This window comes from Leuciscus leuciscus (genome assembly GCF_965113295.1).
Source record: "Leuciscus leuciscus genome assembly, chromosome: 3".
NCBI classification, from domain to species: domain Eukaryota; kingdom Metazoa; phylum Chordata; class Actinopteri; order Cypriniformes; family Leuciscidae; genus Leuciscus; species Leuciscus leuciscus.
Window position 1 is genome coordinate 20,253,842 of NC_138727.1, and position 211,267 is coordinate 20,465,108.

Genomic DNA, 211,267 nt, shown 5'->3' on the forward strand with positions numbered 1-211,267 from the left:
TTCATGGAACCATCGAAGCTAATAAAGAGCCTTTATTTTCAAGATACACTCAAGTGCAATGAATGCAGATTGTTAAAGGGTTAGTTCACCCAAAAATGAAAATTCTGTCATTAATTACTCACCCTCATGTTGTTCCAAACCCGTAAGACTTTCGTTCATCTTCAGAAAATAAATGAAATCTTTTTCATGAAATGTGAGAGCTAGCTTTCCGTCCATTCATTGACAGCTACACAACTACCACTTTGAGGCTTTAAAAAGTTTATAAAGAGATCGTAAAAATAATCCATATGAATTGAGCGGTTAAATCTGTGTTCCGAAGATGAATTTATTGCTTACGGGTTTGGAACGACATGAGGGTGAGTAATTAATGACAGAATTTTCATTTTTTGGGTGAAGATTTACATCGACTTATTTAAATGACTTGATGATGATAAAGCACTTACACAGTCATATTACTATGACAATATTTCATATGAAAATATGCAAGATATTGTGGTAGATTTTTCTTTTTTCGCACCTGACCTAAGACTACCTGGGTTTCACCTACAATCGACGGCCCCGTTCAATAATATTTATATTCTAGTGCGTCTCCTCATCGACGTCGGCCGAGTCCCCTAATCCTATACTTTAGCTTCTGTTACTTGGTAGAAGCAAACTCTGGGGACAAAAAGTCTCGAATTGGTTATTTATACACTCACACACTCAAAGTCACGAGTTTTCGACCAAAGGGTTTGGAAACATTTAAGATTCAAAAGCATATGAATGTTGTTCCTGCAAGAAAAATAAATGTTAGTTATGATTAATTAAAAATCCATCACAATATCCCATTCTCTTTTCTTTTCAAGTGATCAATTGATTTATGAGTTGCTGTAAGGCTTTTATTTGGTAGGTGCATAATTCATATTCTTTGGTGAATGATGCTGTGGTCTTTACCCTTTTCACACTTATGGTCATCTATCATCATTAAGGCACAATATGAGAAGTTCATAAGTTTATACAATATGGCTAACATTTTTTATCATATATACAGTATAGGCCTATATATGATATATATATATATATATATATATATATATGTGTGTGTGTGTGTGTGTGTGTGTGTGTACATGTGTGTGTGTGTGTGTACGTGTGTGAAGTGAAAATGAGAAAGAATGAGAATGATGGAGAAAATAAGAGAAAGAGAGCTGTTGAGGGAAACTGAACTCCTGCAATAGATCTGGTTCCTGCATCATTCATCACTCTGTACGGTCCAGTTTTAAGCCACTGAGTGGGTCACACAAACAAACCCTTTCTCATCTCAAGACAGCCTCCCACCCCTCGTCCCTCTAAAGTTAAAGGAAGCTTAGAGTTGACAGCGACAATTCTGAACCACATAATTCGTTAAGCGAAGACAAAGGTTCTTTATAGATTATCAAAATGTTCTTCACTCTAAGAAAAAATGTCCATCATTAAATCAAAATCAAAATGCCATCTCTGCAAAAATCGTTTTGAATCCTTTTTAAGAGTGTAAAAAGAACATTTTGTTGAATGGAATGGATGGATGTTTAAGGTTCTTCATGGAACCATATAGATACCAATAAAAAACATTATTTTTAAGAGTGTATTGTAATGGTCTGGGTGTATGTTATTTTAAGACCCATGTTTAGGGTTTCCTCAAGTCTTGCATTTGTGAGGAGAATGACGAAGGTGAATATATGCTGTGCCATTCTGTTCTGGTTTATGCTTTAAAAAAACAAAAACAAAAAAACAATTGTTAACGGCAACCCGTGTCATGTGGATCATTTACAACACACTATAGGTTACAGTATGTAGCATTGTTGAGACACATTTTTTAGATCTGTCTTGTCACCAGGTAACTGAGTAACAGTTTCTCCTGAGGTCCTTTTGGAGAAATTCCCCTAAGGCTTCTAAAGGTCATAGGTTCAGAGGCCCCCATTAAATACAGGTTAGCTGCTGGGGTTTCCCTTCTTTGGGATCCTGCTGGGAAGTAGTCATTTAAAGGCTTGTTTCTAGCTGTAAAGTGATATTCCTGGGTCTCTATGACGATAAGACAAGTTTTGCTCTCTAGGAGATCTGTGTCCTCCATTTGCCCTTTTGTTGTGCTTATGTTGTGTGTATGTGTCAATATTTGTCTGTCTAGCCAGAGTGGAGGGGTTACTATTGATTAGACACCAGATGGTGTCTTCTTAAGTTTGGATCATTCAGGGTATCATTTTATGAGCATTACAGACAATGTTTTTATTTTATTTTGTATGTCAGTGAAACGGTTCTTAAACTGATTTAACATCAACTGTTCAGCCATTGAACAGTCAACACCAACTGTTTTAACTTAACCTTGTGTCAGACAGCTTAAAAACTGGTTTAAATAAATTAAAATATCAGTGTTGCTGGTTTTATTAAATCCCCTTTCACCAAAATTACATAATGTTTACAAAAATCATGGTGAAATTTCATGGTGAAGCTTGAGTTTGATTTAAAAATGGTTTCTTATCAGATTTACTCAGTGCTTTTGACCTTAGAGCCATTCAGAATTGTCCTTCTTTTCCGTGTTTTCACTTACGGTGGGGGGTGCTATTACGCATATTCTGAAAGAGGGTAGAATCTCTGGATCAAAACACAGGAAAAAAAGGAGCAGCAACAAGTGACAAAAGCATTGCTTATGCACGCTGTATTCTTTGAAAGAGTCTATCTATACTAGTGCAAATAGCTCCGCCCATATATCTAGTTGGGCCAAACAAAACTATTTTTAGCAATAGACGCAGGGTAGAATCTTTTGACGCAAATCGACCAGAGTTCGAATCCGCCTTTTGCCGAACTCGCTCTACTCCCTTTTCCCATCACATATCGGACCGGAAAGTCATTTATTTTAAATAAAAATGAAGAAAATATTGGAAAAGTGTAAATAAAGTGTCTAACGTGTGTTTAATAATAAAGTGTTTATCGGTTGGGGTAGGTGTAGGAAGGGTTTTATTGTCCCAATAAGGTGGCATCCATTTCATGTAATAGCCTAAATATAATAATTTACACTATACACTTGCATGCCATTTAATGTACAACTACACTGAGGTACAAATAGTTGGTTATCTGCCTCTATTTATAAGTATAAATAGCATCCAACTATTTACACTTAATGCAAAGAAAATACTGCCATAAGAATTTTTTTTTTTTTTTTACATAGAGTAGCCTAAATAGAATCTATCGCTATTTTAATTTAGTGTAAATAGAATCTATCGCTATTTTAATTTAGTGTAAATAGAATCTATTGCTATTTAAACTTAGCGTAAATAGCATCTATGAAAATACGCTATTTTTCTTTACTGTAAATATAACCTATTGCTATTTAAACTTAGCATCTATCAATATTTCCACTTAGTGCAAATAGCCGCTGCCAAAAAAGAATGCATGAAGCTTGAATAAATTATTATGTTTAAATGAAGAAGCTTTGTTCTTTCTTTTGATGTATTGCAGGTTGAGATATTCATACAACAAAATATTCTGGGGGCCATGGAAGTTTTGTGAAAATGATAAAAAATGCTGGTGGTGGCTTTTTTAAATGCTTGTGGGGAAAGAGTTGAAATCCAGGTAAAAAATAAGATGCTGTATTGCAATTGGAATTTGAACATAAGTAAAAAATAAAATTTATTGAAATTCTCAAAAAAATTATATAATTAGTTTTTCATTCTAATTGCCAGAAAAACAGTGTGTCAAGACAAACTTTAAATGTTAGTTTGACAAAGACTTGCTTGAAAGTTTTTTGGGGAAAAAGGTTTAAAAGGCTTGGAGTGTAAAGGGATATTTCACCCAAAAATGAAAATGATGCCATAATTTACAGTATTCACCCTTTTGATGTTCCAAACCTACAGTATATGACTTCCTTCTGTAGAACATCATTAGCATATTTTGAGGTATGAGGTATTTTATATTTGTTGTTGTTGTATTTTCAATACAAAGAAACTTAATGGTTACCAAAATTGTTTGGTTCAAAATATCTTTTTGTGTTCTGCAGAAGAAATGCCAAGAAAAGTATCATATTAACTTTCCTAAACTATTTAAAAGTGTATGCTTAACAAACAGAGATAATTAACTACTAATTAACAACTAATAAAATGTTTTAACCTGTGATGTTAAGTGATGTAGTAGTTAAAGTTTAGGGCTTGTAATTCATCTCCAAAAGGGTTTGGAAACATTTAGGATTCAAAAGCATATGAATGTGTTTCCTGCAAGAAAAATAAATGTTAGTTATGATTAATTAAAAAATCCATCACAATATCCATTCTCTTTTCTTTTCAAGTGATCAATTGATTTATGAGTTGCTGTAAGGCTTTCATTTGGTAGGTGCATAATTCATATTTTTTGGTGAATGATGCTGTGGTCTTTACCCTTTTCACACTCACAGTCATCTGTCATCATTAAGGCACAATATGAGAAGTTCATAAGTTTATAAAATATGGCTAACATGGCTAAAATATTCTGGGGGCCATGGAAGTTTTGTGGAAATGATCAAAAATGCTGGTGGTGGCTGGCAACATTTTTTAAAACGCTTGTGGGGAAAGAGTTGAAATCCAGGTAGAAAATAAGATGCTATATTGCAATTGGAATTTGCAATTGAACAAGCCAAAAATATTAAATATTGAATACGTTTTAATAAACAAAGTATGGCTAAAGCTATAACACAGTTGCAACCATCTGACATGATATTTTTAAATACATATATATATTTTTTAAATGTATGAAATTTTATTTTCATATGTGTAGCATGAATTGTATGTATTTAGCATAGTCTTTGGTCAGTTGTGTTTCTCCTAAAAGTCAGTGCAGGGTTAAAAGCTGTCTTCGGACCAGTTTTGAGATATAACCTTCACCTTCAGCCTTCATAGCTGACAGCAGGTTCTCATTAATGTGCCCATGAGAAAATGAGAGCCAGCTTGCAGCAGTTCAGCATCTTACATCTGTACCTCTCTAACCTATGTGTCTCTCCCTCTTTCTTTCCTCAACTTCCAACTGCATTACGCATCACTATTTCCCTAATACATTTTTTTTTATCAAGATTCACATGTCAGGCCACTGTCATAAATAATTAGAGAACGTATGCTTTCTCTGCCTGTGACCCTGCAGAGGCTAAATCGGTTTGGAGAATGGATGTATGTACTTTCTGGCAAGAACAAATGGGCCTTTGATAGTTAAACATCTTCTAGTGTAAGTTCAGTTCTTCAGCGTATTTATTTCTTGACATTAAAGTACTTTTTCTTTTTCAAATAGGGTGGTCAAATAACAGGAAAGTATGTTGGCTCATACAAACTGTAAATGCTGCCAGCAGTTGTTATTATAGGGTAAATATTTTGTTTCCCAAAGGGCACACAGCAATCATAATGTAACAATTGCATATTTTTCCTCAAAATTGTTTCTTTGAAATGAATATTCGGTGTTGCTTGTGGTAAAATAGTCAACATTTCCGGTAAGATAAATATGTTTTTACTTTGTAAAACTAAAGTAAGTTGTACGGTGATATCTTCAGTTGTCTGAGATCATCAAAAAGGGGAACTTGTTATTTTCCAAAGACCATGCAGAAAAAGATACTTGCAGGTCAATGATATGATTCTCTGTTTTTTGTTGTTGTCCGGATCTATTAATTTATTCAAAATTTCACACATGCTATGACTAGAGATCTTCTATTAACTTCTATGATTATTTTTATTTAAATTAAAGTAAAATTCTGATATTTTAATATGTGCCATAAATTCAAAATGGTCAGGGTGATGATACAAATGTCCATATCATAATGAAGAAAAAAAGGCTCATTAAAAGAATGAAAAAAGAGACATATTTATATTATTACAAAAGAAAATTGTTTACTCTTTTAATATTATTTTCAGAGAAAAAACATATTCACTGATAAGTATTTTAACAATTTTGTCTGCCAATGTCTATTAAAAATCAGGGCTGCATTTCTCAAAAGCATTGTGAGCTAAGTTGATCATAAAGACCACTGTTGGCAATGGTTCTACGATCACCGTAGGCTCAGGATGCTTTTTAGTTGCACTTTATTTTACAGTACAATACTTACATGTACTTTCAGTACATGCTTGCCTATAAGAAAGTACCTAATAATTAACTACATTAGGTTTTTGTGTAGGTTCAGGGTTAGTGCCACTCTACATGTACATGTGGAATGGGATTGTGAAATAAAGTGTTACCAATATTATGTTATAACTTTTACTTCTGACACTACCTGACATATTTAGTCATTACATTTAACCAAATGAGATCAACATACATACAAAGATAACTTTTCTAACAAAGTGGAACGTGTTTGAAACTAGATTTCCTTTTCCTTATTGTGAACACTTTAAATTGTCATTCAGGGAATGTGGGGGATTAACTGTGGATGAGGTCTAAAGATTCAGCAGAGGGCATTAGCACTCATGTGGACTGTGTCTCCCCTGCTGGGAAGGAAAAGGGCAGTTTAGAGAGAGAAACAAGCTGCAGCCCTAACAAGCTTGTTAGTGTCAGTCTCGGCTCTGCACAGCTTGAGCTGAAGAATTCAATCACACTGCAAACGTATTAATGTAACTGAAGTTCCATGTAGTCATAGAGATTGTGCTTACATGCTGTAATTCAAAAATGCCCCTCAATAACACATACAGAGAACTGGGAGGTAATTGAGTCAGCATGCAACCAATGGCAGTATAGACTAAATGACTAATGTGGGAAGACTTTCTGCAAGTGTGTCTGCATGTGTGAGTAAATGTGTCTGTTTTTTCTTTTTCTTTTTCTTTTTTCAAAAGCAGGCCTATATGAGATTAATTGTATTGCTCAAGGTTCTAGTCATTTCTTTCGTAAGTTAAATCTGTAAGTCAAAGTCTGGTCCACACTGAGAAAAACAAACAAACAAAAACTGTGCATGTGTTCTTGTTCACTGGCTAGTGAAGTATGAAATTCAGAGGTGCTTATATACCATGCTACCATGCTATAATATATTATATACCATGCGGTTTGTTCTTGGCCCACAGATACAAACAGATTAATATATTTAGCTTCTCTTCAAAGTAGCTGAGATTTCAGTATACAAGTTTAAATCACATACAGTACCACCAATAGAAAAACATGAACTTTTTTTACAACATTTATTAATCTATGTTAATGTTCATATACTATGCTGTCAAATGCTGTTCATATATTATGCTGTTATTTTGTTTGAACTGTCTGTTCATACAGTGTTTGTAATTTTTACAGAAAAAATCCCATAAAACCTTGTCATATACTGTACCGTGGAAAAGTTTTAAATGGTTTAACATTGGATCACATGTTTTTTTTAATTAAAAACTTTGATTTATCTAATAATTTACAGTGAGAAACAGTAAAAGGACAGTCCTAGATGTACCTGTGTGACACTGTGTACCAAGATGTATATATTTTATCTAAACAATTGTGTTTCTTCTTATTTTTTTCATAAGTAATCTGTTAATCTGGTATTTTGTTACATTTTCTGTTATTTAGTTAATTTGTACTGTATTATTTTAGTGTTGTGTATTACTCTGATTGGTACAGCCCTGCCCCTGTTTTTTAACTTTAGTTTGTTTTGTGAGAATTCTTGGACCGACTCCTCCTTGGTGGGCGGGATTGCCCTAATGAAAACCAACTGTGGCACCCTATTTAAGAAGCTCCTGGATTTTGTCTAGCTTTCTCTCATTTTTGTTTTGTGTCTTTGTTTGAAGAGTGGGTTCTTGAGTTGTTGTGTTCCCATATGATTTCCATGACTCTACAAACCCCATTTCCAACAGTTTATTAATTTGAGGTTGTATTGATATTTACTATTATTACCTTATGTTTTGACCCTAGACATTATTTGTTTAACTTTAAATAAACTATATTTTCTTTATTGAAACCCATCTTGTGAAGTGTCCTTTTTATGTTATGACTTTGAGCCGGGTCGTAACACGGGAGTTTCAACGCTATCTCACGACCAATTCGTACGAATTCGTACGAATGATAAAAAGTTGGCTAATTCGTACTAATTCGTACGACCTCACTCGTACGAATTTGTACGATTTGTCTAAACCCACGTGATGGGTAGGTTTAGGGGCGGGGTCAGGGGTAGGTCATTCGTATGAATTCATATGAATTGGCAAATTCGTAAAATATGTACGATTTTGCAAAAATCGTACTAATTCGTAAGTCAGGTCGTATGAATTCGTACGAATAAGCCACCTCGTAGAATTTGTACGTTTTCCCGTGAGATCGGGTTGGGAGTTTTGACCCTGTACACCAGCATTGGCCATGTTTTGTGGACAGGCCACATGCCACTTGCGATGAACTCTGATTCATTAGGTTTTCTACCACCTGGTGGTTATCTGTACATTTTAAGGTAATAGTTCAGGTAGACTGATAATGTGGTAGTTCAAGTAGACTGGTAAATGAACAGTATTTGTAGGTGTGAGTTGTAAAATATACAGGCTCCAATTTTACTGTTTTTTACCGTAAAGTTCATGGTATTGTTAATATTACTTTATAGAACTTGTTTAACACTAACCTAAAATAATAAATGTTGAAAAAGTATTGCTCATTGTTATTTTCATGTTAATGATTGCATTAACTAATGCTAATGTATATAATCCCGAAGGAAAGATTCACCAAAAATCTTTTATCTTTATAAAATTATCTTTGTCAGCTCATATCACAGTGGAATGTTTAGTGTAAGACATGCCAATGCACAAATGTCTGTGACTTCTCACCTGTGAGTCTTCAATGTCATAGAGTGTCTTTGTGGATGACTGTGCTCCCTAACATCTGTTTTACTTGAGATTTGCTCTTGGTAAGTATATCAGAAATGTAACTTCAACAAAGACTCAGAACAATAAGAGGAATACAGTAGTTCTCTATTAAAATGAAGGATGCATGGTAGTTACAGAAAAGGGATTAACTGCTGTTTTCTGGGCTGATACAAGAAAGTATTTCATAGAATAGTCTGGAATAGCGAATGTCAAAGTTCAACAAAATCATCCACTGCATATAGAGTGTTACATGGGCTGCAATGTGACATAAGGTGACCCGGGGCATTCCTGAGAATTGCTTTGTGGGTAAATAAAGCCTGGCATCCATAAGAGTTTGCCTGGTGGCAAAAAAGGGTTTACAGGCATCAGCCAAACGACCTGGTGATACATGAGGCAAAACAGACACTCAGTAACCCCCACTTACTGTCTCACACATGTGCACACATTTATTCTGTTATGACTGTGATGTATTTAAACCAAAGCTACACTACACAAGGCTTGCAAAGAGAGTATATTCATCATTGTATGGTCATTTGAAAGATGTATTGTTGAATAGATATTTTGTTTGGTTTTGTTGCTGTAGACAGGACTGTTGGGACTGCATTAATCATATTGATACACGGACAAAGCTTTTAATCTGTTATGCTCTAGATTATATTGTTTTAACAAGTGAAAGTTGAGTGATTCACATAGAAAAAATCTCAGAAGTGGAGGTAAAAAGATAGAAATCTATGTGGAACCAGCTGTATCAAGAAAGAAGGAATGCCATGCTCTCTGGAACATAAAATAACAGACAAGGTTGTAATCAAAGAAATTTTGAAAATAAATGATTTTCTACTAAATTAAAGATGTAAGCAAAGGGGATGCTTTTACATTGGCAATCAAAAAATAAACATTTATTCGGCTGTAATTTTGCTATCATGCAAAAACACTTTAAAAAAGCAAAAAATGCAGGCTAGAGTATTGGGTGACAAGATCTATTAAAAACGGTAAAGCTCACAGTTTCAGAACTTGTGGACCAGACTGAACTAGTAAAATGACTTTTGATCTATGGGACATTTTCCTCTAATCTATTGCAGTGTTTTGTAATCAATGTTCATTCTAAGTGCTATCACAAGGTCACCATTTTCCTCTTCTGTATCACTTCAAGTCAAGTGTTGCACATAATGAAACTTGCTTTCATCAAGCTGCTGCTGCATGTTGAAGTGTTTGAGTTAAAGTGGCTGTTTGATTATTATGACAAGGCATGATGAATGATTTTGCAGTGGCTTGAAGTCCCACAGCATGAAGGCTTCTGGGAGTCAGGGTAATTTCTTTGTTGTTTTTCTTTAGCCAGAAGGCTTTTCCTCTGACTAACTAAACTTAGTACTTTTGGGCAGTATGACAAAAAGGAGATTATCATTTTCGGCCCTGTCCCAAATGACACACTTCATGTGCACTTGCAGTCTTGTGAACTTACAATGGCCGCCGTGTGCACATATCCAATAAGACCTCACAACCATTTTAGTTTTTTAGACGGGTACTCGCGAACGCCCCTTTTGGGGTCAATATGCACCCTCGATGTGCACTTTTGCCGAGCAGCAGAATTCTACTCGACTGGAAAGCAGCATCAAATATGTGTGGTCTCGGAGGAAGATCGCGAGGGCTTAGGGTCCATTTGGGACAGGGCCTGTGTTTAGCTGTTTGTCATCTTTGTTCAACTGAAAGTAAAATTTTATGCTAGTAAAATTAATATATTTTGTTTCAAAAACTTTCAGAGTAATATTAATGTGGTTTTGTTAGAAAAAGAATGTGTAGGTTTCATAAACTTATACTGTTTGAGCAGTCATGAGTTATGAATTCAAAGGAATTTATTTAACCCTTTCACACGTAAGTTTAAAATATTCTATCTGACCCCCCAGCGTGAGTTTTTTAGAACATATCACCTTATAATTTCCATGGGGACGCATCATGCTTGTCATGTGACACACCGCAGCCACAATAGTGCTGTATGACAGATGTATAGCTTTTATTTCATTTTTCATTTTTTATTCAAGGAGTCAAAGGTGCTCCACTTGTAGTTTTTGTTTTACACTCGCATACAGACAAGCGTCTCCTGAAGACAAAAAGAGTTGATGTCTGTTGTCTCTTATACTTTACCGGCACTCCGGTAGTGACGTCATGGACTGTCATCGGCCAATGAAATTGTTGTATCTTCATGTTCTTCAGACACCGGTCACACTGTTCCTCATAGCGTCGATCCAGTCGCAGTGTTGAGTTCCACTTCGAAAAAGGAACTACAATTTTTGTTCCTTCACTAATGAGATCAGATACAATATGGTTTTAGTTAAAAAAAAATTAAGTTGTGACTGTTTTATAAGCTTACTCTTTGCTGGGTCCAAACGTACTGGGGAATGCAAAATGTGTATACAGCTTCCTTTCGAAGTGGAACTTAATGCTGCGTCCTTGATGCTATGGGAACAATTCGCATGAGCCCGTGTTTGAAGCACGTGTGAATACACGGCAATTTTGCTTGGCTACTGCAGTAAGATGATGTCACAGTTGCACCGACCAGCTATAAAAGGGCCCCCGCAGACCACGTCATCAGATTTTTTGTCTTCAGGAATCAGTTTGTTTGTGTGTGCATGTGAATATCTCTGTCTGTCGTCAGGAGAAAATAAAAGAAACCATGACTAGCAGATCTAAGAGATGTGTAACGCCGTGTTTGAAGTTTATCCACCAGATGATACACATGACTTGTGTGTCAACTGTTTAGGAGCAGAGCACACTTGGTCAGCTCTTGCGGGGGCAAGCTGTGCTCACTGTAATCGTTTTCACAGTAAGGAAGCTCTGCTCCCACCTGGCTCTCCTTAAGGGGGATGGAAGCCAGTCATCTGCACTCCAAGGCTCCTGCTGCTACCGAGACAGTGTGGTGGCTTCAATCATGGGGTTTGCAAGTGGAGTTGGGCTGAAGACCTTGAGATGGGTTTATCCCTTTCTCAGGCATCACTCGCCAGCTCCGATGCTCTCTGGCCAGATCAACGTATTGTATCTCGTTTTAAAATATACAATTATTCCAGGCTACAACAAAAGCATAAATGCATTAACACCAGATATGAGGTCATAGCAAACAGGTTCTCCAGAAAAAGCAACAACTTTTGCACATACGACTGCATTAAGAAGTTTACTTTAAATAGTTTCATCAGTAGAAGGTCTTCTTTCTGTCCCTAGAAAACGAGAATCATCAGTGCTGGACTGGGGCTAAAATTCAGCCCATCCGTCCCACATGTTTCCCCATTCATGTTTTGCTGTGGTAAGTTCTTTAAATTGGAATAAAAAAAAGGTTTAACAATATTAATATTGCATTATATTGCAAGGCTCTTAATTTTTTTATTATTTTTTTGCAGATTCAAATGAGTCAAGCAACTCGCACTGGTTATTGCTTCAATAGAGTGGCGGAAGCAAGTTCGTCAGCACTGTGCTGCAAGAGATGCTCATGTGCTGCAACTGCTGAATGAACTTGTGGTTTAATCAGGTAGCTGTTTCATCGCTTAGCTTTTGGTCTTTGTTTCCAGGTGCACCAACAGTGCTTAATATATGGGGGCGTGGTGGGTTTTTTGCCATCGACCCACCAGAAAAAGTTCAGGTGCTCCTGATGGCCAGTCAATCTACTCTACAGCCAATCGTGGGCCCTTGCCTTGGGGCATTCAACCTCTGGGGCTTCAACCCCCCTAGCCCGATTGTTAATGCTGCCCTGGTTATGACCCACGTCTGTCATGACAGAATACTGGAAACAATTGCAGGTGAACAATATTTATTGGAACTCAAACACAGAATAAGACAATTCAGGAATGAAAGTTCCTCTCAGGGTGCGGTCGCGATCTCGCGAACAGAAAACAGCTCCGGACGGTCCACACAGGGGGAAACGCTCAGACTCGGACACACAGGGACTTCGATGGTCTAGTGCTCGGTGCTGAGTGCTGGTGCTCGGTGATCTGTGCTCGGGTGCGGTGAACAACAGAGATCCACTGAAGACACGACAACCCGGAAGACGACACGAACATACACGCAGGAACAGCAAACAACGGATGGACACTGGAATGGAGAGATGAGTGAGTATAAATAGGGAACGGTAATGTGAATCAGCTGAGGTGGGGAATGAGATGATTGCGAACAGCTGGAGCACTGAACAAACACGTGAGCGGGACAACGCCCACTCCCGCAAACTCACAGACATGTAAACAACAATGACACGAGACACAGAGGAAACAATGAATTCACAACCGTGACAGTACCCCCTCTCCTAGGAATGCCTCACGGCATTCCCAGAACTCCTTACCTGTCGATTGTAATCATCGATAAGGGAGTGATCCAGGATGTCACGAGCAGGAACCCAACTTCTCTCCTCCGGACCGTAACCTTCCCAATCCACCAAGTACTGAAATCCGCGTCCCCTCCGCCTGGAATCCAGGATACGACGAACCGAATAGGATGGTTCCCCATCTACGAGTCGCGGCGGGGGGGGAACCGGGGCTGGCGGATTAATGCGTGCAAAAAAGACGGGCTTAATTTTAGACACATGGAAAACGGGATGAATCCTCCTGTACACTGGAGGAAGATTGAGGCGGACTGTCACTGGACTAATGATCTTAGTGACAGAAAACGGGCCAATGAATTTGGGTGCCAGTTTATTGGAAACGGAGCGGAGCGGAATGTCCTTAGTAGAAAGCCACACTTTGGAACCGACGACGTATACGGGAGGCCTTGACCGGTGGCGATCGGCCTTGGCCTTGGTGCGTTCCCGCACTTGGAGGAGAGTCTCTCGGGCCCTCGTCCAAGTACGGTGACACCTCTGGATGAAGGCGTGGGCGGAGGAGACCGCGACTTCGGACTCAGTACTAGGAAAAACAGGTGGTTGGTACCCTACACTACACTTAAACGGAGATAGGCCCGTGGATGACACTGGTAACGTATTGTGGGCGTACTCCACCATGGAAAGTTGTTGGCTCCAGGAGGAGGGATTCTTGGAGACCAAACATCGTAACGATCTTTCCAAATCTTGGTTGGCTCTCTCAGTTTGGCCATTGCTCTGGGGATGAAACCCAGAGGACAGACTGACCGTCGCCCCCAGTAATTTACAAAACTCTCGCCAAAATCTGGACACAAACTGGGGTCCCCTGTCAGAAACCACGTCTGTCGGGAGGCCATGTAACCGAAAGACGTGGTCAACGACTGCCACCGCTGTCTCCTTGGCTGAAGGTAATTTGGGCAAGGGAATAAAGTGGGCTGCCTTCGAGAATCGGTCCACCACGGTCAAAACTACCGTGTTACCCTGGGAGGGTGGGAGGGCGGTGATAAAATCTAGAGCGATGTGGGACCAAGGTCTCGAAGGCACCGACAGCGGTTGAAGTAACCCAGCTGGGGGTCGATTGGACGACTTACCAGTGGCACAACTAGAGCAAGCCAAAACAAAATTGTGAACATCACGAGCCATCAGGGGCCACCAGAATCGCTGCTTAACTAGAAATATGGTACGACTCACCCCTGGATGGCAAGCTAGACTGGAACTATGACCCCACTGGACGACGTCTGATCGTAATTCCTCCGGCACAAATAAGCGGTTAGGTGGGCACCGGAGGCGTTACCCCTTCTAAGGCCCTCTTGACCTTCGATTCGACCTCCCATGTGAGCGAAGAGATAATCAGGGTCTCAGGAAAAATGCGCTCAGGAGTAGCTTCGTGTTCGGGACGATCAAAAATACGCGACAAAGAATCGGGTTTGACGTTTTTGGAACCCGGACGATAGGAAAGTGTAAAATCGAAACGACCGAAAAAAAGTGCCCACCGAGCCTGCCTGGAGTTCAATCTCTTAGCGGTTCTAATGTACTCCAAATTCTTGTGATCAGTCCAGACTGTAAAGGGTACCCCTGAACCCTCTAACCAGTGACGCCATTCCTCCAAAGCTAACTTGACTGCCAACAACTCCCGGTTACCAATGTCATAATTACGTTCGGCAGGAGATAATCGATGTGACAAAAACGCGCAGGGATGCATTCTGTCGTCTGAAGGTGAACGTTGTGAAAGCACTGCACCTACCCCCACCTCCGACGCATCGACCTCTACCACAAACTGACGTGAAGCATCAGGGGCTATGAGAATAGGAGCTGAAACAAAGCGGCTCTTGAGTTTGGCAAACGCAGCCTCAGCTGCGTCTGACCACCTGAACGCAGTTTTGGGAGAGGTCAAGGCAGTCAGAGGTGCGGCTAGTTGGCTGAAATTGCGAATAAAACGCCGATAGAAGTTGGCGAATCCCAGAAACCGCTGCAGGGCCTTGCGGGAATCTGGGATTGGCCACTCTACCACAGCCTTAACTTTGTCAGGGTCCATAAGCATACCTTCAGACGACACGATGTGTCCCAGGAAAGGAACTGACTGTGCATGGAAAACGCATTTCTCCGCCTTGACAAAAAGCCCATTCTCTAGTAACCTTTGAAGCACTAGTCGTACGTGTTGCACATGTTCCTGGAGAGACGAAGAAAAAATCAATATGTCATCCAGGTAAACATATATGAATTGATCGATCATGTCTCGCAACACATCATTGACTAGTGCCTGGAAGACTGCGGGACTATTGGAAAGCCCAAAAGGCATAACCAAATATTCAAAATGCCCCCTAGGGGTGTTAAAAGCAGTCTTCCATTCGTCCCCCTCCCTGATGCGGACCAAATGATAAGCATTACGCAAGTCCAGTTTAGTGAAGAGAGACGCTCCCTGCAACCTCTCGAAGGCTGAAGACATCAACGGCAAAGGATAAGTATTCTTTACCGTGATGTTATTCAGTCCTCGGTAATCAATGCAAGGTCGCAGAGAACCATCCTTCTTCCCCACGAAAAAGAACCCCGCCCCCGCTGGAGAAGAGGAAGGGCGGATGAACCCGGTTGCTAGAGAATCAGAAATATATTTCTCCATAACCTCTCTCTCAGGAACTGAAAGTGAATAAATCTTGCCCTTAGGCGGAGACTTACCTGGCAATAAATCTATAGCACAGTCATAGGGACGATGCGGAGGGAGAGAAGCAGCTCTAGACTTACTGAACACTTCACTCAGGTCACGGTACTCCTCGGGCACGTTTGATAAATCCACTACTTCCTCCTGTAACACAGGGACAGAAACAACAGAACAAGCAGACACAAGACACGAATTGTGACACTCAGTGCTCCAAGCTGAGATGGTCCGTCTTTTCCAGTCGATACGTGGGTTGTGTAAACTGAGCCAGGGGTGTCCTAAAACTATGGGTGTGAGTTGAGAGTCCGTAATGTAAAATGATATAGTTTCAGCATGATTTCCAGAAGTGATGAGTGTAAGTTTCTCGGTGACCAAGGAGATGGTGGGTAAAGTCTGTCCATTCAGTGCGTTGACTGTGATCTTCTGGGAAAGTGTTCGAAGAGGAATCTGTAATTGTAGTGCAAACTGATGATCCAAAAAGTTACCTTCTGCCCCTGAGTCAATGAGTGCAGTGCAGTGGTGATCCAGAGTAGACCATCTCAGTCTTACCGGGAGGATGGTGGAAGTGGATGAGGTCTTTCCTGCGGAGATCCCACCCGATAGTAGCCTCAAACTTACTATCGGGCTGGGCCTTTTACTGGACAGCTATAGGCATAATGTCCGTTGCCACCACAATAGAGACAGAGGCCCTGGGATCTCCGCCTTTCTTTCTCCTCCCGGGAAAGCCGAGCTCGCCCCACCTGCATGGGCTCGGGATCGTGGGAGCCGAACGTGTCCAGGCCGCTGGACCGCTGGTTCTCATTCCGACTCTGAACTGGGTTGGTGGGTGTTCTCTGCCCAATCCTGGACAGACGGGCGTCCACTCTCAGGGCCAGGTCGATGAGTCCATTAAGAGTTGAAGGAAGGTCCAGGGCGTAGATCTCCCTCTGGACACGTTCGGCCAGCCCATGCAGGAAATGGTCCCACTGCGCCTCCTCGTTCCAGCGACACCCGGCCGCCAGGGTCTTAAACTCGATGGAGTAGTCAGATACCGATCGGTCCCCCTGGCGTAGGTCAGTCAAGACCCTGGCAGCCTCCTTCCCCTCGACGGCTCGGTCGAAGACACGTCTCATCTCCGCCGAGAGGGCTTGGAACGAGGAGCAGCACTGGTCTCGATTCTGCCACACTGCAGTTCCCCAAAGCGCCGCTCTCCCCGTCAGTAGCGTCAGAACGAAGGCTACTTTCGCCTCCTCTTTTTCAAAAGTTCTGGGCTGTAATGAGAAATGCATACTGCAACGTGTCAGAAAAGGCCGGCAGAAATTCGGCTCACCAGAGTATAATTCAGGCGTGGGCAGTCTGGGTTCCGACTGGGAGAGAGGCACAGGTGGTGTGGGGGGAACTGCAAGTGCTGCTGGAGGTGCTGGCGCAGTGGGGGGTTGTAGCTGGTGAAAACGCTGGGTGAGCTCGGACACCTGTGTGACCAGAGTCTGGATGGCGCGTCCTGTCTCCCCCTGGCTGCGCTCCTGTGCATCCATCCGGCCGATGCATACTCGAATGAAATCCTCCAGTGAAGCAGATGAATCACCTGCTGCTCCCATCGTTTGGTTCCATCCGTTCTGTCATGACAGAATACTGGAAACAATTGCAGGTGAACAATATTTATTGGAACTCAAACACAGAATAAGACAATTCAGGAATGAAAGTTCCTCTCAGGGTGCGGTCGCGATCTCGCGAACAGAAAACAGCTCCGGACGGTCCACACAGGGGGAAACGCTCAGACTCGGACACACAGGGACTTCGATGGTCTAGTGCTCGGTGCTGAGTGCTGGTGCTCGGTGATCTGTGCTCGGGTGCGGTGAACAACAGAGATCCACTGAAGACACGACAACCCGGAAGACGACACGAACATACACGCAGGAACAGCAAACAACGGATGGACACTGGAATGGAGAGATGAGTGAGTATAAATAGGGAACGGTAATGTGAATCAGCTGAGGTGGGGAATGAGATGATTGCGAACAGCTGGAGCACTGAACAAACACGTGAGCGGGACAACGCCCACTCCCGCAAACTCACAGACATGTAAACAACAATGACACGAGACACAGAGGAAACAATGAATTCACAACCGTGACAACGTCAAAGTCAGACTTAATTTAAACTGGTCTCTGGAAAGACCGGAATCTGCACCTGACAGACTTGATGAGTGTTTGCTTGCGGGTCACAGATTATTATTATAATGATTTCTGCAAGATGTGAGTAGGGGGTGGTTGGGTGCTGTTTCATACAGTGAGGGCTAATTCAGGAAGGGATGTGGATGTAATTGAGTTTTTCCACTTTTCGCCCGTTGCTATTTTCAGTTGATTTGGATGCATCTCTCTATCATCATTTACAGAGATGCATGAGGAAGAGATTGGGGAATACCGTCACTCGCACCACACTCTCTTTCTGTTATTCACTCCAATACAAATATGAAGATGATAATATCCGTATTTATCCTCCCTGTTAGGGGTGTTTACAGAATAGGAGAATGAGCAGCTCCACCACTCGCATCTCATTTCCTAATGTCACCCTTGCTGATACTAGAAGTGTGGGCGTTAGTGATATGCTCTCTTCGTGGCAGAACTGATAATGAGAGTGGCCATAATCGCTGTTGCACCCCACTCTCTCATCAGATGCTGTCCCAGTTCAGGGGCTTTATTCTGAAAGAGGGTGAAGATGGTGGCAAGACTAGAATACTAAAATGTCATGAATTAGTTCCGAATGAAGAAAGGAACGAAGTTACGTATCGTCTATCAACAACCTACACATTCCAGCATAAACGCTCCCGATAAATTATTTGTTATTAAAATGGTTACGTTCGCAAACCACTATAATTTGAACAGAAAAGCAAGAATAGCCTACTGAATGCGTGAATGCGTGAGCATGGCAGCCAATTTGGATAATAAATTACTATTGCCTTGCCTAATGCAGCAAAACAAATGTTTTATTCAGATTCTGAATAGATTATATATTGCCTAGCAAGCGTGCAAAGAGCGCTCCCTTTATAATAACTAAAATGCTGTCACCTTAATTCAGCAATCTCACAATGTTCCTCTATAATCAATAGCTATGCTTCTATCACCCTGTTTTTATGCACATTTTGAAGTATCGCATCAGAAAGGAGTGATGGAAACGGCAAATTAAAAAAACTCCCTTGCTATGTTCACACTTAGCGTCTTTTTTGACAAGACAAAGTTGACAACGGCGTTTTTTTAGCAAAAAAAAAACGCTGGCAGCGTTCGGTTACAAATAGCAGCCGAGCGCGTCTTTTGTTGCTATAACAACAGCTGCAACAGTAGCCTAGTGCTGTGTGATGCAAAAAATGTCGAGAAAGAGAAAGTTGGCTCTTGCGTTGGCTTTTGAAGTTACCGGGGAGGAGAATGTCGGTTCACAAAGACGTTTCTGGGTGCACGACAGACAGTTGTTCTTGTTGTTATGGAAACGACAGGTCTCGCTACTTGCTTGTCATTGGTCAGCTGTCAAAAAGGCGCTTGACGTAGGGCGATCTTTTCAGAAAAGTTGAACTTTTTTCAACTTAAAAAGACGCTCTGAGCTGCAGAAAAAGACGCCGGCGGTGGCGTCTAAAAAAGCGCTCAGGACTTTTTTGAAAAAACGGTTTACTCCATAGGGTTATAATGTAGAACAGACGCTGGCAGTTTGAAAAAAGACGCTAAGTGTGAACATAGCCTTAGGCTATGTTCACACTTAGCGTCTTTTTTGACAAGAAAAAGTTGACAACGGCGTTTTTTTTGCAAAAAAAAAAACGCTGGCAGCGTTCGGTTACAAATAGCAGCCGAGCGCGTCTTTTGTTGCTATAACAAGAGCTGGAACAGTAGCCTAGTGCTGTGTGATGCAAAAAATGTCGAGAAAGAGAAAGTTGGCTCTTGCGTTGGCTTTTGAAGTTACCGGGGAGGAGAATGTCGGTTCACAAAGACGTTTGTGGGTGCACGACAGACAGTTGTTCTTGTTGTTATGGAAACGACAGGTCTCGCTACTCGCTTGTCATTGGTCAGCTGTCAAAAAGGCGCTTGACGTAGGGCGTTCTTTTCAGAAAAGTTGAACTTTTTTCAACTTAAAAAGACGCTCTGAGCTGCAGAAAAAGACGCCGGCGGTGGCGTCTAAAAAAGCGCTCAGGACTTTTTGGAAAAAACGGTTCACTCCATAGGGTTATAATGTAGAACAGACGCTGGCAGTTTGAAAAAAGACGCTAAGGGTGAACATAGCCTACTTTGCAAAAAAGTTTGTAAAGCTCGCATGAGGTGTTTTTTGACTTGTGCGAAAGAGAGTTAATGCGAATAATGGGAGATTGAAACGCATTTGCAAATAAATTCTGCTGTAGCAAACATTAAACCCACGTGACTAATGCTACTTGGCTATTTCCTTATGATGGGAATTCCGGCTCTTTTTAGGGAACCGGATCATTTGGCTCAACTCAGTAATAAGAGGTAAAAAACGTATAGGCTAAATGTAAAACCATCTAACACTATTAAACGTGTATTGAACATTTTATTTATATTGAACTATCCAAAATAAAAAGCAAATCACACTTAAAACAGAGCACATTTATAAGGTTGTTAAAGGTAGTCCCTGATCGATATGATAGTTTTACCTTACAAATTCTACGTTCTGCCTTAATTTTGTCTATGTTATTAAAATGCACCCAAATGCTACTTCGTCATCTTGTTTTCTGACCAGATGATCTTTTCACTACACTGCTCAACCACACGCACTTGCAGTGACTGTATGTTACAGTATGTTAATGTGTAGCCTTCTGTAGCGACAAATTGAGAGCAGCGGGGTAATGTCATCACACGTGATCGCACTCACATACACATCAAAATTACATTCAGCTAGAGACTACTTGACCTGTGGCCGAGCAGTGTAGCGAAAGGATAATCATATTACTCTGTCTTATATTAATATAAAAAAAAAGGAAAGCAGCTCTCACTGGTCACTTAAAGGAGCTGTATGTAAGAAATGTATTTCAATTAATCATAAAATGGCCCTGACATGTCACTAGACATTAAGAAATCATGTTCATTTCAAATACTTACATCACTGACAACAGTAGTCCGGCCAGGATATTGTCATTTAAAAAGTGAAGTTGCAGCCCTCAACTGATGTTGATGTTGTCATCTTGTGTTTTGGCCTGAAGCGCCACCCTCCACCTATCTACCAATTACGAAGTCAGTAGTGTTTCGGCATCGGGGTTGCCAGCTCTGCTAGTTACCACAGCTACACACAGCCTACGTTCCTGCTGGATCCTGCAGCCTATCTGGCAACCTCAAGTCAGGGGGGAGGGGGAGGGGATATACCGCTCTACAGTAATTTGAAAGTGATTGCAGTACCAGTTTTGGCCACAATCTTACATATGGCTCCTTTAAAGGAGTTGGCTCATAGAACCGACTTGTTCACGAACGACACATCAGTACTGTTTCCGTTGATGGTGTTTTATTTACTGTTGGTTACTAGGTTTCCAATACCACCGTCATCTGCTCGAACAGCTTGATTGAAACACACCTAATTCGCATTTGTTTTTGTTTTTTTTGCAACCTTTGAAAAAATTCGATTCACGTTTGGATGGAAACCCAGCTAATGAAGCTGACTACACAATCTCTTATTTAGCCTACATAATAACACTTTGTTTGGTATAAGATAACTTATAATGAGAGGATTTGCTAACATGCAGAACTCAGCACTGAAGAAAAACTCTGGCGTTTTGAGCGGTGAATGGATTCTAATTTAGACACGTCTGATGGGCCATTGCATTCAAGAAATCAACTGATATGTTTGTGATTGGCTACAACACTGCAAAACGCCTTGTAAATAGAAACCTTTGATGCTCTCAAGAGCACAAACACCAAATCTGTTTTGCCAATATGCTCACTGTAAAAAATGTCTAACCTCTCCAAGTAAAAATTTTCTAGTGACTGGTCACATCTAAATTTTTTAATTGGCCCAAATGCAATTCTTGTTGCAATAGTCTGTTAACATTGGCTCAATGAGAAATAATACGTCAGACTAATTGAAAAATGTAGATGTTATCAGTCACTAGAAATTCTTCACTTGGGATGTAATTTTTTTTTACAGTGCTATTATTAAGGAGAAAACTGATCCTAGACCAGCAGTTTTGGGCAGTTCTTCCCTCCAAAAGCAATCAGAAGCAGCAGCAGTCAGTAAATTTAGTGAGAAAAATTCTACGCTAATCTCAAGTCCGTGTCAAAATTTAAATTATGTATATTTGCAACAGTCAAGTCAAGTCAAGTCAAGTTTATTTGTATAGCGCTTTTCACAATACAGATTGTATCAAAGCAGCTTCACAGTATTAAATTTAAATAATACAACAACGTTTGTTTCAAGAGGAATTTATTGATTGATAAAATTAAATTAAATATCCCCAAAATATCCCCAACTGAGCAAGCCAAAGGCAACAGTGGCAAGGAACCGAAAAACTCCATCAAGTGACCTAATGGTGTCCAAAAACTCCACTGTTGAAGTTTGGTTTCAACAGTGTTAGAATTCCCTTTACATTTCCCAGAGGTATAGCCATGACTGGTAGCCTGTGTTTGTGCATGTGTGTGTGTGTGTGTGTGTGTGTGTGTGTGTGTGTGTGTGATCTGCGTTTGATTAATGATCTCACTGTCTGATTGAAAGCTGGCTTGTCTCACAGCATTTCCCGGCCAGCCAGATGTGTTTTATGCTTTACAGTTGTTTAAGAAAATACAATAAACTCTTATTAAGCTCCAAAACTGTTATGACTGCACTATATTAAACCTGACAATATAATCTGGTATATCTATTTCATACCTACCAACTAGAGAGAAATTAGACTTCTTATGTACCGTTTTAATAATAGTATATGACAATACACTGGTTACAAGCTGTGCAAATATCAGCCAGTTTCATTATGAAACTCTCCAACTTTTTTTATTTCTCTTCTCAGTCAATCCATGCAACAACAAAAAAAAAAAATAAATAAAAAATAATTCCACCCACTAATGGCCAAGAACATAGTCCTGAATGAGTTATAAAGAGGTCTGGATTGAAATGCCTCTTTTTACTGTCAAGGACTCATTTTATTGTGAATTATTAAACTGAATTATGGCTTGAACATGCTGGACTGAGCTGAAAAAAATATAAGATGTAAGATGACATGACAAAAATATATTATCTGACCCATGTCTGCAACTATGTATGTTGTCATATGTAAGGCATAGTCAAGAAAAAAAAAAGAAAAAAAAAGGAAAAAAAAACCTTGTATTGGATGATTCAGGCAATACAAATATCTTGTGGTTTTGCTCTAACTGTGACTTGGAAAGGTCTTTTAGTTCTGAATCACAAAATAAATTTAAATAGATTATATATCATTCTTTTCAGCTTATCAAACCATTGGAAACAAATGTTACAAGGCAGTATTCGCACTATTAAGTTGTGGTTTTGCTCAGTGCCATGTGATTTTCTATAATTTTGCCAGAAAAAGAGTATGTTCACCACCAGCGTTTTAGTGCAGGCTGGAAAAAAACAGATTTAACCCTCTACATGCTGCTGACAGAATTATGGCGCTTTTCCACTACACAGTACCAGCTCGCCTCGGCTCGCCTCGACTCGACTCGACTCGGCTTTGTTTGGTTTTCCACTGTCTAAAAGTTGTACCTGTGCCTGCTTCCAGGTACTTTTTTTCGTACCACCTCCGGCGAGGTTCTGAGCGAGCTGAGGCGAGCTGAGGCGATACTAAAATGTGACGTGAAAACACGGCAGACTGCTGATTGGTCAGAGAGAATCGTCACTATTCACTGCGTCATCATTGCACGCACCAGACGGAGTATCCTGAATAAAAAACGGCAAAAACAAAAACAAAAACATCCAAAAACAGCATACACTCGATTTCCTCCATTGTCCTGTGTGTGTGGGTAGCGGGTGTGTCTCGCGCATAGACAGTAAAATAAAGGTCTCGCGTAGAAGATTAAGTCACGGCAGTTTCCTGCGGTGTCGCTATGACGACCAGGTACGATTGTGGAGGTACTATCTGCAATGGAAAACGGAGCGAAAAGCGAGCCGAGCCGAGTCGAGTCGAGTTGAGCTGGTACTGGTAATGGAAAAGCGCCATTAGAGAATAGATTTTTAGCGATAACTTTTAACCTGTAAAATACAGACCTATACTGTGAGCTACAAGGTTGTTAATCAATGGTAAATGCTTTTGTTGAAGCCATCTTGTTTGCATTATTTTAACTTATTTTTTAAATAATCATTTTAAACAGTGGAATTCCAGGTGAAAAACTACATTACCCTAGCCTGACGTCGTCATACTCTGATTCTAGTCAGAATATGAGTCTGATACTGCTCCATTGGGCTGTGATTATGGGGCGTATTTCAACCAAACCAGGAAAGAAAATGCCTCTGCAGTCAATTGGATAGACCTACAACCAATCAGAGCAAGGAAGGATGTAGGAAGGATGGCAAAAACATCTTTCCAATCGACAAATGCCTTGATCGCGGTTCTCTATTCCTCTTTTAAAATGAATGCGCTGTCGATATCTTCTATAATAGACGCGATGGCGGAATCGACACATCTCAATTCTCCAGTGGCAGCCATCTTTGTTGTAAACAAATTCAACCCAAGTGCTCTTTGGTGACATGGATGATTACAATACTGTTGATCATCTGTCCATCATCGTATACATCGTATACTAAACTGGGTGTGTGACAGGCTGTGGAATGGGGTTTGGTCGAGGAACATTTTTCAGTCAAAAGATTTTTTATTGCTTTAACTCCTATCGGCTGATAACGATCAGTGCCAGATCAATCGCACCCTTACTTTCAGCATTCTTGCCTTTTTGGCCTGCCTTTCTTTTTCAGCTGTCATGAGCAGCTGAAATGAATGTCTTATGATTGTGTTGCTGTGCTATTCTAAACAATTTGCTAAATTATGACCTCTTTTGTTTGCATATAATAATAGATTCTTTGCACACACAATCTTAGGCATAAAAGATTATCTTTTTTGATTTATTTATGATGTTATAGTGCTATTCAAATGTCATTTAGTTCAACTATTCAGCTTAACAGGGTCAGTATGTGTAACCCTAATCAAAATAATGAAATACCAAATTTCAAAATAAAATGTTTTATTTATTATTATTTTGCATTAAAGACTAAATCGAGTCTATCAAATAAAAATAAAATAAAATAAGCTTAGTTAATTTAAGAGCTAGTAATCATTGCAGCCTGTGCATATCTCAGGACTGGTGGGAGCGTATTGTGGCGGGCTTTAACGAGAAGCAGTGGGTCCGAAATTTTAGGATGAGCAAGCCAACCTTTGATATGTTGTGTCAACGTTTGTCCACATTCCTCTCCTACGATGACACGAAGTTTCGTCGGGCCATCCGTCCCTTTGCAGAGGCGCGTCTGGGTTTCTCTCGTAATTAAACTGCGAAGACGTTGCCTAATGCCTCAGAAAATCCGATCTGCCTGTTTACATTACAGTCGCATTGGCACATATCCGATTTATATCTGATTTATCTCCACATATGAATGAGGCCTGCCTGAATCTGAAACCGATCTCGAAATGTCCGGATGCATGCGTTTTTTTCCTGTTTACACTGTCATAGAACACATCCGATCTGTATCACATATGAGCAAAAAATCGGAATTGGGTCACATTTCACTGACAGAGTAAACCAAGTTCCAATATGTCAGCGCCATATCGGGACACTGGCGGCTTCAGTTCTCATCAATGGAAGAGAGCGAAGGGGCGTCGTCCATCTTTTTTTACAGTCTATGGTGTAAATGACGCCTATGACATCAAAGTATCATGAGAGCGATTCAAAAGCATAAGAGCTCATACACTGATCAGCTTGCGCAGCGCCACTTCAAGCCGAACACACCTAAAATTGTAGTGCCTACTCACTCCCATGAAGCTCTGCGAATGACGTAATAGGTTTAGGTCTAGGCTTAGGTTTAAGTTTCTATAATCAACACATACTGTATAAATAAATATTTTTCTCCATCTTTTTCATTTATGTCATTTGCAATGCTTCTTTGGATTGTAGTACACAGTCTTGTACATACCTTTGTCTTTTTGAACAATTTTTCAAATCAAAGTTTGATTCACCTCATAGCTGGTAGTTTATGGCTTTTAACTCTTTAAAAAAAATCCCTATGGGGAAAATGCTTTCGGAACTAAGGTTGCTGAGAAAGTGGCATGCTAGCATGCTAAGTGGTGTTAGTAGCATACTAACACTGTAGCAGAGATTAATGCACCAATATATATGTTAATGAAAAAGATGAAATGTCATTAAAACAACAAAATTGAAGGAAGAATAAGTCAGTAATTATTCATTAGAATATAAGGTAAAACATTTTTTACTACTGTTCTAGCACACACTGATATTCTGAGTTTGTATGAATTTGCATCATTGCATCATTCACCCATCCATCCATGTTCTATTTATTTTGAATCATTTATAAATTATTCCTGTAATTTAAAAGCAATCAAAAACTTTGTTTTTTCTCTTTCAGACATCTGGTTTCAACCATTCAGAAACTTGGTTTAGGCAGTGAGAAGCATATTATTCACTCCCTAATTATTGTGTGCTATGATTCAAAGCATTTGATGAGTAGGTTCCCATATATTGTTCTTATAACTTAGATTCAAGGAAATGAGTTCAATTAAATGCAACATTGATGGATATGTGCCGTTAGATGCAAAGAACCTGAAGCAATAAAAAAGATCTGCATGAAAAAAAAAACAAAAAAAACATTGAGTACACAAAGTAAACCTAAAGGCAAGGAGGAAATTACTGTTACTCAAGCATTTGAGACAGTAGCACACAAAATCATCATCATTCCTGTAATCTATCGTTCAAAAATTTGGGGTCCACATGGTTTAAAAAATAAATAAATAAATAATAATTTTATTCAGCAATGACAAATTACCTTGTTACTAATAAAAAAAAATATATTTCAAATAAATGGGGTTCTTCTGAACTTTATTATTCACAAAATAATCTTGAAAAAAGTCATGGTTTTAAGAAACAAACAAAAAAATAAATAAGCAAAACACTGATGATAATAATAAGAAATGTTACTTGAGCAGTACCAAATCAGCATATAAGAATGATCATGTGACACTGAGGACTGGAGTAATGACTGCTGAAAATACTTTTAAAATATATTAAAATAAAAACAGCTATTTTGAATTGTAATAGTTTCTCACATTATAACAGTTTTTACTGTGTTTTTGATTAAATAAATCCAACATTGTTGAGCATAAGAGACACACTTTTTTGTTGCAGAGTACCACTGCTTACATTGAAAAGAAATGTTAAAGCCTGTATGATTTTCATAACTGGATCCACTGAGGACTTCTTTGCACCAAGGTATCCCATCATAAAGACTGTACAGTGTAACTGAGGTGTTTGAAACATGATCCCATTGCAGCACAAGGTTCATTGCCCACTGCTAACCTGTGCCAAAGGTCTGACTACATGTTCCAAGGCTCTGTTTAGTCCTGAAGTCTTTTTACAGAATGTTTTGTGTATCTTTATTGATTCCAGGCATGACTACATTTGAGCAATCCACTTTTGCAGAAATTAAGATTAATGTTGTGAACATGCTCTGAACCTCATGGTCTCTCTTTTTGTGTTTGTGTTGATAAATATTCTAAATAAATATTCTAAATGCTGATTAAAAAAAAGATCATTTTTTAGTATGAAAATAATTTTCCATTGCTTAATGGAAAATTAATTTACAGCAGGAGTCCTGGTTTATGAACCAAATCAAATTCATTTTATGATCAAAGCTGTTTTCTATCTTAAGATTTATTGGTTGAACAGTGGTTTCTGTTGCTAAATTTACTTACTAAGTCAAGAAATATATGAAGTTGGTTATTGAGGAACAAAGAAAGATCTGGGTTTCTGCGTGAGGTCGCAAAGCCATGCTTATGTAACACAGTGCATGTGTAACCAATCAAAAAATGAACTTTCTCTCTATATAGTCAGGGCTCTGGAGCATGTGGGAAATTAAGCCCTTGTTTCACCCTCTCTTTTCGTTTAAGTCAGAAGCTATTAATGATTAAGTGCACCATGAATTGCTTACGATAACAGTGTCCTTACTTTCAAATGCAGCTTTTTGCTTACAATAGCACATGGTACTTCAAACGAAACCCCTATGCTGCATTTGCATCAGTGATTAAACCCGGCCCAGCTGCGGTCTGATGCCTCCGCATGCCTTGGGAAGATGAAACTTGTTCCTCATTCTGCATCAGGTACCAATTGGGATCTGGCAAACCACAGGAGAACTGGAACAACTTGACCTATACTGTATAGAGTCTGTGACCCTCTGCAGAACATAACATATGGATTGTTTCCTGCTTAATTTAGGCATTGTGGGCCAGTGCACTCATTACCCTTGTCAGTCACACTCCAGCATACTGCTTAGCCCAGCAGGCCATTTGAACTGTGGACTGCCGGGGTGTAAATCAAAAGCTTGCTGGCCTTGACCTGGTGACCGCCCTGGTTGAAATGCATTCCGACTGCTAAAAGACTGGAGTAAATGGGTCAGTCTAGGAATCCCAGTGTGCACAGAACTAGAATGAAAAATGTTTGTTATAAACCTTCTCTGGTATTTGTACGGTAAGTGGTATTTTAGCATGCACAGACATTAAAAAATGCATTATTTATAAATTGACAGCCGCCTCTGAAACGTAAGAATTTTACATATGAATAACTTTAAAGATATATACAAATGTTTACGAATTCTTATTCTCACATTTTATGCCTATAGTTTTTATATTGTTGAGAAGAAGGTTTAGGGTAGGAGTGAGGTAAGGGGATTGAAAATACCCTTGTGAAAAATAAAACACTTTACAACATATACTTTATTTAAATAGAGTACGGATTATAATAAAATTTAAAGAATAAACTTAAATGCAAACTGAATGTAATGTTTTTGGACATTTTTGTAAATTGCAATGAAAAAAATATTATTGTTTAAATTCATATTAAATGCATTTAGCTGAACTTTAGACTGTTTTTTTTTAAACCCACTGACTCAAAACATTCAGATTATTGTGTAATTTCATAATGACTTCTTTTGTCTTTGAAACATGGTTAAAGTGTACTGCTGAATGTCTTGACAAACATTTATGGCAACTAAAATATACTTTAATGTCATTTCTATTGAAACTTGTATGTCATGCATTTAAAAACAGTTGTAATTGTACATTAATAATGAAGTTGCAATTTAGTACATGAAAACATACTTGTCCAATTTCACAAACAAGGCATAAGCCTAGTCCCAGACAAAAGATTTAGATTTTGTTGACTAAAATCAAATGGGTTTAGTTAAATTGTAATGCATCAGTTTCCAATTTCCAAACTCATCATATAGCTACTTCTGGAGAAAACATCCATTAACCTGTTAATATCAATTATATTAAGGTTTGAACATGCAATACAGACACAGATTTAACTGCTGTGACATAACATGTCTTTATTTATCTTAAAATTATATATTATAAAACCACTTGTCATAAAGAAACAAGAACATGGTCTTTTTAATGAATGATACATTATTTATAACAACCAACATTCCTATTCCTTTCAAGCAGACATATTTATTTGAATAAATTAAATAATAGAGATGAAAATACTTATTAAAGTTATAAAATGTATTCAGTCAAATTGAGTGATTTTCTCTTTTTATTTTGTTGTTTTTTGTTGTCTTTGGACAGCAGCAGGTTATTAGACTGCTGCCACTTTAAAGGGTTAGTTCTGTCATTCTGTCATTAATTACTCATCCTCATGTCGTTCCATCTTTGGAACACAAATGAAGATCTTTTTGATGAAATCTGAGAGCTTTCTGTCCCTCTATTGACAGCTACACAACTACCACTTCAGAAAGTTCATAAAGAGATCGTAAAACATCTCGGTTACTAATGTAACCCTCGTTCCCTGAAGGAGGGAACGGGAGACGTCACGTCGTCGTGACAACGTAATTGGGATCACTTCAGGGAGCCCTATCATCTTCGAGTGTCTACAGAACAAGCCAATGACCGTTGGCGTGCATGAATCGCGTCACGCGCCCAACACGGGTATAAACAGGAAGCGGGCGCACGCACACATTGTTTTTCGCTGAGGAGCCGAGATCATTACGGCCGTACAGCGATGGTCAGCAACGGTGGCGACGGGACGTTACGTCTCCCGTTCCCTCTTTCAGGGAATGAGGGTTACATTAGTAACTGAGACGTTCCCTATCAGTCGCTCATATTCAACGTAACGTCGAGACGTAATTGGGATCCCATGGAAAACGACACGGTTGCTGCCACATCCAGCACTCTACGCAAGACCCCCAACTGGCTGTGGCGGAAGGCCTGCGTAGAGGAGTTCAAACTACTGTTCCGTTATACCCCACACAGTGGAACTCTTGGATAACACTGGCAAAGCGTGCCTTTTCAGGGGAGAGGGACGCTGCGGAGCCACATCCTGCACGAACGGAGGTACCATGTGGAGAATACACATATGGACTGGCCGGTTAGGGGCGGTGCAACATATGGAATGTCACTGGGGTGGCTCCAGCCTAAGAAGGGCGAGGCAACGCCAGACAGTGACGGCAGAGCGGACTCTGCCACGGGAAAGACACAGGCTCACCGCAGGGAGCTGGTCGTGGAAGAATACACATATGGGATCGCCGCAGGGATCACCACATATGGAACCCAGCCTAGCACAAGTTACACAAGCATATGAGCACTAGGCCTGGTGTCGGACACTCACAACGTCCGACTGCCGAAGGGGTGTGGAGGAACTCACAGGGTTCGCCTGAGTGGGGAACTCGACTGGAGCAAAAAAGCGCACGTATCCGCTCCATGTGGAACGGAGTGGCGCAGCAAGCTGACACTAGAGCGGGAACATCGGTGTTACCGGCTGGTTGAAGCGAACACACAGGAAGAAACCGGCTCAACACGTAGGCTTTAAAACCTAGCTAACGTGTTAGGTGTCGCCCAGCCCGCAGCTCTACAGATGTCTGTCAGCGAGGCGCGGTGTGACAGCGCCCAGGAAGAAGCGACACTCCTAGTGGAGTGGGCTCTCAACCCGAGCGGGCAGGGCACGCCTTGGGCTTCGTAAGCCAAGGCGATGGCATCCACTATCCAGTAGGCCATCCTCTGCTTGGAGACAGCCTTTCCCTTCTGCTGGCCTCTGTAACAGACGAAGAGCTGATCTGAGGTCCTGAGGCTTTGCGTTCTGTCCACGTACAGACGCAGAGCGTGAATGGGACAGAGAAAAGCCAGGGCTGGGTCTGCCTCCTCCGAAGGCAGCGCTTGCAGGTTCACTATCTGGTCCAAGAAGGGAGTGGTAGGAACCTTGGGCATGTATCCGGGCCGGGGTCTCAGGATCACATGAGAGTTAGCCGGGCCGAATTCCAGGCATGATTCGTCGACCGAAAATGCATGTAGGTCCGCTACCCTCTTGATGGAGGACAATGCAAGCAGGAGTACTGTTTTACAGAACAGAATTTTTAAGGTCCTCTCTCAGAGGAATGGGCCAGGGAGGGGCTGTCGCGAGGAGCACTAGTCCCGGGAACCAGGTTCGGTTGGGCCAATACAACGCAACGAGCAAGACCTGCTCCTCGTCCTCCCTGACTTTGCACAGGGTCTGTGCAAGAAGGCTCAATGGGGGAAACACATATTTGCCTAGACCCTGGGGCCAGCTGTGTGCCAGTGTGTCCGTGCCGAGGGTCCCCTCGGTCAGGGAGAAAAACAGCTGGCAGTGCGACGTGTCCGGGGCAGCAAACAGATCTATCTGTGCGGTCCCGAAGCACCTCCAAATCAGCTGGACCACCTGGGGGTTGAGTCGCCATTCTCCCGCTAGCACCTGCTGCCATTGAAAGCTCGTCGGCTGCACGGTTGAGCAGGCCCGGAATATAAACGGCACAAAGACACCTCAGAGGCTTCTGACTCCAAAGGAGGAGATGGCAGGCGAGTTGTGACATGCAGCGGGAGCGTAGACCACCCTGACGGTTGATGTATGCAACGGTTGCAGTGCTGTCCGTACAGACCAGTACATGCTTGCCTAGTAGCAGCGTTTTGAAGCGACCCAGCACAAGATGTACTGCTAACAACTCGGGCAGACCTGAAGCTGTATGCCCGTTGTATGTGGCCCCCCAGCCGGAGGCAGAGGCATCCGTGGTGACCACATAATCCCTGGACACTAGGTGAACACTTGCCCGCAGGGACGAAAGGTCCGACCACAAGCTGAGAGTTTGGCGACAGTGCGGGGTCACTTGGACCCGGCACGTGCCGCTCTGCCATGTCCATCTCGGGACTCGATCGTGGAGCCAGTGTTGGAGCGGCCTCATATGAAGCAATCCGAGCGGCTTTACCGTGGCTGCAGATGGTATAGAGTTGGTATGTAGCTGCAGATGCTCATGCAGTTCAACACTCCATACCGAGAAAAGAGATCCTCTGCCCGGGGGTGAGTTTGCTCTTTTACCAGTTGACCCGCAGCCCTAAGGGGCTGAGGTGACTGAGCACCATATCCCTGTGATCGCACAACTGCTCTCTCGACTGGGCCAGGAAGAAGGGAGAGAGTGTGTCGAGGGAGAATCGAGACATGAAAGTACGCGTCCTTCAGGTCGATCGCTGCAAACCAATCTTGGGGACGGATACACTTGAAAATGCGTTTCTGCATAAGCATCTTGAACGGCAGCCTGTGAAGGGACCGGTTCAGGACACGCAAGTCCAAGAGTAACCCACCGACTTTCTTGGGTACAATGAAGTATGGGCTGTACCTCCGTTACGTCAAACGTGAGCGACTGATAGGGAACTAATCCATATGAATTGAATGGTTTAGTCCACATTTTCTGAAGAGACTCGATTGCTTTATATGATGAACAGATTTAATTGATTATTTTATTCACATGTACACATGTACGTGAACAGCAATTAATAGTATGTGTATATAAGCATAAATGCCATGGAACTGCTGTTCCACCCTTGCAGTGTAATGGCTTTTGTTGATGTTCAAATTGCGATTGATCTTTCTTTCTTTTTTTCTTTTTTTTTTTTATCAGTGCAAAGAAATGCAAGTAGTGCCAGTGCATCAGATGGAGAGATTGAAAAGTTCATCAAAAGATGGCTTCAGCTCACTTCGGACAGAGATGGGAGAAGAAAAGAGCACATATGGATGTTAATTCATGGTGTAGTAGGTGGGGATGCCATGAAAATAAGGGGTGTTAGGGTCAAACCCTCAGTCTTTATAAAGTTGACAAAGTCTTTAATACACACTTTAAAAGTTGTACTGAACACACCATGCTTTTTATTTAGCAAACAAGACTCAGACCAGTACCAATACCAGCATGATTGTGGCCCAGAGCCGGCAGTGTCAGCTCAGTGTCAGTACCCAGTCTGGGACAATTACCGGGTAAGTGTACCATATTTGTTGACATGATTGTGGCCCAGTGTTGGCTCTGTTTTAGCACCCAAACTCGGGCCAGTACCGGCTAAGTGTACCATATTTGTTCCGTGATTGTGGCCCAGTGCCAGCAGTGTTGTCTCAGTTTTAGTACCCAAACTTGGGCCAGTACCAAGTAAGTGTTCAATTCTTGTTGGCGTGATTGTGGCCCAATGCTGGAAGTTTTGGCAGCCGGACTCGGGCCAGTGTATTTGGACCGATTCTGGGGCGTCATTCATCCCGCGTCTGTCAACCGCAACCGGACCAAGTTATCTCTTCCGGCCTGCCGGATCTGGGCCATTATTGGGTCGAACTGTTTTGGCTACCTGGGTAGTTTTTCCCTAGTTTACAACACTACTGCAGTGCATGGGAACAAAACTTCTACAGTTCAAACAAGTATTAACTGAATAAATATAACAGAGCTGCCAACTAGGAAAACTCTGATAAAGCTGAATCTGCCACAGGCCTTGATGATCCAGTTCCTCTATCATTGAACATGTCACCTCATCCATAATTGTGATGAGTGTGTTATCTGATCAGCAGTGTGATTCATTTGCTGCAGTGTGTCAAGATCATAAATGATAACCCTTTACCTCTCACTTTGATCTTTTAGATCTCAAACTTAAAGAAACATTTCAGTCATTAAAACAGCCAATGAATCACCAGGCACAATTCTTCCAACTGGAAAGTGTCTGTCATCAGCAACTTTATCATTTAATACATTCAGGTACTAAACCTGTATATGGACAACCTGTTTTTAGTTTTTTTCATTCTTTAATATTAACCCATAAATTGTATATACTTTACACAGAATTTATATAGGTTGTTGTTTTCAATATGAGATAAATTTTCTATCAATAACCATTTAGTTTGTGTGGCACTTTACGGTCAATATAAGTGTAGCCTGGCAAAAAACTAAAAACTAAAAGGCTAAAGTCTAAATTGTGAAATCAAATGTTCTCAAGTTCAACCAACATCTTTGATGGAGCAAAAGCAAGTCTGAGAAATAGTCTGAACACCCAAATGTACATAAAAATAAGGCCCTTGCCTTTGTCTCAAGGTCCAGAGAGCAATTTGGAACACATCTGAAAATCATAGAGCTAATGTTACACATGGTTTTGATAAGGTCTGATGCAAACAATAGAATGTGAGGGAAGCTGAGGCCTATTGTACAAAATACATGGTCATAAATATGCACAAAGGTTTAATACATTCACTGTCAAAAATCTAAAGTATTTTTATTTGTGATAATCATATACGTAGCTTATGATATATACAAATTAATATAAAAACCCCCTTTATAAAAAATATAAACATTCAAAGAAAAGTGTTTAGCATGTAATACCACATGAAATGCAATTTAGACCCTATTATTATTTCTATTATTTATAATTTAATGTTTGATAAAAAAATAAAAAAAAGGTATCATAACCTCATTAATTTCATGTATACCTTGTTGTCCACTTATACACACAAACACAAACTAGGCTACATACTGTATGGACTTCAAAATGAGGCCAGAGACCAGCAGGCTCAAAAAAAAGAAAAAAAAGAAAAAAAAGAAAAAAAAGAAAAAGAGAACCAACAAAAATATAGCTCAAATGACCTTGGGGTTCTTGGGGCAAACTTTTGACCCTGTCCTCATTTCCCTAAATGTCTGGTGTTGTGGAGATTGTTCAGCAGTGATGAATGTTCGGCCATCATTTATGCAGTGCTCTACTATAGTGATGAAAGATAGTAAACAGAAAACTGGAGCTGCTGTAAAGTCTGCTGTCTGTCATTTATCTGCATTTAACGCATCACTCTAAGCTGGCTGAAATCTAACACAGATGTGTAGTCTCTCTTTTTCATGTTTTTTGGCTGCTTTGTCTTAAAGGCTCTGGAATATTGTCGACAAATGGCATGATTTAATGGTTTGGGATTGGAAGGTTTCATTGTTACCAATAAGTGTTGGCAAGTGGCTCAAAGCTCATAGAGTTGATGTGTAATACATTTTTGATGGCTTCTGCACAAGCTGAAATGAAATGAGGGTATTCCAGAAAATGGTTGGGTGGACAGTTGAAATCTGAACTTTCCAAACTAGATACTTTGGATGATTGGATGGATATGGACAATGAATGTTTGAAATCTTTGGTCTGTAGTTTATTCTATTACAGTGTTTATTTTTAAATAAGCAGTACGCTTCAAATTAGGCAATAATGTATTTTCAGAACCATCGCCAAAGACATGTACTGTATCTAAGCTCTGCAGTTTTTTATTTTTACGTTTTCATATTAAACACACAGAGATAAATAAAAAAGATAGGTTGATTTAGTATTTTAGGAAAAGGAAAAGAAACACTCCCAGATGCTTTGGTATGATGTTTCTGTATGTTTGAGCTTAGAATTGTTTCTCAAGTCTGTCCAAGCCTCAAAATTATCCATGCTATCCACATTGGAGCACATCTGTACACATTTAAGAGCTGCTTCATAGTGTTTTGTTTGAGTGCTATACATTAAGCCCTATGTACAGTAGCATCCTAAATGTAATTCAGGCTTTTTTAAATAAAATCTTCCAACACCATTGCTTAAACACATGCAAGAAAGTGATCAGATTCCACAGTGGCATGATAAACAATTTATTGATGTTTTCCATAAATTTGTTCTATTTTTTATTTTTATTTTTATGTGAGTTTTAATTAAATATGTTTATAATAGGGAGAAAAAAAAAATAGATGCAGTATGTGAAACTCACACATGCCAAGTAATCAAATACACATACTGAAGAAGGGCCTGAAAATCAAGCAGATCAATACATCCTTGGTGTCCAAAGATAGCATGGTTTGTTTGTTGTCACCAGTGTCATGGCTCAACTGTTTTTTTTTTTTTTTTAAAGCCGCTGAGCTGAAAACATTTAAAGTAGAAGATGAATAGACGGTAAGGGGTGAGGGGTGATTTGTGGGAAATGTGGGAAATGTGGTCATGCGCTTTTACTGAGTTTGGATTATAGGAGTTGTTAAATTGGCTAAGGCATTTCTGCCACCTCACTCATGATTTTAGAGCCCCTTATCATGATTCTGGAACTTGGCAAATTGGCAAACAGGTGGCCACATTTAACAACTCAGCTATAAGAACATAACTCTGCCTCTTTGTTCCAACAAATCCTTAGTTCCACTTCTTCAAAGCAATATATAAACAAAATATTTGGCCGCAATATATTGGTCATGTGACGCACAAGCTTGAAGAGTCTAGCGGTTTATACTTTGCATGAGGCCTTTTCTGTAATTTCACAAAACTCATTCAACGTTTTGACATACTGAAGAAACAAAAAGTGAGAGAAATTCTAATAGTGAGGAGATTTTCTTATAATTGCAAGCACTGCTACTTGGGCGCAGAGATATCACGCAACACCTGAAATCCGCTATATCTGCACCCAAGTAGCAGTGCTTCGCCTGTGCTTCCCACAATATAGTCCCAAGTCAATATCTGCCTAGTCTTGATCTGCATTGCTATTTGTACTCGTTGTGAATACGCAGGCCACAAGAAGTAATTATTTTTTTATTTTATTTTTTTTTTTATCACTTTTACTCACAACATGCTATCCGGCAACAAAGGATTCCATTCATTATGCTAAGCTAAGCTAAGACAATGCATGAACTGAGACAAAAATGCGTTTGACAACCTATCTAAATGTAGGGGAGATGGTGAATAACCCCTATTTCAAAAAACAGTGCCTTTAAGATCTTTCGCATGGAATGGCAAATTCAAAATAGGCCTGTAAATCGACATATCGGCTGTATCACTCCCTGACTTTTTAAGAACTGGCGTAACTGCTGCTGTTTTAAAAACGGGAGGGACAATCCCATCAAGTGAGGCGTTAACAATAGAAGTAATATGGGGAATTATATATAGCTGTCAAACAGCTCTTCAGAATAGTGGGAAGAGGATCAGGTATTCAAGTAGAAGAATTCTGTGTTAAGATTAATTTAGAAATATATTCCAACAGTAAAACTTAAAAAAAAGTCAGGAAAATTAAGAAGATGCAACTCAACTAATTTAGATGCAGAAGCACAAGCACAAGCAATAGAGTTATACATATTCTCAAATTTAGATGAAATGTAAATTAGAAACTTGTTACACTGCTCAGTGGTGGAACAGTTAATGTTACTTGTAATGTTACAAGGCCACATATTGTTATTGGATATAATCCAAATAGCGAATAGTTAGGTGTCCGGGCAGATTGGGTGGCAGCAGAGTCACAGCAAAAAGCAAATCCACATTGGCAGCCGACAACGTCCTCTCTCACACCTGAAACTATTTCCTCATTCAACTTTAATATATGGTAAAGTGTGGCCCAGAATATTTATATTAAATTATGATATTAAATCATATTTTCTGTTTCACAGGTACAAACAGAAAACAAAACACACCTTATAGCAGGGCTATATATTTGACCGTTTTATTAACTAGGCTATGATTGTTGAGCATTTTTTTAAAAAGTGGCAAATGTTTGTCAGTGCAGATAATTATGATGATTGGTCAATACATCACTAATAACTTATCTTAATTTCATCTTATTAGGAACTCCATAATGTACAATAAAATGCTTGTTCAGTTATATATACTCAAATGTATTATAGAGATCCTTGCATAGCTATTTGCTTCCTAACCACCACAATTCAGAAATTCCAAAGCAAATATTTGCCAAAATAAAATGAGAGAATTTTAAGTGAATCAGCATTAAAATAATTAGATATGATAAAAAACTCACATAATAAAAATGTTTGTGTGTTGTATTTTTATAACAATATATTATTAAGATTATAACTTTGGTTATTAGCATTATTTACTGTATATATATATATATATATATATATATATATATAAAAAACACAAAAAAAAAAAGTCATTACAGTAATCTTTCATACAACACCAAATAATAATTCATACAACACCAAAACACAAAAGCACATTCTAAATTTAAAAAATGAATTTTTTTACACATGTACATATATATTTGAAATACAAGATTACACTTGTATCTCTGCATCGTCCAAGATATCTCTTGGCAGTGTTGCTATTTTAGTATAGCATCCCAAACTGGTTTCTGAAACCACTGGGGAGGTACTGGGTGTCCTAACGGTAAGTAAAGACAGAGAGGGGGAAAAACTAGGAGTCATTGCTGAATGGGTCAGCTCTGTGTTTCTAGTGCAAGTATTGGTGTATGTGGGCAATCTGACCAGGGGCAATCTTCTATGGGGCATTCTGGGAGGGACAGCACGAATTCCAGGTTGGGCAACTGCTGTGATGAGAGGAGGTGGGTGCAAAAGGCTCTGTGACTCTGGCTCCACATCTCTGGCCCTAATCCCTTCATCTGGAAGCATCCCAATGTCTGTAAAAACAGAGGCCAAAGATTGGAAGCGTGGCTGCCAATTGAGAAAGTAGTCCCAACCGTAGCTCCCATGTAGTTGTTCCTCAGAGGAAATCAGATTGGTGAGTGAGCCCTCAACTGAACCCTGGTTATCAGGCATAGACATGCACCTTCTTATGACCTCCTCCACTTCCTTCATATTGACTACCTGAGGAAGCATTCCCTCACCTCCTCCTTCATCCCTGAAATTATGGAGACTATCAGAACTGGGCATATCCACTATTCTGACTATACCAATACTGGCACCAGAAGGTGGGTCTTCATCTACCGAGTGAAAGGAGAGTTGGTCTGAGTCCCCAGGAATCCCTGAGTCTGAGACTCTTGATGCCTGTTGTGTTGTTACAGAGCCAAGCTGTTTGTAACATGGAAACTTGTTGATCATCTTGATCTCTTGATCCTCAGCAGTCTCTTCCTCGGTAGATCCTCTTCCACTTGAGGCTTTTGAGTTTGAGTTTCTTGAAGGGTTTGGGATATCCAATCTTCCCCATGTTTCTAATGGTTCTTGTAAATTTTGGAGGTTAATACCATGGATACTGCTGTTAAGGTTGCCATCTGTTGTTCCTAAAGAGTCAGTCTCAAGGTTAAGGTTAGCAGAAACAGAGGTTGCCTTCTTTACGGCATTCTCTTTGGACCTGTACCTTAGAACAAGGGCAATGAAGCTCATTAAAAGGAGGAGGAACACTATCAACGACACACTGAGACTGGCAGTGTGGACACTGAGATCAACACTTGCCAGAGACTTTGCTGAACTGGTTATGTTCACAACAACATGACACGTTGATGACCTGGAGTTCAGTTTGGGGCTGCTTGCTAGAACTATCAGGTCCTCTGTTGTCTCGTTTGAGTTCGATCTTCTTCTCTGATACACAGAGTTTGAGATATATAGACAGCCAGTTGTTTTGTTGACATTGAAAAATGGGGATGGATTGACTAAAGAGTACTCCACTGAGCCATCCAGACCACCATCATGATCCATAGCCATCAGGTTGCCTATACTTTGGCCAACCTTGGCATCAGTCGGCAGAGAGAAATGGTACACATTCTGGGTGAAGATGGGGCTGAACTCATCAATGCCTTCGATTTCGATTTGTAGTCTCAAGGTTGCCACTTGATCTCCTTTGTCACGTGCCTCTACCACAAAGCAGAATTCACTCTCTCCTTCATAGTCAAACATCTGCTTGGTGTAGATGTCTCCAGTAAGAGGATCAATACCAAAGGCTTCTTTCTTGTCCGGGTTGCTACTGTCATAGTCCACATAACAGGGGGTTAAAATGGAATAAGTAAGTTGTCCGAAGATTCCTGCATCTTCATCAACAGCATGTACCGTGCACACAGGGGTAAAAGCCGGCAGGTTTTCAGACAGCGAGCAGTTGTAGGTAGGGAACATGAAAAATGGGGAATTGTCATTCTCATCAAGTACCAATATGTAAACAACTGCAAATGATACTTTTTTGTAACTTGGAGCACCACAATCTGATGCTTGGACTGTTAAGGTAATTTTTTTATTCTCTTCATAGTCCAGTGTCCCATTAACTTCAAGGACACCTGTTGCAGAGTCCATTCTGATCAAGCCTTTGCTGTTACCTGAGATGATGTTGTACATTACAGTCCCATTTGCCCCTAAATCAGGATCATAGGCAGAGATATGGATAAGGGCTGTACCTATGGGGCTGTTCTCAGTGACCCGTGCATGATACTCTGGACTACTGAAAATAGGTGCATTGTCATTAATATCAAGGACTTTGACTGACACTACAGCTGAGCTGTTCAGGGGTGGGGTTCCCCTGTCTGTTACAGTCACAGTCAATGAATAGGTGTCTGTGGTCTCTTGATCCAGTGTATCACAGAGCACTACTTGGCCAACAGTTCGGCTGTGGGCTTCAGCTGGAATGCTAACAACTTCAAGGCAGAACCGCCTTTCGTCATTTCCAGCTATGATTGCATACTCCAAATGGGTGTTCATATTTGAGTAGTCACTGTCCTCTGCTAATAGAATGAGTAGAGTGCTTCCAATGGATACATCCTCAGGAACACTCACCTGGTATGAGTTCTGTGTGAAGAAGGGGGCATTATCGTTAAAGTCCACCACCTCTATGTCCACAGAAGTGACACTAAATAGATTGGGGTCACCACTGTCATGTGCCTCCACCAGTAGCCGTAACATGTTTCCATTTGCAACATAATTCAGAGGCTTGTTCGTAAACACTGCACCTGCAGGCAGAAAAAAATTCAATAGAAATTAAATTTTACACACAGGATTGTTTTATTATAGCAAAATACACTAAATTGAACTATGGTAAAACTAAAACCACTCTAATTTACATAACTGAATAAAACCCCAATAAAAATAATTACTCTTGCATATTTTGCAAGATACATGTTATATTATACAGTATATATGCTCCATTTTTCTGTTTTTATTAGCATTTATACAACAGTTCTGGTTCTCGAATTGTCTGATTGGCTTAGAGCCTTTTCCAGGCATGTGATAATTTCACACAGAAATCGTTTCACAATTTGTATCATGCCACTTGTTTATGGCGCATCTATACTAACAGCATTCCTCACAGCGAGCATCAATGGCGGAGGAGCAAACCCAATATCATTTTACAAATGCTACAGTTGTGTCACGGAACATAGTTTTCAGAGTTTTTTTTAGGTCAGAATGTATTTGGTTAGACCTCAAACGAGAGATTTATATATAAAAATAGTGCCATTTAGAAAATTTGTTCAGAAGTTTTCGGAGATTTGGGCTCCAAGCCGTCAGTGGCTTTTTACCGCTCATGTACTGCCAAGAACAGTTTTATATCGGCCAGTCCTTTGGGAATTTGCCACTGGCTCTTATGCAGTTAAACATGAGATATAATTCGTATTAGGTATATCAAACAGGCAATCTTTGGTCTTATTAATCTATTACTTGTTCCACATCAAATAGATTTAGCAAATGGCAAAGGTAAGTTTCATAAATTAATATTTTTATTTAACTTAAATCCTGTACTAACTAGAGCGGAGCTTTTGTACTTTTGAATGAATTGTTTGCCTGTGTTTATTTCCTATTGTACAAAGGTCCTATACTTTTATATGGGGTATTATTGTTCATTTAAATATTATTGTTCTTTAAATAACATTTTATTTTATATAAATAATATGCTGTACTTGGTATTGAGAAAGGGTCTGTGAGTGATTATGATTTCGACTTCAGTGAAAGATACATTATTACGCCATTAGATGACGGCAAAATCTGTCTTTATGAGTGATTCGGTAGCAAAGACTTTTATATTGAAAGGAACTGAAACAAGGTTATTAAAAACATACATTATTTTTACTTTAAACAACACCTTATAAGACACAATCGACAACTGTATTGACTAGCGCTGTCATGGGAAATCCTCTTAACTGAAGCAAACTAAGACAAAGATATCACTTTCTTTAAGCAGACATTCAAACTGATTATTTATTATGAACATAAGATTGACCTGAAGAATAAATGCTAAACCAGAATCAGGTAATACACTCTCTTAGTTGATATCTCTCTCATAATACTCTACATAATACAATAAGCTTCAATGAAGCAACTCTGCGATCCTTTGTTGCAAGTTCTAAAGTGACGTTTTAGAATAACTGAGCCTTGGGCTCATCTGTTAAACTGTCAACTTGAGATTTGATTCTGCGGCAGAAGGAAAAACACTCTGTTATTGTTTCTTATTAATTTACACATTTGTGCCATTGAACTGTTGTATAAAAGCAAGCTTGCTTTATTGTATTACTTTAGGGTAGGGATTTGTGAGCAAATAATTTTTGTGGAAAATTACCATTGTCAGGATCAATGTAGAACCCTCTCACTGGGTTGGAAAGAAGTCTGTATGAAATTCTTCCATTTTGGCCAGAGTCTTTATCAGTTGCCGATACAGATACAACATATGTGTCTGCTGATGTATGCTCTGGCAACAAAACCTGGATGTGAGCAGCAAAAGATGGTCAATACTATAAGAAGAGCATGAATAGTGCATGATTGTAACCTATGATACTAAAAAGTGATCAAGACCTCTTAAAATAGTTTAATATAATATTTTTACCTGGTAAGACTCCTGAGAGAAGACTGGAGGGTTATCATTGACATCCAACACCTGGATGGAGAGTTCGGCCTCAGTTTGATGGACAGAGTCTGATGCTTCCACTCTCAATGTATAGACAGCTTGATCTTCATAGTCCAGGCTTTTAGTTGTGGTAATTACCCCAGAGTACTGGTCAATTGCAAAACTTCTGCTGGTCCGATCCTCATCTTTGAATCTGTATGTCGCTGAAGGACTAAGGTCTACATCATTTGTAATCACTTGGGTGACAATGTAGCCAACAGGAAGATCTGTGGAGATGGCAAGGAAAGAATAAGTTCAGTGTGTTGTACTTTAACATTTTGAACACATACTAAAACTCTTTAAAACAAATAAGAAAGGTGTGAAAATGCAGACATTGTATCAGTAAACATAAATAAGTTTCTTACTTTCTGCAATGGTCACTGGTTCCATGGATGGAATTGTAGGACTATTATCATTTACATCTACAACCTGGACACGGACAGTGCAGGTGCCTGTAAGGGGAGGACTTCCCATGTCCTTGACCTGAAGAATTAATCTGTATTTGAAAACAAAATAGTTTTTATTAAAAATAGAAATTCATAACCTTTATGGCTAACAGGAAAATAAATAATTATGATATAATGTCTAAAGGACTTCCATGATTGTTCAATTAATTTCCAATAGACCATTTCCATATAAACTTAATTGCGAAAGAAATTGAAGTCAAGAAAGTTTGCCATACTTGTAGGATGAGAAAATTTCTCTGTCCAAGACAGCATTGGTGGCAAGAATCCCACGAACAGAGTCGATCACAAACGCATTATTGTGGTTCCCATTCACAATGAAGTAACTGATCTGCCCATTTATACCACTGTCAGAATCTGTCGCTAAAACCTACAAAATTACAGTAATATAATGTTAAAATTGGGATCTGAAATGTAAGTTAAAATACGTTTTGGTTAAACTGATGATCATACACAACATCATTCTATTTTATTTTAGATTACAAAGTAGTTATATAAAGTCATTTTTTGTTATTGTGTGAATCAGAGTTACAAGATAATTTCATAATAATTACCATATTAATCATGGCATGGTCAAACAAATCTCAAAATGTGTACCTGCATGACATAGGTGTTATGAATTTGACCCTCCCATACAGCTGTTCTGTGGTGGCTTTGCTTGAAAACTGGTGCGTTATCATTGATGTCCTGCAGAGTGATGGCCACCCTGGCATAGGCTTTTTGGTGTCCATTTTCAGCCAGAACCACTAGGTAAATTTTACTCTGTACCTCAAAGTCTATCAGTCTCTGCTCCTTAACTGTGATATCACCTGTCAATGGTGATATTTCAGAAAATTAAAAACTTGACAATGCCCCTGGACCACATACTTTATACTACAAAGCATGATACTTTTTATTCTTTTTATTCTTATTAACTACAACTGTTTGTTACATTTACTTTCTCAATACTGGAAATATTTAGAATTTAGAAGTGCCTAACTGAAAGGTGTCTAAGTTAAATTTTTATTCTGTTGTCAACAAAACTGACAAAAGAACTGAAGAATAATTTTTAAGATTTATTATTATTAATATTATTATCATACATAACATTCATGAATAATATTAATGTATTGTCATTATCATCATTACAAGTACCACCACTAATAATAATAATAATAACAATAATGTATTGCTGTATTATTATCATCATTACAAATACCATTAATAATAATGCTGATGACAACAACAATAATAAAAAATAATTATGAAAAGAAATTAGTAAATTGTATTAACACTTGATGATATGATGATACCTATACAATTCTCACCTGTAATTGGGTTAATAGTGAAGGCTTCATTTTCACTGCCGCCGAAAATACTGTACTTGATCGTTCCTTCATCTTCATCTGCTGTCTGGTCATGAGCTACAACATTTGCAACCCAAGAGCCTTAGAAATGATAAGTGGTACACACAAACACAGTCAGTTCAGCATCCACAATTACTGACCTTCTCAGAAATACAAGTGAAAAGTAAATGGCATTAAAGTAAATCAATGCTGAAATGTCAAGAGAAATATCTCAAAGGTGGAAAAACATCTAAAATCTGTAAGCTTAAAAAAAGTTGCTCAAAGTATACCTGTTTTGCTATTTTCTGGTATGGTGACTTCATAGAGTTCCTCAGTAAACTGCAATGGCGGCTCTTCACTCTTAAGGTGAATGAGCAGAAGGCAGCTAGAGGTGAGGGAAGGTTTACCTAGATCCACAGCCCTTATCCGGAGCAGCTTTGTCCCAAACACCTCATTACTCAGGGGGACTTTCAACCTGACAGCTCCAGACCCATCAACCTGAAACAGCTCATCTTCTTCTGCTAGGCTAAACACTACTGTCCCATTGTCTCCTTGGTCTGGATCTTGGGCTGTAACTGTTATGATGGATTGATTGGGACGTGTGGTCATGGAAGAGACTGACACCCACATGGGTTGCTTAGCACATGCAGGTGGATTGTCATTAATATCTTCTACATGTATTGTAACTGTAGCGATTGAGCTGCGTGGACCTTGGCTGCAGCCGTCAGTAGCTACAGCGCGGAAGACATGCTGGGAACGAGTTTCACGGTCCAATGGCTTTGTGAGCCTTACCACACCAGTAGAACCATCAACATAAAAGTTTCCAGAATTATCCTCCTCCAAGGAGAAGGTCACTACACCATTGGGCCCCTCGTCGGGATCCCATGCAGTCAGATGTAGGATCTCTGAACCCACATGGAGCCCCTCACTAATGCTGGCACGATAGCTTTTCCGAGTGAATGTGGGGCTGTTATCATTTTCATCTGAGAGGGTGACGTGCAGCATTGCAGTGGAGCTCAGAGGTGGACGCCCACGGTCAGAAGCAGTGATGAGAAGGGAGTAGTTGGATCGTTCCTCTCTATCCAGGAATCTAATGGTGCTGATCGCCCCAGTCACAGCGTCAATGCTGAAACACTCTTCAGCTTATAATAGTGGATGAGAAAGAGACATAAGCACTGATTCAGACCCTGAAAGGTTTTCTTTAAGTATACATTTTTTTTATTATAAACACTACCATTCAAATGTTTTGGATCAGAAAAAATAAAAATAAATTTAGATTTAGATTTTTTCTTTTTTTTTCTTTTAGATTTAGATTTCAGAACAATCAAGTGACACAGAATACTGGAGTCATGAAAATTAAGCTTTGCCTTCACAGGAATAAATTACATTTTGAAATATACTGAAGTGCCATTATTATGCTTTTTCAGATATTACCTTTCATATAGTGTAATATAGCTTTCTGTCTGTGAATGTAAAAGGTCTCTAGTAAAGTTTCAAAGATCAAAGTGCTCGATAAAAGAGTTATTTTCTCCCCAAAAAAATTCTACTTTGACCGGCCCTCAAACACTATAGTGCTAGCTGAGGCTTGGAAGAGTTTAGTTTGTGTTGTTGACATGTTTTCTGTGCTGTGAAATCAAATCCACTTTGCATGCACTCCCAAAGGATGAGGACTCGGGCTTGTATTGAAACGGTAAAACAACGCCATCATTACTGTTTGTAACACAATGTATTAGAGATGCTCGGATCAGCTCTAACGTCACCCAAATCCACTGTTAAAAGCAAATCATCCAACTGCCACCTACCCGCACCAAGGATTTTCTCTGATTTAGATATCCGCACCCGACCCACACCCGATCGTCACATTACAATTATTCAAATTCTCAGTGTTAAGCGCGATTATATGATATTACATTACACTGAAGTAGGCTGCTTTTAAATGAACATTTATTTAAATCAAAAGTTCTTCTTTGGCAAAATTTCAGGGGTCGGCAACCTTTATGGCACACAGAGGGGTAATTGCTTAATTAAGATAAAGTACATTGCACCTACAGATCTACATTTTTAGGTAATCATTCATCATAGTAGCACAGCTTGTATTATTAAGTTAGGAGCTATAAATATGATTAAAGTGTGAGATTTAAATTACGAAAGCAGGCAGCTCTGAAAGCACATTAAAGCAGTTAAAAGTTACTGACTGACAGCTTACAGCTTGATCCACTATTTGTTGCGCTTAGCTTTGAGAATTAAAACTAATTTTATGGAAAATTGCTTCCACCATTATGTTGGAAAACACTCTTATCAGAATAATTTATCTTAAGATTGTGTATATTTTTAGATAAACCTGTCAAGTTATTAAGCAATGTCTCATGCAGTTTTATATAATGACCACTAGGATGTGCTCTAGGCATGATTTCTTTGATTGGTTTTCCCTGAAGAGAGGCTAAATGTTGTTGTCGAAAACTAAAGTAAAAGAGTGATGCAGTAAAAGAGTTTGTTGCATTTTACCATGCGATGAGAGTTAATGATTTATCTCTCATCCACACACAATTTTTGGAATGTTATTATCCGCAGCATCAGCGGATATAACTGCGATCCGTGCATTACTACTATGTAAACAAGTGGCAAGGAAGCCTCCGGAGATGAAATTCAGATATGGTAACTGGAGTTTAATTTCTGACATGCGCTGTAAACAATTAGACCAATCACAACAGACTGGACCACCAGACCAATCAGAGTAGGGTCTCGGAAAAGAGGGGTTTATAGAAAGACCGAATCCCTTTGTCGAACAGTTTCAGACACTGTGAGAAAAGAGGGGATGATGCACCAAGCCAAAAATTGTGGCCCACTCTCTCATCTGTTGCCCTTCCCAATTTATCAGATTGGGGTTTAAAGCAGGGTTATGCTCCTTGATAAACATATTTATGGGTTTAGAGCTTGGCAGATGAGAGCTGGCATGGACTAAGTCGCAGTAAACAGCCCACTCTCTCATCTGTTGTCATCCCCAATTCAACAGATTGGGGATTAAGCAAGGTTATGCTCTCTTGTGAATGGTATAGTGCCCATTACCAGAATAGTCGAAGGTAATAGTGGGGCCTTTTGAAACAGTAGATCTGTATTATGCATGCCAGACAAGTAATTGGCAATGTCACTTTGTAAAAGAAAGACTACGCCTGAGCACATACACATTCAAACGTGCATGCCTATAGTAGGGCTGCACGATATTGGAAAAAAATTACATTGCGATATTTTTTTTCCCAACGATATATATTGCGATATTGCGAGCCATCAATCCAGGCTAAAGTCAATAATTACCATTCCATGATATTAATAATTTCACTATAAGCAAGCTTCATTACAAGTGACAAAAAGGTTGCTTAATATTTTATTCCAAAATTAGAACATATTTCTGTAAGAATTCGGTGAACGTTCTACGCAATCCAACGTGGCGGCACTCTTAAAAGATGTTTGTTTGTTCATTAGGCTATAATTCCTCAAAATAAGTAAAAGAAATCTTATATTCTCTCTCTCTCTCTCTCTCTGTTTTCGGTGCTGATGCAGTGACGCGTTCATGTAAACGGCACCTAAAAGCTGTCACTAAGAACCAGCAAAAGTAATGATTATGAATATGTAAAATATTTCAATTAAACATTTTAATTGTTTATTAATAAACAAGTGTTTTCTGTGTTGGCTGCAAAGATGAAGTTGACGATAGGCTACTAACTCGCGATCTTCGCACGCGAACGCGCCGGAGAGAAATGCACATTTCGGATTACATCGTTTTATTTTGTTTTGAATTGTTATGTTTAAAAGTAGAGATTTCTGTAGATAATAGATATATTTCTATTTTTTTTTTAGGTGTGTGAGGCGAGTAGGCTACCTTATACGCTGAGTTTCGGTTCATGGATGATACCTTAAGCTCCAGTCAGGCGCTGGCGCCTCCGTATAGCATATCTCTGTTATATTTACTTTTTATTTATTAAATCCAGGAAATTGGATAATGAAACACTGATTAAAATTAAGATACAATTAATACAAAACGAAATTCTCTTTAAAGAAAGGCTTTGTGCTTTCTGTTTGAGGTCTCTGTGAGAGTTTTAAAGCAGTCTTTTACTCTTTTAGTGCCGCTCTCAGAGCGGCCGCGTCCGTAATGGAGAACTGTCACGTAACATTGTTTTTTCCTCATAAATGCGAACACGAAAAATAAAAGACAAAAGACTTTTTAAAATAGACAACCATCCACAACTTTATAACACTCCAGGCAAAGTAACTCTTTTTGGTCAACATCCTCCTTTTTGTAGCCGAAATAGTCCCAAATAGCCAACTATATAACCAAGATATTTTGAATTTCTTTTTGGTACGAAATCATCATTTCGTCACCCCAGCAACAAGCCATACAACAAACTCGTGTTTACTGTGTGCTACCCTGGTGCTACCGTTCTCTTAATACACCATGGGTAGCCTACTACCCTTCACATCGCATGTTCCGGCGATGTGACTATCGCTCATGCGCACATCGCGATGTCGATGTTAAAACAGAATATCGTTCAGCCCTAGCCTATAGACTAAACATGTAATGCGCATGTACATGCCATCACCGTTTTTACAGATTCACATTTTTGCAGTTTACACAGAGATAATAATGACGGGCAGGACTGCCATCAGCCAATTATACTGCCATGATTTCACACATGCTTCAGACACCAGTTTCTGCGGACGTGTTCCCATAGCTTCAGCATCTGATGGAGCATCTCGTTCCTTTCTCAGGGAACTGGGGATACATACGTAACCCAAAGAGGTTATTTTATAGTGTACTAAATATTTCAAAATTACAGTTACTATTGTAACCTCCTTTTCCTGCTGGAGGGAATGAGACATAGTGTTAATGTAGTGACACTATGGGTCGCATTTGGGGGCCCCAAACACCTCTGACACTTTGATAAAAGACAAACGAGAAATGGCGAGTGAAATTCCTAAAAGGAGCTGGCGTGCATCCACTCATTCAGGTTTGTGCTGAGGAGCCGAGAGCATGTACCGGCCATTTCAGCAGATGGTCAATGTTTTAGCAGGAGAGACACAATGGGCCCTATTTTAACGATCTGAAACGCAAGTATCAAGCGCGAAACGCAAGTAACTTTGTGGGCGGGTATTGGGCGCTGTTGCTAGTATACCGGCGGGATAAATTACTCTTGCGCCTGACGCAAATCTAAAATGGGTTGGTCTCAAGTAGCTTCATTATTCAAAGGTGTGGTTTAGGCGTAACGTGAAATAAACCAATCAGAGCGACTTCTCACATTCCCTTTAAGAGCAGGCGCGCTTGTTCCATGGCGGATTGATATTATAACGGCAGATTTGCCAGGCGCACACCAGAAGCGGTTCACAGCCGAGGAGACCGACGTTCTCATCAGGGCCGTAAAACACAGAGAAATGACATTGGGGATGGGAGAAACCCACGCAAATTAGCTTCGGTTAAACAGGCGTATAAAAATGTGGGTAAATGAAATGTGTAAGCTAGATTTATGCCTATTTTTTCACATCTTCATGGACACAACAATGATTTTCCTCGTGTGTTAATATTTTTCCTTGTAATAATGTATGGTTTTCTAAAAATGAGAACTTCTCCGTCTGTGTGTAGATGAGATAAGCAAAGTGCATGCGCGTTGTGCACACGCTACATTGATTATGGCCAAGCATGCGCCCTTAAAATAGCATATGAATAACATGCGCAACATGCGGAATTGTTTTCTAAACCTGCAAAATAGCACCAGGGAACGTTTGCGCCGGAACACGCCTTCTCTTTGCGCTGAACCGCCCCCGGGAGCGCAAATGCATTTCCTAGTTTACCGACGTGCGTCTGTGGAGGGAAAAGTCCGCTGTGCGCGGGTGCTAAATAGGAATGATACATGCGTTGGTGTACAAAGTCAATTGCGCTGGGTGCAAGATAGGGCCCCATGTCTTGTTCCCTCCATCAGGGAACGGAGGTTACAATAGTAACCAAGACGTCGCCCATCTGTCACTCACATCTGAACCAGATTTTAGAGCTGGGGAAGAGCTCTTCTTCCTAAGTAGGAAAAAAACACTACGGAGACCACATCCTGCCAAAGGGGAGGTTAATATGTGGAGAATACATCACATGGACTTATCAACAGGGAAGTACCACACATGGAAAGAAGTCGCTGCAGTAGTTCCTAAAAGGGCCAAAAGGGCACATCAGAGCACACCCTTTGCCTGCTAAGCCAAGGCAATGGCATCAACTATCCAGTGGGCCAACCTCTGTTTGGAAATAGCCTCCTTCTGCTGACCCCCAAAACAAACAAAGAGCTGCTCAGAGGTTCTAAAGCTCTCCATGCGGTCCAAGTAAACGATAAGGCTGGGTCAGCCTCGTCTCGAGGCAGCACATGCAAGTTAACTAATTGATCCCTAAGAAGTGGTAGTGGGAACTTTGGACATGTAGCCGGCTGGGATATCAGGATCACATGAGAGTATACCAAACTGAACTCAAGGCATGTTTCACTGGAAGAAAACGCCTGCAGGTCCCCGACCCTCTTGATGGAAGTTAGCGCGTTCAGGAGCACTGTCTTCAAGGAAAGGGCACTTAGCTCAACTGACTCCAGGGGCACAAAAAAGCTGTAGGCCCAGCAAGACTATAGTGAGGTTCCAAGAGGGAATAAGGCACAGTCTTGGAGGATTTAACCTCCTGGTGCTTCTGAGGAACCTGATTATCGGATAGTGCTTTCCTTAAGATCTACTTTACACTGCATTGTGATGTGCTGCTATGGTGCCACATACACTTTCAAGGGAGAGGAGTACAGCCGTAACTCTCCTGCAGGAAGGAAAGCACTGACGAGAATAGGCATATCTGTGGGTCTTCCTTTAGGAAAGAACACCAGTTAACGAACAAACTCCACTTCAACTCATAGTAAGGGCTCTAGCCTGAGTGATAGCCCACTCAAGTCTTCCATGTCCCATCCAGGGGCCATATATGGAGGTTCCAGAAGTCTGGGCTCAGGTGCCAGGTTGTTCCCCGTCCCTGAGAAGGGGGATTTGCCAGGGAGCTCAGAGAACCAAGTCTGGGTGGGCCAATGTGATGCAACCAACAGTACCTGTTCTTCATTCTCCCTGACTTTGCACAACGTCTATACAATCAGGCTCACTGGGGGAAAATTATATTTGCGCAAGCCCCAGGGCCAGCTGTGTGCCAGTGCGTCCATGCCAAGGGGGGCCTTGGTCAGGGAATACCACAGCGGGCAGTGGGAGCATTCTTGACAAGCGAACAATTTCGAACTTGCCAAATCGACCCCAGATCAGCTGGACCACCCAGGGGTTGAGTCTCCACTCTCCCTAGAGCATCACTTGTCATGGCAGTACGTCCGCTTCACAGTTGAGATCACCAGGGATGTAAGTGGGCCCTGCATAGGGATGTAAGTGGGCCCTGCCATGTTGTCCATCCGGACCAACAAGTGCTTGCCCTGGATCAACAACTGAAACCTCCACAGGGCCAGCCATACCACTAGCAACTTTAGGCAATTGATATTCCAACGCAGTCGAGGTCCTGTCCAGGAGGCTGTGTGCTTGTTGCCTACAGCACCCCAAGCCAGACTTGGATGATGAATTTGCTGTGACAACAACACATTTGGACACTTGTTCTAAGGGAACCCCTGCCCATAGAAATGCAAGGTCTGTCCAAGGGAACATACAGTGACATATCGGCATGATAGCCACGCAATGTGTACCGCAGTGCCATGCCCATCTCGGGACTTAAGTCTGAAGCCAGTGGTCTAAAGAGGTCTCATATGCATCAACCCGAGTGGCGTTACTACCGCAGAGGAATATGGCGTCCTCTGCGATAGTAACACCACTCGGGTTGATGCATATGAGACCCCAGGAGCCTCTGAAATTGTTTCAGTGGGACCGCTGTTCTTCGTCTGAATGATTTCAGGCATCATCATCTTGAAGAGAAGCCTATGCAGGGCCCAGTTCAAAACTCGTAGGTCTATGATTGGTCGTAACCCATCACCTTTATTTGGTATGAAGTAAGGGCTGTAAAATGCATTCTTCATCTCGGCTGGAGGAACAGGCTCTATTGCGCCAAGGGCATCTTTTCCTGCCACCAAGTAAAAAGGATGGCGTTGAACCAGGGTGGGCGCCTGGCGAACTGAATCACATAGCCGAGTCTGAACAAATCTGAATGAGTGGATGCACGCCAGCTCCTTTTATACACATATGTCCAGAGGAGTGGAGCATGCAAATTCCACTTGCCTATTTTCATTAAACTTTTCTCAAAGTATCAGAGGTGTTTGGGGCTCCTAAGTGTGACCTCTAGTGTCACTATATCGACACAACGTCAAAGAGAGTGACAGAGGGGAACTACATTTTTGCAGAAATCAAGGACTAGATCCCCTTCATGTTTTCCAGAGTGAAATTACTTTTGTTTTTTTATTTTATTATTTTGCTATGTATTTAATTATATTATATTGAAAATCATAAAATAACCGGTTAATAACATTAATATTTAGTCCAATCCTTTCATTGTACACAGGAGCATCACTTCAACAGGACACTTCAACAGCTATGTTACAGAACTACAAGCTGTAAACAGCAAATAAATCATTTCTGTTGCTGTAGGTATGTCTTCAATATAATAACTGCCATGCCATGAACATGTATTCATTACTTCAATAAGCTCTTTGTTTCTGCCTTAAATTATTACATTGTTTAAATTAATACATTATTAGTTAACTGTGTGATTTGTATGTACATTTCTGAAATACATAACTTGTATAACACCTTTGATAACAGATCACTCTAAATTGTAATGTAGACATGTATTTTCTGTACAGCAGTTTTAAAACAATATGTATTGTGAAAAGCACTATACAACTAAATGTGAATTTAATTCAATTGAATAAATTATACTATTTGAAAAGTAGGTTATGGAATTCCAGAATGGGAATATAAAAGTATTGTTTCTACTCAAGAGTTAAAATTAAAAAAACATTTTGTTTCCTAATCCCTTGTATAGATTCATGAAATGTAATAAAAGCAGTTAGATGTAAAATCAGTAAATGTCAATAATGTGAAGGATAGATGAATTTACTTACCTTCTATGGAATACTGAATAGTTCCATTTAGTCCATTATCAACATCTGAGGCCTGGATGATGTGAATGACTCCAGGAGGCAAGTTCTCTGGGATAACTATGTGCAAATCAGGCTGAGAGATTTCTGGAGTATTGTCATTATCATCCAGTATGAAGCACAGGACTGTTGCAGTGCCGGAGAGAGACAGAGTTCCACTGTCCTCTGCCTGAACTGTAAAGCAGTCAAAAACACATAAGGAGGTGACCAGGTTATTATAATCAGGAAACCATTGACAAGTGAAGGTTGCAACAGCACATACAATTCCAGTGGTTAAAGTATTTTTAATGAACATGCAATTACAGATTATTAAAAATATTGTGCAAATGTCCTGAAACAAATAAAAAAAGGCTTGACAGGGTCATCATGGTGAACTAAAACTAAAACTATAAAACACATTTTGAAATAACTATTTTCTTTATAAATAATAACTAAATTACTTGTTACTTGAAATAAAATAAGCATAAAAAAAAAAAAAAATATATATATATATATATATATATATATATATATATATATATATATAAAACAGACTTTTTTGTTTTGTTTGTTGCTTAGGCAACATTTCCAATGTTGTACTAAAATAACTATAAAGCTAAAAAAATTAAATAAATAAAAACTATACAGACAAAAGACAAACAAATTTACTACAACTTAAACTGAAATTAAATCGAAAAAAGGAAAATATAAAAATAAAACTAATTCAAATTATTAATAAAAACTATAATGGTATAAAAATTATTCTAAAACAGTGGTTCCCAAGCCTGGTCCTCGAGTGCCCCAAGCACTGTGCAGGTTTAGGGGTCAGATCAGAGTTATATAACCAGTTAAAAATCAAGGGTTCCCGATTCCAGTCCTTGTGACTCCCCGCTCTTCACATCTTGTGTCTCTCTTATCTGACACGCTCACTTGAGGTGTGGGATCCATTCGACCATATGTGCACTGCTAACCCTGACTTAAAAGGGTATTTCGAGATCTTAAGATTCCCATCTGAGCAGGTGTGTTTTTATGCGGCTGTTCACGGTTTTAAAGTGTGTGATATGCAAAAGTTACAAGTCAACTGTCATGATTACGGGTTAAATAAGATAAAAAGAAAAATTACCAAAATTTTTTTATTTTCATATTAAATATCGCAACATACATTTATAAGTCAGTTTAGCGCTTTTGAGTTTGACAGATTAGACTGTCATTAGAAAAGTGAAATTTATAATTAATATTTATATGGATGTATTATACATCAGAGATCTTTAGATTCTGAAACTGTGTTTTGTGTGATAGCCCATTTGTGTGTGTTTTAGTGAATACTGTGTAGACCCTGTGTGTTTGGTAACTGTATGCTCCCAGTTTGTGCAACTGTACATCCTCTCCATTTGTGTTACCTTTTGTTACTATGCACTGGGTCACACTTGAGGTTAGAGAAAGGGACACGTAAGCATGTCGCACGACAAACATTGTGCACATGTAAGGAATTACACTGTAATAGGATCACTAGGTTAGGGGCGAGCTCCACCCACTGTATTTTTGCTTTTGGCTAGCTTAGTGTAGGGCAGGTAGGTGCATCTGAGACATGGAGATCCATTTTCTTTTGTAATATTCTTTTTGAAGTTAGGTTAGAGGTTGTTCTGTAAGGTAGTTTGGATTTTGGTTTTGATTATTTCTTTGATTTGGATGCCGCCCGTGTCCCTTCTCCAATTCTCTTCCCCATCCCAATTTGTGTTACTCGTTTGTAATTTGCTTTTCCATTCATACTTTTTTGTATATATGAATATTAATAGTATCTATATTTTATTGTTTATTTCTTCTATTTCTTTATTGTAAATATATTTTCCCTTCTCGTGCTATACTCTCACACCTTAAAGGGGTTGTATAATGCCCCTTTTCACAAGATGTAAAATAAGTCTCTGATGTCCCCAGAGTGTGTATGTGAAGTTTCAGCTCAAAATACCCCACATATTATTTTTTACAGCATATTAAAATTGTCTCTTTTGAGGTTGAGCTAAAACATGTCATTTCGTGTGTGTCCCTTTAAATGCAAACGAGCTGCTGCTCCCGGCACAGAGAGTGGAGCTTCAAGAGCTCATGTGTGTGTTACCATCTTCTATTACCTCACACAGACATGCACTAAAATGTCAGAAACTGTTCTGCCTTTTATGTTTAAACTGGAATCGGACAATGATGGAGCGACTCAAGAAGAAGTGACAACATGTAGAATGCAACAGGACATTTCTTAATAGTTAGTTGATGAATTTATGTTGCTGATCTGGAGTTAACTATCTTCAAGTCTTTAATTAGCATATTCTGTCATGCTAATCTATAAAATCGCTTGTGTAAGAACCATTGTAAGATGCCTACAGAGTGACATGCTATTGCATTTGTGTTACGTACTGTATTGCATGTGAAAAGACGGATGCGACAGCTTGAGCAGACTCAGAAATGTGCTCTACTACAACAATTCTTCCTCTTCTCAACATGGACTGCGTGTTCCCAGGGGCGGGTTTATGTATATTTTAGGGTTAGTGATGTCACTAACCCTGGAGGAATGTCGTGTAGTCCCTACCAGCCGTTTGTTGTAGTCCTTAAACAACGATTTATTTAAAAGCAAATATTTTCCTTTGCTTTGAACTTTGAGCGTTGTAACTTTGCAGATGTTGTTTATGCTCAAACAGCAACATTACACACTAACTAAAGTTAGAAAAGTGAAATCATAATCAACCACCCCTTTTAACATACTGTAAATATATTGTTTGTTTGCAACTCAGTTCAGACTTGCGTCCTTTGCCTGTATACCTCACCTTTACCCCTTGATTTCCCATAGGGATCGTAACACATGTATATTAAATTAAAGTATAATTTATATTATATTATTATGGCATTATTATATTATTATGTAGGGAGCAGTGAACACTGCATAGGGACCCTGTCAATCGGGATGTACCCGAGTTCATATTCTAACGAGCTGATGATCTGAATCAGGTGTGTTAGATAAGAGAGACATAGGGCCCTATCTTGCACCCAGCGCAAGTGACTTTGTACACCGACGCATGTATCATTCCTATTTTGCACCCGCGCAAAGCGGACTTTTCCCTCCACAGAAGCACGTCGGTAAGTTAGGAAATACACTTGCGCTCCCGGGGGCGGTTCAGCGCAAAGAGGAGGCGTGTTCCGGCGCAAACGTTCATTCATGCTATTTTGCAGGTTTAGAAAACAATTGCGCCACTAACCAGGAAAAAATAGTTTAAAGTCAGTGGCGCGTTGCGCATGTTATTCATATGCTATTTTAAGGGCGCATGCTTGGCCATAATCAATGTAGCGTGTGCACAACGCGCATACACTTTGATTCTCTCATCTACACAGAAGCAGCAGTTTTCATTTTTGAATACATTATTACGATAGATAGATAGATAGATAGATAGATAGATAGATAGATAGATAGATAGATAGATAGATAGATAGATAGATAGACTATTTATTATAAAAGCATACATCTAGCTTACACATTTACCCAAATTATCATACGCCTGTTTAACCGAAGTTAATTTGGGTGGGTTTCTCCATTTCAATGTAACTTCTCTCTTTTACGGCCGTGACGAGAGCGTTGCTCTCCTTGGCTGTGAACCGCTCCTGGCGCGCGCCTGGCAAATCCGCCGTTTCAATAGCAATCCGCTATGGAAAAAGCGCGTTTGCTCTTAAAGGGAATGTGAGATGACGCTCTGATTGGTTCATTTCACGTTACGCCCAAACCACACCTATGAATAATGAAGCTACTTCAGACCAACCCATTTTAGATTTGCGCCTGGCGCAATAGTCATTTATCCCGCCGGGAAAATAGCAACAGCGCCGAGACCCGCCCACAAAGTTACTTGCGCTTTGCGCTTTGACACTTGCGTTTCAGATCGTTAAAATAGGGCCCATAGGCTGAATCCGAAATCGAAATCAGCTGTTGAGAGTACATCGGTTGTACACTCGTTATTGCAGTGCAATGTGGGATTGAAATTTTATATTTAAGGGGAATAGGGGGCGATTTCGGATTCAGCCATACTGTGCCAAGCAAGGAGCCGCGGGGACTCGAACTGGGAACCCCTGTTCTAAAATAACACTGTGGCTTGATATTTGCATTTGTGTTTAACAATAATCATTTTAAAACTGCCTTGCCATCTTCATGTTATCCTACAGATTTCTGTTATTGTATTTGATGATTAGCTATAATTACCCATTACACTCTGTAAGCAAACACTGACTTGTAAAACATCTGAAACCATTTACCATGCTAATAGTCCTATTCCAAACCATATAATTCTACAAATAATATTAATACAGAAAAAAAAAAAAATAGCTGTTAAATGTATCTTTGTCAATCAATAATCCTACCTACCACTAAAAAAGCTCATATAAATCATGGCCTTCAGTGTCTAATTTTTAGAAGCCAGTGTGTTCTAGATTCTGAACACTCAAACATAAAAAAATAAAAAAAGGTTTACGAAGGACAGGGAGGAAGGATTCAGCCAGATGGAAGATCTCACCTCTGAGAGTAAAGCTGGACTGGATCTCTCTGTCTAGCCGAGTGGAGGTGCTGATCTGGCCCGTGTGAGTGTTTATCGTGAAGAGCTCATATCCAGGACCGGGTAACAAGCTGTAGCTAATAGCAGAATTCACCTCTGTGGGAAACACACACATACTCTTCATACAACTCTTCACAGATTGGTCATCAGACCAGAAAATTTGTTTGTCTACAAGAAGTTGCCCCAACATCTTCTGATTCTGACTGCATGACGTCATGACAGAGAGTTGACGTACTATTGTACCAGTAGTAATTGCCTTTTTAATGTGTGCCTTCCTCCACTTTTGTGTTGCGGGTTCCAACAAATGCAGGAGAGTTGATCTGTGACGAGTATTTGAGAGCTGAATGAGGTCTATTTATTCTCCTGTCCAGCAAAGTGCTATTTATGAGCTTCTTATCTGATCTCTGAATTGAAAACAGCGCTAAATAAATAAAACATGTTCAATTAAATCCTTAAATCCTAAATTGCCTAAAATAAACAGACACACACACACACACACACACACACACACACACACACACACACACACACACACACACACACACACACACACACACACACACACACACACACACACACACACACACACACACGTTGTGTTTTCATGTTTTATGGGGACTTTCCATAGATATATAAAAAAACAATAAAAAAAACACTTTCTTTTAACATTTTTTAAAAAAACATCACCAATATGATTTATAAGCTGTTTTCCTCATGGGGACCAAAAAATGTCTGATTGTATTTTACTTATACATAATTACTTATTCAAAATAAGTACCTACACACTAAAAAAAAATGGTTCTTCAGCGGTTCTTCAGGGGTTCTTTGCGGTGGTTAAGGTGCTATATAGCACCACTACCATTTAAAGAACCTGTTAAGCCCAGTTTGGTTCTTCAGCGGTTCTTTAGCGGTTCTTTGGGGTGGTTAAGGTGCTATATGGCACCTCTTATGGTTCTACATAGCACCATTTGAAAAAGGTAGGTGCTATATGGCACTTAAAGTGGTTCCCCTATGATTACAAGCCAATGAACCACTTTTAGTGCTATTTAGCACCATTTTTGTTTAGAGTGTACTCAAGAGAGTATGTGATTTCGGATGCAGCCACACAGTGACACTCATTCAGACACATACAGATACATAGCATGGGTCAATGACAAACAGGAGTGTAGACAAAAAAAAAAAAAAAAAAAAAAATAGAAGAGATTAAAAAGTTTAAATCAGAAGTGCTAGGAAATGTACTTTTTTGTATTTATTCTGGTTTCATAGAGGTTTTACAAAAACTCTCCACCATTATCAACAAAAAAGGTTGAAATTTTATTTTAAGTATAAATATTAACTAGTGTACTGTCACTTATGTTCAGGGTTTGACCTTATTTAATTTTTACCGTTACCTGTTCAGTATTCTGAGTTAGTTCATGTTTCCTGTGTCTTAGGCTGCGTTCACACTGTCAGTCCAAATCCGATTATTTGGGTATCCGATTGGAATCTGATCTAAAATTATAGTCGTCCACATTATGTATTGCAACTGTTCAGAGCCAATATGTGTGTCCATGCTGCTCTTTCGTTTTCTGGATTATCTGCATTGGTTTATATGACGTTGCTTTGGTAGGTATATGCCAAAACCAACAACAACCGCAACATGGAGGGGTTTGCAATACAGGTGGTGTCTTATTTACAACATGACAATGAGTAGCCGCTGCGCTGGACTACTGGGTCTTATGAGGCAGTGGACAAAACGTAGTATGAGGCTGGTATGCGTGGCTTTATTCCATGCTGTTGTTTCCGCCGGTTTCAAAACATGTCTCCGTTACAGTGTATAGTCATTTTCTGCTTATCCGGCACTTTGCAACAACACTTTCTGCAGTGACTTTCAACATGTTTCCTTTAACAATGGCTGACGTTTACATTTTATGTGGCGTGAGAAAGTCACATAAACCATGCAAAATCTGATCAGAGCAGCCAGATTGAAACGGATTTCCAGAAATGCAATTTGAATAGGTTTTCAAACCACATATGAATGTAGCTCGAGACGGATTTGTAAAAATCGCATTTTATGTGATTTTTTTGCCATTCACACTTGCTAAGTCTGATTGGATTTCAATCGGATATGCAAAAAATCTTAGTCATTAGCCTTAGTCATTAGTTGCCATGGTTTTTGATTTGCCCTCATTTGTTACACCTGTGTCTAATTAATAATCTCATTTAGTCCTTTTAGTCTCGTAGAGTTTCTCTGTGTATATATTGCCCCCAGTTCCAGTTGTTCTTGGTTTGTTATTGTCTGTTTAAGGTTGTTCTGTCTGAGTTTACAGAAAAAGTTCTGAGAAAATTCTGAGAGTTTTGCTATTCTGATTTTGTTAATAAATAAGACTGCTGCACATAGCTCTTTCATCCTTTGCTACAACCATGCTGTGACACATACACATCTCAGTCATTATTTATATTACATTTTATTTATATTTTTTTCAAGGTAAAATGTATTTTTTTTACAATTGTAATTAATTTATATCTTCTTGTTTTTGAGTCGCACCACAGGGCAATTTAGAACCAATTTAGAACTAACCTTGTCTTGTCTTAAAAAGTCAAATTAACTGATATTTTAACAGATGTATTGACCTTGACACCTTGTCTTTGATTTTATGAAAGTTTTTCCAAATACTAATAAGCACTTTTGTTAAAAATTAAAATGCTTGTCAAATAAATAAATAACATTACTTATTAAGATTGTCACATTAAGTTGGTGTTTTTGTTTAATTTTCAATGACTTTTAATTTGTTTTCCTTAATTCCGGTGTGTTCTTCCTTTTTTTGTTTGGCTGTCACGGTAATTCATTATTTCACTGATTAGTGCACACCTGGTTTGTATTGAATTCCATTATTTAAGGCCTTCAGTTTTCTCAGTTCATTCATTGTCTTGTGTCAGTTGTGGTTACGTCACAGTTTCATTTATTTCTTGTTTTTCTTTTTCTTTGATTTAACAACTTTTAGTTGCAATTACATCTGCTACGCCTCTCGCCTTCTCTTCATCAGAGTAATGTTACATATTATGGCAAACATAAGGAGGTTTCCCTTCCCAAAAATGTAAACATGAATTTTAATTCCAAATTTAAAATGTTTCTGTTAATATATTTTTAAATAAATTAATCAATTGTAGAAAAAATCATTGACCCTCATACACACACTCAAAACAGACACACTCATATGCTGGAAACTTCACCAGCAGCCAAAAACATCATATATCAGCTTTATGAATGTACTAAAATCAAACAATTAATGCAAAAGTAAGAGATCAATTACTAACATTATCAATCTTCATCTGATGAACATTTGGCACTGTGGTTTTGTGAGGTTTAACGCAATGGAAGATAAAATCTAAGAACAAACCATAGACCACACTGCTGAAAGGAGTGAATTCTGGGAGAAAAAATAACCGGCCTTTATTAGCACAGATGGCTTGAGTTAGTGAATCATCACACACAATTTCAAATATCCTGCAGGAGGCCTGACTGCTGTTCTAGGATAACGTCAGAAACACAGAGACAGGCAGACACTGATATTGAGGCTGAGGTATTTTAAAAGGGCCTGGTAGATTTGTGAATATTTGGACTAGGTACAAGACGCACAGAATAACACACGGCGTGCGAAAAAGAACACAAAGACCCGTTGATTTATGTTAGCAATCAAGTTCTACGAAACATAATTCAGGTGGATGTATGTTTTTAACAGCAGTCTGCTAACTAAATAAATTTCGAGTCTGATGACCAAGGCCATCTGGACTTTTAGACTGAAATCATGATGAACAAATATGAAAAGAAATCTACTACCTCAAGTTACTAGTGCTGACATGTTTTGCTACATGGAGGTTTTTGCAGGCTACTGTTACAGAAATGTGTACCTCATTATGTGTAAAACCCAAGTAAATATCACGAGTCACGTCAAATAACAAAACAACACAAAATAATTTGGAGGATGGGATTTTCTGACCAGCACAGGACTTGTTTGGTCTAACACAGATATTCTTTGCAAAGAGACTAAAGTGACAGAAAACATGAACAAACATAAAGAACATGAAGAGTGTTTGTGCCAGGGAAATGCATGTTTTAATTTGGCCAGTGAAAGCCAGACAAGTAATAATGTGACTGTGGACTAGTTGAATATACACTATATTGCCAAAAGTATTGGGACACCCCTCCAAATCATTGAATTCAGGTGTTCCAAGCACTTTCACGGCCACAGTTGTGTAAAATCAAGCACCTAGGCATGCAGACTTCTTCTACAAACATTTGTGAAAGAATGGGTCACTCCCAAGGGCTCAGTATATTCAAGCGTGGCACCGTGATAGGTTGCTACCTGTGCAATAAGTCGATTTGTGAAATTTCCACACTACTAAATATTCCACGGTCAACTGTTAGTTGTATTAACAAAATGGAAGCAAATCAAGCAATTGGGATCAACAGCAACTCAGCCACGAAGTGGTAGGACACGTGAAATCACAAAGCGGGGTCAGCGCATGCTGAGGCACACAGTGTGCAGAAGTCGCCAACTTTATGCAGAGTCAATAGCTACAGACCTACAAACTTCATGTGGCCTTCAGATTAGCACAAGAACAGAGTGTAGAGAGCTTCATGGAATGGGTTTCCATGGCCGAGCAGCTGCATCCAAGCCTTACATCACAGAGTGCAATGCAAAGCGTCATATGCAGTGATGTAAAGCATACCGCCACTTGACTCTAGAGCAGTGGAGACGTGTTCTCTGGAGTGACGAATTACGCTTCTCTGTCTGTCAATTCGATGGACGAGTCTGGGTTTGGCGGTTGCCAGGAGAACGGTACTTGCCTGACTGCATTGTGCCAAGTGTAAAGTTTGGTGGAGGGGGGATTATGGTGTGGGGTTGTTCTTCAGGGGTTGGGCTTGGCCCCTTAGTTCCAGTGAAATGAACTCTTAATACATCAGTATACCAAGACATTTTGAACAATTTCATGCTCCCAACTTTGTGGGAACAGTTTGGGGATGGCCCCTTCCTGTTCCAACATTACTGCACACCAGTGTACAAAGCAAGGTCCATAAAGACATGGTTGAGCGAGTTTGGTGTGGAGGACCTTGACTGGCCTGCACCCGATAGAACACCTTTGGGATGAATTAGAGCGAAGACTGCGAGCCAGGCCTTCTCATCCAACATCAGTGCCTGACCTCACTAATGCGCTTCTAGGAGAATGGTCAAAAATTCCCATAAACAGAAGAGTTGAAGCTGTTATAGCTGCAAAGGGTGGGCCAACTCCATATTAAACCCTACGGATTAAGAATGGGATGCCATTTAAGTTCATGTGCATGTAAAGGCAGACGTCCCAAAACTTTTGGCAATATTGTGTATGTGCTGTGGTATGCAGAACCTCAATCACTTCACAACATCACTTACAGAAGTGAAAAACGCATTTGTAAGATAAAAGATGCATTTAAAATGGCAGAAGCCATTGATCAAAGGTCACAACCCAATTTGTGTTGAGCATTGAAGGGACATATTCAGAGAGTTTAATTTTGAATCACAGCCTACATTATGCACATATTTCCATTTCACAACAGTTTGGAATAACCAAGTATAGCCGAACCAAACTACAGTGTCAAACAGACGAAGCGAACAGAAGAATTACTAATGCAGTATTAGTAATTTGCATTATTAAGATGAAATTAGAAATTAACTTTTGGATCTTTAAAACATCAAATGTGTGTGTGTCATTAATTCAGCCCATGTCATAAAAATCTCACTCCAGCCAGGCAACCTAAGTTGGCAACCCTGCAATTGACAAAATCTAAAAGATAATTAAGAGAAACATAAGGCAGACTTTAAGCATGTGAAGACAGCCTTATAAAATTCAGACACTAAGGCAATAATGATTAACCCATGAAAAAGGGGAAGATGGAAGCTTTATGCAAAGCTGTTTCTGGGTATGACAACGGCATGATGGAAACTGTGAGTAACCATACTGCCATCTTGTGGTGATTTCCACAACAGTTTGACTACCAACTAGTATTTCACTGGCAATATATGTTTGACTATGTTAAATGTAAAACTAAATTGAGCTGAAATTTTGTTAAGGTCACATCATGAGTTTTTAAAGGCGGTAGCCTACCTGAATCCAGGTCGATTGCAGTGACTGTGACAATGATCTCTCCCGGTTCTCTGTTCTCCATGACAGTGGTATTGTAAATGTGATGCTGAAACACAGGAGGATGGTCATTAACATCCAAAACCTCCACTGTAAGTGTCTGAGTGGAGGACATAGAGGGAACACCGCTGTCTCTAGCCTGGATAGTCAGAATGTAGACATGCTGGGATTCATAATCCAGGGATGAATTCAGGTACAGATGTCCTGTAAGAGAGAGAAATATATATAAGACTTGTTGTAAACACTTGGTGTAAATCTACAGTACATCTGTGTAACAACAGGTGTATAAGGTTTAAGGACTCTTTTAGGAGTAAAGAGGACGACGCTGGAAGCCATCAGAGGCAGACAGCGCATATTATGCACTCTATTAGGAGTGATGGGCTCTGGGAGCCATTAGAGGCAGGCAGCGCATAAGATAACTCTTTAAAAAAAATACTTTTCATGTGAAGCACTTTGAATTTCCATTGTGTATGAAATGTGTTATAGTCATGTGAAAAATCATTTTTAAAGGTAGGGTCAACGATAATCGATGAACTCTTAGACCTACATTTGCATCCATAAAATGATCCATCCATAATAAAATATTTACCTGTGTGCTCCATGTAAAAGTAGCCTTTCTCATTGCCTGAAATAACACTGTATGTGATGTGTCCATTACTTCCTTCGTCTTCATCTTTAGCCATAATATGATGAACCAACAGTCCCATCTCTGTATCCTCTGAGACATAAGCTACTTCCATGGAGACAAATGTGGGGCTGTTGTCATTGCTATCCAAAATCATCAGCTGAGCGATGACTGATGTATGTTTCCTATTGTTGGGCTCTTCCGCATTGTCTCTGGAAGTCACTTTAAATACAATGCTCTCAGTGCGCTCACGGTCTAACTTTCCATTTGTTGTGACAACTCCAGTGTGAGGGTCGATGTGTAAAGGCAGTCCCTCTATGGCAGAGTCAGGGTCATAGGTCAAAGAATAATAAAGCTCACTGTTACACAGACTTCCATCGCCATCACGGGCGTTAAAGACATACACCACCGTTCCGTTAATAACATCTTCATAAACACCAAACACAACAAAGTTGTCATTGCCAGGGAACCAGGGGGTGTGGTCATTGACATCAACAACACTGATCGCCACAAATACAGTGACATTGAAAGTGGGGGTGGCCTCAGCACGTACAACCAAGAAGTAACGCTGTGTGACTTCATAGTCCAGATGTTGTGCCACATAGAGCTCGCCACTTGCACTTTTGATGCCAAATTGCAAACTACCATCACCCTCAACAATAGAATATCGTATCTGCATATCTGGTGTATTAGAAATCCCAAGTGTTCCAATGACAGTTCCAAGTCTGGCATCTTCCTGCACAGTAAAGTGTTTAAGGCTCTGTAAATCCTCGGAGTTCCCATTTTGTTGGTCTAAGACATAAACCTGTAATAAAACACAATTTTAGTAAATATTCTTAAAATTTGCCAGATTTAAATAACACTTTATTCCTAAAAACTTGCTAAAATTTTAACGTTGAAAAAATCTCCTCTGTAAAAACTAGAAACAAGAATTTTTAACCTTAGTTTATCCTATGTTTAGATTTATGTTCTGGAAATGTATGCAAAATGCAGCATATTTAATTAGATCTTCAACCACTATGCCACAGCACCTAAATGTCAGGTGCAGTCAATTGATCATTTATCAGCAAAATTTTGCAGGTTAAAGAAAGCAGATAAAAGATAAAAGAAACAAATTTTATTATAAATACTGGTTACACTTTATTTCCATGGTGCACTTTAGACACTCTACTAACTAATAACCTTGCAACTACATATCTACTAACTCTTATGGGAGTATTAGGGCGTTTTTCCACTGGGTTCGTTTGCTGCGGTCCGAACCCGAGTGCGCTAGTTCCCGGCGCCCGCCGCAGCGTTGGTCTGGTTTCACACTCAATTAGTTGTATCGAACCCAGGTGCGTTTGCAGTGATCTTACGTCATCGCAAAGGCACACGGAAAACGCATGGAGAATACAACTCGACTGAGCATAGCTGTAATTTGTCTGTTTTTTTGGTGCTATTATGCGCAACATAGTGAGAGACAACTACGTTTATGTTCATTACATGGTGTAATTCAGCACATATCCAGGGGACGCCGTGTTTCACAACGTTCCCCTGCCACTCATGGTTGTCGTGTGTGAGGAAACAATGATATCAACAGTGATACGCATGCGCGGGATACTATACTTCCTGAACAAGCGCGCACCCGAGTCCGTGTTGCTTGCACATTAACGCGAACCGCGCCACGGTTCGGGAGCAACCGAGCTCAGACCACCTCCTCCAGGTAGTCTCGGGTTCGGTACTCTAGTGCGCACCCGGGTCCGATGACAGCGTTCACATTAGCGATTTTTCATGCGAACCGTGCCCCGGTCCGCACTAAACTGCCAGTGTGAAAGCGCCCTTAGTGGACTGTAGTAGACTGTTTGTAGACAGTGCGAGTTAGAGGAAGTGGGGCCCTCCTCGGGGGTGGGGTTTGGGGTGTGCTAAGGCGTGCACCAGTTGCACCGCCCTAAGGACGGCCGTGCTTGCAAAGTTACTTATAATCAGTAGAATGTCTGTTGAGGGACCATCAAAATTAAGTGTTAGCAGATATTAAGTCTACTAGAGCAGCATGATTACTCGTTACATTCAAATCTGCTGAGCCAGTGAGAGCAGATGTCACGTATATATGAAACAGCTTCACAAACACAGTATAATTATTTCTGTGTAACATATATTTATATTATAACTAGAATAAAAGTTTATAGTACGGATATAAACACTGATGTCATTAAATCATTCATACCGATTTTTAAAAAATAATTGTGATCTAAAAATCATGATCTTTGTATGAAATGAAAAAAAATGCGATTCTCAATTTATCCAGAATTATGCAGCTCTACTAATACTCGAAGGAGAGTTAGTTCACATGTGGTTGCAAAGTTACTTATCGTACAGTAACACTTTAAGATACCGTTCCATCATTAATGATGAATAACTACTGAGAAAAAAAGTAGTAACACAATATTAACATTCTAGTAACTGCTATTAACTAAACAAGAAACTCTGATTAACTTATTAGTAAGTAATAGTGCTCAGTTGAATAAGGTAGTTCACTATTAACTAATCAGTAACTACTTCTTTTTTTTTAATTAAAATTAAAATAAAATAAAAACCTTGGGTTATAAGTAAGGGATAATGTACATCCAGCCGGTTGTTATCTCAGAATAAACCCCTGACAGGGTGATGAGGTCTTGCATCAGCCTGAAGGGGGTTTATTCTTAGATAACAACCGGCTGGATGTACATTATCCTGCTTATTACACGGCTACTTGCCACATAAGTAAATAGACACGAAATATTGTTGAAATATTTTATCAGGCCTTTAAATGCAAAGCTTCCGTGGAGAGAGCAGTTGCTAGCGCAGCAAGTTCAAACTAGACGGACATTTAAGAGATACGGTATACAGTCATACCACTCAATACACAGCATTTTGCCACATAAATAATTATGGAGATAAGATATATTGATTTCAGATTAAACTGTTTTAAAATCATACCTGTTTGTATTTTATAATTCAACAGTGTACAAAACAATAGTCACAAAATGGCAGCAGCTGTGTTTGTATGAAACAAGAGAGAGCGAGTCCACGATACTGGATGGCTTAGTTAAATAACTGTACACAAAATATTGTTTTAATATTTTTGTTAACTCACCAAATGCAAAACTTCCATGAAGAAAAAAAAATCCTAGCAAGCGTATAGCGCTGCTGACTTCAGTAACCTGGATGAGCCTGTCTTATCTGTTTTCAGCGGTTGTTATCTGGGAATAACATACCGCTGGATGGCGCGATTGACCAATCAGAATCAAGTATTCCACAGAGCCGTGTAATAATTGTGAATAATGCATAACAGTAGTGGGGACAATCTTATTACCATAGTTACTTATATGTCTAAAGTGGACCATCGGAATAAAGTGTAACCTAAACAATAAATAAATGTTTCTCAGACAGCCTTCAGTTTGGATTATTTTATCTAAGTGTCTATTCACACCAAGTGAAAATAGCCCAACATGTTGGCAAATGCTATTTACACTAACTCTGACCACCAATTGTCTGATTGAGCCAGATAAAATTACAAAAGAAATCCTGCTAATTAGGAAAATTAAGGAAACATTTTTTAAAGTGGAAAAAAAGTGGCTAATGAGTGTAGAATAATGGGATTTTTTCAATTTATTTAGCATCTAGCGTGCTGCCTTATTTAATGCTGTAGTTTGCAAAACTGACTGAGACACTGCCAGAATAAGCGTCTCGTTCATTGTGTTACGAATCTCAGGCAGCACAGAGGTCTCTGCCAAACCATGAGGCTTGTTATTTGGCATCACTGCGAATTTGCATGTCAAAGTTCATCAAACTTGAACCTGGCATGACATTTTTGCATCAGAAATCCACTAGGTTAAATTCCTTATCTGGACCATTGCCATTTAAATAAATGGATTTAGCTCACACATTTTCATAGATAAACGATACATAAGACTGCACTTTAAGAGACAACTTTTCTTTAGATTTTACACAGAACAGAAAAATGTAAGTAAATCTTCTGACACATACAGTGTTGTTATATGCCTGAACCAGCTTCACTAACTTGTATGTGAACAACTGCGGTTTCCTCCAGAGGAAAAAGCCCATTGTCCATGGCAACCACTCTCAGGGTGTAGCGCATCTGTGGGTTTGAGGAGAATCGTGATGTCACCTTGACATCACCGTTATGACTATCAATACTAAAGTGTCCCAGCTGATTATCTAAAAGAATGTGGACGAAAACAAGACATCTCAGATTAAATCACATATATAGTTTTCCTTCATTCAGAGGGATATAGACATAAATGAGCCATGAATTAAAAATAACTTGTCATCTCCTCATCGGTTTACCTTTCATGGAGAACTTGACAGTTCCATTCTCTCCAGCATCCAGGTCTTTAGCAAACATACTGATTACAACAGAATTCACAGGAATGCCTGCCCACACCTGCACAAAAAGTTATATAAATATTTTCATACCATATATGCATTTTGTTAGATGCTGCTATCCAAAGTTCTAAATGTCTACTGTCAATTTTGATCAATTTAATTCACCCTTGCTGAATAGAATAAAAATAATAATCTTACTGGTCCCAATCTTTTGATGGTAGTATACATTTACAATATAAAGATTCTGAAAGTCATGTACTTTCAGAATTGCGTAGAAAATGTCACTGAAACAGTTTACTTCTCGAGGATACCATGTCATCATAGATCAGGGGTTGGCAAACTATGGCACACAGGCCAACATTGGCACATGAGCAAAAAAGAGAGGAATTTTATTAAGTTGGGAGACAGATATACTATTAAAGTATGAGAATAAAACTACACAAGTCAATGAAATCGTGCAGCTCTGACAAACCATTAGCGAGACAACTGCGCATCATGAGCATCTGAAAGCTTGATGCAGATTAAAACAGCAGATGTATCAAACAAGTTAAGTAAGTTTGACTGACAGCTTACAGTTTGTTCTGCTGTTTATTGCCCTTAGAAAAAAAAAGCAGTTAATGCTATACATTTCGGAGATATTCAACTAAGTATATAGAGTCCTATTAAACATTCCACACACATCACTGGTAATGTGCAAACTCCGTTCAGGCATAGTGGGTTTAGAATCACTTTGGAGATCTGTTATTCAAAGTCTAATTTAAACCTGAAAACAAACAAACTTGTAGGATTTTGACTAATAAAAAAAACTGTTCCGTTATGAACTTTTAAAATATGGTTATGTGCATTTATTCATGGGGGAGGGGGCGATAATGGTCAGTGATTAACTAGAAAACCTAAAAACGGCACTTCATGACAAAAAGGTTGCCGATCCCTGTCATAAATTGTCAATGTACATGAAATGTATAATTAACCAGAGGTTAATTTAACTTCAATTATAAAATTATAAAATGTACAATTATATTTTGTATATTTGGTTTTCTAGAAAAAGTATTATGACCTGTACGTTTAGCTGTTTAGTCGCAGGTAGGTGTGTGAATTGTGGGGGGTTATCATTGACATCTGTGACAAGGATGCGAACGATAGTAGTGGTGTTGAGACGAGGTCGACCCTGATCTGTGACCATCACTCTTAAAACATGCTGCGCCTGCTCCTCACGATCCAAAGCCACCAGGTTGATGATTTCTCCTACAGCCAGAGAAAGAGACAGAGTGAGAGAGAATGATATACTGAAAAAAAGGTTTAAGATTTACTAGGAAACAACTTTCTCTCAGAATTTAGAAAAATAAATAAATAAATAGATACAATTTTATTTATTTTATTTTATATGATTACTTAGTTTTATTTTATTTCAGTCTGCTTCAGTTTTAGTTTTATTCAAAATACAAAATAATGTAAAAAATGAAGGGAACAATTTTCAACTTTTCAAGCTTTGGCTAAGTCTGTGCACGAAATATCAGCAGAACTCAATGCCTCAACCAAATTGTTTTTGCTTTATGAATTTCTGGAATGATATTTTGACAAAGCAGTCCGACTGAAATACAGCACTAATTCGACAGTAATTCTGACCTGTTCTGGTGTTGATGTGAAAGTATTTTCCATCAGACAGCAGGATGTAGGACAACACTCCATTATTAAGCGAATCTCTGTCTGTAGCTTTTACCGTTCCAATCAGGCCATGAGGAGACGGTCCCTCCTGCACACTGAAGAAGTACACATCCCTACTGAACACTGGCTTGTTGTCATTCTCATCCTGAACCATGACGACCACCGTTGCTGTGGCCTCTGTTTTGCTATTGTGTGCCTTTGCACACACACAAAATCTATAAATGGGTTCAGTTTCGTAGTCCAGACTGTGAGATACAAACATCCAACCAGTCTCTGGGTGGATCCTGAAAGGTGGGACTCCAGAGAGGGGTTTAAGAGAGTAAGTGATGATAGGGGGCTCTGTTCCAGGGTTCCCTTCATGCTGGGATCCGGTTCCGTGAGCACGTACCTGAATCATTCTGGTGTCTTTTGGAGCACTTTCTCCGATTTCCACCTGGTAAACCAAAGTTTCAAAGGCTAGCATGTCTTGCACAGAGCCTAATGAGTCTATCTCTATCACAAGCCCTAATGTAGAGTTCAGTGAGGGATGACCCTCATCCTCGGCTATAACACTGAGCTTATAACTTTGGCTGGAATCTCTTGAGAGGTCACCGTTCAGCATAAGAGTCCCAAGATGTGGGTGAATAATAAACAAGTGGCTCTCAGGACGTAACATATAGTGAATTCTGCCATTAAGGCCACTGTCACTGTCATGGGCATGTGCAATGAAGAGTGCCGTTCCTGGAGGGGTGTTATGGGATATGGTGATGTGTTTTGAGGTTTTATGGAACACAGGAGGGTTGTCATTGACATCAATGATGGTAACATTGACCTGAACACTGCTGTAGATAGGATGGGTTCCTGTTTGGAATTGTATGGTCAAAAGAACATAAGAGAGGGACTCGTGGTCCAGGGGTCGGGCAGTGGTGATGATGCCCGTCTGAGCATCCACTGAAAAAAGCCCTTGCAGATCACCAGAGGATATGACGTATGAGACTACGTCCACTGAATCTGCAATTAGAAAGACAAATATCAGCAAAATATCACCAATATGGCATTCAGTTTTTACAGTTAAAGGCATAGTTGACCCCAAAAAAAAAAAATTCTGCCAATCTTATTCTCTCTCACATGCCATTCCAAAACCATTTGCTTAAATTTAACCATAATGCTTAATAAAAACACAAAATGAGACTTTCTGCAGAATTTTCAGAAAAGGACCATAAGCTCCAACACAATAAAGTACACTGTTAAAAATATATTACAGGTTAATAATTGCATTACTTTCTACAATGCATATGTACTATGAAGGCACTCAGCATTCAATACAGCATAAAATATTATGCTGTACAGTTTTTTTGTTGTTGTTGATATTTCTTGTTGGTTTTATCTGTGCTGCTAAACTTATTTTTGGTTCACTTTTAGCAGTTCTTTTTTTTTTTTTTTTTTTTTTTTTTTTTTTTTGATTTGTCACAGTTCTGACTTGGCTAGATCAGAAATTTAAATATGAATATACAAGGTCCAAGATCCCAAGCAAATGGAACTCTAATCACCATTATCGTGGCTTCAAAACAAATTCAGTGGTAAACAATTACATTTCTTACAGTAGCATGGTTAAAGACAACTTTATAATGTGAATTCACAGTAAAAAAAAAATCACAGTAAAAATAAAATGACCCAGTATGCATTGATTGCACAGTCAATTTCTGACTAAAGTAAATGTATTGCTAAAAAATATTAAGTTTAATTTGTTTTCATTTCAGAGAGAGAGAGAGAGAGAGAGAGAGAGAGAGAGAGAGAGAGAGAGAGAGAGAGAGAGAGAGAGAGAGAGACTACTTTATGGTTTTAAAAGAACTACGTCAAGATCATTCAATAATTCTTCCTTTGTTTCACCTTTTTACTGTCGCATAAAACTTTGTCAAACTCCCACAAACTGTATGATTATAAATTTAGAACATACTGACATACTCAACCCTGACATATGTTTTGAAAGCAGTATTGCAGTTATCCTATTGTTTGGCAGTTGAGACCTTGATACAGCTGGACTAAACAAAGCCTCCAGAGATTAAGGGATCTGCCCCCCTTTCCAACTCAGAAACTCAGAAATTCTGGCCCTTCGTTTGACTTGAAGAGAGGGTTAATCAGCTAATCTAAACGTTAACCTCAATTGACTGTCTACTGTTCAACTATTAAAGTGGAAGGCTAAACGTTTGTGTGTGGGGATGTGTCTGAACCAAAACCTAATCACAAATCACTTTAATAAATAAAGAATGGAGTGTTTAAAATGAGTGATTCAATACTCATTATGCTTCATTTTATGATTCAAACTGGTAGACTATTACTGCAAAACCAAATAACAACTGATTGGCCCTATTACTACACAGGAGGTTATTAATGCTATTAATGCTCTAAAGAATGGTAAATCACCTGGGCCAGATGGGTTTTGCGGAGAGTTCTTTAAGGAGTTTCAAGAGTTGCTTGTAGACCCATTGCTTAATATGTTTAATTACATAATTAATTTTGTTTGTGGTTAAAGAATTACCAAAGACCCCTAGAGAAGCTAATATCTATCTTATATTGAAGAAAGGTAAAAGTGCTGATTTATGTTCTTCTTACAGGCCAATTGCATTAATGAATGTGGACCGGAAATTGCTTTCTAAAATTTTAGCAATGCACCTTATTCTGCCTACGATAATTGGGATTGACCAAACAGAATTAATACTGGGTTAGGAATTCATCTGATAACATTAGACGACTTTTAAATGTTATTTATGCATTTAAAGGGAAATCCATAGATGGGCTAGTGCTGTCTTTGGATGCAGAGAAGGCGTTTGACCGTAATGAGTGGTTCTATCTTTTCTTTGTTTTGGAAAAATTTGGTTTAGGTGAAAATATTGTGCAATGGATCAGAGTGCTGTATACAGACCCAAAGAATAAAGGCATAGTTACTTTTTGTCCATTGTTCTTTGAATTTGTCAGTCTACACATCATTGTCTTCTGTGTATCAGAATAATCCATTGTGTCATGGCATTCATGATCAGACGTACGGCTGTATCAGTGTCCTTATTTGCACATATATATTACATTTGAATAAGACGTGATTGAATATGTGCTCATACGCAGTGCAGGTTCATGTTTAGAGCTCTAGAGTATATGAAATATGTCCATAAAAACTGCGTTCCACGCAGAAACCGCTCTCCTGCACACTCTGCATGTTGTTTGAATTCTCCGCTGTAATGTAATCTCATGCGTAATACAGCCCAGCAGTACCCTGGTAAACCAGAGTTCTCGCGAGAGCAAAAGTTGAATTTGCTCAGCGAGTTACTCTGGTGTCGAGCAATGGAGCTCATTAAATATGCCCCTCGATCTGAGCTGCACCAATCACATCGGGTTATCTGATATAGGCGGGCCAGAGGCGAGCTAAACAGATGACGACAGCGCTGTGACGTCGAAGTCATCAGTAAACATTGCAAGATGCCTATGGATGAACACCAGTTGTTTGAAACGGCTTTGGCCGCTACAATGAACGAGTTAGACTTGGCTTTTTCCCAAAAGAGGAACAGAAGATGGCGCTCGAATCGTTCCTTTGCAAGAAGGGTGTTTTTGCTGTTTTGCCGACCGGAAGAGTCTAATCTACCAGTTAGCTCCGCTGATAGCTAAGCGTATGGGGTTTATTGTTGTGATTGGTCGTAGTGTTATCCAATTGCGTGGTGTGAGATTTTCAAATGCATGCTTGGTGCCGCCCCTCGAGCTGGCCGATTTTCATTGACCGACACCAGACCATTAATCTTTTAGATTTAGGTCTGGATTTCCAGGCTAGCCCAGCAGTGTTGCCAGATTCGAAATGTCCAAGTATCGTACCAGAAGCTCAAAATTATCGTATTTGGAAGAAAATTATCGTACACGAGTCAAACGTACAGAATACAGCTATTTATTGACCAACAACTTTTTGACACGACATGAAAATGAAAGCTTTAGCATAAGTTCTGCCAGGAAGACTCAATTACTACGTCACTTATTATCTATCCAATCATGTCCTAATACTTTCTGTAAAAAAGATCGGTACTTACATAATATGTTTGAGTTCGCAGACTCTGATGCAAACAATTACCTCCACCCTCCCCACCCCCATCAGGATGGTCCTGTCCATACCTCCCGGGGGGTCGGCTGCACCTCTGCCTTCGTCTTCAGGCAGGAAATGCAGATCCGCTACCCTCGGATTATGCACTACGGAAGGGGCCTACGCCAAAGAACTTTATAAATAATTGCTTGCTGGGCTGTCAATAAATTAATGCTTTGTTACATCATTCTATCTCCCCAGTCTTTCTGGTACAAATTACTTTATTGCTAAAATATTGACCTCAGCTTAGAAAAAACTGACCTAAGCGCCGCGGAAGGAACGTTAACTTTTCTTTTTCTTTTCTTTTTTCTTCTTCTTGCAAAACATACAGAAATGAAATGTAAATGATATACAACTTTGTATACAATATACAAAAAGAATATTAACTTGTGCTCAATGAGAGTCATTCTCCACTATGATTGGCCGAGAAGACATAACGTGAGATGAGCTGGAAGACATGCGCACGTTCACATTCTCCTCTCAATAATGATGGTAGACGTAGAATCCACAGCTAGATCAATGAGTATAGAAGCCCTATGATTACAACAACCATCATTTGAAATTAGGATTAGATTCTGAAATTATCGTACATTATGGGATTTTTTTCATTATTGATCGTACATCGTACAGAGGTCAAAATTATCGTACAAATACGATAATTATCATCGTCTGGCAACACTGCAGCCCAGTGATTGGGTTAAAATAGTTCATTCTCATGAATAATGCAGAGAAGCGCTCAGAAACCGTTGACGTAGAATCGTTTTGGCAGCCAGTCACACACTCCAAAAGTACTCTTCTACCTCACATTCCGTGACGTTGCATTGACTTTGCTTTTCAACCCAGAAGAAATTGTGAAATTGCTCAGAAAATTGCTTTTAGTGTTTTCAGTGATGTGCAGCCTGTTCATATCTGTTCACATCTCAAAAAAATATGTTTTGGGGTTTCATGACCCTTTAGAATGTGTGATTAACCCTATACCATAGCCAACTACTGCGCATGAGATACTGTTCACTAAAAACATTTGATTGTAGACTAAGAGAGCCAAAAGAAACAAAGCATAGCAAATCTTATTATCTACCCTAACAACCCTGTCAACTAGACTGATATTTAACCCTCTGATCAGCTAATCCCTGACCCGCAAGCTGGATTAGTCATTGGAGTAACAATGTCTGGAATACTAGGTTACTAGTGGAAAGGAAAGGTGTAAAAAAGGATGGATGTGTTTTGAAAACTTGGACTGCAAGTGGATTTGGATTTGGTGGTATAGAGCTTCAAACTGGATTTCATATTATATATTTATTATTTACACTGGAAAAAAACAAGTTCCCTTTCGAGGGAACTCATGCTGCGTCAATGACACCATAGGAACGCCTCCGCGTGATTATGTCTGAAGCACGTATGTCAACTAGTCCAATGGAAAGAGTGAACATCATGACCGGTGACGGTGACGTCATGACCAGGAAAGGATAAAAGCACATCCGGTGCAACTGGCGTTAGCTTTTGTGCCTCAGCAAAGCGCTCTGTGTCAAACTGTCTGTGTTATTTATTGTTTGTCTGTCACATCCTTATCTAAGTATGGCAAAGCAGTTATTCAAGTCGTGTGCTTCTCCCTGCCCTCGTTTCCTTACGGGTGGGGATACACACAAACTTTGTGTAGTCTGTTCGGGAGTGGAGCATGCAATGTCAGCCTTCGAGGGGGATTTGTGAGCAGCTACCGCTCTGCATGCTCTGCTCCTGCCTTTCACTGTTTGATGAAATTGGCCAGGCTCGCGAACCTCAGGGTGCAGGACCCGCTGCTGCCGAGGCAGCACGGAGAACGCATTCCTGGGGTTCGCAAATGGATCTCTCGGCGGGGTTGGAGATGGGCCCTGCCTTATCTCCTCCCTTACCCGTGGGATCCAGTGCTCTCTTGCCGATGTCGGAAGCCCGCCCTGCGGCTTCTTCTGCCCGTGGAGAGAGCCCAATGCTTCGGTGCTCTAGCTCTGAGGAGTTAGATGTACTGAGCATTGGAGAAAGTGACACAAACATAAAGGACGAGGATTTGCCATCTCTTTCCCCAGCATATGAGGAGCTTGTGGAGGTGATAACTCGTGCTCGTCAATTAAAAATTGAGTGGCCAGCCGAGAGAAACTGTGCTCGTCCCAAAAACAAGTTAGATGAGCGCTTTTTGACTTCTAATTTATCATCTCCATCATGGGGCCTTCCATTTTTTCTTCCAAGTGGAATAGACCTTATTCTTCCCGTCTCTTCAGTCCCCAGGTGCATACATATTCAGATATAAGGGGACTGAAGGAACATGGTTATGGGTCGATGCCCCGGGCTGAACAAACGCTCGCCAGCTATCCGTCTCCCGGTTGAGCATCGTCCCTGAAGGCTCCCGTGCTGCCCACTAAACCTTTAAAAACCACATCTAATTTAGTGGGCAAAGCTTATACGGCAGCAGGTCAAGCTGGAGCCTGTCTTTACACTATGGCAGTGCTTCAAGCCTATCAGGCAGACCTTTTGGGGGATCTGGATAATAGTGAGGGAGTGGGTCCCGACGAAATTCGAGAACTTCGTCGGCCACAGATCTAACTCTCAGGGCTACGAAAGAGACCGCTCGTGCTATTGGGCGGTCTATGGCAGCCCTCGTAGCTACTGAGAGGCACCTCTGGTTAAACTTAGCAGAAATAAAAGAGAAAGATCAGGCGTTTCTGTTAAATGCTCCAATTTCTCCTACTGGTCTCTTTGGCGACTAGCTTCTCATTGAAAGATTTCAAGAAGCTAAAAAGCAATCAGAGGCTTTCAAGAATATATCTCCATGGGTCCTGCAGATATAGAGAATGGTTACAGAATCCAGTTTGGTTCTCCTTCACCTCGTTACAACGGGGTGCTACTCACGTTAGCAGGCTCTGGTAATGGAGCAAGAAGTAGAGTTTCTATTAGCGAAGGGAGCTATAGAGCAGGTGTACTCGCCCGAAAGAGAATCAGGGTTTTACAGCCGCTACTTTATTGTTCCGAAAAAGTCCTCTGGCCAGACGTGTCCTTTGGTGGTCAAACCTCATTCTACTAGGAGTATGGTGGCCTCTAAAGCCTTATTATCAGGGGTTTCCCTTCAAGAGGTTTGTGATGCGGCAGGGTGGTCCTTGCCGCTCACATTTGTGAGGTTTTATAGCCTAGACCTGGACGCTGCCTCAGGGTCTCAGGTGCTTTATACTTAGATTGCCGACAGTTGAACATACAGGCAATTGTAAGTATGGCATATTGGGTATTCTCGTTCCCAAGGCGTAATCGACGCAGCGCGAGTTCCCTCAAAAGGGAACGTCTCAGGTTACGACTGTAACCCTAGTTCCCTGAAAAAGGAACGAGATGCTGTGTCGCCCTGCAATACTTCCTGCATCCCTGTGGTCGACTTTGCTTTGGTTCTCGAAGCTAACGCCGGTTGCACCGGATGTGCTTTTATCCTTTCCAGGTCATGACGTCACCCGCCTGTGACGTTCACTCTTTCCATTGAACTAGTTGACATACGTGCTTCAGACGTAATCAGGCGGAGACGTTCCCAAGGCGTCATCGACGCAGCGTCTCATTCCCTTCTCAGGGAACTAGGGTTACACCTGAGACGTTTTCAACAAATAATAAATAATTTATTTTTATATATAAAATATATATATATCCGCCGTATATCCCATACACCTGTCAGTCTCTTAACACTACAAAGATAGTTTACCTATAAAATAAACCACATAACATGTACAGTGAATGTGTATTAGTGCGCATTTCGCGCCAGTCCTGTTTAAAAAAAAGAGTGCCAAGCGTCCCGACGGTGACAGTTATAAAACCTGTTTTTCTCAAAATTCCGTTCCAGAAAATCATAGCGATTGGCCGACTTCAGATAAACATAACTTTTGCTACCAACAAGCTATGACAAAAATAAAAACAGATTTGGAAAGGGCTTGATACCAGCTTCCATATGATATCAAAACCTGTAATAGGTCAAATTTCACCATGTGGTGGGTTTTCCCAGATCGCATCACATATGTTAACACTTTACAATAAGCTGGTATTTGTTAACATTAGTTAAAGACCCTCTGTGGTGAAAATCAAGTTTTTAATGTTGTTTATATGTCTATGTGGTGTTTTTATTATTAAGAAAAACCATGTGCAAATTAATCTCAACACCATTGCTGAGTATTTTCTCTTTAAAAGGGCAGTGAACCAAAGCCAGTCTCAAAAACACGGTTTTGAAATCGCCGGTGTTTCTTACATCACAAACTACCTTGTACCCAATCATGTCAACATGCAGGCGGGTTTTAGCATATCATTAACTGCTGCAAAGCAGAGGAGTCTCAAGAGAAGTCAGGTTATCCCGGTACATTTTTCTGTTAATATGAAAAATCAGGTACATTTAGCAATAAAGTGGGTGAATTATGTAATGTATATAACAATGTTATGATGAATTATTTGCTTTTGTCCACTGACATTCCAAGTTGTTCAAAGTGTTTCTAAGGATACTGATTTTTAGAAAGCAGTCAGACTCTGAGATGGTGAATGGGATCATGGTTTGTGTAACATTACAGCAGCATATTATTAGCTGTTTTATAACGTAGTCAAGCAAAAGGCTAATCATATTAATTACCGTTATGTGTCCGAAATTGTAGAGAGCGATACATAAAACGCATTACCATTATGATACATCGACTTGTATAAGAGCCTGTATAATTCACTCTTCCACTTCTTCTGAATCAGTTTCTGATTCAAACATATATGGCTGAATTAAACTAGTATTTCCACTTGCCATTGTGCAGTGTTTACTACAGTAAAGTTGACAGAGTGGATCAGGTATTCTGAGCTTGTGCGATTGAGTGGAGGCGGAGCTCATTTGCATATTCATAGTTCTGCGTATTCTAAATGAAGTTACATTCAAGCTATTCTAAGGCATGAAGAAATCTTTTTCACAGGAAAAAATACATAATTTTGGTGATCAAAGATGAGTTTTAAGGCATACAATTATTGACTAGTGAGACTTTAATTGTCACGTATAACCTGTTTTGGTTTCGGTTTCTCTGTGTTCTGTTCCTGTTGTACCTGCCTGAGTTCTAGTTAGATACCTTGGTTATTAATTAGCTCTATTCCTGTTCTGTTTTATCCTCTGAGATATCCCTCCATTCCCTGTGTAATTATACCCTCAGTTCTGTTTGATCAGTTGTCAGTTATTGTCTATGTGTAATGTGTTGTTTACTCCTGTGTTCATCAAAAGATCTCATGCATTTATAATTAAATACTGTAGTATTCCTTGTTCGTGCGTGTTTCTTACTAACTTGTTACATTAATGTATTTTTTAACATTAACTAACAATTAACAAGCCCTGTATACAACATTAGTTAATCTTTGTTAATGTTAACTTGTATATATACATTTCTTAACATTAATAGCTTAAATTGTTAACATTATTTAATGCATTAGTTATCAAAAACTAACAATATACAAGATTTGTTTACAGCATTACTAAATGTTTAATCTGTTAATGTTAAATTGTACATTTATTAATGCATTTTACATTAATAGCTTACCTTTTAAACATTTGTTCATGTTTAATGTTATTGTGAACTAACATAAAATAATACCTCTTTAAAAAATAATAACATAACTTAATGTATGTTTTATACATTTACATTTCATTTTCAGGGTGCATGCTCAGCGTCAACATTACTTAAAGTCTTAGTTACCTTGAACTAACAATGAACAGCACTTAACAATCAAAAGCAATTAAGTTTTTATGAATCTCATGTTAAAGTGGAAACTATTTCAACATCAGTTAATGGGCCATATCTTGCACCCAGCGCAATTGACTTTGTACACCGACGCATGTATCATTCCTATTTTGCACCCGCGCAAAGCGCGCTTTTCCCTCCACAGAAGCACGTCGCTAAACTAGGGAATGAACTTGCGCTCCCTGGGCGGTTCAGCGCAAAAAAGGAGGCGTGTTCCGGCACAAACGTTCCTTCATGCTATTTTGATGGTTTAGAAAACAATTGCGCCACTAACCAGGAAAAAAGTCAGTGGCGCGTTGCGCATGTTATTCATATGCTATTTTAAGGGCGAATGCTTGGCCATAATCAATGTAGCGTGTGCACAACGCGCATACACTTTGATTCTCTCATCTACACAGAAGCAGCAGTTCTCATTTTTGCAAATCATACATTATTACGATAGATAGATAGATCGATAGATCGATAGATAGATAGATAGATAGATAGATAGATAGATAGATAGATAGATAGATAGATAGATAGATAGACAATTTATTATAAAAGCATACATCTAGCTTACACATTTACCCAAATTATCATACGCCTGTTTAACCGAAGTTAATTTGGGTGGGTTTCTCCATTTCAATGTAACTTCTCTCTTTTACGGCCGTGACGAGAGCGTGGCTCTCCTTGGCTGTGAACCGCTCCTGGCGCGCGTCTGGCAAATCCGCCGTTACAATAGCAATCCGGTATGGAAAAAGCGCGTCTGCTCTTAAAGGGAATGTGAGATGACGCTCTGATTGGTTTATTTCACGTTACGCCCAAACCACAACTATGAATAATGAAGCTACTTCAGACCAACCCATTTTAGATTTGCGCCTGGCGCAAGAGTCATTTATCCCGCCGGGAAAATAGCAACAGCGCCGAGACCCGCCCGCAAAGTTACTTGCGCTTTGAGCTTGACACTTGCGTTTCAGATCGTTAAAATAGGGCCCAATGTGTTTCTAATGTTTGGTCTCTTTACTAACATTATTTATCAGGAAAGGAGCATTTATTAAGGTATTGCTGGACCTTACTGAAATCTGTACACAGAAGTTGTTCATTGTTAGAACATATTGACTAATGAATTAACTAATGTTAACAAAATCAGCTATTAATTTTAAGAGATACATTAGTATATGTACAAGTTAACATTAACAAAAATTAGATAATGCTGTATACAGGTGTTGCTCAGTTGTTAGTTAATGTTAACTAAACTGTTAACTAATGTTAACAAATACAAACTAATTGTAAAGTTCCCTTTCGAGAACAGTCTCTCGTATTGCGTAGCTATACGCTATGGGAAAACTCCTTTTCTCGAGAATATTGAAGCCTTTATTTTAAAACGCTGTGCAGCTGCACGGTTCTTGTTCCCGGAGTGTTAGGGGCCCGACCCAAGATTGTGTTGGACCCTGAGCCTCGAAAGCCTTCCTAGTCGCATGGCTCACACCAGACCGCGCTCTCTCCATTCAACAGCTAGCAGCTTCGTTCAGGGTTGGCTCTCACACGCCCCTCAGAACATTCCAGAGGATTCTGGGCCTTATGGCCTCAGCATCGTCAGTACTCCAACTGGGCCTACTGCACATGTGTCCCCTGCAGCGCTGGCTAAAGCCCAGAGTACCGGCTCATGCGTGGTGTTCAGGCCACTTGCGCATCAAAGTGAACCACGGCTGTATCAGAGCCCTGACTCCTTGGAAAGTAGCTGACTGGTGCCAATCAGGCGTCAACATGGGAGTGGTCTCGAGGAGGAAGGTGATTTCAACAGACACCTCCAACCTGTTTGAGGGCAGGCCCGTTTCTGGCCTCTGGTCGGGCCCGGAAAGGAGCTTACATATCAACTGCCTCGAAATGAGAGTGTTTTTTCTGGCCTTAAAAGCCTTCCTCCTAAACCTGGCGGGGCACCACGTCAGTAGACGCTACCGCTTTAGCCTACGCTTTTATGGGCCTTCCTTGCCTCATTGGCGTTAGAGCTCATTCCACGAGAGGCATGGCCTCATCTTGGGCCTGGTCCAGTGGTATACCAATTGAAGACATCTGTGCGGCGGCCGGCTGGTCTTTGTCGTCCACATTTATACGATTTTATAACTTAGAGGTTCCTGCTCTGCAGGCTCAAGTTCTTTCTGAATAAAGGCCTTGACCTCGGGGGAGCCCAAGCCTTTTATTACCCCTCTGTGGGGCCCGACATGGTCCGGCCCCCATTGGATTTGACTTTAGCTCTACTATTAACCTCAGGCTTCGAGCCCTAGGTGATAGTTAAGGGGCGAAGTGTTAAGCTGATAGCACGCGCTTTAAATAGGTTCCCATAGCATATAGATACGTAATACGAGAGACCGTTCTCGAAAGGGAACATACTTGTTTGCGAACGTAACCTCGGTTTCCTGAGAGTAAGGGAACGAGTATTGCGTACCCTGCCATGCTATTACGCTTGGTACAGGTGCTGTCGCTTCAGTCGATTAAAAACCTGATTCCTATGGCGATATGGCCTGCTTTTATAGCCAGAAGCCACGCCCGCGTCAGCCGCTTCACCATAGGTTCGAGCATTTCCCGCATCACAGCCAATGAGCACGCCAGTCAGCTCTGCTCTGTGCTCGCTGTGCAGCTGTACTGCGTTTTAAAATAAAGGCTTCAATATTCTTGAGAAAAGGAGTTTTCCCATATCGTATAGCAACACAATACTTGTTCCCTTACTCTCAGGGAACCAAGTACGTTTTACCAAATAGGTTTTCTTCGTCAACTACATGGCATCACACTGTCCAGTTTCAAACAGGGAACAGTGTGACAGCCATAACATTTCAGAGAAAAAGCACAGAAAACTCACTGGCAGGGGTAACAGCCTGAACCAAACCAACGGTGGAGCCCACAGGTGCATCCTCAGAGATGGAGAAGGTGTAGTGGGCTTTCTGGAAAAGGGCAGGGGGCTGGTCACTCTGCAAGATGTTCACGGTGATGTTAGCAGGATGAACGGCAGACATACCTCCTCCGTCCTGAGCAGAGACAGACAGCTTCACGCTACTACTGCGCAGCTGGGAAAGTGAAGAACTCAGGTAGACAGAACCTGAAGAACACAAAACCTACATTAACATCTTAGAGGTTAGAAGACCATTCATAAGGTCTTGGCTATTATTGCAGTGAAAAGAAAGTTTATATTTGCCTATAAGTAGATTACAGACTTAAATTTAAGGGAACTGAAATGAAAAACCGGTAACACATTGGAATACTGTTCCTACATGAATGAATTACTACACAGGAACAAATGAGTAATGCACTATTAACATTCTAGTAACTACTATTAACTAACTAAAAACTCTGATTAACACATCAGTAAGTAATAGCGCTCAGTTGAATGTAGTAGTTCACTATTAGCTCATCAACTACAATTTTTTTCATACCTCCCAGAGAACTACTATACAGGTTCATAATTAACATGAATAATGCATAATTTATAATAATAGCCCACTAGTAATGATTCAAGTGTTACTACATCCTTCTAAAGGAACGATTTATTATTTGGATCAGTATTCTAAAGTGAAAAACATGATAGCTTCCTTATATTGACTGAAGTCACTGTAAGCTTTTGAGATTTTTGTAAGAATTTGAATAGTAATTCTTTCCAATGGATTTGGTACTAGTCATTACTAGTGTGTCCCCAAGATCTTCACTTTAGAATACTGATCCAAACAATTAGTAGTTCCTTTAGAAAGATGTAGTAACACTTGAGTCATTACTATCCAAAACCTTGCAAAAAACCTCAACATCTTACAATGACTTCAGTCAATATTAGGTAGTTATCAAGCTTTTCACTTTAGAAAACTGATCAAAATTATTAGTAGTTACTTTAGAAGGCTGTAGTAACACTTGAGTCATTACTAATGGGTTACCATTACCTTATATTATACATTATGCATTATTAATATTAATTATGAACCTGTATATAGTAGTTCTTGGTAGTCTTCAGTGAGGTATGAAAAATAGTAGTAACTGATTAGTGAACTACCACATTCGACTGAGCCCTATTACTTACTAATTCGTTAATCAGAGTTTCTTGTTAGATGGTAGTAGTTACTAGAATGTTAATAGTGCGTTACTCATGTGTTCCTGTGTAGTTTTTCATTAATGAAGGAACAGTATTCTAAAGTGTTACTGAAAAACCTTAGTGATTAATTGAAATACTATGTTAAGGTTAGTATCTAATCAAAGTAAATTCTTTGACTGATAAATAATTAAGAATCTCGTAGAACAAGGTCATGATGATTTAATTGTACCCTATCTCAGTCTCTCTTTTAATAAACTAAACAACTTTAAATCCATCCATCACTGATGGTGATATGGTGGATATGTCCATGGCTAGTTCAACTTTTGACAGATGGTTGGGGTCCTGCTAGATTCTGTCACCTTGATCTAACTTAAAATCCTTAGCATCTGTTGATTTAAACCAGGGTGGGTAACCTTAGGCATGCGTGCCCCCACTGGCAAGAGCAAGAGAGATTAATTTGATTTAGCTGTTTGTTTTTGAAGTTCATATAGCCCCTGCATGCTTTACTATTCAACAGTTCTGTTTAATAATAGAAAGGCAAACACTAAAAGACTTTTGTCATAGTGAATCTGCAAATACACTTGATTTACACAAGTCTTTGTGTATCTGATAAACATTTAATGCCTCACAAACTTTGGTGAATCCAAAGGGGTCTTCCAAAGAGCCCTATGCTATATTGTGTTAGTGGCTATGTCATATTCACTGTATACTGTATGCTCTTTCTGAGAAAATATAATTCCCAGTGCGCAGAAAGGTATGCAAGTGACATTTACTATCTTTAAATTAAGTAGTGAGGTATATAAATATATATGGTAACACTTTACAATAAGGTTCATTAGTTAACATTAGTTAATGTATGAACTAACATGAACTAACAATGAGCAATACATTTGTTACAGTATTTATTAATCTTTGTTAATGTTAGTTAATAAAAATACAGCTGTTCATTGTTTGTTCATGTTAGTTCACCGTGCATTAACTAATGCTAACAAATACAACCTTTGAATTTAATGGCGTATTAGTAAATGTCGAAGTTAATATTAACTAAGATTAATAAATGCTGAAGAAGTATTGTTCATTCTTAGTTCAAAGGTAGTTAACTAATGTTAACTAATGAACCTTATTGTAAAGTGTTACCATATATATAAGGCACACCATGTCAAAAAGCTCTAAACCAATGATGCTTAGCAGGGATTTCCCTATAAGCGAGTGAGAGCATGCAGGCGATGTAAAAGCAGGATTATTTACTTTGACTTCAGAGCACTACTTAAGAGTAAGCACACATAGGACAGAAAGTATTTTTCATCTGTGTCACTGCATTCTCTTAACTGCTATCTGCTAAAGGAAACCAAATGAAAAAAGAGAGAATCATGTAACATCATTAATGGCAAAACTGTGATTGTAATGAGATTATGGAAAAATAAAGAGCAGACCCTCTACTTCATTACAGTGTAATCTGATTACTGTAATGCGTCACGTCAAACACAGCTCAACAGTAGATCTATGTGTGTGAAAAGCCAAGGACAGTGATAGTAACAGATGCCATACAAATGACTTTAATAAGCGGAATTATCTGTATTTACCAAATCAATTTAGACAATTTATACATTAGACTTAATGTATACTTATCCTATAGATTGGTATGCTTAAAATAACTTAAGGAAAAGTAAATGTTTATAAATCTATATTAGACTCACTGTACAATACTTAATTACTCAGAATATCACAGTATATTCATATTATATTGTTGCCAGATTAAAAATCTTTTTTTTCACCAATAACTAGAAATGTTATGTGTTTTTACTTAGCCACAACTGCAACATTTTTTAATAAGATAACTGAGTACACCGGTCATCATATAAAGCCTAATCACAGATTTCTGCAGGCATTCATTGCTGTATGACAGTCCACTTCAACACTTCACACAGCTTTCCATTTGCACCCATGTCCAGCAAGGATTTAGGAAGATGCTGTGTAAATCCACAGGCTTCCAACTGGGACGTGACAAAAGCAATTACTATATCTGCTATGGAAGACTCTCAGTCTGACTGTCAAGATAAGCATGCACTATGATGTCTAAACAGAATATATGAGTTATCTTTGCTGTCCTATGGACTATGAAATCGCACATGTTTGGCTTGTGTGACAGCACAACAATTTTCTTCATTTTAATCCTTGTTTTGGATTTATATTTTATTTAAAATAAAAGACTCTCTTAGGTGAACATTGTGGTTTCGCGTACTATAAATAAAAGTCATCTCTAATGTGGCAAGTAACACAGATTTCAGTCCTAGATAAACACATATTAACTTGCGTTATGTTACCTGTTGACTGGTCCACAGTGAATAAAGAGGCAGAATCTCCAGGCAGAAGCTCATAGGTGATTTTTCCATTGTTTCCAGAATCTCGGTCAGAAGCAAAAATGTTGAAGAGCTCAGTGCCAGGTTGAGTATGGATGCTCACACTCGTGACATATTTCTCAGGACTAAAAACAGGAGCATTATCATTCACATCCTCCACATCAATGTGAACAAATGTCTGCGAACTGAGCCCATCCTATAAAAAAAACAAAACAAACATAATTAATACCTTCTTATATAAAATTCCACAATACCAGGATTAACATATTTGAACTCACCTGATCTTCAGCTTTAATCAACAAGTCAAAGGTCACAAGACGAGCTTCGTGATCAATATCTTGAGACACACAGATTTCCCCAGTAACAGAGTTGATGTGAAAGAAAGGGTGGTCATCCTTGCTGCTGAAGCCATCATAGAGGGAATATCGCACTGATCCAAACTCAGCATCATCAGCATCTATGGCAGTGACCTGGACCAGATAGAAATGTATTATTAAGGTAAATCATTTTTAAATCACTTATTTATAACTGCAGCTGATCCAATTTCTTTTGCCTCCAATTCTAAAATTACTCAGAATCACATATAATGTTGTGGTCACACTAATATTCCTTTTTTAAGACATTTCGCAAACATTTCTTATTTTTAAAATGAACTGTTAATTAATTATTCATCTGTAACGATTCAGCAGTTTGTAAATGAACTGCACCATCTTTCTGAAACCAGGAGCCTGTAATCAACCATCTGTGTATTAGAAGCACCAAAATGACCATACGGGCAAGCTTTATCTCATTAACTTTGGTTATGGTGTTGGCACAGCAAAGGGTGTCTCAGATTAACACTTCCAGCTTCACTCTTTCAGATGACTAAAACCCACTCTTGTAATACCACTGAAAAACATCATGCTGAAAGACTCTGTGTAATGCGCTTTGTGTTTTCATTATTATCATCGTTATGCTTAGGGTTGGGGTGGACCTTCATGTGTAGTTTTTTATAAAAATCTTACATTTTCTATTAATTAAATTGTACACATTCATAAAAAAAAAACTCACAACCAATTCACCAATGTCATGTCAATGTTTTTTTCTCATAAGATCAGAGTCAACTATCTCTTACTACAACATAATTATAGACAATATTAACATCTTTTATTGAATCTAGGCTAAAGCTTAAAAGCTAAAATGCATCCTTTTTTATACCTCATTTGTATGTATTCTTTTAGTGTTTCTAGATTGTGATAACATCTAGTTAACACTACAGTGTGTTAACTGAAATTTTTTAGCTGACTGGTCACTTTGTCTTTCAGAAAATCTGACCAAAAATATTGATGACTGCACTACACAGACTTACTGTATGTCCTTCCCCCAATTCCATAATCAAGTACTGTGACATAGCTATAGTATTTATTTTTTATTTTATTTTTTTTAAAGGGGATGAACCTGAAATGACTATTTGTATTGCATCAAAAAAGAAAGGAAGTGTTCTTGTCAAGCCATTTTCAAGGGGTCTTTAAGCTTTCCACTCAAGTTTGCTATAACATGATTACACACAGCATAAAATGTTGCTTAGTGTAAATCATTAGGTTTTCACCCACAAGTTGTCTGTTGCTGAATCATTAGGGTATGAGTTCTGTCCTATCTTTAGCAGCACCTCAAGGTCTCATTCTCAGCCTTTCTGTCATAAAAGAGATATTATACTATAGCATTTATGATCTCAGTGGTGGGTGGAAGGACTGGGACTTCTGGTCAAAGTCTAAAAGCAACTGTCTGAGATCATAATTACAAACACTCTCTGCATGCAAAACTGATTGCGGCTATGATCAAAAAGAGATATCTAAAAATATATCCTCTGAAATTATGACCAAAGTAAATACCTATCAAGTATGACATTTTCTTACAATATACAGTACTGTATATTAGATCTTATACAAAAACATTTGTCTTTAGATGGTTATTTATATATTCTGCTTCAGCATATGAGTAGGAAATATCAATTTCAGATGTCTACATTCCTTTTGCAAATATTGTAATAATACAGAGAATTGTGTAATGACATTGAGTCCTACAACAGATGGTACAGTATCCACAGAGCCCTGATCTTAACATCGCAGAGTCAGTCTGGGATTACATGCAATTGCATGTAGCAATTGAGACTAAAGCCTAAATACAGAACTGCTGAAACTTCTCTAGGATGCAAACTTCCTTAAAAATTGTGCACAAAGTATATCTAGAATTTGTGCTAATTTAAAGGCAAATGGTGGTCACACCAAATATTGATATGATTTAGTTTATAACGTTCACTGATATAACAAAAACAATTCAATGTATCCTATTGTTTTTGAACAGTCTCTCTCTACAGCAATTTTGTAGAGCCTAAAACTTTTGCACAGTGCTATAAATCCAATATATGTCAAGAAAAACTAATTATTTTGAATGTTTTGAGACATATAATCAATGTGGCTGGCTGAAGAGAGACCACAAAATAGTCTTTAATTAAAATGTTAAAAACCCTTATAAATGTATTTTTATTAAAATGAATGAAAAGAGCTTGATGTGGAACTCAATGTAAACTATGTTAAAAAAATGTGGGGTTGGTATTATTTTTAAAATGTTATTGGAAGAATTATCTTATGCTCACCAAGGCAGCATTTATTTGATCAATTATAGTTAGAAATGATTATTGTGAAATATTAGTACAATAAAATAATAATAAAAACTATTTTAAAATGTAATTTATTCCTGTGATGGCAAAGCTGAATTCAGCACCCATGTATTCAGTGTCATATGATTTCCTTCAGAAATCATTTTAATATGCAATTATTACTATTATTATTATTATATTACAGTTTAGCTGTATACTTTTTTCTATTCTTTGATGAATAGAAAGTTTATAAGAAATATAAATATAAACCTTTTGTAGCATTGTAAATGTCTTTACTTTTACTTAATCAAATTGATACATCTTTTCTTAATAAAAGTATTTTAAAAATACTACGTAACCCAGACTTTTGAATAGTAGTGTAGGTGTTTCCAATAAAATTTTAAACTACAAACATGATTTCATTAGTCATGCCAAGTACAATTGTGCCAGGCTACAGTTTCACACAAGGAGCCAAAGCAGTGAGCAGTGTGATTTGGCTCTTTTGCAACACTGTTGTCTTTGTCTCAACAAAAAGTCTTAGTACTGTCTCTGTTTTGAGAGTGAGTGTGTGTGTGTTGTTGTGATAGTAACTGAGTGTTTCTTCTGACATTGTGATCCCTACAATGACTTATTTGTTGAGCAACAGCTTCATTCAACAACTTCTTTTTGATTGCACTTGTTTTAATTTTTTATTCTTGCTTGTTTGTAATTGTTCACCCAACAATTAAAACAAATTTGATGGTAATAATAATATGCCACTATTACTTTTTATGTCTTATTCATTTCAGTTTCTGCTTTGTAACAAAATAATGGTCAATGGTTACCAAAACAGTTTGGTCGCATCATTCTACAAAATATCTCATTTTGTGTAGAAGAAAGTAAACCATGACAGGTTTTTTATTTCTGGGTTAACTAATACTGACTTAAATCTTTTTTTCTTACAAATAATAGTGGCATATTTTTATCACCATCTTCAAACTGGCAGCAGTACAATTTCTTGAAAAGAAGCATAATAATAAATACCTGTAGGATGCATGTCCCAACAGCTGTGTGCTCTTTGACGGTTACATTATAGAACTGTTGTTGGAATATAGGTTTATTGTCATTGACATCCACCACGTGGATGGTCACAGTGGCCGTGGAGGACAGGGAAGGAGAACCACCATCGGAAGCCACCACTAAGAACCTCAGTTCCATCTCTCGCTCATGGTCTAGGCCTGCAGCAGTAGTAATGAGACCTGATGTTGGATCTATGTTGAACAGATGCTCCTGCTCTGACTGTACAATAGAGTAGGTGATTCCAGAATCCCCTCCTAGATCTCTGTCCATGGCCTTGACTTGGAAGAGAGCTGTTCCCTCAAGCACATCCTCAGAAATGCTCTCCTCATAGATGTTTTGATCAAAAACGGGTGGATTGTCATTCAAATCTGTTATCAGAACCTGAAATGTTATCTCACTGCTCAGAGGAGGAGAGCCGAAATCTGTGGCAGTCACAGTGAGTTCATACAAGTCCTTTACCTCTCGGTCCAGTGGCCCATCCACACAGAGAACATAAAGAAAATCATCTGTGGATTTGAGGGAGAACATCCCATCCTCACCTTGGAGAAGAACATCAATCTTCTTGATATCTCCCAAATCTGGATCTGAGACTGCAATCCTGGCAACATAGTCTCCGGGTCTCGCTCCCTCGGATACTTCAGGTGCTCCGGCCTCATTTAGGAACAGGACGCTAATATTTGGGTGGTTGTCATTGACATCCAGTACTTTAATACTTACAAATGTGCTGGAGGATTCAGGTTGAATCCCAGAATCCCATGCTGTCACAATGAGCTCAAAAAATGACTGGTTTTCATAGTCCAAAAGCTTATTTACACTAATGATACCTGAGGAAATATCAATAATGAAAAACTCATTTGGATCACTTTGACGGCGGTTTATCTCATAGGTGACTCGACCATTGCTGCCAAGATCTGGGTCTGTAGCAAATACCTGGCAGACTGGTGCCATCAATGGGGTGCTTTCCAATAAGACAGCATGATACTCTGACTGATTGAACACAGGCTGGTTGTCATTTTCATCAAGTACAGTAATATGTACTTGCAACTGGCCTGTTTTGGATGGTACACCACCATCAAATGCCTCAATTGTGAAATTGTAGAAGTCTGTAGTTTCTCTATCTAATCTTGCTTGCAGAAAAAGGTCTAAATTTGACATACCACCTCCACTACTGCGGATCTCCACTTTAAAAAGTTTCCTCATGTCTCCATCTGTAATTCTGTAGCCCTGGGTGCCATAATCACCCATATCCTGATCCTGAGCTCCTTCCAACTCAAAACGGCTTCCCGGAGCGCTTAATTCAGACACATTCAAATGGATTGTTTTTACAGGGAATACGGGGGAATGATCGTTCATGTCCTTCACCTCGATGCTTACTTTAATAACCTCTCCTGTTAAAGCGGCGGCCGCGAACTCGTACTTATCTGTGCGCTCTCGATCCAACACCACGGCGGTGGAGATGATCCCGGAGTCTCCATCGATCTCAAAGTCTCTGAACACATCGGAATCTTTGCTCTCAGATATAAAGAATCCAGAAATTTGGGTTTGCGCCGGCAGTCCAACACTTAAATCCCCGACAATAGTATTTGCAGGTAAACCTTCCTCTATGGAGAGACTGAGATTGAACACCTGCGCGCAACCGTCCTCACAAAATAATGTAAATAAGAGAAACAGGAGTAGAGTCCTTACGTAAAACTCCATCTTCATGTGAAAACATCAGAAGGCTATAAGTTTGTTACATACATTACAAAGAGGGAACAACGTCTTCGCACTCTAGCTTCGGGCTGAAGTTCATTCTCCAAACCGCTCTTCTTCAGGGGCGAATGCTCGTCCGTGTCTTTCCAGCCATCACTCTTCTTCCGCTGCGTGTATGTATAGGTTCAATAGAATCACCTTCTCCTGGTGAATTAGGGCTGAACGCGGCACATGAGAAGAAGATCAGCATGAAGTGTCTTATGTCGAGCGGCACGCGCGCCTGAATACTCTCCCTGTCACGTGACGCGCAGTATCTTGAAGCAGGTGTAAAAGACCGCCCTCCTGCCATTTAGATTTTTATAATTCCTTGATTATTATATTATATTATATTATATTATATTATATTATATTATATTATATTATATTATATTATATTATATTATATTATATTATATTATATTATATTATATTATAGAAAATTAACCATGGTTACCACAAATTATCCATGGTTTTGCTACACTAACCATAGTTTAACAAAGGTATTTGTTGTAAAACTGTTATATGTTAATCAATCCGCCCAAAAAAATAAAATAAATTTCAACCTTTTTTAGTTGTTATAGGAAAAATCATTATAGTAAGATCCCCAGTGACTGTTCAGAATTAAATATAAATAGGCCTAGCATAGACGCAAAAAGGAACTTTCACTGTTTTACTGAATATCTTGTCCATGTTACTCAGCAAAACAAGAAATGTCCTCTCACCTTCAACTGCTTTTATTTCCAGTGTTTTTACACCCTTTTTACGTTTTTTTATATAGTTGTTTTTAAGGTGGTTGTTCATTCTGCTGTCTCTAGCTGTCGCCCTGCACACCTTTGTATTAGATGTAACAGTGCTGGGGAACCTCCAGGGAAACGTGAAGTTGGCCTTCTACTGGCCTATCCTGCGGGTCCTCAAAATTTAAAGCCATAAAATATCTTAAATATCTTAAATCTTAAATATCTTAAAAATCTTAAATTGTATAAGAAAAGCCTTAATTATATTTTCAAGAGGACTTGAATTTGGGGATGAAGCAAGAGAAATCACAAAATGGCATAATGTGATTATTAAACTTTAAAGAGCTATGATTTAATCACACATGAGCGCTGCATGTTTCAAAGCACACACACACACACACACACACACACACACACACACACACACACACACACACACACACACACACACACACACACACACACACACAAAACAAGGAAATCAAGGTCTTCAGGAAGGGTGTGTCTCAATCAGTTCCCAGCTCCCGAGCTTGTGAATCAGTATATTGTGTTCACAAATTCGGACACTGGTGAGGACAGTAAAGGATGCTGGCTCACTAGGACATTGCTATTTCCGGTGTTGTGACAATGTCCTTATTGTACAACATCACTACTGGTATTTATGCACAACAGCAGAGCAGATATTTTTCTGACATTATAATGATTATAACTCTCAGAAAATAAGGTAAGCTGTCACTGGGACAGTATACTTCAAAAGGGTTCTAATAAGTACCATCTAGGTACTAATATGTACACTTTTGTTACCAATTTGTACCTTTGAGGGACTAATATGCACTCTTTAGGTACAAAGGTGACAGTGACAGCTTTTGTACCTTTTTTATCAGAGACTTGTAATGTTATTTAATGATAAATACTTTGCTTGTTACATATACGTGCAACATTTAAGCCGTAAATAATTGACAGGTGCTAGATTATGTCCATTGCCTGTTTAGCAATGTATGTTTATGCTAATATAATAAAATAATGGTTTGAATCTTTATAAAAAAATCCATCATGTGTCATTATGTGTAGTGAGTTGGCTCGCAGGATTTAAGTTTCACACTGCAGAACTTCTGTAGCCTAACATAGTGAGCATAGATGCTCCTTGGTTTTCACTGTGCATTGTGGAATTTTTCAGGGAGCGAACGTTTCAGTGCCCTAGAAGAATTCTGCGATTGAGACAGCCCTTAAAATGGCCAAGACCCTGATCAGTGCCCTGACTGAACTAGGGAGCTGAGCTCTGCTGGAAAGTGAACCTTGAGGGCCAGAGTTGAGAATCCCTGGTTTAGTACGTTACTAGACAATGTCCCACCCCGCTCATAACAATTTAAGGCTTTTTAAGATCTTTTTTAAGACCTGAACATATAAAATTAATACCCTCAAAAGGTATTAATTTTATATGTTCAGGTCTTAAAAAAGATCTTAAAAGCCTTACATTTGATTTTTAAAACCCTGCAGATTCCCTTTAGGCTGGGTGTGGTGGGCCTAGAGAGCCCCAAGTGGTGTGGTGGACGGAGTGATAGACAAGAAATGTCAAAAGATGTCAAGATGTGCTTCCCATTTTACATAATTTTTAAGGTGTTCAGATATGTCAGATGTTCTACACCTCTATATCTTTAATAAAATGTTATGCTATATATTATATTAAAATAGAAAAAATATATACTGGCAACCCAACTGATAAATACGTATGTATTAGGATCCGTAAAAGAAAGGTATTTAATGATATGAATGGAGATCACAGATTTCTTTCCAAACTATATTAAACTCTGGAGATACTGTAAGTGTGCAATGGTTGTAGAAATGAACATTTATTTATGTGAACCTATTGAACTATTTACTGATAGCAAACTATGAGACCAATAAAACAATAAGACCTATGAGAAAAGCAAGTGGACAACATAAGTATAACAGCCTTCCTTGGTCACTTATATTGATATAAATGGCTGATCATTTAGAACTTGCTGTAACCCTCTTGCATCAGAAATATTTTTGTATATTTTCTCAGAGTGTTTTGTTTTTCATGTTTACCGAGTTTGAACATAGTGTTCACAATAGTCATTATGGACCACTCCCCAAAATATTAAATATATGCTGAATGATTTAATGTAATTCCAGTTAATGTAAAGGGATAGTTCACCCAAAAATTAAAATTCTGTCATAATTTACTCAGCCTAAAGTTGTTCCAAACCTGTATGAATTTATTTATTCTGCTGAACAGAAAATATATATTTTGAAGAATGTTTCTACCCAAACAGTCGGTGGGACTCATTGACTTCCAGCATTTTCTCTCTCTCTCCATACTATGGAAGAAGTAAATGTGGCCCATCAACTGTTTGGTTACCAATATTCTTCAAAATATCTTATTTTGTGTTCAGCAGAAGAAAGAAATTCATACAGGTTTGGGACACCCCCCTTTTTTTTAACATAGATCTGAACTTAATCCTCTATGATACAAAATATGATATCAATGAAGAAAACAATATTATTTGTAATATTTTTCCTGCTTAAAATTGGACACTTTAACAAGATCAATAAACATTGTCATTATTTTTACATTTATTTATTTATTTATTAAAAGTTTGTGGCCTCAAGGCAACATTGTACCACACTGAACAAATTGAAACATTTGACATTTTCATGCAGAAAAAAGAACTATATTTAATGAAAACTTAAATTTCTTGAACCAAACACTTGAATAAACAGATGTTGCCTGCTTTGGCCATCGTACCATCGTGGAACACAAGTATTACCAAACCATAATTTCATCAAGTTATCATATCAAACATTAAAATCAGTGTTGTTTCATGGTAAAACATTAAAAATCACCAAAACCTCCTCCTAATATACCTTATCCTTACAAGCATGCACATACACACTGCATACACACAAAATCTCCTTCCTCACTGCTTGTGAAAGTTGAGGAAGCAATTCCTCTCAACAGAAAAACACAGATAAGTTGCCCATTTTGAGCACTGCACTTTTACAATGCCTGAACAACCTGGGTATTTGCATTGGCCCTTCCTTTCAACCCAAACCGGCCAATGACCTGTCTGATCAAAGCAAACCAGCATTAATAGTCATGGTTCTACAGTGTTTTTTTCAATGATTTTCAGGCTGTTCTTCTTATTCATCTCCTGCATTAAATCATAATGTGTGCAGATACAGTATGTGAATTACTATTCTTATAAATGCATTACAAAATCATGCAAAAATGCAAATACATTAAGATAATTTGAACTCTTTTCCTTACAAATTAAAATATACTTGTTTTCCAACCTAGTATGCCTGGTATGCCTTATGCGATTCCATTACGGTACAATGTTGCCTGAAGGACACATATCACTTTTTTGTAATGTCCTGTGATACATCTTATGATATTGTAGTGTAGGAAATTTAAGCTGACTACGCCACCTCCTTATTCAAGGCAGGAGGAGCCCTCCACAGATCATACTTGATTCTAAGCAGCAAATGTAGTTTGTAAGAAAATCACAATTGTATTGTTCCAACACAGATCAAAGATTAAAATACTAATTAAAACCATATCCATAATAAAATCCACGGAAGTAGGAAATAGTTCTCCTCAAGACTGCAAGAGGGTCGGGCCTGCTCTTATGGACCTTCTGCCACCTGTAAGAGACAGAAGAAGAAAACAGAATAAAACGTAATCGGTTACTAACGTAACCTCGGTTCTCTCTAGAAGAGGGAACGAGTATTGCGTAAGTTAGCTTACGCTACGGGAAAGTCATCTTTTCTCGAGATCTGAAGCCAAAAAATTATCCTTAATTTTTATAATTTTGTCAACGCAGTGCAGCAGCACGCAGACCTAGGGCAGGCTTACTAGCGTGCCCATTGGCTGCCCTGCGGCAACTGCAGCAGCCTAACTGAGCGCGCCTCATGCGTCACAGCCCGCGAAAGAGGGGGTGTGGCTTAGCGTATACAAGCGAGGCTCAGAGGCTGCTTCACTGGTTTCTGTCGCTGAAGCGAATGAGCTCGTGGCGCGAGCACGGCGGGTTACGCAATACTCGTTCCCTCTTCTAGAGAGAACCGAGGTTACGTTAGTAACCGATTACGTTCTCTTACGAGAGGTTCTCTCGTATTGCGTAAGTTAGCTTACGCTACGGGAACTCCCTTGTCAACGCCGTGCGCGCCCAGCATCCACTAAATTAGTCCCAGGGGAAGTCCGGGGAACACGATGAGTGGGAACCGGGCGGCCAATAGAATGGCTAGCGCAGTACATAAGCACACACTAGGGCGCTCAGAGCGGCACGGCCGGTCTGAGCTGATAAACCCTAGTATAATGCAGCAAAACCAGGAGAGCTAAATCAACCGCAGTAGCCCGCGCACAGACAGTGGGCCGGCCTACGCGTGACTTAGACTGATAAAACCTTCGCCTGCAAGGCAGGAACTTCCAGGTTGTAAAACCTAACAAATGTCGAGGGGGAGGCCCAGCCCGCCGCCGTACAAATGTCATGAATGGAAATTCCGCTGGACCAAGCCCACGAAGAGGCCATGCCTCTGGTGGAGTGAGCCCTGAGCCACTGCAGGTTTTTAGACGCATAAGCAGCTGCGATAGCGTCCACTATCCATCTGGACAGGCTGTGTTTCGAGGCGGCGAGACCTTTGGTGCGCCCACCAAACGAAACGAAAAGCTGCTCCGAGCGCCTGATAGCGGCGGAGCGTGTGACGTAATTTCTCAGCGCTCTGACCGGGCAGAGGAGATTACCATCGACCTCGCTGCCGGAAGGCGGCAGGGCTGAGAGAGAAATGACCTGTGCTCTGAAGGGAGTGCCCAATATTTTGGGGACGTAACCATGCCTCGGTTTAAGAATGACTTTCGAGTCATTAGGTCCGAACTCGAGGCACACGGCGTTAACGGATAATGCGTGAAGGTCTCCCACACGTTTGACTGAAGACAGAGCTATCAGAAAAACGGTTTTGACCGTGAGGCATTTCATATCCACAGTTTCTATGGGTTCAAAGGGATGCGCTTTCAGGGCCTCTAGGACCAGCGAAAGATCCCACATAGGAACCGTGGGGGGTCGCGGGGGGTTCATCCTCCTGGCTCCCCTAAGGAAGCGGGTGACGAACTCGTTCCTTCCTAATGCGCGGCCCAGCGCCGAACCGGCAAAAGCTGAGATGGCCGCAACATAGACTTTGAGCGTGGAAGGGGACCTGCCCGTGTCCAGCAGCTCTTGAAGGAAAACCAATACCTGCGATACCCCACATGCTTGTGGATCCAGCCCCTTGGCAGTGCACCACTTTTAACACAGACCATTTAGACGTGTAGAGCCGCCTCGTAGAGGGGGCTCTAGACTGGGTGATCATGTTCACAACCCCTTCTGGCAGGTCAACGGGTATCCGTTGAGTCTCCATGCATGCAGAGACCAGCGCTCTGGATGGGGATGCCAGATCGAGCCGCGGGCTTGAGAGAGAAGGTCTCTTCTCGCCGGAATCGGCCAGGGGACTGTGTCTGCCAGCTGTATTAGCTCCGGGAACCAAGTCTGGTTCTCCCAGTACGGGGCTATGAGGAGCACCATGTGGCGCGCTTCCCTGGTTCTCCTGATGACTTGTGGCAACAGAGAGACCGGCGAGAAGGCATATAGTGGGCCGCTGGGCCAGGTCTGGGCTAGCGCGTCCTCGTTCTTCGTAAAGAACTTTGGGCAGTGAGCGTTGTCTTTTGACGCAAAGAGGTCGACTTTCGCTTTGCCGAAACGGCGCCACAGTGACTGGACTGTTTGGGGATGCAAGGACCACTCCCCAGGGGGAACATTGTCCCTGGACAGTCTGTCGGGACCCTCGTTCAGGTGCCCAGGCACATGCACGGCTCTCAGCGAGCGCAGTGAGTGCTGAGCCCACACGAGGAGGCGTTCCGCCAGGGTGCAGAGCATTTGGGATCTGACGCCGCCCTGGCGGTTCACGTAGGCCACTACTGATGTATTGTCCGTGCTGACTAGAACATGGTGACCTTGGAGGACTGGGAGGAAGTGCCTGAGCGCTTTCTCGACCGCGAGCATCTCTAGACAGTTTATGTGAAGGAGATTCTCCTGGTCTGACCAGCGGCCATAGACCGGTCTGCCTTCGAAGAGCACTCCCCAACCTTGGTTGGAAGCGTCTGTCGAGACAACCTTCCGGTGCGAGATCGCTCCCATCGTCACTCCCGTGCGATACCATTCGGCTGCCAGCCAGGGCTGTAGGGCTGAAATGCAGCCTTGATTCACCCTGACTCGCGAGTCGCCGGCCGCCCAGGCTCGGTGAGGCACTCGCGCTTTCAGCCAGCGTTGAAGCGGGCGCATGCGCAGTAAGCCCAGCTGAAGCACTGCTGCAGCTGAGGCCATATGCCCCAGGATTCGCTGGAATGTCCTCAGCGGAGCCTGGCTGCCCACCTGGAAGGATGCGGCGAGATGACGGATGCGGCACGCGCGCTGCTCCGATAATCTGGCCGTCATAGCCACCGAGTGCAGTTCTATCCCAAGAAGGAGATTGACTGGCGGGGCGATAATGAGCTCTTGGTCCAGTTAACCGAGAGACCCAGGTTTTCCAAGTGGCTGAGAAGCACTGTTCTGTGAGACACAAGATCTGTCTTTGACTGCGCCAGAATAAGCCAGTCGTCCAGATAGTTCAGTATACGCATTCCCCGTCTTCTGAGGGGAGCGAGAGCCGTGTCCATGCACTTCGTAAATGTACAGGGTGCCAAAGACAGGCCGAACGGCAGGACTGTGTATTGATATACCCGACCGTCGAAGGCGAATCTCAAGAATGGCCTGTGACGGGGTGTTATCTGGATCTGAAAGTACGCGTCCTTCAGATCGAGAGAGATAAACCAGTCTCCTGGGCGAATTTGCGCGAGGATTTGTCTGGTTGTGATCATTTTGAACGGCCGTCTCATGAGGGCTTTGTTCAAATGTCTCAGATCTAAAATAGGTCTTAGCGCTCCGTCCTTCTTGGGTACGAGGAAGCAACGGCTGTAAAAGCCCGACTCGCTCAGAGAAGGATGGACCTGTTCTATAGCCCCTTTGTGCAGCAGCTTTGCTATTTTCTGCATGAAGCAGATGTGCTGCTTCTGAATTCACTCTTGTCTCCGTCCGTGCTAAAAAGCGCGGGGGACGGCGAGCGAATTGAAGCGAATAGCCGTGTTCTATAGTGTTCAGCACCCATTCTGACATGCCCTGGATAGCTTCCCATGCTTCCGCACGCATTGCTAGGGGTCGAATGGTCTCTGGGTTCAGATCGCCGCACTGCGCGAGATGGGGAACCTGTATCAGAGAAGATGGGGCGGCGCGCGCGCCGCCGGTGCTTGAACACGGGGGCTGGTAGACAGTAGTGACTGGCTGTACAGCGTATGACGGCTCGATCTTTATGGATGGGGCACATTTCGCTGTTAAAAACCCGTGTCGCGAGATCGGCATGAGGGGTATCGTGTTTGTTAGTAAGTGCGCGCACTCGCGAGCGGGCGCAGGGCTTACATTTGTCACACGGCCAGTGTTTGAGCGCTTTAGAGGGTCTGCAACCCGGGGTAACTGTGTGGCAGAGCCGGCAGTGGGTAGGTGTGGGCACAGAGTCGTGGACACATTCTCTACGCTTATCACTCGAGCGGCGCGTGCCCGCTTTATGAGAGTGCACTCTGAGCGCGTTACCAGGGGAACCGTGTTTGTGTGTAGCAGTGAGCACGAGGGTGTGGGCACATTTTCTACATTTATGACACCTTCGGCGTGAGCCGGACAACCCGAATTTATACTCTTTATGAGATTTATCTGGGCCGCCTTAAAAAACGGCGTTTGTGTGCAGGCGAGCGAGTTGTGTTACTGGCTCGTTGGCTGCGATGTAAGCTGCTGCAGTAGCCTCTTGTAAGGGGACTGACAGAGCTGGGCGCTTTGATGGCTCATATGTTTAGACGCTCATAAATACTCAAGCACCATCCTTGTGAGCGGGAGGGTGCGAGATGCGGGTTCGCTTTCTGTATGTAAGAAAGCTGGCCGCGAGCTCGGAGAAGCAAACAGAAAAAATTGTATCTGCCGCCAGGGCTGGATTCAAACACGGGTCGCTGGCGCGAAAGCCTAATGTTCTGCCACTGAGCCACAGGGGCACACGTAAGCTTTCAGTTAGCGCGAGCATATGACAGAGCGTCGCTCGTGACTTCCGCTCTGATATCCCTTGAAAACGGCGCAGTTGCGCGGCTCGAACAAAGGGAGAGAGAGCGGGAAGATGTCATCATGTGCTGTGACATCGTTTGTTTGCAGGCGTGCGTGTATTAAAAACAGGCTCGTTTACTGCAATATTGATATTTCTAGTCGCCTGAGCTTAGGAGGGGACTGAGAAATGTGTGAGAAATGGAGGTGAGTGACGCGCGCGACCGAGACGCGGGGTAGCTTTCTTATAACGTAAAGGAAGCTATAGCCCGATACCGTCCGTTTCTGACATCCCTTGTGAGCGGCGCCGTTTGCGCGGCTTGACAGAGGGGGTAAGCAGCTGTCTATGATAGCAGCGTTGTCTGCTTCATCCCCTGAGGCGACGGCAGTGCGGGCGAAAGCCGGCCGCTGCGCGTCAGGAGGTGGGGGGGAGAAGGAGATAACGAGGCTCGCGGGAGGGGCTCCGGCGAGCGCTCAGCTACTGCATCCGGCTCCGGAGGCCTCTGAGCGCGGCGTTTCTTCTTTACGCGGTGCGGTGGAGGCAGACGGAGAGGCTCTTTTAGATGCAGTGTGTCGCGGGGCGAACACACAAACACACACAACACAGAGCAAAGAAGGATATAATCCGCCGGATAGCGGAGCAGGCAGGGAAGGCTGAAGGCGGCGAAGACGGCCGGCTTCTTCAGGCTGATATCCTCGGCGTGCTGGTCGCTTGTTTCAACGGCGGCGGCTTCCTCAGAGTCCAGCGATGCGGAGAGCGTCGCTGAAGAGACAGAAATCAGTGAAGCAGCCTCTGAGCCTCGCTTGTATACGCTAAGCCACACCCCCTCTTTCGCGGGCTGTGACGCATGAGGCGCGCCAAGCGCGCTCATTGGACGTGACGTCACGTCTAAGGCTCAGCGATAGGCTGCTGCAGTTGCCGCAGGGCAGCCAATGGGCACGCTAGTAAGCCTGCCCAGGTCTGCGTGCTGCTGCACTGCGTTGAAAAAATTATACAAATTAAGGATAATTTTTTGGCTTCAGATCTCGAGAAAAGATGACTTTCCCGTATCGTAAGCTAACTTACGCAATACGAGAGAACCTCTCGTAAGAGAACCCACAGCATCCCGCAAATAAGAAGTAACCTTTAATCACCATTACAGTGCCAACCTTCTGGTACACACCACACAGCAGTGCCACACCACCCAAATCACCTACACCGAGGGAGGTTAAGTGTCAATGCAGGCCCGGACTGTACAAAGTCACTAAGCACTGTAACACACAGAGAGGAGAGCAGTACCAGAGAAACAAAAAGCAAATAACACAAACAATATTTAATATAAATCGCATTAAACATCAATATCAAGTAAAAGAAGAAATAAACCGCAATAGAAAACTTAAATACACAATAAACAGCGGCTGGTCTGCACATTAGTGAAAGTACAACTGCAGCACAGTTACCCAATATCAGCTCTCAATCCCCAAGCATGATAAATAAAGGTACGGTTATGCAGAATTCCAACACGTCCGTCAGCCCATTGAAGGTACCGCAGCAATAAATGTTCGTCTGCCCCGCTTCCCAGACAGAGTAAAACCTCTTATCGGTCTATATGAAAGGGTACAGAGGCTGCACGTTGAGCACAATTTCAGAAACATGCCAGAACTGCAGAAGTCTCACCATCTGTTGTTGCAACAACCATTTATGCTGTCTTGGTCATATGACTAGCCACCTTCACCTGAGGCCAGTCTCCTCCCACAATATATAATTTAAAGTTTTCAAAAATACTTCTTTATGTCATTTTGACCCACACTCCATACCAGTCAGTGACGGTAATACACCATTTCGTTGTTTGTCCACTGCCAATTAAATTTCAAAAAGAAGAAGAATACTTCTTTACTTATCAATGAAGTGATTATCTGGATGAAAATGAGTGAAAAAATATGGAGTAATGTGCACATGTGCTAAAAGAGGACACAAAAGGCTTGTTCGACTTAAAGTCCCCGTGAACCAGAAGTTGCAAACGACTTTTCTCCAGTGTTGTGACGTATTTCCAAGTGAAACGGAATATTGAACAGAGGGCAGGGTTTTTCTTTAGCGCTCCTCCTCTCCATCTCTGCTCATGGCAGACTAATGGTTTGAGAGGAGTGGTTAAGCGTTTTCAACCCAAGCCGTCAAACTAACGTCATCAGAAAAGGAACGCCATTTCAGACCAGAAGTAACTTCAGATTTTGATTAAAGATTACCACGGCAAACGATTTTTTTCTGTGTTTTAACTTGCATGGATTAATTGTTCACCACAAGACTAGTTATATGCGCTAACAAAGTAAATAGGGTCAATTTTGATTTCATGTCGACTTTAAAGCGGCGCTGCACAGACCAATCGGTTTATGACATCAAAGTACCGCAAGAGCGATTCAAAAGCTTATGGAGCCGTCTGCTCTATAATCACTCTCACAGAACTTTGATGTCATAAACTGATTGGTCTGTGCAGCACCGCTCTAAGTTGATCAAGCCTAAAATGGACACCTGTGGGTCATGTGACCACTTTTTTTGCAAGTGTATTGTTTAGTATTTGAGTTCTCCTCCCCTGCGATGGCATTGACCAATGAACGGGTGTCTTATTTTATATAGGTCTATAGCCTTTTTTTTTATGAATAAAATAGGCTATATTGCCTGGAGCCACCACCAGAGGGTTAAATGGTCATTCATAAATGTTTTGGAATACAGACCTATATGGTTGGTTTCTTTTTAAAGAAGACACTCAACACCTTATTGCTGAAGGAAAAGCAGCTTCAAAAAATAAAAGCATAAAGAAGTTATAGATGATTATGTTTGCTGTAAAGCTTTTTTTTTTTGCCATTTTAACAAAATGTATATTTTACAAAATAATTTGGACAATACATTTTCTAGAAAAAGCAATATGTCTAACCAAGTTGTGTTCCAAATTTGAAGTTAATATCACAAAAATTGAGCCCACTAAAAGGTAATGCAGTCCATTTTCAAAACGGTTTGCACAGAATGAATTTTGAGTGTGATACCAAGTGTCCGGAACACTGACAGTTAACAGGTTAAACTGTGAAAGTTGTCTTTGGAAGTTAGTGTTCAATTTTCAGTAGTCAACACTTCACATCTAATACATAGGAACAGAACAGAACAGAACACTACTATTAGCCCTTAGTTAATGCAGTTTTCAGGGGTATTTTTTCTCCAGCCAGCTCAGCAGTGTCCAATCCTGCTCCTGGAGGGCCATGTTCTGCAGAGTTTATCTTTAAACACACCTGAACCAGCTAAGCAAGGTCTTATAAGCATATTAGAAACTTTCATGCATGTGTGTTGAGGCAAGTGTGAGCTAAACTCTGCAGGACAGTGACCCTCCAGGGCTGAGTTTGGACACCCCTGATTTAGCCTATACCTTAAACATTAGCCTACTATGCTTCATGTGGTCTGTCTAAAGTGGCAGCCAGTATAAATACATAAATAGCCTATTCGTACATGAATGAATAAATACATGAAAACTGGATATCGTTGCAGTGTACTTTTAAAGTTTAAATCTTGAAGTTAAATGAAAATATTAAATGTGAAAATATGTTTGAATATTGGTTTGTAAAATTACAAATATAAAAGATAAAAGTTCGTACGAAATAAAAAATTGAGTAACCAAGGATGACCGTATGTTACTGCATAAATGTGAACATTTCTTTTAAATCCAGATTATTTACATGTAGTTCCATTTTATAAGCGGACTTTTGTGTCATTCTGATGTAACGCTCTACCGGAAGACAGTTTGTCGCGGCCGGAAGTATTGTGTTCATGTCCGGTTCAGGTTGTGATTGTTTGGTGTGTGGCGAAGTTTTTATATTTAAGTTTGAGCATCGTGTTCGTGTTTTGGGGAACCCACAAACATGACTGAGGTAAAGCGGTGAATTTGGTTAATTGGCGAGTGTTTCAGATTGGAAGTCAAGCTGCATAGTTTCGTGAATAGTTTGTGAATGAAAGCGGCGTGCTGTATTTCTGCACATGTTTGGTATTCTAGATATACAAATCTAATAGTAACATATTTCTGTATGACTAAACCGATCATCTGATTTTGATATTCTGTGTTTTTATTCCTATAGGACGTGCAGAAGCACTCGGTCCACACGCTAGTGTTTCGCTCTTTGAAAAGGACACATGATATGTTTGTGTCGGATCATGCTAAACCAATAGCGCTGGACGAACAGAGGTAATACACAATAAATACACCATCCTGTTGCTCTTGGTTTTATTAACGTAGAACGGTAATCTGGAACGGTGGTGATACGATGTAGCCAGAGCCGTTGAAAAAGATAGTTATGACAGCCTTTGAGTAGCTGCTATGCAGCTCTCAATTTTCCAAACAAATCTGAGCTGAATGGTTTTACTAAGCGGGACAGATAGCAGCAGCCAATATACATATATGTAACAATATAGTACAGTTATAGTAACACTTTTTTGAGCTGTGGAGTGACACAATTAATATATTTCAGTTTAATTTAGGATGGAAGGGGGATTGGGATTTTCATACTTTTAGATGCCACTGACCGCCATATATGATCACATTCATGCGAGGAACTCCCATCCTAAAATTTAAAAGTCAGCTATAAATTATGTAAAGATACAATGTATACTGTAAAAAAACAAATACAAATATTATTTGGAAAATATTTAGTAGTACTTTTTTATTATATTATTTTTAACCTTTTATATGTAATTGTATTCATTCATATATATATATATATATATATATATATATATATATATATATATATATAAAATTTTACTTAAAGCTAATGTATATTCATTTATATTAAATTTGTATTTTTATAATTATTCATATACGTATGCACAAGTGAATATAATTTTTTTCCTATTAATACCAGCCACTGCTCACTTTAACCCAAGAAAGAAGTTTGAGCAACGGTGCAAAATAATCAAGGCGACCAATTGCACCCAACAAAAAACATTTTATTATATACATTATACAATATATCCTGGGAGAGGGTAGATACGCTTTTCCTTCAATGGGCAGTCTTTATAGAAACTCATTCAGGGCTTAATATACGTGGTTTTGCTTAAAAAGTAGATTCATTTTCTCAAGCCATAAAGGAACACGTAATATTTCGTTTATTTATGCATTCATCTTATTAAATCACCACATTTGGAGATACGTTTTTTTACTGGACAAGAATGGTATGAAAAATTGTACACTGGAAAGTAATTACTGCAGAAACTTAAGCAGTCAGACAAATGAAGTGGAGTAAAAGGTACAATATTTGCCTCTTGAGATGTGGTGGAGTAAAAGAATAAACTAACATTAAATGGAAATACTCAGGTAAAGTACCTCAGATTTGTACTTAAGTACAGTACTTGAGTAAATGCATTTCAATACATTCCACAACTGGAAGCAGAGCATGCCATAGTCCCCAGACCGGGCCTTGAGTCGAGTCGAGCCTGTTGCTGCTGGAAAGATCTGAGAGTAGTAAAGAAAGATGAAACTGTCTTAGTTAGTTTATTTGTCATTTGCACATTGCATACAGGGGCACACTGGGATTTGAAATGCTTATGACAATGCTTGGGTCACAGAAATAAGGATGTACAATACAATAACATGCACATTTAATGTACATGCATATATTATAAAGAATGGCATTCCATCCAATGAAATTAGGTGTACTAATACGATACGGTCTTATACTAAGTGTAGTTAATTTTAACAACAAATATAATCACAGAAGATAGTTTGTTTAAATTACTCTAATGACAAAAACTCTAATTAATTGGATGTAAATTAAACCAAACTGACATCTAGTTATGCTAGTTGCTCACGTTATATAACTGGAATTCAAATCTCTAACTAGCTATTAACTGACGATAAACAACTAAAGCTAGCTACATAAAAATACCACTATTTATAGACTCATGACAGTTAAAATGGCAAAAAAAAAGGTAATTTCATTAACTGAAATCAGTGGGGTTCAGTGCTGGAACTAATGTTTCCCCCATGCCACGCATTTTCCAATTCCTATGGAACTCAATGGGAGTGTCACAACTTTTTCAACGGCTCTTGATGTAACCATTGAACATTAATTTTTATTTTATTTTTAAGTTCAGGTAGTTTAGCATAACTTTCTGGGCTAGTAACTTAATGACTGAAGTTTTACACCAACATTTCACAAGCTGTTTATTATAGAAGATTCTTTCTGCCATAGAAAAAAAAAAGGTAATTGTGACTATCTCACAATTCTGACTTTTCCTTTAAATTGTTAAAAAAAAAAAGTCAGAATTTCAAGATATAAGCTCACAGTTGAGTTGCAAATGAGTTATAAACACACATGCAAGTTATAAACTCGCAATTCAAAAAAAGTCAGAATTGTGAGATGTAAACTTGCGGTTGAAACTTTTGTGATATTGAAAGTTGCGATTACTTTGTTTTTTCTTTTTCAATTGTGGCGTAAACAATGCTAGTTAATATTACTTGTACCTTAAATGTTTTTAGCTTCAAAATGAAGATGGCAGTGAAGATGAAAACAGAGTACAGACCTGTGTTAGACATGCCTGTGCTGAAAGAGGGCAGAGACAAAGGGCCACTCCATGCCTCTGACTCGTATGGCCAGCCGGAATACCCACTGCCTGGTACGTCTCTTTCTTTTTGGCCTTTGTTATATTAATGTTTTTTTTTAGTGATTGAAGCTCTCAAAAGGTTTGTTAGTGAAATCAGCAACATCGATTCATCAGTTTACTGTAATTGTTTTACTTTTATTAATGCAGATACTAGTCCAGATTACTTGGTGACAGGAACTCATCCATACCCATCTGCTCCAGGTAAGACTTGAGGTTTTCAATGTCCTTTCCTTTAAGCTTGAGAACCTAGATGCTGAACTTTTTACACTGTATTTTCTTCCGAGGCCTAATCATGTTTTTTTCTTCTTTTTTCTGATGTTTTCAGGAGTGGCCCTCACTGCAGACACACAGATGCAGAAGATGCCCAGTGAAGCAGGTGTTCACTCCATGGCTTTGGCTCTTCCTCCTTCTCAAGCTAGGTACTAAGCTAAACGCCAATACTTCACACTACAATCTCTCATTTTCTTCTAAAGGCCCAGGTATACTTAAGGAGTTTACTCCTTTGACCTTGAGCTTGAATAGATGGGCTTGTCGTATGTGCACTTTCTAGTGCACCATTGTTTTCAAGTGCTCAACTCACTCACACATGCTAAAGTTTTGACCATTCAAGCTCTATAATCTGTGAAAGAGAACTGAATTTGCAATCGCATGCTGTCTGAAAGGCGGCTTTGCGTGCACGCACTTCAGGTCTGAGCCCGGCAGCGAGAGTAGTGCATTGAGAGAGTTGCTTATTTGCGCTTCCATGGCTTGAACAAACACACATACACACAATTTCTCAAAATACCCATCTCCAGGGCCTAAGGGCCCGTCCACACGGAGACGCGTTTTGCTGTATACGTATACATTTTTTATCGTATTGGCGTTTCGTCCACACGGATCCGGCGTTTTCGGAGACTGAAACCGCTATTTTTTTAAACCGGGTCCCAAGGTGGAAAAATCTGAAAACGCCGCCCTTGCGTTTTTGTGTGTACGGCCAATCCGTACATTTTGTGAAACGATGATGTCATCACACCAAGTGTCAACTAGTCAGACACCGTTAAGTCACAGCAACTACATTTATGGTTTTTCATATTGTTCAACAAAGTTCTTGATTAAAAAAGAAAAGAAAAAAATAAGCTACTGTGCCCAATATTATTGTTGTATACAGCGCGCAAGGTTTATGCGCATGCTTTAAGTCTTCTTCTCCGTTTTTAGTGTATGTCTGTGGCAGAATTACAGCGCCACATACTGGTCTGGCATGTATACTACATCGTTTTGAGTCGGTTTCAGTGGTTTCGTGTGTACGCAGATATTTCTTGAGACGACGCCGTGTTTACGGAATTTTTTTTTTGAACAGGGAAAAAAAATATCGGATAGGGAAAGCTCTGGCTTCGTGTGGATGTGGCCTAAAACTAACTTTTTGCTACACCTGCCAATTATCTATGCTTGTAATTTGTTTGTTTGTTCTTAATTTATTACTGACTGTACACTTGCCTTAAATAATGTTTGAAATGTATTAGTTTGGCTTGTAGTTTTTGCTGTGGTCTCGAAGAACTTAGTGTTTTCTTTAAGTAAAGAATAGAAAACGAGTTTTTTTTTTTTTTTTTCTGATCCGTGACTCAAAAACGTAATATGATCCTTGTTTTGTGATCCATTGCACTCCTATTAAAAATACCGGATCATGAGCTGCTCGTGCGTAAAAGAGCATGGTGCCGTGCCTCACTATGAAACAAGCAGTACATGTATTTTTAAATTGCAGCGTTTGTGATTTAATAATTGCACTAAGCAATATCATGATTTTGGTTGGATTTTGGTTCATCATGGACCCCTACTCTGTTCTTGATTAAAAAAAAATGTAAACAAGATGTTTCAATTTCTATCCACTAAACTGATAAAAGTGAATTTATATGTCGATAATTCAAGATAAACACAAAATCCCTTAATGGGTGCTTCAGCGTTTGCACTGTAATTGTGATGTAATTGCATGGGTTTTTGAATATCTAGGAATGTGGTTTGTTTTTTTCGACTCCTGTATTTAGTGTTGTTCACTTGTTTGATCATTTTGAGACAAATTAAAGTGTAAATTAGGTTTTTGAGATGTTTATTTTTCTTTGCTTTGTAGACAGGAAGCCAGTCGAACTGCAGCCAGTGTGGCAGATATCCACAGACATGCAGGAGGTGCAGAGAGATCTCACCCCCCACAACACGCACTGGTGAGCACCACCTTTCATATTTGTATTTTCAGTTTTCAGTTAAAAGTTTTAGTAATTTTATATGCTTTAATTAGTTTTGTCAGTTACTGAACATGATTTTAATAATAGGTTTTAAAATCAGAAGCACCTTCCATCCACTCAATTCTGTTTGTTTCTTGAAAGCTTGTTTCCTTGATTCCAATGTCATTTCATGAATGAGAGATGACTGACCTTATCCATGTGTATTTTAGTAGGCCACCTAAACCTAAAAAATAATAAAACAATACCTAAAAAATATATTTTGTATATCAGTATGTAGATGGTTGCACAGTTTTTCAAAGATGAAGCATCAGCTTTTCCTTTTTCCTGTTGCAGTCTCTTATGGAAGGAGGCACAAAGAGTTCTGGCCTGGTGCCAAGAAAGGCTCCTACCATGCCCAAACCTCAGTGGCATCCACCATGGAAACTGTACAGAGTAAGTGCTTTGTCTCCCTCCAGGAGTTATCAGCATGTTTATTCATATCACGCCTGAGTATTCCTGAATAGAAAATGTGTCTTTGTGCTTCATGTTATGTTGTATGTCTGTGGCTTCATTTTTAAAGACCATTATCGCACAGGTCCAAAAGGGCAGTTTACAATGATGGTATTTCATTGGTAATGATGTTCTTCTCTGGTTGTCTCTCAGGTCATCAGTGGCCATCTGGGCTGGGTGAGATCTATAGCAGTGGAGCCTGGAAACCAGTGGTTTGTAACTGGATCAGCAGACAGAACAATAAAGGTGATCTATGTGACTTCAGATTAGGGCTGCACAATTTTTTATATATATATATATATATATATATATATATATATATATATAAACTGCGTATATTAGAGATGCACCGATACTAAATTTCTCCGCCGATTACTGATACCGATAGTTGGATTTTTCCTTAAAGGGATGGTTCGGAGTAAAATCAACCTAGGGTCCTTTGCACCATGACCTCGAGCCAAACACCCCCCCAGAAGCCTTTTTTCCCTTGGTTGAACATTAATATAGTTGTTTGGCTGGAGGTCATGGTGCAAAGGACCCTAGGTTGATTTTACTCCGAACCATCCCTTTAAGGAAAAAAAATCTCTCCCAAATAATTCTGCAAACTATACAGAGTACACTCTCATTTGGTACACTATAAGATTAGAGGTTACAATTAACAACAGGGCTAATATATTCTACTGCTCTTTATTTCCAGATATATTTACACTCAAATCAAAGAGGACATTTTTGTATAGACCTCAGTTGCGCATAAGGTAGATTTCATAAACACTTCTTCACTTCTAGTGTTTTTATAACTAGCTAACTAACAAACTGTGAACACTGGATAACTTTCCTGAGGTAAATGCAACATTAAGTGATATTGTTTACAAGCTGTTTTGGCTTTTTTCCGCAGTTGAAACGGACTGAGTGATTACATGAGTCATGATACGGATTTCTTTAAGTTGTACTGTATCTTTCAACATACCTTCTGATATTCATGCATTTTTTTTCTAGATATAATTCTAGGCTAGATATAATTTGTATTAAAGTGGAAGAAAAAAAACTCTCTCGCTCCGTGCTGGTTCTTGAACTAAAGCGCTACTGCCTCAGTGACGGATCTGTCACGTCACATTTAAGAGCACACTGGCTTGAACTACGGGTAATTCATAGGGTCAAATAAAGCCTGTATTAACATCGCTATTTTTTTTAACTGTTAGAGCGTTATTGAGACAATTAACGAGATGTTAACTTGCCCTAAATTCAACACGAGAGATTTTCTTCCCGCACAGTATGAGTTGCAGTCTCATTGTCTGACAGTTTGCAGTCGTGCAGTTTTCCTCACCCTTTTGATTGACAGGATATAATTGGCCCTGATCATTGGCTGTTTTTAAACAATCGGTCGATTTTTGGCCGATACATTGTATCACTGTTTATTATGTATCACTGAATAGTGTTAAGCTTTTGTTCTGTAATGCCAGATCTGGGATCTTGCCAGCGGTAGGCTGAAGTTGTCTCTGACGGGTCACATCAGCACGGTGAGAGGCGTGGCCGTCAGCACACGCAGCCCGTACCTGTTCTCCTGCGGGGAGGACAAACAGGTTAAATGCTGGGATCTAGAGTATAACAAGGTACAAACTTTAAATACAAATACAAACAATGTGCATTCATTTTAAGCTTTACCTAAGAGATAACGACTGATATAGATACATTGAGTTTTGTGTTGTCCACAGGTAATAAGGCACTATCACGGTCATCTAAGTGCAGTCTACGGCCTTGACCTCCATCCTACCATTGACGTACTGGTGACCTGCAGTCGAGATGCCACAGCAAGAGTATGACACTTTTTTTGTTTCTTTTTTTTGTGTGTGTGATAACTGATCATGAACATAATATGCAAAGTGTAATGTATGTTTTCTGTGTGTGGTAGGTTTGGGACATCAGGACCAAGGCAAATGTTCACACCCTTTCTGGACACACCAACACAGTGGCTACAGTCAAATGTCAAAGTGCCGAGCCACAGGTGATTACAGGTATGCATACATTTAATTTTTTTGACTCTGCCTTTTGAACAGACTTCTGCTGCTGGTGCATTTTTCAAGGAAATACCATGTATTGTTCTAGGTTATGTTCATGTTTCATGTGCTTTATATCCTGTCTTTAGGAAGTCATGACACCACCATTAGACTCTGGGATCTGATCGCTGGCAAGACAAGAGCCACACTGACTAACCACAAAAAGTCTGTCAGAGCGTTGGTGCTCCATCCCAGGCAGTATGTTGAACAAAGTCATTTTTTCAAACATGATTATCATGACTAATATAAATTGAGTTGTAAATGGAATAAAGTAATAAATTAAGGCCCTATGAAATAAAAAAAAAGCCCTATATTTTCTCTTTTTTTTTTTTTTACTTGCCATAATCTGCATTTCCGTTCCACATTAATTTTTTTACTGGATTATGTGTTTTATGGTTAAATTAATTCATAAAAATGTTTTTTTTTTTTTTTAATACAAAACAAAATTTAGTTGAGTATTTAAATTATGTACGGCACAAATTTCATTTATCAGATCAATGGCTTCAATTCAGAGCTTTACAGCATAATTTTGCAAACATTCTTTACAGCAGTTTCATTGTATAAATCAGTGTTATTTTAGTATTGTTCAGTATTTATTAATATTTTGAATTAGCTTTTATTAAAAAAAAATCTGTTTTAAGTTATGTAGTTTTGTGCTTTTGTTTTTTTTATTAGTTTTCTTTATTTCTATAGGCCTTAATTTTTAAGTTGTAATTTTAATGCTTCAACTTTAAGCTTATCTCATTTACTTGTCAAAGCAACACATTTTTCGTTTAAGTTTTTAATCTAAAATGTAATAGTTTGTTAAAAATAACAACAGTGGCTAAGACCAAATCACAGCTGTGCTGATGTTAAGGTCCTTGCATAATGAGTCTGAAATTTTTGTATGCGTTTTTCGTATTTGTCATTCGGTGACTCTGAATTGTCAAAACACCTATCAAAGTACTTGCTATGGATGCGATAAACGCAGAAAATCGAACCCGATCCGAATTTTTTTATGATGGATGAAAGTTTCGGAGGCAGTGTAAGGGTGATTGACATAACGTGAGGTTGTATTTATGTTTTAACGTGCAAAAATTGCGGACGAGAATTTCGGACTCGGTGTGCAAGAACCTTTAGTATGATACTACATATAATGCTGCTTTCAATAATTTGATATAATTATTATTAAAAACAGTTATATTTATGTATTATTTCATGCATCCAGTTAAAAAGAGAGCTAAAAAGATATTCTGACTGAAGACCTATTACTATTTTTTTATTTATTAATTTTTTTGCCATAATTTGTCAAATTTAATTCAGTTTGTGTTTTCCATATCACAGAAAGCATATGTCCCTAATCAAATAAATCAGTTACATGTTGTTGGTTATCTCCCACACTAAGTTCCAGTTCCCCGTATCTGTTTCAAAGTATTCTTGTCTTTTTTAAATCATATCTTCTCGTTAACAGGTACACCTTTGCCTCTGGCTCTCCAGATAACATTAAGCAGTGGAAGTTTCCTGATGGGAACTTCATCCAAAATCTTTCAGGACACAATGCCATTATCAACACACTGGCTGTCAATTCAGATGGTGTTCTGGTGTCAGGAGGTGAAATGCTCCTTCAAACGTTTTATGTTGCAAAGCCAGTCATGCTAAAAAAATTATTAATTGTATTTAAACCATATTGATTTTTATCTACTACATTTGTTTCCCCTTTGTCTTGTCTGGGCTGCATTTAACTCCACTTTTAAACGTATACTTGCAAACTTCCATAATCACTTCCCCTCCGCCATTTTGAAGTTCGTTCAGCTTCGTCAAGTGGATGAGGGAAGTTTATTTGGACAGACCCTCGACGACTCAATTTTGTCAGAGGGAGCGAGTCTACAGATATGCATCACTTTAGGCAGATAGGCAGATCCAATGCAACACGATTGTGACATCACACCCAATAAATTGGCAACCAAGTGATCAAGGGCTTAGGGTGTTCCATTTAAACCCATTGCAAGGGTTCTGCCAGTTGTGGTCTCTCGTGCAACTCAAGCAATGATGGTCATCCATGTGAAAGAGACGAAGGGTAGTTAGTGAGGGACTTAAAAGCAGCCTTTTTTTAATTCACTTTTGTCCCTTAATTTGGTGCATCTTGTTCTGACTATCCTTTCTATTGTTTTTCACATCAGCTGATAATGGAACTATTCACATGTGGGACTGGAGGACTGGCTACAACTTCCAGAGGATTCATGCAGCAGTGCAGCCCGGTTCTCTGGACAGCGAGTCAGGGATTTTTGCATGCGTGTTTGATCAGTCTGAGAGTCGGCTCATAACAGCAGAGGCTGACAAAACCATTAAGGTCTACAAAGAGGACGAAACAGCTGTAAGTTCCCAGTTCACTAGTAATACTTCTTTAAAACTAAGTATTATAATTATTTAAAATAACACACTGACTGTTAAATGTTTATGATGGAAAAAGGTTATAGTGAATTTAAAATCCTCAGAGTTCTCCAAACATTTAAATTCTTGATTGAAGAGAACTGCCTTGATGTGATTTTTGTAATTTTTCAGTTTTAATTTTTCATTGATAAATATATATATTTTTTTTCAGACTGAAGAATCCCACCCAGTTAATTGGAAACCTGAGATCCTGAAGAGAAAAAGATTTTAGGGTTGTTGCTTTTTTTTAATTTTTTATTTCATCTTCCTATTTTTTTTAATCCTTTTCATTTTGTTACATTTTAGCTGGCTGATTTCTATGGCAATGTCTGCTTAAGGCGTAAACAAACAACACTTTAAGAAGTCAGGAGACACTTGATATCAGATGAGACATTTTGCTTTGCTCTACCTATCTAAATAACAATATGAATATTTTCGGTTGTATACATGAGGAAAGGTCTCTTCCCTGTCTACTCCAAACACCATTTGCAGGTCTATGTGACACGGTCTGCCCAGCTATTCATTCTGAACTTCAAGAAATCCTACAGAATAATAATGTTCTATTTCAGATCTGTGCATTGTTGCTGATCTCAATCAGAGACAAACAATACAAATGTCATTTTGCATATGTACTTGCTTTATTTTTATTTTTTATTTACAGTGAATTCCTGGAAATAAAAAAAAAAGGAAAAAACCTATTCCATGTATCTCTCATGTCTGGAAAAATGTTGTATTTCCTGACGAAATATTTTGTAAAATAAAGAACCCTAGTTTAAAACCCATTGTTTTCATCCTATTGAACTGATCATCATTTCATGAAAGGCATGAATTCAAGAACAAAAAGTTTAACCTCTAGTGCCCTCATTCACAAATAGATTTTTTTTGTGTGTGTGCATTATATACTGCTGTGCGTATCAGCTTTTGCAGTTTCTGCAATTATGTGAAAATTAATATTTTATTTAGAAAAGTTTTTACTTGATTCACTTTTTAATTCTTAAACTTATACTTTATTTTTAAAGTTTAGTCCATCTTAACCAGTGTTTCCCAAATCCCAACCCAGTTCCTGGAGGCTTCCTTTTCTGACCCATATATTTCTAGTCTTGTGCTGTGTCCCAGTTCAAAGGCTGCATTCTTCGAAAGACTCGGACTTCAAAGGCCACGCCTTCAAAGGTCGGACATAGCATTGTCCGTTTGAGCTGCCGTTTGATGAGCAGCAGTAATGTTTGTACCAGACCAGCTGTTTTTTGCCTAAAAGCAAAACAAGGTTCACAACCTGTCTAATTATATTCACCGTGGTTCATTTATGTAAATAAAGAGTATAAACTATAAAATTGTTTCTTGGTAAGATGTCAACATTTCAAGTGCTTTAAAGTTTTTTTTTTTTTTTTTTTTTTTACATTCCTATCAGTAGATATTTGAGTAAGTTGAAACCGAATACTTGTTTTAAAAGTGTAATTTGGCAATTTCTCTCAAAAATGAATGAAGGACATGAAACAAATCCTGTCTTTAAAGGATCCTTTAAATTGAGATGTCCTTTGACAGCTTGATGACGTGGCAGCCGAGATATGCAGCCTTACTTGGACGCAGCCTTCCATTTGAGAAGCGTGTTGGTGTGCCTCCAGGAACAGTGTTTGGAAACACTCTTCAGGCCATTCGTTTAGGTTATTTCCTTGCCTATATTCTCGAAAAGAAATTAAGGTTTTTGAGGAAAACTTTCCAGGATTTTTCTCCATGTAATGGACTTCAATGGCAACCAACGATTTGAAGGTCCAAATGTCAGTCTCAATGCATCACGTTGGAAAGGTCACGTGCGACATTGTTAAACATCCAGGATGTGCACACGTAAGGACCATTTTAAACAATAAACTGACACAAAAACAAATAAATATGTGTCATTCAACACAATAAATTTGAACGGTCCTCATACTACAAACTTGAAAACACTGGGTCTGTACTTCCGGCTATATCATTTTTTTTTTTTTTTTTTAGAAAATGACTGATTGTTTTGCTTGATAAAACCCTTATTTCTAGGCTAGGATTGTGTCGAGCCTTTCAAGATGCATTGAGACTGACATTTGAACCTTCAAACTGTTGTTTGCCATTCTAGTTCAAAAGTGAACTACTCCTTTAAGTCAAGCAGTTGTTCCAAAATGGTTGCTGTGATTTAAAGAGTGTTAGTGGCCCAACTGATAGTGACAATGAACTATGCCTCCAAATGCAGAAAATATTTCAGCAAACAGCATTACAAAATGTTGAAAATTATCTTGCTACTTGTAAACTAATTCAAATAGCTTACCTTTTTTATGATTGGTTAATACAAATGGGAATACATGTGCAACAAAAGAAGGTAAGAATCATTCACATATTACCCAATGATTAAACGTACCCCTTGTCCTGATAGTTTACCCCTAATATAAGCAAAACATTAACAGCGATGTTAGGTTCCAGATAGAGTTGTATTTCTGACACAAACTAAAGGTACATCTCTACTGATGGATTCGTAATAGGTGAGATACAAAAAGTCATTGCTATGAACTTGATGGCAATAAACTGTACAGGAATTTTAATTAATCAAGACTGATAGTGTTACATAAGGCTATGCCTGATCTGGAAAAATTCACAACCACAATGCAAACAAGAAGGCACTTGTTTCCTATGTCAAAATTGCTGACTCAATATTTATTGATTGATGCTCCACAGCAGGGATGATGAAATCCTTGCATCATTCAGGGAGCTTGGAGTGCAGCCTGATCAGGGTGTTCTATCACAGTACTGGGGCAATATTGACTTACTGGTCCACAACTCCTACACAGAGGTTAACACACCAACACAAAACCTGAATAACAAACAATGATGCACTCCCACGTTCACATTTTGAATAGGGTGGATGTTTGTTACAGGCAAAGAAAATGGTAAACATAAAAAATAATTTTCTGAGCCGTAGTTTTTTTTTACAACGTATTTTGATACCCTTTATAATGAAACTACTCTACAGTGTAATTACACAAAAAAGTCATATTAATTAGGTTTAGGGTTTGGTTAAGTGTTAGTTGCTTGTAATTATGCATAATGTATTATTACAACAGTAATTACGTGTAACCTGTGTAACTAGGACACATTAAAATACAGTTTTACCCATTTTTGTGTTATGAAGGTTCTATGTATCTGTTTTTTAAATATAAAATGAAAATAAAATTTGTGTACTGTGGGATTACAAATTTAAGAATCTGTATAAAATCTGCTGATCTTATGTCCTTACCTAACATGATATGAAAAACTAAGGTATAGAGTACATTGAATTTAGCATTTAAGGTTATGATGATGATACCAGCTGTTAAGCAAAGTTTCCAGCAAGAGATTCCTGCCAGTCCTGTTCTCTGTATTGTAAATTAAATGAGTCAGATTACTGAGACCCTCACCCTTTTTCTTTAATGGCTCTTGGAGCCCCTGTCCCAGTCTTTGAATAGTTATGCTTATTGGATTAGGATTGGTAACACTCTAGAGTCTGGGGCGGGTTCCTATATCTGTATACGTCATTTGCATGCTTTGTTTAACGTCGTCACCCAGGTGCTTTGTCTCCATTTCTAAGCACTGCCCTCTAAATGTATATAAACTACAATGTACACTGCCTTAGTTAGACTTGAATACTGCAGCTACCGACAGCTCGTGTTCTCAATAAAGAATCCTGCTGAAGATACAACCAAGTCTCCTGGTCTTCGCTTCTGAGTTTCCTACAGTACCTTTGTGACATACCTATTTTAATTTGAACTTCACCTACATTGTCCGTGATTACTATATTAAGTAAAGAGGACTACAGAATACCTTTCTTTTACAAAAGACAGAGAATTTTTATTAATTCATTGACAGGTGCAATGCGTTAGACCATTTTATTTTAAATGAGTTGATCGAATTTAAAAACATGACCAACATGACTTGTGTACGAAGCTTTTGCAGACCTAATTTTTGAAGAATGGAAAATATCAGACACCAATAGACATGTTTACACTCACTTAAAAATGCTTTGCCCATGTCATTTCCATGATTTTTACACAATTGCTTCACAAAAACAAAATGATATCTCAGAACAATGGGGAGAGCTTTGGTAAGGTCTTTAAATGTCTCCCAGGCCTCCAAATTGCTTGACACCGCTTTCCTGCCCTCCAGCAGTGACTCTGTTAATGGGAATGATCTTCATGGTGGTCTCCTTCAGAGAATACCAGCGACTGTGCCACGTGGCCCAGATAATGCCGTTGTCATATCCATGCTGTGTGTCTTTCTCTGTGTACTTGCCACCTGTAAAGACAGAAAAAATACATCAGTAATGAGATCAGTATAATATTGATGGATTTTGGAAGGAAGACCATCTCCTATGAAGAGGAAAGAGTGTAATGGTTTACCCTGGAAGTATTTTCCATTGAGATGAGCAGCATGGCAGCGGTTCATCCACCAGCCAGACCCTTCCTGCAAGGCACAGTGTTCCCCGAACTTGTCATTGTCTCTGTCAGGTGTACTGAACTGCATGCCATTGTGAGATGTGTAGAATTTGTCACTGGGATCGTCGCCAAAGTCGTAACCATCAAAGGCATCACCAGCATCTCCGCCAAAGTAATAAGCATACGTCAAGCGGTATGCATCAACTTCTGGTCCAAGTTTGAAAGTGGCGTAGTCGGCATACCTGAGAAGGCAAGTTTTACAAGACAAAATTTGTGACAAACACTCAGCCTATTGATTGCTGTGCACCCTAATGTTCAGCAGCGTGTTTGATCTGACTGAAGAGGTCATGAAATGTCACTTGACAAAAATCAATTTTGGTTGCGGAGCAAAGTCCTGTTTGACAACTGCAGATAAAGAAAACTCTTGCATTTGGAATTCATGGATAAATCTTACTTAGGTTTGACACTAAATTGATGTCCAAAATTAAACACCATTCCTGTAACCCAAACCACAGAAAGTCGATTTGGATAAAAGTATTCCAAATGCAAAAATAAAAAAAATAAGATGATTGTGGAACTCGACTTGTGAGATTCAAACATAAGTAAGAGTAAGAAAAACTCATGTTTTCCCATGGTTCATTACTTTTTGTTGCCTTCCCAATCGACCATCTCTATCCTTAGCACATAAGGCACACTGGACTGAACCGACAGCAGATGCATCTTCTCATTCCCCAGCCAGAACTCTGTTCTGTCATCTGGTGAGAGGTACCCAAAGCCTTCCTTATACTGAATCCAATTTTTGTTGAAGTCAACGCTGCCATCCCGTCTCTGAAAAACATATAATTAATTTTGATTGATCAATAAAGTAGCATGCATTTGTAACTGGTCCTACTCACACCACATCAAGTGGGATTAGAGCCAGCGTCAACCGGCATGGGAGACAGGTGTGATAAAAAGGATGTAAGAAGCATGTAAAGTCTGTCTTTTGTGCACCTCTTGAGGCCAGGGGAGTGAAGTTTACCTGAACAACTACTGGACTCACCACCCTAAACCTCACTCTCATCTGGTTCACGGCACCAACGGCCCTGTATCTCTTTTTTTTTAATGGAAATTGAGTCACTGTGCATTGTCTGTTGTGTTGCGTACCCTCTGAAGTACAGTCCATCCACGTCCAAAGCTGTCTATCTCACAGTAGACCAGGAACGCCTCAGGAGCCCTGGCTGGTTTCACATAGTAGAGCCCACTGACCTTACCACCTTTGTTTGCGATGTCCTGACAGTCTGGGGAAAAGTACACATAATTCAGCTCTCTAATCGTATGTAAAGAAAATTCACCATGTCAGTTGTCATTAAGATGTTCAAATGCTGATTTTACCTTTGCCTGTGACTGTCTGAATCTCCACAGTGTCTTTGCAGGGCTCTTTGCACAACTGGTCCAGCTGGAGAGACAGCTGCTTTAAATCAGTAATTCGTTTCTCATTAGCCTGTAGGATTGACTGCAGTTGACTGGGGAGGGGGAATTAAAAAAAAGTATATTTAATAAGACTATTGATTTATATAATGACATTTAATAAACTATCAGGACATGAAAAGTGGTATAAAAAAAAAACAAGAAAAAGTACTCACTATATTTGATCTTCCTGAGCGAGAATGCTTTTCTCAAATCGCAATACATCATCCAGCATGCTTGAAGATTTTTTGATGTATGTATCTGACAAAAGGATTGTGATTAACCTCATGAAAATCAAGTGAAGTTTAACATTTATTTTAAAATACAATTCATACATACAATGACTATTCAATGATAAGCACGTTTTACTTTCTGTATTTAAATTCAGTTTTATTAATTTTGACAAGCAAAAAAATAAAATAATTCTGTAATTTTTAAGGCCAAACAAGTAATTTGGTGAGGTCAATTTGTAAAGAAAGACTACACACCTGCGCATATATATATTCAAACGTGCATACCTACAGACTAAACAAATAATACGCATTTGCACACCATCAGCGTTTTCATAGATTTGTATTTTTGAAGTTTACGCGGAGATGATAACATTTAAAAAAAAATGTCACTGCTTGCACCTTGGAACCTATTTCAAGGTTTGGGTTCTCGAGCCACTAGGCACTGTTGTTGTGTGAATGAGCGGGCCGGAAAGCGTTAAGGGTTTTCTGTTAGAACGGTGTCGTGTAAGCGGCCCCTAAGTTAATAACTAATGATCTTTGCCATGGAAGTGAATCAATCAAAACTAAATTTAGCTGGACAATAACTTTATTCTAGAGCTGCTGTAAAGCCAAAACAATCTCTGTTACTTTAATTTCCTATTATCACTGTAAAGCTGCTTTAAAACAATCAATATTGTTAAAAGCGCTATATAAATGAATGTGTTTTTAACAATAAAGCTCAGCAAGTCTTTTAAAATACAAGATAATTTGGGGTTGTAAACAGCTATGTTGTGCGACTCCCGTAATCTGTATTATGAATGAATGAATAATGATTGACATTTTAAATAAATAAATAAACTATTATATTTACTTTTTTTCTAAATAACAAGACACGCACGCACGCACGCACGCACGCACACACACACACACACACACACACTCATATGTATTCAAGGTGTTAGAAAAATATGTTATTTGTTGCTTACTCCACATTTAAATTTTCATGACATTCAGGGCACTTATCTATAATTTCAAATAACAGAAACCTGCATCAACCCGGGAGCAGATTTAAAAATCTCAAAAGCTCATCCGAGACAACTGTAACCTCTGTACACATGTTTTGCATTTTTGTTAATCCATAATTAATGAAAAATTGTGTTACCTGGTGCTTGTTTTTGTGCTTGTGTTTCTGAGTCTTTCAGGTAGACCACTTTGTCCTGCGCTCCTCTAGTAAGGTTGGCGATCTCCTCCAAATCTTGTTCCATTTCATCCAGCTTTCTGTCTATATCAGGCTTGTACCTCTGAAGGTAATCAGCAACTCCACATGTGGTAGGGCAGTATGTCCCCTGAGAAAGTAAGGATGGAGAGTGACTGTTAAACCAATGACTGTTACAATGTAGCATTTTAATTGTAAGTTTATTACTTAAAACAATCCAGAGCAGACAATCTGTACTTACAAACCCATCATTTGGGTTACACATATCTTGCGACGGTGAATAGTCCCCTCTCATTTGCTTAAGGTGAAAAAGGGAGAAAAGACAATCAGTAAAAGGCATTATAACATATTTACTATTACAATAATAATAATAAAAAGTTCAGTGTCTCACCGCTGACGTTAATGTGGACAGCAGCAGGATGGAAGCAACCACATGCATTAACGAGGCCATGTTGGACCTGCAATCTGTGTGGTGTACCGTTGAGATTGTGTGGGACTGTTGACTGCCGCAGGATATTTATCCGAACAAGGTCCTCCTCAGAAATGAAGATAACAGTCCACTATACAAATAAAAGCTAACACAATCCTTCTCTTACTCACTGTCTGAATCAGAACTAACCGTAAATGATGCAGAGATGGGACAATGTGTTCAGTTCCTGCAAATGTACATACATAAGCAGAGTGAACTTGTAAGGGTTTCATTACTGGTACCTGAACATTATATCGATCAGGGTTATTCAACCTTGTCCAGACCAAGAACATTTTGGGGGTTTTATATTGTAAAGAAATGTGGCTGCTGGTATTTAAGCCTTGACTATAGTAAACATGAAACATGCATTTTAGTCTGGAATTAGGCTAAAGCCCTGTCTGTGAAACAAAAAATAGTTTAATGAGGGGACAATGAAACATTCATCTGAACTGAAGCTTATTTAGCTTTGGTTGAAGTTAACTTACAGTTTTTTTGGATTGCTTACACACTAAAATTAAAAGTAGTACACTATTAGCAAAACCTTACACTCAAGAAGCAAAACATCAGCCCATATTTGCACAACTATAAGCACATTGTCAACCTCACACTTGTTGCAAAACTCTACACACAGTGATTTGCAAAACACTAAACACACTTAACATACATTACACACAAAAATCTATCATGAAGTCACTTCCTTGCAATACCAAAGCACTGACTGTCAAATTACCGCACCGTCCAACCAATTGGTTCAACACAGTCATCAGGTGTGCAAACACTTGTTTGCTTAATTGTAGACACACCAATCAGGTGTATAAGCACTATAAAAAGCAGCAGGTGAGTTCATCTGTCTTCAAGCACAATTGAAAGAGTCAGAGAAAGAGTAAGACGAGGAGGAGAACGAGGAGGAGGAGGACGAGGAGGAGGTGGAGGAGGAGGAGGTGGAGGAGGAGGAGGAGGAGGAGGAGGAGGAGGACGGGGAGGAAGGGGAGGACGAGGAGGACGAGGAGGAGGACGAGGAGGAGGAGGAGGAGGAGGAGGAGGAATGGGAGGAAGAGGAATCAACAGAGGAGGAATCAACAGAGGAAGAGGAAGAGATGGAGGCCATGCTGGAGGTAGAGGAAGAGGAAGACAAGAAGGTGCTCAAAGAGGACCGAATCTGACAAATGAGATCCGCGCAACACTGGTTGACCACGTTGTCAACCACGGCCTGACGCTGAGGGAGGCTGGACTGCGAGTACAGCCAAATCTAAGCCGATACACAGTGGCAAGTGTGATAAGAACATTTCGACTGGAAAATAGGTATTTGTACTGTATTCTATGCACTCAGCACTTCTGTTACCTTTTCCTGTGAAATTACTGTACTATTGTATACTGTTTTTTTTTTTCTACATAGGATTGAGGGTCAGGAACGACAAGGGGGAAGGCCTCCTATGTTCACAGAGCAGCAAGAGAGGGAGATAGTAAACATGGTTTTGGCCAACAATGCTATAACACTCAATCAGCTCCAAGCTAACATTGTCAATAACCACGCCACTTTCAACGATATCCATCAGGTCTCAACATCAACACTGGCACGCATCCTAAAAAAAAACCATATTCAAATGAAGCAAATTTATCGAGTGCCTTTCGAGCGCAATTCTGAAAGGGTGAAACGACTGCGGCATGATTATGCAGAGGTATGTATTCACTTTAGCAGTGTGATCTTGCATACTGTCTCATAATCTTTTACTGTACTGTAATATGTATACTAGATCTACACTGAACTACACAATATTGCCTGACACTGTTCTTCAGAGAGTTTTACAAATGGATGGAGAAGAGATCCAGCATGAGTTCATTTACGTAGATGAGGCTGGGTTCAACCTGACGAGAACACGAAGGAGGGGAAGAAACATCATTGGCCACAGGGCTATAGTCAATGTCCCAGGGCAACGTGGGGGTAATATAACACTCTGTGCAGCCATTACACATAATGGGGTCCTCCACCGCCATGCCCATATGGGCCCTTACAACACAGCACTCATACTTACATTCTTGGACCAATTGCACAACATAACAGCAGCAAATCAAATCGATCATATGCAATACATTGTTGTCTGGGACAATGTGTCTTTCCACCGCTCTGCTCTGGTTCAGAACTGGTTTCAGCAACATCCACATTTCACCGTCCTATATCTTCCACCATACTCTCCATTCCTCAACCCTATAGAAGAGTTTTTCTCGGCATGGCGGTGGAAGGTATATGATCTCCGTCTCCAGGCTGAGGTACCCCTCATCCAAGCCATGGAGGAGGCCTGTGACCAGATGGAGGTAGCAGCAATGCAAGGATGGATTCGTCATTCAAGACGTTTCTTTCCAAGGTGTCTTGCTAATGACAACATTGCCTGCGATGTTGATGAAATTCTCTGGCCAGATCCAGCTAGGCGAAGAGACAATGTCTAGTTTTTTTTTTTTTTTTTTTTTACAGTAAACTTACAGTACAATACGTAAAGTGACATTTTGTTACAGTATTATGAATCTCCATGTCAACATTTTGGGCGTGTTGAGAAATAAATGAGTTTCTTCAGTCTGCAACATTGGTCTTGTGTAGTGTTTGGTGAATTTACATTATATTTGTACTTTGTTGATGGTAGCCTACTCTAATCATAAGGAAGTAGAAGTGCTAAAAGTGTTTTAGGTTTATCACAGCAGAGTGTAACTCGTGCAAACAGAGTATAGTAATGTGAAACGTGTGTGTTTCATATGGTAACAAAGTGTGGTTTTTAAACAGAAGTGTATAGTTTTTACAAGAGTGTTTAATTATGCAAAGGATCTGTAGTGTTTTGCTAATTGGGTGTGTGGTTGTGCTAATTGTGTGTAGTGTTTTGAAAACACGGGCCCTGTTTTGAAAATTGTGCTTAAGCAATCCAAAAAAACTGTAATGTTTTATGTTTCTTTTCTTTTTTTCTCCCTAAAAACAATTAGATTAATAAAACTAAATTAGACTAATTGGTGGACCCCCTTCACCATCCCCTTTTAAGGACCTATAGATTCAATTTTATGCCTTCCAGCAATTTAATCACTGCTTTGTTAAAAATTGTTTTTCCTAATACATAATCGGTAACACTTTACAATAAGGTTCATTAGTTAACATTAGTTCATGTATTAAGTAACATGAACTAACAATGAACAATACATTTGTTACAGTAGCCTATTTATTAATCTTTGTTAATGTTAGTTAATAAAAATACAACCATTCATAGTTCATGTTAGTTCACAGTGCATTAACTAATGTTAACAAATACAACCTTTGATTTTAATAACTAATTTGTAATTGATGAAATTAATATTAACTAAGATTAATAAATGCTGAAAAAATATTGTTCACTCTTAGTTCATGTTAACTAAGGTAGTTAACTAATGTTAACTAATGCACCTTATTGTAAAGTGTTACCACATAATCATAATATAGGCATAAACAAGCCAACAAACCAAAAAGACAAACACAAACCCATTGCTACAGAGCTAATGGGTCATTATCCAATTTTAAGTTAATGATTTGTAAGTTTTTTCATTTCCAATAATTTGAGATTAAATGTTCCACAAATCTCTACATCACATGTACACACACGCACAGACAGACACTTTTGCTGCATGTTTTAATCTCTGCCACCTGAGTCACTGAGGCAAAATGACCAAAGCAAAGAATTCAAGTGTTACACACACACACACACACACACACACACACACACACACACACACACACACACACACACACACACACACACACACACACACACACACACACACACACACACACACACACACACACACACACACACACACACACACACACAAAACAGGTTGAATAATGTGATATGAATACTGAATATTAAGCAGTATTTTAACCTATTACCAAACATTTTAACAGCCTGATTGATCATTTGAAACTTTAGTTATAAACTTTTTGAGAATTTTGTGTCTGAATACCACTAGTAAAATTGTATCGCTTTGAATATCAATATTGTTGCTCAATACTTTGTATATGTTTTCAAAGCTACAAACATCAGTACCAAAAGTGAGAACATGTCTTTACCAACTAAACCACTAGGGGATGTTGCAAATCAAAAGTATTACATGATCCTTGTTACCAGAGAAGCAATGCACACATTTTGCATCAGTTTAAAATTACAGTTTTTTTCGATTGCTAAACGACAGTGGGCACAACTGGAGTCACATGTGCAAAACTCTAACTACAGTCTGCACAGCAGCAGAAACTGTAAAGATGAAAAGTTAGTATTTTCTGTATTGGTGTTTGATGCTGTTTTTCCTCTCAGTGTGTTCTGAGTGACAGTGTGTGTTATCTCAGTGAGGGTTGTGTATAGTGTTTGGCTGCACTGAGCCTGTTTTGAGCTATGTGTTAAGAGTTGTGTTGCTTGGAGTGAGTTTTGCAGGTGATGTGAACTGTTTAGCTCAGGTGACTGTTGGTAGTGCAGACTGTAGTTAGAGTTTTGCACATGTAGCTCCAGTTGTGTTCACTGTTGTTTAGCAATCAAAAAAAACTGTAATATAGCCCTAAGCTACTTGATATAGGCTACTGATACTTGTAGTCTCATCTGAATGGATAAAAATGAATTAGTTTCAATAAGCTAAATTGAGGTACATTTGTAAACTGGTGAGTAATAATTAGAAAGTATGCAAACACAAATATTGTTTCTGAAAAATCCTATTGGTTACTTTCTTGTGTAAATGTGTCTCCAGGAACCTTTTATGTAAGCATAAAGAAAGAGTCTTGTAGTCTTTATGTGTTGGTATTTTCCTTGTAGATGGTCCCTTCGGACTTGTCTCTCAGCCAATAGCTCATAGAGATCAATTTATATTATAAAGCACGTTTTGAGGAAAATTATGTTGTAGCTCACTGTCTACGTTACTATGATTAGAAATAGGAAATAGGTGTCATTTGTGTTTTAACAACGTTTAGCTCACAAGTTATTGATCCGGGAAGTTCAAATCTATGAATATATTGCCTACTTTACTGAACTCCTTGAGTAAAGCACTGACCGCATTTCTTTATATCTCTTTATATATTTCTTTATATAAATTCAAATACTATGAACCGCTCCACTGTTAACGTACGGAGATCTGAAACACTGTCAGCGGGACATTAAACAGGAAGTGTTTGTCCGAGCTCACAACAGGTTTTGTGAGAGAACGCAAACATTTTGCGAGGGAACGCAAAAGATTTGAAAAATATTTTTTTTCTCCCATCCCAAATTTTTTCCACCACCATGTCCCTTTAGGGGCTTCGTAGAATCTGAATGCAGTAGCACAAATTATTAATATTATTATTACAACAAATTAATACTTTATTTTAATTTTATTTTTTACTGTTTATAATTATAGACATTTCTTTCTTCTGTGGAACACATTTTGGTGGGTTTATAAACAACATGAGTGTAGTGGTAAAATCAATGTTCGGTGTTTCCAATTTTGTCCCTTGTTTCTTGTCCACTGTGGGAGGTGTTGATGCAATGTTTTCTTGATGCTTGCAAAGTGGCATGAATAGATTCAGAGGCCCACTGAGGATTCAAACAATGACTTAAGTTTATCAAAATAAAGATGGATTGCAACAAAAACCAAATAACTCATATACTGCTTGCAAGTGTGTTACACCGTGCCATCCTGACTCCATGTGCAAGGTCAAAAGACTGAATGTCGTTGCACCAGCGCCCCCCTCCTGTCAGGGGTGGCATATCCTTTAAATGTTATTTCCCCTTAAGCATATAGAGGGCACAATCTCACAGAAATAAACAACATTAACAATATTATAACCAAAAGATTTTGAAATGAACACATTTGTAAAAACTAAAATAGTAAGTATGACTCCTACAATGAAGGTGAGTAAATGTTGAGAGTGAAATATCACTTTAACCATCATCATGCTCTTTAGACTATTCCTTGTCAATTATTTTTAATGTACTGTAGGAAAATAACACATGCAAGTTTATCTATTGTGAAAGTCTAAGCTAAGAAAAGCTGCATAGCCGGTAAACCTTTGTTTTGTAAGGACTGTATTGCAAATGCATGTTGAGAAGTGCAATGAATGCATTCGACTATCATTTTGTAGCATCCATGCATGAGGAGTTTTGTGACAAATCTCCAGCTGCCATTGGAAAAGATAAAACTATTATAAACAATAAGTGATAAACAATATTCATTGAGTCAAGCAAAGGTCAGCACTGTTTTTCTTCTTTAACTGTGGTAGCAGTAATAGGTGTTTAAATGAAGACTGATCTCATTCTCATTTAAAGCTCTTAATTAAAACAAACCTGATTCGATACAATCAGCTTTAAGACATAAACATACTGGATTGTAAAATACAAAGAGAGAAGCTGATCTACACAGAGTTGTCCAAAGCAGTACCTGGTAAAATGTTAAAGCTGTATTTACTGGAGTTTGGATTTGCAGCTTTGTACCCTTGCAGGTCATGGCAGTGGGTCTAAAGAGAGCTTTATTCTTTACATTTCTACAAAGATCCACAACAGGCTTTCTTCATTCTGTTTTTTTTTTTTTTTTTTTTGCTTAGGTGTATCATGAAGCTCTGACTCTGCCAATAACATCAATAAAGTGACCAGGCTGTGACCTGATTTTATGGTGTGAAACCATATTGAACATGGTAGACGACAGATATAAGGCATGGCTGACCTGAGAGTCAACTTGAGCGTCTGTGAACTTAAACAACTCTGAACTGTGCCTGAACCTCTCTCAAAACCAGATGGAGAGCTGCTTCCATTTCACAAGTCCCAAGAAGCAGCCTGCCAACTCTGTAGTCTCCCAAACAAATGATAAGAAATGTCACCACCATTGCAGCCATCATGGAAGGTCATTGCCGTCTAAACTGTACTGAAACGCACACAAAGTCTTAGGTCATTTTGAGGTTAGTTAGTATAATGCTTGAATTAAGCTTCCGCCTACATACCAGGCTGACGTCTGTAAAACTGCCAGGCTTGTAATTTTTATTGGTTTGTATACAAATGGCATATTGTATTGTGAGGACTATGGAAAAATGCTATAAAGGCCTGTTCACCAAATATTAAGATAATAACTAAAGATAAGTATATTGGCATCCACACCAACGCACAATAACGTTCTGTTTATTATAAGCGATCCCGCTCTGCAGTTATGTTGTTTGCCGCTTTAAAAGCTTGAGCGAGAAAAATGTATCTGAAAGTGAATCAAATGATATTGCTCCTCTTGTTCCTCTAGAAGTGGTAAATGCCGCACTTCTCTTTGGGAGTTTTCCAAACTCCCTGAAAACTGCAGTTGTCAAGCCCCTCCTGAAAAAGAACAATCTAGATAAGACCATATTAAGCAACTATAGACCGATCTCAAATCTTCCTTTCATAGGCAAGATCATTGAAAAAGTTGTCTTCAATCAGCTGAACAAATTCTTAAGCTCGAATGGATACTTTGACAATTTTCAATCTGGTTTCCGACCGCACCACAGCACAGAGACAGCGCTCATAAAGATAATAAACGATATTCGCTTAAATACTGATACAGGCAAATTATCAGTACTGGTACTACTCGACCTCAGTGCTGCATTTGACACTGTCGATCATAACATACTTCTTGACAGGCTGGAAAACTGGGTGGGGCTTTCTGGGATAGTCCTAAAATGGTTCAGGTCATACTTAGATGGGAGAGGTTATTATGTTAGTATAGGAGACCATAAGTCTGAGTGGACATCCATGACATGCGGAGTCCCTCAAGGCTCAATTCTTGCGCCACTCCTGTTCAACCTGTATATGCTCCCAATGAGCCAAATAATGAGAAATAACCAAATTGCTTACCACAGCTATGCAGACGACACACAGCTGTACTTAGCCCTATCGCCTAACGATTACAGCCCCATTGACTCCCTGTGCCAATGCATTGATGAAGTCAACAGTTGGATGTGTCAAAACTTTCTTCAATTAAACAAAGACAAAACTGAAGTTATTGCGTTTGGAAACAAAGATGAAGTTCTCAAAGTTCTCATACCTTCACTCTAGGGGTCAAACAACTAAACATCAAGTCAGGAATCTTGGTGTGACACTAGAGTCAGACCTTAGTTTCAGTAGTCATGTCAAAGCAATAACTAAATCAGCATACTATCATCTGAAAAATATTGCAAGAATTAGATGCTTTGTTTCCAGACAAGACTTAGAGAAACTTGTGCATGCTTTCATCACCAGCAGGGTGGATTATTGTAATGGACTCCTCACTGGCCTTCCCAAAAAGACCATAAGACAGTTGCAGCTCATACAGAACGCTGCCGCTAGGATTCTGAGCAGAACCAGAAAATATGAACATATCACACCAGTCCTCAGGTCTTTACACTGGCTCCCAGTTAGATTTAGGATTGATTTTAAAGTATTATTACTGGTATATAAATCATTCAATGGCCTAGGACCTCAATACATTGCAGATATGCTCACTGAATATAAACCCAACAGATCACTCAGATCATTAGGATCATATCAGCTAGAAATACCAAGGGTTCACTCTAAGCATGGTGAGTCTGCTTTTAGCTATTATGCCAGCCGCAGCTGGAACCAGCTTCCAGAAGAGATCAGATGTGCTCCTACAGTGGTCACATTCAAATCCAGACTCAAAACACTTCTGTTTAGCTATGCATTTACTGAATGAGCACTGTGCCACTGTTCGTCCGACTGTTTGTACTGTACTGTATCTTATTCTATTTTTCTAAACTGTTTTAATTATTCTTATTTCTTTTAATTATTTTAATTTCTCCTATGTCAGCAGGGCATTTAGCCCGTAACTGTAAATGCCCACTCAGAAGGTGATAATGTGAAAGTGACGTGTATTAATGTGGGTTTGAAAGTAGAACAGTATTTAAATGACGATATTAAAGTTTTCGTCTGAGAAAGAATGTGAACGCAGTGCTAAAGAAAGTGAAAAGAACGTGTGAGTAAATGAGGGAGAATAGAAAGTTAAAGGAAAGATGATAGATGGAAGTCGTAAGAAGATTGAAGGTTAAAAGAAGGTTGAAAGATTTAAGTCTTAAGGGAATCCTTTGAAGGAAAGATCTATAATAATATTCTTTTTTTTTTTTTTTAAGTACTGTATTTTATTTTATTTTTCTAAACTGTTTTAATTATTCTTATTTCTCTTCATTATTTTAATTTCTTCTATGTAAAGCACTTTGAATTGCCATTGTGTATGAAATGTGCTATATAAATAAACTTGCCTTGCCTTGCCTTGCCTTGTCATTATCATTATATTTGTGCTTATAGCTTTGCTATTCTAACACATTTAGAATGATTTTTAAAACGAAATCTTTTTATTGTTATGATCCTTGTTGTGAACGGGCCTTAAAGGCACAATATGTACGTTTTCACCGCCACAGGTCGCATTTTCAAAACAAAAACAAAGGCGAAGCTTGATGACGCTATGAAGGAGAATGGAACGATGGGAGAAGTCACTTTCACCATCCATAGATGTAAGGAATATACGAATCATGTTCATGGATGAGGTGATGAATTCGTTTTTGTATTACCTGTACATTTGATCACATTATTTTATGTCATCACATTTTATGTCATAAGGAATGTGAAATGTAATGCTGTATTAGCCTGTTATTGATATGTGACATATTGACAAATGATTTGCTGGGTTAATGTTTTTTTAACCATTAACCCACCAAACAGTTTTACGTATTTAAAACAGTGGTACTAAAAGTAAATTTGAACGCACCCACAGTCTTTGCAAGTAATGGCTGAATATTTTAAACACATACTGTATTTAATTTCACTGCCATAGACTTGGTCACCAGACTTGATAAAAAAGCATTACTGAAGTATAAACAAAGTGCATTATAACTGTATGTGTACAATAAATAATATACTTTTGCTTACCTGTCTATTAAAACACATGTGAGAGCGGAGTTTCTGTCAAGTCCAAGTTTGTAATGAGGCACCTATGTGTATATATCTATGGTTTCTACAAGCAGAAACTGTGGATAGTGCGGATATTACGTCACTGATAGATGACAATGTCACGGGACAAGCCATTATTTAAAACTGGAATTTCTCTGGATTTACAAATTGGGATAATGTAAGTACACAACTGCATTAAATATATCACACTGTATATCACATATATCACAAAGTGTTTTTTTGGATATTTTATTACACAAATCTTACATATTGTGCCTTTAATACAATGTGGTGTAGAACTAAACATAAGTAGCTCAGCTATGCCCCATCAAGACCCAAACATGAAAATCCTCACTTCCCAGAATTATATGGTCCAACCAATATAATAATCTTTTGCATACAAATTAAGTATTGTACAAGGGGCCTTTTAAAGAAGTAAAACAGGAGGTGGTGTCAACGCCATACATCTGAGTTTAGGCTAACCCTTAAACGCATAGCTACCTCATGTCTTTATCGACCCGGGACTTCATTACCCTCCCCTTTATTCATTTGTTAAAGTTAGACATCAGCCTTCTTAGTATTCCTCAATCTATTTATTATAATCAATCTAACAGGAAAAATAAAAGAATGTCTGTTTTCTAATTAAGTTTTTGTAAAAAGTGTAGGGTCGGTTGTGACCCGAGGTATGTAAGAATGTATATTTTTTTCAAGGTGGCAATGTCTGATACACAATGATGATGTGATTTTTCATTCATGATTACCAATGACATATAACAAGAATCACCAGCAAATCTTGAAATGACTCAGCGATTTATTGCAAGCATTTTATCACAATCAAATGTCACTGATGGTGGATCTGGTGAAGAAGCTGCCAGAGATCAAACTTTTGATTTTGAAGATGTTGAAAACGATAGTTTTGAGAACATGGTTGAGATCGTGAATGAGTCAGATGCTGAATGTACTTGGGAAATGAGCTCTGATGAGGACAGTCTGCTCAAATTGAACCCTTTGAAGATTGAAAAGGTAACGAAATATGCTTTATTTTATTATTTTGTAATTGCTATGAAAATATCAGCAGTTTTATTTAGGCTATTGCAGCAGTTAGATATCATCCATTTTGGAAATAGTTCCGGGTCACTAAAGACCCGAATATGTAATAATGATTGGCAGAACATTCATGCATTTAAGGGTTAACATTTAACCCTGTAGTGCTTATTTTACTTTACGAGCAAAAAATAACGTTTTTAATTTTGTCAATTCAAATACATTTGACAAATCAATTAAATTAAGTTTAGTTTAGTTTTGTATTCGTTGTCATCTTGGACTTGAAATGACAGCCAGTTAATTCTGAAAAAAATCTCTTCCTAACTCCCCCCTGGATCTCTCCAATGGTTGGTTTGAATGAAAATTGCAAAATCACAATAGGTCATGCATTGTTATTGTGATGTTTGCTGAACCATCATGACTTCAGGTGTCATATGTGTTAAAAACTGCAGTAACGTAATCAAGTTTTACTTTTATTCATAATTTTATTTTTTATTTTTAAATAGAAAACTGCTTCTAATGGTTCCCAATGGGATTGTTTATGCTCATGCAAAGCAGTTACTCAGGTTTACCTCTCCTGTCTATTTGATTTACTGAAGTCCTCTATCTTATTTCCTCCACTTTAATCCGTCTCCCCAAATTATGTAAACAGGATTGGAAGGAACCAGCACTGAAAAGATAATCAATAAATGCACAAAAACAGTAGTGAGAGTTAAGTATAGTGCATTTGTTTTCTCAACAAGAGTACTCTTATCTGGCATCCCATAAATATGATCACAGTGAATTTGTAAGTGGGAGGTCTTAGCAAGGGCAGTGTAAGTTCAGCGTCCGTCACTTCAAGTGTAGTTCTGCAATGACCGCAGTTTCACATCTGCCCTTAAGACCTCAGACTGCCTGGTGAGCACAGCTGCCAAATATTTAACACAAAATAAATGTCTTTGAAGGCCACAATAATGAAAATGAATTTACTATTTATCTGGTTTATACTAAACAAGATGGGTATGGACAGATAATTTTGTATAAATAAGGAAACAGAAGACAGTGAACGTGATCACAAACTTGCATTGGTGTTTTAACTATTGCACTTAATAGATATGTGTATGAAAAATGCCCACTTAACAAAACGTTTTCACAGCCAAAAGCCTGTGCTACTGGCCATACAGCACCTTTAAAACGATAGGTGCAATGACATTTAGATCAGTTATTATCTTAGTTGAACAAAGGAAAACAAAACTGGCCTGTAGCTATTACAGATGCCTTGAAAGATTTATTGGTTCCTTCTGGTGTTACCATTTTTAGACCATTTTTAGACCTTACGATTACTTTATTACAGTTGTACCTTCATTACCTCTCCCAGTTTGTCTAATGAACTGGTAGCAATCTTACACAGAACCACTGTGTAGGCAGACTTCTTGTGTTAAAATTAGCTGATCTCTATTTTATTTGAATAATGATGTATTGATTCTGAACCAATGGCATTGCTTGCTTTTGTATTATAAGCTAAAAGGAAGAAGGAGAAAGAATTATGTGAGATTAATGTTTATAAGATTCATGAAAAATTTATGAAAAAATACAGTTTTTATCATTGTGGACAAAAAATAATAATCTTGTAGTGTTTTTCTTTGAGATGTCATCAGATGTCACTGTCTCTTCTGATTAGCTGCTGATATGTTAAATAGCACTTGGAGCCGAATGTTGTGGAGGAAGATATTCTGATTTCATAGATTGGACAAATGTGTCTAATGATTTAAAAAGAAAGGGGATCTGGAAGAATCTGGGAATAATAATCAGGTTTATCAGATGACCTGATTACGACAAAGAATCTCTATTCCAGGCCACTGCTAATTACGGTCACTTCTTCCTTTCACGGTCGCAGACATCTTTTGGGTGCTTAGGAGAAAGGCTAGGAGGCTAAAAGGCTGGACCAATGCATGTGAGAACAGCAAGTGGTATTGTTATAGGATAATCAGCTCCTGCCTCTAATTAAAAGGCTCACGTTTCACAGACAAAATCAGCTCAAAGTGAACTTCAAAACATGTTCAAGCAGAGGGGGAAAAAAAATATGGTTCTGGATAAGCCTTTTCACATGTCTGAAACTATTGAGGTCACAGACCTAAACGTTTGTGGAAAAAGTGTAAATGTACTATATAATGGCCACAAAATATATGGGTATAATTTAATTTTAGATAACAAAGTCTCATTGTGGAGTTGGTTGTTTTCTGCTTGCTTTTCCTACATGTGAATTTACAGTCACACAGTTGAATTAAAAAGCATATTTAATTATTTAATTAATTATTTCGTGTATAAGATTAATTACAATGCTGATTGCAAGCAGTTTAAACAAATATAAAAAGTAAATTTATTGTCAATCAATTTCTATGATATATATATATATATATATATATATATATATATATATATATATATATATATATATATAATGCTATAAAACACAATATTTTAATATAGTAATCAAGATTTCCTACTACTTGATAGTTCATTAAATTCATTTTATTAATGGTAGCCTATTATGAAGTGTTACCAACAATCTTACTGTTTATTTCCAAAAAAACTACACAACATTAAGTAATCCAGTGTTAAAGTATTAAAGTGGTTTATTGTGGGAATGTAACTTCCAGCCAATCAGAATGTTGGGAACCTCCTCAGTCCAAAAGCACATGCCATATATAAATTCTCAATCGACTGTGAGGTCTTCACTGTCATAAAAACACTAAAATGCTAGACTCGCTGACATTTCTATTTGAGAAATTCTTTCTTTTCTCAAATTTTAATCTTTTTAAAAGTATATGGCAGGGGACGGAGGAGTGTGCAGTGAGATGTCCAATGCTCAGGAGAGGAGATCTATTGGAGGTGCAACGCACTCTCTTCATTCATTACGGCATCTACCTGGGCGAGAACAGAGTGGCGCACCTGATGCCTGACATCATGCCCATATTAACTAACGAAAAACAGCTCATTAAACCAGTTGTCACCAACAAAAGACTAATTTTAGGCTGCATTTACAGAAACGCGAGTATACGCGTCGATTCGGTTGAAGATTTCGCGTATGGAGCTCAGATTCTTGTGAATGATATGGATATGAAAATGAAGTGTCAAGCACTGGCGAGCGAGGACGTCGCGAGAAGAGCAGAGAAACTGGTCGGCGACATTCCGTACAGTTTGTTATGGAATAATTGTGAACATTTCGTGACGTATTGCAGGTACGGTACACCCGTGAGCCAGCAGACAGAGAGGGTGAGTTATCTTTTATACAAAACGTGGAAAATATAGCCTAGAACACACCTTAGTCTGTTGTACTTAATAATTAAAATAGCAGAATTAATATTAATATTAATATTAATAAGTAGGCTATTATATAATTAATATCATGTTATCAAAATGTCAGTATTGGATCACAAATGATAAAATATAAATAAAATGATTATGATTATTTTTATTGCCTAAACACCTGGAATTTTGAAAAATAATCAGTAAATTGAATTTGGACTAAGTCTGTTAATTATATCTTTAACATATTTTCTTGTGCAGTTCTGTAACTGTCTGAAAACCATCATTCGGGACCAGAGAAGTGTGGCCTTAACCGTTGGGATGGGAATGTTGTACATCCTTTGCTTTGGCATGGCACCTTCAACTACATTACCCACAATCCTTATCCCCTTCATTCTGTGGATGGCTGGCTGAGAGACAATTTCAATACATCAAAAAACACAGTCCAGTCTTAAAGGGGACAAAACACAACAATGCAATGCATCAGTGCAGACGTGGAATATGTGTATGTAAAATCTGATTATGTAGTCAAGCAATGTTGGAGCATAGTTTGCATTAGCCTATGTTAAATTGTAAGCTTTATCGTTCATTTTTCATGAATTCATGAAAACATGCCATTAGCACTAGCTTGCTGCATATTTTTCATTTTTAAATCATATACTTAAAATTGGTAAAGCCAATATTGTTGTAGCTTAAAGTTACAGATTTCATGTATACTGCTCACTAAAAGTGCCTTTAAAGACATACATTATAGTTTTTTATCATTATTTTTATGCTTGATTGTGAATTTGTACAGTTTAAAATATATATATTTAATACCTTAAGTTCCGGAACAAGAACCAGAAGAAGAACATTTAGACATGAATAGTAGATGTGTAAATAGTACAACTATTTCTGGTTTGCTGTAAACAGTTGATTTGATTTATTACCATATTTTCATCAAAATAAAGCCAAAATGTTTGAATTCCAAACATTCTCAATGTTTGACCTGTGGTTGAACCTGTGGAATTTGGCAAAGGTTCTATAATCTGAGCTGTGCACCTGATTTACCATCACTGTGTGTTTTTAGGCCAGGTCAATGTTCTGTGTTAAAACATTTTTTTTTAAAGAAATATTTTCTAACTTTTATTGCAAAGTTCTTCTTGACATTAAATCATAAATAATAAAAAAAGAGAAACATTTTAATTATTGAATTATGTCACTTTAGGATGGATGTGGGAAGGAATTAATTGTCAATGTTCACAAAAAGTTGAAAAATTTTATTTAGAAAGTAGTGTTTGGGTCTAAAGCAGTGGTTCTCAACACTGTTGTCCCAGCGTTGTTAAAGACACTATTAAGAGGCCCCCTCATGTGAGTGCCCCCCTACATATTTTCTCACTCCTGCTGTAATGATGAATATATATATATATATATACAGTAGGCCTATATATATATTTATTTTTATTATTATTATTTTTTATATATATATATATATATATATATTTTTTTTTTTTTACGATGATTTATATTCATTTTATATCGGCAAATAGCTCACCTTGTTTACAAAGGATTTTTACACTAACAACATTGTCTGCTTTGGGCAGATTAATGACAAGAAACCAGTCTAGTAGATGAGCTGGAAGAGTAAAAATGCTCAGTTTAGCTTTTGATGCAACCAACCACAGTTTGAGTCTGCCTTTTCCTGATCCCATTCTTCTCCCTATTCCCAATGCAAACTGATGCATGAAACTCAATTTGTTACCACGCTAAAAACCGTGGCTCCCTTCCTGCACCTTCTAGGACACCTTTACTGAAGGCTGGGGTATTTGTAAGAGTGGGCTTTGGGGATGGGGACAAGTAAGGTCCCATTAAGGTAGCAGGGCCAGCAGGATGGAGAACCACAGTGGACCGAATGGGTCGGAGAGCTGTGGTGGAGTCGAGGGATCGGAGGACCCAGGAGGAGCCTAAGAGCCAAGATAGTCCAACTAGTATGGAACCAACAAACTCAGATTAGGACAAAGGGCTATGTATGCAAAAGGGAAAATGAGGAACCAAAAGGACATACTAAAAACCAAGGAAACAGGAACTAAACACAAAGAACCAAAACTACACAGACAACAGTGAATATGTTGCTCTTATTACTTCTTTATAATATATACACAGAGGTGCAAACAATATCTGCCACTAAATAATTAACTCTTTTTAAACTTTGTGCAAATTTAATCTACTGGCTCTGGAGAAAGGATGAGGTGTGAGGGAGAGCAGGATCCTAGGGCTGGCTGCAGGGGGCAGTATGCGAGAGACGTCCCTGCTGCTGCTCCACCACCCGGAAATGTTGCGGGATTAAAGGAGCTATGAGTGACGAATCAGCAGCCAGCCCAAATGGCACCGTTGGATGTGCGTCAGGCAGAAATTAATTACAGGTATATCCGTGCTTACAATTTTTTACAAGTACAAATGTGCAAAGAAATGTTTTTTAGTTTTTTTACACTAATTGCAAATAGCATCTAATGTCCCCTTGGAAGTTTGCTGAGGCCCCCTCAAAGTCAGAGTACAATCAAAGTTTCACTACTACCAATGAATACACTTACTAATCTCTAACACTCTTATATTTCCTTAGTTTCAGTAACCTTAGTTTCAGTAGTCATGTCAAAGCAATAACTAAATCAGCATACTATCATCTGAAAAATATTGCAAGAATTAGATGCTTTGTTTCCAGACAAGACTTAGAGAAACTTGTGCATGCTTTCATCACCAGCAGGGTGGATTATTGTAGTGGACTCCTCACTGGCCTTCCCAAAAAGACCATAAGACAGTTGCAGCTCATACAGAACGCTGCCGCCAGGATTCTGAGCAGAACCAGAAAATATGAACATATCACACCAGTCCTCAGGTCTTTACACTGGCTCCCAGTTAGATTTAGGATTGATTTCAAAGTATTATTACTGGTATATAAATCATTCAATGGCCTAGGACCTCAATACATTGCAGATATGCTCACTGAATATAAACCCAACAGATCACTCAGATCATTAGGATCATATCAGCTAGAAATACCAAGGGTTCACTCTAAGCATGGTGAGTCCGCTTTTAGCTATTATGCCAGCCGCAGCTGGAACCAGCTTCCAGAAGAGATCAGATGTGCTCCTACAGTGGTCACATTCAAATCCAGACTCAAAACACTTCTGTTTAGCTATGCATTTACTGAATGAGCACTGTGCCGCTGTTCGTCCGACTGTACTGTACTGTATTTCATTTTATTTTTCTAAACTGTTTTAATTATTCTTATTTCTTTTAATTATTTTAATTTCTTCTATGTAAAGCACTTTGAATTGCCATTGTGTATGAAATGTGCTATATAAATAAACTTGCCTTGCCTTGCCTTATATGAACAAAATATGTTGCGTGAATGATAGCATAGTTATGGTACAGATAATAATGCCTCATAATAGTAATGCCTCATATACCTCATAAATACTATAAGCATGTATAGCATTTCTTATTCAAATATTTGTTTGGTTTTGAGTTGGCATATCAGTACTTTTAATATTGAGGTTCTCAACTGCAAGGTCTTACATAACAGAAGTGCAAAGCAACACTTCCTGTGAAAGACTCTCATAAGTAATGTGTATCCAGGCAGGCCTATGCCTGACCAGTCTTATGTGTACATAAATGACAAACTGTCATGATACATTTGAATTTAATTCTTGGTAGCATCCTCTTGGTCAGGGTGCATACATTCTTCTAAAATGGTTCTGTTCAACCTATTTCATCAAGTAAGCATTATACAACTAGCACTCTGCATTAATCTCGCTATTGACCCGGGACTTTTACCTCCTGGCAATTAAGACTGACTTATTTAGCAGGCCTATTAATATCTATTCAGACACAATGGGGCTTATATAAAACTTGTAAAATCACCTTGTCGTAGTTAACATGTGATGCCCGAAAGCTGCTTAATTAAACGAACCACATCACTCCTCCCAGAGCAGATCAAATAAATTGAGTGGATGTGAAGTGAACTGCATCACTGTCCACTGCCTTCCACCATGATCGCTCTCAGACTGTTTAATTTGTTCTTCATCACATCAAGACTGGAGGATGAGTGTGAAGAAGACAGAGGGATGAAAACTTACGACATCTCCCTTTACAAGCGAGGTGACCTTTTGGTGGTGTCAAGGACTCTTTTTAAACATTTTGGAATCTACTTAGGTGAAGGTCGCGTCGCTCATTTTATCCCAGACATCCTACCAGTATTAACTAAAGAAAAGTCCATTGTTGAGCAGATGGTGACCAACAAAAGACTGATTTTTGGAGTTTTGGCCAAGGCAGCCAGTGTTCGTGTAGACCCTTTGGCTGATTTTGCATATGGTGCTCAGATTCAGGTCAATAGTACAGATAGTATGGTCAGTGTACAGCCACTGATTGGAGAGGAAGTGGCACAGCGGGCGGAGAAGCTGATTGGATATTTCTCCTACAGCTTACTGTGGCACAACTGTGAACACTATGTCATGTATTGCCGCTATGGTGTTGCATTAAGCTTCCAAACCTTCCAGGTAAAAAAAAAAAAAAAAAAAAACAGGGTGGAGAGTGATATATGTTTGGTGTTGGTAATATTTTTTAAGTCTCTTATGCTCACCAAGGCTGCAATTATTTGATCAAAAATACTGTAATATTGTGAAATATTATTACCATTTACAATAGCTGTTTTCTATTTGAATATATTTTACATGTAATTTATTCCTGTGAAGGTAAAGCTGAATTTCCAGCAGTGATTAATTCAGTCTTCAGTGCCACATGATACTTCAGAAATCATTCTAATATGCTAATTTGGTGCTCAAAAAATATTTCTTTCACTATAAGCGCCCCACTGCATTTATTTACTTGTCCATTTTTGTTTTAAAATTCCAAGCAGGATATCACAATTTCCTCCTACACAAGTACAGATTATCTCTAATTTGAATATGTCAGTGAACTTTTATCCTCATGGTTTAGTCCCCATAAATAGAGCTGAGAAAAGACTTGTGCACATCTAAGCTGCTGAATGCAACAAACAAACAGGATAACTGTCAGAGCACAAAAGCCAAGTTTGAGCTATAACAACAGTTATGAATCTTGTATTTGGAGCCAAACAGCTCAGACTATGATTATGCTATGCTATGTATGAAAATTAGATTCAACTATAGTTACTTCATTAGGTAACATATGGATTAACAATGACAATAGTATTTAGAAATGTTCAGGTTAATGTAATATTTTTTCACATTTCAAGTTGTATAAATGAATATTATATTAAAGTCTATAACTAGATTTTAATTTTAAAATAATGTTATTTATAGACTAAATTCGATAGGCCTAAGTTTAATACAATTAAATAAATTTTGTTCATTGCTAGTTAATGATACTTCATGCATTAACCAATGTTAACAAATTGAATATTGTTGTAAAGTGTAACCAAAAAAAATTTTTTACACAACATCATTCAATAAAATAATATAAAATGAGCATGGTTCTTTTCCTATTAAATGTGATGAGCTTTTTTCATTTGCTTTTACATTTGCAATTAATTTTAAAAGAATAATAAAAAAAAAAATTCTCAGTATACTCCTTTATTTCTGAATAAATTCTGAAAAGGTGAAAATGAAAAAGCCATTTTATTTTGCATTTTGAATAGCATCAAACAACAGTACCAGCGCCATCTAGTGGACAGTTGTAATTCATTACCTTACACAGTGACAGAAAAAAATAATCAGTTTGTAAAACCTCCAGCAAAGGTTTCTAATATAGAACACAAACATCTGATTCCATTCTAAACATGTCCTCTCCCCTCTCTTTCAGTTCTGCAAAACTGTAAGGACAATACTCTTCAGCAGGAAGATGATCTTCCTGTCAGCTATAATCGGGGTCTTCATCCTTTTATATCTAGGAGCTATGACACCTCTCACCACCCTTCCCATTGTCATCATTCCCTTTACCATCTGGATGGCATCTTGAAGACACTCCGGGTGGAATTTGCCCTTTAATGTTGATCCAGAAATTGCCACAAAAGCATCAAAGCATTTACTCTGTCAACAACTGCCCTTCAATACACAGGCTACAAAATCTCTTGGTATCTGGGACAATATGTGTCTGGTATGCAAACTATAGCCTAAATGTTACAAGAGGTGGTGATGATGGATTATTCATAAAACTTTGATTAAATTGTTGTATGTCTTATCACATGTCATAAGATATAGGTCCTTCGTCTGATGCTTATCATGAATGTGTATGACAATTATGATTATCAGTGTCTTTTAACCATTTTAGCACTATTTTTGTAATAATAAAAAAAAAAAAAAACTTATCATGAGAAAACAACACTATTTGCAATGTTTAATGTGCACCAAGATCGCAAGACATCTGCCACTGCCCACAGCAGAATTGAAACCTTGGAATAAGTGAAAGTGAAAAAGAAAAAGAGAGGAAATCTGTCACTGGGTATTACTGAAGGAAACAAACAAAACATCAAAAAAAATCCCAGAACCATGCATGTAGTTGATTTATAATCAAATATTAATTATAGTGTTAATTATACATAAATGCATTAACAATTTATAAAAGCTTCCAGTATTTACTTCTCATCACATGCACTTTTTCAAATCATATGCAATTGTCTTTATGAGCAATATAACAAATTCTAAATAATTTATGTCCAAATTTAAGGCAGTGCTATTTCATACTAATGCTATTCAGCAATTATGAGTTACAAAGAAACAGTAAGTAATATTTGGATGGTCCTGAGTTCCATGAAAGAACACTAATGGGGATAATTATGATGAATGGCTGTTATTGGAGAGATGCTGCAGACAGTGTTTACATAAGCTAATGTCCTACACTGAGCCTGGGGGAAATTAAGAAAATTCTACTGAATCCACTTAAATATGTACTATTCAGGCTTGTTTGTTTGCAATTATAATAATGACATCATTCAGTTATTTTTAGATTAGTTGAGCAGACAGGTACTATTTCACATTTTAATTAAGGGGATGCATTACTTGCAAGAAACAAATAATTTTTAAGTTGATAATGAAGTAAAGTTGAGCATACATTTTTCAAAAGAAGTGTGAAATAATTTAGGTTTCTTTCTTTACCTTTGAGATAATCACAGAGAAAACTAGCAAATATCCTAAAGTATAAGGCCGTGAATCTGTCATATTGGAATAAACTGCAGATAAAAAGCTGCTCTGATCATAAAAACAATGTCTCTAATAAGTTATAACTGCAGTCCCACTTTGACTATGACAGATATATTTCTTTATATTTCATGGTGTTATATTTTTACCCTGAAGTAAAACAGCTAACAGCACTATAGATCACTGGATTAACATCAGAACAAGCAGCGCTTTAGGGAGCTGGTTATTTTTGTCTTTATGTTCTCTGTAGTGTTGTTGCACTGATGCTATTTATGTCAATTTGCCTGGCTGGACATTTACCTCAGTCTCTAGAAGTGAATGAAAATCTATACCAATTAATTATACAGCTAATAAGAAACTAAAGCTGCCAGCTCAGTTCTATTAGAAACCTATTGCACTGAGATTTAGGGGTGTTTAACTGTATTACTGTACATAGATGCCATAGCAACCAAACTGCAATTACTGTTTCAACAACCTATAAGAAAACACATCACAAGACAGATGTCCTGTGGTATGAGCTCCTGAATGAGAAACATGCTGTGGATTTGAATGCTATGGGGTTTGATATTAATGTTGTGCCAATAATATTAAAGAAAATATATCACTAATATGTTCTGCTTTTAAGGACAATTATTCAAGGTATTTCATTAATCAAACATAGAAAGTTATATTTTTTGTTTCATTATGGATCCACCCAAAATGAAATATATGTCACATGTCTGAAAAGATACTTTTTTTAGGGCTCAGCAATTTTATGATTTAAATAGTACTCAAAGACTTTGTAAAAGTAGGCTTAATCCATAAATCAAGTTGTAAAAGTCTTCTGAAGATACACGATTGCTTTATGAAAGATTTAATTTAGGCTTTTATTAACATATAAACATTGATCAATGCAAATAAACAGAGCATGTCAAATATGGTAAAAGGACATTCATTTTTGTGTGTGCTTGTTTGTCACAAAAAATATATAAATTTTTGCTCCAAAGATGAACAAAAGTCTGAGATTTGAACAACATGACATGAGGGTAAATTATGAATTTGGGTGAACTTGGGTGAACTATCCATTGAAAGTATGTTCTTGGTCTTACTGTGAACAATTGTAAGAAACAAAATTATTCTTAAACCAAAAGTAATTTGCTCTTCCGGTTGCAAATGGCAGTTCATGTTGACTTTATCCTTAATCAATATTCTTTACGAAGCACAGCACAACTAATCTAACTTCTCCTTAAAAGAGTAAATGGCTTCAGAAAAACCTTATGGAAAAAAATCAATGACACTATCAAATTCAAATTTAGAAAATGAAGCAATGGTGGAAGAGAATTGGAAAATGCTAAATCATTCAGATGTTCAATGCTGTGATATTTAACGAGAAAGCAAGACAAGAATGATTAACATTTATTGTCTCAGTGCAGTTCTGCATGGTTGAGAATATTAATGCTCAGGCAGTTTGTGAATTTTTAGATTTAATTATTGCATGCATTAGTCTGGTTAAAAAAAAACTGCCCTGCGAAAGATCATAATTGCTGTCTCACTTCGATGGACTAAAATTCTGAGTTTCTTATGCCTCTGTTTCTAAATGTAAAGTGGCTGGCAGATTAAAACTTTTACTGTATCAGGTCCTTATTACATTCATTACTAATTATCATGATCACAAGATAATGCATACATTATCATCCAAACATAGCTGTACTCCATCAGATGAGAGCGTGTAATATAAGGGAATAATTCTAAAATACCAACCTTGTAATAGCCTATGTATTTTTAAAAAGACAGGCATGGTGATGCTATCAACACCCGACAACAGACATAATCAGATATTATGGCCTACAGCAACAAAAAAAGATAGAAAGAAAAAATATTGCTACGGGCATTATTCCGTTTATTCTGTTTAAATTGAATAGGTCTGGCAACAAAACGGGATTTCTCTTGTTTTGATTGTTTACATCATGTGTCCTTTTCTACCTGATGTGGATCAGGAGGACAGACATTTGTCCTTTTGTTGATTACATTTCCTGACATTTGAAACCCTCTTTGTATGTATAGCCAACCGACACCATCTGCAAAGCTCAGCTGAAAATGGAAAAAAGCTGAGAAAACAATGTTAAAAAAAAATAGGATATCATATCATGATGACACTATTCATGAGGTTAATTAGCTCTATATTACTGCAGTTATTGGAATAAGAAAATAGATAATTTAGTTATTTTCATGTCAGTATTTTTTTTTTTAAAACACTTCGTAATATCTTTCATTAACACTAGTAAAGATGATTAGAAAACATTTTATAGACTGGTGCTTAACAGATAATTCTTTCAAAGATTTAAATGTCAAGATCATTAGATTAATTCATTTTAATAAGAAATTTGAATTAGCAATTAAATATTCATAAACCTCTTATCTATTTGTCATTTTAAAGCAAACTGTGGCTCATTATGTAGTCCGATGTCAATCAACAATCTCGCGAGTACTGGTGGATTTGCGCACGTAGATCATGCAGAGACAGTCAGTAGACTCCCAGCAGACTCTCAGGGAAGCGGTCCTTTCCCTTTCAATGCATCAAATTCATTCGGACTCGTGTTACTGACACTTCTTGAGGTCTGACGTAGGGTTATTCAAGTTAATGTTGGCATGGATTTGGTCTGTTTTTTTCTTCTTCTGGCAGATATAGGTAGCCTACGTGAGCTTATGTGGCATGAAACTTCACAAATTAAAGGTAAGAAACTTTCTAAATTAAGTGCACTTTTGCACAACATATTTTGATCGGATCATTCCAAGCTGTAACACTTTTAAGTTTATGCATTCTTTTTTTAATCTATATGATTTAATGACCGCGTAGTGACAGTAAATTAACACTATGTGCAAACGTGCATTTAACATTATACACACACATACATACATATACATGCAATTTTCTTATTACAGATGATAAATAGAAATTCAAACAGATGAATCCAATGAACCTTTGATTTATTTATTTATATAAAATTTAAATTAACATGTTTAGATTAATTAAATAATAAAACGTAATGCATTAATGTATTTCATTTTTATGAATTAAAATAAGATCCACTTTAAAATACTTTATTTTAACGTGACATGGTTTTTATGAATTAAAATAAGATCCACTTTAAAATACTTTATTTTAAAGTGGCATGGTTACACGTTACATGTACTTACTATAGTAATAACAGTAAATTATGCATAATTACAAGTAACTAACCCTAAACTAAACCCTAACACTGTAGTAAGTACATTAATAATTATTACTAAGTAGCCTAATCATTTGTGTAATTACACTGTAACAACATCACCTTAAACTAACAAACTCCTTGAACCTCCATAATTTATCCTTCTTAAAAATTGTATTCACTGAATGATATAAAAAATATATAAAAAAAACAGGGCATCCAGCATCTTTTTTGAAAACAAGAGTTTTTTTTTCTTTCACTTAACTCATTCTTTTTTTTTTCAGAATAAGTGACAAAAGTGAACAAATGCTAAACATGGATATAAGAACCGAAACAAACACATCTGAAGACGAAACCCTGAACTCCTTAATTCAATCCACAAACTGTTGTACACCAGCCACTATCCAAGTTGAGGGTGTCTTAGATGGTCTGGAAGACAGTACAAAGCTGGTGGGTGTTCAAGTGATCTTGATTTTGGCTTACAGCACCATCATCGTCTTTGGCGTGACCGGTAACTCTTTGGTCATATATGTCGTGTACAAGTTTAGAAATTTACACACGGTTACTAACTATTTCATTGTCAACTTGGCTGTGGCAGACTTGTTGGTCAACACATTGTGTCTCCCTTTTACTTTGATGTACACTCTCTATGGAGAGTGGAAATTCGGACAGGTGATGTGCTACATGCTGCCATACTCACAAGGCTTAGCCGTCCACGTTTCGACCATCACGCTCAATGTTATAGCGCTGGACAGGTACCGCAGCATTGTCTACCACATGGAAACCAAGATGTCCAAAGACATGTGCATAGTCGTGATTGCGATCACATGGGTGGCAAGCGCAATCCTTGCCAGCCCTCTAGCTATCTTCCGTGAATATGTGACCTTCGACCTAACACCTGAGCAGACAATTCAGGGCTGCGCAGAGAAGTGGCCTGGAAGTAGCGCGGATGGGACAATCTACAGCATCGCCATGTTTTTCCTGCAGTACGGGCTGCCGCTGTCTATCATTTCTTTTGCTTACACTCGAATCTGGAACAAGCTAAGAAATCACGTCAGCCCTGGCGGTGGCCGTAGCGATCGTCATCAACGGCGACAGAAGACGACGAAAATGCTGGTGGCTGTAGTGGTGGTCTTTACCGTCAGCTGGCTGCCCTTTCACGCCTTCCAGCTGTCTGTGGATATTGATAGCAGTGTATTGGAAATGAAAGACTTCAAATTGCTCTATACAGCTTTTCATATTGTGGCCATGTGCTCCACCTTTGCCAATCCCATCCTCTATGGCTGGATGAACAGAAACTATAGAAGATCTTTTGTGGCCGTTTTCAAGTGTGGAAGGTTAAACAACGGAATGAGAAGAGTTTGTAGCAGTGAGGCAGTAAGTGAGAAAAGTACACGCAATAAGCAAAACGCAATCAGTGTAGCCTTTAAACAAGAAAACACTCTGCTGTGATGGCCATTTGATTTTTGAGATTTGAAAACAAAAATGTAAACATAAGGAGAAATATTAAAAAAAGTCTACTGTAAAAAAGGACTGTATGGAAATCTGAAGACTGAACACTACAAATATATGAGACAATTGTGGTGAATTGTGACTAAACACTTTGTTTGGAATGTTGTATTTTGTTGTTAAAATGTAATATGTATTTGGTTATATTCGGAATTAGCATTTGATCTGTGAAAATAAAAAGTCAGTGAGACAGGGATTTCATGTATATATTTTAGTTTTTCCTGTTTGTTTCCTGTGAAAATAAAGGGGATTTTATGCAAAATGGTTCTCAAAACATTAAAAAGGCAGCAGTAGGAAGACATCAGGGTAAGTTGGAATCAAGTGTTTGCATTTGATCCCGTCTATAATTTTTTTTTTCTGACAGTGCAGTAGTCATTATATATATATATATATATATATATATATATATATATATATATATATATATATATATATATATATATATATATATGTGTGTGTGTGGTTTAATTTATATAGAGAAATAAGCACTTAAGTCAAAGTATTTGCTTGGTTGTCTGTACAACTCACTTGAATTTAATATATTGGTGCCCTGAAAGCTGGTCTGAAACAAGTTTAACAAAAGTATAAAAGGTTTATACAAAAATGCATGTGAATCAACAAATTCATTGGGCAGCGAGGCAGCAAGCCAGCTGCTTTCTGTTTCAGACGCCCCATGTAATTAGGTTACATGGTCTCTAATACTGCACATTGTTCACAATAAGATGTCTAGGATCACAAGCAATGCAATACTACACCATTTTGATTCCAAGAGCGAAGTGTTCCCTTCTAAAAACCAAATACTCATTAAAACACAAATATTCTCATAAAATGATGTCTTAAGTTAATTAATCAGGAAGTCTCTCTGGTGGGATGTTGTCTCAACTTGTCTCTTATGGAGATTTCATATTGGACAAGGATCATGCGCAATGACAACCCTATATTGGAATTAGAATTATAAGATCATAAAATATATATTTTTTGTATTATAAAAGTTGTTGTTTTTTTTGCCCATGCACCAGACAGACACTAAAACAATAAATAAATATGGTTTACAAATGGAATGTACTCCATTAAGATCAGTATTCCTAATTCTGATAGCCAATGGCCCCTGAAAGATCAATCAACTGACAGGAACAGACCAATCAATACTCACTGCACAACAACATAAAAATAGAATAAGTGGGTCTCAAAGTATTGATCCTGTCAATGACTGTCCTGCCCGTCTTCGAATGTCCCAAAAGCCACTTTTTATTATATCTACAATTCACAATTGAATTCCTGTCTCTGCACAAAACTATTTATCTACAGACATTATTGCATTAGGGATTTTTATTTCAGTCAGATGGCTTTTAGCCTCAAAGCTTATAGGCATGTGCGTTACCACTATACCGCTAAGGATTCCAGACACAGAAGCTTTAAGGTAATTCCTAGTACTCACCTCACTTATTTCACTGTGGATGCCAAATTTCAATTGCTCTAGTGTTAAAGGTCCCGTTCTATGTGATCCCATGTTTCAAACTTTAGTTAGTGTGTAATGTTGTTGTTAGAGTATAAATAATATCTGTAAAATTATAAAGCTCAAAGTTCAATGCCAAGCGAGATATTTTATTTAACAGAAGTTGACTACAAAAAACGGCTCGATTGGACTACACCCCTCTACTTCCTTCTTTAATGATGTCACTAGAACCGTAACCTCCGCCCACAGGAACACAGGCGTATTGATGGCGAAATGTCAACAGACGTGGTTGATGTTTATCTATAATCGGATACCGCAAAAGTTTAATTCGAAGTTGTTAGTTTGCTCTGTCCTTTTCACCACAGACTGTTTTTCTAACCTGGGATAATATCAAGCAGGCTTCTCTCAGCGTTTCATACTGACGAAGGGGGCAATTTCAACTATATTCCAGCAAGCGGTAAGTAGTGATTTAATATGGAAGTAGCGATCACTCTTCACATCGTTTCTCTTAGTAGGATGAAACTAATCTTACTTAAACTGTGATTAATATACAGAAAGCGATCAAAGAACAATCCCTTTCCAATCGCCCAAGCTGTCAATCACACAGTGCGAGTTTATCTGACACTTGCCAAAACTCGTTATGAAATCAATGACGCTGTTACACTGCACAACGAAGCTCTTACTGTATTTATATGCCTCATGTTAGCATTGGTGAAATCATTAGTGAGAGTGCAGAAACTGCGTTGCAATGATAAGATCTTTCACGCGATCAACAGGCTGTCATCTGCTCAATGCTCATAATCACTGCAACCTTTTATGTGATGGGAATAGATCTAAATACTTAAAAAAACTTCTCACGATTCGTTAATCCAGATAGCTGTAATAGTAAAAACGTATAATAGCTGTAATAGTAAAAGTTTTCCAGATAGTTCCACATGTAATGCCAGATATTTCATATGCAAGCATGTCAGCCAATCACAGCAGAGGGCGTTTACACTGAAGTCTCACAGCAGACACGCCCCTTCAAACAGAGTGTTCAAAACAGGGAATGAAATCAGGCTAGGAAATATACCTTTTATTTCTAAATTATAACAATTTTTGATCTACAAAAGATACTAACATTATAAGGGCACCCCTGGAAACATTATAAAATAATAAAAATAATCCATGGAATGGGACCTTTAAAGTCTTTGATGCCACAAGCAACACAATTTCCCCTCCAACAGGGATAAATAAAGGTTATTATATACTTTATACAATAGCAGGACTTTGATTGGTAGGGCAAAGGGTGCTGATGGGTAAACTCATGCGTTATTTAAATATTAAAGCATAAAGATCCCAGGCTATGACTTTGAAGAGACCACTTCAGCAAAGTGCCTGCAAGGTTCAGAAGGCTGATCAACTGGAGTTTGAGATAAGTAATATAAAACACAGATGTACAATTTCAAGAAATGTTATATACGATAATTAATACAATAAAGTGTAACATCAGAACAAAAAATGAAAAGGTCCAAACTGTGAATGTTTAGTCAACAAGTAAACAAATTCCATAAAATAACATCAATTGAACACATGCTTTAAAAACAAAACACATTTATTGTAAATAAGGTTAAGGCTCTGATAAACCTATAATGCGATGATAAAATAAACAGCCCGTATTTATCGCTATCTCTCTTATCTTGCCATGTTTATGATCAACTTTATGATATTTAGACAAATATCTTAAAATCACTTTATAACTTAAGCGTTACTGCATTACATTAAGGGACTTTTAGTTTGATTTATTTACATTTCAACAATTCCTGAAATAATGATATCAAATGTAAAAAAAAGCAGGTTAAAAATCTAATTAAATAAAGCTCATTTTCCAAATGGGATGGTTTTATTAGGTGGGCTCCAGGGTGGAGGGGGCTCATCCTGAAGAATAGCCTGTATCCTTTTTTCATTTCTCTCTCGTTTTTGTTGAAACTCTTTTCTTCTCTGTAATAAAAGGACCAGGACCACATAAATTCAACATCAGTCAACAGAGGCAAAACAATGAAAAGCTTTTGTTTACAGCTTTCTCATTAAAAAATAAATAATGTAATTTAAATAGTCTTAGTCTCAAAGCATTTGTTTAAATGTGTGTATATACGTAGGAATCTTTAGTGCATTACGTGACAAATGAGGACTGAACAACCCCACTTAGAATAGAAAAAATGATCTGCCCTTTACACACATATAACATACGCCATAATGACAAAGATTTAATGGCAAATGCCATTTAAGAAGAGTTCAAGAACTTTTTACTATAGAACTAACTTTTTAATACATAATAAACAGCAATGGCATGAAAATATATTTTCTACAAAACTGTTTTACAGTGCAAAATGATATGTGTGATTGGGAAATTGTGCGTAAATAAATTTGCTGTAACATACCAGCCATTTGTCGTACATCTCCAAGGCCATTTTTTCATTTTCCTCCTTTTCATATTTCTCCTCCACTTCCTTTACTTTCTCCTTCCTGCGTTCTGCCCTTACCTTCTCTTCAATGACATCCTTTTTTCGGTCACTCCTATGTAATATGTAAAATAATTAACTGAAAGACATGTTCTGCAAGACGGCACAGTCATTAAATTTGATCTATAACCTGAGGCTTCACAAAGGGCACATTTACATCTATAAGGGGTCATATGCCCCTTTTTACAAGATGTAATTTAAATCTCAGGTGTCCCCAGAATGTCTGTTATCCCTTTTCCACCAACAAGAACCGAGTGCTGGTTCAGAGCTAGAGCTATTGCCAGTTCGGAGTTGGTTCGACTGACGAGCTTACTAAGAACCGGTTTGCGTTTCCACCGGCCAGAGAGCCACAACAGAGCTATATCTTACGTCACTGCATACGTATCATGTTGCCCAGCAACAATCAGCACATGAAATCAAAGCACTGCGAAAGCGATCAAAAAGCACAAGGAGTCGTATGATCTCCAAACACTCCCGCAGCTCTGATCGGTCCACGCTGCTCCGATGCATCTCGAACAAGGCATCAACAATAATAGACGTTGCGTTACTATGGTTTGGGAAAATAAATCGGCATCCAAACACGGCGAATCCAACGCGTTCGTGCCGCTCGCCGTAACTTACATAGATGGATATTATAATCGAGCTGCTATTAGCTCGACTAGCTGCTATTTAAAAATGGCGGTCACAAGTTTCTCTTCAGTCTTGTTGGCCACGGTAACCCCGCCCCCAGCCTCTGACGCAAGCGGTTCTTTCTTGGCTCCGTTCTAGACCCTGCAATGATTTGGTGCTACTTAAGAACCAGTTTTACTGGTTCGGAGCTGGTGCTTTGGCGGTGGAAAAACAAAGAACCGATTTGAAACTAGGCTCTGGCTCCGAACCAGCACCAGTTCTGCCTTGGTGGAAAAGGGGTATGTGTAGTTTCAGCTACCCCACAGATCATATTTTATATCATGTTGTAAATGTCCATTTTTGAGTGGAAGGAAAAACATGCTGTTTTCGTCCATGTATCTGAGCTGCTGCTACCCCCCGCCCCCTGCTTTCCAGAAGAGGGTCGACCTTTACAGATCGTGCATCAGATACTATGACAAAAATGAAAACATCTGTTTGGTTTTGATTATCATCTATATCGCAGTCACGCTCACGTGACATTGCAGTTCCCTTTCAGTTCCCTTTCAGTCTAGCACGCTCTACTTAGTCGACTGATTGGGATCACGCTAGGGAGCCTGTCATCTTTGAGTATTGTAAAAACGAGCTAATGGACATTGGCGTGCGTGAATCGCATCACACGCCCCGCAGCGCGGGTATAAATACGGAAATGGATGCACGCACCCAGTTGTCTTTTGCTTCGGAGCCGATCGGTTCATCTGAGGTCTCTGAAGAGTGTTGTTTCACAATAAGTGAGTGTGTCGGTGTTCTTCTGAAAGACTCTCCCAGTGCTGGTGTTGACAGCAGTTGCAGCGGTGATCGTGAGCTACGGAAGCTCTCAACTGCTGTTTTAACAGCATTTTTATAAAGAGTGTTTTGTTGACGGCCGGTTGAGGGCAGAAGTGGTGAGGAGCTTCACTGTAAAGTGTTGCCGTGGTTGTTCCCCTGTGTGCTCCGGCACTGGTGACGGGTCCCATTTCCTGAAGAGCAATTCCATTCTCAACTGGAACGTGTCCGGTCGGTGCTTAGAGGTGAGAAAGGGTCCCACTGAATAAACTTCAGAGGCTCCTGGGGCATATGTGAGACACAGCCGCATATAAACGGATTCCTCCATATGATGACCGCTTCAGCACTGACTTAATGACCAAGTCCCTAGGTGGCTGTGGCAGAGCAGCACGCTCCGTATGTTAACAACACCTGGTATGCTGCCAAACTCTCAGCAGTGTCCAGACCTTTTGTTTCTCCGTGCTATCTGCTCCTAGAACAGAATAGTCTACAAAACACTAGCTCAGGGGCCACGAATAACGGGCATGCAGTAAGGAGGGCTGGGCATACCTCACACTGCTTTGGCATTCAATTGCCTCGAGTTGTTAGCAGTTTCCTTGCTTGATGCCGCTGCTCAGCAAGATGCACTGCCCAGTACAGTGATCGTTGCTCATACGCTTCCCTCGCATGTCACAACTCGCCTGCCACCTCCTCCTATGGAGTCAGAAGCTTCTGAGGTCGCTTCTTCCACTTTAAATTCCGGCCTGCTCAATTGTGGCGCCCAGGTGGCCTCAAGACAGCCTGTTGCCGAAGAGAGTGGAGACTCCATCCCCAGGCGTTCCAGCTGTCCGGGATATCTTTGGGGCCGCACAGTTACATCTGTTGCCGCTCTGATCTTGTCTCCTTCCCAGTTGTTTACTCCCTTAAACACGGAAACACACCGGCTTACAGCTGACGCCAGGGCCTACGCAAACTGCGTTAATTCCACAGTGAGCCCTCTTGCACATCACTGTGTTAAGTCAGGTAAGAAGGAGCAGGTTCTTTTAGTTGCTCCGTAATGGCCCAACTAGGACCTCATTCCCTAGACAGCCTTCATGACTCATGCCTCTGAGACTTCTCAGGGATGGGGCACTGTTGGCACCTGCACCGAAACGGAGAAGTCCAGGTTCCGTTGCGGTGGTTCAGCTACCTACCTCTGAAAGAACGTAGATACTATTACTTCTGCGAGAGCTCCCTCTAAAGTTGAGGCTTGCTTACGATCTGAAGTAGTTCTTCTCACGAGAGGACCCCCGAGAGTGTTCGATCACTTCTGTGCTTCCTTCCTGCAGAAGATGGGTCGGAGCGTGGCTGTTCCGCCCCACCCTCAAAATTATGTTGTTGTCCTTAACATATGGCAGTGACATGCCATATGTTGTACTGCTCGCTAAGGCACATCAGGATGTGGTTGAGATATAGGAAGTACGTCTTGATCGTCAGGTTCCTGAGCAGTGCAAGGAGATGAAATCTTCCTTGTGCCCCCTCTATACCTTCTTGGGACCAATCTCCAGTGCTACTGCACTCTGAGACCTCCCCTGAGTACTACAGGTAGTTGAGTTAAAAATCTGTTTTTAAAGAAACAGTTCTCCTGCTTGCTTGCTCTATCAAGAAATTAGGGGACCTGCACACATTTTCGGTCAACGAATCGTGCCTGGGTTCGGGCCGGCTAACTCTCACTAATGTGAGACCCCGGCCTGGATATATGCCCAAGGTTCCTACCTTTCCCTTAAAACGGGACCAGGTGGTGAGCCTGCAAGCCCAGCCCCGGAGGAGGCAGACCAGCCCTGTTCCTCCCGCCTTGTGGTTATTCAGAATGCAAAGTCACAGGACCTCTCCAGCTCTCGTCTGTTTCGGAAACCAGCAGAAGGGAAGGTTAAAGGGCTCTTCCACTTAAAGATTAGTGTTACCATCATCTTGGTGAAATTCCCAAGGTGCACCGTGTCCACCTGGGTAGTGAGCTCCTCCAAAAACAGAGTGTAGCTCCTTCCTGGGCATTCGCTAAGAAATTAGCCAATGGGTCAAAGCCAGCTTGACCTTAGCCCGGTTTTTAGTGTCGGCTTGCTGCGCCATTCCCCTTCTTTGGATTGGATAAGTGCGTCTTTTTGCTCCAGTTGAGTTCCCTCTTCGAACCCTGTTGAGTTCCTCCTCACCCAGTTGGTGTTGGACGTGGCGGAGCGTCCAGTGCTAGACCGATCACTTGTATGCTTGTGTAACTTGTGTTAGGTGGGGTCTATATGTTGTGATCCCTATGACGATCCCATATGTGTATTTTTCCACTGTTTTGACTCTCTGCGGCGAGCCCGTGTCTTCCCTTGGCAGAGCCTGCTCTGCCGTCACTGTCCGGTTGCATCTCCACCCTGTTATAGGCTGGAGCCACCTCAGTGACATGCCATATGTTGTACTGCTCGCTAAGTCACTCAGTCCATATGTGTTTCTCCACGTTACCTCCTTCGGACAGGATGTGGCTTCAGCAGCGTTGCCTTCCAACGAAAGGTACGCTTTTCCAGTGGTCCTGTGGAACAGCAGTGACTTCCTGGCCTAAGCCCTGTCCTATTCCAAATTGGGAAGATCAGGAGGCTTGTCTAGGCACTGGAAGGTGGCAGCACTAGTGGCGTCTCAGTAGGGATCCCAATCAGTCGACATGTCGACCAAGTCGAACGTGCCCGACTGAAAGGGAACGTCTCGGTTACGTATGTAACCCTCGATCCCTTAAGGAGGGAACGGAGACGTAGTCCCCCAGCCACTATTGCTGTACCACCGCTGACGGGGGCCCGCTTGGCTCCTCAGCGAAAAACAACTGGTGCGTGCATCCACTTTCGTATTTCTACCCGCGCTGCGGGGGGATTCACGCATGCCAGTGTCCATTGGCTCGTTTTTACAATGCTCGAAGATGACAGGCTCCCTAGCGTGATCCCAATCAGTCAACACGACAACTACGTCTCCGTTACCTCCTTCAGGGAACGAGGGATACATACGTAACCTAGACGTTCTTCATCATCATGAAAGTTTATTATCTGCATGCGTTTTAAAGCCATAACAGTCTAAACTTCTGATATATGGTTTTCTGAGTGCACACATTGAAGCCAGGCACAGAAAGCTAGATGTCAGACGGTGTATCCCGTGAGTATTAAACTAAGTTTTCTTTCACGTGTTATTGCACTTAAACTGTGTGTTTTTGACCTTCTGTGTATTTGACAAAGTTCACATAAACACACTCGGTTATTACTGATCGTAAACAGCAAGTAAAGAAATCGGTTCCTGGGTGCCGCGCCCCGCTCCAGTGCCTTTCTTCCCAGAGGTGCATGAGGAGGTTTAGAAGTCATGGAAGGCACCTTTTACTGCCCGAAGCTGTTATTATTCCTCCTCTGCTCTCACTACCCTCAATGGCGGGGCCGCCAATAGCTACGTGGACGTTTCAGAGGTGGAGCGTGCAATTGCCCGCAAAGTGCTGCCACCTGGCAGAAACCTCTGCACCTCCTGTCCAGGGCGAGTAAGACAACAGCAGCCCTGGCTGCTAAGGCTTACAGCGCCGTTGAACAGGCCGCCTCCGCCACGCATGCCATGGCCATCCTGCAGGTCCATCAGGTAAACGCTCTCAAAGAGCTGCACGAGGGTAGTTTTGGAAGGAAACTAGCCAAGGTTGTTGCAGGAACTGCGTACGGTGACTGAAGAAAGTCACGGCCACTGTGGTGGTTCAGGAACGTCATCTCTGGTTGGACCTGGCTGAGATGAAGGACGCCGACAAAGTTTGCTTTCTCAACGCCCCCATCTCCCAGGTCGGCCTCTTCAGTGACACTGTCGAGGACTTCGCCCAGCAGTTCTCGGGAATCCAGAAGCAGACGGAGGCCATAAAGCACATCCTGCCTTGGCATGACTCTGCCACTCTCCCACCAAGCTGCCGCGCGGTGGCCCCCAGCCTGCTCGTCACCGAGGGCGTCCCCTTGCGGCTGCACCAGCTCCGGGGAGACTGGAGTCATCCTGTCAAAGCGGCCCTGAGACAGGAGGCCCAGGGATGGAGGGAGCTGCTCTGAATCAGGAGATGGTGATGGCACCCCTCTGTTAATTTGATGTTAGCTGATTTAGCTCATTCAACAAACTCTCTCTCTACTTTCACTCTGACTACCTCTGCTGCCATAACTGATCTAATTGTGAAGTCTAATTCCACATTCTGCCAGCTTGATCCTACACCTACTCTTTTGCTTAAAGGTGCCCTAGAATGTGAAATTGAATTTATCTTGGCATAGTTAAATAACAAGAGTTCAGTACATGGACATGACATACAGTGAGTCTCAAACACCATAGTTTTCTCTTTCTTATTTAAATCTCGTTTTTGAAAAACACCCCTGAAAAACAGGCGAATCTCCACATAACACCAACTGTGACGCAACAGTTGGGATCATTAATATGTACGCCTCCAAAAATTTGCATATGCTAGCCCATGCTCAGTGCCAGGCGAAACTGCACAGCCGAATCATCAGAAGTTCTGCAGGTGAAGAAACAAGCAGGAGGAGGATCATAGGGAAAATGGCAGATCTATCTATAATCTATCTATCTATAATCGGATACCGCTACAGTTTAATTCGAAGTTGTTAGTTGCTCTGCCCATTTCACCGCGGACTGTTTTTCTAACCTGGAACAATATCAAGCAGCCAGGCTTCTCTCGGCGTCTCATACTGACGAAGGGGGCGATTTCAACTAACGTTATATTCCCGCAAGCGGTAAGTAGTGATTTTACTAACGGTAATTTACACTGTGTTATTTAGATCCAGCGCGATATTGTTTTTTTACTCGAGAGACATTGTGGCTTGCAAACGAGCGAACGAAGCATGGCAGTTGCTCAGTGTTTGGATGTACAAATGAACACAAACATATATTTTTTAGCTCCTTCATCCGAGCCTCTGGAGAACCAGTGGGTTATGTGAATTTCTGATGTGTAATTGTTCAAATTCAGACAGATAATCTTTCTCTCAAAGTCGTTCAACACTATTTATGCATCAGTAAATCGCGTTGCAGTGATAAGATCTTCATTCACGCGATCAACAGACTGTCATCTGCTCAATGCTCACTGCAACCTTTTATGTGATGGGAATAGATCTAAATACTTAAAAAACTTCTCACGATTTATTAATCCCGATAGCTGTTATAGTAAAAACGTATAAAAGCTGTAATAGTAAAAGTTTTCCTGATAGCTCTACATTTAATGCCAGATATTTCATATGCAAGCATGTCAGCCAATCACAGCAGAGGGCGTTTACACTGAAGTCTCACAGCAGACACGCCCCTTCAAACTGAGTGTTCAAATCAAAGGATAAAATCAGGCTAGGAAATATGCCTTTTATTTCTAAATTATAACAAATTTTGATCTAAAAAACATACTAACATTATAAGGGCACACTAGGAAACATTATAAAATAATAAAATAATCCATTCTAGGGCACCTTTAAGATGGTTGCACCTTTCATAACACATTATGATAAACTAGTTTAACATCAGCCATCCAGCAGAATTAAAAATGGCTGCAGTGGCCCCAATCCTTAAAAAAACCTTGACCATCTAAACATGGATGATTACAGGCCAATATATAATTTACAATTCTTTAGTAAAATTCTTGAAAAGGTTGTGGCTTCGCAATTAAGATCATATTTAGATGCTAATGGTCTTTTTGAACCTTTTCAGTCAGGATTTCGCCCATCCCATAGCACTGAAACTACTCTTCTTCTTGTGGTTAATGACATTATTCTTTCCATGGATTCAGAGTTAATAAACATCTTGATACTTCTCGATCTAAGCGCCGCATTTGACACAGTCTGCCGTGAAATACTCATCTCTTGCCTTTCTGATATCGGCATCACTGGTTCAGCTCTTTCCTGGCTCATTTCCTACATCAGCAACAGAAAGTATTATATCACTGCAAGGGGTAACACTTTATAATAACGTTCAGTTGTAAGTCATTTATAAGTGGTTAGTTAATGATGAACTAATCATTTACAAAACATTAATAAATGATTAGCAAGTGATATGCTAACATTTTATGTATGTTTTGTAAACTCCGTTACAAGTCATTTACAATTGATTAGTTAATGATTAACTAATCATTTACAAAACATGACTATGCGTTTAATAAATGTTTAATAAATGATGTTACATTTTTTTGTATGTTTTGCTCACATCAGGTGCACAGTGGTTAAAGACTCCATGTGTTTCAGAGAAGACAGCTGTCTATACCCTCACCAGTCAGCACTTACCCTGCAGTACACACTACAGTGTTCAACACCCGTTATAGATGTGTAAATGCATGAATAAATCATTTATAACACTTTCTGCATCCCCTAATCTAAAGTGTAAACTATTCATCACTTGTAAATGTATTACACATCATTCGTAGATTACCACTTCAAGAATCAGTAAGGCATAGGATCAACGAATCGTATCTACGAATGATGTGTAACACATTTACAAGTGATGAATAGTTTACACTTTAGATTAGGGGATGCAGAAAGTGTTGTAAATGATATATTCATGTGTTTACACATCATTGTGTTGAACACTGTTCCTTACCTGTTACAAATGATCTGTACGTGTATACAAGGCATTTACAACACTTTCTGCACCCTCTAATTGCTACATACATACAAACATTTTTTTTTTTTTTTAACATTTATGAAACGCATATTCATGTTTTGTAATTGATTAGTTAATCATTTACTAATCATTTGTAGATGACTTGTAACTGAATTTACAAAACATACATAAAATGTTAGTATATCACTTGCTAATCCTTTATGAATGTTTTGTAAATGATTAGTTCATCATTAAAGGAACACTTCGACTTTTTGGGACGTTAGCTTATTCACCGTATCCCCCAGAGTTAGAGAAGTCCATACATACCTTTTTCATCTCCGTGCGTGCTGTAAGTCTGTTTGACGCACCCACCGCTAGCCTAACTTAGCACAATGACTGGATGTAAATGGCTACAGCTAGCATACTAATCCCAATAAGTGACAAAATAACGCCAACATTTTCCTATTTACATGTTGTGATTTGTATAGTCACAGTGTGTACAAATAACAAGGTCATATGAGACACAGCCATTTTTTTAAACGTTTAAATACTGGGAACTATTTTCTCAGAAGGTGAAGCACTGCTACTTGGGCGGAGTGATTAGCGCAGTACCCGAGAAGCGCTGTGGTGAGGAGCAGAGAGTTCGCTCAGAGTTGGAGTAATAGAGTCAGCAATTACTAGATAGTAAATGCAAAGTTTACAATCATGGGTGTTTGCTGTATTGTAAAGAGATGCAACAATAAACAGGGGAGACCAGGTAATACCATGATGTTTAATAGAATTCCAACCAAAGACGCTGACCTGATGAACCAATGGCTACTTGCTCTGGATATAACGTAAGATCCAAACACACCTGTAGACATCATCAAGGACTATCGCGTTTGCTCAGAACATTTCACTGAGGACGACTATTTAGAAAAAATGGAATTTGCCACACGGACCATGAAACGTGTGCTGAAGGATACAGCTATCCCATCGATAGTAAAGACAGGACAAAGTGGATCACCTGCGGCTGCGGTAAGTGTTCCATTATGTTTTTAGATGACTAGCCTACTGTTACAGTTCCATTAGCTAGATGTAATGTAACCTTAGTGACACTATTACATGAATAGGGTGCTCACTACTATTACAGTTGTTCCCAGGCTCCATGTATCCCCTGTAATGTTAGTATTGTGTTGTCACAAACGCACTCTATCGCCCCAGTAACAAATAAGCGGCGCTAAAGGTAACTTTCAGGACTGTAGCCTTCAACTTGCTATTGAATTGGAGGAGCGGGGTGGGCAGTTTTCATTTTTGAGAAACAGTGACCTTGTTTGTGAAATAGTAGGCTACTCCCGTTCTGATTCTCCCCTCGACCTCAGTCTGTTCGGCATCTTGTCTATCAGCTTCCAAAGTTTGTAACTCCTCGTCTGTGTATTCTGGCTCAAAACGATATGGTTCTGAATCTTGGTTTGATACCAAATAAAAATCCTCTGACAATCCCTCAAAGTCAGCCATGATCACGAATCACGTTCGCTACTAGCTAGTCACGTTGGTTTTGTTGACGGAACGGCGCTTCTCGGGTGCTGCGCTAATCACTCCGCCCAAGTAGCAGTGCTTCGCCTTCTGAGAAAATAGTTCCCAGTATTTAAACGTTTAAAAAATGGCTGTCTCATATGACCTTGTTATTTGTACACACTGTGACTATACAAATCACAACAGGTAAATAGGAAAATTTTGGCGTTATTTTGTCACTTATTGGGATTAGTATGCTAGCTGTAGCCATTTACATCCAGTCTTTGTGCTAAGCTAGGCTAGCGGTGGGTGCGTCAAACAGACTTACAGCACGCACGGAGATGAAAAAGGTATGTATGGACTTATCTAACTCTGGGGGATACGGTGAATAAGCTAAAGTCCCAAAAAGTCGAAGTGTTCCTTTAACTAACCACTTATAAATGACTTACAACTGAACGTTATTATAAAGTGTTACCCAACTTTGTGACATCATACGACTTCAATTTCATTGCTATGCTGATGACATTCAAATATATCTTACCACCAGCTCTGAAAGGCCATCCCTGCCCGACTCACTCACTGCATGTATCAGGGATATCAAGCATTGGATGTCCCTGAATTTCCTCAAACTAAATAATAACAAAACTGAAATATTGATGATTGGCTCTGCTGCCTCAATTATTTGACTCAACTCTGTCTTTTGGCTCTCATCTTTCTTCTGTTGTTAAAAACTCTTTTTTTCCATCTTTGTAATATTGCACGTCTTCGATCTTCTCTCACTCTAGCTGATGCTGAAACCTAAATTCATGCATTAATCACACCACGTCTGGATTATTGCAAAGCTCTATTTCTTGGTCTGCCCAAAAAACGTATAGCAAGATTACAGTATTTTCAAAACTGCAGCAAAGAGTTCTCACCTCCACCAGGCATTCTGCTAACATTACACCTCTGCTGCATGATCTTCACTGGCTACCCGTGGCATCATGTATTCACTTTAAGATATTATTTCTAATGTTTAAGGCACTAAATGGTCTTTGACATCCACATCTGTCTGATCTATTTTATTCCTAGCCCTGCCCAGTCCCTTAAATCAGCTGAACTTGGTTTCTTGTCTATCCCTCGTTTTCGGTTGTCCACTGTAGGTGTAAGGTAATTTAATGTTAATGCTCCTACATTATGGAATTCTCTACCCCTTACACTTCATAATACCTCATCTGTGGCTACCTTCAAGACTCAGCTCAAATAATATCTATTTAACATGTATTTTGGATAATGTGGCTATATCTTTCCTTATGTGTTTGCAATGTGTGTGTGGGCTTGTAAATATATTGTAATGTACAATGCAAAGCGACCTTGAGCTACGGAAAGGCGCTATATAAATAACACTTCTTCTTCTTCCTTCCCCCGGAGGAGGGATAGGTGGAGCATCTACAGTTTCATTTAAAGCCCACATTCTCAATAAAAGAACAAGTTCCTCAACCTCTGGGCCATACTAGGTCTGTGCTGGCAGTGAGCGACGCTCCGCTTCCTCACTCTCAGCCACACCCTCATTCGCCATGGGCAGGGAGTCCGCATTTTGAGGATGCACTGCCTCCTCACACCTCCCTACCCAGTCCCACAGGGGACCCACGGAACCAGGTAAGTGCATCACATTCACACATTGTGTGTGGGTTGTGAAATGCTTAAAAACAGCGAAAAGAAAGTCTCAAAATCCAAATGAATCAAATGAGATCGACTCAGAAAAGACATCAATGAATGCACGCATGTCACCTGATCCACACATGCACATCTTCTTAAATTCAAAATCAAATTATGATACACTAATACAAAGGAAAACATTTGTATTCACAAAAATGTCTCTATTTGTACAAATTGCTACACATTCATTCAATTTTGAATGTTGCACACGCAAGTTGAAAGGCATGGATAAAACATTTCTGCAACATGTATCAAGTTCATTGATAAGTGTGCTTGCACGTGTTAATCATTTTGATACTATATTCATCCCATAGAGAAGACGCAGCACCGCTGAATCACTCACATTGTTTGTGAAATTGCGTCTCACAGAAAGTTTTCAAATGACTGATTTGATTTTATAATCTGTGGGTGGGTGGGTTGCACCAACAATGATTAATATTAAATCTAGATTAAATCAAGGTTTATCTAATAATTCTGTTGCACCGCACTTTAAATCTCATTTAAAAATAAGCAGCTTTACATTTAATCATTTTGATCCTGGATTTAATTCATATTTAAGATAGATTAACTTTAATCCTGTTGCACCATAACTTTAAACTCATATTTAAATCTCAATTAGGGATTAACTTTAAACTTGCAGATGATGAGGTTTAAATAAAATAAAGTGCACCTACAATAAAAATATTTGGCTGTTTGAACAAAGACAGAAACAGTGGGTGTGTCGTTAGGTCTCAGAGAGGTGTTTATTACAAATAAAAATGCAAAAATAAAGCGCATTGAGCCGGCAGAGTGGGAGAGGTTCGTGGCGGCCCATAAACTTAATTTGCTAACGAGTCCGGGATGTGGATCGGTGCAACTCGGTGTCGGACAAACAAAAGAAGAGAGGAATATATTTAGCATGTAATGGCAGCGGTGATGATGAGGCTGGGTGGCGATCAAACGGACAGGGCGGCGCTATCACGAGTGGATATAGTCACTCCACAAATCATGCCAGTTTTTTTTTTTTTTTTTTTTTGGTTGTTTTTTCATACATTATGCTGCCATATTACTCCATTAATTGATAGGCTACTATAAATAGACCCCTTTTCAGTTGGTAAACATGGTGGCTTTTTTTGTGGGTGGAGCTTAGGTGGTGGCAGAACAATCCCTTTGGCCGCTTCACTAACGTTAGTTTGCAAGTTTTGTTAGCTTGTTTTTTAACAATGACTGGAGAAAATCTGATTTTATCTTAAAGGGGACCTATTATTCAAAATTCACTTTTGCATGCTGTTTGGACATAAATGTGTGTTGGCAGTGTGTGTACACAACCACCCAATAGTGATAAAAATCCACTCACTCCTTTTTTATTAATCCCCATAAATCATCAGCAGTGTCTCCCAACGACCTGTTTTCAGAATGCTGTTTTAGTGACGTCACTAGCACAGGCCCCGCCCACGAGTGTTGACAGACACTGCCATTCTAACATAGACCCGCCCTGATCGAGTTCACAGCGAGTTGTACTGACGAGAATGTCTCCCAAGCGTTGTAGGTGTTGTGTGGCTGGATGTATTAATCGACATAGCTCTCTCTATTTACTCCCGAAATCTGAGGCAGCCGCTGAAGACAAGGTGGAATTATTTTGTTTTTAAAGAAAATGCTCCCTCAACTCTACCGAAATTCGTTTATGTACTTACGCACTTCTTATACTGTGTTTACTCAGCTCTTACGGTGATTTTCTGGAGTAAAGCTGACGCTTCATCTTTTGTGTGATGTACAATAAACTTTATTAAACTCATCAGTATATGTTTGATCATCATTCGGACCTGGTCCGAAACAGCAGACTTGTAGGCTATTAATAGTGGATACATACAAGCAGGTGACAAATACGTTATAACCGTAATTAAACTACTAAACTTTACCTGTTCCATCTCCATACAGCACTCTGACTCTGTAGGCATTATTGTCCGACTCCGGGTCGAAATGAACACCGTTACTGAGAGTTTCTGACATTATCATCATTCCGTGAGATGAAATTGTCCTGAGAGACTGAGCGCGAGCTCATGAAGCCCAGTGAAGCTGTGTCGTGCAGCAGCAGCTTATTTGCATTTAAAGGGCACACACTAAAACAGCGCGTTTTTCTGAGACCCACAAAATGACAATTTAAACATGCTATAAAAAATTATCTGTTGCGTATTTTGAGCTAAAACTTCACATACACACTCTGGGGACATCAGAGACTTATTTTACATCTTGTGAAAAGGGGCATAATAGGTCCCATTTAATGTGCAAGGTCACTCACTGTCCAGGACCGCGATTGTTATTTGCAAAAGTTAGTTTTAACGGACATCCCAGATTGGCTGACCCGGCATACACGCTCATTCAATGGATGGACGATCTGACAGGATTAACGTTAACGCTACTTCCGGTTGAGTGGCCTGACTTCTACACCTACCCGATAGAGAAACCGAGAGTAAAGAGAAACTGAGGGCATATACATATTTAGATGCCTAACTGTACTAAATGGTCACAAGACTTGTGTGGTAGCCTACGATCCGCAGTTCTGCCAAGCCAGCGCCAAGGCCAGACAGAAGACGACAATGTAAAAAGTGACATTACGGTGCAATTTTAATGATGTGAATATTTTCTAGAAATAAAAATTCCAGATAAAGCACATTCATTTTTCATGTATTTTATGTATTTGATTACACTTTCTTACCAGGTTCTTCAAAAAGCCTAGTCACAGTCAATCAAAACAATATATACATTCATAGATGATTCACAAATAATCACAATCATTTAGAAAACATTATGCAATAAAATTTCAAATTGGAGCCTGTACTCCGTCGATTCTTGCACCCAACAACACAACAAGATGACATTTAATAACAATAATAATAATTTAAAGTCCCTTATTATGTAGCCGAATCTGTGCTGGTTTGTATTGGCCGCCTCCAATTTTCCCTTTGTTTTGCCACCAGCTAGCGCCGTGACGTAACTGTGACGTCGGCTCGAAATTGGTCTATATATTTCCCAGCTTATGAAATGACCATTAGCATGACTTCTTTATCAGTAATGGTCTCTCTACGACATTTTACAAGTTTATTTCCTTTATCGGCAAGAGCTATTTTCATCAGATAGAGAGAGAGAGTTTCTGGTGGTCAATTGAAGAAAATTAAATATTAACATTGTTGCTGTTTAATAACAACAACGGCAAATCTATCATAGCGGAGAAAAATACTCGTAAATGGAGGTTTTAATAGCAGGTTAAAATTCTAATCTCCGATTTGTTAATCTGTGTTTAAAATTTAGTGGTGCAACACAACTTGATTTAAAATAAAGCCCAGATCAACAAATCCTAGATTAGCTCTAAACTGTGCCTAATTTAATCATTATTGGTGCAACCTGTGTGGATTAATTTACTAATACCAACCTACATGCTAAAAGTGAATCAATGCTTGCGGGAATTTCCCATATTATAAGTGGGAGACCTTGCAGGAATGATTAAAATTATGTGCAATACCCGCGTCGATATTCGAGCCCTGGGAACTACTAAAAAAATACTTTAAAATGAACATCACTTAAAGGGATACTTCAGGATTTAGCATTAAGCTTTGTATTAGTAGAAAACCTGTAGTATTTTCGAATTAACGTGCTTTCCACCCTCATATCCCCCTGAGACGAGAGATTTATGTATTTTGTTGTCTGGAAAAAAATCCTCAGATGAAGCAAAAATCGTCATTTTGCGTCATCGGAGGATTTTTTGGCCAGAGGCTAAAGACTACAGCCAGTAGTAGGGGCTGTCCCGCATGTTTTCAACCCGCCCATAGAGGGTGGGATCTCACTCACAGAATGTACACATAGTGTCAGCCATCTTTTTTTGGAAGCTAAGCTAGCAGGCTCTTGTTCTGTGTAGCTGAGTAGTAGGAGAAAGCTGAGTAGTAGGGGTTACCATACTCTTTTTTCCCGGACATGTCCGGCCGTTGAGATCGTCCAAAATGTCTGGGATTCGGCTTTTGCTTTCTGCAGTCGCCATTCATTGTTTACATGCACACCTTTTGTTTCAATCTAACTGAATTCATTCCGATTGGTGAATATGAATGTAGTGTTTACATGAACGCTAAACAAGTGATCGGTTGATGTGCGTTTTAACATTGCTAAGAAAATTCCCGCTCCTCCGTGAGAGATACGAGACTGGTGCGTCTCAGTAATCACGCCACCGGCCTCTCATCGTTCTCCCACGGCCCTCAGTCTCGTCCTGCTCGCCACAATAAACATAATGAATGGCGACTGTAGAACGCAAAAGCCGGACATTTTGGGCGATCTCGAAATCCTGGGCGTACTCGTCACGGAGACTCACTAGTAGCCTAGCCTTGTTGTTTTAAACGGCGCTCTCTTACCGGTAGGCGTGGCTTGGGAGTGGCCTCCTAGGGCAGCGAAGCAAGTGCATTCTGGGAGTTGTTGTCTTTCATCCACATAAGCCAAAAATAAATTTTCTGGCTTTTCTCAGTCTAGAAAGCTCCAAATTCAAAAATAATTTCACATTTCTTCTACATAAATGACCCATTTTAAATACACATTCATCTTTCCAGAGGTGAAGTATCCCTTTAATATGACCCTTTCATTAGTTGAACTGTTGTATAAAATCAATGTCACATTTGAAATCGTATGGATATTCGGGAAACATTAAATTCTTACTCGTAAAATATATGACCAACATTAAAAACAAGAACTCACTCAGGGTATGTTTTTGTATCGAAGAGAGTTTGAATTTTAAATCAATCTCCATGCACAGTCTGTGTCCATATTTGGTCTTCATGCTAGTAAGTGCTAAATTCCCACTTTTAGAAAGGTATATTGTCGAGAACGGCAATAATTGCGACGCAACCTATCATATGCACGCTGCTTGTGTGGATGTAATCAGTTTTGACCGCGAAAGATGAGGTAATTTGATTGGATGTCATATATTTGTGGCATTTTACCTGCTAGAAAGGCATGATCCGTTTTAATGTTATTTTAAGGTGGGGTAGAATTAAATTAATGGCAAAAATCTGTATTTTGTTAGCATACCCCCTCTGTCACTTCACGTACCCCAGGGGACCGTCAAATATGGACGATCCGAAATTTTATGGGACAGGTGGCAACCCTACTGTTAAATGCTCTGGTGAGGAGATAAACATGGCGGACTGTGTACAGCTCACTCAGGGCGGGGTCTATGCTAATAGGGCAGAGTCACAGTCGTGGGCGGCGCCTAAGCATTTGTGATGTCACATATGCAAGAATCTGCAAATGGCTTGTTCTGAGACACTGCTTATGATTTATGGGGATTAAAAAAAAGAGAAGTGAGTGGATTTTTACCATTATAGGGTGGTTGTGTACACACACTGCTGACACACATTTATGTTCAAATGTATAACAGGTATAATACATTTTCTATAGTGTATTAATCAATACATAATTGCATAATAACTTCAGCATGATCAAATGTGAGCTATTTAACAAGATAAAAGGAATAAATTAGGTTATCATATATCATTTAAATGTCATTCTTACCATTCAGTGAAAGCAGAGGTGCAGTCCTTTTTTCTTTCCTCTTTCTCTCTGACCTGCTGTAGTTTTTCTTTTCTCTCAGTCTGCTTCTTTTCCTTTATCCTGTCTTTAAGGATACTGTCCTGCTCCTCTTTCCACTTCTCAAAAACCTGTTTTTGTAAATTAGATTGTGATATCTTTATGTAAATAATAGTACTAAAATTGCATTTAGTAGTATACTGCTGGGTATCATTTCGCTCTCTCTCTCATTTTTATTTACCTTTATTTAATAATGTTTCATTTTTAGTCATGTGCTGTGGCAAATGGATTTTTAAAACTACAAATATTCCATGGTCTCCCAATAAATATTATGAAGTCACCAAAGCTACAAGCATTTATAAAACAATTAGTAAAATTAATATAGTCTAAGGTAAGTTCAGTACATCACAAAGCAGGTTATGTCAACTTCCTATTATTTCAGGACAGATACTGCTTTCTCCTAACCCTACACACACCTGAATAACTAATGATAAGAGTAAAGCCTTCAGACCCCGAAACGTCTCGGTTACGTATGGTAACCCTCGTTCCCTGAAGGAGGGAATGGATACGTATGTTGTGACCGACGAATAGGAATCTCGAGACCTAGAGAGGCCAATATACTTCGAGTGAAACTAAACGAGCCAATGCACATTGGCGTGCAATCATTTGCATCAGCTGCTCAGCTACGCACCGCGGGTATACAATGAGGAGCAGGTGCGATTGCACTTCAGTTTTTTGCTGAGGAGCTAAGCCAATGAGCTGGCTGCCCCGGTGGGTCACAGCAGATGTGGAGACGGGACGCATCCGTGGAAGAAATACACATATGGGATCCCCGCAGGGTCACACATATGGGACCCAGCCTAGACCCGGTTCTCAAGGATTCAACGGATAAAGGCCTGGCGCCGGACGCTCCGCCATGTCCGGACCGAGGGTGTTGGATGACCCAACAGGTTTTTTCACTCTGGAGCAATAAGGGTGCACAGTAGGGCGCAGCAAGCCGACAGAGCCGGACCTCTCAGTGCTTCTACCCATTTAGGGTGAGAACATGGGAGGAGACCGGCTCTACACGTAGGCTATAATATCTAGCGAATGTGTTAGGTGTCGCCCAGCCCGCAGCTCTACAGATATCTGTTAGCGAGAAGCCACGTCCCAACGCCCAGGAGGATGCAGCGCCTCTTGTAGAGTGAGCATGCAACCTGAGCGGGGAGGACACACCTTGTGCTTGGTAAGCCAAGGCGCTGGCATCCACTATCCAGTGGGCCATCCTCTGCTTGGAGGCAGCCTTTCCCTTCTGCTGGCCTCCGTAACAGACAAAGAACTGGACTGAGGTTCTGAGACTTTGAGTTCTGTCCACGTACAGATGCAGAACGCGAACGGGACTAGGGATGGCGAAAACTAAAAAATTTCTTGACCGACCACCGAGCCTCATTAGTCGGTTGAAACCGGTTAACCGATTAGTTTAAAATATGCGCTATTTGAAATAACAGCCATTTCGAGCTGCGCCTGCAATTTCGCAACTCTGTCTCATCTCTCTGCAGCTCTGCCTCCCGCTCACACACACACACACACACACACACACACACGCTGTTTGTCACATTTCCTACCAGCTAGCATAGATGACACGGTAGGTTGGCTTTGGCTACCTTTCTCGCCCGAAGAGGCTTCCGGGTGTCGCGTTTTCAGGTGATACATCATAAGCCGCGTTTCCATTACCCTTCAAATTGCGCAAATTGAAATTGCGAATTGAAAATACGCACAATGGAAACACATCAATTTCGCATAAACTCCCGTTTATCGCAATAAAGTTTTTACGCTTGCATGAGGTGGTTTTTCAGGCAATTCGAAAAAGGAGTATTTCGCAAAACTGCAATGGAAACATTTACAGTCACCTGACTTAGAAGACGCGGTGTGTTTGATGTCCATGTATAGCTACGCAAATAATAATAATTTTATATTATTTTATTATAACATTTAATAGGCTATATTTAGAAGACGCTTTTATGCAAAAAAAGGAACAAAGCTAAGTGTGGAGCGCGCACTGCATGGCACGGAGGCACGGGCGCGAACACTTGCATTTTCCTATCAACAGTGGAAACATCTTAAAATACTCTATAATTTCTGGTCATACAGAAAATAATAATACATTATTCTCAACTACTTTTATTTGTGTGAACTCACAATAACAAGAACATGCTTTTGTAAAATAAAATAAAACAATCAGACGCACTTTCATGATCTCCGTAAACTGGAGCGCGAGAACTGAAACAAAATATAGTCTATAGGCTAAAGCTTGAAATGTCCACTTTAAAACGAACCATTTCGAATCGAAAGTTAATACCTTCTGATTATGTAATCCGTATAAGGTGCATTTCTCTCTAAAAGCGCATCTGCTTAACATCGGAGATGGAGATGTGATGTTAGCAGACACTTAGAAAACAATAGTTTATTAATAATATTAATGGCTCTTCTCATTCAGAACTGCGGGAAAAATATAAATTCCAGGTTCTAATTTGGCCTTAGAAAACCAGTAAAATCGACATGTTTCCCATATTAATTTCTGAATATTTTAAATGTTTAATAAAGGGGCAAAAAGTCATAAACAAAAATCTGAAAATTCGTCTATTTACTTTTTTGCGCAGCAGTTGGTGTAGCCAGGTCAAATTAAAATGTTGGTGTTCAACTTTGCGTTTTAAAAAGACAACAACAGTTCATTTTTCGTTTTTCAATTACGGGTTAAAAAAGGAAAAACGAATGGACACAAAAGTAGCCTATGGATCGTTTGGACAGAATACGAGACAGAGTTCTTTATTAAATTTATCAAATAAACAATAATTAGCCTTCTCGGAGCAGAATGAGGGCGAAACACCCAGAAACTCCTATGTGTCATTCGTAGTAAGTGTCTTTCCCTGCCATTAATGCTTGGATAACACGCCACGTCTCCTTCCATTAATAATAATAATAAAAATGTCTAATGTGGTGGCTGTGATATATATATATATAAACTTACCAACGTCCTTTGCCGTGATTTTTGGAATGACTAATCGCGAGAGAAAAAAGGACGTTTTGTCGCATAACATCGGTTAATGGAAACGCCGTCATTTATCGATATTTAGATAATAGATATTGTCTAGTTTTTAGACAAATCTGTGCTACTACTGTATTTAAGCACTGGATCTGGATCACACAAGTTGCAACTTACATCTGTGTCATCATTCTTTTTGGTGAAATGGTCCCACACACTACTTTTCTTTGCACACTTCATCCTGTCGTCTGCCCTGGCTCTAACCTCGAGTGTTTTAGCCTGTAGCCTTTACTTTTCGCAAACCTTGTGAGCGCGCAAACCCAAACGCTGTGACCTCGCGCCAAATGTTTTTATTGGTTTATTATAAGTAGCCTACAAACAGGCGAGTTATAAAAAATTGAGTGTGAGGGATTTGTTCACTTCACACAAAAAGCTCTTGGAATGAGATGGCTAACTTTAGTAGCGTTTAGTCCACTGTCTATAATAGCCTAATTTAGAGATTTTTTTATTTTTTTAACCGACTACCGACAACTTTGATCGGTTAACGTTGATACGGTCAACCATCGGTTAAACGGTCATCGGTTAACATCTCTAAACGGGACAGAGCAAAGCCAGGGCTGGGTCTGCCTCCTCCAGGTGCAGCGCTTGCAGGTTCACCACCTGGTCCCTGAAGGGAGTGGTAGGAACCTTGGGCACATAGCCAGGCCGGGATCTCAGTACAACATGGTTGTCACCCGGCCCAAACTCTAGGCACGATTTGTCAACCGAAAATGCCTGCAGTTGTTAAGTACCTCTGGGGGTAAGTCACCTAGAACCTCCGCCTCCCGTCCAGGGACCACACATGAGTTTCCAGAGGTCCGGACACGGGTGCCATAGGGTGCCCCGTCTCTGAGTCAGAAGGTCCTTCCTCTGAGGAATGGGCCAGGGAGGGACTGTCACGAGGAGCATGAGTTCTGGGAACCAGGTCCGGATGGGCCAATAGGGAGCCACCAGAATGACCTGCTCCTCGTCCTCCCTGACTTTGCATTGTCTGTGCAAGTAGGCTCACTGGGGGAAACGCATATTTGCGGAGGCCCCGGGGCCAGCTGTGTGCCAGTACGTCTGTGCCGAGTGTTCCCTCGGTCAGGGAGTAAAACAGCTGGCAGTGGGAGGTCTCTGAGGAGGTAAACAGGTCTACCTGAGCCTCCCCGAACTCTCTCCAGATCAGCTGAACCACCTGGGGGTGGAGTCGCCATTCTCCTGGGAGCACAGCTTATGACAGCTCGTCGACCATACGGTTGAGCACACCAGGGACATACATGGCACGACGCAACCTCAGATGCTTCTGACTCCAGAGGAGGAGATGGCGGGCAAGTTGTGACATGCGACGGGAGCGTAGACCACCTTGTCGGTTGATGTACGCAACGGTGTTGTCCGTACGGACCAGCACGTCCCTGCCCTGTAGAGGCCTTTTCATGCGGCCTTTTCAAGCGGCTCAGAGCGAGACGTACTGTTAGCAACTCGAGGCAGTTGATGTGCCAATGCAGTTGGGGGCCTGTCCACACCCCTGAGACTGCATGCCCGATGTACGTGGCACCCCAGCCGGTGGCAGAAGCATCTGTGAACACCACAGCATTCCTGGACACCTGTTCCAAGGGCACTCCTGCCGACAGGAATGAGGGATCAGACCGCGGGCTGAAGATCTGGCGGCACGCATGGGAACAAGGGCCCTCTCCGTGACTTTCGTGAAGACACAGGGAGACAGGGACAGCCTGAAGGGCAGGACCTTGTACTGATATGCTCAACCCTCGAACGCAAAGTGCAGAAACGGCCTGTGTCGAGGAAGAATCGAGACATGAAAGTACGCGTTCATCAGATCAATCGCTGCAAACCAATCTCGGGCACAGATGCATTAGAAAATGTGTTTCTGCGTGAGCATTTTGAACGGTAGCTTGTGGAGACTCCGATTCAAAACTCGCAGGTCCAAGATCGGTCATAACCCACCGCCTTTCTTGGGTACAATGAAGTAGGGTCTGTAGTACCCTGACATCATATCAGCTGGAGGGACCGGCTCTATCGCGTCCTTCACCAGTAGGACTGTGATCTCCTCCCACAAGACATGGGCATCGGCAGGGACGCGGCTCGGGAGGCTCTCTCTGGGAGGCGGTCCGTAGCGGGGTCTGAGTGTGCTGTCCAACACTTACCTGGTTCCACGGGGCAGGAGGCGCAGGAGGAGGCTTGGCTCGAACTGCTCGCTGCTGCCCGCTGGCGATAGAAGAGGCGGATGAGAGTGGTGAGGATTCTCTCCTCCCACTGCTCTCCAGGCCCTCTTCAGACCCAGGGATAAAGGAACTGGTCTTTTTTTTGAGAGAGAGAATTTGGGTACCACTCTGACTCCAGTGGTGGAACAGAATTTTGACTCAAAAGATTCATTTCTCGGCCCTCCACCGGGAGAGGGCAGCTCCACCCATCTCTGGGTCACCCGACTCAGTGGTGATTGTTTCAACAACCACTTAACAGCGGCTGAGACAAGCGTGTCATCCTCCTGCGGCGGACACAGTAGAGCAGGCTATGTCTGAGGTTTTTTTTTGCAGGGGATGACACTCCTGGCGACGAGTAGACTGAGGGGTGGCCCATGAGGCACTCTGGTGGTACGTCGGGGGAAGCGCTTCAGTCTGCAGCTTACTGCGGGGGACTGCTGGGCCAGTCCTCAACAGTGCCGCTGAAAAGGCCACCTTGAGAGATGGGAGAATCGAGAAACGACCTTGTGCACTTTGACGACCTCTTGCACCTCTGCAAGGACAGCCAGGGGCGCATCTGGACCACCAAGGTGGACATCGTCTGACCGAGGGCCTGCCGTGTGACTTGATCATGGTCAGTCGACAAGTGCAGCTCAACCCCGGCTCAGTGGAATAAGAGTGCCTTGGCCTCACATGCAGGGCGGAGGTGACCTGCCAGAGGCACATCCACCCTACCGTCAAGGGTAGTGAGAGAGGTGAAAACTTTTATAAAAGAATTTGGCACTTTTGGTGATCCATATTTTGGCACCAATATAGCTCCATACTGCAAAGTTTTGAATGCACATCCGAGAAAGACCCGGGAAAGCATGGCTGTCAGGTCTGAATCTGATTCAGCATAAGCACACACACTATTACAGTGGGAACTCAGCATCCTCCTCATTTCCAGAGCGAAACAGTCCCTCTCTCCAATGCAACAATCGACATCTGTCCTCAGCTTGAGCCCTGAATGAAACGCTAGGTTCTCCATTTTTTTTTTTTTTTTTGAAGGACCAGCAATCCCATCCAGAAGCTGCACAGCTTGTGATGCGCTAGAGGGGTAGGGGCCCTAGGGGGTTGGTTCCCCGAAGGAGAAGCCCTCAGCTCTCAAATCACCTAAGCTATTCTACCGAAGTAGACCTCTCCTGGTGGCCACCAGGGAGGGCGCTACAACGGAGAATAGACAAGGGGAGCGAGGTGAGCAGAAGGTGTGATTGCACTTCAGCTTTTTGCTTCGGAGCGAAGCGTTTCGATGCCGTTTAATCTACTGAGTGATCAAACAACGAGCAAGCGCTTAAGGAGGATCTCTCGTGTCTGGTGTGGGCGATACAGCGTGGCAGCGGGGTCTTACTTGCTCTCTCTCTTTTGTTTTTGTGTTACTGAGCAAAACAAAAAGGCTGTTTTCACAGCTGGTAACGGTGCGCCAAGAGCGTGCAGCTCTACGGCATACGACACGCTGAGGAGCAAGAGACCCGTCGGGTTTTGCCCGGCGGAAGCTCTCGGTGATCTCCATAGTCTCCCAGAGTGTCGAGCAGACCTGCAGATGTGCTTTTACACACAAGCAGCGGCTGGCCAACCACATAGGGGACTCAAGCTTTCCGGAGAAAGAAGAGTCGACCAGCGTGCCGACGTGGTCATGTTCCCGTGCGGAAACATGAACCACCCACAAACACAGTCTCACATGTTTCCCAGGCATGCGAGACAGTGATTGTGGCCGTCAGTGAGGACAAGAAACGACCGCATCCAGAAACACACGGGTGGAATGTCATCTTTAGAAAGACGCAACTCACACCCATGTAAACTCTTTCAGGGGAATGCTCTCCTTGGTGCTGAAGCACACAGGAGAACGGTCGCAGCGGACACAGACAGGAAATATGCAGCCTGTCGTACGCTGTCTCTCTTCACGGCGGTCTTACCAGCCTTAAGAACGGCTATTCAGTGCTCTTGGCGCACCGTTACCAGCTGTGAAAACACCCTTTTTGTTTTGCTCAGTAACACAAAAACAAAAGAGAGAGAGCAAGTAAGACCCCGCTACCGCGCTGTATCGCCCACACCAGACACGAGAGATCCTCCTTAAGCGCTTGCTCGTTGTTTGATCACTCAGTAGATTAAACAGCATCGAAACGCTTCGCTCCGAAGCAAAAAGCTGAAGTGCAATCACACCTTCTGCTCATTATATACCTGCGCTGCGTGGCTGAGCAGCTGATGCAAATGACTGCACACCAATGTGCATTGGCTCGTTTAGTTTCACTCGAAGTAGACTGGCCTCTCTAGCGAGATTCCTATACAGACAACCAGACATCAGAAAAACAAACAAAAAACAGACATGACGGACAGTTCTGAAAGAGGCTAAAATGCTGGATCGTTATGATGTCCTTGATGGGCATGTTGGCAAAGGGACATTCCAAATGAAAGTGAGCAACTGAATACCTCCACAAAGGTCCCTTTCACAAGACTTTTAGCAAAGGGTTCACAAGGCTGCTGCACAGTCTACTGGCCAGTACAGCAAACCACATTCACACACATAAACTATACAAGAGAAATGTGATGCATTTCATGTATTTGAGCTACAGTATGAATTTTTTTTAGTGTGACAAAATACAGCTTCTTTTCTCAAACCATTATTATATTCTAACAACTTTGACTGGGTTGAGCAACTGTCAGTCTGGGCACATCAGTGCCAGCTTGGACTTTATGTGGACTGGAGTGTATTTTTCGGACATATTTTTCTCTTTCTTGAAATGCTTACTATTGATTAGGGGTGTAACGATACACGTATTCGTATTGAACCGTTCGGTACGAGGCTTTCGGTTCGGTTTTTCGGTACACATTTTCAAACCGAACGGTTCGTTGGACCATTTTTCCTGCCGACCAAAATTTTGTTATCTCAAATGTAGGCGCGTTGCGCATGGCAAGCGCGCTCATAATGTAAGAGACGCCGGCGCGACCACAACATTGCCCAACATCAAATGGCAAACGTAATGCAAGCGGAACGAAACTGCTCGTTATTGTGTGGATGAAGGACCGTTTATCAGTTTGGACCAGCGCAGCGCGAGCCGATCGTGATCATGCGACACTGTTACTACACAGCGCTAATAAGAGATCCAGTAAAGAAAGCATTTGAATTCGCCACAGAAGTAATAACATCGCTGCGAGATCTAGTGAGAAACATTCACATTTCTCCGTTATTAACGGATCAAACAGCGCTGACATGGAAACCTGGAAGAAACATTGTGCCATGAATGAACTATCCAGTGTCCACAGATCAGCAACATTCATCATGGATTTACTGTAGTAACACTAACTGTCTGCAATAGGGTTGGGTATTGGTTGGGTTTTATCCGATACCAGTACCTACTCTGTATTTTTCAAACGGTTCCGGTGCTTAAACGGTTCTTAAACCGGTACTTAAGGAAACGAAACCGCACACACTTTATCAAAAAAAAGAATACCTGTGTGTGTTTTCTGAAAGAGATTTTCTGATTTCTGATCAAATTAAAAATTGTGCTGATGTAGCCGAAAACACTTAAGTTAAGATCAAAATGTTGTCTTCTCATATTATTTATATATATATATATATATATATTATATATACATATTATATATTATAGACTTTTACAAAACAGAGAAATATCTGACACTGAGCAGAAATATTTAACACACATAGTATAGCCTCATATAAATATACTTGATATACTTCATACTTGATATGCAAGATTTGCAGTTGGCATTAAAATACTAGACTTACCCGAAGAGGAACACTGCAGCTGAACTTGAACTTTAGTCAAGTGTCAGAGGTTTTGGGTTCTAATCCGCATTCGTAGGTTTTTTTTTTTTTTTTACCGATTATGCTCATCAGTGGTTGTATATCAAGCAGGGACACTTTGTGTGCATTATATGTGATTTCACCAGAACGAATAGATATGAGGCGCCGTCTAGGGCCTAAATCGAACTTCATTCACGCACACATAAAACGCTTGCATACACATATACTAAGTAGTCACACATAGCTTACATGTATACTGCTGAATGCTCCAACTATATGAAATGCACAAAGTCACATCTAAAGTCGCTCACGCACACACACACACAGGCAAACTCTACACACACGAGACGCGCAGAACTCTCCGCGCACATACTCATCTGAGACGGGAGCACACACACACAAACACACACACACACACACACACACTCATCTGAGACGCGAGCACGCACACACAAACTCTCCGCGCACATACTCATAGGCTATAGACTGCGCCTCATAAATAGATCGATCTCTGCAACGTATTGAAGCGGGCGTCCGAGTGAAGAAAGTGCGGATTGCGCGAGCCACAAGAGAAAACACTGGGATACAGTGTGTGTGTGTGCGTGTGTTTGTGAGCGACTTTAGATGTGACGTTGTGCATTTCATATAGCGCCACTGATCGCAGCGGCAACGAGCACTTTGATTACTTGATTTAAAAAAACACAGTTCAGCGCTAGATCGTCTCTTATTTAACAAACGAACTAAATTAATGCTCTGCTGGTTAACTGGAGATGTTTTGTTATTGGATCATTCATGCCGCGAGATGTTTTATAGGGGGCGGTGAAAAAAGTCAGGCACCGAAATCAGGCACCGAAAGTTGCGTTCTTATTCGGTCTCGATACTACCGTTTACGTCGGAACCGGTTCCCTATTGGAACCGGGTTTCGGTACCCAACCCTAGTCTGCAACCATGGAAGTTTGGCAGGAATAGTAGGGCTATAATGCCTTCAAGTAACATTACGTCGGTTTTATTTTGACATTATGAATACAATTGCTGCCCTCAAATGTTAATCTGAACTAAAATAAACCTTTGTTTATAACTACTACAATATTACATTTCATTTTTTCCAAGGAGCTGTTTTGTTTTATATGCTCCTAAGAAGAGTCAATTATAGCTCTAGAATTGCTCAAAGTAAAAAAATATCAAACTTTATGATGTTAGTTTTAATATAAAAAAGAATAAAAAAAAATTAAATCAAGGAAATTTCTCTGGCATTTCTTTCTTTTTGCTGTATCAAAAACGTACCGAACCGAACCGTGACACAAGTGTATCGTATCGAACCGAACCGTGAATTTTGTGAACCGTTACACCCCTACTATTGATGTTAAAGCAGAGAGTTTTTTTTCTTTCTTTTTTTTAACCATAAAGTATGGCTGTTTGAAAATATAGTTTTGGTGTCTTGCACACCTAACGTGTGCATATTTGTAGATAATTTACAAACAAACGTCTAGAACAAATCCCTTATTTCTTTTTAATACAGTAAACAGTTTACAATATTTCAAATAAACCACATTTTTTATAATTACCAATGAAAAATACTGACCTGTTTTGCAGTTTCCTTTTTTTCTTGATTTTTATCCATTTCCATTTGTTGTTGATAGATTGACTTCTGTTTTTCTTGGACTATCTTTCTGATGACTTCAGATTTTTTCTCTTTCCAGGCATCATAAGAGGCCTTTGCATCTGCAATTTTAGCAAGCTTTTCCTCGAAGGGAAATTACAATAAATAAATCATAACATGACTGTGGTGACTTAAGAATTCAATGAATTTATTGCAGAAGAAATGTGCATTGAACATTTTCTGGTGCGTCCGAAATCGCATACTGTCTGAGTAGTTACTACATTTGAAGTTGAACTTCATGATGGTTAAAAAAAGTACGTTCTATGAATGTATGTTGTTACTGTCATGTGACCTACAAGCGTCAGTTGCGTCGCTTCACTGCCTTTCAATAATCCTCTCCCATGGCCTCGTGGGAAAGTAAAGCCTTCATCGAATGTGAACTTCAGTTTCTCGGCAGATTCTCAGGTTCTTTTGGCGTACTGTTTTTTGCATACTATACAGGGAAGTATTCAATTTCGGACGCAACGTTGGTTTATGTTAATTACCTCTTGCATTTTCTCCTCTTTCAATTTCTCTTCCTGCTTTTTTGCCCTCCTTGTTATTTTTAAAGTTTCTTCTTTCTTTTTTAGCCATTCCTATTAAGAGAATGTTTTTCCCAAATTTAAATAAAAACATTTAATAAAAAAAAAAAATATATATATATATATATATATATATATATATATCATTAGTCAGCCTCTAGCTGTAACTAATTATTATAATGTTTTAGTAAATGATTAGTCTAACCTGGTACACAGCAGCTCTTAGTGAATCTGCTGCTTCTGGAACCTGTTGGATTTCCTGTGTCCTCTGATCCAAAATCTTCAATGTTCCCAGGTATTTAGACTCCACTATATATGAGCTTTTGCACTTTCTGGAACTGGATGACCGGGAGCTTGAAGGTCTAACGTCCAAAAGATATTCTTCTTTGAGTTTTCAATGTTTGGTGCATTTAAGTAACACTCTTTTTGGGTGCACCAAGTAATTGTTTCCTCATTATAATATACAGTACAGGCCAAAAGTTTGGACACATTACTATTTTTAATGTTTTTGAAAGAAGTTTCTTCTGCTCATCAAGCCTGCATTTATTTGATCAAAAATACAGAATTTTTTTTTTATATTGTGATATATTATTACAATTTAAAATAATTGGTTTTCAATTTATTATACTTTAAATTATAATTTATTTAAGTGGTGCAAAGCTGAATTTTCAGGATCATTACTCCAGTCTATCACATGATCCTTTAGAAATCATTCTAATATGATGATTCATTATCAAAGTTGGAAACAGTTCTGCTGCTTAATATTTTTTTCATAACCTGTGATACTTTTTTAGGATACTTTGATGAATAAAAAAAAGAAAAAAAAAAGAAGCAAATGTTTTAAAAATGAAATCTTTTGTAACAACAATATACACTACTGGTCAGTAATTTGGGGTCAGTAATTTTTTTCTTTCTTTTTTTGAAATAAATCAATACTTTTATTCAGCAAGGATGTGTTAAATTGATAAAAAGTGATAGTAAAGAAGATTTATATTATTAGACTTTTTTTTTTTCTTTTGAATAAATGCAGTTCTTTTTAACCTTTTATTCATCAAATATATTAGGCAGCAGAACTGTTTCCAACACTCATAATAAATCAGAATATTAGAATGATTTCTAAAGGATCATGTGATAGACTGGATGTCACATGTGACACTGAAGACTAGAGTAATGATCCTGAAAATTCAGCTTTGCATCACAGAAATAAATGATAATTTAAAGTATAATAAATTGAAAACCAATTATTTTAAATTGTAATAATATATCACAATATTACATTTTTTTTCTGTATTTTTGATCAAATAAATGCAGGCTTGATGAGCAGAAGAAACATAATGTGTCCAAACTTTTGGCCTGTACTGTATATTAAAAAAAATAACATATATGAATAAAGGAAGCAAGGTGGGAAAAAAATTGCATGAGAAAATAATTAACAGAAGTGTTGAGTTGGTGAGACTTCCATGTGGCTTGGTATCAATAAAGTATGTTAATGTAAATGATAATATCCATAAATCCATGTAATATCTTCAGTTCCCTATCAGTCAGTCACGTTCAACATTAACGTCAGTGACTGACAAATTGGGATTCTCACCTGAGAGCCCAATTCACCTTCAAGTGGTAACAGAACAAGCCAATGCACATTGGCGAGTGAGATTTGCATCGCAAGCCGCACTCCCCTTTCCGGGTATATAAGGCAGTGTGCAAATACTCACATTAAGCTTTCGCCTCAAAGCCGGGCAGACATTTGTCTTGCTCTCAATCATTGTTCAGTGTCTACAGAACAAGAGGAAAGCTGTTTGTGTGTGTTAGTGTGACAGCGTGTTCCAGCGGAGGTCACGTTTGCTGAGTGAGTGCACGGTCAATTGCAGCGGCTGTTTCCCGGGCCCTAAAAGAGTAAACGCGGGTGTGACGTTGCGTCTTTTTAAAGATGTCCTTCCACCCGCGTGTTTCTGGATGCGGTCATTTCCTGACCCCGTCTGACAGCCATGATCTCTGCCTCACGTGTCTGGGCTGTAAGCACGCTGAGGTGGCGTTTCTCATGCTGGGCCTTCTCATGGGAGGTCCCAGCATCTGCATTGGAGGGTGGTCTAGAGTCCTCTGGGGATGAAGGTTCAGCTGCGTTGCCCCGTTCAGGGAGAGTAGCGTTGTTGGAGTCCGACCCGAAGCTAATTGCCAAGCTTTCCCGGGCCGGCGCGAACATTGGGCTTGAGCGGAACCCTCCCCCTGGACGATTGGTTACTCGGGGTTGGGCATGCTGAACAGCAGCGTCCATTTTATTTAGCCAAGGCTTACAGTGCAGCTGGACAGGCCGCCTCTGCCCTGCACGCCATGGCCCTCCTGCAAGTATCCCAGGCCAAGGCACTAAAAGAGCTTCACAAGGGTAGTTCTGACCCAAGGTTGATGCAGGAGCTGCCCTACAGGCGACAAAAGTCACTACACGGTCCCTTAGGCAGACGTTGTCCATGCTAGTGGTCAAGGAACGCCATCTCTGGCTGAACCTGGCCGAGATGAAGGAAGTCGACAAGGTTTGCTTTCTCGACTCCCCCATCTCCCAGGCCGGCCTCTTCGGCAACGCTGTTGAGAAACGGGGCACCTAGTACAAAGTTCAACAGCGTCCAGTTTACTTTAGTAGACAAGGATGCTCCTGTCCTGCGTGCAGAAATCGCAATCCTACTGGCGAAGGACGCGATAGAGCCGGTCCCTCCAGCCGACATGAAGTCAGGATTTTACAGCCCATACTTCATTGTGACCAAGAAAGGCGGTGGGTTACGACCGATATTAGATCTGCACGTCTTGAACCAGGCCCTTCACAAACTACCGTTCAAGATACTGAGGCAGAACGCAATGCATTCGCAGCCAAGATCGGTTTGCATCCTGCAAGAACGTGTAATTTCATGTCTCGATCCTACCTCGACACAGGCTGTTTCTGCGCTTTGCGTTCGAGGGATGGGCATACCAGTTTTAGGTCTATCCAATTGCGCCTAGAGGCATTTGAGCGACGTCCGTTGGTGACGCCCCTTTGGAAATAAGACTGTTACGACTGAGAAGGGTCTGGTGTCAACCAGGCTAAAAATTTCCCCCTACTCCTATGAAAAAAGTAGGGAAACCCTGTCTGGTAACAATCTGCACTAGATCCCGTCCTGACTGAAGCAGCAGTCCGACATTATAACCATAAACTAAACCCTACCTGCTTTATCTCCATGCAGCATATATTTTCTGGCTCTGTGGGCATCCTAATACAGTTCACACAAAAGCACCTATACAACAGTTTATAGATTAACGTGACGGTACAGGCCAGTCGATGAGATGAATCAACGTAACTCCACAATAACTAACTTACATAAATGTATCCACTAACCATTCAGAAACGTCCATATATAGTCTAACAGTTGCAGCCTCTTCCTGAGTCTCTCCATCTGAGTCTAACTCCGGTTCAAACATGTAAGGCTGCACTCCACTACTGGGTATTATTGACATTTTACCTGAGAGAAAATTGGCTGTTATGCTGTTCCCATAGTATCTGAAGCTTGTGTAAAGGATCGGCCTCTTCTGAATGGGGGCGGAGCAGCAGCTCATTTGCATTTAAATGGACACACACAAAAATGGAGCGTTTTCCCTCACACACAAAAAGGGGCAACTTTGACAAGCTATAATAAAAAAATCTGGGTGGTTTTTTGAGCTGAAACTTCATATACACATTATGAGAACATCAGAGATTTATATTACATCATGTGAAAATGGGCATAATAGGTCACCTTTAAATAGCCTACCTCCAGTGGTAGTTGACACTATCACATTAGCTAGAGCCCCCTCTACGAGGAGTGGTAACACTTTGAAGTGGAACCTCTTTGTTGATTCCCGCAGGGAAGACCCCCGTAGATGCCCTGTCAATGTTGTGCTTTCTTTCCTGCAAGACAGGGTGGAGCGAAGGCTGTCTCCCTCCACCCTGAAAGTGTATGTTGCCGCTATTGCCGCACACTACGTTGCAGTAGACGGTTAGTCCCTCGGGAAACACGAATTCATCGTCAGGTTCCTGAGAGGCGCCAGGAGCTTGAATCCACGCCTCATCACCTCTTGGGACCTCTCCTTGGTCCTGATGGCCTTACAGAGAGCACCATTTGAGCTCTTGCAGTCAGTAGAGATTATAATCCTGTCTCTTAAGACAGCACTCCTGACTGTGCTCACATCCATTAAGAGGTTGGGGGACCTGCATTCATTTTCTGTTGACGAAGTGTGCCTGGAATTCGGGCTGGATACCTGCCCAAAGTTCCCACCTCTCCTTTCAGGGACCAAGTAGTAAACTTGCAAGCGCTGCCCCCGGAGGAGGTAGACCCAGCCCTTGCGTTGCCATGTCCTGTTCGTGCCTTGCGTTTGTACGTGGACAGCACACAGAGCCTCAGGAGGACAGCAGAAGGGAAAGGCTGTCTCCAAACAGAGGTTGGCCCACTGGATAGTGGATGCCATCATGTTAGCATACCATTACCAAAACGGTCCGTGCCCCCTAGGAGTGAGAGCTCACTCAACATTAGGGTTGGGTACCGAAACTCGGTTCCAATAGGGAACCGGTTCCGACGTAAACAGTAGTAACCAGACCGAATAAGAACGAAACTTTCGGTGCCTGATTTCGGTGCCTGACTTTTTTCACCGCCCCCTATAAAACATCTCGTGGCACGAATGATCCAATAACAAAACATCTCCAGTTAACCAGCAGAGCATTCATTTCGTTCGTTTGTTAAATAAGAGACGATCTAGCGCTGAAAATTCTTTTCTCTTGTGGCTCGCGCACACCGCACTCGGACGCGCGCTTCAATACGTTGCAGAGATCGATCTATTTATGAGGCGCCGTCTATAAGAGTATGTGCGCGAGTTTGTGTGTGTGTGTGTGTGTGTGTGTGTGTGTGTGTGTGTGTGTGTGTGTGTGTGTGTGCTCGCGTCTCAGATGAGCATGTGCGCGAGTTTGTGTGTGTGTGTGTGTGTGCTCGCGTCTCAGATGAGTATGTGCGCGAGTTTATGTGTGTGTGTGTGAGATGTGCTCGCGTCTCAGATGAGTATGTGCGCGGTTTGTGTGTGTGTGCGTGAGCGACTTTAGATGTGACGTTGTGCATTTCGTATAGTTGGAGCATTCAGCAGTATACATGTATGTGTGACTACTTAGTATATGTGTATGCAAGCGTTTTATGTGTGCGTGAATTAGGGCTGTCAAAATTGCTCAAAAATGACGTTCGAATATTCCCTCTAAAAAACACACGAATATTCGAACTATTCGAACATCTGGTTGCGCATTTTTTCAATGACGCGCATTACGTCAATAACAGGACAAATTAATACAAAGAGACATACATAACTTGTATAGGTAGTTCATTTAAGTTTAAACATATTTGACAATGTATTACCAACACAAAACCAAGTAAATAAACTAATGGCCAAGACCGCAGACCTCAGTCTCGCTCACTCGCAGGCACTCTCTCTCTCTCTCTTTCGCGCCCTCGCGCTCACGCTCTCTCTGCTCATAACGGTTTAAATGAACAACAATAAGCACATGTTGAGTGCTGATCAAGAGTTTTGTGCAAGCAATTTAAGGTCGCGACTCTTGCCCCAAATATAGCAGGCTTCATTCAGTGATTGAAACAAATGTATTAACATTAATTGAAGTTTTACAGTATAGAACCGACATTGAACGCTCCGAGCGAGCTGTGCTGTGGTAAACATGGAACTTTTCTGTTTAACTTTAAATAAAATGAGGCACACAATTCCGAGAAATGTGACAACAAAGAACTTTTACCCTGAGGTTCATAAAAAATAAAGTGCTATTAAAAAAGAAAAAGGCTACTTACATTATTGGTGCTTGTATTAAAAAAGGAAAAACTGACTGCAATTTATTCCATTGTCTTTTAGTGCACTGTCAACTTTCAGCAGTGACGCTGTGCTAGACAGTGCGACTCGTGTGACCTGTCCCTCAAGTCTTGTTTATACTCGACGCGTCCGCACGAGCGCGAATCGCCCCCTATCGTTTCAAAGAATAGTACAACGGCGAGCGCGTCGAGTATAAACGCCTCGTCCGTTTGGGGGAGGTGCGCGCGCAGTCTGCGGAGACTCGCGCTGCGGAGACAGGCGAAAGTATAAACAAGGCTTCAGGCAGCGCGCGCGCCCACTCGCAAAGCAGACAGCCGCGCCTCTGCTTCCGCGGGCGTGTTTTTCCATATTCGAAATTCACATTCGAATATTAATTTTCACGTTCGAATTTCTGTTTTTTAAACCTATTCGAATATATATTCGAATTTAGAATATTCGTTGACAGCCCTAGCGTGAATGAAGTTCGATTTAAGCCCTAGACGGCGCCTCATATCTATTCGTTCTGGTGAAATCACAACATATAATGCACACAAAGTGTCCCTGCTTGATATACAACCACTGATGAGCATTATCGGTTTAAAAAAACTACGCATGCGGATTAGAACCCCAAACCTCTGACATTCTTGACTAAAGTTCAAGTTCAGCTGCAGTGTTCCTCTTCGGGTAAGTCTAGTATTTTAATGCCAACTGCAAATCTTGCATATCAAGTATGAAGTATATCAAGTATATTTATATGTTTGTGTGTTAAATATTTCTGCTCAGTGTCAGATATTTCTCTGTTTTGTAAAAGTCTATAATATATAATATGTAATATAATTGATATATAATATATATATAATATATATAAATAATATTAGAAGACAAATTTTTTATCTTAACTTAAGTGTTTTCGGCTACATCAGCACAATTATTAATTTAATCAGAAATCAGAAAATCTTTTTCAGAAAACACACACAGATATTATTTTTTTGATAAAGTGTGTGCAGTTTCGTTTTCTTAAGTACCGGTTTAAGAACCGTTTAAGCACCGGAACCGTTTGAAAAATACCGAGTAGGTACTGGTATCGGATAAAACCCAACCAATACCCAACCCTACTCAACATGGAGTGTTGCTTCCTCCTGGGTGTTGGCGCACAGAACCTCTCTGGCAGACATTTGCAGAGCTGCGGGCTGGGCACCAAGTATGGATTTAAAATTTCTGGGTGGAGCCGGTGTCTTCCCATGTTTTGTCAACAAACAGGTGATATGCAGGAGGGATGGTGCTCAGTGTTTCGCTTTCTGCGCCATTCCCCTCTTAAGGACAGGATACTAGCGCTTAATTTTGCTTCTCAATTGAGTTTCCCGGCTGGTGAACCCTGGCTTTCCTCCACCATCCTCGGCAGTCAGATGGGTAGTACTTGTGTGTATGCCAGGTTGGTCAGCCCCTGTACTAGACTAGATGCCCATATGTTGTGATTTCCTACTTTAGGAGATCACATATCTGTCCCGGGACCACAAAACCAGTCACAGGGGTCAAATTTTTTTTTGGTGATTTATACATAATCTGAAAGATGAATAAATGAACTTTCCATTGATGTATGGTTTGTTAGGATAGGACAATATTTGGCCGAGATACAACTATTGAAAATCTGGAATCTGAGGGTGCAAAAAAATCGAAACATTGAGAAAATTGCCTTTAAAGTTATCCATTTATGTTAGCGATTGTGAAGCATTCACTCACAAAAATGAATGTTTTATATATTTACAGTAGGAAATTTACAAAATATCATCATGGAACATGATCTTTACTTAATATCCTAATGATTTTTGGCATAAAAGAAATAATTTTACCCATCCAATGTATTGTTGGCTATTGCCACAAATATACCAGTGCTACTTGTGACTGGGTTTTGTGATCCAGGGTCACATATGTGTATTCTTCCATGGTATGGCTTCCCTGTTGGCGAGCACGTGTCTTTGCCTTGCAAAATAACTGCTACAGAGCACTGCCCTGACGGCCAGTCCATTTGTGTAACTTAACGTTACCTCCCTATGGGCAGGATGTGGTCTTCGTAGCGTTCCTTTCCAGTTGGAATAGGCACGCTTTCCTAGTGTTATCCAATAGTCTTACTGTTCAGGGTGAATGGAACATCAGTGATTGACATTCTCTGTGCACAGCCCTGTCCTACTTCTGCCCCCAGCTGGCTTGCTTAAGGCGCTGCAAGAGGCAGAAGTTGTGGCGTCTTCCCAATCCGTCAGTCACTGACGTTAACATTGCACGTGACTGACTGATAGGGAACGTCTAGGTTACTAATGTAACCCCTGTTCCCTGAAGGAGGGAACGTATACATTAATGCCCGTCGCCACAATTCCAGTACCTCCACTGGCGGCCCTGTCTCGGCTCCTCAGCGAAAAACTTGATGGGAGTATTTACACATTGCCTTATACCCAGAAGCGAGAGACCGACTTTCGATGCAAATCTTACTCGCAAATGTGCTTTGGCTTGTTCTGTTACCATGTGAAGGTGATTGGGCTCTCAGGTGAGATCCCAATTCGTCAGTCACTGACGTTAACGTCTCCGTTGCCTCCTTCAGGAAACGGGGGATACATTAGTAACCTAGATGCTGTGTTTCAAAGATGAACGACGGACGTAAGGGTTTGGAATGATGAGGCTGAGTGAAGGCTGAAAGAAACTTTTTTTTTTTGTGAACTATCCCTTTAAGTGTCCAGTTAAATGGATCTCCAGATGATGTTTGAACATCAATGGAAAATGAATTTACACTTTTTTATAAACTTAGCTTCCTTATTTCAGAAGTTCACCACATGCACATCACTGCCTGTGTCAGCATTAAGCATTAAACAAATTCACTAACCTGTCTGTGGATTTTCTATACATGTGGCTTTGTGTGGTTGACGTGTAGTCAAGGTCATCCTGGGAACTCTCCTGATTGGAAAAGTGTGAAGAAAGATTTAATTAAGAATTACATTAGCATTTAAATGTTGACAAGGCAGTTATTTTATCTTAATTTGTAGGGCACTGCATCCTTTAGTAACAAAGAAAATAAAAGCTGTTTCTTATTACACTGCTGACAGAGATGCAATTTCCGGAGAGCCATCTTTTAGAATAATCGTTAAGAACAAGATCTTTTCACTATTAATCAGACTTACATGCTTTTCTTCAAATGATGTTGAGTGATTTCTCTCTTTGCATTCTTCCGAGGCAACTAGAATGAAAATTACAAATGTATTTGAAATTATTAATAAAATACTTAACTATAATTTACTTTAAAATATTAGATGTTAGGTCACAGATCAACAATACCAAAATGTAATCTCTTTACAATAGTAAAAGTCTGAACATTAAAACGGTCTAAATTCATTCCCACATACCACTGTCTGCAGTGGCTGGAGCCTCAGACAGTTGCTCTGCTGTTGAACAAGACTGTGTAATGGACTTTTCTGACATGGCCTGGTGTTCATCTGGACCCTGCAGTAAAAAATAGGGTTAACCCACCTATTGCATTCAGGTTTTTTCAACTTTTTTCAATTTTTTTAAATCCATCATTTTTAGTATGAAGATGATTTGGTTTTTTGTTGTTGTTGTTTTAATGTGTGGTTAAGACTGTCAAAATACACATAATTTATTTTAAAAGATTTTTTTAACAAAAAAAATTAAGAGATATAACCATTTAAACTAAATTGTTACAACTTTTGTGTTGAGTACGTTTAGACACGAAATTGAACAGTGGCTTTACACATGAAATTATGCTGTTTATTTATTTTATTTTTAACATATATTATTTAGATTTGTCTTCTTTTTTCAAATTACTTCTGTAAAATACATTTAATCTCTTTCTTACACTGACACACACTGGGACTATATTTTGTTTAGAAACATGCTTGCGCATGCACACACAATAATTCTTAAATTAAAATAAAATGACAAACACATTACGGTAATGTTTTAATGTGTTTGTAGAGCAAAAGTTCATAGACCAAGTAGTCTAAATTAAAAAAAGGAAAGGTTTGGACATGGTAACATTTAAAACCTTAAAACTTTTGTGCATTCATTCATAATGAGAAGTTACTGATTAGATATACAATATGGTTTTAGTTGAAAAACATTAAGCTATGACTGTTCTATAAGCTTATACACCCTGGAATGCAAAATGAGTATAAAGTTTTTTTTTTAATGCATTAGGAGGGTTAAAAACAAGGATCTGTTAAAACATTTGCTTGAATCTGGATTTAGACCTGATCAGCTTGTTTCTGTTGTGAGACAGGGGCGTAAATTTCATCTAAATGTTGGGGGGGGACAATAAACATAATATTCCTAAAGAGCAATTTTTGAAGGGGACACCAATAATACAGGCAAAATTGTACTTTCTATGGATATGTGTACACAGAGGAAAGCCTTACTACTATTATTAGTGTAGCTAGCATGGAGACCGTGCCATTATCCTTCTTCTCAAAGTTTCTCTCTGGTTCATTGCAAAAGCTGACTAAATTGACCAAAATATTCTTCATTGGTGTGCGAAATTGACAAAAAATGATCTCTATATTTTCAGGGATTTTATCGATAACGATAATTATGTTATTACGCGTAAATTAACGATAACGTGTGTTATTGTGCTGGTAACTTGGCATGTTTAGGACTGCCGACTCCTAAAGTTTTTGATATTCTTCATATTCTGTGTGGCGGTCAGTTCACAGCAGTGACAGAAATAATTTTTCCAATAAGTTTCAATAGATTTTTACCTTCATTGGCATTTTTACCTTTATAAATGTATTTTTTAAACCTAAATATATGCATGCATCTTTTGTGTCAATTTCATACATTCAATTAAATGTAATTATAATAATAAGACACAATAGGGCTGTTACCAATCAAATTAAATAAGTATCAACAAAATCTTTGCAATGGAGAGGAAACACAAAAGCTGCATTTGAAATGGCATTTAGATTTTACACAGACATAAAAAATGTTTTGTTTAAAACATAAAACGTTGAATATTGATATATAAAATGATTTAAAACATGAAAAGATACTTTAAATGTGAAATTAAAACCGCCAGTAGGTGGCAGCAATTCATTATTAATGAGTGAGATTCAACTGATTCCTTCAAAACGCTGATTAATAATTCAGTAAGGACATACCTCGTGTGTTTCTCAGAGACGCAAATACAGTGCTTTGGCTTAGTTTTCAACTATTTTCGTTGGCGAAATAGAGTTAAAACAGGCAATATGGTGTCTAAAAGCAAACTTTTCAATGATCAATTTATTAAATCACATTTATTATCATGTTAATATCTGGAGAAAAACTGCACTCTTTGTGTGATATTATATTAGATTAACTATATTAAACGATATAAACTGACTAAATCATACAGTGAAAGTGTGAAAATGTAAATGCACACCCTTGTGTAATCTACAAGAATAGTGTAGCCTATGCGTACACTTTATGGGTGTGTGTGTGTGTGTGAGGGAACGGTTTTAAACAATCTAGGTAAACGCACAGACTGTAGGTTATAATCGCCAACATAGCGAGGCGGACTAACGTTACATTGGTTATCATAAAAAAATGTGTCATGATTTATTAATGACGCAGCATAATCTGTATTAAAGAGAAAATAATCACTTCATCCGAGGTTTAAAGTGAATAAAATAGCCTTGACTTACTGGAGTTCCACAACAGAAAAACCTTGTTCTCTCCCACTGGACTAGTTTGTTTGTGATGATGAGGTAAAAGGGGAGCCGGCAGTGGACCAAAGCACTGTGAGGCAAGGGTGGGGGACTCAAAAAAAAAAAAAAAAAAAAATGTTTTGTTGTTGTCCCGTTTGCATTTGTATTATTTTACTACTTAAACAATTATTTTAAGTATATATCATTATATTATTTACAATACACATACTTTAATTCTATTTTTAGGAGGGGACAACCCTCAGATAGGGGGGGTCCTGACCCCCCCCGACCCCCCCGCGATTTCCGCCTATGTTGTGAGATATTAACTACCGCTAACCAGTGGCAGTTCGTCAGGGGAGGCAAGTCAGGCACAGCCTACCCAAAATTGAGGTGAAAATGGGAGAGAGACAATTTAATGTTAATAAAATTCCCAGTTATTAATATTATGTCTCAGAATGTGTATTTCTTGTTTGTAATTTCCCCACTGTAAATGTAACCACCACGCGCCTCTTCCCCGAATGTGCCGAATCTGCGAAACGCAAGTCTGAGGGGATAGAGAAAGGGAGGGGGAGGCAAATCCATACCCGGGCTGCGTTCCAGTCCAAAATTGTCATGCCCTTCACTCGCTAACTTCCCTCCGTCTCGTTCACTCGGATGTACGTCATTGCGAGTGCTCACTACTGGCGGAAACTGCAATGGGCTGAATTGGAACTTCCTAAGCCCTTGATCACTTGGAATCAGCTGTGGAGTTGATTTATTATTTACATTTTTTTTCCCTTTAAGAATTTGTTTAATGCAGCATCCAAATGTTTATAGGTGTGTTTGGGTTGTTTTAAATTAAAAATATATATTATTAATATATCATAGAGTTGTCTGTTGTGGTGGTGATTAGATGAGATATGTGGTGACGTCACAATCGTACTGCATTGTGGGACATATAGGTGCCTGAAGTGTACATTTGAAGCAGACTCGCTCCCTCGGTCAAAATCGAGGGAACGAGGGTCTGTCCATATAAACTTCCCTCGTCCACTTCACGAAGTGGAACGCACTTCAAAATGGCGGCAGGGATTCCCCCAAGGGGAAGTGCTTAGGGAAGTTCGCAAGTGCGTGTCTAAAAGTGGACTGGAACGCAGCACTGGAGACTTGTGCCTCCGTAGGTATAAAAAAAAAAAAAAAAGCCAATCACCATCGAGTATTTCACTTTCAGTGAAAAGAGAAAAGTAACATGGCAGAGGAGGCATGCCTCCCCTGGTATATCAACCAATCATCGACAAGACATAAATTACGTGATATCAGTTTGAACTGCTACCGCTGATGTAACTATGGAGAGTAGAGATACTGAATATTTGATTGCAAACAAATTTACTAAACTATCATTCAAACAACAGCTACAAATTAAAGCAGGGCTCAGTAGTTTCGGGATTTCTTCGCAGTATACTCGCTTTTTGCTCGCAGGTTTCTCTATAAAGCTCCCCCCACAGCTTCGGAATAGATATTTGACAACACTGTTGTAAAAACTCGTTGGCGATTCTTAGACACCAGAGGCTAGTAGATCAACGACATCAAAGCAGATGGGACATTCTTTAAAACGTCTTCTTCATTCCGGTTCAAACAGCGTGAGGGAGCGCAATAATGAAATGCATTTTAGCAGATTTCTTTTGGCCGTAAAGCAGGTGTTTACATCGCGAGACCTGATATCACGCGATACTTCCTGACGCGGCGGCCGGCGACCCGCCGGCTCAAAGTTGCAAGTGCGTATTTTCCGCTCATGGGCACCAGGGGGGTGCGAAACGACCACCATTCAACCCGAAATAAGTAATATAACCATTCCAATGACTCCGAAGCTGTTCAGTTAAGGTAAAAAAGTTACTTAGATCACCTTTAAAAATGAAGGAAGACCCCATGCCTAAATTGGATATAGGCTAAAGCAATCAGCTTCACTAAAAGGCAGAACGTGCTCTTATAACACAGACATTTAAAAGGACAGAAAGATGGATTTTTGCTTCAAGTGATAGGCTAAGACTAGGTGAACTTATGTTTATATTGTCTTGATGTACATGTTGTTTTCAATAAATATTCTGTCTATTAGTGCCCACGAAATCCATTTTAAAGCAGTTTAAAAAAAAATGGTGTACCTCCTCATTTTAAAACACACCAGCCGCCACTGCCGCTAACAGTCAACATATGACTCCACTAAATTCATTACTGTAATTGAAAAATTTGTTTGCAAAAAACACACCTTTTTTAAGGGTTTTAGTATTTACAGCCGAGCGTTTAAATTGGTTTCTGCTATTTCACATTTTCTCTTTCTATCATTTACACATTTTCACCTGAACACTTTCAGTGGTAGAGGTTTGACTCTTCTCAGAAGAAGATCTGTTGGAGAAGGGTATAGACATAGAGGATGTGGCTGTTCTGCTGAAGCCAGGAGTTTCTGCTTGCGTTTCCTCTTCTAACTGACCAGTGTCACACACATTTGCTGTCCTCTGTCTGGGCTTGGGCCTGGGTGACATGTCTTGAGCAACGTAACCTTTAATTAAAGAACGTGTATTTTATTTGTTAGTTTCTGACATTTCTTGAGATGATTTTACAGACTTAAATCTGTCTAGCTCAGAAAACCTTTGAGAAGTACACTATCGGTCAAAGGTTTGGAATAATTACGATTTTTTATGTTTTTGAAAGAAGTCTCTTATGCTCACAAAGGATGCATTTATATGATGACAATACAAAAACAGTAATATTGTGAAATATCATTACAATTTAAAATAACGGTTTTCTATTTTAATATATTTTAAAATGGATTTTAGCCCTGTGATGGCAAAGCTGAATTTTCAGAATCATTAGCTACTCCAGTCTTCAGTGTCACGTGATCCTTCAGAAATTGTTCTAATATGCTGATTTGGTGCTCAAGAAACATTTCTTATTACTACGGTGAAAATAAATTAATACTTTTATTCAGCAAGTAAAGACTTTTATAATGTTACAAATGATTTCTATTTCAAATAAGTGCTATTATGAGCTTTCTATTCATCAGAAAGTAATAAGAACCATTATTAAAAATTGAGCACCAAAACAGCATTATAATAAACAGCAATAATAATTGGTCTTACAAAATACCACAGATCTTAAACAGCAGCACACATGCAAAGACTGTAGCCCTGACCTGTAGAGAGTTTTGGTTTAACACTTCTCTCCCTGGGTTGAGGAATGGGTAGATCACCATCTTCACCAATCCTTTGTTTGGCCTCATCTTTTTCTGAAAGCAATGGTACTGGACTGTCCCACTGGTAGCCTTCTGATGTAAGGGGGGTGGAGGATTCCCATAGGCTATTCTCAGAGTTTAGTGGCAGTGGAGATTCTGACAGGCTCTTCCTCACCACAGATTCTGTTTGGTTCCTCAACGTCATTACTGATTTTGACTGTTCATCCTTTTGGAGTAAAGTGAATTCTGATTGAAACTTGTCAGATAGAGAGGAAAAAAGGGAATCTGACTGTTGATTTTTCTCTGGAGTGTAAGAATCGCTTGGACTTTGAGAAGTATTCCTGGACTGGGTGGAATGGAAAGAACTAATCGGGCCATCTGCACTTCCCATGGAGTTTAGCTGTTCAAAATGCACAGGTGAGCTGGTTCTTTTGGTTTTCATGAAAGACACTTTTTTGGGTTTGACATTTTCTTCTTCATCATCTGAAAGCTTGAAATCATTGATTTTGCCTTTTGTCTTCCCAGCTTTAAATCTCTCCTTTTTCTGTTTTTGTCTTTTAAGAAGTTTGTTCAGTATGTCTGCTGAAACAATTCAAGTATTTCAATACAAGGGAAAGAACAACATTAAATTGAAACTGAATTACTGTTTATTGGGGATAAACAAACTGATTATATGGAAGGTTTAGCATATAGTTCTGAGTAGGCTATACCATGAACTTGAGCCATGCTTTGAAGATGATTTAGATAAGCATGCCATTCTGTACCTACCATCATCATCACCACCATCATCATCATTTTTACCATCTTCTTCATCATCATCATCTTCAAAGTCATCAGAGTAACTATGCTTGTTGGCTTTAGCAGACACAGCTTTCTTTAGCTCATCCTGAAATTCAACAACATGCACGTGTCATAGACATAACACTGACTTACATTAGAGAGCATTAATACGGTTACGAACGTTCGATTCGAAACTAACTAGGCAGCTCACTAGGCTTTCAGACAAAGGCTGACGTCTGACAATCTAAAGAAAGATTTCACTTAAGCACACAAATTATTAGACGCTAATACCTGAAAAGTTGTTCTTCTGGATGTTTTAGGGCTTTTCGTGTAAGCAAGCGTTGTAGAAAAAGGCTCGTCATTCATCTTATCGAACGGACTGTTTAAATGCAATAATTTGTTAATTAGCAGGCAAATTATCGTTTTAGATATAGCATTTAACAATCATCAACCGTTCAAACAATTAAAACCTACCGTAGCTTCAAAACAAATGTGAGGTAGCAAGCGTTTCGCAACTCATCATGGACGCCATTTGTTTAAGCGAGTTACCAAGCAACTACCGGATGAGAATGTACGTAACCTACTACGACGAAGGCCCTGTCCCAAATGGCACACTTCATGTGCACCTGCGGTCTTGTGAATTTACAATGGCTGCCGCGTGCGCGTGTCCGTTAAGTCCGTGAGACCGCAGTGTGTCCCATTTGTCATTTTTAGATCTCAGAAGGGTGCTCGCGAGCGCCCCCATGTGGTCGATGTGCACCCTTGATGAGTAGGGGGAGGCTGTAGACCTGGAGCCGGTAGATCTACGCCCCAAGCAGTTTTACGCCCCAGCAGTTTTACGCCCCTGCTGTTCCTGATGCGTCCAGTAGGGGGAGGCTGTACAGCGACACGAATTGAAGTATATCGTAATAATCCGCTAAAGTTATTGTTTGTCTGGCTTAAATTTATAAATTATAGTTTACCACGTGTAAGTTTAGCTGCCCCAAGTCTTCTCTACTCACTTTCAAAATTAATTTTCTTTTGAATTTTCTTTTGTTGCCTGTCTTTATCTTGCCTCTTCTGGTAAGACTCCTTTACTCCTTTCTGGTTTGAGTTGTTTCTTATAAAATGAGATGATCTAACTATCTCATTTATATCTAAATATACATTTTTCTTAAAATAGCTTACTGATCTGGATTAAAATGTAAGCTGTGTGCACTTGTGGGATTTATCATACTCTGTCTTCTTTGCCAAGTAACTTGCATGATGCATCCCATAAAGGTGTGTGTTTGCTTTAGCTACTTAAGGAAATGAAAATCTCTCTCTCTCTCTCTCTCTCTTGTATTAACTTGTATAAACTATAAACACCCATCTCTTTTTTTAACTGCATTCCAAACCAATAGCTTCTCTGGTAAATAAATGACTTACAGAGACATACAAATACGTGTTTTTAATGTCATTTTCAATTTTCTCTGCACAGTCCATCATCTATGGCCAAAAGAAATCAAAGTGTCTTGACACTTTTTCCAAAAGTGTTCCACCAACAAGTGCCTGTGCCGTTGTACTTTGAAGATCAGGAGTAAATTGATGCAATCCACACTCACCTGACATACATTCTGGGCAGCACACACACACAAGATCAAATTCACCATGGATGTCCTTTTTACATGTTTTTAAAGTTGAGTTTTTTTTAATGAAATACCCACAGATATGAAACTCAAAATAAAAGGCAGTTTGTGTTCTCGTAACACTTTCTTTTATGTGGTCTGTGACTCTTAGGTGGTCTACAGTGATTCTGCAGGTTCTCCAATAGTCTAGTTTATCTCAGTTGCTTTGGTGCATTTCTCAAATCACACCTGAAATCACATCATCTTGTCACTTGTGCATATCATAAAAGCAATTTCTCATTTTATACAAATTGCAAATGCTTCGGTACATTCATGCAATTGATAATGTACAACTGTCTGCTGTTTCCAACATTATCAACTCTTTATGTCATGTTGATCAAAATATAGGCCTATTATACTAGTTCCTTGCATAAGTCATATTTGTCATAAACTGTTAAGCATGTTTTCAATACATTTCTATTACACTTTATTTTGTAAATGTGTCCTGATGAATTGCGAAGGTGAATTTAGAATTTCACTAACGAAGGAAATAATGAATTGTTATAATGAATAATGTTGAAATGTACCAAAGCAACTGTGATAAAAAAAAGGATTCAGGAATTTTATACAAAATTTAACAGTGAGTCCTGCTGCGTGTGAATTTGACAAGATCAAATTCACCATGGATGTCCTTTTTACATTTTTTTTAATGTTTATTGTTTTATTTATTTTTATCAATGAGCAGAAACACTTTGACAGGAGGATAGAAAAACAGTTACAGAAGAGTGGCAAGCCATAGGGGAGTCATCTACAGGAGTCATCATAATTCATAAATGGTGTTGATAAATAATGTTTTTGTGAACAACAATATTGTCTCCTTCTTATAAATGGCCCTTGGAACTTTAGAAAAGGGATAAATTGTGTTTGTCTTCATAAAATGCTATGTAGGACACTGTTGTGTAGCTGTATGATGACTAAGTGAATAGTACAGCAGATATTTAATCCAGGATCCATATGATTACACGGTGCTGTATGTCTAATGGGCTAAATATGGTTAATATCTAAATGTAACTTTATATAAATTCACAACAACATATTTTACTCAGTCTCCTGTATAAAAACATACAGTGAATATTCTATTATTAATTATTATTATTATTATTATTATTTATTCAATATTAATATATTCAATATTCAATGAACTATTCTACAGTAGGTCATATATAACTATTCTACAGTAGGTCATATATCATTACTTATCATCTGATCCAACTATGTGTGTTATTTTTTTAATTCATAAAAACAAATAGTCTTCTGTATAGGCTGCAGAGATGGGGGACTCGAGTCATATGACTTGACTCGAGTCAGACTTAAGTCGCAAATTTTAGGACTTGAGACTTGCTTGACAAATATTAATAAAAGACTTGACTTGACTTTGACTTGATATTCATGACTTGAGACTTGACTCGGACTTGAGGTAAATGACTCGAAATAACTTGTCTTTTTAAAAATAAATATCTGTATTTGAACGCACCGCAACAATCACGTGACGCAGCAGGAACGCGCGCTGTGTGAACAAAAGCCGTGATAATGCAGTGTCGTAGTGATGACGCTGAAGCGCGGGATCGTTCGCCAGCTTTGAAACGGTACGTAATGCGCAAGTTTATGATCGAATCAGAGAAGAAGAAAAAAATGCACAAGCGTGGTTTCTCGAGAGAGAGAGCGAGAGCGAGAGAGAGCGAGAGAGAGAGAGCGCAGCTCATAAGCAAACTTAAGACGCTGCTAAGACATTACATGTCTTTAGGGGTTGTGTGTGAACGCAATCTCTGATTCCGGGAAATCACTGGCACTGGCAGTGTGAATGAACCTAAATCAAACGAACCCGGGTCAAATCTTGGGTCACTTTATCCGTGTATTTTCCGGAATCTCTGTGTGAAAGGGGCTTTGGTCACACACCCTGACAAAGGCTCATCAGCCACAACGCATAGTTGTGCAAGTACTTTCACCTGATTTTAAAATATTAAAGCCATGATGAAATAAAGGCTTTCTATATATTTTTAATAATATTCGAGTGCCTTGGGTTAATGATTTTTTTAATGATCTGAATAATCCCTTACATACAAAAGCACAGAGAAAAAATATTTTCTTGAAAATGAAAATGAAAATCGGGTTAAAATATGTTAAAATATGCCATATTCCAGTTTTTCTTACCTGCATGCATCCCTTTGTACTGTCTAGTTATATGCTACCAATATAGTCTGCTATCCCAGGGTTGACTTGAATGTTAAAAGAAATATAAAAAAAAATTTAACTGTAATTTAATAATAATTAATAATGCATTGGTACAGTCTACCGTTCTCTGGGATTTGTTTTCATGATAATCGAATGTAAAGAGTTTTATCTCTAAAAACTGTTTAGCTTATAATGCTAGTATATAGGGCATAGAGTAAGTAAAAAGAAATCGCTAGTTAATACCACTAAAAGATTGTAAAAAGACACCGACACACAAAGAAAAAAAACATACTGACTTTCGAACCGAACCATGCATACACAAATACACAAAACAAAAATTCAAACTTGCAAGCACAACCATGCACACATGCAAACAAACAATACACTCTTCACTCATACACACGCACACACATTCACTCACAAATATTAATGAATCAATCACACTCAATCAAATCACCTCTCTCTCTCTCTCTCTCTCTCTCTCTCACACTCACACACACACACACACACACACACACACACACACACACACACACACACACACACACACACACACACACACACACACACACACACACACACACACACACACACACACACACACACACACACACACACACACACACACACAGTCAAACACAACCATGGACATGCAAACAATACACTTTTCACACATGCACACACATTCATTCACAAATATTAATAAATCACTCACTCACACAGATTAATAATGTACAATAGTCAATCCACCTGATTGACAGGTGTAAGTTTTGTGTCAATTCAATTATTACTGTTTTTTTCTTGTTATTCTTTTGTTAAAAAGGAAAGATCTAACTTGTTGGGATGTGTTCATGTTCCATAAAGGGGATGCCAGTTTGAAGAATGCCATTTGGTGGCATAGGAACCATTATACTTGAATTGTGAATTGTTTAATACCTTTTAATGGTCTTCTGCAATGTTTGAGGCATATTTATTTTTCATGCTTTAATGTTGGCCTAATTTCAGTTACATTTACATTTTAGGCTATGTAGTTTGAAATTGTGAAATTTTTATTATTTTGAAATTTTTTATTGTAGTAACCACTCAGCTGTATGTGGAAATGCATATTTAAAAAAAAAATGTTGCAAATAAAACCATAGTCCACAGCTTATGTAGTTTTAACTTATTTTAATATATAAATTCAGTGAAATCATCAAACGTTTGTATGACTTGCCAGTGACTTGTGACCCAAGCTACGACTTGACTTGACTTGCTTGACATAAAGCAGTGACTTGACTTGACTTGACTTGCTTTTCACAAAATTGACTCGGACTTGCTTGAGACTTGAAGGTTAAGACTTGAGACTTGCTTGTGACTTGCACATGTGTGACTTACTCCCACCTCTGATAGGCTGAGTGAAGCCCAACCTAATATCTACAGATATTTTAATCCATAGTGCAGATTTATACTAAAACGTTTATATTTAAATTAACAAAAAACACAAATTCGGGCAAAATCTATGAACGGGACGGTTATTAATGTGTAAGTTTTGAGCGTCGATTTAATGGTGTTATTTCGCAGTATATCCCCCCCCCCTATTGGAAGCATCAGGAACAGCAGGGGCGTAAAACTGCAAACTGCGAGTAGGGTATAAACGGAGGTCGGAGCCAGCTGCAAATGGGTGGGTTAGCAGCAAGTGGGTGGAGCTTTAGCCGCAAGTGGGCTGTACAAGCTTCCAGAGGATTTTGATTGGTTTGATTGGTTTATTTATATATCACCTGTGTCGTAGTAGCTATTGGTTTATGCTCCACAGTTGGTGGCGGTAATGTGTAAGTTTTGTTGCGATCCATCAGAAAACAAAGAAAACCACTTTCACATGTCAGCGTGCCGTTGAGATGAAGGGGTAAGCTTGTTGTACAGTTTTTAATTGTAAAAAAGCATTATACGTTCTGAAAAAGGCCATTTCATAATGGCGTTTGTACACTGTTTTTAGTCTTGATGTATTAAAAAAGAATAAGGGTAAAGTGTATCCAAATAAATTTCTGTCGTTTTTTTAGTAGCACACAAATTACAACATCTGTAACGTGCATGACAAGATCTTTTCTGCATTCCATTTCTACAATTTGCTCTCCAGATTATGGATTCTGAAGACCATAATAAGGCATTGTGGCAGTGTAATTTTTGTACGTTTTAGGACTGCATTGATTTTCAAATTGTAAATGTCTTAAACGTTTTGTAAATGGATTTGATATTAGAATACAACTCCTAACTTAATTGTACAATGCATGCAATTCTTTTAAAACTTGTTTTCATTGTAGTTATGCTTTTTATGCGTAATCCACAGTGTAATGTAATTGAAACATTTGTTTTAATATCATAATTATTTTATAAAATGTATTACTCCTAACAATCAGTGAAATAAATGTGAAGCGCATGTTATTGTGTTTTAGGTTCACTTATCAGTGAAAGATGTGCACGAGCTGTTGTAGCTGGTATTGTCAGCTTTTTATATTTTGCTGATATTTTTTTGTCAAATTAAAAATTAATGGACAATTTTATCACTTTTTTTCATTCTAATCCTCTTTCAAAAGAAGAATGCTCTGAGTCTGCGCTCCCTGAAACCTATGGGAAGAAAAAAACTGAACTTGCATATGAAAGTAAGAACTTTGATATGAAACAAAATACATATACTATGCTGGGTTTCAAATTATGTAACTATAATATTGGTCAGCTAATTTTAAATTACTTCATTTTAGCAGACCAAACCCCAGTTGTGCCCTCTGTTTTTAGCAAGGTATGCATAATCAATTTTAATGATGATTTAAAAGTGTATCATAGAACAATTTTAATCCACTTATATTTTTCTTTAAGGATGAGCTGTTAAAAGACGATGACCCTCCATCATGCTTCATCTTCAAGGTAGTTGAATAATGTTATATAATGTGCTTTTTAACATTTTTTAACGACCTGTGCTAACTGTTGCTATCTTTTCAGTTATCAGGTGCTGAAGAACATACTACTTGAAGTTGTTCTTCAAGAAGGAGATGCTGCCTACATGCCCCTGTCATTGGCTTGCTCAAGGTTCAGGGACATAGTTGGGGATGAGAATTTCAAGAATCAGGCACACTTATTGCTAGAGAGTAAATATTGACATTAAAAAATAAAACGCATAACGAGAACATCATTGATAATGTTAAATGTTATGTTCTTCTTTTTTTTTTTTTTTACCTCAGGTGTTGCATTCTGGAAAAATAAGTCGTCTCACTACAAACAGCTCTTCTGGAGGATGTACTCAATCTCCACTTGTTTGGAGTGTGGGTTTGAGTACAGATGATGCACACCTGGTACGTTTTGTGTAAATTGGTGATGAAGAAACTAGTTGTTAGTCTAAAGGAAAACTAAAAATCTAATTTACTTATGTCATTCCTTGGAGTTTAAAAGTTCTGGACACATTCACTTGCATGGCATGGACCTACAGAGCTGAGAAATTATTCTTAATGTTTGTAAATGTTCAATGTCAACTATAAACCCTAGTTCTTTTTGTGCTTCTTGTGTATCCACCAGGTTATGCTGGGAAGGGAAAGCGAGGCGAGCTCCAGGGCATTTATTCAGAAACCTTCCACCCTGGATTTTGCAGTTTTCACTGCATGCAGATCAGTTCTAATGAGCTGATATAGTGTCCTTACAAATAACAAAAAAGACTAAAAATAATAAAATAAAATAAACACTTTTGCAATCAATTCTGAGTGACTTGTACATGATTTTATTCATTGAAAAAAATAATTTATCCACCCTGAGATTTAAATGTAATATATGTGTAACATGTTCAGAAGAACATTAGTCTGCTATTTAAAAAAATTATGCAGTAAAGATGGATGGTAACTTTTTTTTTTTTTTTTTACATTAGCCAAATGTTTTTCATGTATTTACACATTCACTTCACTGAGTCCTATTTTATCACATTTTAATATGTTCATTTACTTGATACTGTAGAATATGTAGCTAATATTCAGAAATATGCTTGAATAAGGCCTACAGCCTGATGAATTTAAAACACCATCACTTTAAGTATGGTAAAAGGTGTAAAGACGTGACTTCATCATTGACAGTGAGTGGTATTGGACACACACAATAATAATAAAGCTGTAAGAAATCAGACCATGATGAGGAACGTAATATTTGATCGTTTATTTTCATTAGTGTCGCTACTTCCTGCTATAGGCTACTCATTCACCGCCGTCCTCGGCAATGACAGCTTGGGGATTTCCGCATAAGCTCCTCCCACTTGCGGCGTAAACTCCTCCTACTTGCACATTTGTGAAATCCCTCCTACTTGCGGCATAAGCTCCTCCCACCTGCAGGTCTCCGGGCTGCAGCGATACATACATGAAAACTGCTAGGGGCGTAGATCTACCGGCTCCAGGTCTGCAGCCTCCCCATATAGGCCTTGATGCGCACTTTTGCCGAGCCCGCGCTGATGCGGGCTCCGCAGCAGACTTCTTCCCGACTGTCAAAGCGGCATTACATCACGGAAGTGCGGACTCAGAGGAAGACCGCGAGTGCTTAGGGTTCCATTTGGGACAGGGCCGAAGGCTAAAATTTAAACGAGGGCGTGGTGACGTTGCACTGTGAGCTTCCTGTAGCATATACTGTGGCAAACGCTTTTTACATTGAATGCCCTAAATTTGACCAGTTCATCCAATTTGAATTAATTTGCAGAGGCTTTTGTATTTGAAAACCTATGGAAGCCCATTTACGCCATATAAAAAAAAAAATAAAAAAAAAATCATGCTTTTAAAAACAGGAGTTTTTAAATCTTAACTGATTGTTAAATGGTTGCAATGCCAGGGACACACTTAAAGGGATAGTTCACCCAAAAATGAAAATTATCTCATGATTAACTCACCCTGAAACCATCCTAGGTGTATATGACATTCTTCAGATGAATACAATCGGATATATATATATATAAATATATATATATGTCCTGGCTCTTCCAAGCTTTATAGCCTAAATGGAGTGAATGGGTGTCTGTCTTTGGAAGTCCATCAAAGCACATCTATTCATGATTAAAGTGCTCCATGCGTCTCCGGGGGTTAATAAAGGCTGTCTGAATTGAAGCAATGCTTTAAATATCCATATTTAAAACTTTATTGACTAAAATAACTAGCTTCCGGCAGACAGCCGTACACCAGAGCCCGTCTACGGAGAGCCTGTCCACTCCCTATTAAGCCCTATTATACCGAATTTTGGTTGTAGTACCACCAGAGTTCCACTGGGGGCGCTCGCCATGAGTGCAAAATGAATGGGAGTCAATGGGGCTAGACGGCTAAATTTGTCTCTTTCACCCGATTGCCGTTGAGAAATCTCAGATGTGATTGTAGATTTTGCAAGTTCAACATGGGTTTTAGGTCGAAAGTTGAATGAACGAGTACTTATGTCCTTTTGATTTCTTACAGGTTGAGTTGTTGTTGCCCATAACACGCTAGCATTCTGCTAATGACGTCAGCATTCTGACGTCATTGACATTTTGAAAGACTTTTTTAAAGCAAATAAGTGACTCTAAAAAATCTAACACCCAGCAATGTGTAATTTCTTTGCATCTCCTTTCGAATACAACATTCAAATTACTAGACAAAAAATTATATCCTGAGAAAAGTGGATTTTGAGGGGTATACCGCCATTGACCTCCATTCATTCTGCACTCGTCCTGTGAGCGCCCTCATATGGAATCAGAGTGGAACTGCAACCAGTTCAGAAGCCGGAAGTGTAGTGAGAGTGAAACTTCTCGCCATATTAGACATTCTCTGCGTACACATTGATTTACGCCAAAAGAGTAACACTTGAACTTGACGCACAACGTAATGACAACAATTGATGCCTCTCGCGGTTTAAACAAACAGGGCTGGGCAACCGCGTTTGTCATTACGTTGTGCGTCAAGTTCAAAGGTTAGGCTACTCTTTTGGCGTAAATCAATGCGTACGGCCGTCTGCCAGAAGCTAGTTATTTTAGTCAATAAAGTTTTAAATATGAATATTTTTCTTAAACGAAAGCATCGCTTCACTTCAGAAGGCCTTTATTAACCCCCGGAGACGCGTGGATCACTTTAATCATGAATAGATGTGCTTTGATGGACTTCCAAAGATAGACACCCATTCACTCCATTTATAAAGCTTGGAAGACCCAGGACATTTTTTAATATAACTCTGAATGTATTCGTCTGAAAGAAAAATGTCATATAGACCTAAGATGACTTCAGGGTGAGTAAATCATGGGCTAATTTTCATTTTTGGGTGAATTATCCCTTTAAGCCAGGGACACACTTAACGACTTTAAGGCCGATTATGAATGTAATTTGATACTTACTGATCATGCCCAAATGCACCAATCGAGTCGTGTTCAGTCTGTGTTTGTCGGCGTTTCCCAAAAACATTGTTCTAACGAGCATTCGCAAACAGCATCGCAAAGTTGTGTGGTTTGAATGACAGCTGTTGACCTGTGGTTAGAAGCATTTCTTGTTTGCCTGACATGTGGACTTAATAAAACCTTGTCTTGAGCAAAATAAGCAAGCTGACATTCAGTGCAATCTGTATCTTTTATTTAGAATACATACAAATGTCATTTACGTCTTTTAGTTTGTCAAGAGATTTGAAGCTCTACCACATAAGAATGAGCCTATGATTAAATCTGGAAATAGAGCAAAATAACTGAGAAAAATTAGAAATAGACCTCAGATGCCATGTCCGTAATTTATGGCAAAACATCTAGCATTAATTAAATCTCAACAGATTCATTAAAATAAGTTATTACTCCACCATGTCCGTGACATCATTAACCAACGTGGTTGAACGACCAATTTGCGACAATATGGTTTCGGGAAACAGTCGTGACGATAGTTGATTTCTTCAACGATGCAACGTACTATGCAAGTTAAGCAGTGAAGTTACGTCGTTGTACGGGAAACGCACCCCAGAGCGAGAGGAAGAGCACTCCCAAACATGCTTCTTGGCTTCTTTCGGGTTACGGATGTCGTCGGCCGTACGGCACGCCTCCAGGAGCTCGGCTGTTTTCAGTAAGACTTTGTACAGCGCATCTAAGTATATATATATACTATTTTGTGTTAAAGTGAAATAAAAATTTTAACAGGATGTATTTTGTCTTGAACACGTAGGCCGCATTTCTTATATAACATCTGAAGGACAATAAATAAATAAATATATATAGGCCTTGGCAAAATAATAATATTTCACACTGATTATCCTGTTATTCATCCTGCTTTCTTGAGCATCAGTAAATGTTTGCACCTTTTTTAATAGTTGTCCCTTTGTAATGGCAGGACCAATTGCTGAATATATATATAAATATAATACCATATAGGCTATTCCCACCAGGGGGAGGTAGACATTGCAAAATGTTCCTGTCCTGGGAAAAGAGATCTGCAATTAAGTGAGCTCACTGATCAAGGTCATGGTCAAAGGAAAATATACTCTATAGAGGACAAAAGTGCTCTTATGCTCTCAAGTTTTAATTGTATTGTAACGTTTCTGTGTTTATTTAATAATTAAAATGGCCTTTTCTCGCAATTGCAACTATGTTTAATTGTCACACACAAAAAAAGTAATGTGATTCAGTCTTTCAGCCATGGTCCTTGTTGCTCTTGTATCTTCATCAACAACCTGCAAGCACCACAAATGTCTTCTTAATAAGATCCTGACCTTTGTATGACACCAGTACATCTATTTCTCCATCACAATCTTTTTCTCTTTTTTCCTTTTTATTTTATTTTATTTTATTTTTATTTTTTTTACTCTTCCATCTGCTTTTTTGCAGAGGAATTGTCTGTGATATTAATCACAGCTCTCCCATCAGCTGTGTTTGGACAGGAGCTGTTTATATCAACTGTATGTGTTGGTAATACTTCATGATGACTTGTATTAGTACCCCATTAACATTATTAATTTGGAACATTCTCAGTAGAACATTGGACCATTCCTTCAACTCTTTTCTTACATTTCATATGGCCAGGACAACTATAGACTAGTTCATGATGATATAAATACTTACCTGAAATTTGTAGTCAAACTTAAGGGCCAAGTCAAACAAGATAATTTAATTTACATTTAATTTACGAACTTTACACACACACTGTGGAGGAAACCCATGCCATTTACTTACTTACATCAACTGTTACACCAGGATAAATAAATACAAATCACTGTGGTTACGCAATACCTGAATCTACAGCCTCAGCTGTAACCTGTTACAAAAGCTCAGCTGACCTAGGTCTGGGTCAATGCCTGCTGCAATGTTATTTCGGGGATACTCTTGAGGGAAAAAAACAAGCAATTGAACCTTTTTCTAAATTCAGCAACAGATTTATGTCTGAAGGAGGTACTAGTTGTCTGGTTCAAAAGAATTGCTTACTTTGCACAGTTGAAACTTGGAAAGTTTTAAATGCACCAGCCGTGTGCTTTAACAAATGTAGATGTTCTTAGGAAGACACTTTTTAAATGCCTGCAGTTTGTTTGCGTTGTGAGCTGTAAGCTGCTTGCTGGTTTGTGTCAAACAGAAAAGGGGGATGATGGGAAAAAATCAGGTTGCTGGAAGGTGCCTTGGAGCACCAACAAAGCCTGAATGGTTTTTGTCAATGAAATCCAAAGCTATAAATAATACTGGTGCTGGAGATGGAGAGATAGGATGTAATAAAATGCAATACAGTATATGTTAGCGACACAACTGTTAAAACAATCTGGTTTTCCGGGGTTTTATTTGTAGCATGCGTTAACACAGGGTTGCATATTTTGAATGAGTGCATGTCCTAATTCACAGAAGCTGTAAGTTCTGAGATCTGTACTTTGTGTGTGCATGCATAAAGACAGCAGGAGAAAGAAAATGTGCTGTTCATAGATAAAAGGTTGGAAAAACAGAAATAGTTTGTCATTTTTATCCTATTGTTAGTCATATTGGCCCCACTTTATATAGGTGTCTCCAATACTAACATTTAAATGAATCATTTAATACAATGCACTTATTATGTGCATGCAGTTTATTTTTATTTTTTTACATACTTTTATTATGATTACCTGCATCTAATTACATCTGTGATTAGTTGATGTAATTACTGCTATAATTACACTGTTGACCCTTCCCTTCCCTTTTAACCCACCCTTAAACTTACCCATACCACTAAACCTGTCCCTAAACTTATCCGTATCCCACCTCAATTGCACAAGGGTTCAACAGAATAGGTACAATTGTACTTATTTTTGTATGTAATTACAAAGTAGTTAAAGACACCTAATATAAAGTGTGGCCGTCATATTTGTTTGCTTGGTCAGTTTATTTAGTAGTTTTCAGTTCTTTTGCTGATGTAGGCTGTAAGGATCTTTAAAATAACTGAAATAATTTGGCAAAGTGACATATGGAATTGTAATAGTTGACAGACCTGAAACTACTCCATAGCCATGCATTTACTGAAAAACAATTGCACACTTTAGAATGTTTGTTAACCAATCAGAACCAAACAGCCCTGTGTGGTATAAAATGAAGTAATCATCAGCATTAAAATAACCATCAATGACCATCAACTGTGCACAAAGAAACACTGTCATTTATTTAGCTGAATGTGACATTAGAAGAATATATTAAGTTGTTAATTAAATTTAAATGTTTTTGTATTTGTGCATTTGCCTGAAAGTATTAAATCACCAAAATAAACATTGTAGCAGATTATTACTGTAGCAATTAGTGATTAGTTAGACAGTTTTTTTTTTAAACACGAACCTCTGTAAATGTATTTGTTCTGCCACTTTAGCAAACTCTATCTCAACAGTTTGAAATTATTTGCAATGATTGGCAATTACATGTTCTTTCCTTACCTGACTTCAGGCCACTACACAGCATACACACCAGCCCTTCTGCTGCTTTTAAATTGACTGAATTCATCAGTGGGAACATGCTTCCAGCAGTCTTGCCATTTATAAATGGTAATTCCTAAAGAGATAAAGAGAATCCAGCCTGGGCAGATTGAGGATACATAAGAGGACACTGACTGGAATATCAATGTCCTTGCTAGATCAGATATCAGTGCCAATTTGTCCATAGCTTTTCAAACAGTGGTTATTTACTCCAGTCTCACTTTTGTATGTCTCCCTTATTTAACACACTTGATTTAGATGATTGGCTCATCAGGAGAGAGCTCTGTGAACTCAACTGAGTGTATCAGATAAAGAGAGACACAAAATACAAAGTGGTGTCCAAGACGGAGTTGAAAACCACTGTTCTAAAGGATCCCTCTCGGTTGCTTTATATCATTGGTTGAACCTATCATGAATGAATCTAGACTTTTTGAACTGGACACAATGTACTCCTCAGAACATGACCAAGTTAAGGCCCATTATACTTCAAATGAACTGTGATGCAATTTCGAACAAACTCAGGCCAAAACGTTGTTCATTTAGAGTTTGAATCTTGATTTCGAAGCGGCTTTCCAAAGCGAACTTTCCGGAAAAGTTCAGCTGCTAACTACCTTTCGAACTGCCAATTAAGCAGTACACGACAAAATTACAGTGCGCTTATAATAAACAGTTCATTAACGTTCGTTGGTGTCGATGCTAATATCGCTGTAGTCATTGTTAGTTATTGCTTTTTGTGTAGATGGGCCTTTATAATATAATAATATTAATAGTATTTATTAAATATGAGGCAGATATTGATGTATGATGTCTAAATATATTC

The 211,267-nt window shown here is 39.4% G+C and overlaps 7 protein-coding genes and 1 long non-coding RNA gene across 12 annotated transcripts; 5 read left to right on the forward strand and 3 right to left on the reverse strand.

The window, feature by feature from the left end:
* Nucleotides 1-37,360: 37,360 nt before the first annotated feature.
* On the reverse strand, nucleotides 37,361-92,985 carry dchs2 (dachsous cadherin-related 2). Its single transcript, XM_082165624.1, has 20 exons — nucleotides 90,979-92,985; nucleotides 87,596-87,787; nucleotides 87,282-87,513; nucleotides 83,743-83,979; nucleotides 71,022-72,050; nucleotides 70,453-70,640; nucleotides 69,357-69,453; nucleotides 69,070-69,227; nucleotides 64,995-65,835; nucleotides 64,370-64,609; nucleotides 58,208-58,342; nucleotides 53,652-53,861; nucleotides 44,844-45,695; nucleotides 44,536-44,655; nucleotides 43,826-44,037; nucleotides 43,447-43,598; nucleotides 43,130-43,260; nucleotides 42,705-42,991; nucleotides 42,441-42,582; nucleotides 37,361-40,839 (listed from the first exon to the last, which is right to left on the reverse strand). Exons 1-20 carry the CDS (start codon nucleotides 92,716-92,718, stop codon nucleotides 38,228-38,230), a joined length of 9,807 nt encoding a protein of 3,268 aa, XP_082021750.1. The 5' UTR covers nucleotides 92,719-92,985; the 3' UTR covers nucleotides 37,361-38,227.
* Nucleotides 92,986-105,399: 12,414 nt separating this feature from the next.
* On the forward strand, nucleotides 105,400-116,213 carry plrg1 (pleiotropic regulator 1). The gene is made up of 15 exons (XM_082165666.1): nucleotides 105,400-105,538; nucleotides 105,743-105,849; nucleotides 108,142-108,278; nucleotides 108,414-108,467; nucleotides 108,592-108,685; nucleotides 110,368-110,458; nucleotides 110,813-110,911; nucleotides 111,122-111,214; nucleotides 112,429-112,578; nucleotides 112,681-112,782; nucleotides 112,878-112,980; nucleotides 113,112-113,220; nucleotides 114,473-114,612; nucleotides 115,182-115,375; nucleotides 115,604-116,213. Exons 1-15 carry the CDS (start codon nucleotides 105,530-105,532, stop codon nucleotides 115,661-115,663), a joined length of 1,542 nt encoding a protein of 513 aa, XP_082021792.1. The 5' UTR covers nucleotides 105,400-105,529; the 3' UTR covers nucleotides 115,664-116,213.
* Nucleotides 116,214-119,254: 3,041 nt separating this feature from the next.
* fgg (fibrinogen gamma chain) lies at nucleotides 119,255-123,289 on the reverse strand. The gene is made up of 9 exons (XM_082165674.1): nucleotides 123,133-123,289; nucleotides 122,983-123,039; nucleotides 122,688-122,871; nucleotides 121,490-121,574; nucleotides 121,239-121,369; nucleotides 121,011-121,144; nucleotides 120,508-120,692; nucleotides 119,829-120,106; nucleotides 119,255-119,724 (listed from the first exon to the last, which is right to left on the reverse strand). The coding sequence occupies exons 1-9, from the start codon at nucleotides 123,190-123,192 to the stop codon at nucleotides 119,543-119,545; spliced, it is 1,296 nt and encodes a 431-aa protein (XP_082021800.1). The 5' UTR covers nucleotides 123,193-123,289; the 3' UTR covers nucleotides 119,255-119,542.
* Nucleotides 123,290-136,835: 13,546 nt separating this feature from the next.
* On the forward strand, nucleotides 136,836-138,643 carry lrata (lecithin retinol acyltransferase a). Its single transcript, XM_082163560.1, has 2 exons — nucleotides 136,836-137,432; nucleotides 137,727-138,643. Exons 1-2 carry the CDS (start codon nucleotides 136,914-136,916, stop codon nucleotides 137,877-137,879), a joined length of 672 nt encoding a protein of 223 aa, XP_082019686.1. The 5' UTR covers nucleotides 136,836-136,913; the 3' UTR covers nucleotides 137,880-138,643.
* A 2,826-nt stretch (nucleotides 138,644-141,469) lies between these two features.
* Nucleotides 141,470-143,801, forward strand: LOC309494290 (lecithin retinol acyltransferase). Its single transcript, XM_082163561.1, has 2 exons — nucleotides 141,470-142,000; nucleotides 143,283-143,801. The coding sequence occupies exons 1-2, from the start codon at nucleotides 141,494-141,496 to the stop codon at nucleotides 143,436-143,438; spliced, it is 663 nt and encodes a 220-aa protein (XP_082019687.1). The 5' UTR covers nucleotides 141,470-141,493; the 3' UTR covers nucleotides 143,439-143,801.
* Nucleotides 143,802-143,913: 112 nt separating this feature from the next.
* npy2r (neuropeptide Y receptor Y2) lies at nucleotides 143,914-149,684 on the forward strand. Its single transcript, XM_082163559.1, has 2 exons — nucleotides 143,914-147,329; nucleotides 148,089-149,684. The coding sequence occupies exon 2, from the start codon at nucleotides 148,111-148,113 to the stop codon at nucleotides 149,254-149,256; it is 1,146 nt and encodes a 381-aa protein (XP_082019685.1). The 5' UTR covers nucleotides 143,914-147,329; nucleotides 148,089-148,110; the 3' UTR covers nucleotides 149,257-149,684.
* Nucleotides 149,685-151,829: 2,145 nt separating this feature from the next.
* map9 (microtubule-associated protein 9) lies at nucleotides 151,830-197,441 on the reverse strand. 5 transcript variants are annotated; one of them, XM_082165658.1, is made up of 14 exons: nucleotides 197,207-197,441; nucleotides 197,024-197,111; nucleotides 196,739-196,838; nucleotides 195,914-196,534; nucleotides 195,081-195,280; nucleotides 190,459-190,555; nucleotides 190,237-190,292; nucleotides 189,942-190,012; nucleotides 181,443-181,599; nucleotides 181,202-181,291; nucleotides 180,639-180,800; nucleotides 169,999-170,144; nucleotides 153,190-153,325; nucleotides 151,830-152,749 (listed from the first exon to the last, which is right to left on the reverse strand). In XM_082165658.1, the coding sequence occupies exons 2-14, from the start codon at nucleotides 197,096-197,098 to the stop codon at nucleotides 152,630-152,632; spliced, it is 2,031 nt and encodes a 676-aa protein (XP_082021784.1). In that variant the 5' UTR covers nucleotides 197,099-197,111; nucleotides 197,207-197,441; the 3' UTR covers nucleotides 151,830-152,629. The 5 variants fall into 5 exon arrangements, with proteins under 5 accessions (XP_082021784.1, XP_082021785.1, XP_082021782.1 ...); XM_082165659.1 differs by having other exon boundaries at nucleotides 195,914-196,530; nucleotides 196,738-196,838; XM_082165656.1 differs by having other exon boundaries at nucleotides 195,914-196,531; nucleotides 196,721-196,838; nucleotides 197,207-197,440.
* Nucleotides 197,442-203,531: 6,090 nt separating this feature from the next.
* On the forward strand, nucleotides 203,532-204,275 carry LOC309494298. The gene is made up of 2 exons (XR_014204286.1): nucleotides 203,532-203,610; nucleotides 204,094-204,275. It is a non-coding gene; the product is annotated as an uncharacterized lncRNA (long non-coding RNA).
* Nucleotides 204,276-211,267: the final 6,992 nt, after the last annotated feature.

Excerpts from the sequence above, each read along its gene's own strand:
- dchs2 (XM_082165624.1), bottom strand. The coding sequence starts at position 92,718 with ATGAAGATGGAGTTTTACGTAAGGACTCTACTCCTGTTTCTCTTATTT. Across the intron at positions 83,980-87,281 it reads CACTGTGGACCAGTCAACAG|GTTCTGTCTACCTGAGTTCT; the intron begins GTAACATAACGC and ends TGTGTTCTTCAG. Across the intron at positions 43,261-43,446 it reads GAAATTTTCTCATCCTACAA|ATTAATTCTTCAGGTCAAGG; the intron begins GTATGGCAAACT and ends TTTCAAATACAG.
- plrg1 (XM_082165666.1), top strand. Across the intron at positions 108,279-108,413 it reads GCCGGAATACCCACTGCCTG|ATACTAGTCCAGATTACTTG; the intron begins GTACGTCTCTTT and ends TTATTAATGCAG. Across the intron at positions 112,981-113,111 it reads CGAGCCACAGGTGATTACAG|GAAGTCATGACACCACCATT; the intron begins GTATGCATACAT and ends TCCTGTCTTTAG.
- fgg (XM_082165674.1), bottom strand. The coding sequence starts at position 123,192 with ATGGCCTCGTTAATGCATGTGGTTGCTTCCATCCTGCTGCTGTCCACA. Across the intron at positions 121,370-121,489 it reads GCTCAGGAAGATCAAATATA|TCAACTGCAGTCAATCCTAC; the intron begins GTGAGTACTTTT and ends CCCCCTCCCCAG. Across the intron at positions 121,145-121,238 it reads TCAGACAGTCACAGGCAAAG|ACTGTCAGGACATCGCAAAC; the intron begins GTAAAATCAGCA and ends ACTTTTCCCCAG.
- lrata (XM_082163560.1), top strand. The coding sequence starts at position 136,914 with ATGCTAGACTCGCTGACATTTCTATTTGAGAAATTCTTTCTTTTCTCA. Across the intron at positions 137,433-137,726 it reads TGAGCCAGCAGACAGAGAGG|TTCTGTAACTGTCTGAAAAC; the intron begins GTGAGTTATCTT and ends TTTCTTGTGCAG.
- LOC309494290 (XM_082163561.1), top strand. The coding sequence starts at position 141,494 with ATGATCGCTCTCAGACTGTTTAATTTGTTCTTCATCACATCAAGACTG. Across the intron at positions 142,001-143,282 it reads TAAGCTTCCAAACCTTCCAG|TTCTGCAAAACTGTAAGGAC; the intron begins GTAAAAAAAAAA and ends CCTCTCTTTCAG.
- npy2r (XM_082163559.1), top strand. The coding sequence starts at position 148,111 with ATGCTAAACATGGATATAAGAACCGAAACAAACACATCTGAAGACGAA.
- map9 (XM_082165655.1), bottom strand. The coding sequence starts at position 197,098 with ATGAATGACGAGCCTTTTTCTACAACGCTTGCTTACACGAAAAGCCCT. Across the intron at positions 153,326-169,998 it reads ACCTCTGCTTTCACTGAATG|GAGTGACCGAAAAAAGGATG; the intron begins GTAAGAATGACA and ends CATATTACATAG. Across the intron at positions 152,750-153,189 it reads AGATGTACGACAAATGGCTG|AGAAGAAAAGAGTTTCAACA; the intron begins GTATGTTACAGC and ends CTTTTATTACAG.